The 242,562-nt window shown below is 42.1% G+C and overlaps 3 protein-coding genes and 1 long non-coding RNA gene across 11 annotated transcripts; 1 reads left to right on the forward strand and 3 right to left on the reverse strand.

Moving 5' to 3' along the window:
- Positions 1–9,366: 9,366 nt before the first annotated feature.
- On the reverse strand, positions 9,367–37,018 carry VEZF1 (vascular endothelial zinc finger 1). Of its 4 annotated transcripts, none has more exons than XM_070735272.1 (9): positions 36,729–37,018; positions 25,225–25,922; positions 24,552–24,615; positions 21,344–21,527; positions 19,037–19,078; positions 17,558–17,692; positions 13,408–13,446; positions 12,317–12,361; positions 9,367–11,725 (listed from the first exon to the last, which is right to left on the reverse strand). In XM_070735272.1, the coding sequence occupies exons 1-9, from the start codon at positions 36,759–36,761 to the stop codon at positions 11,298–11,300; spliced, it is 1,668 nt and encodes a 555-aa protein (XP_070591373.1). In that variant the 5' UTR covers positions 36,762–37,018; the 3' UTR covers positions 9,367–11,297. The 4 variants fall into 4 exon arrangements, with proteins under 4 accessions (XP_070591373.1, XP_070591372.1, XP_070591374.1 ...); XM_070735271.1 differs by having other exon boundaries at positions 25,204–25,922; positions 36,729–37,011; XM_070735273.1 differs by lacking the exon at positions 12,317–12,361 and having other exon boundaries at positions 25,204–25,922.
- A 2,743-nt stretch (positions 37,019–39,761) lies between these two features.
- LOC139162334 (uncharacterized) lies at positions 39,762–44,776 on the reverse strand. The gene is made up of 3 exons (XR_011558303.1): positions 44,711–44,776; positions 43,133–43,199; positions 39,762–40,273 (listed from the first exon to the last, which is right to left on the reverse strand). It is a non-coding gene; the product is annotated as an uncharacterized lncRNA (long non-coding RNA).
- Positions 44,777–118,482: 73,706 nt separating this feature from the next.
- SRSF1 (serine and arginine rich splicing factor 1) lies at positions 118,483–127,522 on the reverse strand. 4 transcript variants are annotated; one of them, XR_011557591.1, is made up of 6 exons: positions 126,936–127,522; positions 124,269–124,453; positions 120,769–120,941; positions 120,328–120,514; positions 119,791–119,910; positions 118,483–119,003 (listed from the first exon to the last, which is right to left on the reverse strand). XR_011557591.1 is itself a non-coding variant. In XM_070735276.1 (5 exons), exons 1-5 carry the CDS (start codon positions 127,127–127,129, stop codon positions 119,888–119,890), a joined length of 762 nt encoding a protein of 253 aa, XP_070591377.1. In that variant the 5' UTR covers positions 127,130–127,373; the 3' UTR covers positions 118,483–119,887. The 4 variants fall into 4 exon arrangements, 2 of the variants coding, with proteins under 2 accessions (XP_070591377.1, XP_070591378.1); XR_011557592.1 differs by lacking the exon at positions 120,328–120,514 and having other exon boundaries at positions 126,936–127,422; XM_070735276.1 differs by having other exon boundaries at positions 118,483–119,910; positions 126,936–127,373.
- Positions 127,523–127,962: 440 nt separating this feature from the next.
- Positions 127,963–224,179, forward strand: DYNLL2 (dynein light chain LC8-type 2). Of its 2 annotated transcripts, XM_070735329.1 has the most exons (5): positions 127,963–128,189; positions 136,908–136,963; positions 179,932–180,242; positions 218,342–218,480; positions 222,815–224,179. In XM_070735329.1, the coding sequence occupies exons 4-5, from the start codon at positions 218,349–218,351 to the stop codon at positions 222,950–222,952; spliced, it is 270 nt and encodes an 89-aa protein (XP_070591430.1). In that variant the 5' UTR covers positions 127,963–128,189; positions 136,908–136,963; positions 179,932–180,242; positions 218,342–218,348; the 3' UTR covers positions 222,953–224,179. The 2 variants fall into 2 exon arrangements, with proteins under 2 accessions (XP_070591430.1, XP_070591429.1); XM_070735328.1 differs by lacking the exons at positions 127,963–128,189; positions 136,908–136,963; positions 179,932–180,242 and adding an exon at positions 198,637–199,164.
- Positions 224,180–242,562: the final 18,383 nt, after the last annotated feature.

A 242,562-nucleotide genomic window follows, 5' to 3' on the forward strand; every position in this document is an offset into this window, starting at 1 on the left:
TATTGGCCAAGTGTGATTGCACACACAAGAAATTTGGTGTGTATGATCTCAGTATACATAGAATAAAAAGATACATTTGTCAAGAATCATGAGGTGCAACAATGATTGTCATAGGGGTCAAATAAGCAATGAGGAAACAATGTTAATAAAAATCTTAGGATACAAGCAACAAGTTACAGTCATACAGTCGTAAGTGGGAGGAAATGGGTGATAGGAATGATGGGGAAAAACTAGTAGTAATAGTAGTGCAGACTTAGTAAATAGTTTGACAGTGTTGAGGGAATTATTTGTTTAGCAGAATGATGGCGTTCAGGGGGAAATGTTCTTGTGTCTTGTTGTCTTGGCGTGCAGTGCTCTGTAGTGACATTTTGAGGGTAGGAGTTGAAACAGTTTATGTCCAGGATGCGAGGGGTCAGTAAATATTTTCACAGCCCTCTTTTTGACTTTTTGACTCAGTTACTAAAATCGTATTTCCTGCAGTTGGAGTACAAATTAGAAACAAAACCGGAAATGTATTTATTAGGAATAATCAGAGGCCAACACAACAAAGAAAATTATTATTTAATAACGCATATACTGTACTTACATCCGCAAGATTGGCATTTGCACAAATCTGGAAGCAAGAAAAGACTCCAAATGAAGAGATGGTGATTAAGAAAATGTTAGACTGTGCCAAATTAAGCAAATTAACATATGAAATGCAAAATCAACAAAATAAGAACTACTATAGAGTGTGGGGAAAATTGTACAATTGGATAGGAGGAAAAAAAAGTGGGGGAAACTAGCATTAAAGGAATATAATGTATTGAAAACAGAATTGTAAAATATCAACCATTATGTATATAGGAAAATGTAAATGTTTAATGTTGTTTGTATGTTGGTTTGTTAGTAAAAAAAAAAAAGGGACTCTTTGTAGCATCCCAGTGGTGGGTTCCTCCCATTTCGGACCGGTTTGCCCAAACCAATAGCGACCCGCTGGTAATGTCACAATGATGTCCCAGAACCAGTTCAGTCGGTACTGGTCCATGGGCACTACCATCTTTTTCTATTTTTTGGAATTTTTATATTTTTTTTTTCTTCTGCACATGTGCAGAAGTTGAGATTCCGGCGTGTGTGTCGCTATCTTGTTTTTAGCTTTTTTTTTTTTTTTTTTAAACACCTGCTTTTTTGGGACTGCGTGCACAAGGCCAAACGGCGCAGGAGGAAACAAAACAGGAGCGAGGTAAGTTAGAACCCACCTCGGATCCTGGCCCATACTTGTAGAAAGAACCAGATCCTAAATATAAGCAAGTTGGGGCCATATGTATTTTTCGGAGTACAGTATAAGAGATACCTTTTAACCTCCAAAAAGAGGGTGAAAACTTGGGTGCGCCTTATTGTTTATTTATTATTTGGATTTCTGACATTAAAACTAGTCTAAAACCCCAGTTTATTAAAACACTTGTCCACAATCATTCCATCGCAATCCTACATTCAGCCAGGGCAGTGTTTAATGGCCCCAAGCCTGCCGGCAGAGATGAGTTTTTAAGACCTTACAAAAGGCCGGCAAGGTGGGGGCAATACGAATCTCTGGAGGAAGTCGATTCCAAAGGTCCGGGGTTACCACAAAGAAGGCTCTATCCTTACGTCCTGCCAGCCAGCATTGCTTAGCTGACAGGACCTGGAGAAGGCCAACTTTGTGGGACTTGGCCGGCTGCTGGGATACATGAGGCACGAGATGGTCTCGTAAGTAACCTGGTCCAAAGTGATGTAGGGCTTATACACCAAATGTAACCCCACCCACCTAACCCATAGCATCCCCACAATCACAATCAAGAAGTGCAGTGGTTAGAATGCAGTACTGCAGGCTACTTCTACTGCCTGCTGGCTGCCTGCATTTTTGCAGTTCAAATATCATCAGGCTCCATCAGCCTTCCATCCTTCCAAGGTAGGTAAAATGAAGACCCACATTATTTGCTTTTGCATTGATTCCTACGGGAAAAATTACTTCTACTTGAGAACGTTTCTACTTAAGAACCTGGTCATGGAACGAATTAAGTTCTTAAGTAGAGGTACCACTGTACTTTCCTCACAACCACCTTGGGAGGTGGATTGGGTTGAGAGTGACTAGCCCAAAGTCAACCTACAATTCACTTAACAAACGTGCCCAAAAGGTCATAAAATGGAACATGACTCTCTCTCTCTCTCTCTCTCTCTCTCTCTCTCTCTCTCTCTCTCTTGTCTGTCTGTCTGTCTGTCTATCTACAATATCTATCTATCTATCTATCTATCTATCTATCTATCTATCTATCTATCTATTAGATTTCTAGATAGATCAGTATCTATCTATTAGATTTCTATACTGCCCTTCTCCTGAGACTCAGGGCGGCTCACAATATATAAATACAAAACATCTGAGAAATCTAATATTAAGACATATTGAAAACTACAATGCTAAAAACGTATAATTTAAATTCTAAAAATTGTCTCAGTGGAAATTCTACTCCCACTCGTCATTGTGAGGACTACCTATATTTATGAATGAAAACTATCTTGAGAGTTGGCCACGGGTGTCCCTAGAATTGCTCTCAGTATCATTATGAAATCTACATCACTTCCCCCCCGCCCCTCTCTCCTCAAAATAGCTTACAGAATTTAAAAATACAAATAGAAGATCAGGTAAAAAATTCATTTAGCCTCAAAATGAATAAAGTGAATCAGTGGGGTTAATGTGAATTGAATTGCAATTCGTTTCAAAAAGCAGTTCTCACTAAAGATGATAGACAGATGGAGTTTGCCTTTTTCTGACAAACTGAAGAAAAAGTCAATTACCTTAAAGTTTTTTACTGCCTGCTTTACCATATTCCATATAGGAGAGACTGCGGTAGTACAATAATCAAAAAGGCCTTTAGCGGGAAGAGAATTTCACAGGCACTATTTTAAAAAATTATTAAATTTACCATGCTGCCCATCTTGCTATCTAATAATTGTTATAGTAATAGTGTATTTGCATACCAGGCCATTTTTTTAAAAAAAAAAATTGTCATTGTTGAGTTTGGAAAATTTTTAAGTGTTCCTTGTTTTGAAAACAATATAAATGTATGCTCCATGATACCTCTGCTATCAGGAAGATCAACTTTGGGGAAGGTCTGCAGCCAAAGGATCGATATCCCACTTTTTCTTCTTGTGGGTGAGCAAGTGTGACTCCACAACTGAGGAAGACTCATAGGAGGTGTGTGGATATTGATAGCAAAGCTCAAGAGACACCCAAGTTTTTTAACCACACAATGGCTTGCATAAAACACCAAGCCATAATTGCTTCACAAATCAGCCGATATTACATAATAGGTCAGTCCATAACGGCTTGTGCAAACACATCCTACGAGCATTAAATTGCCACTCAGGGCAAGAGTGTTTTCATCATATGCTTCATTAATGGTGCCTAGCTGTGTCCATACACAGACCGCAAATCAGCCACCCATTGTAGCATAGCCTAGCCTGTTTTATTTGGTTTTTATTTATTGCCTTACAGGCCGAGGCCAAAGCAGTAGTGTAGCTTTCAGTGTGAACTGAGTTTGTGAGGTTAATTTATGCTTCATTGCCTTGCAAGAACCCAGGAAATTGGGTTGAATAAAACCACAATCGGCATCCGCAGGATTTAAAAAATGGAATCTTACGGAAACAAACATAAGAAGAGCCCTGCTGAATCAGGCCAAAGCCCATCAAGTCCAGCATTCTATGTCACACAGTGGCCCAGCAATTGTCCATGGGGATCTTGAGCAGACAGAGAAGGCAAAACCTTCCCTTTCCCTTGACCCCGAACAAATGGTACCCAAGGGAATCCTGCCTGCCTCAACCAACATAGAGGCGGCACATGGACATCCATTTCAATAACCACCAATACACTTGGCATCCATGAATCTGTCTAATCCTGCCTTGAAGCTATCCAGGCTGACAGCTGTCACAACCTCTTCCGGAAGCGAATTCCATAAACCAACGACCCTCTGGATGAAGAAATACAGTGGTACCTCTACTTCAGAACTTAATTCGTTCCGTGTCCAGGTTCTTAAGTAGAAACGTTCTTAAGAAGGAGCGATTTTTCCCATAGGAATCAATGTAAAAGCAAATAATGAGTGCAAACCCATTAGGAAAGAAATAAAAGCTCTAAATAAAAGCTTGGAATTTGGGTGGGATGAGAAGGAGGAAGAGGAGGAGGAGGAGTCACTGCCAAAGGAAGAAGGTGAGGTGAGGTGAATCAAAAAAATCCAAAACTTTATGGCTTTAAAAAAAAAGAGGGATTGAGGCGATGAGGAGCACGCGCCTCCAATACACCTGTTACGAGGCTGCCTCCCATACACTGCCTCCCATACACTGGCTGCTGCTGCTACCTGCTTCCTCTTCCTTCCCATGCTGAAGGGCTCCCCTCTCCTCTTGCTCGCTCACTTTGTAGCCGGCGCCTTTCCTTCGCTGTGGTGACTCCTCGGCTGCCCAGAGCGAAGGAAGTGTTTCTTTTCTCTGGGCGCTGGCAGAGGTTTATTTCCTCTCCAAGCACCCAGAGAAAGGAAAATGCTTCGTTTGCTCTGGACTGCCAAAGCCTCCTGAAGCGCCATCAAAAGGCTCCTCTGGCAACCCAGAAAAGCCAGAGATGGCCGGGATTAAAGGGGAAATGGCCGCTCTCAAATTTCCTGGGAAATTTTTCTGGGCTTGGGTTCTTAAGTAGAAAATGGTTCTTAAGAAGAGGCAAAAAAATCTTGAACATCCGGTTCTTATTTAGAAAAGTTCTTAAGTAGAAGCAAAGGATACCTGCGAGACCGCCTTCTGCCGCACGAATCCCAGCGACCGGTTAGGCCCCACAGAGTTGGCTTTCTCCGGGTCCCGTCGACTAAACAATGTCATCTGGCGGGACCCAGGGGAAGAGCCTTCTCGGTGGTGGCTCTGGCCCTCTGGAACCAACTCCCCCCCAGAGATCAGGATTGCCCCCACCCTCCTTGCCTTTCATAAACTTCTAAAAACCCACCTCTGCCGTCAGGCATGGGGGAATTGAAACATCTCCCCCTTGCCCATGTAGTTTTTGTGTATGATTCGATTGTGTGTTGTTTTTTATATATTGGGGCTTCTTTTTTGGACTTTTAATCTAGACCTGTAACCTAGATTTTTAAATATTAGATTTGTTACTATGTATTGTTCTTCACCATTGTTGTGAACCGCCCCGGGTCTGCGGAGAGGGGCGGCATATAAATCCAATAAATCCAATCTAATCTTAAGTAGAGGTACCACTGTATTTCCCTTTATTTGTCCTCACTTTCTTACCTATGAGCTTTAGGGAGTGTCCCCTCGTCCTAGTATTGTGTGATAAAGAATTTTTCTCTATCCACCTTTTCTATCCCATGCATGATTTTTTACACTTCAATCAAGTCACCCCTTAAATGTCGTCTTTCAAGGGTGAAGAGACCAAGGCGTTGCAACCTAGTTTCATAAGTGAGGTGCTCCATTTCCTTGATCATTCTTGTTGCCCTCGTTTGCACCTTTCCCAGTTCCATTATATCCTTCTTGAGGTGCGGTGACCAGAACTGTACACAGTACTCCAAATGTGGTCACATCGTAATAAATGTCATCACACTGTACCCAAGTTTAATTTATCCCAATATTCTTAGGCCAGTTTTGCATTTTGTAGACCTACAGGAAGCCTTGCTTAGTGACCATATGATAGATCTCAACAGAGCTATTTATTACCCAATTCCAGGTGGGGCCGTCCCTTGCAGTCAGTCACATGACAACATTTTGGGAGCTTGCATTTCTGACCCTTTGCCAGGGACCTGTGGTCATACCCACAATTTTTGCTGGTTTTTTGGGGGGGGATTTTTGGCATTTATTTCTGGTTTCCAGCAAAAACTCCCATTGAATAAAAACATCAGCTTAATAACTAACAATGCAAGAGTGGGCTTTCTCCGGGTCCCGTCAACAAAACAATGTCGCTTGGCAGGGCCCAGGGGAAAAGCCTTCTCTGTGGCGGCCCCGACCCTCTGGAATCAACTCCCCCCAGAGATTAGAATTGCCCCCACCCTCCTTTCGTAAGCTCCTTAAAACCCACCTCTGTCGTCAGGCATGGGGGAATTGAGACATTCTTTCCCCCTAAGCCTTTATAATTTATGCATGGTATGTTTGTTATATGGATGTTTAGTTTTATAATGAGGGTGTTTTAGTTGTTTTTAGTATTGGATTTGCATGATGCTTTTTATTACTGTTGTTAGCCGCCCCGAGTCTATGGAGAGGGGCGGCATACAAATCCAATAAATAATAATAATAATAATAAATAATAGGGCCTGGCACTCCCGTGATTGATCTGCTCATCTTTATCAAGCAAATTCACATTTGGCATCTCACATCTGCCATTTGATTCGTCAAGATCATCATGACTGGCAAGCAAGATTCCCATTTTGGAGTCTGCAGCAAGGACTTCAAACTCAAGGCCAGTGGTCTGGATGTCCAGACCGTGGGGCAGCTTGGAAATCGTAAATGCCTGTGGTGCCTCCGGCAGGCAAAATGCATTTTCAGCCAGGCTGGCCTTCTGTGCCACTTTGCCTTCCAAAACGGGACACGAGGGTGCATGTGCCCCCCTGTGCCGTTTTGGATGGCAGGGTGCTGGAGGCATCCATCCCATCTCCCCCCCCCCCCCCCCCACACAGCTGGCCTGCAGAGAACTACAATGCTGATTTGGCCCTTGAATAAATCCAGTTTGACACCCCTGCTCTGCAGCATCCTTACTGTAACTGGAAAAGCTACAGCTACCTCTTCTAAATGACACACCATCATCGTTTGAGCCATAGGTTATCACCTATAAAGCCCTTCATGGCACCGGACCAGGGTATCTGCCGCACGAATCCCAGCGACCGGTTAGGTCCCACAGAATTGGTCTCCTCCGGGTCCCGTCAACTAAACAATATCGTTTGGCGAGACCCAGGGGAAGAGCCTTCTCTGTGGCGGCTCCGACCCTCTGGAATCAGCTCCCTCCAGAGATTAGAACTGCCCCCACCCTCCTTGCCTTTCGTAAACTCCTTAAAACCCACCTCTGTCATCAGGCGTGGGGGTACTGAAACATCTCCCCCTACCTATGTAGTTTTTTGTGTATGATATGATTGTATGTGTGTTTTCATATATTGGGTTTTCTTGGTTTTTTTTAGAATTTTTAAATGTATTATTGTTATTTTAGATTCTAACTATTAGATTTGTCATTATATATTGTTTTTATCATTGCTGTAAGCCGCCCTGGGTCTACGGAGAGGGGCGGCATACAAATCTAATTAATAATAATAATAATAACAACACATGTAATAATAGTAATAATAATAATAATTCTGAAATTGGTATTTAGTTCTCTCTATTTTTTTAACATGCATACCACATTATAAAGTCTGTTGCGTAGAAGCCTGACTTCTTAATTTACTCCCAGCTATAACTGGAAACCGTATACAGTAACTTGCTTAACCTGAGCAATGGATGCTATTCAGTGAACGTGTAAACTTGATTGGTGTCAAATCGGTCCGTGAGGGAGATGCATAGCTTATTGTACAAGCCCTTCATAGGTGTGAGCCCCCCAAACGGATTAATTCAGGTTTTTCACTTTGAACAGATGACAGAGTAAGAGTTGGAAAGGACTTTGGGGGTCTTCTAGTCCAACTTCCCGCTCAAGCAGAACCTCTACTATTTCAAATGGCTGTCCAAGCTGTTCTTTAAAGCCTCCAGTGTTGGAGCACCCACAACGTCTGAAGACAAGCCATTCCATTGTTTCATTGTTCTCATTATTAGAAACATAGAAGATTGACGGCAGAAAAAGACCTCATGGTCCATCTAGCATGCCTTTACACTATTTCCTGTATTTTGTTTTAGGATGGATATGTTTATCCAAGGCATGTTTAAATTCAGTTTATCCCAGGCATGTTTAAATTCAGTTACTGTGGATTTACCAACCACGTCTGCTGGAAGTTTGTTCCAAGCATCTACTACTCTTTCAATAAAATATTTTCTCATGTTGCTTCTGATCTTTCCAACTAACCTCACATTGTGCCCCCTTGTTCTTGTGTTCATTTCCCTATTAAAAACACTTCCCTCCTGAACCTTATTTAACCCGACATATTTAAATGTTTCGATCATGTCCCCCCTTTTCCTTCTGTCCTCCAGACTATACAGATTGAGTTCATTAAGTCTTTCCTGATACGTTTTATGCTTAAGACCTTCCACCATTCTTGTAGCCCGTCTTTGGACCCATTTAATTTTATCAATATCTTTTTGTAGGCGAGGTCTCCAGAACTGAACACAGTATTTCTAGAAATTTCTTTGTTCCAGGTCGCTCTTCTCCTTGTGTAGTTTTTATCCATTGTTTACAGTTAAGATTTACAATTAATCTACAATTAGATCAACCTGCATTGTAAATAAAGCCAGGCTAAGGCCTATGCAGATGCCTGCTGTCCTCAGCACACTTATCACTCAAGACTGATAAGCAATGGGAACTGTAGTCTCAACACATTTGAGTATGCTATTCAAGGTTGACCAAGATACACTCCAGATAGCAATTTGCTCCATGTAATAGCAGTTAAAAGGCACAATCTTCCAGGAGATTCTTACACAAGACCCTGACATTTGCATATGGAACCATCTTATTTACCTATAACTTCAAATGAAACTGTTTCATTCAGTCAATCCTCATGCCTTGCATTATTCTGAATTATTTTTGCTAATTAGCTAATCTATTTTGCATCTGTATCCTCATAATATCCAATTTGTTGCTTTTTAAACCTTCCCTTTTTAAGTTTTCATTCACTGTATTATTTAAAAAGTGAAATAAAGCTCAGGCATTTCACGATTTGCTTAGTGCTAATGATTTTTAACATTTCAAACTGGCTTTGAAGCAGACATTGTCCAAATCTACTGGGCTATTTATCGATCTTCATTGGAAATAAGCTGTAGTCAAAAATAGATACAATCAATGTCCAGTGATAAATGTTGAAAAAAGCACCCCAAAATATAAAATGATTTTATAAAACGAGGCTTGGTCATCACTGTTTTTTTAAACCTTGACCTGAAATGAATATTTAAATGTATTCTCACCAGCAGTACTGTATCTTCAAGTACTTAAGATGTAGGTTTCTCAAACAGATCCATTATAGCAGAGTCAATGTACATACTTACAAGTTGTAGTTCCAAGTCCTTTGCATGTTTTCTCTATGGATTGGGACAGAAAGTGTACATATTTAACACAATAATTATTCCCTCCACCCACAAAACAAGATGTACTTCAGGAGTAGATTTCAAATGTAGGAAGTTTTAAGAGTCAATGAAGAAGCAGGGTAGCCATTTTAAGACTCTAGGGTAATGCACTCAACTACAAAGTCTCTACATTTCTGTTTATTGAGACAAACTAATTAAAAGGCACAAACATGGGGCATATGTTTACATGACATTATAACAAACATATACATTAAAAGTGTAGGAATGTGTTCTTTTTTGCTACACAGGAAGTTCCTAAGCTTTTATATATACAAAAGTTGTACAATTTGATGTCCTAAGGTACAAAAGTTCATTTATAAAATTATTTTACACTAAATTCTATTATTTTTCCCCATTTTTACTATGTAGTCCAAGCCCCTAGAACCATTTTCACATAATCTGGACATCAGTCTAACCCGACATTTGCCTCAGAAATACGAAATATGTTGCTTTTACACTGACACGATGGGTATAAACACAAAAACAGTAGACTTCCACCCTCTCAGGCTTGCCAGCATCCCATTAAAAAAAAATTAAAATATTGATTGCTATTGGATTGGCATCCTTGCTCTGAGCAAAGCCTCTCAGTTTTTCCCTTCCAATTATTTCTTATACTGTCTTGGCTATAGGGTACGTCTTTAAAAAACAAAGATTAAAAAAGTGACTGTGACATGATAGCCTAAAAAAATTGCTTCCCTAGATTTTCCATCCTACTTTATGTACAGATAAAATAAACGATGTATTCTTGGGTACTTTAATGGGACTTTTTGGCAGGGAAGGAGAGGATTTCCCTTCACTGGACGGGTCAGTTAATGGAAAACCTCCACAAATCAATAACTATTTGTTAACACAATTAACTAAAAGTACAAATGATGGTTGTCGCTTCTTCTGCAAATATTTACAAAGTTGAAGAAATCTGCACAACACTTGATTAAAAGGGGGAACAAAAAAGGTAAAAAAAAGAAAAGAAACACAAAATAATAAGATGCACTCTCTTGGCTTGTCCTGAAGGGGCATCCTAACTAGTTAGTGGTTAGAATAAAAACTGTATACCATTTTATAATATAAGACCAAAAAAAAAACTTTCAGCGAACAACACCTGCTCTCGTCACATCAGCAGGTTCTGCTTGAGAGTGAGAGTAGACACGTGTTCTACTACACTTCCAGAGTCTTCAAGCTTAAAGCCATTTTTCCATGTTTCAAAGCTCACTGTATGTTCTCTGTAATAAAAGAGTCCCAGCTGGATTTCGACTAGAGGCCGCATTCACGTAGATTTCAATTCCTATTCTACCAGCCACAGCTGTTCTTTGCCAAACATGAAACAGTTCTTTTTTTTTTTTTTAATATGCTGACTATTTAGGTTATATTCCCTTAGGGTAATATGTCACTTACTATTTACATTTCCAAAATACCAGGTCATAATCCCTATTGTTATTTAGAAGTTAGAATGATAAAAGTTACCATATGCTTTGCATATCAGAGTTGGTGTCACTTTTCCCATAGGGAATTTGGCCTGAAATCATCATATTCCCAAAAGGTAAAATGCATAATTACTTAAATGCATTTTTTTAAAAATAGGACCATGAAATGTATTTATTTTTTAAAAAACCCACGCTACAATACTTTCTCAATCAGAGACTCGCAGAGCTGGCCAGTTAGTGATTCATGTCCACACTGTAGTTATGGAAATCTCCATATATGGAGCCTTCTAGTGTTTAGATAGGGTTTTTTTTTCTCATTTACCATTTCCTCAGTTACCATTAATGATAACTTTAAAAAAAAAAAGGTTTAGGAACTGGGCTCAGTTCTCATCTGATCTTCTTCAAACATCATTGCCAGTTTAAAGGAAAGAAAAAGACCCAGAAATAAGTCAACTGAACAAGGATTTGATTATGGTGTTTTTCCCTTTAAACTGGAGCATGATTTTTTTGCATCAAATGAGTTAGCCTGGTTTCGTTACTATGAACTTTAAAAAGGTTAATTGTTCTTAAGGATTTGTTTTCTATTCTTCTTCTTAATACTGCATTAAGTTTTTACTCTAGATTTTTTTTTTTTTACCAGGGGGGAGAAGTTGGCAATGCCTGGGGAAGGAAAGGCATGCTTTCCACAGGTCTCATGGCTATATTTAAAGGGCCAGCTAACGTCATTGGTGTTGGGAGATTCATTGGTGAGGTGATAGTAACTGGATGTGCGATGTTCACTGGAGCAGTGACTGGAGTTGGTAAATTGACAGGTGCGGTGAGTGTTAACGGAGAAGTCATGGACAAAGGGCTGGTTATGGTAACAGGGTGGCCTAAGCTCATTGGGCTGGAGATATTAACTGCGCTCGAAACATTGGCTGCGCTTCTCATATTCATTGCAGCAGCCACAGTGACTGGGTTGGTGATCGTCCCGGAGGCCACCGAGGAGGTTATGTTGAAGGGAGTAGAGAGAGTCACAGGCGTCGGGGCAGCAGTGGACGTTTGACACAAGTTGGCAGCTTCTAGAAAACAAGAGAAGAGATGACACCAAAGTTGTGGCTTGACAAATGGACAGAAGCAGAGAAGAGTCTGAAACACCAAAAGGATAGTCCTTAGAATAAATTTTGATGCAAGCTTTTGCAATGCCAGTCAGCCTTCTCTTATCTACAAACCCCTTTCCCACCGGACATTTTAGACCTTTCCAACTCTAGCCCATTTTGCTGACAGCTTAGGCTACAATAGCAAAAACATACAAATCATAATGCAAGATGCCTATCAGCAATTAAGGGCTTGCAGACATGTTAATAAGCCTGTGTCTCATGTATTCTGGTAAACTGGCAAACTTTACATTAAAAAAAAAAAGCAATGAATATATTATGTGTTTTAATAGTTTCTGCTCATTATACAATAACAAATATTCTCAAGCCTCTGAAATGCCATTATTAAACACTAATTCTACAACCTATAATATCTTCAGTCATGCAATTCATCTGTGTTCAAGACATCTGGCAATTTTTAGTAATAAAAAGAGGGGGATTTGTTCATTAAAGCAGCACAGTATTAGCAGAAAGTCCTCTGAAGAGGAATATTATAAGTAGAGAGAGTGTACATACCGAATGGTACGTACTCTATAGCCTTCTCAAAGTTGTACTGACATTCTGTGAAGGTTTTAAAAAGTCATTATTAGGGACCGATACACAAAGCTAGTTTTCACTATTACCTGCTCATTTCATTTTAAAATAAATTTAACCACAAATCGTGGAATCATTCAGTGTAGTATTTTAGTTATTGTAAAATCCCAGTTAATAATATGAGTCAGAGGTAGGCTGCTACTAGAACGCCTAACTGCGCACAGCTCCACGGCTCTGGAAAGCAAGTGAGGGATCGAGTGTCCTGCACCTGTGCAGGTAGCAAAATCTTGCACAGAGATGCCCATGCATGCGGGGAAGCAAAAAACCTTGCCGAAACGCGCTCGCACACTCGTCCCCTTGCAAGATCTTGCATCCTGCTCAGGAGCGGCAAGCAAAATTGTGCTCAATCCCGCACTCGCGTTCCAGACCTTGGAGCTGCGTGCAATTAGGCGTTCTGACAGTAGCCCACCTCTGAGATGAGTGCATCAAACCCCACCAGTCAGGTAGCTTTCGCCTCACTTAAGAATGGATTCCCTCTGGAAACAGGAAGAATTTGGCTCATACTGTAATACCAAGAGCACTCTGCCACTATTAGAACTAGGAATAACTGGAAAGCTATAAAGTTAGTGTTAGCTACTTTTATATATCAGCACCACCTGCTGGCTATCAATAAAATACTCGTGTTCCCATGGAGTGGGGGGGGGGAGAACTTCTGGTATTAGGAAAACCAACTACACTTGGGAATCTAAGCTTAAACCAATAAACACACAATAAAAGCCATTCATGTCAATTTGGGGAACATCAGATCGTATTTACCAGATGGCAACAACATGGTTTTCGTGAGAAGCCTAGCTAGTGACTCCAGTGTGCATAAGAGAGCAGGATGTGTTTATGAAGGCCAAGAGAATGCAGGTGGTGCACTGCAAGGGAAGGACCCTGGATGCTTTTCATTGTGCTGGGCAATTATTGTGTTCAGTATAGAAACTGCAACCTTTTACCCCAAAATACTTCCAAGGGGGAGAGCTGAAAATCCAGCCTTATAATACAAGCTATATAAATGTATCTGACCCTACCTTGCTTGACCGAAGTTGGCCTCAGAGTCTGTTGACTTTCTGTAATCAAAATTGGGAGGTGGAGGAAAGGTGTTGCAATTAAGCCATTCAATGATACATAATTCTAGTTTTCCCTTTCCCATAACATCATATAGACTGTATTTGTGCATGATAAAGAGGTCTAGCTCTAAAATTCTGGCATGGTGTCAGGTGTTTATGTCTAGCATAATTTAAAGGCTATATTCACGCAGCCAATTCAATCAAGTTACCAAATTGTAATCCTTTTTTCTAAATTTGCTTCATAGTGAATGAGCAGCTAGCCAAACAGCCTGGGTTCTCAGCACATCCATACACACACACAAAACTTTTCAAAATAAACATTAACTGAGCTTAGCAACCAAGTTCTGAGTTGGTTATGCATGGTATGGGCCCGACTGTATGAGAAGATCAATGCAGCATAGTTCTTTCAAGTCTGACCTGCAGGGCTTCTCTCCAATCGTAGTTCCAAATTGAAATTATTTTTTGATCTCACAATGCCAGAGTAGGCACTTAATTTTTCACTACCAAAGTTCTCAGTTGGTTATGCATGTATGAGCCAGAGTGTATGAGAACACCAACATAGCATTTAAATGTCCTGATCATTATGCTCCTTAGAATATTGAGCATATCTAATGGTACTCTATATATCCATGATGGCGAACATATGCCACGCATGCCACAAGTATGCAGTATCGGTGGGCATGTGAGCTCAGGTCTGGCGCCCCATGTGCACACTGGCAAGCTGATTTTTGGACCTTCTGGGCCCACTAGGAGTTGGGAAACAGTTTTCAGCCTCCAGAGGTGGTGGGGGAGGACCCATTTTTTGCACTCTTCAAGCTCCAGAGCCTTTCTAGGAGCCTGGGGAGGGTGAAACACACACCACCACCACCCCGCTGTAGGTCCTCTGAAGGTCCTCTAAAACATTCCATTTGCCAACTTCTGGTTGAACTAGAAGTTCTGTTTTTTTGTTCTCCCCAGGCTTCAGAGCCTTTCTAGGAGCCTGAGGAGGGTGAAAACAGCCTTCTCCCTGGGGGCCCTCTGGAGGCCAGAATTGGCCCATTTTCAAAGTTGAAATGGGCCATTTCTGGCCTCTGGAGGACCTTGGGGGGAGGCTCTGAAGTCTGGGAAGAGCGAAAAATGGGTATGCCATCATGTTCCGGGAGAGCAGGGGAGTATGTGCATGGAATTATGGGCACACACATACACACCGACACCCCCACCACTCCCCCCCTTCGGACACGTGAACCAGGACCTGAAAATTCATTTAGGTGAGGCGGGGAAAGGTGTGCTGAAGGAATTTTATCTGAAAGCAAGAGGGAAAGCAACAGCAATAACATATACAAGCTTCAAGATCCCTTATGTGCCAGGAAGCCAGAGCAAGGAGAACAGTCACGATTTACTGCTTGGGTTTTGAGCAATTTGTGTTGCAACTGGTCTCTGCCTTAGCCATTCAGCTCTACTTTTAGAGATAACGCAATTGTTGCATTTTAGGGTAACAGCTCTGTGGTGCAGCCACCGGTTTGCTGGATTGTGACCTTGTTCAAGTCTCCCACAACTATGTTAGGTCAATGGGTGACTTTGTACCAGCTCTTATCTCTCGTTCTAATATACCCCACAGGTTGGTGGTTGGAGGAGAGTGCTACATATGCTGCCCTGATCTTCCGGCAAAAGAGGTGCAATATCAGTTCAACAGGTAAGACTGCTGAGCCTTCCAGGCAAGAGAATCAGAACCTGCCAACATTGATAATGCCCCTTCTGCTTTCCGACCCTCCTTCTGCTCTCTTCATGCACCTTCCATTAGGATTCCCTCAGTGATTCCCTCTGTCTCTCATTTTCAGAAATTACACAAATGCTTATTCTGCAATCACGTAAAAGAACACTTCTTATACGTGGCAGAGTTTTTATCTATCTTGAGCAAGGGTCATTGCCAACCATCTGCAGGATCCCAAGCTCTCTTCCACCACCACCACATTTTTCTCCTTAAAAAATATTTTTTGTAGCTCAGTGCTGAACTGTGGGGTCCTTTGTAAATTTTTAGGTTTAGTTAACACTGATGATGTTAATTAGTTGGTAATTAAACATCTGCAAGAAAGCAACCAAGCTCAAAAAGCACCAAGGGCCCCACATGTTTCCCCCTTTTTAAGTTGAAGATATGTTCTGCTCTCAGGGAGCTTGGTTTTCTGTAGGTCAGCTCTACTTCATGCTCCAATATCAGCTCCCTGAAAACCGCTGTTCTGTGCATGCAGAGAAAAACAGGGGACCAGACTGCTAAAACTCATCATATGCATCAGCAATAGAATAAAAACACACATTTAGAGGAATTAAGATTTATAGCTAATTTGAAAAATGAATGGACGCTCTTATAATTCAGCATGGTGCATCGTATGTGCTTAAGCAAACTGAATCTGAACTGCAAAAATCCAGGCCATAGAACTCAACAGAGGGCTGTGGTCCAGTTACATTCTCAGTTTAAACATGCAACAAAAATAAGCCTTAAGGTAGGAGCAGGATTGTATGTCTGTGGATGCTCTAAAGATTGCCACATGGAAGAGATTCATTCACTGATGGATTCAGCACATCAAGCATTCAAAAGTAAAACTAAGCAAGGAATATACTCAAATCTATTCATGAAAGTTTATTATCGGCTTCTTCAAAACTCTGAATTTCAATCAAGGGAAGGGGTAAGTTGTGCAGGGAAGAAAAGAAAAGCCAGGCAGTTCCCTTCTGTATTCACATTTCCTCGCCATGTTTAACACAAACGTATTAAGCTCAGTAACATCCTTCTCTACCACTTCTAAAGCAGTGTGGTTTAACACTGGCAAAACAACAAGTCCACTGACTTGTAAAAAAGTAAAAATTAAAACCAAGGCACCAAATTCACCGGGTGGAGAAAGTGTTGGCATTACCAATGTAGAATGCTACAGATCTCTAATCTGCATTGTAGACATTGGGTATGTACCTTTATTTATTTATTTATTTATTTATTTATTTATTAATTAATTATTTAGATTTGTATGCCGCCCCTCTCCGTGGACTCGGGGCAGCTCACAGCAAAATATAACAAATCGTAACAAATCCAAATAAATTTAAAATATTTTAAAAAGTTTTAAAAGAACCCCATTTACTAACAAGCACACACACAAACATACCATGCATTAATTGTACTTATACTTGTTTTGAGATTCTTTGCAGTGAAACTGATATTGATTTGATACAATATAATAAATGCTATTTTAAACATTGAATTAGATGCCTTTGTAAAAATGGCTGCAGCAACTAAAACTATTTTATGTAAGCCTTAACTCTCCCCTTCCCTTGGTACAAAGAGAACAAAGACACAAACATGCATACACACACAATTCCATATGAAATTCTAGTTCTTTCCCATTCTAATAGCTATTGAATACCCTGTCTTACTAGTTTCCAGAATGAAAAGTGAATGGGTCGTAAAAAGGCAACAAAATGCCACCAACTATGGCAAAAAACAAACCCTAGCAAATTTTATTTGTAAAAACAAACAATAGTTAAAGCAACTTTGTAAAACTGAAAGACAGATAGTTGCAACTACAATAAGAGTGGCATCAAGTTTCAAGAATCATGGGGGTTGGATGTCTTCTAGCCAAATTAAAGTGTTTTAGAAAAACTGAAATTATCCACCTTATGAAGAATTATAAACTAGTTTAAGCGTTCAGACTTCCTCCAAGCTGTAGATAATTTTCTTTATGGATGTCTGGAAACCAGTGTGGTAAAGTGGCCCTATCTGTATCAGACTGAAGTGCCAATGAGCAACTTGAACTGACAGCTAGGAGTTTGAGTTTCTGTTTTTCAGAAATCATGCCCTGAACTTGAAAATAGGGCAAGAGATTAAAATTTTGACATAAACAATAGGCAACCTGGTAAGCCACATCATCTCCTGGCCTGGCTTTCATAAAGTAACTGCTTGACATAATCAGGAATTAAAAATCTTTGACAATCAGGCTGATCACCACAATCACCAGAGATGATCAAGTAGCTCTTACCCCCTACATATTTACAGAGCATGAATTTACTCCATGTTTCCTACAGGCTATACTAGTTGTTTATATATATATGCAAGATGAACTCCTAACAGACGGCTGTTATCAATTTTTACCTTTCTTCCTTGCTTTAACTGCTTCTTCCCATAGTCTCAAAGTCTCAACTTGTTTCCCAGGCCAGTTTGTGACATGTTGTTGCTGTGGTTGCTGCTGCTGCTGCTTCTGGTTGTTGCTCTCTTCATTCATACAAGCTGTTCCAGCCACATTATTTTTTAAGAAAGATACAAAAATACATATGGGTACAAATTATAATTTTCTCAGAAAGAAACTTGAAATTAAAAACATTTTACAGACTCTGAACACGTACTAATCCCCCCGTCCCCATAATGAACAACAAAACAAGTGATTTTGTTAGCTCAGCACAAGAACGGTAAGCTTTTGAATGCTTGTTTGGAATCAGAAGGGAACTGTTAAGATATAATCCCTATTGAAGTTTCAACCAAATCTACAAAACTTAAGAGTCTGTCATGACTGAAAGACACGATAATTAAATGGAGTTACAGAAATGTAATATAAGCTAGAATTTATCTTATTCATGTCAAACTATAAGGAGCAGGTATTTTAAATATTCTAGTATTAATAAGAAAGAGGAGGGAGGGAGTTTAAGTAACTTTGTGTCTTATCTAAATTGTACAATTTTAATGCAGAGTGATTTTACCCCCTGCTGAGATACCTCTTAATTTCAGCCACACAAGACCAAATACATTTTAAGCACATTCAAGATGAAAAACTGAATCCCTATCAGTTGACAAACACAGCTTGACCCTTTCTACCCATGAAGGGTTTTAAGATGACTTCCATTAGAAGGGAGACATAGGTAGTCCTTGACTTACAACCACAATTGGGACCTGAATGTCCATTGTTAAGCAAAGTAGTTGCTAACTGACAATTACATCCAATTTTATTGTCTTTTTTTTTTTTGCCATAGCTGTTTAATGAATCCCTGCAGTTGTTCAGTGAGTCAGGTGGTTATTAATCAAATCAAGCTTTCCTCACTGACTTTTCTTGTCAAAAGCCATTTGGGAAGATCACATGATCCTGAAAGGCTGCAACTGCAGTAAATACATGCCAACCGCTGGAATTTAAATCATGCCACTGTAGAGACAATGCAATCATTATAAATATGAGGACTGATTGTAAGTAAAGTTTTTTTCAGTGGCATTGTAATTTTGAATTACTAACTGAACAGTTTTAAGTCAAGGACTACCTGCTTTCCTTCATATACATGTATACTGGAACATTTCTATAATATGGATTTGCCAAAATGAAGCACACAGCCCTAAGAAAAACTGAGTGTGTACACAGAGGTAAGGAGGATGTAGTGAGTCCTTCCATAGTGATCACAGCTGTTGCTACAACAAACAAATGGGAGGCAATAGGAAGTTTCTATCCTAAAGGCTAATACAATTTTTAATATCATTCAACAGAAAATGGAACGCAAACAATCTTTAAACTAAATACAAGTTATCAATCTTGCAACAAGCATTTTTAATCAGCATACTAAAACTTATCAAATTTAAACCATGGCTACTCACACGCAGGAAGATGTAGATTTTCTTGCTTGAAAAAACCAAATTCTGCAATGTAAACAAAACAGCTTTGTATTATTTATTGTCTGAATAATAGGTACAAGTTATATTTTAGATCTGGAGAGCCTGAATGAAATTCCTGTCAAGCCATGAAGCTCATGAAATTTATTCAGCCTAACTTACCTTCCCTGGATTATTGCAGAAACAAAAGATATTCGGAACAAACCAAGATCTGAAAAACTTAGAGGAATGGCAGTATTGTGAAGGACTAGTCCAAAACCCTACACATGAACTTTTGATTACATAAATCCCCATTTAAACAGCTGCATTTCGATGTACATAGATTCCCATTAAAACAGCTGCATTTTTCTTAAGCATAAATTGATATTATTTCATCTATGTTTGGGCAACCATGGAAATAGGGTCAAGATATGAGCCAAAAAGTATCCATTTACACAGATGCTTTCATCAAACGTGATCAGCATAAGCACAAGAAAAGAAAGCTGGCAGACAAGTCTTGTAGGCAACAGGTGGCAGATGTCTTTTGACATGTTCTATAACTGGAAAAAAGCTAGCACACAAGAAAAAATATTCTATTGTAGGTGGATTCCTGTACCATAATTGTAGTTGCAAAACAACTTAAAAAAACCCATGTTCCTTTAGGTACACAGACTATTGTACTGCCTCATCTCTTTATTGTCTCATTCTATTGCATTCAGCAGCCAGAAGTCATTGTAATCCACAAAAAACTAACCTTCATAGAATGCCTGCCTAAACACTAAGCAAAATCCTTATATAAACTAGTTAACTGCTTACAAGCATAGGCTAGAATTCTGCAAATTTTGAATATAACCCTGTTTCCCAACCTTGGGAACTTGAAGATATCTGGACTTCAACTCCCAGAGTTCCCCAGCCAGCATTCGCTGGCTGGGGAATTCTGGGAGTTGAAGTCCAGATATCTTCAAGTTGCCAAGGTTGGGAAACACTGCCCTAATCTACTCTTAGAGGAACCCACAGTAAATGCATCCATAGATCTTGTTTTATTTGCAATCATAGGTTGGTTTACTCTTTTGTTTGCTTATACAGGTAGTCCTCGACTCACAACCACAGTTGGGATGGGAACTTTGAGGTGGTCATTAAGCAAATCATTACTTTAATTATTTTATTTTACATTATTTATTTATTATTTTCTTAATGTTTTTAATGGATTGATTGATTGAATTTCTATGCTGCCCAACTCCCAAAGGACCCTGGGTGGCTTACAACAGGATGATGATGTGGTCATGACTGCACCCAAATTTACAACCCTAGGGAAGTCATTCGGCACATCATGTAGTCCTTAAGCAAATCCGGCCTTTCTGGTTTTGTTTTGTTTATCAGAAGCCAGATGGGAAGGTTGCAAACTGTGATCTCATGACCCTAAGACTCTGCCACCATCGTAAATGTGAGCCAGTTGCCAAGCACTCAAATGGTATTCACGTGACTGTGCAACAGTCCTAACTCTGAGGGGCAGGTTGTAAGCAGTGATGGGCTCCTACGGTCAGGAATGCAGTTCCGGTAGCAAAATTTGGAGCTCCACCCCAGAGCACCCAGTTTGCACTGAAAAATGTTGAAACAAAATGCATAAATCACGCCCACAGTGCGGTAGTAAAAGTTTTGGTAACCCATCACTGGTTGTAAGTCACTTTTTTCTGAGGCTGTTGTAACTTCAAATCATTGTTAAATAAATGGTTGTAAGTCAAGGACTATCTGTTGTATGATCACATTTAGATTTCTAGTTTAGGGATTGAAGGAAATGGAAGGCTTCAGGAAGGAACCAAAGTGAATTATTAGTCTTACAAAGTCTCCAGTAATCTCCAAATCTGCCCCAATGGAACTTTTTACAAATGTCTAACATGACTGGGCATTTCTGCTGAAACAGCTGATGATTTTACCTTTAGTAATATAACTGCATCAGGATGAATACATGTTTTTTCCAAGTACTTGTTCAGTTGCCAGTCATAGCACGCCAAAAACACAGAAGCAGCAAAGACAGCTGAAACCAATCCTTGCACAGATTCCAAACTCTTTGGACAGACACCGCAATCAAAGTTTTAAACCTGGCAGTTTTCAGACTGTTTCTTCTGAGAGGGAAAAAAAGTTTCCAAAAACCTCTCCCATCAATATACATTCCCATCTTTGCCGATCTAGTATGTAAGATACTGGTCCCATCTTATATGACCTAAATCATCAACAGGAGCAGGGTTTCCCAACAATTGCATGCGCTACATCTGAAGGCAAAACAGAGTCATTTTTTAAAAGGTAGCCACTTACTTTTATTGATGCCTTGTTTACAGGTATTACAATTGATACTTTGGCTCTGCCCATGAGTCTTTAAGTGGCTGGTAATATACGCTGCGCTCAGAAGTTTACCACAGATATTACATGACACTTTTCCTTCGTGGCGCACCATGTGAGTTCGCAGCCTGTCTTTGGTAGCAAAGGCAGCTGTGCAGGTCTACACAGAAAGAAACATAAGGTCTAAAGCAGAATTCTCATTTACTAACTTTAATAGTAAACTCTAAGATAAATACCTTGGATTCCCCACCAGAAATCTCTGCAGAGGAATGTAATGCCATTCAGTTCAAAACTTTAATGTACCCCAATAAGTACATTACTATGACATAAGCAATACTATTTAAACTACTCTGACTACCTTCAATGCACAGATAGCCAGATAAAATTAAATTGACCATAGTAAAATACAGCAGTATATTTGTAAATGTTGGGATTAAATAAAATATGTGTAAGAGCTGAATATTACTCAGGTATAAAGAGAATCTCCCATAACAATCTCCTGATAATGCCCCTGGACATGATTTTCCATTGTTCAGTTACATTTTAAAAAGCCAAAAACAGATTGAAAGTCATGAATCACCCTTTATTTTAAATTAAATCATTTAATGGCCAAAATGAGTCATCAGGAACCAGCTTAAAAACACATTGATAAAGCTAAACAGAAGAGGAATAGAGGGTTTTTTTAAAATTAACTTTGTAGATTATTAGTCCACATTAAAAAAAATGCTAGCCTAAACAAGTGCAGAGACTGATATTAGAGGCAAAATGACAAGCAGGACAAAGGAAAAATAATAAACCAACAGAGATAGGCAATCTTTTGATAACCACAGAACTCTTTACTTTTTAAAAGAGAAGGCGCGGTGGATCAGGTGGCAAAGATTGGCAAAGCCATGCTATATCATAAAAAGGCCCTGGATTAGATTAGAGTATAAAATATTTAAAATAGAATAACAGAGTTGGAAGGGACCATGGAGGTCTTCTAGTTCCTGCTTAGGCAGGAAAGCCTATACCACTCAGACCAATGGTTATCCAATCTTTTCTTAAAAACTTCCAATGTTGGAGCATTCACAGCTTCTGGAGCCAAGTTGTTCCACTGATTAATTGTTCTAACTATCAGAAAATTTATCTTTAGTTCTAAGTTGCTTCTCTCCTTGATTATTTTCCACCCATTGCTACTTGTCCTACCCTCAGGTGCTCTATTCTGTTCCCCCAGGTTTAGGAATTTGCTTTTTAATGTCAATTTTAGGTAATTCTAGGTTTCACACTAAATATTCCTTTTGTGCATTTCCATCTTCAAAATTGCTGGAAAGTCCACTAGCCCTCAGGCATTTGAAGGGGAAACTTCCAAGGGCCACTGGTTGCCTACCCTTCTGTATATCTGAAAACAATTCTATCCTCCAGTCAAGTTAGGAATCCTTCTTTAGGTCCTATTAAGACTCCCTAAATAAAACAGATTGTCACTAGTAAATCTAGAATTGTTTAGCTTGATGCAAAAACTACCGAAAATATCTGGTAGCAGCCACAGTAGGGTATCTGAAATGAAACTTCATCAAAAGACTTTATATTTTTCTGAAACTTCTGCTTACTGTCATTATTTTCAATTTTATTATATGTGGATTTACATATTATTTTTGAGGGGGATGTTTTTAACTGGAGGCAATGTTTCTGATTGTTAGTTGTTCAGAGGCATTGGGAATGGGCAGCTGATTCTAAAGGTAAAGGATATAAAAACCCTGTTCCGGTTTTAACTGGTACATGCATGGTTTGAAACAGGTAGGAACATAGAACGCCTTCCCCTTCATATCCTTATATCCCACCAGATTTCCTCACCAAAACTATGAAGAGAAACTGTGTTCACCTTCTTCTATGTAAAGCTCTCGAGGTCCTTCTCCTGGTACTTCGCTGAATGAAGTCTAGCAATGGCTATAAGGAAGGCAGTATTTCTGAATGGGGTACAGGCTTACTGTGTACCCAGAGAATTCTATTTCTACATGAAGATTTTTTTAAAACCTTAGTTATTTTAGATGCCATTACTCACAAGTACTCCATATACTGTAAGGCAACAACAGCAGATTTTAGATATTCTTTTATTGTTGCATTTTACTTTATTTGTACGTTAATCATTGTTGTGCTTCAGCTTTCCCTAATCAGCTGTCTTTCAAAATGCGCTGATAAAGACTATTCTCATTATTATAACCAAAAATGCACACTCAACAGGATAAAAATAGTCCTGATATAATCACCCTAGATTTTGTATTTCCAAGAATAGGGAGTAATCAATTACCTGCTTACTTCTTTTTCTTGAAACATAGAAACAAGGGATCTTAGAGGTCTTCTAGTTCAATCTCTTGCTCAAGTTAGGAGACCTTATACCATCCAAGACAAATGGATGTCCAATCTTTTTAAAAAAACTTCCAGGATGCAGCACAAGTAATTGTGGGAGAATGCAGCCAAACTCTATCTCCAGTCTGACACAACCCATTTTGCAAATGTTGGAAGCTCTTTCACTCCATTTTAGAATGGACCTGCCACATTCATAAATATTTTCTAACATCATTCTTTGAGGAGGGGTTGTCGATTTTAATAATTTACTAATGAAGAGTTTTTTGAGAACTGTAAAATTTGCAAACATTTTGCAAAGCTTCAGTTGGCCCAGAAAGCATCAGTCCAAGTTACTTTTTTTCCCCATGACTAATTTTTGGCTGTGGTTACTCACGCGTGACTTCCGCTGGTCTCATAACTTTTTTCATCCTATTCCCAATAAGCCTTCTTACTCTTTCTGATTCTTATTTAATCAGGTTCATGGGGATAATGCCCAGGCTGAGGCCTTTAACGCCCAATGTATTTTTTTAAAGGATATTTTTCTGAACAAGCTCACTTACTATAATTTCCTTATCAGCGAAGCATTTGACCACTGTCTTTCTTTCCTGACTTTTATTGGCTTTCCAGAGTTGCCTACAATTCTAGTATTTCCTGCTAGTGTCTGTCCATATTAATCAGGCCCAATCCTCTTTATCTTTTAGAGATTAGCTATGTGCTGTCCAAGGGTCATAATAGGGGGCTAAATTTAATACTTGGCTGTGAACCTTTCGTTTTTTTCTAATGATGTCTAATTTCAGAATTTACTAGAGCCGATTGGGTCTCTTAATAAGCTAAGCAATACAGATCAATAAAAACATCTTACTTGGCATTTGAAGGGTCTCTCTGTAGAGTGAACATGTTTGACATGACAACTTAAGTGATCAGGTCTGTGGAAAAAGAAGAAAAGTAGACACAAAAGAGCAAATTGTTACACAAACACAGAATTAATCAATTACTCAAACCAACATCTTGCACCAGAGGAATTTCCCAGATACACAAGCCTATCTCAAGTTTTCTGAGAAAATCTTCATATCACAAAACTTCAGCTACACATATGAGTTTCCTGTAATTATTGTAAACCTCCCCTGAAAAGTCTAAATTGATAAAAATTATCTTAAGCATTATTAACCATTTAAAATGGGAGATTGTCCAAGCAAAATGGAGGCTGTGTGACTCCACAATACTGCTAAATCAATGCCTTACACAGTAATGTCTACAAAAGGTGCTAAAAAAATCCCTGTATCTTTACTACAAGCCAAGCTACATAATTATGAATTTTAAACAAACAGTTATTTCCCACCATTAACAAAGGCTGCCTGCATATTTAAATACAAAGATATTTCTACTGGTATCCTCTTCCCATCTCCATTCCCCCACCCCTTTTTCTTAACTTTCCTATCTCAATTCCTCCCACTCACCCACCCTCCCACCCACCCAACGCGATCACGGAATGAAAATCTAATACTTGAGCTCGCCTGGGATTTTCTACATGGTACCTCGAAAAGCCTTTTCCACAAACACCACAGGTGTAAGGTTTGGTGATGCCACCCTCATGAGACCTCACGTGATAGGTCATGCGGTCCTTCCTTTTGAAGCGCTGATTGCAAATTGGGCACTCAAAAGGCTTCTCATCCGAGTGAGACAGCTTGTGTCTATTTAGGTGATAGACATCCCGGAATGCCTTGCCACACATCTCACAGGCGTGGTTCTTTTTCACGGGCTTGCTGGGCTTCTTCACAGTCTGTGTCCCCGGCATGGCTGTGGCACCAGCACTACTACTTGGGTTGGTAGCGGAGGAAGACGTTGTGACTGTGGATAAGATGCCTGCAATGGTGGAAACCAGCGATGTCCGGCTGTTGTCCCCTGCAATGGTGGAGATTAGGGGCACCATTGTGGCAGGGGCTTTCTTTGGCCGTGACACCAGCTTTATCCCAGTGTGGCAGGATTCGTGGCGCCGCAAATGGTAGCTGTCCCTGAAGGCCTTGCTGCAGTATGTACACACAAAGGAGGTTTTCGGCTTCTCCTTTTTAATCCCAACAATGGCATCTTTTAGTGTTTCAGGTGGGGGCTGAGGTTTCTGTGTTATCGGCAAAGGTAAAATGGGCTTCTGGTCAGGAGGTTCAACAGCAGAGCTCAGGAGAGGCAGCAAACTATTTTGTGCTGCTTGCTGCTGGTGATGTGATGCTTCATGTGCCTGAAATCAAACATTCATACTTTCAGAAGTGGGGGATGCAATGTGCAGTTGATCAACAGAAAAAAACAGACAGCAATCTACAAACACAGATTCAACATAGAATTCTGACTTTAAAAGAAACTGAAGGCACTTAACTGCTAAAATTCTTACATCCAAATGTTTACCATACAAATTACACTAGGAGAGGGGCGGCATACAAATCTAAATAATAAATAATAAATAAATAAATTTTAAAAAGAAGTGTCTAACTGGAAACCAAAAATGATGTAAACTTTTGCAGATGCTGTATTGTATGCCGCCCCGAGTCTTCGGAGAGGGGCGGCATATAAATCTAATAAATTATTATTATTATTATTAGTAGTAGTAGTAGTAGTAGTAGTAGTAGTAGTACTGCATTCCATCCATCCATCCACCCATCCATCATAATCGTACATTTTTCGGTAGCCTTCAGGCTACAAGAACCAAACTTAAAATATTTATGGGGAGGTTAAATGCAATCAACATGATAGCAATAACAAGATCAGAAATAAAATAACAAGAAATAAAGTATGAAACAAAAAGCAAGATGAAATCTGAAACAACTCAGATTTTAAGTTTCCAGAAAGCCAACAAAGAAGTGGTTTGCCTGTCCTGCCCTTGTTCCAAAGCTCCAGTACTGCCATAAAAAAGCAGTGTCACTCATCTCAACCCCACAAATCTCTTGGAAAGTTGGGAGTTACAAAATGTTTTTCCTATCTCTCTTTGGAGCTGAGATAATCAGATGCTAAGCCATAAAGGCTTTATAGAACAACATCAGCACCTTCAATTGTATCTAGAAAACTATTCCATAGCTAATGCAGGAATCAGAAAATCACTGCTAATAGACGTGAGCAGCAGTAAGCACTGCAGCATGAGCTAGCTGCAGCTTCCAAGCATTCTTTAAAGGCAGCCCGATGAAAAGTGCATTGTAATAGTCAAGGTGGGTAGTGATAAAGGTATGAGTTATTGGGGCCAAGTCCTCTTACCCAGGGGCAATTACAATTGGTGCACCAGCTGAACCTAGATATAGGTTTCTCTGACAACAACTCCACTTGATGAATCAGGAACCACAAGTCCAGGAGGACTCCTGAATTGCAAGTGAGAATCCATAACCCTAATCTTACCCAAATTCAGCTTCAACCATTCCTCTCCCAACTGACTCTTACAGCTTCCAGGCATAATCACAACAGCGTCTGCCTTGTAAGCATCTGTCACAGTGCTGAGCATCACAAGGAGACTGATATCATACCTTGAATTGCTGGATGATTTCACCTAAAAGCTTCTTCTTAAAAAGCTAGTAGTACAGAACGGACTCCTGCAGCATCCCAAAAATTAGGGTCTGATCTCTCATTCCCTTCTTTCACATATTGAAGCTACCCACTAAGGAGAGAATAGAACCTATGCAAGACAATGATTCTTTCCCTACCTCATGTATGCAGTCCTATAAGACACTATGGTTGGCTGCATCAAAAGCCACAGAAACAATTAGTAGGGTCATGAAGGACACATTTTCTTCCTCCAGATCCCAACATATCAAAAATACAGGTAGTCCTCAACTTACAACAATTCATTTAGTAACTGTTCAAAGTTACAATAGTTAAAAATGACATGACTGTTTTTCAGAGTTATGGCCTTTGCAGCATCCTTGGCAACTAATGCATACTTATGACTATTGTGGCCCCTTTGGCGACCTTCTGACAAGCAAAGTCAATGGGAAAGCCAGATTCGCTTATCAACTGCAGTGATTCATTTAACAACTGTGGCCAACTCATAAAATGGGGCAAAGCTTACTTAACATTAATATCTCACTTAACAACATATATTTTGGGCTCAATTATGGTCCTAAGTTGTAAAATACCTGTAAATAAAAAGTGCTCAGCAAAATCATCAAGCAACTCTAAATGACACATTTTATCAGAGCCAGATTTGCTGAAAACTATGTAGACATCTTCAAGCATAGCAGATGTATTTTCAGATTTATTTCACAGTTATTTATTTTTATTTATTTTATTTTTAGGATTTATATGCCGCCCCTCTCTGAAAACTCGGGGCGGCTAACAGCAATCATAAACAGTGTACAATAACAATACTGTTTAACAAAGGAAAGTTGTTCTTATACACAACACCTTCAATACAGCTAGAAGTTTGTGCACACCTTTATATAAAATTATCTCCCTTGGGAATTACAGAAGAATCCACCTTTTTTCTATTTTTAGGAAAAAATGTGAATATAACTTTTCAGAAGCCCATCTTCCACTGATTTAATGAAGACAAATGGCTTCATAGCCAACAGAACTATCTATCTTCTGTAGTGAATATAGATTACAGGGAAATATAAAATGAACTTTTAAAAAATATATGACATGATGAATGCCAAGATATTCTGGTGTTCCACAACTCCTACACTCAAAATACTTAGAACTCATTGTTGACCATCAATGATGTAGTAGGCCAAAAATATAAAAGTCCAAGGGGAAAGATTTCATGATCTTTCTTCTTCTCACAAAATATTAAAAAAAGAAAAAAATATGACTCATTTGCCAATGTTTTCATTTTAAATGAAAATTTATAAAATTTAAACTGTTTGGAGATGTTTACACTAAGATTAACACATGAAATGGTACCAAAAAAATTCAGAAATCCATAATAAAGTAAAAACTGTTTGCAATGATAGTACTTCAGATTCAGAAAATGAGACCAATTAGACAAAATCTATTCTGAATTTTGACTTCTGAATTTTTTTTCTCTTCTGAAAATCAGTGCTTTTTTTACTTGTTCAGGATACAAAGTTTAGAGTGCACGGCATTCTTTGTTTTACCACAGCTAGGTTTTTTTTGTTGTCTTCAATGTTAACTTTTTTGACTGTCAGCTTCTCCTTAGCAAGCAAAAAAAATGTTGTTAGAGTTCAGCAGCTGTAGTTTATTTATAATTAAATTACTTTAAAGCAAGTTCAGTCAATAACATTTATAATTATTATATTTCAACATGAAACATATGTTTATCAATCTATTAAGTTATGGATAGAAGTACTGCATTTTCCCCCAATTCTTTTTCTGCTTCATCAAAATTGAACAAGATTTTACATAGTTAAATAGGGAGTTTTTGATCTGAGAGCAGCGCGTTTTTCAGAAGATTGAAGCTGGCAGATGAAGTGATAATAAACTGGAAAAAACTGTTGCTATATAAAGGCAGAGGTAGGTTTTTAATTTTTTTCTGTAGATTTTGGAAAGAGACTATCTTTAAAAAAAACATTATAATTAACCTATTTTGAGAATTATACTATAGTATGTATTACCTGATGGGAGCCAGAGTTTATTTTTAAAAATAAAATAAAATGGGCTTTAAAAATTCTGATGGTCATGGAAAGCAGTGAAGGGACCTAAAAACTGAACATTCCCGTCTTTTGTTATTGTTATCTTATTCTCATTTTATGTTTAATCTGAGTATGCACACCCCAATTCTATTTTTCTATTTAGTTTGAGACAATAAGTTGTGGTACAAATATGTACTTTGTGGGGAAAGGCACAGACATTCTTAATAAGCTTATTTCATATCTATTATACATACTGAACTACTGGCTGGGAAAATTAAAAATTTCCAAAGTAACTCAGCAAAAATGAAAACTATTACATCTCACATCTGCTTTCCTAAGTGAGAGCATTTATAAATTTATTTATTTATTTATTAGATTTGTATGCCGCCCCTCTCCGTAGACTCTTGGCAACTTAAGAAATAGCTATTTTCACTTATAAACAAAACCATGGAGGAATATTTTTTAAAAATATAAAATAAAACGCAATACTCAGCCAAAGAACCCTAGATGATACTACAGTTACATAATTCTACCCACAGTGATTTCCCCAATAAGCCACTGATTTTCTAAACACAGGTGCTCATCATAAAGGGATGTGGTAAGGTGCTCATTACAGCAACCCATCTTTTGATTCCCTGAGGGGAGCAATTTTTGAGTTAATGACTGGGTGTATTTCATGATCTTCAACATATTACATGATCTCTATCTTAATGACAGACTATTTGGTTAACTACAAGTTACGAATGTAATTATAAATATCCAGTTTACTTCATTAGATTGTGAATACATAAGAAAGAATAGCACAATGGTAGGCTTTAGCTTCTGTAGCAAATCCATGAAACAGCCTGGTTATAACCACAGTTAAAGAAACAAAGAACTAGTTGATTCAGTTACTTGCAAATAGACTACCTCTGCTGAAAAGAAATCTAAGGAATATGAATTTGAAACTCACACCTTCAGAAATAATATAGTATAATAGAATGATTATGGCAGTCTAAGGAATTGAAAGAGAAAAATAAGAAATATTCTTTTTGGTCAGCTACTGCTTGGGGGAAAAAATTAGAAGAAAATTAAGAGGTTAGAATTGCAAAATATTAATTTCTAGAACTATTCTAATTAGAGGTTATAATTCCAAAATATTGATTTCTAAAACTATTCTGAGTTTGAAATCTGGAGATCTTATCACTATACTTGGGTACAGACACAAATACATTACAGAATGAGGTATGGTTCAACTAACCTATTTTACAGAGGGTCCTACCACCCAAGAGATACAGCAGATATACCAGTAACGTACACTACTCAAAAAAATAAAGGGAACACTGAAATAACACATCCTAGATCTGAATGAATGAAATATTCTCACTGAATACTTTGTTCTGTACAAAGTTGAATGTGCTGGCAACAAAATGAAATTGATTGTCAATCAGTGTTGCTTCCTAAGTGGACAGCTTCATTTCACAGAAGTTTGATTTACTTGGGAGTTATATTGTGTTGTTTAAGTGTCCCCCCCCTTTTTTTGAGCACTATATTTTGAATGTTTCTTCTATGTTAAAAATATGGAGTTCAAGCAGAGAGAATAGGAAGAGGGACAATTTTCACTGTAATTGCTAACAACATATGTAAGTGAATCTTGTTTCCCCATTGACTTTGCTTGTCAGAAGGTCCCAAAAGGGATCACATGATCCTGGGACACCACAAACATCATAAGTGAGTCAATTGCCAAACATCTGAATTCTGATCAAATGATCATGGGGATGAAGGCAATGGTAGTAAGTGTGAAAAATGACCGTAAGTCACTTTTTTCAGTGCTATTGTAATTTTTAGCAGTCGCCAAATGACTGTTGTAAGTCAAGGACTATCTGTACAGCATTAGCCTTAGTTAGGATACAGTACTGTATGCTTCATGCAAAAAATCAGGCTGAAGACTTGTTAAAGATCTCCCAGAGTCTTGCACTACTGTATATGCATCATCACAAGTTAGTTTTGAAACACTCCATTTCAAAAGCAGTTTATCATGGAACACAGAAGGCTTTTGTTTGACAAAAACTGATTGAATGCCCCACCCCCAAGCTACTTAAAGAGTTCTTTGGATCCCAGCCCCAGTCTACAAAGTGCAACCCTCTCATGAGTTGCATTTCAACAGGATTTTTTTCCACTTGAATAGTCTGATCTAAGTCAAATAGCTCATACTTTTTCGGCACGAAAAGACCAGCTGGTGATCCATAACACGATTTGCCAAGCTTCCACAATCTATTACCCACACTATAAGACAGGAAATGGCAATTGAGTGATTTTGCTCTTCAGCTTTTCTGACTAGTCTTCTGTCTTTGTCTACTACATTTCTGCATGAAAACAGAGATGTAGAAATGAGAAAGCTAGGACCTAGGACAGCTGAAAACATGTTTGTTAATGCAAATATATTTTTCTTTACTGTATTCCAATCTGAAAAATGTGGATAAAAATATGACCAATTTTTTAAAATTTGGCTATTGTTGCTATATATTAGTTAATTGTAATTCCGCCAACACCAGTACTGTTAAAATTAATCACTTACTAGAGATGGGAGAGATGCCTGCAAGCTGTTTTATCCTTTAAGTGCAAGTAGCTTTCAGAATAGGCTCTATACTGAATTCCCATAACCTATTATCGCTACAGATCATTGTTGCCTTAGAAAAATAACAAGGTCTTCAAGCATAGCCTGCATTTCAAAAAACAAGTGTATTTGATAGCATGAATGGTGAATGGTGACCAGAGAATGACCCCAACACAAGGTTCTACTTTCCATGTGGCAGGGCACAATCCATTCAACTTTCTTTCAGCAATGCCCAATGCTGATCAGTACTAGACATTAAAAACCCAGTATTGTTTCTTTGTGCAACTGAAAAATAACTTGATACAGTTCTAGCCCAAGTTCTCCAGCAGCTGATTTCTGACCTAAGAGCAGAAGATACAGAATCTGAAGACAGAAGAGTACAATTCTGTAAAAGACCAGTTCCTCTGGGCAAGGTTCAAGCAGCCATTTGTAGACTCTTGTATGTGTTGCATGTTTGCCTCAAATCTTCACTAATGTCTTAACTCATATTGATACCTTCCATTATAAGGGTTATATGCATATTGACCCAAACCCAAACTGACCCTCTTACTAACTAGTCAAAGATGCCACCCCTTTACTCCAATGCATTCAGCATGTTAAAAGAACTGCATAAATTATTTTGCACATGAAACTGAAAATATCACAATAAAAGTAAAGTTGCTGCCATTCATGTACTACAACCCTATTGCCTGAAGTTGCCAGCTTATTTTGTCTAATGCTAGGCAGGCATTATTTGGACAGCTCTTGCTTCCTAAAACAGAAAATTGTTAACATGTAACCAATTCTAAAAATCTTGTTTTTCTTTATGTTATGCCATATAAGGCGATTTTAAGAATTAATTTGTAAATAAAAGCACTTACAATAGTCTGAAGTATTTTTAAATAAATATTCCTTTGTGTCCTGCCCTCTCCTCTAAAGCCAAACCAAAGATTTAAATTAAAAAGCGTGATTTGATTATATATATTCCATACTTCTTGGTTTTCTATTTTTATGAATGGGATTTTTATAATAAAACAAAATCATGTTTCATGACCTAGAGTGGAAAACTTTGGCACTACAAACTTTTGTAGCTAGAGGCAAAGTTTTTTGCATTGTATCTTGATGTCAGAGTAGCTAATTAGCATCAGTGAATCATACCTGGAATGAGCTATTAGATGCATAATGTCTTATTAACATGCAGCCTGAACTTTCTAGGCAACTTAAATACTGTTTTAAAACACATGTTAATTCTGATATAAGCCAGAAATATATTTCTTTAACTACCAAAAACTATACTAAGTATAAGGAGGCAGAACAATCAGTAGAATTTGCAATTTTAAACCCAATGATCTAAAGATGACTTTAAGAACTGATTCTAACATTTTAAACTATTTACTGTAGTGGAGGATGAAAAAATGCAACATTCTACCTATTGCAGATTTTCAAAAGAAGGTTTGTCAATGTTTTCCAGAAAAGCACCATTGTAGCTCACCACAATCCATATTGTCAATTAGGTAGTTATTTTAAAAAATCCTCGCTATTCAGAGAGGATAGCCATTACTTCCTAATTTATGCAATATTCTCTATTGAGATTAACAAAATTCAGAATTTACCAAATAATTTTTAACTGAACAATACATATACTACATAATTATGAATAATAGAGCATTTCATGCCTACTGTATGTAGTTAAGACTTTGTATGAGTTACCAGATCAAACGAATTTTGTTTTCAAGCTTATGTTCTAAGCCTGTTTCCAGAGACTGGGCACCTAAGCAAATGACTCATCTTGTACTTGGAAGACTTTTGCTTTTAGAAAAGAAAAACTGCAGTGCATTCACCTCAGATTTATTCTTCCAATTCATGTTTTCAAACTGGAGTCATGCTTTGCATTTTAAAAAGAATAGAAAACTAAGTGGGCAAATGACGCAAACTCATAATTTGTAGGGTATTATTTTACCTTCAGGAAAGAGAAGAGGTATTGTAATTAGTATACAGTTTCAAGCTAAAAAAAGAAAATGTATTATAACCTAGGTTCTCATCTGGCTTGTAGATTTAAAGACAAAGTAATCTGGTATGCAGCATTGCTTAGAGAAGATTGATGCTTCCAAATGACTCAACTTCCAAGCTACGTACCATCATTTTTATTTTCTAGAATCCTTAATAGTTCTTAGCAGTCCTTTTTGTAAAGAAATCACAGCTTAACTTGAAGACATGCTTTATCACTTAGTAAATCCAAATTTGATGAGAACAATCTCTGGAATTTTCTCTTGAGCAAGTATTTTTTTTAAGCTAAAGCAAAAAAAAAGCTGAATACATTTTCTTTCAAACGACCCTATCCATCATCTCCACCATCATAAAATCACTTCTGTCCCAATATTAATTTTAATTGGTTTCAGTAAACAGCATCATTCCACAGAATTGTCAAAACATAATCTGTATCTAAGGGATAATTTAAGCTATACAGTATTTCCTAAAATGACTGCCTCTGAATATTGTCTGTTCTTAAGTTGAAGATGTTATCAAGTTATCAAGCAAAAATCACATAAAATAATTTAAAATAGACATCCATGTAGCATTTTCCAGAGGTGCAGCAAAAAGAAACAGGAAAACTAATGCTTTAATTGTGGCAGATTAGCAGAGGAAAAAATAGGTTAAAGGCTAAAGAGGATAATATAGGAGAGCAGAACAAAAGACAACTGAGTAGATAAAGTGGCTGTTTTTAAAAAGAAAGCAGAAGATACAATGAAGCATCTTGATACATGTTTATAAAAAGGGGAAAGGAAGACAAAGTACTGTAGTAAAGCTAGAACTGCAAAGTAGAAAGTGGTTAAGAGATGATCACTTTAAGAGATGAGAACATGAAAAGAAAAAGAAAACAGCAAAATTGAAAGGAAGATGGAATGAAAGAACACTGTGGGGAGCAAAAGAAAGTAATGGTGACAATAACATCTTAGGAGGAGCTGGAGAAATAAAAGAGGAGGGAAAGTACAAAAGCAAAGAACATGGCAGAAAAAAATTGGAGGACCAAGTTGTAAGCAGTGGAAGAGTCTAAATTTGTCATGCGTAGAGATAAGTAGCGCACTTCAAAAATGGAAGACAACAGGAGGCAGCAATGGAGACAAAAGTAGAATACTGCATGCAAAATAAAAGAACCCATCATTCTCATGAACAATGATGATGAAAAGAAAATAGCATAAATAACCAAGAACATGTTTTTAAAAGTGGCAATCAAGGCTAACATTATGTGCAGAAGGCAGAAAATGCAGCAGTCAGAAATTGTGACTAAGTCTAATACAGTACAGATCATCCCCTACAAGCTCATGTGGCACCTTAAAAGCTAATGGGAGTGCCAATGAAAGCAATATGATGGGAAACAACTGCAATTAAAAAATAAGGAAGCATGCAAAGTAAATAGTAAAAGTAAGTAAAAGAAATAAGAGGGGAATGATGCTTTAATATGAAGTAACAGAAGCATCTGGTGACAAGAAAACAATTCAAAGCAAACATTACCGCAGACTGAAATAAAATGTATAGAGAATCTCATAGAGTATATCCGCAAGGGAGGGTGTCAGGAATCCCAGAGAAACAAGGAAAGACAATGATAAAGCTGCCCAAGTACTGGAGGAGAGAGAAAAAAAGCTGCTTGAAAACACAAGATGGAGAGACTCCAACCAGCGAAGTGTGCACAGAATCCCATTTTGCAGTAGACGGGATAAGAAAATGTTGAGTCTTTCATTGAAATGTCGAGAAGGAAGGAAACAATGTAGGAGGAGAATAATACTGCAATCTATTCCTTCACCACCCCCACCACCCCCCATGAACAGGGACAGAGAAGAAAACAAGGAATGCAGCAAATTTTTTGAGTCTAGGAAAAAGAGTAGGCAGAAAACCTCCCGCAGTGGGAATTTGATGAAATCGTTCTGAAGAAACTGGAGGGAAGAAAAATATTTTTTTTTAAATTGCGAGGGGGGGGGGAGAAACGATAGGAGATGGGAGAGCAAGGTTGTAAATTAGCCCCATAAATAAATTAGTTGCAACCTTTCCACCAAAATTAAAGCAGAGGGGAGGAGAGAGAGAGAGAGAGAATCCTGCCCCCTCATTTTTTTAAAAGCAACCCCAACCAGGACTGGACTGGTCCAAAGCGAGAGAAGTCTCCAACCCAAACCCCCCCCCCCAAATAATCCCAAGAACCACAATAAGAGCATTATTATCCTTTTTAGTAAACAACAGAAAAAAGGGAAAAAAGAAAGAAAAAACCAGGGAAATAGTTTGGCGGGGAACGGCCAACGTTATTGGGGAACAAAAGCTTAAAAAGTAACAACCCCCCCAACCCCGTCCAGGACCACACGGCATATACCTCTCCCCGCCTTTTTTCCCTTCTCCCCCCCCCCATAATGAAGGAGGGAAATAAACAGGGGGGGGAGGTCGATCTTAGTTTTGCGCGCGTGCGAAGATTGTAAGCGGGGGGGGGGCATTTCCTCCCACTGGCGCTAAGGGAGGAAAGCAGCTATTTATGGGGGGGGAGATTACAGAGGGAGGGGGGAAAGAGGGAGAAAACGCGCTCCCGTCGGCCTCCCACGGCGCTGGCGAGCGCAACCAGATTCTCCTCCTCTTCCTCCTCCCGCTATTTCTCTCCCCCCCCCCCCCGTCTGCGCTGCGGGAGAGAAGGGGGGGGCAGAGAAAAAGCGAGGGCGCCCGCTGCTGACAGAGGCAGCCGGCCGGATTCCTCCTCCGGCGAAAGAGGCCTAAGCCGGGGGGGGGCACGCTGGCCGCCTGGGGGGGGCGGTTTGGAGGTTGGTCGGTGTTGATGTTGGTTCTAAATAAAATAAAACCGGGGGGATTAAAAAAATTTAAAAGAAAATATTTTTTAACGGTCGGGCGTTGTTCTCCCCCTCACCTGAAAAAGGAACGCGGTCCAATTGGCCTCCATGGTTTTGCGGCCGGGAGAAAGGAAGGGGAGGGGGGGAAGAAGAGGAGGAGGAGGAGCCGTTCGCAGAAGGAAGGGGGGGGGGGGTGAGGTAAAAAATAAATGTCTTCTCGTCGCTCTCTATATAAATGGTTTCTCCTCAGGCCCGGCGGCCTGGTCCTGGTTGGCGGCGGCTCCTCGCCGCGCTCGCTCTTCCTTGCCTGCTTAGCTGGCTGGGCCTGGGCCGCGCTCTCCCCCGCCCGCCCCCCTCCCCGCCTCCCTCCCCCGGGCCCCCAGCTACATGGAGCCGACAACAAAGCACAAGCGGCGGCGGCTGCCTCTGCTGCGGCGGCGGCGGCGAAGGAGGCGGAGGCGGCTCAACATGGCAGCGCCTCAGCGGCCGCGCTTCCGCTAACCCCCGGACTGTACCATCGTCGCTAACGGGTGTGTGTGTGAGAAAGAAGAGAGCCAGAGAAGCCGAGCTTGGGAGGGAGAGGGGGGGGTAAAACAGGGGGGGGCGCGCGCTTGCTTCTCCACTTGCTTTCCTGGCGGCGCGAGGCCGGAGGTGGCGCGCCCGCGCAACGACGGTCGTCGTGGGCGCGAGGCGGCCTCCCCCCGCCGAGGCTGAGAATGGGACGACCCGCTCTCCTCAAGCGGCTGAGGGGGATTATAAAAAAAAAAGGCGGGGGGGGGATCGCGCTGGAGCCTCTCTTTTTTTTTTGAGCGCTGGGAAAGATGGAGGAGAGGGTGAAGGCCGGGGCTGGTCCCTCAAACTCACACACCCTCTCCGCCCCTGGCTGTCGCTTTCAAACGGAGCGTGCCCTCTTGGGGGGGAGGAAAGGGCAATAAAGGCCTCTCCAGGCAGCCTGAGGAACGGGAATTCCCTAACTGCCCCGTATTGTAATCGTTTTTTTAAAAAGAGAAAAAATATTTTGGGCACTCGGATATGTTTCAAAGTAGGAGAAACCCATCCTCAAATCGGAGCTTTCCTCATGGTGGGGAGGGGGGAGCAATCGCCTCAGAAAATTTTATGCTTAAGAATAAGAATGTTATGCTTATATATAAATTACCATCCTATAATTGTTTGACAAATATAAGTAAATAAAATAAAAACTAAAATCACCTCAAAAGGGCACATTTTCCTTCAGACGTTTTAATATACAATACAAGGGCAACTGGAACAACACTTTGGCCTGTGGCATAAATCCCCTATTTCACCATACAAAAAAGTATTGTAAATGTGTTTGATATTATACTCATTCGAAAGTCTCCATTATTGGCACATCACTAACCGGTCATGACCAGACACTCGGATATGTTTCAAAGTAGGAGAAACCCATCCTCAAATCGGAACTTTCCTCATGGCAGGGAGGATTTATGCTTAAGAATAAGAATGTTATGCTTATACAAATTACCATCCTATAATTGGAAAATATAAATAAATAAAATAAAATCACCTCAAGAGGTTTTCAAAAGGGCACATTTCCCCTCAGACTTTGGCATTTTCCTCAGTGGTTTCCAGTTAGTGATCTGCTAGTAATGGAGACTCTCCAATGGGTATAATATCAAATACACACACATACACCAAAAAAAAAAAAAAAAAGCTGGCAGAGGTTATAAATCAGCCCAGAGAACATGGCCTTGGGAGCATTTACTCAGGAGTAAGTCACCCTGGAAGACCAGAAGGGCCAAATCCCAAGGGGAGCAAACCCAAAAGTGCCAGAGAAAAGAAATAACATGCTTAGCTCCATCCAGGGTTTCCTGCAGGCCACAGCAAAACCTTACCCATTTCACAGAGAAGCAAGTGGCATTTAGTAGTTAAAAGATTATTTATCTCATCCTTTACACTGTAGCTGTGAAGAGAATAGAAATAACCATTAAAAAGCCTGGCATGTAAACGCTAGTCGAATCCTAATTGAACCTGGAAGTAATTCCAATTAACATTAAACAGGCTTACAGCAGACTCTAAGCTCTATTTTTAGGACAGGACTATATTAGAAAGTTATTCAAGATCGATGCCATTCAGTTATAACAATTTTCCATCTGGCACTGTTGCACATTTCAAAATAAAATATTAAGTTGCTAAAATTATACTGCCCAGTATCTGTTTTCCAACTGAATCAAAGAATGGATGCTTTTATATTGATATCCCTCTCTTGTTCAATTTTGATTGAATCTTATTTCCGCATTCATTGCAATTTATAAAATTCAACCCTTTACCAACTAAAAATTACAACATAATGCAACTTTAATAATGTTAAGACATTATTTAGGATGGATTCAGAGCTCGCTTAATATGCCAATTGTAATTTTAACATGTTGCATGAACCTAGACAACAGGGTCAGTTAATCATAATTTATGACTTGAGGTTTAAATTCAGCCATTCTATAGCTCCTTGAGCACCATGACTAAAACTTATCTTAATCTGTGAACCTAGCTTTAATATCCAATAATTATTTTTCTTTTCATTTTAATTCTGGAACTCACAGTTTGTCAATTAATAATACTGATGGCTTTTTTCTCCAAGTTGTTTCTGACCACATAATTAAGCTCAACTTTGCCAGCACTGATACAGTAGTCTAGAAATACAGGTAAGTTCAGTGACAACACTGAATTTCTTTGGCATTAAAAACCCACAAATTTTACATTGTGTTTGCTCAACTGTATAATAGGGCTAACTCCTTTGATTTAATTACCTAGCTCAAAGACACAGATTACCTCTTCCTTATGCAATCCTAAAATCACAGGTAATGCGGCTAAAGGGGTTAAAATTCTATTGCATTTGTGACTTCCCATCCAAGTGGTTTGTGGATTGAACAGTTAGAGTCCAAGCATTAAATGAACTGTGCACTTAGAAAAAACACTTCACCCTCCTCTTGGAAGTGGTCCATGCACACCTGCTTCCTTGCCAGTAACCTGAATTTCATTTATTTCTAGCCCCTTCAATCTCACAGACTCTTGGCAGGTTACATATAATTCTTGTCCTCCTAGAAGGCTTCATGTAAGACTTCAAATAAGTCTATAGACAGCAAAGGCAAAGAAATAGAATTTAACAACTAATACCAGGATTACTAAGAAAATACAGCATTTAATGCAACAGGTTTGGAGAGGTTTAAGTGCTTCAAAACACTTTATATTGATATAATCTCTGTAGCCGCTGTGAGCATTATCTACCTCATATTACAGAGTGAAATGGGGGAGGGGGGCATCCAAAGATGGGAATGTAGTTTTCTTTAAACAACTTGGGAAACATTCAAACAAGATCTCAGCTGCCAGATCAGCATTTTGGTATCTTCAATATAGTAGTGGGGGGGAAATACAAATCCATTTATTTGAGTTATCAATACCAACTTGCTTCTTCATCCTAAATATATTTTTCTTTGAATTGGATTTTAGCCCATTAAGATTGGTAGTAAATGATCCTCTCTCTTACATTCCCCTGGCACAGTAGAGTTGATTATTATACCAGTAAAATTTAGGTGATTTTATTAAATAGTTGTTATATCTATCCATCTTAGCATCTGAGTAGCTGCCCCTGTAGAAATAAAATCAAATCACATATTCAATATCCACAGGAGTAAAAAAAAAAAGAATCAGTTTTCTCTGATAGATACTTTCCTTGAAATCTCTAGGCCTCTCCCCACCTCCACTACTACCGTACATCATTTAAACAATTTGGAACAGTGGCATGCTGCAAAACAAAGCACTCCAACATTAGAATTGAATTGAATTATTTAATGGCCAAGTGTGATTGGACACACAAGGAATTTGTCTTGGTGCGTTTGCTCTCAGTGTACATAAAAGAAAATATATATTTGTCAAGAATCATGAGGTACAACACTTAATGATTGTCATAGGGGTCAAATAAACAATGAGGAAACAATATTAATAAAATTCTTAAGGATATAAGTAACAAGTTACAGCCATACAGTCATAAGTGGGAGAAAATGGGTAATAGGAATAATAAGAAAAACACTTAGTAAATACCCTGTTTCCCCGATAGTAAGACACCTCCGATTGTAAGACGTATCGGGGGTTTCAGGGGGGTTGGCTAATATAAGCCGTACCCCGAAAGTAAGACATATGTCTTACTTTCGGGGAAACACGGTACTGCCGCCTCCTGCCCACTTCCGCGCCGCCCCCCCCTCCATACGTCACCGCCGCCTCCGTCTGATCCAAATGTTGCTGTTCCTGCTGCTCCCGCTGCTCCCGCCGGCGTCTCAAGCGGATGCCGTGTTGCCCGTCCCGGCTAAGCCGGCCGGCCGTTGTCCGTCATCGGGGAACAAGCAGCGAAGCAGCCCGGCGAAGGCTTCTCCTGCCGAAAGGCGCCCGCCAGAGACTGGTAAGCTTCGGAGACGCCAGGTGGGCGGACACGTGTCAAGGCCGACGTGCGCACCGGACGCGGTTGCCACGTCATGGCGGGGCCCGGACGGGGCGGGCAGGCGGGGATGCGGATGTGTCTCCGTGTGTTTGTGTGTGGGGGGGAGGGTGCTTCGGGCTCTTTGTCCCCCCCGGTGGGTAAAAATGAAGACCCAGATTTTTCAAGAAGATTTTTTAAAATACTACTTTTTACCGGACACGGGTGTTGCGGGTTCGGGTAGGTGGGTTGGCCGGGTGGGTCTTATTTTTTCCAATATAAGACATACCCCGAAAGTAAGACATAGTGGGGCTTTTGGGGATAAAAAGAAAGTAAGACACTGTCTTACTTTCGGGGAAAGGTAGTTTGACAGCGTTGAGGGAATTATTTGTTTAGCAGAGTGATGGTGTTTGGGGAAAAAACTGTTCTTGTGTCTAGTAGTCTTGGTGTGCAGTGCTCTATAGAGACATTTTGAGGGTAGACGTTGAAACAGTTTATTTCCAGGATGCAAGGATCAGTAAATATTTTCACAGCCCTCTTTTTGACTCATGCAGTATATAGGTCCTCAATGGAAGGCAGGTTAGCAGCAATTGATTTTCCTGCAGTTCTGATTCTCCTCTGAAGTCTGTGTCTGTCTTGGGTTGCAGAACCAAACCAGACAGTTATAGAGGTGCAGATGACAGACTCAATGATTCCTCTGTAGAACTTTATCAGCAGCTCCTTGGACAGTTTGAGCTTCCTGAGTTGGCGCAGAAAGAACATTCTTCGTTGTGCTTTTTTGATGACATTGTTGATTATGATGATCTTGGGCCCCAGAAGTTTTCTTAGAAAACAGGGTAGGCTGCACATCAGCAATTTTCTTGCAAGTACACCCACCTGACCAGAAAAGCAGCAAATATAATCATAAAACATTAAAAAAATAGGATTGGAAGGGATCTTGGAAGTCTAGTCAGGGAATAGGCAGCTTCCTGTATGCATGTTACAGAGCAAAGAATTAGAGAAGATACTTATAAATTGGTTTTTTGAAAGATGGCCCCGATAGCCATCATTCTGTAAAATGCCATACAGATAGTCCTCGACTTACAGCAACAATTCAAACTAGAATTTCCTTTGTTGAGCAAGACAGTTAAGTGAGTCACATTCAATTTTATGACTATTTTAGCCATGGTTATTAAGGAAATTACTGCAGTTAAGTAAATCACATCATCATTATGTAGATCTAGTGAATCCCCACCGACTTTGCTTATGAGAAGTTGGCCAGAAAAGTAGCAAATGATGATCACATGAGCTCAGAATTCTGCCATTGTCATAAATACATGCCAGTTTCCAAGTGCCCAAATTTGATCACAAGACACAGTGCTGCAACCAGGGCCGCCAATAGGCCAGCATTACTGCTACTGGTGTCAGGGACCCGGCCAAATTGAAAAATGGGGGGGGGGGGGGGCGGTTTAATACATAATTGGTATGTCGCAAAATAAAGTAGTTTTAAAATGGCGGGGGGGGAAGACACTTAGGCTGTATGGGGCCCCAAAATTCCTGATGGCGGCCCTGGCTGCAACGTTTGCAAATATGTGGATCATTTCAGTGCTATTGTAACTGGATGGCCGCTAAACATGATTGTAAATCAAGGACTACCAGTACTTCATCATGTTCTATTTTGTCACAGTATCTCCCACATGTTTTCAAAGTCTCCAATGTGATGAGCAATCTTGAAAGGTCTCTAATTTTAATTAGTTATGTTAAACAAATGGGAGCTGCCATAAAATATTGTCATGCATCATTTTATCTGTGCTGGTTTATTCCTATTTACAGGATCTACTGAACCAAAAGCTGACCTACATTTTAGCCCAAAGTAGTATTATGTAAGCCCAGAATGCATGTGGTTAGTTTCTAGTTCAGTGTGTTATGGGAATCCAGCAAATTGAGTTGAGTAACCACAGGTAAATGTATTGTTAAACAACTTGTGATAGAAATTTACAGTGTCTAGAGAAGTAGAGAAAGCAACTAATAGTAAAATCAAGTCATCTTTGTACTCACCAATTCATTACATTTAGTCAATTAATTTACCACGAAGCAGGGTGCACAAGGAGACCATTCTATTACACTAAAAAGTAAAAAGAGATATTTTAAAATACTTTATTTTGAATAACTAAATGCTCCAAACTCTTCTATCCAAAGCTAACTACAAACAAAATTATTGAATTTGGATTACTAAATATGAAGGGACCAACTATTTTTATTCTTACAATTATGTACTACCTCTTGAGCAAAATATGAACAGAACAGAACAACAGAACAGCAGAGTTGGAAGGAAACTTGGAGGTCTTCTAGTCTAACCCCCTGCTTAGGTAAGAAACCCTACATCACTTTAGACAAATGGTTATCCAACATCTTCTTTAAAAATTCCAGTGTTGGAGCATTCACAACTTCTGGAGGCAAACTGTTCTATTGGTCAATTGTTTTAACTGTCAGGAATTTTCTCTTTAGTTTTAATAATAATAATAATTAATAATAATTTATTAGATTTGTATGCCGCCCCACTCCGAGGACTCGGAGCGGCTCACAACAAGTAAAACATCATATACAAATCCAATGTTAAAACAGTTTTAAAAACCCCTATTAAAAACAATCATACAACCCCAATACACCATACATAAACAGCTAAGGATATATCAATTCCTCCATTATTATTATTATTATTATTATTATTATTATTAATTAGATTTGTATGCTGCCCCTCTCTGAAGACTCGGGGCGGCTCACAACACAAGATAGATGAGTTTTCAAAACTCAAAACTAAGTTGCTTCTCTCGATTAGTTTCCACCCATTGCTTCTTGTCCTAGGTGATCTTGATTCTATCCCTCTGTTAATTCAGCCTAGAACTGTGTTGGCTTTTTTGGCAGCTGCTGCACATTGCTGGCTCATATTTAAATGGTTGTCCACTAGGACTCCAAGATCCATCTCACAGTTACTACTGTTGAACAAGGTACCACATATGCTGTACCTGTGCATTTCATTTAATTTTGCAAACGGCAAACTTGCTGCTGAGAAAGCCATTCTTACACAGCACAATAGCCCCTTCCTACTTAGAAACAGTTCTCTTTAAACCATTCTTGTGCAATTCACCAAGCTCTGTCACATACAGAAACCTGCCTTGCCAAACTTTAACTCTTGCTTGTAGTCAACTCCTACCAGCACTGGCCACCAATCCTGGCTTCCATCAATCCTGGTCCTCTTATTTCTTCTCCAACACAGGAATTCAGGAACACTGTGTCTTCAGTCTGGACTAGCCTAATCTGGGTTTAAACTTGGCTAGTCTGATATGGGCTTAAACGTGGTTACTCTGGGCTTAATCTTGGCTACTCTGGGCCCATAACCTGTCAGAGCTGCACTTTTGGGAGATAGCCAGCCCAACCAGCTAACCAACCCAACCAGCCAGCCACAGATCAATAAATATGAAGTTGAAGTCTTCAATGAAATACAGCAACAGCAGGAAATCTTGCAAAAATATATTTACTTCTTATTTACACTACTAATTGTATTCTATCTATGCATACATCACACTAGTATCTCACTATTATCTCACTACAACTATCTCAATTACTGTAACTCACAGGAACCAACAGATCAATACAGCAACAGGAACTTCAGACCAGAGCACATATCACAGAGCAGAGAACGGATCAGAGAGAGCAATACTAAAGCTCTTACATATTTAAATAGTTATCACCCAATCAGGTTGCTGCATGCTTAATTTACTCAGAATGACTCAGCATTCTCTTTGTGGGCCTTTCCTCTGCATTGAGATATTACCTCAGGATATGCTTAATCCTGACATCCTTCTGTATTTTGAGCCTATCTTCTGGAGAGTTGGCTATTTCTGCCAGTTTGGCGTCATCTGCAAATTTGACAAGTTCCCCATCTATCCCCTCGTCCAAGTCATTGATGAAGATGTTAAAGAGTGCTGTGCCTAAAACAGAGCCTTGGGGTACTCCACTGCATACTTCCCTCCATATATATGCAGTTCCGTTGAGCACTACACATTGCGTGCGGTTGGTTAACCAGTTTTGAATCCATCTGGTGGTATCACTATCTAACCCACATTTTTCAACTTTATCTAGTAGTATGTTATGGTCTACTTTATCAAATGCCTTACTGAAGTCCAAGTAAATTAAATTGATAGCATTCTTCTTTTAATTTTGTCACTTTGTCAAAGAATGCAATAAGATTAGTCTGGCATGATCTGTTTTTGACAAACCCATGATGGCTTTTGGTTATTACTTTGTTTGCTTCTAGGTATATGTTGATTCATTGCTTGATTAACTTTTTCAATTATCTGCCAGTTCCTTCAGAACCTTGGGGTATTACTAGTCCATTATTTATTAGTTTCTTGGCCACACATACCCTACACTTACCCTAACATTCAGTGGACCAAAAGACTTGAGAACTGAACAGTTTCATTACTTGTCCAAGCAAAACAATCACCAAAATACCGTATATACTAGAGTATAAGTTGAGTTTTTCAGCACCAAAAATGTACTGAAAAATCCTACCTCGACTTCTACTCGAGTCACTGATGGCGCTCGGGCGCTGCAATGGCCCAAGCGCCGGCAGCAGGGGTAGGCTGGACCCACCAGGGCTTGGAACCGTTCTGCCGATGGAAATGAAGCTGTGTGCAGCTTCAGCTGACCAGCGGCAGTCATTTCCAGGATTACTGGTCTTGGCTCTCATTTTTCCCCCTGCTGCTGCTGCGTCTGCACTCCTTACTTTTTCCCTGTTTCCTCCTTTCTGGCCTCGGTGAGCTTCCCTCTCTCCTGCCCGGCTCCGCTGCAGCCTCACACGGCCACCTCCCAAGGCCAGGAAGGAGGAGAGAGGAAAAAAGCAGTGGGAGCAGCGGGGGATGGAGGTAAGTACAGTAGTACCTCTAGATACGAGCTGCTCCACATGCGAGTATTTCAAGATACGAGCCAGGAGGGGAGAAATATTTCTGTTCCAGTCCCGAGCTCAAATTTGGGATACGAGCCGAGCGTCCACTAGGTGGTGCAAGAATCCTTGCTTTTGGTTATCTCGGAGGGGAAAAACAAAGTCTAAAGCTATTTGTTCCAGATATGAGTTGCTCGACATACAAGCTCCCTTCTGGAACGAATTATGCTCGTATCTAGGGGTACTACTGTACTTGCATTTTTTTTTGCCTATACCTGCCTTGGGGGGACATATACCTGTTTACCCTCTTTTAAAACTTACAGAGCTAGTTTGCTGGTTTTCTTTGAAATAAATATTCTAAAACATTTAATCTACTGATGCCTCAATTGATGTAATTTTATTGGTTTCCATTTTTATAAGTTACCAGTAGCCACTGCATTTTCCACCATTGACTTATACTGGAGGCAATAAATTTTCCAAGTTTTTGTGGCAAAAGTAGTTGCCTCGTTGGGTGACTTATACTCGTAAATTAACAACTTGGAACAGTAAATTCAATCCCTAGACATGTACAGTTAATTTGCTTTATGTGGCACCATCAAGACTAAGTTTATGATAGCTAAGATAAGCTATCATTCTCTTCAACTATAGTTTCCACTGTGGCTGGATTCCCATAGTTAGGTTAGATTTATAATTATACAAATTAAGGTTTAGCCTACTTATTAAAACCTATGCTGCTTCTCACATTGTTCCAAGTAAAAAGGTTATAAACTGCTCAAGATTATTCTTCTATAGCCTATAAAGAATGTCAGCATTAAACATAACGTTTACATGCACGTTAAAAAAAAATAAAGCTGATGAAATTAAAACAATGTTTTAAAACATTTTGTTCTTATCCGCAGCTGACAATGGAGTTTGCAAAAAAACCTGTAGCAAAAATATAGCAGTTTTAACATGAGAATCCTGCAAAATCACACATAAAATAATGCATGTAAGCATTTTATTTCCCAAAATATTGAACCAGATTATTTCAAGAAGCAAACAGAACCCATGGCGCTCTGTTTCTCTAAGGAATACAACCCTTGAAGCTGGAAGTTCTGTTTAGCCAAACTCTATTATACAGCCAACTATCCCAGTTGTAATTCCCTTGCACAGATAATACAGCAAATTATCTTTAGCAGAATTCTTACAGCAGTTGATAACCTTTTTCTTCCCATTGCAGAGAAGAAAATTTACCATGGAGGGGGGAAAAAACACTGTAACATGAAGAAACAGAGACCAGCTACTTAAAAATATCTCCCAGGCTCCAACAAGTTTATCCATGGGGTTCTGTAGGATTTATCTTCAGGAGTTACTAACTCCCTCAGTTGTCTTGATTTTTTTTCTTTCACAGAGTTCCCTCTGATGTGACCCTTTTCAAATGCAGCTGTAAACCACTAAAGTGACAGTAGTACCTTGGTACTCAACGGCTTTGAAATTAATGGAATTTTGTACACAATGCATTTCGATGCGAAACATTTGTCCCACTACTCATCGCTTGTTTGGGACTCAATGCACAAGCGTTGTCAATGCACAAGAACTTGTCAATGTCAGCTACCTGTAGTCAACTGATATATTATGACCATGGTTGCGCAGTGGTTAGAGTGCAGGTGTACTTCTGCTGACAGCTGGCTGCCTGCAATTTGGAAATTCAGATCTCACCAGGCTCAAGATTGACTCAGACTTCCATCCTTCTGAGGTGGTAAAATAAGGAGCCAGATTGTTGTAAGCAATAGACTGACTCTGTAAACCGCTTTAGAGAGAGCTGTAAAGCAGAGGTGTGTTCCTGCCGGTTCGTACCAGTTCTATAGGAATCACTGAACTAGCACCAATGGCCAGCTGACCATGCCCCTGAACTGGCTGTCTTGGCCATCATCTTGTTTTTCTGCACATATGAAGCTGAGTTTTCATGCCCTAGAGCAGTGTTTCCCAACCCTTTTTGAGCCACAGCACATTTTTTACATTTACAAAATCCTGGGGCACACCATCAACCCAAATGACACAAAATGACACCCCAAGACACTCTCCTCTCTTTTTCCATCCCTGTCTCCTCCCCACCCTTGTGTGTGTGTGTGTGTGTGTGTGTGTATACACTCTTGAACCATTTCCAAAAACAGGTTAGGGCTGGGTTTTTTCTCTCATTCTTTGGCTTTTTATCATATGCTTTAAATCAAGAGTCACTTCTCTCTCTCTTTTGTTTCTCTCTCTTCTCATTCTGTCTCAATCATGTTCTCATTTCTCTTTTTCCCTCCCCTTTTTGTTCATTTCTCTCTCTCTCTCCCTTCTTCTCCTTTTCTCTCTCTCTCTTGCTTTCTTTCTTTCGCTTTTCTTTCTCTCTTGCTTTCTCACACACACACTCTCTTTCTCTCACTCTCACTCTCTCTCTCAGCAAAACCTGAGCTTCCTTCTTCGCGGCACACCTGACCATGTCTTGCGGCACACTAGTGTGCCACGGCACACTGGTTGAAAAACACTGCCCTAGAGGCATGGGAGGAAGCAAACTGGCAGCAAGGTAAGTCAGAACTCACCCCTGCTGTAAAGTACTGTAAAACGGTATATATGTCCAAGTGCTATTGCTAATCTCTTATGGGAAAAATGGTTTGGTACTCATCACACCTCCTGGAACCAATGAGTACCGAGTTACCACTGCATATAAAATTACGGTGGCCACTCCAAGGGTGGCATCAAAAAAGTCAACATCTTGGCTACAATGATACAATCAAAATCCCGCTGCCTTTAATGTGAAACCCTATCCCCACCAATTTAATAACTGTATGTTTTTATTGTTAAATGCGTGGGAGTTCATGTTTCTGACAAATAGGTGCATGGGTGCTTGGCTTCCCCTTCCTTCCCTCCCCTTTTTGGTAAAGGCTTTTTAAATTAACCAACATAATCCAAAATTATTTTTTCCTACCATTAGAAGTATTTGAAGGTTATATAAATGTATTATTCTGAAGTGTATATAAATAGAGAAATGAAGTAGATATATTTTTCTTTTTCCTCTGAAATGATCTAATCAACAAAAGTGTTTCTTTTCTTACCAAGGAGACTTCTATTCTGAGCGGAGCGATTGCTGTAGCTCCTTTTTTTGTTATGTGTTTTGTTTTGTACTTTTATGTATGTGTGTTGTGTCTTGTTTTTAAAAAATAATAAACATTTATTTAAAAAAAAAAACTATTTGAACTACTACTATACATAGAAACATAGAAACATAGAAGACTGACGGCAGAAAAAGACCCCATGGTCCATCTAGTCTGCCCTTTTACTATTTCCTGTATTTTATCTTACAATGGATATATGTTTATCCCAGGCATGTTTAAATTCGGTTACTGTGGATTTACCAACCACGTCTGCTGGAAGTTTGTTCCAAGGATCTACTACTCTTTCAGTAAAATAATACTTTCTCATGTTGCCTTTGATCTTTCCCCCAACTCATGCCATCTTAAGAACAACTTTTAAAATAACTTGCTAGTCGTGCAGAATGTAGCTGCGAGAGCTATCATGGGCTTCCCTAAATACGCCCATGTCACACCAACACTCCGCAGTCTGCATTGGTTGCCAATCAGTTTCCGGTCACAATTCAAAGTGTTGGTTATGACCTATAAAGCCCTTCATGGCACCGGACCAGAATATCTCCGGGACCGCCTTCTGCCGCACGAATCCCAGCGACCAGTTAGGTCCCACAGAGTTGGCCTTCTCCGGGTCCCGTCAACTAAACAATGTCGTTTGGCGGGACCCAGGGGAAGAGCCTTCTCTGTGGCGGCCCCGACCCTTTGGAACCAACTCCCCCCAGATATCAGAGTTGCCCCCACCCTCCTTGCCTTTCGTAAGCTCCTTAAAACCCACCTCTGTCGTCAGGCATGGGGGAATTGAGACTTTCCCTCCCCCTAGGCTTATAAAATTTATGCATGGTATGTTAGTATGTATGATTGGTTTTTAAATTGGGGTTTTAAATTTACTTAAACTTAAATATTGGATTTGTTTACATTGTATTATTATTGCTGTGAGCCGCCCCGAGTCTGCGGAGAGGCGCGGCATACAATCTGATTAATAAATAAATAAATAATAAATAAATAAATAAATAGTCAAGAATGTTCTATAGGGTTCTCTTCAGGAATGCCTTCAGGGTATATTCAGAAAAGTCAAGATGGCCACAAGGCTGTGATTGAAGCTGCACATATTTTTATATTCATCACATACAGCATTGCACATACAAAAACAAATAGAGCTTAAATCTTGCCAAATCCCATATTTTAATATTGTCGTATTTACAATTTCCACTACTTCTGGGTTACATGAGCAATATCAAAGTTCTCCTCAGCACAGAACATTTAAAACTGTAGTATTGCCAATAGTATTTGCACTATCAATCCAATGCTTTCAGCTTTTGATCCAATTTTGTAACCCAGCTGACTGGTAGTGAACACAAGTTGGTGAGCAGGGCTGGGCCATAGATGCAGCCTAATTTACCTCTTATTATCAGTTAATACTTGGATGGGAGACTAAAAAGGAATTCCAAATTCTAGAAGATGCTGTTGGAAGAAATATCCTTTTGGGTTCTGTTCCAAGTGGGGAGAAAGACGCAGGAAACATGGAGGCTAATTGAAAAGACGGTTTAGTGATGAACAGGATCAGATGGTTTGAAGTGTTGGGCTTTGAATTTCAGCTTGTATTGTCAGACTCCCGTAGGGCCATGCAGGGGTAACTTTGTAGACTGTCCTGAGTTCCAAGCTTGGTTGAGCCTTGCTGGGTGATGTAATCTTCCTAGGAGCCATGTGGTGAGTTCTGTTGCTAGATGGATAGAGGGCTAATCCTACCTTTGTTGGATCTTGGGTGAAAGCATTTGCTCACGAATAGACCCAGCTATCTCTTTATTTTTAAAGTGTGGACGTCTGCTTTGGGCTATGGAGGAAGGTGAGGTATATTAAGAGTGTTCTGGAGACCTCACCTACAAAAATATATTGATACAATTGTAAGGGTCCAAAGACGGTCTACAAAAATGGTGGAAGGTCTTAAGCATAAAACTTATCAGGAAAGACCTAATGAACTCAATCTGTATAGTCTGGAGCACAGAAGGGAAAGGGGGGACATGATCGAAACATTTAAATATGTTAAAGGGTTAAATAAGGTTCAGGAGGGAAGTGTTTTTAATAGGAAAGTGAACACAAGCACAAGGGGGCACAATTGGGGGAAAGATTAGAAGTAATGTGAGAAAATATTATTTTACTGAAAGAGGTAGTAGATCCTTGGAACAAACTTCCAGCAGACGTGGTTGGAAAATCCACAATAATTTAATTTAAACACGCCTAGGATAAACATCTATCCATCCTAAGATAAAATACAGGAAATAATATAAGGGCAGACTAGATGGACCATGAGGTCTTTTTCTGCTGTCAATTTTCTATGTTTCTATGAGTCTGCTTCCTGCCTAAAAAAAAGCATGTTTCTCCATTTCTCATCCAGGGAAATATAATATTCTGCCTTTTTAATATTTCCTAGAATATTTCATTTTTCTAGAAGATGGGTGGGTGCTAACTTTTTATGATGCAATGGCAACTCTTGTTGTAAAAAGATAGGGGGTGGGGGAATTGCATGGATCAGTCATCAGGAGTCATGTTTGATGTGCCAATATCTTTATTGATTTAAAAAATATAGGAGAAGAGAAATCTTAGAAATGCAGAAAGTATTCTAACTTTCAAAACCACCCTATTGGTAAATCCACAGTAACTGAATTTAAACACGCCTGGGATGAACATATATCCATTGTAAGATAAAATACAGGAAATAGTATAAGGGCAGACTAGATGGACCATGAGGTCTTTTTCTGCCGTCAGTCTTCTATGTTTCTATGTTTCTATCTTTTAGGAACTCTTAAGTCTGGAAGTCCTTTCCAAAGGAGAGAGATGGGGGGGGGGAAGAGAAGACAGCCACAAATGTACAGAATTGGCTAAGTTGACTGCCCTATATGTCCCCCCCCCCAATAACTGTACTTTTAACAACTCTCATTTAAAGAATTTCCCTCCAGACAAATCTGTGTATCCCAATGGGATTTTTCATACTGCCACAATGTAGTGAAGGTAAGGGGGAAAATGTATTTTTTAAAGTAATCAATGCATCATTTGTTAAGCTGCAAAGCCAAAGTTTTGCAAGCTGTCATTTTTCTATCTTGCAGTCCTGCTTGTTGTTTTGAAAATATCTTTTTCTACCCCACTCCACCTCACCTGCCATAGCAGCAGATATATTTTCCTTTACCTCTGGAAAAGAAGGAAAAGAGGATGGAAGATGCTGATACAGCTGCTTGGATAAAGAGATGCCCTGTTAAGCTGCAATCTGTAACCCACTAGGGATGTACTACTTTTTTCTATTGGAAAAATAAGGAGGGGGGGAGGGAATTGACTGCAGTGATGATAAGCTGAAATTGAAGGTTGCACACTGCAGCTTGCAGAATGCCAAACAGGAGGGATGAGGCTTATCGATTCCCTGAGCTGTCTTTTTCTGCTTCAAAGTCACACACCCCACCCCCGGCTTCCACAATTTCACAGCCAGATACACCTTCTTTCTGGTGTACTCATATGTGCGCACAGCAGCGGGGTTGGCATTTTGCATCTTATTCCAGACTTTCCACACATGCTATAGCTAATAAATAAAAACAATCCTCCCCAAAACAAAGGCGAGAAAGCAAAGCAGTTGTAACTAAAAAAAAACAACCCCAACATGACACAACCTGGTTGAAATTCAAAAATTGAGATGCAATTGAAGCTACAAACACAGTGGGAAAGAAAAGGCCATTTATGAGACAAGCCGGCTTGTTCTAAAGGGAATGCTTTAATTATACTATTTATTTATTTGTTTGTTTGTTTGTTTGCTTGCTTGCTTGCTTACGTATTTACTTACTTACTTACTTACTTACTTACTTACTTACTTACTTACTTACTTACTTACTTATTTATTAGATTTATATGCCGCCCCTCTCCGCAGACTCGGTGCTCTCACAGAACCACAGAACACAGAAGTAAAGCCTAGAACTACGGTGCCTAAAACACGATTTGAGTATTGCCCACAAGATCATATGTTGCAACGTCCTACCGGTCAATGACTACTTCAGCTTCAACCGCAACAACACAAGAGCACGCAACAGATTCAAACTTAATATGAACCGCTCCAAACTTGACTGTAAAAAATATGATTTCAACAATCGAGTTATCGAAGCATGGAACTAATTGCCGGACTCAATTGTGTCAACCCCTAACCCCCAACATTTCTCCCTTAGACTCTCCACGATTGACCTCTCCAGGTTCCTAAGAGGCCAGTAAGGGGCGTACACAAGTGCACTGGTGTGCCTTTCGTCCCCTGTCCAATTGTCTTTCCTTTCTCTCACTTATCATATATATTTTCTTTCTTTCATATATCCTCTCCTCTAAGTTCACTTTACCCTTATTGTTGAATCCTATGTAAATAGTTGGTTCCATGAAAAAACGCTGTCTGTGCAAAAACCAGAAGTCGCGCCTGATTGGCTCAGACGCTGACTGCTCTCTTTTGGCGGGAGCCGCAAATGTATAAAAGAGCGGCTGCTGCTCCAGGTAAACCCAGACGTGTTCCCGCTGATAGTCACTTGTCTTGTAGAGCTGAATAAAGGAACCGTCTTAATTAAGCCTTGTCTCTAGACTCTTCACTGGCGACGACGGATGGAAGAACCACGCGTGCAAAATGAACAACCTTCAAATCGGCCGGGCTCCTGAGTTCTTCGATCCGGAGAAATCCTCCTGGGACGCCTACATGGCCAAGTTCGAGATCTTCCTCGAAGCTGCCGGAATAAGGGACGCTGACGCCGAACGGAAGCAGGCAATTTTCCTGAATTACTGCGGCCCAGAGATATTCGACCTCGTCCAGACTCTCACCGATCCGCTTCCAGCCAAATCCGTCGCTTGGGACGTCCTGCAAACCAAGCTCGCGAGCCATTTCAAGCCTACGAAACCAGCCGTCGTCTTCCGGCACCAGTTCTCAAGAATGGCCCAGCTCGAATCCGAATCCATTAACCAGTTCGCTACGCGTCTTCGAACGGTGCTTTCAAAATGTAAGTTTGATAGCCCGGAAGCTCGCCTCACTGACGCCCTAATCTTCGGCATGAGAAATGCCATGGTCCGAAACAAGCTCCTCACCGAAGACAAGCCGTCTCTCCAGGCAGTAATCAAGCTGGCACAAACCGCAGAGGTCGCCGATGCTGCTGCCAAAGAGCTGAAAGAGCACGACAAGCGGGAAGTCGTCGCCAAGATCGACTCCACGGTTTCCCGCGCAGAGGCCCCAGACGACCTCAGCCCACCTGCCCTCAATGAGGACAGCTGTTTTCTGCTGCAACAGGACCAGCCGAGACAACCCAGATACCCTTGCCCCGTCGCCCCCTGCTTCGGCTGCCGAGGAAACCATCCGCGCCAACGCTGCCCCTTCCGGGATGCCATTTGCCGCCGCTGCAACCGACGCGGCCACATCGCTGAAGCCTGCAGAGCACCTTTACCTGAGGAATCTTTTTCCACACCTCGTCCTCCTCGATTCCAGACCCAAACACCTCAACCGCGCGAAAACCGGTTTCCTCGGTTTTCCGGCCGCAAGAACTACTCAACCGCTAACTGCGACTACTCAAGAGGTAACAATCAATTTTCTGTAAATAGCACGGCAACAAAAAATGGGAGCAAGATTGTAATCTCACTGCTCCTAAACAACAAGCCATGCAATATGGAACTTGACACGGGGTCTAAATACACCATTATGCCATGGGAAAAGCTTATAATGTACATGCCTAGCCTCTCAAAGTCTGACCTTTTACAAACTTCATTGGTAATTAGAGATTTTCAAGGGGGGATAATACCTGTTCTGGGCCAGGTGAATGTACCTATTATGTTTAAAACTGTTAAATGTACCCTTCCTATGGTTGTTGTTGCAGGGGCTAGACACTCTCTCCTGGGGTTGGCTTGGATGGAACCATTGGGAATTGAAATTTCTGGTATTTGTACTGTTAACTCTGATAGCATTCCAAATTTCTTACAGGAATTCCCAGAGGTGTTTAGCCCCACCTTGGGATCGTATAAAGGGCCTCCTATCTCCTTTTCTATAGACCCCAAGGTTCCTCCTGTCTGGCTCAAACCACGCAGGGTACTCCTCCCGCTCCTTCCCAAGCTTGACCTACAGCTAGATAAGCTCATAAGCCAGGGCATTTTAGTTCCTGTAGAGCAGGGGCCTTGGGAAACACCCATAGTCACGCCTCTTAAACCTGATGGCTCTTTGAGGGTTTGCGCTGACTATAAGTCAACGCTCAACAAAGCCCTCCAACATCACCCTTACCCCATTCCAGTGGTACAACAGCTCCTTCACTCCCTGGGGGAAGGGAAAGTGTTCGCAAAAATTGATTTAGCCCAAGCTTACCAGCAACTCCCTGTCAATGAACCGACAGCACTCGCACAAACCATTGTCACCCCCAGGGGTGCGTTTAAATGTACCAGATTACAATTTGGGGTAAGCATAGCCCCTGGGATTTTTCAAAGCATAATGGAACGTTTGTTGTCAGGAATTAAAGGGACCATTCCCTATTTTGATGACATTTTAATTTCAGGAGAAAACCAATCTCAACTCAACAAAAGAATAAGAGAAGTATTACATAGGCTACAAGATAAGGGGCTAAGGATCAAACCTGACAAATGTGTGTGGGGAACCAGCAGCGTAGAATTCTTAGGATATAGAATCGATGGGGAAGGCATCCACCCCACTACTGAAAAATTAAAAGCCATCAGGGAAGCCCCAGAGCCACAGAATAAAACAGAATTGCAGGCATTTTTAGGCCTTCTAAACTTTTACTCTGTTTTTTTAAAACAGAAGGCAACAGCAGCAGAGCCTCTACACCGGCTGCTTCAGAAAGGAACCCTTTGGACATGGGGGAGAACTGAGCACGAAGCCTTTTTACAAATAAAGCAGTTGTTAACTTCCACAAGTGTAGTAGTCCAGTATAGCACTCTGCTACCCGTCAGGCTTACGTGCGATGCGTCCCCATATGGCGTGGGAGGGGTCTTGGCGACACGTTTTGCCGAATAATACAGAGGCCCCAATTGCTTTCTTTTCCAGAACAATGACCAATACTGAGAGGAATTACAGCCAACTAGATAAGGAGGCTCTAGCGTTAGTGGCTGGGGTGAAGAAGTTTCATAACTATCTTTTTGGCAGGAGTTTTGAATTGGTTACCGACCACAAGCCTTTACTAGGCCTCCTAGTCCCTAACAAACCAACTCCCCCATTTATGTCTCCAAGACTAATTAGGTGGGCCTTGTTTCTCTCAGGGTACCAGTACGAGCTCATTCACAAAGGGGGTAAATCCATCAACCACGCAGATGGTCTTAGTAGGTGCCCAATGGCAGAGTTAGTAGAGGACCCTGCCCCATCTGCTGATGTTTTAATGATAGAACTCGAAGATAACCCACTAACAACAGCAAGGGAGGTGGCTGTGCACATGCAGCAAGACCCAATTTTGAAAAAGGTGGTAAACTGTGTACTCAAGGGGTGGCAAAATGACTCTGTAGAAACAAACTTAAGTGATTTTAAAACCAAAAGATTGGAATTGTCATATGTTAAAGGTTGCCTGTTGTGGGGTGATAGAGTAATCATTCCTGAAAGTCTAAAGACCAAAGTACTCACCATGCTACATGTGGGCCACCCTGGTATTGTCAGGATGAAGGGTCTAGCTAGGGGGCACTTATGGTGGCCAGGTCTGGATACTGATATTGAAAAGTGGGTAGCCAAGTGTGATCCATGCCAAGAGTCTCGGCCAAATCCCCCCAAAACAACTCCAGCTGAGTGGGAGCAACCTGCAGGGCCTTGGTCCAGGGTCCATATTGATTTTGCAGGGCCAGTGGGGTCACAATATTTCTTAATAGTGGTAGATGCATTTTCCAAGTGGGTTGAAATCATTGCAATGAATAATATAACCACTAGTGCTACAATTAAGGTTCTGCGCCATTTGTTTGCCACCCATGGCTGTCCTGACATCTTAGTGTCAGACAATGGGCCCCAATTGACAGCCAGGCAATTTGAATTGTTTTTAGATAACTTGGGGATCAGACATGCTCTCATCTCGCCTTACTCGCCCTGGGCTAACGGGTTGGCAGAACGGTACGTTCGGGTTGCAAAAGAAGCATTGCGCAGGTCAGGCCCTGGAGATGTACAACAGCATCTGGACCAATTTTTGTTAACACAACATATTACACCAAATTCCCACACACACATAAGTCCTGCTGAAATACTAATGGGAAGGAAACTTAGATCCCCACTAGATAGATTACACCCAAGGTATTGTACTCATAATTCTATGTATGTAAATCCTGAAAGACAATTGTACTTGGGTCAAAGTATTTTTGCAAAGAATTTTGATGGGGGTTTGAATTGGATGAAGGGAACAATTGTACAGCAAACTGCTCCAAAAACATATATTGTAAAATTGGAAGATGGTCGAATGTGGAAGCGGCACATTGACCATTTACGAAGGCGCATTGAAACTTCCCCTGTGCAAACCGCTAATACAGACTCTTCGCCTCTAATAGACTTTAACGCGCAACCCGCTTTAATGGACATTCAAATGGACTTACCGAGCCAGGAAAGGTCCTCCAGCAACGCCGAGCCATCTTCGTCATCAGAGGTCGGCGGGCCGGAGCCCAAACTCGACTCAGCGGGCCGGAGCCCAAACTCGGCCCCAGCCGCACTGGGGAGGTACAGGCGAACCGACCTCCACCGTTGGAAGCGAGGACTCAAATGATCTGCGCAGGTCGGAGAGAACCCTGCGTAGACTGAGTAGATTGGAGGATTTCGTCATATGGCTTACTTGATTGATGTATTCTTGACTAAGGAGGGAGGGGTGTTGAATCCTATGTAAATAGTTGGTTCCATGAAAAAACGCTGTCTGTGCAAAAACCGGAAGTCGCGCCTGATTGGCTCAGACGCTGACTGCTCTCTTTTGGCGGGAGCCGCAAATGTATAAAAGAGCGGCTGCTGCTCCAGGTAAACCCAGACGTGTTCTCGCTGATAGTCACTTGTCTTGTAGAGCTGAATAAAGGAACCGTCTTAATTAAGCCTTGTCTCTGGACTCTTCACTTATATATATTACTACATGTCTATTTTTCTTCCTATATATTTGTGTATTGGACAAATGAATAAATAAAAAATAAATAAAACAGAAGTGTGCAATATGAAAGAACTGCGCTTTGATCAACTGGGTGTTTTTTAACAGGGCATCTCTGGGACTTTCTTATATAGCCATTAACTTAGGCTTTCCTCGGGTTTCTTAAATCCTTTTTCATCTTGTCAAAAATCTGAGTTTGTTTTTCCTTGGGGAGAAAAAGCTGATAAGTGTGAAAGTAGAATTGGCATGAAGAAAGTAAAGTTTTGGCAGCGGAAATAGAGACACAATATAGAGGCAGGCATCTAATTCTTATTTAAAATGAATGAAATTACAAAGCACTGTAGATAATAATTCAATTAACAGAAATTGTTACTTCATAAAGGCAGGCAAATCTATCCTGCTTGAAAAAAATATGATATTACATTAAGGGAAGCTATTTAAAATAAGATTTCAGAAAGTACAGAACATTTACATTTGTGGTTAAAAGGGTAAACAGTCTTTGTGAATCAGAAAAACAGGTTTACCAAGAATTAGTAGTCTTACTTATCAATTTACAATTGCTCTTTTTTTTTAACCATCATCTCTGCTCAGCAAAATGTCAGTTTTTCCAGGCTGCTTGTAAAAGCATGGGAGTGGAAATCAATCACCCTATTAAAAGTTTTCCATTAGGTTAGCTTCAGAAGAAAGCTCTAACAATGTACTCTGAGGTATTCTAGATATTTTAAAGTTGTTAAATTAATCAGACTTGATTACCCAAGAGAACTTTAGGTTTAGGCTAGTTTGGAAAAAGAAAGGGGAATGGCACTCCAAAGAGCAAATAGCATGTGCAAAGGACAGGGCTTGAGTCACATAACTGTCGCTGCCATATTTGTTTGTTTGCTTGCTTGCTTGCTAGCTAGCTTATTTTATTTTATTTTATTTTTATTTATTTTATTTTATTTTTATTTATTTATTTATTATTTATTTATTTATTTATTATTTATTTATTTATTTATTTATTTATTGGATTTGTATCCCGCCACTCTTCGCAGACTCGGGGCGGCTAACAACAGTGGTAAAACAACAGGCGACAATCCAATACTAAAACAGCTAAAAACCCTTATTTTAAAACCAATCATACATACAAACATACCATACATAAATTGTAGAAGCCTAGGGGGAAAGAATATCTCAGTTCCCCCATGCCTGACGACAGAGGTGGGTTTTAAGAAGCTTACGAAAGACAAGAAGGGTGGGGGCAATTCTAATCTCTGGGGAGAGTTGGTTCCAGAGGGCCGGGGGCGCCACAGAGAAGGCTCTTCCCCTGGGTCCTGCCAAACGACATTGTTTAGTTGACGGGACCCGGAGAAGGCCAACTCTGTGGGACCTAACTGGTCGCTGGGATTCGTGCAGCAGAAGGCGGTCCCGGAGATAATCTGGCCTGGTGCCATGAAGGGCTTTATAGGTCATAACCAACACTTTGAATTGTGACCGGAAACTGATCGGCAACCAGTGCAGACTGCGGAGTGTTGGTGTGACATGGGCATATTTAGGGAAGCCCATGATTGCTCTCACAGCTGCATTCTGCACGATCTGAAGTTTCCGAACACTTTTCAAAGGTAGCTCCATGTAAAGAGCATTACAGTAGTCGAGCCTCGAGGTGATGAGGGCATGAGGGACTGTGAGCAGTGACTCCCGATCCAGATAGGGCCACAACTGGTGCACCAGGTGAACCTGGGCAAACGCCCCCCTCGCCACAGCTGAAAGATGTTTCTCTAATGTGAGCAGTGGATTGAGGAGGACGCCCAAGTTGCCATATTGCCTTTCCCCTTGTGAATGTCCTGATTGTTCATTTTTCACATTGTCCTGCAAAGAAGGCCCACCTTCCTTCCTTCTTTCCTTCCTTCCTTCCTTCCTTCCTTCCTTCCTTCCTTCCTTCCTTCCTTCCTTCCCTCCCTCCTCAACTTCAATGCACAAAAATCAAAACTTTAATAATAAAGTAAATCAGAACAATGTCAAAACCAAAGAAATGATTACAAATGCCAAAAATAAATATCCAATATGTCCGATATAGGGACCTTTAGCAGTCAGATGGCACCAAAATCATGTTAAAACAGTTTAAATCTCCTAGAAGTACAAAATGGTAGATGTTATAGAAATTTTTGGGGAAAGACAACATTCTCTAAGTATTTCATTAATAAACTTTACTTAGTTAAATGTATTTCTTAACTTTGCTACAAACTCCTTTAATCCTCCCAGCCAATAACAATAATCCTTTTTGTGGTTTTTTCATAGTTGGTTTAACTATAGCTTATTAAGTAAATTATCTGGAAGTGCTCAACATGTTAAACCATAGATTACAACTAATAAATTACAGTAGCTAGATAGGTACTGCACGCTAAGTCAGATGACTCTGTCTACATTGTTTCCCAAATCTTTAAGCAGAAGTTCCACAGATGAAATTTTCCAGAGTTTTCAGGCAGAGTAATTAGTTATTTCAGGACTTCAAAGCAAAGGGAACTGGGTTTCTTTGTGGCTCATGTCACGAAGTCTATAAAAACTATCATCTGCTAAGATCAGGAGTGGGCTTCAACAATTTTAGCAAAGGGTCCTCTTCCCGGTAACAGTGTGGGTGTAGCCATAGTGGGCGTGGCCTAATCGGGCTCCTGTACTACGGTGGTGGGAGGCTGTTTTTGCCTTCCCCAGGCAGCTCAGGAGACTTTTGTCGTGCCTCTGTATTCTGTCGAGCTCTCTAGTAGAATCCTCCCGAAAATGCACAGATACAATTTCAGTCACACACATATTTGACAATTCAAAACAATGTTCTTTATACCGAAAATGCAAAGAAACGGAGCACTCTTGTTGTATAGCAAAGAGCACTCCTCTCCAAACAAACTGGTAATTTGTACAAGTCCCTTATCAGTTCTGTGATACTTAGCTTGCAGCTGTGAGGCAATTCACAGTCCTTCTTTCACAAAGTGAAACACATTTTACTCTGGTTTAGATTCAAACCAGGGAAAAGTTAGCACACAAAGGTCAGTCAGAAAAGCAGGCACGTAACACAACCATCAGATAATCCTCCACAATGGCCAAACCCACAGGCTGCTATTTATAGCAGCCTCACTAATCACCACAGCCCCACCCAACCACAGGTGGCCTCATTTTCTTTGATAATAATCTCTCAGTTGTTGCTGCTTATGCATCGCTCTCCGCATGCGTGGCTGTATCATTAACTCTTGTTCCGAATCCAAGGAGGAGCTAGATAATTGATCTCCTTCTGAGCTGTCTGCCACACTCCCTGTCACTCATGTCTTCTTGGTCAGAGGAGCCTTCATCATCAGATTCCACCGGGAGCAAAACCGGCCTGCAGCATGTGGATATCTCCCCCACATCCACAGTCCTTGGGGCAGGAGCTGGGCCAGAGCTAACCACAACACTCTGCAAGGGCAAAAACAGCCTCCCCAGGCTCCAGAGGCCCTCTGGAGGCTGGAAATGGCCTGTTTCCAGCCTTCCCAACCCTCTGAGTGCGCCCTGCATTTGTGGCCATGTGAGGATTCCTGGGAGGGGTGGATGTGGCCAGCCAGGAGTGGGATTTGGAGGTTCTCCAAACTGCACAAAATCTTAACTAGAGGTTCTCCCGAGCCCCCAGCAGCCCACCCCTGATTAAGATTCCTCCCTTATGGTTTGGTATCTTTCAGCTTTGCTGCTCTATCTGAAATCAAGAAATGGGGCTACTGAAACAGGGCTGAGGAATCACTAAGTCCTAGGGTCTAAGACATTGCCTGAAGGACTTTAACCAGCTTATGTTTCTCACGCCAACCAAATTCACAGGTTTGTTTATTTTCTTTCTTTCTTTCTTTCTTTCTTTCTTTCTTTCTTTCTTTCTTATCTATCTATCTATCTATCTATCTATCTATCTATCATTTATTGGATTTGTATGCCGCTCCTCTCCATGGACTCGGGGTGGCTCACAACAAACATAGAATACATAGTAAAATAATTTGATACAATTAATTACAATTAAAAGACTTTAAAAGATCCTAAAAACTTTAAAAATTCAACTTATCAGGTTGCTCTTCAAATAAAAGATATCACACTTAAAAATATGTACACCATCCCGAACCTCTAGAGCAGGGCTGTCAAACTCATATCATCACGGCAGAGTTACATATGTATCAGGATTTCTTCCTCCTTCACTAAACCAGGTTGGGCGCAACACATCCGGTCCATGGGCTGGGAGTTTGACAGCCCTACTTTAGAGCAATTTGTAGTTCCTATACAGGGGTGAAATCCAGCAGGTTCTGCAGAACTGGTAGCGGAGATTTGGAGTAGTTCGGAGAACTGGCAAATACCATCTCTGGCTGGCCGCAGAGTGGAATGGGAATGGAGATTTTAAATATCCTTTCCCCCAGGAGTGGGGTGGAAATGGAGATTTTGCAGTATCCTCCCCCTGCCATGTCCACCAAGCCATGCCAACCAAGCCACACCCACAGAACCGGTAGTTTTTAAAAAAATGGATTTCACCACTGGTCCCATCCTGCCTTGTAATCTCTGCCTCCCCCAAATTCCACCAACATTTGGTAAAAAGATGTCTAATTTTATTGGCATCCTATTTAGATTTGATTATAATTGTTGTTGATCATTTTATTATTATTATTATTATTATTACAGTAGTCCCCCGATTATCGCGAGGGTTCCGTTCCAGGACCCCTCGCGACAATCAATTCTTCGTGAAGTAGCGGTGCGGAAGTAAAAACACCATCTGCGCATGCGCAGATGGTGTTTTTACTTCCGCCGCAGCAGCGAGGAGCCGAAGATTGGGGTTTCCCCGCCGCCCACGCAGATCTTCGGCTCCTCGCTGCTGCCGCGCCCGCCGCTTGTCCGCCGCCTGCCTGCCCGCGCGCCCGCCGCCCTTCGCCCGCCCACGCCGTTCGCTTCGCGCCGCTTCCCAGCTGAGTCCTGAAGCCAAACGGCAAAGGCGAACTTCCGCGTTTGGCTTCAGGACTCAGCTGGGAAGCGGCGCTGGGGTCTTACCGGCCGCCCACGCAAAGCGGAAACCCCGGCTCCTCGCTGATGCCCGCCGCTCGCCCTCCCGCCAGCAAGAGGGGGAAGACCCAGGGAAGCCGCCCAGCAGCTGATCTGCCCGGCGGGGAACGCAAACTCCACCATCTACGCATGCGTGGCCATAGAAAAAAAGGGCGTGCATGCGCAGATGGTGTTTTTACTTCCGGGTGGAAAAATTGCGACATAGCGTTTAGCGAAGATCGGGATCGCGAAACTCGGGGGATCACTGTATTATTATTATTATTATTATTATTATTATTATTATTATTATTATTATTAATTGGATTTGTATGCCGCCCCTCTCCGTAGACTCGGGGCGGCTAACAACAATGGTAAAAACAACATGCGACAATCCAATACTAAAACAGCTAAAAACCCATATTATAAAAACCAATCATACATACAAACATACCATGCTTAAATTGTAGCAGCCTAGGGGGAAAGAATATCTCAGTTCCCTCATGCCTGACGGCAAAAGTGGGTTTTAAGGAGCTTACGAAAGGCAAGGAGGGTGGGGACTATTCTAATCTCTGGGGGGAGTTGGTTCCAGAGGGCCGGGGCCGCCACAGAGAAGGCTCTTCCCCTGGGTCCCGCCAAACAACATTGTTTAGTTGACAGGACCCGGAGAAGGCCCACTCTGTGGGACTTAACTGGTCGCTGGGATTCATGCGGCAGAAGGCGGTCCCGAAGATAATTTTAATAGTGAAAATGTCACCTTCTTGTCCCTCTAAAGCAGTGTTTTTCTACCAGTGTGCCGTGAGACATGGTCAGGTGTGCTGTGGGGAAATTAAACATGGGTCCCCAACTACGGCCCGCGTGCCGGATATGGCCCGCAAAGGTCATTTATCCGGCCTGCCACCAGCCGCCTCCATCCACACATAAACATTCCCCTCAGAATCCCTCCAGCTATCAGCAACAGGAAGAGTGGTGGCACAGGAAACGTCCGCTGACCAATCACCTTCTAGGATTCATGAACCAATAGCAGGCTGCCTCTCATCCACACCCAGGAAGATCCCCGTTCGGGCTGCTAGGCACTTGTCATTGTGTGGCCGTGGCGAGTAGTTGAAGCTGCTACTCCTCCCCATGGTCCCGATTTCTAATCCTGGTCAGCACTGGGGGTAAATGTTGCCACCACTAGATGAAGTCTCAGCCTCATCTGGTTATGTCTATGTATAATATGTACTGTGTTAGAGTGTCATTTTGTGTCATTTTGGTTGGTGGTGTGCCCCAGGATTTTGTAAATGTAAAAAATGTGTCGCAGCTCAAAAAAGGTTGAAAATCACTGCTCTAAAGCAGTGATTTTCAACCTTTTTTGAGCCATGGCACATTTTTTACATTTACAAAACCCTGGGGCACATTGGGGGGGGGGGCTAAAAAAAGTTTGGACAAAAAAAATTTCTCTCTCTTCCTCCCTTTCGCTCTATTTCTTTCTCTCTCCCTCTTTCTCTCCCTTCTTTTTTCTCTCTCTGTCCATCCCTCTTTCTTTCTCTCTTCCTTCCTTCCTCTCTTTTTTGCTCTTTCTCCCTCCCTCCCTCCCTCTATGTCTTTCTCTCTTTCTTTCTTTCTTTCTTTCTCTCTCTTTCTCTCTCTCTCTCTCTTGCTCTCTCTTGCTCTCTCTTGCTTTCTTTCTCTTTCTTGTTCTCTTTCTCTCTCTTTCTTTCTCTCTCTCGTTTTCTTTTTTTCTCTCTTGCTTTCTTTCTCTCTCTCTCTCTTTTGCTTTCTTTCTCTCTCTCTCTTGTTTTCTTTCTCTCTTGCTTTCTCTCTCTCTCTCTCTCTTTCTTTCTTTCTCTCTCTCTTGTTTTCTTTCTCTCTCTGAGCTTCGCGGCACACCTGACTATGTCTCACGGCACACTAGTGTGCCGCAGCACACTGGTTGAAAAACACTGCTCTAAAGGATTAGAAATACAGTAATACCTCGTCTTACGAACCTAATTGGTTCCGGAAAGAGGTTCATAAGGTGAAACGTTCGTAACATGAAACAATGTTTCCCATAGGAAATAGCGTTGATGTCACGAAGACGTCCTTCCTGGAGGCCACGTTTTGGCCGACCAGGAAGGACGTCTTCGTGACGTCAAGGCTCTGCCCATGGAATTCCCTATTGGGATTCCCCACCTCCGTTTCAGCCTCCAGATTGGCCAAAAACGCTGCTGTCGATTGCAAAAATGGCGCTCTGCAGGGCGCCGCCGCCCAACTGTAACCTTCTGAAACAGCCGGGCGCTTCTCTGCGGCCTCTGGAACCCGAACCCAAACCCGAACTTTTGCTGAATGTCCAGGTTCGGCGTTCAGGAGAACGCCGAGAAGCTCCCTGGCTGTTTCAGAAGGTGACAGCCAGGCAGCAGCACTTCTCGGCGGCCTCCCGAACCCGAAAAGTTCGGGTTCGGGTTTGAGTTCGGGAGAACGCCGAGAAGCCCCGCAGCTCTTTTAAAAGGTGTCAGCCGGGCGGCGGCGCCCAGCAGAGCGCCATTTTGCTATCTGCGGTGGATTCGTAAGTCAAAAAAAGTTCGTATGAAGAGGCAAAAAATTTCCAAACCCCCGGTTCGTATCTCGAAATGTTCGTATCACAGGGGGTTCGTATCACGAGGTACCACTGTATTAATTTTCACCTCTTTGACAACATCATCCTGATACCTCTTCCCTCCCCATGAATGTTAAGTTAGGCTGAGTTTATGCAGTACATTTCACTAGGAAACATTTCTTGTAAATATGCTTTGTGTTCAATTAACCTAAGCTGCAAAAATTTTAACCAAGCTTAGTCTGTTGTGTAAATAGAACCATTAGGCTTTTAACTGACCGGATGAGCTCCTTAAGTGAATTGATCTTAACAGGTACAAATATTTCCTTAAAAGCCTTGGCCTCAGGCCAAAAAAGGTTTGCTTGTTGCCTTCTTAGAGGAAAAATAGGTTACCAGTCAGATCAATGCATTGCTATTATTATCTTGACCACCTTGCTTGGAGTCTTTTGGGGTAGGGAAGGTGGGGGAAGTAGTTTTGGAAAATGTATCCTTTCACGCACCTGTAATTTTCCTGCAAACCTTGAGGACTCAATATCCTGCATGAAAACTGGATTTACTTATCTGATGTTGTTTTCCTGCCCAGTGTGGGTATTTACCGAGTCCCCTTTTTAATACCATTAATATAGAAAGTAACCTCCTATCCATTTAGTCCATCCAGCTGACATGCACAGCTCTTCAGAGTGTTAGAGGATTTTTTTTTCTAATCCTGTATGGCTCTGTTTCTCAACCTTGGCATTTTTAAGATGCATGGACTTCAACGTTACTGGGTGTTGTGGTTCAGCCTGAGTCAGATGAAAGACCAGCTGCATCTCTGCTGGCTCCATGCCTGGGGGAGGATGAGAGCGGAGAGGAAAGTGACGAGGAAGAAAGGCCTGGGAGCCCTGGGGAGAGGCTCTCTCAAGCCAGTAGCTTGGATTCTCTGGAGTCTCTGGAGTCATTGGATGACAAAGCACAAACTATCATTAGTATGGGACAGAGACGCATAGATCAAAGGAGGAATCAATTGAAGAAATATTATCAGCGCTGAATGAGGAACACCAGGGGGTTGGGTGTGGTCCTCATTAGCAGGGAAGGGTTTATAAGGCAGGCAAACTCTTTCGGCAGCGTAGAGTGTTATCAGAGTGGAGTTGCTGTTATCTGCATTGTCTCTCAGCGTTTCTGTTCCTGGCTCGTGGCCCAGCAGTCTTGAAGACCCGTGGGAGGTGTATGTCTATCTCAACAGCCTCGTCTTGGCATCAAGGATCCTGTGTTTCTGTATGAACAATTGCCTTCGTGTATCTATTCGGAGTTCCAGTGTTTTCCTGATTTGTAAAGACATTTTCTGTTGGCTTCTTTTCTCTTTACCATTATAAAACTGTGTTTGGATTCTACCGGTGTATCTGGCTTATCTTTTTGGGTTGGTCATAGCTTCCGGAGTGACCCAGACAGAACACTGGCTGGGGAATTCTGGGAATTGAAGTCTATGCATCTTTAAAATGCCAAGATTGAGAACTACTGCATGGAAAGACTGAAGACTGCATTGGGGATCTTGGATTGGAGTTTTGCACCTCTGCAAGCACCACTGTTTGACTCCAAGTGTTGATGTCAAGTGAAAATCAATATTTTAGCTCTCAGGCGGGAATAGAATTAAATACTACTTAAATAATATTTTTGCCAAGTCAGACTACTCATCCAAGTTAATACAATTAGATGTTGCTGGAATTGGCTCTCAATATTCTTCTCTCCACGCATACACACTCAATCTGGAATTCTGCCTGTAAATATTGGGGATTGAATTTGAGGTTATTGCACACATGCCCCTTGAGAAATAATAGCAGTGTTTCAATATTCAAAATCCATTCAATATTTGAGGGGCTGCCACAAAGAAGAGTGCAGGGTAGGGGGAGGTCAACCTCTTTTCCAAAGGACCTGAAACCACAACAAGAAGCAATGGAGGGAAACTAATCAAGTAGAGAAGCAACCGGAAATGAAAGAGAAACTTCTCATATACCAATGGAAGATTGTGTGATTTTAAAAAATCTTAGTGTGTGCAGAAGCTTACTAAAGAAATGAAGAATAAAGAAGAATCAGAATACTATAAGACATGGGATAACAGGTTAAATGACAGATCTGTAGGTTATGAAAGATGAAATTTAAGAAGGTATAGAAGTAAGAAAGGTGCTAAGGAACTGTAAAAATGAAATATTTTTGTATTAAGATGTACTATTGTAAAATTGATATACGTATAAGTAAGGAAAATATTATTTTTCAACATAAAGAGAACATTGTGTAAGGATGGATTTATATGTTTATATGTTTATATTATATGTTTATTTAAATGTAAATTGAAAAGAGGGACAAATGAATGTGAAATGGATGTAAATGAATATGGGATAACTGTCAAATAAGGAGATTGTAAAAATCTTTTTAAACAAAAAATGTTAATTTTTTTTAAAAAGCAGAAACTTCCTAAGAGTGAGAACAATTAACCAGTGGAATGGCTTGCCTTCAAAAGTTCTGGATGCTTCATCACTGGAGATTTTTAAGAGTAGACAGACACTTATCTGGAATGGTACAAGGTCTCCTGTTTGAGGAGGGGGTTGAACTAGAAGACTTCCAAAATCTCTTCCAATTCTGTTATTCCATGTTAAATTCAGCTAGATAGAATCACAGGTTTGTATGATCTAGAACCGTCATGGCGAACCAATGTCACATGTGCAGTGGTAAAATCAATTTTTTTACTACCGGTTGTTATTATTATTATTTATTACATTTGTATGCCGCCCCTTTCCACAGACTCAGGGCGGCTCACAACAGTGATAAAAACAGTATACAATGACAAATCTAATATTAAAAGTCTATAATAATAAATGTAACTTTAAAAGTCTAAAACCCCCCATTGTTTAAGGTTAGGTTAGGTTAGGTTAGGTTTATTGGATTTATATGCCGCCCCTCTCCGCAAACTCGGGGCAGCTCACAACAATAATAAAAAACAGTACAGTACACAATACCAAATCCAATGCCCACCCATCCAGTTCCAATTTAAATTAATAATCTCATAACAAACAGTATATATAAAAAACAGGCACACAGTCAATCAATCAACAAAACAACATGGGCAAGGGGGAGGTGTTTTAGTTCCCCCATGCCTGACGGCAAAGGTGGGTCTTAAGGAGTTTACGAAAGGCAGGGAGGGTGGGGGCAATCCTAATCTCTGGGGGGAGCTGGTTCCAGAGGGTTGGGGCCGCCACAGAGAATGCTCTTCGCCTGGGTCCCGCCAGACGACATTGTTTAGTCGACGGGACCTGGAGAAGGCCAACTCTGTGGGACCTAACCAGCCGCTGGGATTTGTGCGGCAGAAGGCGGTCTCGCAGATATTCTGGTCCGGTGCCATGAAGGGCTTTATAGGTCATAACCAACACTTTGAATTGTGACCGGAAACTGATCAGCAACCAATGCAGAATGCGGAGTGTTGGTGTAACATGGGCATACCTAGGGAAGCCCATGATTGCTCTCGCAGCTGCATTCTACATGATCTGGAGTTTCCGAACACTCTTCAAAGGTAGCCGGTTCTGTGGGCGTGGCTTGGTGGGCATGGCAGGGGGAGGATACTGCAAAATCTCCACTCCCACCTCACTCTGAGGCTAGCCAGAGGTGGTATTTACCAGTTCTCCAAACTACTCAAAATTTCCGCCACAAAAATTATTACTATCACATTGTGGGCGTGGCTTACTTTGTGGATGTGGCTTGGTGGTCTCACATGAGGTGGGAATGGCTTGTCAACCATGTGACCAGATGGGAGTGGCTTGACTATCATGTAACCGGGGGTGGCTTAAAGGTCATGTGACTGGTTTAAAAGTGGCCAACTAGACGTCACTCACATCAAGGGTTTATTTTTATTTTTATTTATTCATTTGTCCAATACACAAATACATAGGAAGAAAAATAGACACGTAGTAATATATATAAGGGTAAAGTGAACTTAGAGGAGAGGATATATGAAAGGAAGAGAATATATATGATAAATGAGAGAAAGGAAAGACAATTGGACAGGGGGCGAAAGACACACCAGTGCACTTATGTACGCCCCTTACTGGCCTCTTAGGAACGTGGAGAGGTCAATCGTGGAGAGTCTAAGGGAGAAATGTTGGGGGTTAGGGGTTGACACAATTGAGTCTAGTAATGAGTTCCACGCTTCGATAACTCGATTGTTGAAATCATATTTTTTACAGTCAAGTTTGGAGCGGTTCGTATTAAGTTTGAATCTGTTGCGTGCTCTTGTGTTGTTGCGGTTGAAGCTGAAGTAGTCATTGACCGCTAGGATGTTGCAGCATATGATCTTGTGGGCAATACTCAAATTGTGTTTTAGGCGCCGTAGTTCTAGGCTTTCTAGAACTAGGGTTTGGGTTAGGGAGCCTGGCCTCTCCTCGCCTCAAAGAGATACAAGATACTGAACATCCAAAATATACTATTTAATCTTATAGGTATATTTGCCATATGTGTACATACATATTATACACAGGCACTCAAAAATATACATTATCTACTACTGGTATATTATGCAATCTCCTCCCCGTGTGGGTAGCAGCCCATGACTGTATGGTAGTATCCGGGAAACTTGCACATCTGAAACCGTAAGTAAATGTTTGGGGGGGGGGTGCATGCCCCCTGGGGAACACCTCTTCCTGGTCATGGCTCAGATGAGCTCAGGCGAAGTGCTCCATTTTTTGGCACTCGGTGCCCCGCCCACGCGGCATAGTTCCCTCTAAGCTGAGCAGTGAGCAATCGCTCACTTAAAAATCATCATCAACTCAGAGTTTTCCAAACCTGCCCAGAAGCCGAGAGGGAAAGAGTGAGAGGGAAGGAGAGAGAGAGGAAGAGAGAGAAACAGATAGAAAAAAGAGAGGAAGGAAAAGAGAAAGAAAAAGAATGGGAGTAAGGAAGAGAGAAAGAAAATCAAAATCTAGTTTGAAACTAGCTCAACTATTTAAGTGGCATTTTGATATTGATAGAGTTGCCCTATTATGAGCTCACTGTTATAGACACACAGTACAGTATTTTATTTTGAAATTCTCTGATGCAAAACAGGGTGGGTTTTTAATTTATTTGTTTGTTTGTTTGTTTATTTATTTATTTATTTATTATTTCTGTGCCGTCCAGTCCCGAAGGAACTGCCGCTCAGACACTATACTTTTCCGCCCACCCCCCAAAAAATTAGAGGGAACACTGCCACGCGGTCTCATTTTTCGACACAGTGCCAAAAGAAATCGCCATGCACTTCCCCCTACTCTATGCTGCTTTCTTTCACTCCAAATTTAACCAACGCCGTTCAGCTTTGACAATAAATTTCAGGCTTTTTGCCTTTTGGTTCATGTTGTGGTTTCCTCCACGAAGTCCTCGGGGACAGAAAGAGACAGGAAGTACTGGCGAGTGAACCAGAGGTGTGAGATTGCGTTGAAAAGGCGGAAATAAGGTGAGATTTTAATCTGATTTATGATTCCGCCGCCAAGACTTCCCTGGCGTGCATTTCAATCCCCTACCAGGATGACTCAGCAGATTATGCTTGTTTTATAAGCCACATTTTGAACATTTGCAATTGAGGAGGTGGTACTTTTGCGCTCTGACAAGTTGAGGCTTAGGCATGTTTTCTTTGCCACTTCTTTTGCAGGCATGTGCCTACGTACGATTGCCACCTGCTCGCTCAATTAATTCCTTTTATTTACCTTTAAAAAAAAACAGCTTCATTTAGATTAATCAGGAACACAGACTATGGCTTTCTTTCCTTTCCTAAAAATCACTGTTTTTCTTTCTTTGGTCTTGGGGCGATGCCCCAAGCGAAAAATGTGACTTGATTTTCATCTACCACCTGCTTCAGATGGTTGGATGTGGTTTTGTTTTAAGCCCATCTTTCAAAACTGGTATTTCTTGTGAGATTGTTATTTATTTATTTACTTACTTACTTACTTACTTACTTACTTACTTACTTACTTACTTACTTACTTACTTACTTACTTATTTGTCTGCCTGCCTGCCTGCCTGCCTGCCTGCCTGCCTGCCTGCCTGCCTGCCTGCCTGCCTGCCTGCCTGCCTGCCTGCCTGCCTGCCTGCCTATCTATCTATCTATCTATCTATCTATCTATCTATCTATCTATCTATCTATCTATCTATCTATTTATTTATTTATTGGATTTGTATGCCGCCCCTCTCCGTAGACTCGGGGCGGCTAACAACAATAATAAAAATAGCATGTAAAATCCAATACTACAACAACTAAAAAACCCTTATTTTAAAACCAATCATACCTACAAACAAACATACCATGCATAAATTGTAAAGGCCTAGGGGAAAAGAGTATCTCAATTCCCCCATGCCTGACGGCAGAGGTGGGTTTTAAGGAGCTTACAAAAGGCGAGGAGGGTGGGGGCAATTCTAATTTCTGGGGGGAGTTGGTTCCAGAGGGCCGGGGCCACCACAGAGAAGGCTCTTGCCCTGGGCCCTGCCAAACGACATTGTTTCGTTGATGGGACCCGGAGAAGGCCCACTCTGTGTGACCTAATTGGTCACTGGGATTCGTGCAGCAGATATATGAGAAGTGACACTGAAATCAGTGATAGTGATCTGTTTTAGGCCAATTAAATAATGTACTTTTGATTAACTAGGCTTGACTGAGTTATATGAGTAGCTTACTAAGAAAGGTAGTGAAAACAGTAGCTGTATTAAATTATATTAAACACATGTAAGATATTCTCCAAAATCTGTATAGTCTGGAGGACAGAAGGGAAAGGGGGGACATGATCGAAACATTTAAATATGTTAAAGGGTTAAATAAGGTTCAGGAGGGAGGTGTTTTTAATAGGAAAGTGAACACAAGAACAAGGGGACACAATCTGAAGTTAGTTGGGGGAAAGATCAAAAGCAACGTGAGAAAATATTATTTCACTGAAAGAGTAGTAGATCCTTGGAACAAACTTCCAGCAGACGTGGTTAGTAAATCCACAGTAACTGAATTTAAACATGCCTGGGATAAACATATATCCATTGTAAGATAAAATACAGGAAATAGTATAAGGGCAGACTAGATGGACCATGAGGTCTTTTTCTGCCGTCAGTCTTCTATGTTTCTATGTTTCTAATACAGCTTCTTTATTTTGCAGCTTTTCACATGGCAAGCCTACATCTAGATTCAAATGTAATTGGTAAACTCCAGGATTAACAAAGGACAAGTACTGTTTACATAACATGTTACACCCAAGGAAATAAACCATATTGCCGTCATATTATTACAGCTTAACGCAAGGCTTTCAAAACTTGCAGCCTGCAGGCCACATGTGCTCTCCAAATAATTTCCTGCAAACCATAACAGTAGTTAGGAAAATGAATGCACATCTCTCAGCCAGAGGGAGGAGTACAAAGAAGTTAATTAATGAATTAATTTGACCACCAGCAACTCTGGACAGTTTAGAAATCGTGCAGATTTCTAAGAATGCAGATGCGAGAGCAATCATGGGCTTTCCCAAAAATGCCCATGTAACGCCAACACTCCGCAGTCTGCATTGGTTGCCGATCAGTTTCCGGTCACAATTCAAAGTGTTGGTCATCACCTATAAAGCCCTTCATGGCATCGGACCAGAATATCTCCGAGACCGCCTTCTGCCGCACGAATCCCAGCGACCGGTTAGGTCCCACAGAGTGGGTCTTCTCCGGGTCCCGTCAACAAAACAATGTTGTTTGGTGGGGCCCAGGGGAAAAGCCTTCTCTGTGGCGGCCCCGGCCCTCTGGAACCAACTCCTCCCGGAGATTAGAATTGCCCCCACCCTCCTTGCCTTTCGTAAGCTCCTTAAAACCCACCTCTGCCGTCAGGCATGGGGGAACTGAGATATTCTTTCCCCCTAGGCCTTTACAATTCATGTATGGCATGTTTATATGTATGGATGTTTGGTTTTACAATAAGGGGTTTTAGTTGTTTTAGTATTGGATTTATATGCTGTTTTTTGTTACTGTTGTTAGCCGCCCCGAGTCTGCGGAGAGGGGCGGCATACAAATCCAATAAATAAAATTGTTAAAACATTTAAACAAAATAAGGATGACCAAGCTAGCAACTCCAAATGGGAACAAATGGGGACTGTGGATCTGTAGTTCAGCGGTTCAAATCTCATCACTGACTCAAGGTTGACTCAGCCTTCCATCCTTCTGAGGTGGGTAAAATGAGGACCCGGATCATGGGGGCAATATGCTGGCTCTGTTAAAAAGTGCTATTGCTAACATGTTGTAAGCCGCCTTGAGTCTAAGGAGAAGGGCAGCATAACAATTAAATAAATAAATAAATAAAAATAAACAAAGGGAACAAATAAAGGGGGCTTCAATTATGCTGGTCAAAGGGTTAGGGTCAAGAGCTAAGTCCGTGATGGCGAACCTTTGGCATGCGTGCCAGAGGTGGCATGCAGAGGCATATCGGAGGACACATGAGACTTTGCCCTGTGTCAGCTCCACCACATATGTGCGTCCTGGCCAGCTGATTTTTGGCCTTAGGAAAGGCCGTTTCGCCCTCCAGATGCTTCAGGGGAGCTTCAGAACACAAAATACAAACTTGGAGGACATGACCTTATATTTGACCCTCATTCTGTCAAGGACCCTGGAGTACTCATATCTAATGACTTAAGTGCCAGAGCCCACTGTAATAACATTGCCAAAAAAACACTAAGAGTTATTAATCTAATCCTGCGTAGCTTCTTCTCTGGTAATATTAATCTTCTAGCCAGAGCATACAAAACATTTGCTAGACCGATTCTTGAATACAGCTAACCTGTCTGGAACCCACACTGCATATCAGATATCAGTACAATCGAGAGAGTCCAAAACAGCAATATTATAAAATACTTAAAAGCCTAAAAAAAAAACCCCATACATATTTATTTATTTATTTATTTATTTATTTGTTTGTTTGTTTGTTTGTTTGTTTGTTTGTCTGTCTGTCTGTCTGTTTATTTATTTATTTATTAGATTTGTATGCCGCCCCTCTCTGAAGACTTGGGGCGGCTAACAACAATGAAAAGACAATGAAAACAAATCTAATATTAAAAGTAATCTAAAAAACCCCAATTTAAAGAACCAATCATACATACAAGCATACCATGTATAAATTCTATAAGCCTAGGGGGAAGTGAAATTTCAATTCCTCCATGCCTGACGACAGAGGTGGGTTTTAAGGAGCTTGCAAAAGGCAAGGAGGATGGGGGCAACTCTGATATCTGGGGGGAGCTGGTTCCAGAGGGTCGGGGCCGCCACAGAGAAGGCTCTTCCCCTGGGTCCCACCAAACGACATTGCTTAGTTGATGGGACCCGGAGAAGGCCAACTTTGTGGGGCCTAACTGGTCGCTGGGATTCGTGCGGCAGAAGGCGGTCCCGGAGATATTCTGGTCCGATGCCATGAAGGGTACATACAATGATTGCTGTGGGTGCAGTTTTGACAAAAACTAGAAGTAAATGCCCCCCCCTTTTTTTTGGCAAAACTATCGTAAAATGTAACTATGAAACTACAAGATGCTGTAAATGGTCACAAATGCAGGCTAAGCAACCAGTCATAAGCTGAGAACTACCTATACAGGAGCTGCCATCAACAGAAGCACAGAAATGGATAAACGTTGCATGGAAAGAGAGAGCATCTTTGAACCTGAACCACAGATTCTACAGAGCTATCAAAGGATAGGACAGACGAAGGCTGAAAGTGGGTTTTTTAAAACAAAGCAGAAGGTTCACGCAAGGCCAAAGACAAGTTTGTAGCAAAAGACTACACAAAAATATGCCAAATATCATACCAATTTTTGCAGTTATTGTTAAACATGGAAGCATCAAATGTAGACACATTTAGAACACTGCCTGTAAAACACTTAAAAATTAAGACAGCTTTTTTTATATGGTGATTTGAAAGAGGAGAACTGACGTGCAAAATTGCAAAAATCCATATATGGCCTAAAATAAGCAGCCAAAGTGGGGTCAGATAAATCAAAGATTGCAAAACATGGACAATGCTTAACCATGCTTATAAACATGAATTAAAAATAGAAGATATCTATTGTGTTGATAATTCATGAGCAGAAGACAAAGGAATGATCCTCAGACACTATAATTACAACCACCATAAATAAAGTACAGAAAAGAGCAACTAAAATGATAAAGGGACTGGAAACCAAGACATACGAAGAGAGGTTGCTGGAACTTGGGCATGGATAGTCTTGCAAAAAAGGAGGGCCAGAGGGGACATGATAGCAGTATACAGGTACTTGAGGGGCTGCCACAGAGTGGAGGGGATCACACTATTTTCCAGGGCACCAGAGGGCCAGACCAGGAGCAACGGATAGAAACACAGAAGTCTGACAGCAGAAAAAGACCTCATGGTCCATCTAGTCTGCCCTTATACTATTTTCTGTATTTTATCTTACGATGGATATATGTTTATCCCAGGCATGTTTAAATTCAGTTACTGTGGATTTATCTACCACGTCTGCTGGAAGTTTGTTCCAAGCATCTACTACTCTTTCAGTGAAATAATATTTTCTCACGTTGCTTTTGATCTTTCCCCCAACTAACTTCAGATTGTGTCCCCTTGTTCTTGTGTTCACTTTCCTATTAAAAGCACTTCCCTCCTGGACCTTATTTAACCCTTTAACCCTTTAAACCCTTTAAATGTTTCGATCATGTCCCCCCTTTTAGAAACTGACCAAGGAAAGATTCAACCTGGAAATAAGGAAGAACTTTCTGACGGTGAGAGCGATCAACCGGTGGAACAGCCTGCCAGCCGAGGTTGTGAACGCTCCATTACTCCACACATTCAAAAGAAAATTGGACTGCCATCTGTTTGGGGTGGTGTAGGGTTTCCTGCTTGAGCAAGGGGTTGGACATGATGACTTACAAGGTCCCTTTCAACTCTAGTAATTAATAAATAAATACACCTGAATTTTGATCATTTTAGCATGGGAACGCTGCAATGGTCATAAATATAAGGATGGGATGTAAGAAATTTTTTTCAATGTCATTGTAACTTTGAACAGTTGTTAAATGAATGCTTGTAAGTTGAAGACTACCTGTAGTCCATTTTCACTAGTTATATATCTGTTCACACATCATCATCATCATTATTATTATTATTATTATTATTATTATTATTATTATTATTATGTCAGTACAACACAGCAAACGAGATCACTATGCTGGATTTCGTATTTCATCACCAGTCGGGCACTTCCCAAGCACCTAGGACTGTGTGATGTAGCGGCGAATTATGTTTGCCGATCCCAGTAAAGCGGCCTTTTGCAATTGACAGATGGAGATTGTGTCAATTCTGATGGTTTTCAAATGTCCGCTGAAATCCTTTGGTACTGCGCCCAGCGTGCCAAGTACCACTGGGACCACTTTCACTGGCTTATGCCAGAGTCGTTGCAGCTCAATTTTTAGATCTTCGTATTTCACTAATTTCTCTAGCTGCTTTTCCTCAATTCTGCTGTCTCCAGGGATTGCAATTATTATTATTATTATTATTATTATTATTATTATTATTAGTAGTAGTAGTAGTAGTAGTAGTATCATTATTATTATTCGCCCTGAGTCTGTGGAAAGGGGCGGCATACAAATCTAAATAATAATAATAATAATAATAATAATAATAATAATAATAATAACAACAACAACAATACAACACAGCAAACAAGATCACTATACCAGATTATAATATAATAATTATATATTTTATTGTTGTTGTTATTATTATTATTATTATTATTATTATTATTATCTAGCATGGTGATCTTGTTTGCTGTTGTATTGTTGTTATTGTTATTGTTATTGTTTTATTCACAAAAAACAGTAATATACAGCAAACATGATTTATATGCTGGATTTCGTATCACAATATCACAAGCCGAACACTTCCCAATCATCCAATCAGTGAAGCAGTGGAAGTGATGTGCCGGTGCATGGAGACTGTTGAGGTCTGGATGGGTGTCAACAGACTCAAACTCAACCCTGATAAGATGGAGTGGCTGTGGGTTCTGCCTCCCAAGGACAATTCCATCTGTCCATCCATTACTCTGGGGGGGGAATTACTAACCCCCTCAGAGAGGGTCCGCAACTTGGGCATCCTCCTCGATCCACAGCTCACATTAGAGAACCATCTTTCAGCTGTGGCGAGGGGGGCGTTTGCCCAGGTTCGCCTGGTGCACCAGTTGCGGCCCTATCTGGATCGGGAGTCACTGCTCACAGTCCCTCATGTCCTCATCACCTCGAGGCTCGACTACTGTAACGCTTTCTACATGGGGCTACCTTTGAAAAGTGTTCAGCAACTTCAGATCGTGCAGAATGCAGCTGTGAGAGCAATCATGGGCTTCCCTAAATATGCCCATGTCACACCAACACTCCGCAGTCTGCATTGGTTGCCGATCAGTTTCCGGTCACAATTCAAAGTGTTGGTTATGACCTATAAAGCCCTTCATGGCACCAGACCAGATTATCTCAGGGACCGCCTTTGGCCCCACAAATCCCAGCGACCAGTTAGGTCCCACAGAGTGGGCCTTCTCCAAGTCCCATCAACTAAACAATGGTGTTTGGCGGGACCCAGGGGAAGAGCCTTCTCTGTGGCAGCCACGGCCCTCTGGAACCAACTCCCCCCAGAGATTAGAATAGCCCCCACCCTCCTTGCCTTTCGTAAGCTCCTTAAAACCCACCTCTGCCGTCAGGCATGGGAGAACTGACATATTCTTTCCCCCTAAGCTGCTACAATTTATGTATGGTATGTTTGTATGTATGATTGGTTTTATAATAAGGGTTTTTAGTTGTTTTAGTATTGGATTGTTACATGCTGTTTTTTATCACTGTTGTTAGCCGCCCCGAGTCCACGGAGAGGGGCAGCATACAAATCCAATAAATTAATAAATAAATAAAATCTAGGGCTGTGTGATGTATTTTCATATGATGCATGCAGATCCAAGTAGACTGGCCTTTTGCAATAATAATAATAGTAATAATAATAATAATGAGCAAGCAAAACTACTGTGGGACTTCCGACTTCAGACTGACCGAATTCTGAAGCATAACACACCAGACATTGTGATTGTGGAGAAAAAGAAAGTATGGTGGGGTTCCCTAGACTTATTGTCTTGGGGGACCTCAACCTGCCGTCGCTCGGCAAATCCTCTGGACTGGCACAGGAGTTCATGGCCACCATGGCAGCTATGGACCTGACTCAAGTAGTTCAGGGTCCGACTCATGAGGGGGGGCATGCACCCGACATGGTATTCCTCTCTGAGCAACTGAGTAATGGTCTGAGATTAAGGGGCTTAGAAGTGTTGCCTTTGTCATGGTCAGACCATTTTCTACTGCGGCTTGACTTCCTAGCTCCAATCCTCCCCCGCAGGGAGGCGGAACCGATTAAGTTGTTCCGCCCCAGACGCCTGATGGATCCAGAAGGTTTTCAGAAGGCGCTTGGGCTTCTTCCAGATACACTTGTCCGCAGTTCAGCAGAGTCTCTGGCTGAGGCCTGGAACAAGGCTGCAGCGGAGGCCCTTACCGAATTGTGCCGCTGCGACCTCTCCGTGGCGCTAGACCCCGTAGAGCTCCATGGTTCAACGAGGAGCTCCGGGAGTTGAAATGCCAGAAGAGACGTCTAGAGAAGCGATGGAGGAAGAGTAAGTCCGAATTCGATCGAACACTTGTAAGAGCTCATATTAAGACTTACAAAGTGGTGCTCAAGGCGGCAAGATGCGCGTATCATGCCCCCTTGATTGCATCAGCGGAATCCCGCCCAGTCGCTCTGTTTAGGGTGACCCGCTCCCTTCTTAATCAGGGGGGAGTTGGGGAGCCCTTACAGAGTAGCGCCGAGGATTTTAACACGTTTTTCGCTGATAAAATCACTCGGATCCGAGCAGACCTCGACTCCAATTGTAAAACAGAGTTGACTGACAATGAGTCAGTCGAGGTGACTGGGGCTAAACGTCTTTGTCCATCCGTCTGGGAGGAGTTTGACTTGGTGACACCTGATGAAGTGGACAAGGCCATTGAAGCTGTGAGTTCCGCCACCTGTTTACTGGATCCGTATCCCTCTTGGTTGGTTTCGGCACACCTTGTCACACCTCCTTGGGGAGGGGGTCCTTTCCGGCCCTTTATAAGGAGGTACTTGTGCGCCCCCTCCTCAAGAAGCCTTCCCTGGACCCAGCCGTGCTTAATAACTACCTTCCAGTCTCCAACCTTCCCTTTATGGGGAAGGTTGTTGAGAAGGTGGTGGCACTTCAACTCCAGCGGTCCTTGGAAGAAGCCAATTATCTAGGTCCTCAGCAGTCTGGATTCAGGCCCGGCTACAGCACAGAAACTGCTTTGGTCGCGTTGATGGATGATCTCTGGTGGGCCCGGGACAGGGGCTTGTCCTCTGTCCTGGTGCTTCTTGACCTCTCAGCGGCTTTCGATACCATCGACCATGGTATCCTTCTGCGCCGGCTGGAGGGGTTGGGAGTGAGAGGCACTGTTCTTCAGTGGTTCTCCTCCTACCTCTCCGGTCGGTCGCAGTCGGTGTTAGTGGGGGGCCAGAGGTCAACCTCTAGGTTTCTCCCTTGTGGGGTGCCTCAGTGGTCGGTCCTCTCCCCCCTGCTATTTAACATCTACATGAAACCGCTGGGTGAGATCATCCAAGGGCATGGCGTGAGGTATCATCAATATGCCGATGATACCCAGTTATACATCTCCACCCCATGTCCAGTCAGCGAAGCAGTGGAAGTGATGTGCCAGTGCCTGGAGGCTGTTGGGGCCTGGATGGGTGTCAACAGAATCAAACTCAACCCAGACAAGATGGAGTGCCTGTGGGTACTGCCTCCCAAGGACAATTCCATCTGTCCATCCATTACCCTGGGGGGAGAATCATTGACCCCCTCAGAGAGGGTTCGCAACTTGGCCGTCCTCCTCGATCCACTGCTCACATTAGAGAAACATCTTTCAGCTGTGGCGAGGGGGCTGTTCGCCCAGGTTCGCCTGGTGCATCAGTTGTGACCCTGTTTGGACCAGGAGTCACTGCTCACAGTCACTCATGCCCTCATCACCTCGAGGCTCCACTACTGTAATGCTCTCTACATGGGGCTACCTTTGAAAAGTGTTCGGAAACTTCAGAATGTGCAGAATGCAGCTGCGAGAGCAATCATGGGCTTCTCTAAATATGCCCATGTCACACCAACACTCCGCAGTCTGCACTGGTTGCCGATCAGTTTCCGGTCACAATTCAAAGTGTTGGTTATGACCTATAAAGCCCTTCATGGCACCGGACCAGATTACCTCAGGGACCGCCTTCTGCCGCACGAATCCCAGCTGCCAGTTAGGTCCCACAGAGTGGGTCTTCTCCGAGTCCCGTCAACTAAACAATGCCACTTGGCAGGACCCAGAGGAAGAGCCTTCTCTGTGGCGGCCCCGACCCTCTGGAACCAACTCCCCCCAGAGATTAGAATTGCCCCCACCCTCCTTGCCTTTCGTAAGCTACTTAAAACCCACCTCTGCCGCCAGGCATGGGGGAATTAAGACTTCTTCTCCCCCTAGGCCGTTACAACTGTATGCATGGTATGTTTGTAGGTATGTTTGGTTTTTATATATTAAGGGGTTTTAATTTACTTTTAGTATTGGATTTTATTGTATATTGTTCATGATTGTTGTTAGCCGCCCCGAGTTTTCGGAGAGGAGCGGCATATAAATCCAATAAAACTTGAAACTTGAAACATGGATCATCGACATCGCAATCCCAGGAGACAGCAGAATTGAGGAGAAGCAGCTAGAGAAATTAGTGAAATACGAAGATCTAAAAATCGAGCTGCAACGACTCTGGCATAAGCCAGTGAAAGTGGTCCCAGTGGTACTTGGCACACTGGGCGCAGTACCAAAGGATCTCAGTGGACATTTGAAAACCATTGGAATTGATAAAATCTCCATCTGTCAATTGCAAAAGGCCGCTTTACTGGGATCGGCAAACATAATTCACCGATATATCACACAGTCCTAGGTACTTGGGAAGCGCCCGACTGGTGATAAAATTCAAAATCCAGCATAGTGATCTTGTTTTCTATACTGTATTGTTTATTATTATTATTATTATTATTATTATTATTATTATTATTATTATTATTATTATTCGCCCCGAGTCTGCGGAGAGGGGTGGCATATAAATCTAATAAATAATAATAATAATAATAATAATAATAATATTAACAATACAACACAGCAAACAAGATCACTATACTAGATTATAATATAATAATTATATATTTTATTATTATTGTTATTATTATTATCTAGTATAGTGATTAATATATAATAATTATATATTATTATTATTATTATTATTATTATTATTATTATTATTATTATCTAGTATGGTGATCTTGTTTGCTGTTGCATTGTTATTGTCATTGTTATTGTTTTATTCACAAAAAACAGTAATATACAGCAAACGTGATTTATATGCTGGATTTCGTCTCACAATATCACAAGTCGAACACATCCCAAGCATGCAGATCCAAGTACACTGGCCTTTTGCAATAATAATAATAGTAGTAGTAGTAGTAGTAGTAGTAGTAATAATAATAATAATAATAATAATAATAATAATAATAATAATAGTAATATTGTCTGCGGAGAGGGGTGGCATACAAATCTAATAAATTATTATTACGGTATTTTTATTTGTATTTATTTTTATTATTTTTATTATTTTTATTATTATATTATGTTGTTGTTGTTGTTGTTATTATTATTATTATTATTATTATTATTATTATTATTATTATTATTATTATTGCATTTCCCAAGGCTTTCCTTTCTCTTGCAACGCCTGTGCATATCTGTTTCTGCAGGCCAGCCAAAAAGAAAAGAAGAAGAGAAGGTGACAAACGGCTCCGCTTTGGAGCTTTCTGCATAAAGGAGCCTCTTGCCGTAAAAGATTGAAAGCCAAGAAGGATCCCTTGCGAGAAAGAGGCCCCTGGAAGAGGACAAAGGCGCGGATTGAGAGGAACATCAAAGCCGCTGAAAAGATTAGTGCGGATGGCTAGAATTCCATTGGAAACAAGAAACCTTCCTTTGCAGCCACTGTTGGTGGCATGCAGGGAGCAAACAGCAGATGCTGTACCATGACGAGGCTTTCCAGTCCAAACTGCCACATACCAGACAAACAGGCTGCACTGGTCCACAAAAATTATCCACGGCTTTGTTGGCAGGCCAGGCAAACTGCAGGGTCATTTTTAAAAAAAAACAATCTAAGAATTGTATGCAGACTCTCTGCCCACCAACGTCTACATCTGTCTCCCAACCACTGCAGACAGAATCCAGTTTATTTATTGTGCCATGTCTTTTTTCTGTTGTTGAGGTAGTTTCATGGTCCGAGAACCAAATAAAATAAAATAGGAATAGTATTCTTTATTGGCCAAGTGTGATTGGACACACAAGGAACTTGTCTTTGGTGCATATGCGCTCAGTGTACATAAAAGAAAAGATACATTTGTTAAGAATCATGAGGCACAGCACTTAATGATTGTCACAGGGCTCAAATAAGCAACGAGGAAATAATATTAATAAAAATATTAAGGATACAAGCAACAAGTTACAGTCATACAGTCATAAGTGGGAGGAAATGGGTGATAGGAATAATGAGAAAAAACCTAGTAGTTGTTCTGTCGGGCTCTCTGGCAGAATCCTCCCGAAAATTCACAGGTACAAATTTCAGACACACACACGTTTGAAAATTCAAAACAATGTTCTTTATACCAAAAATGCAAATAAACTAAGCACTCTTTGTGTATAGCAAAGAGCACTCATCTCCAAACAAACTGGTAATTTGTACAAGTCCCTTATCAGTTCTGTGATACTTAGCTTGCAGCTGAGAGGCAATTCACAGTCCTTCTTCTTTCACAAAGTGACACACACTCTGCTCTGGTTTAGTTTCAAAGCGGGGAAAAATCAGCACACAAAGGTCGAAGTCAGCAAAGCAGTAACGAAATATAAGGATCAGATAATCCTCCACAATGACCAAACCCACAGGCTGCTCTTTATAGCAGCCTCACTAATTACCACAGCCCCACCCAACCACAGGTGGCCTCATTTTCTTTGATAATAATCTCTCAGTTGTTGTTGCCTATGCATCACTCCGCATGCGTGGCTGTATCATTAACTCTTGTTCTGAATCCAAGGAGAAGCTAGATAATTGATCTCCTACAGAGCTGTCTGCCACATTCTCCTCCTCCCTGTCACTCATGTCTTCTTGGTCAGAGGAGCCTTCATCAGCAGATTCCACCGGGGGCAAAACAGGCCTGCGGCATGTGGATGTCTCACCCACCTCCACAGTCCTTGGGGCAGGAGCTGGGCCAGAGCTAACCACAACAGTAGTAATAGTAGTGCAGACTTAGTAAATAGTTTGACAGTGTTGAGGGAATTATTTGTTTAGCAGTTGATGGTGTTCGGGTAAAAACTATTCTTGTGTCTAGTTGTCTTGGTGTGCAGTGCTCTGTAGTGACGTTTTGAGAGGAGGAGTTGAAACAGTTTGTGTCTAGGATGCGAGGGGTCAGTAACTATACTGCACAAAAAACATAAAGGGAACACATCCTAGATCTGAATGAATGAAATATTCTCATTGAATACTTTGTTCTGTACAAAATTGAATGTGCACAACAGCATATGAAATTGATTGTCAATCTGTGTCGCTTCCTAAGTGGACAGTTTGATTTCACAGAGGTTTGATTTACTTGGAGTTCTATTGTGTTGTTTAAGTGTTCACTTTATTTTTTTGAGCAGTGTATTTTCACAGCCCTCTTTTTGACTCGTGCAGTATACGTAGGTGCTCAATACCAGTAGCTCTCAACTTACCCTCATCTGTTTGGTGACCGTTGGAAGTTTACAGTGGCAATGAAAAAAGTGACTTGCAACCAGTTCTCACACAACTGTTACAGTACCTTCAGGGTCATGACGGTACGTACAGGGACAATTGAGCCCAGAATTAGAAACAGGTCATATGACTAGGTGGGAGTGGCTTACCGACCAAGATAAGTTTTCAAATAGGTGCTTGGACTCTTTTTCAGTTGATTAAGTCACATGATTTGAATAGCCACAAAAAGGACAAATAGAAACATAGAAACATAGAAGTCTGACGGCAGAAAAAGACCCCATGGTCCATCTAGTCTGCCCTTATACTATTTCCTGTATTTTATCTTAGGATGGATCTATGTTTATCCCAGGCATGTTTCAATTCAGTTACTGTGGATTTGCCAACCACGTCTGCTGGAAGTTTGTTCCAAGCATCTACTACTCTTTCAGTAAAATAATATTTTCTCACGTTGCTTCTGATCTTTCCTCCAACTAACCTCAGATTGTGGCCCCTTGTTCTTGTGTTCACTTTCCTATTAAAAACACTTCACATTTATGTTGCTAAGTGAGAAATTTGTTAAGTGGGTTTTGCCCCATTTTACGACTTTTCTTGCCACATTTGTTAAATGAATCCCTGCAGTTGTTGATTTAATAACACATTGGTTAAATGAATCTGGCTTCCCCACTCACTCTGCTTGTCAGAAGGTTGCAAAAGGGTTATCATACGACCCTGGGACACTGCCACCGTCATAAATATGAACCAGGTGTCAAGCACTAAATGTAAATCAGGTGGCCATGGGGATGGTGTAAGAGTCATAAGTGTGAAAAATGGTCATAAGTCAACTTTTTTCAGTGCCGTTGTAACTTCAAACGGTTACTAAATAAGGTCGAGGACCTAAAGTCGAAGACTTTACCTGCATTTATGATCATAGAAACATAGATTGACGGCAGAAAAAGACCTCATGGTCCACTAGTCTTCCCTTGTACTATTTTCTGTATTTTATCTTAGAATGGATCTATGTTTATCCCAGGCATGTTTACATTCAGTTACTGTGGATTTACCAACCATGTCTGCTGGAAGTTTGTTCTAAGCATCTACTATTCCTTCAGTAAAATAATATTTTCTCTCTTTGCTTCCAATCTTTCCCCCAACTAACCTCAGATTGTGTCCCCTTGATCTTGCGTTGGCTTTCCTATTAAAAACACTTCTCCCCCTGAACCTTATTTAACCCTTTTATTAAAAAAATATTTTTATTGATTTTTAACAAGTTTAATATACACACAATATAAAACAGTGCATAGTGATATGTTTTCATAGATTTTCACGGGTATATGTATGTAGATTGTTCTGAGTTCGGGTTTTGCCCTGTGTAATATTTTGAATGTCTATACGACGTTTCGGTGAAAACACATTCACCATCATCAGGCTGAAGCTGTAAGGTTCGTGCTGCTGTAAATATATATATATGTGTGTGTGTGTGTGTGTGTGTGTGTGTGTATGTGTATATATATATATATATATATATATATATATATATATATATATATATCTGAATTTGAAAATTAAGGGAGATTAGGATAGATCTATTTCGGCCTTATTTTGGCCTCATCAGCTACCCATACCCAATGGGACTTGAACCTGCAACCTTTGCCTTGTAAGGCAGAGAATTATCCTCTAGGCTACAGTATCCAATCCCTTCAGCTCTGCACCAGGGAAGGGTTACATATTTTTGTGTCGAATCATATATATCATAGCCCCTTTGTTGTGGTTTTCCTGGATGAATTCTCAGTCAGTCACATCACGACAGAATCTGCAGATCTTGTTAAACTACTAGCAAAATGCTCCCCTCTCTGACCAAATGCTTTTAGAACTGCCAGGTTTCCTAATGTATGAGGAAGAGAACTATGCTATCGTTATAATTATCAGGGACATAAAGTCCCAGGGACAGAAAGAACCACTGCTACTAGTAAGATTTATGGATCCAGATTGAAAATGATGATAATATTTATTTTTATGTTATTGATTTGTTTGGATCTCTGGGCCGTCCTTCTCCAGGGGACTCGGGGCGGATTGCGAAATAAAATTAGTACAGAACACTGCATAACAGTCATTAATACAATTGAAGGAGTCCAGAAATACTTCACAAGAAGAGTCCTCCACTCCTCCTCACGCAACAAATTACCTTACTCCTCCAGACTTCAATTACTACGTTTAGAAAATTTACAGCTACGCTGCCTCCGAACTGATTTAACTGTTGTTCATAAAATCATACATCACAATGTACTCCCTGTTATCGACTACTTCACCTTTAACAACAACACATGAGCGTGCAATAGATACAAACTAAATGTAAATCGCTCCAAACTAGACTGCAGAAAATACGATTTCAACAATAGAGTGGTCAACGCCTGAAAATTCAGTACCGGACTCTGTTGTTTCCTCCCGCAATCCCAAAATCTTCAACCTTACAATATCTACAATAGACCTCTCCCCTTTTCTAAGAGGTCTGTAAGGGGCATGCATAAGTGGACCTTCGTACCTACCGTCCCTGTCCTAATGTCTTTTTATCTTTTCTATCTCTACTTTATACTTATTTTATGTTACAAGTACTGCAATACTCTATTTGTATGACAAATATAAATAATAAAATAAAAAATAATAAAATAAAATAAAATAAAATAAAATAAAATAAAATAAAATAAAATAAAATAAAATAAAATAAAATAAAATAAAATAAAATAAAATAAAATAAAATAAAATAAAATAAAATATAAAATGAATAAAATAAAATAATAATAAAATAAAATAAAAAATAAAATGAATAAAATAAAATAATAATAAAATAAAATAATAAAATAATAAAATAAAATAAATAAAATAAATAAAATAAATAAAATAAATAAAATAAATAAAATAAAATAAAATAAAATAAAATAAAATAAAATAAAATAAAATAAAATAAAATAAAATAAAATAAAAATACAAATTTCTAAAACTCCAACCATAAAACCTAAATCATTAAAACCCCAAACATTTAAAACCATTCAACCAGATTCATCCCAATCACAGTCATACTATCAGCTGGAGCAGAATCTCAGTGCCTCAACTGCCCCAGGCCTGTCGGCAAAGGTGTGTTTTTAGAACTTTTGAAAGGCCAGAAGGATGGGGGCAGTGCAAATCTCTGGGGGAGTTGATTCCAAAGGACCGGAGCCGCCACAGAGAAGGCCCTTCTCCTAGGCTCCGCCAGGCGACATTGCTTGGCTGACAGGACCTAGAGAAAGCCGACTGTGTGGAATTTGACTGGCTGCTGGGATACACGAGGCAGGAGACAGTCCCATAAGTAATCTGGTCCTAAGTTATGTAGGGCTTTAAATAACCAACATAATATAATAATAATAATAGTAATAATAATAATAAGAAGAAGAAGAAGAAGAAAAAGAAGAACAACAATAACAACAACAACAACAAGGTGAAAGGGACCTTGGAGGTCTTCTAGTCCAACCCCCTGCTTAGATAGGAAACCCTACACTACTTCAGACAAATGGTTATCAAACATCTTCCGTAAAACTTCTAGTGTTGGGGAATTCACAACTTCTGGAGGCCAGCTGTTCCACTGATCAACCATTCTGACTGTCAGGAAAAACAAAAAAAACAGAGCCTGGGTGGCACAGCAGGTAGAGTGCTGTACTACAGGCCACTGAAGCTGACTGTAGATCTGAAGGTCAGCGGTTCAAATCTCATCACCGGCTCAAGGTTGACTCAGCCTTCCATCCTTCCGAAGTGGGTAAAATGAGGACCCGGATTGTGGGGGCAATAGGCTGGCTCTGTTAAAAAGTGCTATTGCTAACATGTTGTAAGCCGCCCTGAGTCTAAGGAGAAGGGCGACATAAAAATCAAATAAATAAATAAATAAATAAATAAATAAATAAATAAATAATTTTTTCCTTAGCTCTAAGTTACTTCTCTCCTTGTTTAGTTTCCACCCATTGCTTCTTGTTCTACCCTCAGGTGATTGGAGAGTAGGTTGACTCCCTCTTCTTTGTGGAAACACCTGAGATTTTGGAATATTGTTATCATGTCTCCCCTGGTCCTTTTTTTTAATTAGACTAGACCAGTGATGGTGAACCTTTTTTTTATTTAGGTGCCAAAAGAGTGTGGGCATGCGCTATTGAGCATGCGCGAGTGCCCACACCCATAATTCAATGCCTGGGGAGGGCAAAAACAGCTCCCCCCACCCACAGAGGCCCTCTGGAGGCTGGAAATGGCCTATTTCCCAACTTCTAGTGGGCCCAGTAGGCTCATGTTTTGCCCTCCCCAGGCTCCAAAGGCTTCTCTGGAGCCAGGGGAGGGTAAAAATGACCTCCCCCATTCCCAAGGAGGCTCTCTAGAAGCCAAAAACGCCCTCCCAGAGCCTCTGTGTGAGCCAAAAATCACCTGGCCGGCACACACATGCATGTTGTAGCTGAGCTTAGGGCAACAGCTCGAATGCTAAGTATCTAAGTATTGCCCACAAGATCATATGCTGCAACGTCCTGCCTGTTGGCGACTACTATTATAATAATTAATAATAATTTATTGGATTTGTAAGCCGCCCCGAGTCTATGGAGAGGGGCGGCATACAAATCCAATAAATTATTATTAATTATTATTATTACTTCAGCTTCAACCACCACAACACAAGAGCACACAACAGATTTAAACTTAATATTAACCGCTCCAAACTTGACTGTAAAAAATATAACTTCAGTAACCGAGTTGTCGAAGCGTGGAACTCATTACCGGACTCCATAGTGTCATCTCCAAACCCCCAACACTTTACCCTTAGATTATCCACGGTTGACCTATCCAGATTCCTAAGAGGTCAGTAAGGGGCGAGTACAAGTGCACTAGAGTGCCTTCCGTCCCCTGTCCTATTGCTCTCCTATATCTCCTATACCTTTCTTCTATTCCTATATCTCTTCTTCTATTATTTCATTGATATGTTCTATTACTATACCTTCTTTTCTATTATTTCTTAGATATATTTTACTATGAGTATCTCCTCTATAACCTTCATCATGTATTTTACTATGTGTATATAGATACCGTGTTTCCCCGAAAGTAAGACAGTGTCTTACTTTCTTTTTACCCCCAAAAGCCCCACTACGTCTTACTTTCGGGGTATGTCTTACATTGGAAAAAAATTGAAAGGGTTGCGTTCCCGAAGGCATCTCCCCAGAGTCCAGAAGGGCAGCCGCGGGACAGGAGCCTCGTGAGCCCTTTTCCAAGTTCAACCTCAGGGCTCCAAGCGGCGTGCACGCCTGGAGCCACAGACGCGTGTCGGGGAAGCGTGTGTCTGGAGGGGAGGAGCCGCTCTGCACAGTTGGGCAGCCCCACCTGCCTGCCGGAAAGGAGGCGGGCGAAGGAGGGCACAGCTCCGGCCGCTCGCCTCGGAGCTGGTCGGCCTCGCCGGCCACTTGCAGCCGAGCCTCGGCAGGACTCGGTTGCTGGGACGAGCGCCTTCACTGCAAACCGCCGCCCGCTCAGCTCGCTTCGGACCAGCGCCGTCCTTCGCTTTGCCAAGCCGGGGAAGAGGCGGTGGCGCCGTGGCGAGGCGAAGGCGAGGGGCGCGCGGGGAGCTTGGAAGCGACGTCATCGGGCTCCCCCCCCCGGCAATACCCCCGTGTTTCCCTGAAAGTAAGACATATGTCTTACTTTCGGGGTACGGCTTATATTAGCCGACCCCCCTGAAACCCCCGATACGTCTTACAAGTGGGGGTGTCTTACTATCGGGGAAACAGGGTATATACCCACTAAAACCCTCATTGTGTATTGGACAAAATAAATAAATAAAAATAAATAAAGAAATATGGCTCTGCACGCCACCTGTGCCACCCATGCCATAGGTTCACCATCACTGTACTAGACATACCCATTTCCTGTAACCATTCTTCATATGTTTTAGCCTCCAGTCCCCTAATCATCTTCTCTGCACTTTTTCTAGAGTCTCAACATTCTTTATGCATCGTGGCGACCAAAACTGGATGCAGTATTCCAAGTGTGGCCTTACCAAAGCCTTATATAGTGGTATTAACACTTCACGTGATCTTGATTCTATCCCTCTGCTGATGCAGCCTAGAACTTTTTTAGGTGGATAAAGCTGAATAAAACTCCTCATTGGCAACAGGAGGGGCATCAGGCCAGTAAACACTCAGCTCCATTCAATTACCCAGCCTCCACTCTGCAAGGGATTATGGAGTCATTAAAAGAAGAAGATGATGATTGACGGTGATGATAATGCTATCCATTGAGCCAAGTCTAGCTCTCGGGGATTCTGTGAGTCAGATTCTTTGAGTTTTTCTCTGTTCTGGTTGGTGTCAACTTTGACACCATTGTGCTCCTCAACTCTTCCCAACATACGAGTCTACGGAGAGGGGCGGCATACAAATCCAATAAATGAATGAATGAATGAATGAATGAATGAATGAATGAATGAACAAATTGCTTTCTTCAGTTGGATCCACGTTATATGTAAACAAATGTCTAAATTCATTTACACTAATCCAAAATGAGATATCCTCACCCACCTAGTGCAGATATAGAAACATAGAAGATTGACGGCAGAAAAAGACCTCATGGTCCATCTAGTCTGCCCTTATACTGTTTCCTGTATTTTATCTTACAATAGATATATGTTTATCCCAGGCATGTTTAAATTCAGTTCCTGTGGATTTATCAACCACTTCTGCTGGAAGTTTGTTCCAAGCATCTACTACTCTTTCAGTAAAATAATATTTTCTCATGTTGCTTCTGATCTTTCCCCCAACTAACCTCAGATTGTGCCCCCTTGAATTTGTGTTCACTTTCCTATTAAAAACACCTCCCTCCTGAACCTTACTGAACCCTTTAACATATTTAAATGTTTTGAATATAACTCTCTAACCATTACATTATACTGCCCCTCAGATAAGATGCCAGCCAAAACCACTACTAAGAAAGCTCTCGAGAGTGCTTAAAGTTTCCCGCAAATTTTCCTGCTTCTTAATTAACAACAGCCACTCCATTTTAGCAATATAATTGTTCCCCCGTTTAATTTTATAGTGATGGTGGTTTTAATTAATTTAGTTCATTTATTTAAAGCTCTTTAGACCCGCTCTTCAGGCAAAGCAAGCTTCCAGAACAACTTAACAGATCGGAAACAAACCAGGCATCGCCTGTCCACAAGTAGACAAGCCAATGGTGTTTTCTTCCCCTCCGTAAGCAACCTGGTGTTTTAGCCTCATGGCAGTTTGATTCATTGTTTCGTCAAGATCATGGTTTTTGTGCTGTTCAAGATTGTATGTAGACTACTGTAACGCTCTCTACATGGGGCAACCTTTGAAAAGTGTTCGGAAACTCCAGATCGTGCAGAATGCAGCTGCGAGAGCAATCATGGGCTTTCCCAAATATGCCTATGTTACTCCAACACTCCGCAGTCTGCATTGGTTGCCGATCAGTTTCCGGTCACAATTCAAAGTGTTGGTTATGACCTATAAAGCCCTTCATGGCACTGGACCAGATTACCTCAGGGACCGCCTTCTGCTGCACGAATCCCAGCGACCAGTTAGGTCCCACAGAGTGGGTCTTCTCCGGGTCCCGTCAACCAAACAATGTCGCTTGGCGGGACCCAGAGGAAGAGCCTTCTCTGTGGCAGCCCCGACCCTGTGGAACCAGCTCCCCCCAGAGATTAGAATTGCCCCCACCCTCCTTGCCTTTCGTAAGCTGCTTAAAACCCACCTCTGCCACCAGGCATGGGGGAACTAAGATACACTTTCCCCCTAGGCCTTTACAATTTTATGCATGGTATGTTTGTATGTATGACTAGTTTTTATATACAATGGGTTTTTAACTGTTATTTAGTATTGGATTTTGTTGTACTGTTTTACTGCTGTTGTTAGCCGCCCCGAGTCTGCGGAGAGGGGCGGCATATAAATCCAATAAATAATAATAATAATAATAATAATAATAATAATAATAATAATAATAATAATAATATTGGGTGAGCAATTGGATTGCATTTAACCTGTGCCTTGTGTGTACCAGAAAATCCCTTTGACATTTAAAAAGGGAGCTGTTTCTGTTTTTCTGTTTATAAAAACTTTTGGGTTTTCCTTTTATCGTGTGGTGTGTGTCTTCCTGGACTAATTATCCTGTAATTACGGGCGGTTGAAACACACCGGCAGAACATTCTGCAATTCACCTGAGGGCAGAACAAGAAGCAATGGGTGGAGAATGATCAAGGAGAGAAGCAACTTTATTTTTTATTCTTTATTGGCCAAGTGTGATTGGGCACACAAGGAATTTGTCTCTAGTGAAGGTGCTCTCTGTGTACGTAAAAGAAAAGATACATTCGTCAAAAAACCTTAAGGTACAACACTTAATGATTGTCATAAGATACAAATAAGCAATCAGGGAGCAATCAATAATAATAAAAATCTTAAGGATACAAGCAACAATTTACAGTCATTTAGTCATAAGTGGGAGGAGATGGGTGATAGGAATGATGAGAAGACTAATAATAAAAGTAATGCAGCCTTAGTGAATAGTTTGAGAGTGGTGAGGGAATTGTTTGTTTAGCAGAGTGATGGCATTCGGGAAAAAACTGTTTTTGTGTCTAGTTGTCCTGGTGTGCAACACTCTATAGCGTGGTTTTGAGGGTTGGAGTTGAAATAATTTATGTCCAGGATGCAAGGGGTCAGTAAATGTATTCACTACCCTTTTGGACTTGTGCATTATACAGGTCCTCAATGGAAGGCAGGTTGGCAGTAATTTTTTTCTGCAGCTCTAATTATCCTCTGAAGTTTGTGTCGGTCTTGTTGTGTTGCAGAACCAAACCAGACAGTTATGGAGGTGTAGATGACATAGAAACATAGAAGACTGACGGCAGAAAAAGACCTCATGGTCCATCTAGTCTGCCCTTTTACTATTTCCTGTATTTTATCTTAGGATGGATATATAGAAACATAGAAACATAGAAACATAGAAGTCTGACGGCAGAAAAAGACCTCCTGGTCCATCTAGTCTGCCCTTATACTATTTTCTGTATTTTATCTTAGGATGGATATATGTTTATCCCAGGCATGTTTAAATTCAGTTACTATGGATTTACCAACCACGTCTGCTGGAAGTTTGTTCCAAGAATCTACTACTCTTTCAGTCAAATAATATTTTCTCATGTTGCTTTTGATCTTTCCCCCAACTAACTTCAGATTGTGTCCCCTTGTTCTTGTGTACAATTTCCTATTAAAAACACTTCCCTCCTGGACCTTATTTAACCCTTTAACATATTTAAATGTTTCGATCATGTCCCCCCTTTTCCTTCTGTCCTCCAGACTATACAGATTGAGTTCATGAAGTCTTTCCTGATACGTTTTATGCTTAAGACCTTCCACCATTCTTGTAGCCCGTCTTTGGACCCGTTCAATTTTGTCAATATCTTTTTGTAGGTGAGGTCTCCAGAACTGAACACAGTATTCCAAATGTGGTCTCACCAGCACTCTATATAGCGGGATCAACTCAATAATTCCTCTGTAGAATTGCATCAGCAGCTCTACGCTTGTCAGTGTGCTCTTTCCATCTGATATTCTCCCTGAACATGATGTTGGGAGTCTGGAATGGTTTACACTCAAAGGAAACTTGCTGCCGCTATATTCAACCTGGTTCTTGGGAAGATTCTACACATAGAACATAATCTGCACTTTCCATTCTTTATCACTAGGTGGCCATAGCAGGCCACTGATTCAGTTCATAAAGCTGAATGCAGGGAATGGATAGACAGACTGTCCCAAAGAGGGAGGGTGCATATTCAAAATAATTGGCATATGACATTAAAAGTCACCTTAATTTAGATTTATCAGATATGAACAGGCAAAGGAGAAATGTGCACAGCAGGAAAGAAAATGTAACTGTTCAACTTGGCATCTGCAATAAAAATTGCAGTGAAAAACTACAATAATAAATGTACTTCACCCTACGTGCATACGAAATTACTTTTTCCAGCATCAGAAAGTCTGGTTTTTCAACTGCAATATTTTTTTTTATAACCCATAATTTCCAGGAACACGTTGTTAGTAATAATATAGAATCGACACAGATGTTCGTCTTTCACCATAAAAGCCTGCTGCAGGAGGAGTCAAGCATTCTACCCAATACAGTAGATGTGAAGGGGTTGATTTGAAGCCGATTGCTAGAACCAGAAAATAATATAAATCTAGGCTGCTGAGCCTGCCAATGGACAAAGGAAAGGGAGAAGCAGACATTTTACAAGGTCACAATGCACCAAAGTTTGAATGATTGGTGCAAAAACAACCGAAACATTTAAAAAACACTCTCAAAAAATAGAGCAATGTCTGATTTTTAAGGTTAAGCTTGCTGGATAGAAGATGAGGACAAAAAAAAGGAAATGCATGGCCTCTTTTGCTGCAATTGGAGTAAGCTTTCCTTCACTGGACATGTGCTTGCAATTAACTACTATCTTCCGATTCCTGCAATGAAACTTTTCAAATGGATAAGAATCCTTCATTTACTTACATACTATAGAAACATAGAAGACTGACGGCAGAAAAAGACCTCATGATCCATCTAGTCTGCCCTTATACTATTTTTTGTATTTTATCTTAGGATGGATCTATGTTTATCCCAGGCATGTTTAAATTCAGTTACTGTAGATTTACCAACCACGTCTGCTGGAAGTTTGTTCCAAGGATCTACTACTCTTTCAGTAAAATAATATTTTCTCACGTTGCTTTTGATCTTTCCCCCAACTAACTTCAGATTGTGTCCCCTTGTTCTTGTGTTCACTTTCCTATTAAAAACATTTCCCTCCTGAACCTTATTTAACCCTTTGACATATTTAAATGTTTCGATCATGTCCCCCCTTTTCCTTCTGTCCTCCAGACTATACAGGTTGAGTTCATGAAGTCTTTCCTGATACGTTTTATGCTTAAGACCTTCCGCCATTTTTGTAGCCGGTGAGTAAGTGATTATTTTGTGAGTGGCCCTTTTAATCATGAAGGCACCTTTATGACAATGCTCAAAATGTGCTTTCAAAATTCTAAGTGAGATGTTTCTGTCATTTCACTGTTCTATAGCTGCTCACTTCTAGGATGTGGGTGAAGTTGATGACCTGCTTGTTTGGAGTCCATTGATAAGGGGATTGTTTTGAGGCTCTTGAAAAATCCTTGGTCAAGTCACATGATTGTCAAACTACTCCCATCTGGTCACATGGCACAAAATAAGCAACACCCACAAAATAAGCCACACCCTATATCTCCTATACCTTTCTTCTATTCCTATATCTCTTCTTCTATTCTTTCATTGATATGTTCTATTACTATATCTTCTTTTCTATTCTTTCTTAGATATATTTTACTATGAGTATCTTCTCTATAACCTTCATCATGTATTTTACTATGTGGATATAGATATACAGTGATCCCTCGAGTTTCGCGATCTCGATCTTTGCAAAACGCTATATCGCGATTTTTCCACCCGATGACGTCACTCCCTTCCTTTCTCATCTTTCTTTCTCTCTCTCTTTCTCTATCTTGCTTCTTCCTCTCTCACACTCTCTTCCTCCCTCTCTCATCTCTTTCTTTCCTTCTCTCTCTTTCTCTATCTCTCCCCCTCTTGCTCTCGAGCGGCGGGCGGCACCCAGGGAAGGTTCCTTCGGCCGCCCACCAGCTGATCTGCTCAGCAGCGCAGTAGCAGCGAGGAGCCGAAGATGGGGTTTCCCCTTTGCGTGGGCAACGGGGAAACCCCATCTTCGGCTCCTCGCTGCTACTGCGCTGCCGAGCAGATCAGCTGCGGCGGGCGGACAAGCGGAAAAGCGGCGGACAAGCGGAAAAGCGGCGGACAAGCGGCGGACAAGCAGCGGCCAGACAAAAGGAAAAGCGGCGGACAAGCGGCGGAAAAGCGGCGGACGGACAAGCGGACAAGCGGCGGACAAGCGGGCAGGCAGGCGACTCCTCAGCTACTGGGTCTTCCCAGGTGCGGAAGTAAAAACACCATCTGCGCATGCACGGCCATGGAAAAAGTGGCGCACATGCGCAGATGGTGTTTTTACTTCCGCACCACTACATCCCGAAAAATCGATTATCACGACGGGTCTTGGAACGGAACCCTCGCGATAATAGAGGGATCACTGTATATCCACTAAAACCCTCATTGTGTATTGGACTAAATAAATAAATAAATAAATAAAAATAAAAAAATAGTAAAAATTTTGGTAGCCCTTCACTGTTTTTGAGTCAATGTTGTTTGGCGGGCCCCAGGGAAAGAGCCTTCTCTGTGGCGGCCGCGGCCCTCTGGAATCAACTCCCCCCGGAGATTAGAACAGCCCCCACCCTCCTTGTCTTTCACAAATTACTCAAGACCCACCTATACCACCAGGCATGGGGGAACTGAGACACCTCCCCAAGGCTTTTATATTTTATGTTTGGTATATGTGCTGTATGGTTTTAATTGTTGGGGTTTTATAAATATTAGATTTGTTTACTGTTACATTGTTTTTATTATTGTTGTGAGCCGCCCCGAGTCTTCAGAGAGGGGCGGCATACAAATCTAATAAATTGAATTGAATTGAGACATTGGAGATCAGGAGCCCCAAGGATATTAGATGCCTGGGTCAGAAGGTCAAGAAGCAGACACAAATATCTTTATGGGAAATACTGTAGTTCAGAAAGTGAGTCTATGAAAGAAAGTCTAGACAGTTATATCTCTAGGAAACAGCTGACCCCGCCCAGTCTGTATATAAGGAAACATCCGGTTCTTATCTAGAAAAGTTCATAAGTAGAGGCGTTCTTCAGTAGAGGCAGGGGTGGGCAGCAGGCACGATGGGGTGGAACACAGTTCCACCGGTGGAAATGAACCTGTGTGTACAGCTGTTGCTGACCGGTGGCAGTCACTTCCATCTCAGCTCGGGTCTCCTTTTTTCCCCTGCTGCTGCTGCTGTGTCTGCGCTCCTTGCTTTTTTCCTCTTTCCTCCTTCCTGGCCTTGGACGAGCTTCCCTCCAGCATCATGCGGCCACCTCCTGAGGTCAGGAAGGAGGAAAGAGGAAAAAAGCGGAAAACACGAAGCAAATTGTCACCCCAGCAAGCGACACTGGTGAGGTTGTAAATTGAGGACTTAACAGTTCACTTGAACGATGATAGAAACATAGAAGACTGACGGCAGAAAAAGACTTCATGATGCATCGAGTCTGCCCTTATACTATTCCCTGTATTTTATATTAGGATGGATATATGTTTATCCCAGGCATGTTTAAATTCAGTTACTGTGGATTTACCAACCACGTCTGCTGGAAGTTTGTTCCAAGGATCTACTACTCTTTCAGTCAAATAATATTTTCTCATGTTGCTTTTGATCTTTCCCCCAACTAACTTCAGATTGTGTCCCCTTGTTCTTGTGTTCACTTTCCTATTAAAAACACTTCCCTCCTGAACCTTATTTAACCCTTTGACATATTTAAATGTTTCGATCATGTCCTTCCTTTTACTTCTGTCCTCCAGACTATACAGATTGAGTTCATTAAGTCTTTCCTGATAGGTTTTATGCTTTAGACCTTCCACCATTCTTGTAGCCCGTCTTTGGACCCGTTCAATTTTGTCAATCTTTTTGTAGGTGAGGTCTCCAGAACTGAACACAGTATTCCAAATGTGGTCTCACCAGCGCTCTATATAGCGGGATCACAATCTCCATCTTCCTGCTTGTTATACCTCTAGCTATGCAGCCAAGCATCCTACTTGCTTTTCCTACCGCCCGACCACACTGCTCACCCATTTTGAGATTGTCAGAAATCACTACCCCTAAATCCTTCTCTTCTGAAGTTTTTGCTAACACAGAACTGCCAATGCAATACTCCGATTGAGGATTCCTTTTCCCCAAGTGCATTATTTTACATTTGGAAACATTAAACTGCAGTTTCCATTGATGATCATTCAAGCCACTCCCACCTGGTCACATGGCCAGCAAGCCACTCCTACCCAGGCACATGAGCATCAAGCCACACCCACAAAATAAACCACACCCACAGTGTGGCAATAAAAATTTTGGCTGCCCATTACTGGGTAGAGGTACCACTCTATTGGGAATTGGCTTCTTGCTGGCACAGTCACTCCAGTTAAACCAAATTTTGTAGCACAAGTGATGATGATTCATTCATAATTGTCATTTCTATGAATGGCCTGAAAATGGCTGCAATTACAGAGGGAAAGAAACACACACAAAGCAAGAATGGAGAAAGGTCATGTGCTCTTATGATAACAAATGGCAGTTTTATTTATGCATTTCAGCCATGAGGCTTACAATCAAAATTTCTAAAGGTACAGTATACTTAGCAGCACAGTAGGGCTTATTCCCGGCTTGAGAACTGAGTGGGAATGTATTATATTTTTTTTGGAATCCGTTCTCTTTTGAATTTGTGGAGGTTTAAAATAATCTCTTTGCACGCCGATTTTGAAAGACTCGCAAAAATGTGCCTCCTCTGATGTTAAAAACTTCTGCTGGTGAACAAACAGCAGTAGAATCTTCTTCTACAGTAAATCGATTTTGAAATGCCAGGTTTCTGTAGTATCCAAAACAACCCTGGAAGTTAAAAAAAAAATAGCACAAACCAAGCACAATAATCCTAAATGAACCCATTTTTATTGTTTACTACTTGTGGGGCCTCCTTTTTATTCTGCCATCGTGTTTCTACAGCCCGTAATTACAGGGTAATTAGTCCAGGAAGACACACACCAAACGATAAAAGGAAAACCCAAAAGTTTTTATAAACAGAAAAACAGAAACAGCTCCCTTTTTAAATTTCAAAGGGATTTTATGGTACACACAAGGCACAGGTTAAATGCAGTCCAATTCTTCTCCTAATAACTGGGAAATTGGCCCCCAGAGATTAGAATTGCCCCCACCCTCCTTGCCTTTCATAAGCTACTTAAAACCCACCTCTGCCGCCAGGCATGGGGGAACTGAGATACACTTTCCCCCTAGGCCTTTAAAATTTTATGCATGGTATGTCTGTATGTATGATTGTTTTTTATATAATGGGTTTTTAACTGTTTTTAGTATTGGATTATTGTTATACAGTTTTATTACTGTTGTTAGCCGCCCGGACTCTGCGGAGAGGGGCGGCATACAAATCCAATAAATAAATAAATAAATAAATAAATAAATAAATAAATAAATAAATAAATAAATAAATAAATAGAGTCCAATTCTAAAGTCCAGAGAGTACCCACACAATTTTGAACAGCACAAAAACCACAATCTTGACGAAGCAATGAATCAGATAAACTGCCATGAGGCTAAAACACCAGGCTGCACTTTTATTTGTAGCACTAATTACAGCAGCCCCACCCAACCACAGGTGGTCTCATTTTCTCTTGTAATAATCCTTCAGTTGTTGTCTCCAATGCATCACTCTACGCATGCGTGGATGTGTCATTAATACTTGTTCAGAATCCAAGGATGATACAGATGATTGATCTCCTCCTGGGCTGTCTGCCAAACTCCCCTCTTCCCTGTCACTCACGCTTCCTTGGTCAGAGGAGACTTCATCAGCAGATTTCATCGGGAGCAAAACAGGCCTGCGGCATGTGGATGATTCCCCCACACCCACCTGCACATTCCTTGGGGCAGGAGCTGGGGCAGAGCTAACCACAACACTAGATATACCGCTCTCAATTTTGTGGGCAAGGCACCCATCTTATTAGCTCAGTTTTCCAGTTCTCTTCCATGTACAAAAAGACAAGTCATTTTGTGCACGTTTTGACCCGAGACCTCAAACTCCTCGGCTCAAAACATGTACAAAAAGACATCAATAATTCAAGTTGCACATTGAAGGGAAATGTTTAAAGTGAAGGGATGTCAAAGCATCGAGAAAAGGAAGCAGGTGACTTCTCTTAGTCTAAATCAAAGTTGTAGGCAGGATAAAAGATTTAAGAAAAATATCAAGCTTAAACTTTAATGCAGTAGAGAGGAGCAAGTAAAAAGCTTCCTTCAAATGTTATTTTTTTCAGAAGCCCTTGACACATGCCTACTGCGCTTATTCTACTCTAAAACGGGTCTCCAATCAACTAAAAGAACTACCAAAATTCAGAAACTGTAAAACATCAATCCAGCTAGGTTGTAAAAACCTGGGTGTTTTCTATATCTTAACTACTCAATGCTGCATCTCTACTCCACAGTTAAAATTACATTCCTGTCTGTACTTTCCCATTTCTCCATCTCTGCTTTTCAGGTGTTCTAAAATCTGAATGTTAAAAATACAACCAGTGAGAAGACTTTTCAAAGGCATTGCTCCAACTGGAGCGCTAGACCTTAAAAAGCAAAACAAGAAAACCCCTTCCTATCTTAAGTAGTTTGTCCCAGTTTATATCCCAAAAAGGAAAAGTAAAGAGAGTGAAATTAGGTTCCTAAAAAGGCAGCAGGATTCCTTGTAAGAAGATTGGGTCATCTCCATGACCTTATATTGAAATATTTTAAGAACACCATATATTTAAAAGCCATTATGTATTTAGGCTTTGATAGAATAGAATAGGATAGAATAGGAATTCTTTATTGGCAAAGTGTGATTGGACACACAAAGAATTTGTCTTTGGTGCATATTTATTTTATTTTATTTATTTATTTTATTTATTCTTTGTCCAATATACAATACATATGGAAGAAAATAGACATTAAGTAATATATATAAAGATAGAAAGTAAAAAAGAAGAGAATATATATGATATAAGAGATATGGAGAGAATATATATGATATATATATATAATACAGTGGTACCTCATATACTCTCAGTCTACATAAAATAAAATATACATTCATCAAGAATCATCAGGTACAACAATTAATGATTGTCATCGGGTTCAAATAAGCAATCAGGAAACAATAGATATTAATATAAATCGTAAGGATACAAAAAAGAAGTTAGTCATAGTCATAAGTGGGTGGAAATGGGTGATAGGAATGATGCAAAAAAAATTAGTAGCAATAGTAGTGCAGACTGAGTAAATAGTTTGGCAGTTGGGGGAATTATTTGTTTAGCAGAGTGATGGAGTTAGGGGGAAATTGTTCTTATATCTATTCTTGTCGATTTAGGCCTTTAATTCAGTGTTTCCCAACCTTGGCAACTTGAAGATATTTGGACTTCAACTCCCAGAATTCCCCAGCCAGCAATGCTTTAATTGATTGTGTCTATGTATTTAGGCCTTGATATGCATAGAACATTAAAATCAGTCCATTTACTGAAACGGAAACAACCCCTTTGAACAAGGGTTGGGTTTGGTGTCTGGAACCCCAGCTCCATCCATCCCTCCATCCATTTATTTAGATTTGTATGCCGCCCTTCTCCGAGGACTCTTGCAAAACCTTTGGGACTCGGTCATGCATGGAGCCTTCACTGTTATGGTGTACTGTATTACATTTTCCAATTTTCTTGAGAACAGATAACGATAGAAGGCAACAGATAAAATTCTCACAAGCAGACAGGCTATTTCTGGTTAAATCTGGAATTTCAAAACTCTGTCACAGGACACCTACAAAAATTATCGAAAGGCATGTTTATTTACAAAAAAGAACCCTCTGATTCAAGTTTTTAAACCACGGGTCTCCAAACTTGGCAACGTTTATTTATTTATTTATTTATTTGATTTGATTTGATTTGTATGCCGCCCCTCTCCGTAGACTCGGGGCGGCTAACAATAATAAAAACAGCATATAACAAATCTAATATTTAAAATAACTATAAAAAAAACTTATTAAAAACCAAACAAGCAAACACACAATCATACCATGTATAAATTGTATATATACAATTTATACCATGTATAAATTGTATAGGCCTAGGGGGAAAGGATATCTCAGTTCCCCCATGCGTGACGACAGAGGTGGGTTTTAAGGAGCTTACGAAAGGCGAGGAGGGTGGGGGCAATTCTGATCTCTGGGGGGAGCTGGTTCCAGAGGGCCGGGGCCACCACAGAGAAGGCTTTTCAATCGACATTGTTTTGTCGATGGGACCCGGAGAAGGCCAACTCTGTGGGACCTAACTTGTCGCTGGGATTCGTGCGGCAGAAGGTGGTCCTGGAGATATTCTGGTCCGATGCCATGAAGGACGTTATAGGTCATAACCAACACTTTGAATTGTGACCGGAAACTGATCGGCAACCAATGCAGACTGCGGAGTGTTGGTATAACATGGACTTCAACTTGTGGACTTCAATTCTTAGAGGTCTACAGCCAGCTATGCTGGCTGGAGACTTCTAAGAGTTAAAATCCACAAGTCTTAAAGTTGCCAAGATTGGAGACCCCTGCTTAAAACCATTCACCAAAAGCAAACTGGGGGACTTGTATCTTCCTTTCTCCCCCCCAAGTACTAGCATTTTCTCTTCCCACGTAGCTCATTGTGATCCCTTTTTGCAGTTGGATTCACTTCCAAGCATTGTGTTACAGCCACTCAAAAACTCCTATGAACTATTTATGAATGACGCTCTTTAGCATTCGATCAAATAATACGTATGCTAGAATGTAACGCTTCACTGCATTCCCAAGTTGTTTTGGTCTTTCTCTTTAAGAAAAAAAAATTAGAAGGTGTCCCACGTCTGGTTTTTCAGCGGCTCGGAAGCTAAGTAGGCTCAGGCCTCCTTCACACTGGGGATGGGCGCTTAAGAAATGAGCGTGAAGTCCGCAGGCTAGATTTTAAAAGTCAAAAGGCAGACAAGACCACAAGCCCTTTAGAAGTCGAACTCAAAGCAGACTTTACCTTAAATGGGCGGTGAAGGCTGATGGATACCAGCAGTGTTCGTCCACTGGCACATACCTCTCTTGTTCCACTGGAATTTAATGCTCTCCAGATGTTGATCGGGAACTGCACATCAGGTTAATGGCTTGAACACGTGCTAGATGCTGTAAGTAGAGCTGTGTGCAGCCCGTTACGGTACCAGTGTATTTAGAGCTTATGTTGATGGGCACCTGGCCCGTAGATCATCCTAGACTAGTGATGGTGAACCTTTATTTCCTTGGGTGTCAAAAGAGCGTGGCGTGCACTATCGCGCATGCACGAATGCCCACACCCATAATTCAATGCCTGAGGAGGGCGAGAACAGCTTCCCCCACTCTTAGGAGTTTCCCAACTTCTGGTGGGTCCAGTAGACTCATGTCTCACCCTCCCCAGGCTCCAAAGGCTTCCCTGGAGCCGAGGGAGGGTGAAAATGCCCTCCCCCGTCCCCCTGGACGCTCTCTGGAAGACAAAAATGCCCTTCCGGAGCCTCTGCGTGAGCCAAAAATCATCTGGCTGGCACACACAAGCTAGGGCAACAGCTCGCGTGCCAGCAGATATGGCTCCACATGCCACCTGTGGCACCAGTGCTGCACGAATCCCAGCGACCAGTTAGGGACCTTCTCTGGGTCCCGTCAACTAAACAATGTCGTTTGGCGGGGCCCAGGGGAAGAGCCTTCTCTGTGGTGGCCCCGGCCCTCTGGAACCAACTCCCCCCCAGAGATTAGAATTGCCCCCACCTTTCGTAAGCTCCTTAAAACCCACCCCTGCCATCAGGCATGGGGGAACTGAGATACTCTTTCCCCCTAGGCCTTTACAATTTATGCATGGTATGTTTGCTTGTATGTATGATTAGTTTTACAATAAGGGTTTTTAAGTTGTTTTAGTATTGGATTTACATGCTGTTTTTTATTGTTGTTGTTAGCCGCTCCGAGTCTACGGAGAGGGGCGGCATACAAATCCAATAAATAAATGAATGAATGAATGAATGAATGAATGAATGAATAGGTTCATCATTACTGTCCTAGCCTGACCCACAAAAGAAGCTACCAATCCCAATCACATCAGGTCTTTCTCTACAGACATTGAGGGAGACTGCATTTCAAGATACAGTGGTACCTCTACTTACGAACTTAATTCGTTCCAGGACCAGGTTCTTAAGTAGAAACGTTCTTAAGTAGAAGCAATTTTCCCCATAGGAATCAATGTAAAAGCAAATAATGTGCGCAAAACCATTAGGAAAGAAATAAAAGCTCGGAATTTGGGTGGAAGAAGGAAGAAGAGGAGGAGGACAGTCGCTGGCGAAGAGAGGTGAGGTGAGTGGAATTTAAAAAATCCAAAAATTTAAGGCTTAAAAAAAAAAAGAGGGACTCTGAGGCAGCACCCAGAGAAAGGAAAACATTCCATTCGCTCTGGGCTGCCCAGAGCAAAGGGAGCATTTCTTTTCCCTGGGTGCTGGCCAATGTACCCTCTAATTTTTTTCCAGTGTGGGCGGAAAAGTATAGTGTCTGAGCGACAGTCCCTTTGGGACTGGGCGGCATAGAATAAATAAATAAATAAATAAATAAATAAAGGAAAAAATCCCTTCTTTTTTATTAAAAGAAATTAATAATTAAAAAAACCCAAAATCCATTACTATTAAAACTAAATCAACCAGCAAAACCAAAAACATAACTATTAATAAAAACAGGTGAGGGCTGGGGGGTTTTTCTGTTATTATTTAAGTGCTTTTACCATATGCTTTAAATCAAGAGTCACTTCTCTCTCTGTTTTTCTCTTTCCTGTCATTCTCTGCCTCAATCATTTTCTCATTTCTCCCCTTTTTTCTATCATTTCGCTCTATCTCTTCCTTCCACTCTTCTCTCTCTCTCTTCCTTCCTCTCATCTCTCTCTCTCTTTCCCTCTCTCCCCCCTTTCTCTTTTTCTCACTTTCCCTCTCATTTTCTTTCTCTCACTCACTCTTTCTCTCTTGTTTTCTTTCTCACACTCTTTCTCTCTCTTGTTCTCTCTCTCTTGCTATCTCTTTCTCTCCCCCCTTTCTCTCTCTCTCTCTCTCTCTCTTTCTCACTTTCTATCTTGCTGTCTCTTGCTCTCACTGTCTCTCGTTCTCTCTCCATTCTTCTCAGCGGAGGCCGGTGAAGGTGATATTCAATGTCGGGGGGGCGCGGGCGTTTGCGCGCACTCCAAATCCCCCTGCTAGCCCCCCAGAACATTCAAAATAAGAAAAGCCTTCGCCGGCGAAGGCTTTTCTTATTTTGAATATTCCGAGCGGGCTAGCAGGGAGATAGGGAGCGCGCGCAACCGCTTGCGCGCCCCCGACATTGAATATCACCTTCGCCGGCCTCCGCTGAGAGAATGCCTGCTCCGCCTCTCCTGCAATCCCCTTGCCGAGAGCCTGGGACGAAAGTGCTCTCGGCAAAGGTGAGACGGGCAGGGTGTGTGTTCCGGGTGCGGGAGGAGCCGCGCCGAAAGGCAGGAGGCGGCGGAGGAGCAGAGGGGGCGGGCGGGGGGCAGCGCCGAAAGGCCGAGGGGCCGGAGGAACTGTGGGGAGGCAGGGGCGGCCGCGGCTCCCTTCCCTTCTGCTGTCGGCGCCTCCCCCCCCCCCCCACGGCTGGCATGGGGATGGGGAGCGCGCGGCCGTGAAAAAGGCTGCGCGGGGGTGTATTTTGGGGCGCGTGTGCGTGCGCAGCTTTCGGGGAACAGTGGTGCTGGCAGAGGTTTATTCCCTGTCCAAGCGCCCAGAGAAAGGAAAATGCTTCATTCGCTCTGGACTGCCAAAGCCTCCTTAAGTGCCCCCGAAAGGCTCCTCTGGCAACCCAGAAAAGACCGAGATGGCTGGGATTAAAGGGGGAATAGCAGGAAACTGGCCGGGCCTTCGTGCCACTCTCAAATTTCTGGGAAATTTTTCCGGGCTCAGGTTCTTATTCAGGATGACATAAATGTTTCGTTTATTTACGTTGTACTTTTTCCTTATTTTTTTTCCGTCCTCCTTTTCATTGTAAAAAAAAATTGGTCACTTTAACAAAGGCCAAGAGTTATTTCATTCCAGAAGGATTTGGCTTTTGAAAGAGCAAATTAGCTGGAAGAAATCTTGGGCATTAAAATAGAAAAAATCCCAGAAGGCTTTTTGCTGGGTATATTCCATCCAAAACTAGAAAAGTATCAGGTATATTTGGTTATCCATATAACCATAGCAGCTAGGTTAATATATGCCCAACACTGGAAGAAATAAATGACACCTGAGGAGGAAGAGATTATAGAAAAGATTACATCTTGCGCAGAAATGGATAAATTAACATTTGAAATTAAGAATAAAGAAAAATCTGATTTTTTTTACAAATGTTGGGATATGTTCTATCGGTGGCTAAAGAAAAGGGAAAACAAAGTAATTAATGTACATTTGATTAATATTTAACTGATAACGCTATTGCCTGGTAACAGAGTTTATTGCTTATATAAAGATATAGGATGACTCATATGACTTAAGAATAGTTTTTTTCCCCTTTCTCAAAACTGGTGTATATGACTAATTAAATAGAGCTACAATTGAATATTAATAGTTAGAGCTGTTTTTTAGGATATGCTGCATTTTTGTCTTGTTTGTTTGAAGTGTCTTGGTGTTGTTTTGTGTATTGTATCTTTTTATGTATTTAGATAAAAGTTAATTTTTAATTTTTTTTAAAAAAAAGGCCAAAAAAAGTCCTTCCACTATCGCAATGGCTTCCCTGTGGGGAGAGATGGGTTCTTGAAAACATGAGGGTTGCTGCAGAACCAATCCTTGAATACAGTTCATCTGTCTGGAACCCATACCACATCTCGGACATCAACACCCTTGAAAATGTCCAAAGATACTTCACCAGAAGAGCCCTTCACTCCTGCACTCGAAACAGAATGCCCTACGAAAGCAGACTATCAATCCTAGGTCTAGAAAGCTTAGAGCTACGGCGCCTAAAACACGATCTAAGTATTGCCCACAAAATCCTATGCTGCAACGTCCTGCCTGTCAATGACTACTTCAGCTTCAACCGCAACAACACCAGAGCACACAACAGATTTAAACTTAATATTAACTGCTCCAAGCTTGACTGTAAAAAATATGTCTTTAGCAATCGAGTTGTCGAAGCGTGGAACTCATTACCGGACTCAGTAGTGTCAACCCCTAACCCCCAACATTTCTCCCTTAGACTTTCCACGATTGACCTCTCCAGGTTCCTAAGAGGTCAGTAAGGGGTGTACATAAGTGCTCTAGCCTGCCTTTCATCCCGTCCAATTGTCTCTCCTTATCTCATATATCATATATCTTTTCTTCCTTTCATATATCTTCTCCTCTACTTTTATATCTTTTCTTTATATATTTATTTATTTATTTATTTATTATTTAGATTTGTATGCCGCCCCTCTCCGCAGACTCGGGGCGGCTCACAGCAGGATACAACAATTCATGACAAATCTAAATATAATTTAAAATATTTTTAAAAACCCATATTTCTAAACAAACATACACACAAACATACCATGCATAAATTGTACATGCCCGGGGGAGGTGATTCAGTTCCCCCATGCCTGATGACAAAGGTGGGTTTTAAGGAGTTTACGAAAGGCAGGGAGAGTAGGGCAGTTCTAATCTCTGGGGGGAGTTGATTCCAGAGAGTCGGGGCCGCCACAGAGAAGGCTCTTCCCCTGGGGCCCGCCAACCGACATTGTTTAGTTGACGGGACCCGGAGAAGGCCCACTCTGTGGGACCTAATCGGTCGCTGAGATTCGTGCTATAATACTTCATGTCTATCCTCTTCAATATGTATTGTGTATTGGACAAAATAAATAAATAAACAAACAAACGTTTCCTGCCAATAAATCCCGGACTCCTCCTGCACGGGTGAACCGTTCTGCAAGGGAACGTTAACGGTGGAAGGTTTGTCTTTTGGACAGTCTCCCTGGCTCCAGGTGCAAACCCTCCACTAGCAGAGGTCCACGTCTCCATGTGCCAGTCATCAGTTAACAGGAATGATATGCAACCTAAGGGCAGCCAGAGGGAGCTCAGCTTTCATTTCCTGGTTATTTTCATAGTTTTCTGAACGGTAATATGGGGGAGGGAGAGGAAAAAAAACAGGTGGTTAAAAAGATTAACAATAGACATCCAGAAGTCCATGTAAGCCTAGCATGCCTTTCTATTTTCACATGCTAGGGATTAGGGATCACAACCCATTACTGAATTCTGATTCCACCCCAAGACTATTAAAAACATCTTTATAGCAAGATTATCATAATTATCATAATCAGATCGTGCAGAATGCAGCTGCGAAAGCAATCATGGGCTTCCCCAGGTATGCCCATGTCACACCAACACTCCGCAGTCTGCATTGGTTGCCGATCAATTTCCGGTCACAATTCAAAGTGTTGGTTATGACCTATAAAACCCTTCATGGCATCGGACCAGAATATCTCCGGGACCGCCTTCTGCCGCACGAATCCCAGCGACCGATTAGGTCCCACAGAGTTGGCCTTCTCCGGGTCCCGTCGACTAAACAATGTTGTTTGGCGGGTGCCAGGGGAAGAGCCTTCTCTGTGGCAGCCCCAACCCTCTGGAACCAGCTCCCCCCTGAGATTAGAACTCGATAAATGCCTTCAATTAACCAGACTACATATTATTATTATTATTTACATTAGGCAAATGATGTAGTCAGTAACAGCAGCAATTCAAGGGAACACGTAGAAATGTTTACTAGTAACCAATACTGTATATGGGCTGGAAAATTTCCCATTTTTAAGCAGGTTGGAGAATTTTCCACTTGTGTTCTTGTTTTTCTGCCAATTTCTTTAATCAGGACTTTCTTGCTTTCTCTGTTCCAGTGGCTGGATAAGAAGGGAAAAGCAGCTAAAAAATGAGACAGCCATCTTATGTTATTCCGCATACCGTATTTTTCAAAGTATAAAGACGCATTTTCCCACCCCCAAAGATAGAAATGTTGGTGCGTCTTATGCACCAAATACAACCATTTTTGGCCTCCCGAAACCCTGTCCCAGGGCTGTAGGCCCCTTTTCCCCGCACAAAAATGGGGTGTGAAATTTGGGAGACCTGCAGAGTTGTCCTGGGGGCTGGGGAGGGCAAAAACGTGACGCGAGAGGGTGCTGGGATGCAAAAAATAGGTCCATTTTTTTTGCCCAAATGAGGTCATTTTTGTCCTCCCCAGTCCCGTGGAGCATTCTGCAGGCCTCTCAAACTCTCTGCACACCGTGTTTGCAAAAAATGGGCCTATTTTTCACCTCCTAAGCACATTTTTGCCCTCCCCAACTCCCTGGAGCATTCTGCAGGCCTCCCGCAGCCTCTGCGTGCAGTTTTTGCGAAAACCGGGCCCCTTTTGCACCTCCCAAACTCCCCTCACGTCGTGTTTTTGCCCTCCTCGGCCCCCAGGAGCACTCTGCAGGCCTCCCAAACCCTCTGGGTTCCCCGTTTTTGCATAAACAGGGTGCACAGAATGCTTGGGAGGCCAAAAGAGTGCTCCTGGGGACCCAGGGGAAGAGCCTTCTCTGTGGCGGCCCCGACCCTCTGGAACCAACTCCTCCCAGATATCAGAGTTGCCCACACCCTCCTTGCCTTTCGTAAGCTCCTTAAAACCCACCTCTGTAATCAGGCATGGGGGAACTGAGATATTCCCTTCCCCCTTGGCTTATAAAATTTATGCATGGTAATAGAAACATAGAAGTCTGACGGCAGAAAAAGACCTCCTGGTCCATCTAGTCTGCCCTTATACTATTTTCTGTATTTTATCTTAGGATGGATATATGTTTATCCCAGGCATGTTTAAATTCAGTTACTGTGGATTTATCTACCACGTCTGCTGGAAGTTTGTTCCAAGGATCTACTACTCTTTCAGTAAAATAATATTTTCTCATGTTGCTTTTGATCTTTCCCCCAAGTATGGTATGTCTGTATGTATGATTGGTCTCTTAAATTAGGGTTTTTAAAATTAACTTAAATATTAGATTTGTTTATACAGTGGTCCCTCGACTTGCGCGTTCTCGATTAGCGCGAAACGCTGCAACGCGGTTTTTCAAAAAATATTATTTAAAAAATAAAATATTAAAATATTATTTTAAAAAAAATTTTTTTTTTTTAAATTTTTTTTTTATTCTGTTCCCTGAATGGAGACCGCCGGCCGCTCAATCGGGCCGGCAGGGAACAGAATGGAGCCTTCCGCGGCGGGGCTGGTAAGGGGGGGAGCCGAGCCCAGCCCCGTGGCATTCGCTTTCCTCCCGCCGGCAGCCGACTGATCGTGGGCTCCTTCGCAACCTCGGAGAGCTTCCTGGTTTTCGTGAGCTTTCATGCCCCGGAAGCTCTCCGAGGTTGCGAAGGAGCCCACAATCAGTCTCGGCTGCGGGTGGGAGGAAGGCGAATCCCCCGTGGGCTCCGTTACATTTTCCGCTGCCAGCCAGGCCATGCTGGCGGCAGCGGAACAATCGCTGGGTGGAAGGCGTGCTCGGCTCTGCCGCTCCAGCCGCTTTCGGCCGAGCCTCCCCGGCCAAGCAGCCAGGGAAGTCGAGCCAGGCGTGGCGGCGGCAGCGCTGCTTCTCCGGTCGCCCGGTCCTCTCCTGCCTCCTGCGCCGATGTTCCCCGCTGCGACGGAAGGCAGTCGCTTGGCTAGGGAGGCTCGGCCGAAAGCGGCTGGAGCGGCAGAGCCGAGCACGCCTTCCACCCAGGGAGTCCTGCCCTTTCATCCCCGCCGACCACAGGGGCGAGGGGTGGGGATGAAGGGGCAGGACTTCCCGGGCGGAAGGCGTGCTCGGCTCTGCCGCTCCAGCCGCTTTCGGCCGAGCCTCCCTAGCCAAGCGACTGCCTTCCGTCGCAGCGGGGAACATCGGCGCAGGAGGCAGGAGAGGACCGGGCGACCGGAGAAGCAGCGCTGCCGCCGCCACGCCTGGCTCGACTTCCCTGGCTGCTCGGCCGAAAGGGGCTGGAAAGGCAGAGCCGAGCATGCCTTCCGCCCGGGAAGTCCTGCCCCTTCATCCCCACCCCTCGCCCCTGTGGCCGGCTCATCCAGGGGGGCGTGTGTGGACTGGCAAGCGGCAAGCGGGAAGACCAAGGGAAGGTTCCTTCAGCCGCCCAACACCTGATCCGCTCCGCAGCGCGGCAGCAGCGAGGAGCCGAAGATGGGGTTTCCCCTTTGCCTTTACCCCATCTTCGGCTCCTCGCTGCTTCCGCGCTGCGGAGCAGATCAGCTGTTGGGCGGCTGAAGGAATCTTCCCTTGGTCTTCCCCACCGCCCACACGCAAACTCCACCATCTGCGCATGTGCGGCCATGAAAAAAATGGCGCACATGCGCAGATGGTGGTTTTACTTCCGCATCCAATATAACGCGGAAATCGGTTAGCGCGGGAGGTCTTGGAACGTAACCCCCGCGCTAACCGAGAGATCACTGTATTGTCTTATTATTGTTGTTAGCCGCCCCGAGTCTATGGAGAGGGGCGGCATACAAATCTAATAAATAAAATAAATAAAATAAAAATGAATAAAATCTTTCCCCCCATTTTACCTCTTTGAAATCTTGGTGCATCATATACTCTGGTGCATCTTGTAAGCCGAAAAATACGGTAGCTACCATGTGATAAGGGCTGAAATGCTCCTGTGGAGGAAACAGCCTGAATGGGCTCCCTTGACAGTGGTCCCTCAGTAGCCACCCTGTGGGAAGGGACCAGATTTGCTAGTCCATCTGGAAGCATGTGGAACCATGCCCAATCTAAACCCCTCCCCCTCACAAACCGCACATCAGCAGTTCAAATCTCATCACCAGCTCAAGGTTGACTCAGCCTTCCATCCTTCCAAGGGGGGTAAAATGAGGACCCGGATTGTAGGGGCAATATGCTGGCTCTGTTTTTTAAAAGTGCTATTGCTAAGATGTTGTAAGCCACCCTGAGTCTAAGGAGAAGGGCAGCATTAAAAAAAAAAGAATAAATAAATGACATTATTTATTTAATTTATTAGACTTCTATGCTATCCTTCTCGAAGCGACTAAATTTTTTCTCAGAATGATAACACCGCTATTCCCTGTTGAGACACTGAATAAAATGCCAGAAATGTCCTGGAACTATAAGGACTATTTACAAATAATTTAAAAAAAGGACAAAGCCCCATCCTCAGCATCAGATATCCTATTGTTTTAAACAAAATCCCCCCCCCCCCCCCAAAAAAATGCTATACTTCATAACTCAAGCTTGGGCAGAATCTGGATAGTGACAAATATGCCAATTTAAATCAGACACAAATAATTTTCCGATTACTCAAACATTTGGAAAGCAACAAATAGGCAACTTTTTAATTGATACCTACATTTTAAAAAATGTACATCTGAGCACATCCACACCATCCACTATGATGTTACCTGGGGACAGTTATCAAAAAGGAAACAGTTAAGGATTTTTTTCCCCAAAGGCAAAACTTTAGATTTTACCTGATTCACAGACACGTTTACTATCTGTTGAAGACTGGCTATTTTGCTGGTTATCTCAGACGCAGTTGCCATAGATATTTTCTGCCATCAATCTTCTATATGCACATGAGCTTTTTCTTGATACATTTTAGGAATGCCTGTAGCAATTTTGAATGTCTTTTTAAAAACAAATTAGGCAGATTCCATGTAAGTCAGTTTGTAGATTTTGCCCACTGCCCCAGATCAAATTAGAAAAAAACTTTTACCAAATATCTTCCTCCTTCATTTTAGCACCATCGAATATTATAAAATTGAAGCGCAGAACTGGGAAAACTGTTTTTCCTAAAATCAGCTCTTTCTAATTTGTCATTTGCTGCCAGAAACATTCTCCCCTGCATGGGATTTTAGGCCATTTAACACACTTCATTAAAGGTCCATATTTAATACATTTGTATGCTGCCCATCTCACTGACAAGTTATTTTGCAATGATGCAGGTTTTACTTGGTAATTATCCTCCATTAAATTAAAAACTACAGCGCAAGAATTCTCCATGCTGCCTGCAAGACTTCATGACCTTTTGATCTATGCAATTTATCACTGGTGGCAAACCTTATTTGGTTTGGGAAGCATGGTCGTGCCTCCCATAATTCCACAACACCCCCAAGCTTCAGGGCCTTTCTAGGAGGCAGGAAATGGCCAACTTGCTTGTTTGTCAAGTTGGGAAACGGGCCATTTCTGGTTGGGGCAGTTTTTGCCCTCCCCAGGCTCCTAGAAAAGCTTGGAAGCCTGGGGAAAACTAAAAATTGGGACTTGTGGTCCAAACAGAAGTTGCCAAACGTAATGTTTCCGGCCTCTGGGGGACCTTGGGAGGTGGGGAGAGGCAGTTTTCACCCTCCCCAGGCTCCTGCAAAGCCTGTGGAGCTTGGGGAGAGCAAATAACGGGCCTTTCTCACCCTCTCTGGAGGCTTGGAGTCCTAGTGGACAACCATTTAAATATGAGCTAGCAGTGTGCAGCAGCTGCCAAAAAGCCAACACAGTTCTAGGCTGCATTAACATAGGGATAGAATCCAGATCACGTGAAGTTTTAATACCACTTTATAAGATCTTGGTAAGACCACACTTGGAATACTGCATTCAGTTTTGGTCGCCACGATGCAAAATAATATGTTGAGACTTAAGAGTGCAGAGAAGAGCAACCAAGATGATTAGGGGACTGGAGGTTAAAACATATGAATAATTTATTATCTATCTATCTATCTATCTATCTATCTATCTATCTATCTATCTATCTATCTATCTATCTATCTATCTATCTATTAGATTTGTATGCTGCCCCTCTCCGTAGACTCGGGGCGGCTAACAACAGTAAAAAGACAATATGAACAAATCTATTATTAAAAGTAATGTAAAAAACCCCAATTTAAGAAACCAATCATACATACAGACATACCATGCATACATTTTATAAGCCTAGTGGGAAGGGAATATCTCAAAGAATGGTTGCAGGAACTGGGTATGTCTAGTTTAATGAAAAGAAGGACCAGGGGAGACATGAGAGCAGCGTTCCAATATCTCATGGGTTGCCACAAAGAAGAGGGAGTCAACCTATTCTCCAAAGCATCTGAGGGTAGAACAAGAAGCAATGGGTGGAAACTAAACAAGGAGAGAAGCAACTTAGAACTAAGGAGAATAACAGAATTGGAAGGGACCTTGGAGGTCTAGTCCAACCACCTGCTTGGGCAGGAGATCACTAATTCAGATAAATGGTTATCCAACATCTTGAAAACTTTCAGTGTCGAAGCATTCACAACTTCAGGAGGCAAGCTGTTCCACTGATTGTCAGGAAATTTCTATTCCAATTCACTTATCAAATATGTATGTGTATGTATGTGTATGTATGTATGTATGTATGTATGTATGTATGTATGTATGTATGTATGTATATATATATATATATAAAAACAACAAAATTCAATATATATTTTGTCCTGTGGGGCCACATTACTAGACGCTCAGGTAGTACACGCCTGGTCTAAAAATTACCTGGCTTCAGAAATCCTATTTTTCCATTGCACAGGTGCATATACAAAAAAAGAAGAAAAAACCTCCAGCAAACTTAGTAATGTGACCACAGGGCAATTATACCAAGCTATCATTACCAGCCTGTCTAGGTGCTTGCCCAGAGCTTATATAGGCTGAAAACCTTTAGCCTGAAGCTACAGAACCAGGTGTTTACAAAAACAAATCAACGTAATTACAGGTGTCATTTTCCAACTTTCCCCTGCTACATCTAAGGGCTTATCTCCGTTATTGTGCTTCCTTAACCTTCAGTAAACAAGGGATGTTTTCACTAGGATGTTACTATTCAGCTCTGCAGCCTTTTTTACACAGCAGTTATTCAAAGGCTTATTTTTCAAAATTTTCTAAGGAAACTTGACTGTAACACAAGCGATTTATGAGGAATTTGAAGCTGCCAACGTTTCATGTAATGTTTCAGGGGGAGACTGTCCTCATTTAACAACTGCTGCATTGATAAAATCATACCAAAAAAGCAACTGCCTCATTTAGTGACTGTTCAGTTATAAGACAGTGAATTAAAAAAGTAAAAACCAATCCTATTTATGACCACCACGTATTGTGTGGTCCTCTGAACCAAAGGTTGTAAGTAGTTGCAGTTTCACCTAGTGCTTTCGCTTAATGATCAATTGCCTGCCCAAACTGGAGTTGCTAAATGAGGACTATCTATGTAAACAGCCTAAAAGTGATGGCGAACCTTTTTTTCCTTGGGTGCCAAGAGTGTGTGCACACTATTGCACATGCACGAGTGCCCAAACGCATAATTTAGTGGATGGGCTGCGCTTGTTTGAACTACGTTAGCATGCCATGGCCCGATGCCAGTCCATGGACCACCAGGGATTGCGAGATCCCTGTTTTGAGATGAAACTGGACAGTCACTTGCCTGGAATGGTAGAGGGCAGTGATGGTAAATCTTTTTTCCTCGGGAGCCTAAAGAAAATAGCGTGTGGGCTATTGCACATGCACGAGTGGCCACACCCATAATTCAATGCCTGGGGAGGGCGAAAACAGCTTCCCCCTCCCCCTGGAAGCCAGAAATGGCCTGTTTCCCAACTTTTGGTGGGCCCAGTAGGCTCCTGTCTCACCCTCCCCAGTCTCCAAAGACTTCCCTGGAGCCAGGGGGAGAGTAGAAGCACCCCCCATCTCCCTGGAGGCTCCTTGGAAGCCAAAAATGCCCTCCCAGAGCCTCTATGTGAGCCAAAAATCACCTGGCTGGCACACAGATGCACGTTGGAACTGAGCTAGGGCTACAGCTCATGTGCTAGCAGATATAGCTCCGCATGCCATCTGCCCCACAGATTCGCCATCACTGGCCTAAAATATGAAATGTGTTCTTTCTTGTCAACTCTTAATAGGTTTGGCCATAAAATTAGACCGTAACAGTAACCAGTAGAATTCAAGACCAAGTAGGGGTCCCTACCCAATTTTCAAGCTCAATATGTATCATTAAGCAAGAAACCTAATAGGGAAAATAATATTATCAAGGGCCGCTGAAGTATTTAGTGTCGTTCTAAATGTGGATGTGCCTAAGGCAGTGATGGCTATCATACATGCACGAGTGCATACATGTTTTGCCCTCCCCAGGCTCCAAAGGCTTCTCTAGAGCCTGGGGTGGGCAAAAATGTCCCCCACCCGGAAACTCTCTGGAAGCCAAAAATGTCCTCCCAGAGCCTCCAGGAAAACCAAAAATCAGCTGGCCAGTATGCACATTGGAGCTAAGCTAGAGTAGATTTGGCTCTGCGTGCCACCTGTGCCAGAGGTTCACCATCACTGGACTCAGTCAATATTTTTAACACTTCAAATCTTACTGCTGCCATTCTATTTTGAGACTTTTTAGTTTTTTAGAACGCCTAATATTTACGTCAGTTTAACAGTAACCAGCATCTTATGTAACTAGAACATGGATCTGAAATGTAAGGCACAGGTAGTTCTTGACTTACAACTAGTCAGGCCCAATTTTCACTGCGTCATGGTTAAGCAAATCACTGCACTTGTTAAATGAATCCTCCCTAGCTTTGTTGGAAGCTGGTTGGAAAAGTTGCATATTGTGATGACCTGGACACAGCAAATATATGCTGGTTGCCAAGTTCCTTTTCATCATAAGACCATGAAGACAATGTAATAAGATTTAAGTCAATAGCCACATTTTTCAGTGCCATTCTAACTTTGGTCACTACAAATGGTTCTAATTCCAGACCAGGACTATATGTATAGTTAGAACCAACTGCTTATTCCCACCCCCCAAATCCTAGACCAGTAATGGTGAGCCTGTCACGGGTGCCACAGGTGGCATATGGAGCTATATCTGCTGGCACACAAGCCATTGCCATAGCTTAGCTCCAACATGCATGTGCAGGGCAGCTGATTTTTGGCTCGCAGGGGCTCTGGGTGGGACGTTTTTGGCTTCCAGAGCCTCCAGAGAGATGGAGAGCGTTTTGATCCTTCCCCAGCTCCAGGAAAGCCATTGTAACCTGGAGGGTGAAACGTAAGCCTACTGGGCCCACCAGAAGTTGGGAAACAGGCCATTTCCAGTCCAGGGGGAGGAGCTGTTTTCACCTTCCCCAGGCATTGAATTATAGGTGTGGGCATGAGAGAAAAAAGGTTTGCCATCACTGTACTAGACTGACCAACTTTTTAGTTGGCAGGCCTCAACACCTTATATAGGACGTATCAAAACAGCATATAACCCCAAAATGATTTACCCCAGGGCAAAACCAGAAGCATATCAGAGATCCATGTCTTGTTTCTGCAGGGGCATAATGACCGTTTTACACCATGGCGTTTTCTGGGGTTGGAAGCCAAATGCAGCCAGGTTGCTAAGATCTTTGATAAGAGACAATTTACTGCACTCCCTCAACTGCTTTGTTGGCGTCAGCTACCTTGTGGCTACGTTATTCCTTTATGGGGAAAATTTGCTTGGTAACCTTCAAGGAACCAATTAACAATGAGTACCAATAAATTGCATTAGAAAAGCAGCAATAGAAAACCATTTCCATGCCACAGTTGGAGGGGATTTAAAATAAAAATATTGAGTTCACTAATGTGACACTAAGATGGAAGCCAGGGCTTGCTGATGGGCCTTGACCAAGCACTTTCAATAACCTTTTAGGAAATTCCACTGATTTTTTTTTTATCAAGTGCCAACTATTAATGGACTTTGCAAAAATGTTGGATTGTTACAGAAGTTAACTACTGTAAGCCTCAGTGATCATTTATGTGAAGCAAAAGCAGCTGTTTTATTGACGTCCTACTTGATACAGAATTCTGTAGCTCTTACCTTGTTGTCCACATTCTGCAGTCACCAAGTTGCAGGACCCTTGGCTATGCATCCAGCTAGAGCAGCCAAGCACTTCCTTCCATGTGCCTGACCATGTAAGCTCCAGGATGTCCATTATCTTCATTCTCAACACCTTTTCATCAGGGCTTATTTGTGCCCAGTCTACTACCAATGCTTATGAAGGGGCCACCGAACACAAGATGAAGCCCAGTTAAGTACCAGGCCAATAATCAGAGCAACTGAATTCCTCATAGCAGAAGAGCAACATATACGGGCACTACTCAATACAACAAAACCACCATGCACTTTTTAATAAAATTTTATTTGTCAAAAAGAAAAAGGCAATAGCCAATTGAAAGCCTACTTAAATCTTAAAAGATTCCAATTTTTTTTGCGTTGTTAAATTTAGGTAAATGACTTATTGGTTTAACATTTATAAACAACCCCCCCTTTTTTTTCCCCTTTAACATTTACCATCTACTTGTGCTGAATCCTTCCAAGGAGAATGCTCCAGCGTACCTCTCCAGGTCCTTGCTTTGCTCCTTTTACCAAAAAAAATAAGGAAAACTCCATCGTGCATCTTATGGATGGGCTCCAATCGTCAAAAATAGGAACAAAAATCTTTGGAATAGCCAATTGAGTTGAATAAAACTCCATACGAGTGCGGTTTGGTTGGGGCAGGAATCCACTCCTATGTTCCTGGTAATCTGATCCCGCTCCATGAATCCTTGAAATTGATCCTCCCTATCCTATCCACATTATGATTTGAATCCAATGATCCAGCTCCAAGGATTGGGATCCAGTGAGCCCTCTCCAATCCAAACCTTTATAACCAGCAAAACCAAAAAAAAGGAGGCAAAAAGTTAGATACCGTAATGAAAAATAGGATTCTGGGGAATGATCAGTTATGTTTGCCGCTGAATATTAAAAACAGGCATTGATAACTATCAGTTCCCCAAGACAAACTTTTGTATTGTGAAGCTCAAATTTTAGCAATGTTAATCATTTGGAAGAAACATTCTAATATTTACAAAGGATGACTGATAATTTCAACATTTCAATTACTATGTGCATTACAGGTTTTGTGGTTGTAAAAAATGTTATGAAGTTGCCAAATCCTGCTGCTAGAACTATCCAGCCCTAAACTAAAAGTTCATTATACTCAGTCTAAAAATGACAAGATTAACTGACGTTTATCGGTCAGTTTTTGAATTTATCTTGCAGGGGAAGAGGGAAGACTGAAAGGAATCACCAGTGTGCTACCCCCCCACTGCTTCCATTCCATTACATTTAAGATGAAACAGCAAAATGCTCTATCAGTCACACAGAGGACATGCCGATTTTAGCAGTATTGAGATTATACTTCCATATCTGAAAAAACTGAATGTTAGAAGGATAAAAATGGGCAACGCCTGTAATCATGACACAGTAGACCCCCACCAACCCGCATGGATCCAGTTAAGCCACAATTGTCATGATGGTAGTCAGAAAACTTCAGCTGACTAGGAAATGAGTGGAACTATAGAGAACAGGTGTGCCTATTTCACTATTATCTCTGTATAAGGTCAATACTGCCAATTTAATCTGTGACAATAGCACTTGGAGTCATACCATTGCCTCCATTTTTGATCTGATCCTCCTCAATCCTCCTTTTGACAATCCTAAAATGATTGACATGTGCTCCACAATCCTTTAATCCAAAGCATTCTTAATCCATCTCTTCAGATATGTCTACAGAAAGACACATGAAAAGGCAAGATAAAAATGTAAGCTCCCCCAAGAGACAATTTAAACCCCAACATCCCAAGCTTGTATAAACCATAGCTGAACAAAGACATTTTTAATACAGCAATATCACAGTTGGAGGAGAGAGTGGGCAGCAAACTGGCTAGAAAGAACCCTGACCAGGACATGTTAAAATACAATTTATGAAAGATGCAAGGGAATGTTGATGTTAAAGAACAAATACTCACTAGGGGCATTATACAAAACTGCAATTCAACACTTTATAGCCAATTTTCAGTAAAACAGTTTCAATTCTGTTCTCCCCACCCCCTAAAAGAATGGACTATTTATGGGCAAAAGAAAACTGCATACAACATGGAGAAATTCTACAAAAAGGAGCACTATTAAAGATCGTTTATGTACGAGAACGTGATCTGCTGTGACGGGGAGAGTAGCGTGGAGATCCTCTGCTTCGTCTCGGGGAGTAACTGCGACTTCTGCTGTTGCTTCGGCTACGGCTTCTGCTACGACTACGGCTGCGGGAACGAGATCTTCCGTAACTTGGACTTCTCGGGCCATCAACTTTAACACGGATGTAGGCAGTTTCTCCCTATCAAATAGACACAACTTTCGATTGAAAGGTCTAAGTTTTTAAGCAGTCTTTTGCAGGCATGCTGATAGACTGAAGGCTGGTTTTTTAACAAGAAAAGTTGCATTACTTAAGCATGACACCCATTCTAGCCCTTTCTACATTTTTAAATACTGTAAGCAGCAAAGTTGCACTTCCTTACCTTCAGTTTTACTGCATCCAAATGCAACCCAGTGAATCCAATTCTTGCTAAAATATTAAGTGGAAAAACCTACCTCGTGAGATCTAAACTTAGTGTTATCCAGTTTTCGCACTGCGTAGGTCATGTCTTCTTTCCGAACAAACTCCACGACACCAGTTCCATCTCGGAAAACATCAGCATAACATACATCACCTGCTTCACGCATGTGATCCTTTAAATCCTGCCAGCTTCCACTGGGAGGAAGTCCTGAACAAGAGACAGTTGTTAAGTTATTGCTAGGGAAATACAGGCATTCCTCAACTTAGTCCTTCCTGTGCACTGGAAACAATTCATTTCACAGGTTAAATCAAGGTTTAAAACCTATATACTTTCAAATTAAATAGCCTGTAAAGAACATCTAACCACTGCAAAAATGCTCTACCCTGTGGTCATGTGATCACGATCTGGTTTCTCGGCAACCTGTTTGCACTCAATCATTTATCATCTTTGCAGATGCCAAGGTAACTCCCTCTGGTGTCTGCCTGAAAAAGCTGAAAACTGCTGGAGGATTTCATCAATCCAAGTAGACATGGAGTGGAAACCTTTTAGAGCAGGCAGCCTCCAGAGATGAGGATTTCTAGGATTTCCTGAGTAGAGGAACACCCACGTACTGCCTGTTGTGCTGGCTCTCCCATTCTCTGAAGCACCTCATGCTCATCTGTAGCTCCATCCTTGTAGTGTTCTAGGATTATGTTACTTAAGAACTGCTTTCAAGTCAACAGAAACTATAACAAGTCAGAATGCAAAGGAGCATTTGCTTACTAAGAGCCTTGGTGGTGCAATGGTTAGAGTGCAGTACTGCAGGCTACTTCTGCTGATCACAAGCTGCCAGCAGTTTGGCAGACTGAATCTCAATAGGCTCAAGGTTGACTAAGCCTTCCAAGGTCGGTAAAATGAGAAACCAGATTCTTGGAGGCAATATGCTTACCCTCTGTAAACTGCTTAGAGGGCTGTAAAGTGGTATACAAATCTAAATGCTATTGCGGGATTATGTTACTTAAAACTGTGTATTGTGTTTCTCAACTAAGTTTAACGCATGTGGGTGCTTATCCTGAAAGCGCAAAGGGATTTAGCATAAAATATTTTAACCATCTCCTCTAAAATAAACTTCTGTTTCAAAATCCAATGGTTAAACTATTCTTTTTATTTTCCAATGAAGTGTAATCAAAGACTGAAAGGCACAAAGTAAAAGAAAAGGGCTTTCTCATGGGCTGCCCTGGAGTTGTAGAATTTTTTTGGGGCAGAATGTTAGCTTAGCCCTCTTTTTCATTCTTTATAGCAATCCACTTTGTCTAGACACACAGTTAATTAAAAATTACTTGTTATTCAATTATCAACATATTCTTCCATAAATTTTGATTCTATTATTGCTTTTCATTGTTAGTAGTTTTGAAGCACATAAATGCAACAGGAACATAAACTTTTGAAATCTCATTGTGATTGGTATTTGCAGTACAAATAATCACAATGGCAAAGCATATTTATAGTTCTTTAACCCTTGTATGCTGTTCGAAAAAAGTTCCTAGTGATATGTTCGGGTCACATACGACCCGGACAGAAAACACTTCATTTGAAGTGCTTATGTTTGGTCAATTTGAAAACTTTTTTCACTTGGAAAGTAGTCTGAACATTTCTGCACACAATGATATGAAAATTGAAATGAAAAAATTAATCCTTATTGGTTTATTTTGCACATAAATGTGCCGCCCCCCCCCGTTTTTGTGATTTTTTTTCAATTTATGGATAGTTTTGCTTGCAAAATGCATTCTATTTTACTAAAGTTGGTGTGGGATTGGTAGCTTGAACATTACTGCACACAATGATATGAAAATTGAACTGAAAAAATTAATCCTTATTGGTTTATTTTGCACATAAATGTGCCTCCCCCCGTTTTTGTGAAATAGTCTTTACTTTATGGATAGTTTTGCTAGCAGAATGCATTCTATTTTGCTAAAGTTGGTGTGGGATTTGTAGCTTGAACATTTCTGAACATAATGATATGAAAATTGAACTGGAAAAATTGATGCATATTGGTTTATTTTGCATATAAATTTATTTCAATTTATATAAAAATTATGCTGTTAATTTCAAACTTACATACTTTTTTTTAGTAAAATGGATTTCTTTCATAAAATTAGTTATCTGGCTACAATGTGGTTGATTTTCAAAAGGATATTCCAAATATTTATAGACAAATATGTATAAACAGTGACAATAATGGCACACAGCAAGGCCGGGGGGGGTGGCCCTTTTGTGGCAAAAATAAACCAATAAGAACCATTTTTTTCAGTTCATTTATATTTTTCTCATGTTCAGAAATGTTCAATTTAGTATATCAAACCTTTTGGGGGAAAATTCCTTAGGGATTTGTAGCCTTAAAAAATATAAATTGACACGAAATTCAGAAAGGATGGGGGGAGGGGCTTTTTGATCAAAATAAAAATATAAGTCTCAATTTTTCCAGTTCAATTTTCATATCATTATGTTCATAAATGTTCAAACTAGTTTTCCAGTTGAAAAAGTTTTCAAAAAGATTAAATTCAAGTACCTAAAAAAAATATTTTTGGTCCTGTCATATACGAACAGAAACAGATTTTAAGTTATGATTTTTTTTTGCCCAGAAAACAATTAGCCACCACCCCAAAAATATTTTTTGATGACCAGCATTGTTAAATTGAGTAAATGAATGCCTAAGATTTTAAAGAATATTTCGGATTTGGAGCATAAAAAAATAAAAAGTGAAAATGATTGCAAGCAGCCGAGGGGGGGGGGGGGGAGGCCTTATTTCTGATGTTAAAAAACCAGTAAGAATCATTTTTTTCAGTTCCTTTATATTTTTCTTATATTCAGAAATGTTCAAGCTACCAATCCCACACCAACTCCAGTAAAATAGAATGGATTTTGCAAGCAAAACTATCCATAAATTGAAAAAAAATCACAAAAACGGGGGGGGCGGCACATTTATGTGCAAAATAAACCAATAAGGATTAATTTTTTCATTTCAATTTTCATATCATTGTGTGCAGAAATGTTCAGACTACTTTCCAAGTGAAAAAAGTTTTCAAATTGACCAAACATAAGCACTTCAAATGAAGTGTTTTCGGTCCGGGTCGTATGTGACCCGAACATAACATTAGGAACTTTTTTTGCTCAGCAAAAACTAAGCCCCCCACCCCCCAAAAAAAATTCTCATAGAGAGAACCCCTGAAATGATGAAAAGTCATGAAATTTCAAGTTTCAGATATGCAGGGAAAAATTTTTACAGGGACTCAAACTTGGCTTCGGGTCACATACGACCCGAACAGAACAGCAGGGTTAAGCAGACTTATCTTGATTCAACCAGAAGATCTAGTATTTTGGGGGGAAATGAGGAACAATATACAGACTTCCAAGATGCAAAATTGTGAGCTATCTAACTGAAAGATAGCTTAGATAAATATATGCCATCAACAATTTTATTCAATTTTTAACCAGTCAAATCATTTTCAAAATGAACCTGGAGAAATTTGTTTTAGCCCAAGGGAAAAAGCTTACCTGATACTATCACTCTGTACTCAGAACGCCTTGATGGGGGTCCATATCTGCCCCTTGGGGCCCCACCACCACCACCGCCTCCTCCTCCTCTGCCAGTGCCCCGACCACTTCGAGGGAACTCCACCCTTAGACGGTACCCATCATAATCATATCCATCCCGTCCATACACTGCATCTTCTGCATCCCTGCAAGAGAAAAAAAGAAAACCACACAGAGCTTAGATCCAGGATTCCTGAAAGACAGCTGCACCATAGGTCATCCAGGAACACACTGCAAGCAGGAAGTTGGCCTTTATCTTCAATCTACAAAAACAAGAGAAGACTTTGTCCCAACAGCATTACAAGTACACATCTCTGTAAATAAGCAACAAAGGTTCTTCCACTCTTGGCATTCCAGCACAACTGTACAAAATAATTGATTACCTTTTTAGCATATGTATAAAAAGCAATGCTGTTTTTTAAAACTGGGAAGCAATGTGTAACATACAAAATAACCTTATAGTTAGATACATATTTTAGATTTCAAGAGGAGAAAAAACCTCAATGCATATATTTTGGGGAGCAAAGGTGAACTACAATACCTATCCAGTAAGTGTGAATATAGATTACTACTATATTTTCCATTTTCTCTTACTAGTTTTCATTTTTCCCTTCTGAATGTTCCTTAATTGAAAAGATTTTTGTTTAGTTTTATTTGTAAAAAAAATAGCCCAAGTTCTTATTTAAATGCCAATTTGGAATCTGGTTTTAATAGCAATGAATGCACAAATTTATGGGTAAACTTGCTGCTAAATAAAGGATTGAAGTGCATAAAGATGTAGTTAGTACTTAAGTCATACAAACTGAGCCTTCTCAGAATAAGTAGCAAGGTTGTATCACTTAAAAACAGGTAGGCCCAACACTCAATTAAAATGTGTGTTTATTTTATATCTATTCCAAATCTAGCAACATAATTTTCACTCTTAACTACAAAATAAAGTATTTTAAAGTGGCCTAACTACAAGCAACATTACAAGAACTAGAAATTAAGTTATGCCACTGTTTTAAAATAAGTTTTTGGACATTTCCAAAACTTGGTGGATTACACAGAAATCAAAATTCTTGAAATTGATCCTTCTTTCTCAGTTTGTAAGCAGGCTTCTGCAAAGTATATCCTGCTAAATGTCTAGGGGAGATCTGTCAGTCATCCAGGTTGTTGTCCCAAAGGTGTTTCTTTCAAATGGCAACTGGACTTTTGTTTTTCCTTGAAGACACATGTTGAATCTCATTCAAGAAGCTTTTTGAGAAGAAGCTTCTTGGATGAGAAACAAAACATCTTGACATCTTCAAGGAAAAACAAACTTCAATTGCCTTTTGGAAAAAAGAACACATTTGGAATTTACTTCTTAGCTTACAAATGCAGCAGAAGGAAAACAACAACCCACAAAAGAACCTCCCATACAAAAACTCCCCAGTGGATTTTAACCCTCTACCCTCACAAAAGATCTTCCATAAATATTTTTTCCCATTAAGAACCTTTTCATGTTCTAACCCCAAGTTTGACCTTCCTCAGGACAACTGCCACGCACGATTGGGGTGCAAAAACACCTAGAAAACAGCAACAGATGCCATGTGCATGGGATTGAAGCAGAATTGAAGTTCAATCCAAACCCCTGCTCCAAGGCAGAAAACCCTATGCCACTTCAAATAAATGTTTGTCCAATCTCTTCTTAAAAAGTTGTGTTTTTAAAACTCACAACTTCTGGAGGCAAGTTGTCCCACTGATTAATTGTTCTGTCAGTAAATTTCTCCTTAGTTCTAAATTGCTTCTCTCCTTGATTAGTTTCCATCCATTTGCTTTGGAGACCAGGTTGTCCCCCCACTCTTTGTGGAAACTCCTCGAATATTAAAAGACTGCTATTCATGTCACCCTCTGTGGTCCTTCTTTTCACTTCACCACCCCAGGAATTTGGGCCAGCTCTTCCCAACCTGTCTATTACGAATGCACAGGATTCATTACACGTATATAAATATAATCAGATATTAATAGGAAAATTGTTATTATTATTATTATCACCACCACCGTATATATTATGATTTATTGAAATATCATATAATAAATTACTTGCCCCCCCCCTCTGACTTTTGCTGCAATTTATTGTTTGTGTCTTTTTTGTTTACTGTTTTTTTGGTCTGCTCATTTTGTGTTTTCTTTTTGGTTTTAATTATATAATTAACATTAATATCCTTTTTTAAAAAAGGATTCTTTACAGGGCGGGAACTGTTGAAAAGCCTCCCGATATCCGCCTTTTATTCCAAAAATGTTAATCGGTTTTATTCCACAATATACCATCACGGCTCCCACCCCACACACCCCAAAACGAAGCGGCTTTATTTACCGCGATGGATTTCCCTCGTCCCGCCCCTCCCCCATCACCTCGCTCGTCCGACACGTGTTCAGGCGAGGATGATGGGAGCTGGAGTACCAGGCGCGGGATCGGTAAAACGAGGACCCCAGATTGTCGGGGGCAATATATTTACTCTCTGCAAACCTCTAAGAGGGGTCTATAAGTCCAAATGCTATTGCTATTGAGGTCCGTCCGCCCCGCCTGGCCTAAGAAAAACTGCCCACCCCTTTATTCCTTCCCCCCCCCAGGGCGGCGATCTCCGTCCCGTCCCCACCACTGACCTGGGGTCCTCAAACTCGACGAAGGCGAAGGGCGGCCCTCCCCGGCGGTTCTTGAGATCGATGTCCCGAATGGCCCCGTACTTGTAGAAGACGTCCTCGATGTCCTTGGTGCGGATGTCCGGCGGCAAGTTGCCCACGTAAATGCGGCAGTCGTTGTTCCCGGCCGGGCCGCGGATCACGCCGCCACCAGACATAGCGAGGTCAGCAATGGTTGCGGTTGGGGGTTGGTCGGTGTGGGAGAAAAAAGGTGGAGGGAGCAAAGGGCGGGAAGGCAGCCCGGCGCGAGGAAATAGAGGAATTTAAATTTAAAAACCGGCAACGATCCGAACCAACCGAAGGAGCGAAAGGGAAGAGGGGAAAAAAAGCGGGCGAGGCCAACGGGCAACGACAGGAGCAGCGCCGCCACCTCCCTCTTCGGCTCTCTCGGCTGCCACAAAATGGCCGTCCACTCATGCGCGCCACTTGCCCTGCGCAAGGATCCTTCCGCGCCGTTGACGTCACACTCCGGAGGGGAGGGAAGCGCTGAGGGGAGTGCGGCCTTCCCGCCCTTCGTCAGGCGCATGCGCGTCTCCCCGATTTTGTCCCCCCCCCCCGTCCAAAAGATTTCTTTTCCAAAGTTATTCTCGAGCATTATGGGGCGCGGTTCGATATTTCTCGACGTTAGACGCGGCATTTCAAAGTGATCCTCTCGGTCTTTTATTTCAAAAAAAACCCCCAAAACAAAACCAAACGCCTCATTTGAAACAGGCCTCGTGGCTGAGGACTTCCGTTAGCCTCCAGGAGGGGCCGCGAACCGTTAAAAAGTGAGCGTGAAAAAGATCCGGCTTTTTATAAGGAGTAGCACAAAGGAGGAGGGCGAGTCATCCCACAATGCATCGCACGGAAGGGCCACCTTGGCGCCAAAAGAAAAGAATGTTCCCATAATGCATTGCGAAGAAGTAGGGCTGCCAATCGCTTTGAAGAATCGAAAATTAAAATGGGGACCCGCTGACAGAAAATAAAATCCACTTCGGGAGGTCCCTTTTCCGTGTAAAAGAAAGAGGAAACAAACGGCATCTTTTAAAAATGAGGCTCCGCGGACGCATCACCTGCTTTTAAAAAAAAAATTCCCTCAGTGTTTGCAGTTCATTAACGTGCAGGCGGAGAAAACACGTGTTTATATTCACGTGTGTGTTGCAAAACGGAAAGCTTGCAATTCCCGCCAGGCATGGGGGAACTGAGACGCCTCCCCCAGGCTCCTATATTTTATGATTGGTATGTATGTGTTGTATGGTTTTTTAGCTATTGCGGTTTTATATATATATATATATATAAATATATATATGTTTTTTTCCTATGTCGGATTACCCTGGTATATTTTTAAGGAACGTCACAGCTCCTTTTTTTTGCCTATAGGCCCAGCCTAGGGCCACTGCAAGGCAGTAATATATTTATAGCCGACAAACTATATTTTGTATGTGTTAAATGTTTATAGCTGGAATTTTAAAATTTAAAATTTAAAAAAATCTATCCTGGTCTCCCTTAATTTTAAAATTCCAGCTATAAACATTTAACACATAAATATATATATATGTATATATGTGTGTGTATATATATATATATATATATATATATATATATATATATATATATATATATATATATATATATATATATATTTTTCTTATGTCGGATCTTAGGCCGAAATGGGACCATCCTAGTCTCCCTTAATTTTAAAATTCCAGCTGAAAACATTTTAACATATATATATATGTCACATGTTAAGCTGAATATATATATATATATATATATATATTATATATATATATATATATATATATATATATATATATGTGTGTGTTAAATGTTTATAGCTGGAATTTTAAAATTAAGGGAGACCAGGATAGATCTATTTCGGCCTTATTAGGCCTCATCAGCTGGCCACACCCATTCTTTTACTGGGATTCGATCTGGGAAGCTTCTGCATTGTAAAGCAGAGAGCTAGCAATTAGACCCATCCGATCTGAATCCATCCAGCTTTGTACCAGGGAGGGGTATATGTTTTTTCTTATGTCGGATGACCCTGGTATATTTTTAAGGAACGTCACAGCTCCTCTTTTTTTGCCTATAGGCCCAGCCTAGGGCCACTGCAAGGCAGTAATATATTTATAACAAAATAAACACTTCATTATAATCAATATGTCAATCCTTTAATTATTATGATTTTAGAATTTTATATTTGGAAATCAAACTTAAACAAAACACTTCATAATCTTCATGCCATTCCTTCTATAACCATGATTACACCAACCAATCAGATCACGGAAGCATAGTCACCCAATCTATTTGCTACATTCAAAGCAAATCTCCACCCCCACACTACATGCTAAGAAGAAATGTCAGTTGCTAATATTCATTTGCAAAAACACAAAGATTGGAACTCCAGCCTGATGATGGTGAATGTGATTTCACCGAAACGTCGCATAGACATGCAAAACATTACACAGGGCAAAACCCGAACTCAGAACAATCTACATACATATACCCGTGAAAATTTACGAAAACAAATATCTTGCCTCTACGGGGAGGACACTTTCCTACTGACTAGGACCTATGAAAAACTTGAAGTCAGAAAAGCCTCCATCTTATGTGATCTCACATTCCTACGCAACTGCAGGGACAAAAAAATAATTCCCAAATACTTCCAACTAAAATTCCACCCAAAAACCCCAACCATAGAGAGGATCCTAAAAAGAACTGAATTAGCCCTAATCAGAAATGAACTCCACAAAAAAAGATTCATACTTGATGAAATCAACAAAAGTCTACTCTCTCTTCACCTTAAAATCAGTAACCAAATACACCCTTTACTCTGGGATAAATTCAAACAAATATCAATCTGGAGGGCAGAAACAGAAACCCAATACAAAACAGACACACATAATAAGAAACTCCAAATACTAGAGGTACAGCAAAAACCCAGCCCTCCACAACAACTTATGACCAAAACAGTACATAACATATCAGACAAGATACTCACCACTACAGAAACCAATATTCTTTCAAAAGGATTTAATTTTGCAATAACTCCAAGACGAATACCAACTGAAAATATCATATGTGGAATTGAAACAACTTTACATAAAATCAACCCAGATACTGCTAACAAAATCAGACTCCAAGTCACTAATATTCTGTGCTCCAGTAAACCTCCAAAAAGCAACATACAGCAGGAAGAAAGAGAGGCACTTATCAATCTAAAGAAAAACCAGGATATAATAATTCTCCCAGCTGATAAAGGAAACTCCACTATAGTAATGAACACAGCAGAATACAAGGAAAAAATGACAAATCTACTAAAAAACCCGGCCTACAAACTCCTAAGCACAGATCCTACCACCTACCTAGAAAAAACCACCAAATCTAAAATCAAGGCCTCTCCCATCAGCGAAGAAATCCAGCAAAAAATCATCCCCAGAGAAAAATCTTCCATATGTCCAAAACTCTATGGCCTTCCAAAAATACACAAAGAAGGAATACCTCTCAGGCCAATAGTCAGTTCTATAGGCTCCCCTCTACAAAACCTTGCCAAATTTTTAGCCAAATACCTTCAACCATATACAGAAACTATTACCTCATATGTTCAAAATTCATCCCACTTTATACAAATAATTAAAAAACAAAACCTACAACCCGATGACCTACTTGTAAGTTTCGATGTCGTGTCCCTGTTCACACAAATACCCATTACAGAAGCCTTGACAGCTATCCAAGACAAACACAAACCCCCCAAATATATCCTAGACCTTACCAACCACTGCCTGACCAATACATACTTCATCTATAATGAACAAAGATATAAACAAATAGAGGGAGCCCCCATGGGATCACCTCTATCACCTGTCATAGCCAACCTCTATATGGAATATTTCGAAAATAATGCTTTAGAGCAAGCCAAATACAAACCCAAACTTTGGCTGAGATATGTTGATGATACCTTTGTAATTTGGCCACATGGTAAAGAAAAACTAGACAATTTCCTCACTCATCTCAACAGCCTACACCCCAAAATACAGTTTACTATGGAAACAGAAATCAATGATCAACTTCCCTTTCTAGATGTACTGGTCTATAAAAAACCCAATGGCAGCCTAGGACATACTATCTACCAAAAGAAAACCCATACCAACCGTTATCTAAATGCACACTCACACCACCACCCCGCACAAATCACCTCAGTGGCCAAAACTCTCATCACCAGAACCAAACGCTTAGCTGACCATGAGCACTTAAAAACTGAATTGAACAAACTCAAAGATGTACTAATTTCTAATGGATTCAAAGAGAAAACAATAACAAACCTAATCAATAAAGAGACACCCCCCAAAAAACAAGATCAAGAACAGGACAATGGCACCACCATCCTTCCTTACATCAAAGGCACCACGGATAAAATTAGTAAAATTCTACAAAAACATAACATCAAAACCTCATTTTGCACTAACCAAAAAATATCTAATATCCTAAGGAGCCCCAAAGATAAAATCCAATTAGAATACCAAGGTATCTATGAAATCCCTTGCAAAACATGTGCAGCCACATACATTGGACAAACTAACCGAAGAGTGAGCCAGCGCATGGCAGAACATATGAATGCAGTCAAGAAACAGGAGAAGACCTCCTCCCTTGTCCAGCACATTAAAAAAACAGGGCACGAAATTGACTTTGAAAAAACTAAATTACTCCACAAAACAGAGAATTTATATAAAAGAATCTCTCTAGAAGCTATTGAAATTGAAAAGAGGTCCTTTTGTTTAAATAAAAGGGATGATACCTCGCGCCTGCCAGAGATTTGGAAACCAGCCTTAAACAAAATAAACACTTCATTATAATCAATATGTCAATCCTTTAATTATTATGATTTTAGAATTTTATATTTGGAAATCAAACTTAAACAAAACACTTCATAATCTTCATGCCATTCCTTCTATAACCATGATTACACCAACCAATCAGATCACGGAAGCATAGTCACCCAATCTATTTGCTACATTCAAAGCAAATCTCCACCCCCACACTACATGCTAAGAAGAAATGTCAGTTGCTAATATTCATTTGCAAAAACACAAAGATTGGAACTCCAGCCTGATGATGGTGAATGTGATTTCACCGAAACGTCGCATAGACATGCAAAACATTACACAGGGCAAAACCCGAACTCAGAACAATCTACATATATATATATATATATATATATATATATATATATATATATATATATATATATATATATTTTAATATTAGATTTGTTTTACCATTATGTTCTTTTACTATTGTGAGCCGCCCCAAGTCTTCGGAGAGGGACGGCATACAAATCTAATAAATAATAATAATAATATAGGAATGCCCCAATTGCTATTGTTCTTAAGGTGGCATTTGTTGCAAGCGCTTCAGTGGGGGTTGTCTGAATTTGCCGCTTTATTAATTTATTCACTTGCATATTTTAATTTGCTTTCCTTATCTTGGCAGCTACCTGGATTTGGGTAGTGCTGAAATCAATAAAACTAAAGCCAAGTCACTGCCAGGGTGTCCAGCAATCCTGGAAATCAGGGAAATATCAGGGAATTAGTGAAAAAAAACGGAGGGGGGGGACTATTAAAATATTTAAAAGTCGGGAAAATCATGTAAAAAAACCCCAACAGATCGCACTGCCTGGCAGAGTCAAGCAAAAATGAGCATAACTGGCAGCAACTGTCACTGACTAAATCTGTGATGGAGAGCCTAGGGCACATGTGCCAGAAGTACAGAAGTACTCGAAACAGAATACTGTACTCTATGAGACTAGACTTTCAATCCTGGGCCTAGAAAGCCTAGAACTACGACGCCTTAAACAAGATCTAAGTATTGCCCACAAGATCATATGCTGCAACGTAGCTTCAATCACAACACAAGAGCACACAACAGATTTAAACTTAATATTAACTGCTCCAAACTTGACTGTAAAAAATATTACTTCAGTAACCAAGTTGTCGAAGCGTGGAACTCATTACCGGACTCCATAGTGTCATCCCCAAAACCCCCAACACTTTACCCTTAGATTATCTACGGTTGATCTATCCAGATTCCTAAGAGGTCAGTAAGGGGCGAGTACAAGTGCACTAGAGTGCCTTCCGTCCCCTGTCCTATTGCTCTCCTATATCTCCTATACCTTTTTTCTATTCCTATATCTCTTCTTCTGTTCTTTCGTTGATATGTTCTATTCTTTCTTAGATATATTTTACTATGTGTATACCCACTAAAACCCTCATTGTGTATTGGACAAAATAAATAAATAAATAAAAGTGGCATGCAAAGCCAACTCTCCGGGCATGCCAGGCATTCCCACCGAGTAATGATCAGTGAGCTAGAAATTTAACTCCTTTCAAGAGACAAGACTATTACACCCCTCAAGAATAGTACCTGAAATACTGTATACAGTGATCCCTCTATTATCGCAAGGGTTCCGTTCCAAGACCCCTCGCGATAATCGATTTTTCGCGATGTAGGGTTGCGGAAGTAAAAACACCATCTGCGCATGCGCGCCCTTTTTTTCTATGGCCGCGCATGCGTAGATGGTGGAGTTTGCGTTCCCCGCCGCCCACGCAAAGAGGAAACCCCGATTCGGCTCCTCGCTGCTGCTGCGCTACCGAGCAGATCAGCTGCGGGGCAGCCGAAGGAACCTTCCCTGGGTCTTCCCCCTCTTGCTGGTGGGCGGGGCGAGCGGCGGGCATCAGCGAGGAGCCGGGGTTTCCCCTTTGCGTGGGCGGCCGGGAAGACCCAGGTTGGGGGTTCGGGGGGGTGCTGGGAAGCCCCCCAGGCCGGCTGCGACCTTTTAAAACAGCCGCGCCGCTTCCCAGCTGAGTCCTGAAGCCAAACGCGGAAGTGGTGTTTTTTTTAATTAATTTTTTTTAAAATCGCGATATAGCGTTTCGCGAAGATCGAGATCGCGAAACTCGAGGGATCACTGTATCACAAAGAAGAAGGTCAAAACCTCTCTTCCCTTTGTTCAGAATGCAGAGCATGGAATTAAGTTACAGGAAAGAGAACTGTTGATTTAATATTGGAAGTGATGGATAATATGGAATGCATGTATTCCAATGGAGGCTAGAGAGAGCCATCTGGAGGAATATTTTTAATTTGGACTCCTGCAAATCAAATGCATTCAGAAACTTCCCAAGGATGAGCAGGCACCAATTCTTCTTTCTGCTCTTCTCCCCAGAGTAATATTGAATAGGATTATGCAGATATCCAAATTCAAAGGCAAAATGTGAGATTCAAAGCAGATGTGAGCAGGCATTTAATCCTCATTGCGGACTTCTTAAACTTTTTAAAGCTTGTTGTGGGGAAAAGAGAAAGAGAAAGATACATTGGATATGTTTACAACATGAGTCCTCAAACTACCGCTGCATGCGGCCTGCTGAAGCCATTAACCCAGCCCACAAAGGACCACGATGCTGCTCCACTTACATCGCCCCGTCCACCCTTCGGCTGAGCCCAGGATTTACCAACAATTTTGGCCTGCAGAGATGTTCTGGAGGCGGGGGTAGTGAAAAACAGGGCACAGAGACACCCCACACCAAAAATGGGTGAAAATGGCCTGTTTTCACCTCCCCTGCCTCCAGATGATAGAGAGAGGGAGAGAGGCAGAAAGAGAGAGAAAGAGATTTCTCAAGCTCCTTGGGGCTGAGAAGAATTGCTGCAAAACTTGAGTTTCCTGAAAGTGGACCACAAGACTCCTAAATAACAAAAAATTATTTAGTAAAAAGAAAAGTCAACCAAAAGAGCAACATGCAAACAGAGGCAAATAAAATACCCCCAGGAGCAAAACAAATTAAAATTTAATTTGTATGCAGTTTTTAATGGACTGTTAAATTGGCCACACCTACTTATTCTTATTACCTACCCTGTTTTCCCCAAAATAAGACATCCCCTGAAAATAAGCCCAATCAGGCTAATGAGTAGATGGCAGTAAGGCCAAGTGCTTATTTCGGGGTTCAAAAAAATATAAGACTGGTTCTTATTTTGGTGGAAACATGGTAGCCATGCCCTCCCAGCCAGTCCAGCCCCCCAATAGTCTGAGGGTACGTGAATTGCCACCCCCCCATTTAAAAAGTTTGAGGACCCTGGTTTACTGTCATGAATTATCTGGAAAAAAATAGTAAAGGCAGGATATCTAGCTATATCTATCTATCTATCATCCATCCATCTATTGTATCTACCTACCTATTATCTATACTACTTACCTACCTACCCAGTTATCTGTCTGTCTATCTATTTATCAGTCTGTCTGTCCGTCCGTCCATCCATCTATCCTCTATCCAGTAAAGGGCAGCCATTCGCACCCTACAGGAATGGTCTGGTGGTGGTGGGCGTGCGCATGCCCCCTTTAGCTTCCTGCACATACAAGGATTCGTACCCAAAGCACAGCGCTGGATGCCTGGACCAGAAGCACCCCAGCCCTGGCCCACAGCACCTGCAGCGGCTGCCCCTCTCCGGACCTCGGCTCCGCTTTCCCATGGCGCTCCTGTTACCTGTACCCGGCCGAGGGTGGCCCGGGCTCCAGCATCGCCTTGCCAGTCTCCTCCCTGGACTCCTGCGGCTCCTTGGTGGGTGGGCTGCTACATCGGTGGCGCTTAAGGAGGCTTTGGCAGTCGAGCAAACAAAGCGTTTTCCTTTCTCTGGGTGCTTGGAGAGGGAATAAACCACACACCCAGCGTGAGATTGCCTCCTGGAGCATCTGGGCGCAGAAAGGCAAAAGGCTTCAGCCAAACTGAGGAGTCACCACAGTGAAGGAAATGCAGTGGCTACAAAGCGAGCGAAAGAAGAGGGGGGCCCTTCAGCATGGGAAGGAAGAGGAAGCAGATTGCAGCAGCAGCCACCTTTCAGTCAAAGGAATGGGAGGTTCCCTCCTCTCGCCTGCCTGGGTTTTTCTCTCTGGCGCAATGTATGGGAGGCAGCCTCACGCTGGGTGTATGGGAGGCACGCGCTCCTCACTGCCTCAGAGTCCCTCTTTTTTTAAGCCTTAAAGTTTTGGAATTTTTTTGATACCCCTTACCTCACCTTCTTCCCTCAGCAGCGACTGTCCTCTTCTTCCTCCTCATCCTCCCACCCAAATTCCAAGCTTTTATTTATTCCCTAATGGGTTTGCACACATTATTTGTTTTTATATTGATTCCTATGGGAAAAATTGCTTCTACTTACAAACTTTTCTACTCAAGAGCCTGATCATGGAACGAATTAAGTTCTTAGTAGGGGTACCACTGTATTTCAGTCCTCCAGACAAGACAATATTGTCCATCAGGAAAACAGGCGAAGCAGTTTGTAGGATCAGGACAGGCCGTGTGAAACACAACCCTTATCCTCCACCAGAGGGCAGACCAACCAAGAAGAAACATCTATGAGACGCTTACCTGGGCCTTTGCCTGTCTCCATCTCAACTTAAGGTGGATCCTCATCTTTCTTTTGAAAACAGCAATAAAATAAAAAGAAAGACTCAAAAGCCCCTTGGGTTGTCCTACCATGGTAGAACTGTCTCAGAAAAGGCCCAATCTCTTGTGCTCTGGACAGATTTCTCCTACTGTGTTTGTACGAAAATAAGACCGGATCTTATATTAATTTTTGCTCCAAAAATACACATTAAGGCTTATCTCCTGACCTACAAGCAGGGGTGGGGTCTGATCAGTTAGGACCAGTTCGCCCAGTGATGTGATGTCACAATAATGTCACTGACACAGTTTGGTTGATGCCAGTCTGTGGGCTCCGCCATCTTTAAAAAAAATTATTTTCTTCTGAACTTGCTCAGAAGCTCAGTTTCTGGTACTGTACATGCAGTCGTCACCTTGTTTTTGGCTTTTTAAAAAAATCCAATTTTTTAAAAAAATTCTTCTGAGCATGTGCAGAAGCCAAGTTTCCGGCACTGTGTATGTGGTCATCGTTTTTGGCTTTTTTCCTCAGATTTTTCAGCACTGCATGCATGTGCAACACATGGGAGGAAGTGAATTAGCAGCGAGGTAAGTTAGAACCCACCCCCGCCTACAAGGTCCCTTCCGTCAATCTGTTATTTTCCGGTTAGGCCTTATTTTTTGGGAAATATGGTACTAAAGAATAGAAAAGAATTTTATTGGCCAAGTGTGATTGGACACACAAAGAATTTGTCTTGGTGCATATGCTCTCAGTGTACATAAAAGAAAAGGATACATTTGTCAAGAATCATGTGGTACAACACTTAATGATTGTCATAGGGGTCAAATAAGCAATGAAGAAACAATATTAATAAAAATCTTAAGATACAAGCAACAAGTTACAGTCTAAAGAGAAGGGCGTCATAAAAATCAAATAAATAAATAAATAAATACAGTCCTAAGTGGGAGGAAAAGGATAATAGGAATGATGAGAAAAACTAGTAGAATAGTTGGCCTTCTCCAGGTCCTGTCGACGAAACAATGTCGTCTGGCAGGCCCCAAGGGAAGAGCCTTCTCTGTGGCGGCCTGACTCTCTGGAATCAATTCCCCCCGCAGATCAGGACTGCCCCCACCCTCCTTGCCTTGCGCAAACTCTTTAAAACCCACTTCTGCCATCAGGCATGGAGAAATTGATTCCCCTGCGCCATTCCATTTTATGTATGGTTTGTTTGAGATGTATGATTGTTTTTTATATTACAGTACAGTGGAACCCCGACATAAGAGCTGCTCTACTTAAGAGCAACTCGAGATAAGAGCTGGGAGGGGAGAGATATTTTTGTTCTACTTACAAGCCCAAATTCGAGATACAAGCGCCAAGGAGCTGTCTCCTGAAGCCAAACGCTAACTTCCGCGTTCGGCTTCAGGAGACAGCTGCGAAGCGGCGCGCGTGTTTTAAAAGGTTGCAGCCGGCCTGGGGGGCTCGGGGGGGTGCTTGCAGCTTTCTTTCTTGCTCTTTTTCTTTCTCTCTTTTACCTTCCCTTCCTCTATTTCTTCTTTTCTTTCTCCTTCCCACCTTCTTCCCTCCCTCCCTCCCTCCCTCCCCTCATTCCTCTCTTACTCTCCCCTTTCATAAGTTTCCTTGCTTCCTTCCTCTGTTCCTGTCCCTTCCCCCTTTCTTTCTTTCTTTCTTTCTTTCTTTCTTGCTCTTTTTCTTTCTCTCTTTTACCTTCCCTTCCTCTATTTCTTCTTTTCTTTCTCCTTCCCACCTTCTTCCCTCCCTCCCTCCCTTCACTCATTCCTCTCTTACTCTCCCCTTTCATAAGTTTCCTTGCTTCCTTCCTCTGTTCCTGTCCCTTCCCTCTTTCCTTCCTTCCTTCCCACCCTCCGTCCATTCATTCACCCATTCCTCTCTTGATCGCTTAAAGCCGGTCCCTGGTGCAAAAAGGGTTGGGGACCTCTGTCCTACAGGATTGGGTGGCAGAGAAGTTGAACATATGTAAATTTAAAAGTTTAAGAAAGTTTACAAGTTAAGTGAAAGAAACTTCATTATTCATTTATATGTACATGTACATTTCTTCATTAAAAACATGTCTTTCTGCATAATTTAGACTAACTTTGTGAGTTTTTTGAGGGCTGGAACCAATTAAAATTATTTACATTAATTCCTATGGGGAAAAGTCGTTCGAGATAAGAGCTGCTCGACTTAAGAGCCCAGGTCCGGAACGAATTAAACTCGTATCTCGAGGTACCACTGTAATGGGTTTTAAACTGATTTTTTAATCATTAGATTTGTACTGTATTTTGTTGTTGCAAGCTGTTCCGAGTCTCCGGAGAGGGGCAGTATACAAATCTAATTATTAATAATAATAATAATAACAACAAACAACAGTAGTAGTAGTAGTAGTAGTAGTAGTAGTAGTAGTAGTAGAATAGAAGTGCAGAATTAGTAAATGCATCCGTCTGGCTAACAATCTTAACTGACGCTCATTTTGAGGGGGGGGGTGGAATAGAGGAAGTAGGGCTTATATTACAAGCATCCTGACAAATCATGCTAGGGCTTATTGGTTGGGTCTTATTTTCGGGAAAACATGATAGTGGAGAGAAACCTTAAAATAGTATTTTCCAACCTGGAAATTTTTAAGATGCTGGGAATTCTAGGAGTTGAATTCCGCAGAATTGCTATGGCAATCTGGCTAAGGAATTCTGGGAGTTAAAGTCCACTTATCTTAGATTTGCTATGGCATGCTGCTTGGGGAATTTGGGGATGAGGAATTCTGGGATTTGAAGTCCGCACATCTTAAAGTTGCAGAGGTTGGGAAACTCTGCCTTAAAGAGTATGAAAGGAAAGTTACTTCTTGTGAGATAGGCAGCTATATAAATTTGATTGATTGACAGACAGGCAAATATATAAATAAAACAAGAAAGGTCCTTTGATAGATGATTAAAATCTTTGGGATTTGAAGTTCAAAGGATGGTTTTATAAAATCACTGGCAAGGATGCAAAAAGAATATTGAGACTTTAGAAAAAGTGCAGAGAAGAGCAGCAAAGATGATGAGGGGACTGGAGGCTAAAATATATGAAGAACGGTTGCAAGAACTGGGCATGGCTAGTTTAATGAAAAGACATGATAGCAGTGTTCCAATATCTCATGGGTTGCCACAAAGAAGAGGGAGTCAAGCTAGTCTACATAGCACCTGAGGGTAGAACAAGAAGCAATGGGTGGAAACTAAGCAAGGAGAGAAGCAAACTGGAATTAAGGATAAATTTCCTGACAGAACGGTTGATCTGTGGAGCAGCTTGCCTCCAGAAGTTATTAATGCCCCAGAACTGGAAGTTTTTAAGCAGATGTTGGAGAACCATATGTCTGAGGTAGTGTAGGGTTTCCTGCCTAAGCAGGGGGCTGGACTAGAAGACCTCCAAGGTCCCTTCCAACTCTGTTGCTGCAGCTGCTGCTGTTGTTGTTGTTATTATTATTGTAAGGTGCCTTTGGGTAATAAAATCCTTTGTGGCAAAAAACACCCTTACATTGGTACAATGCAAATTCTGCTTGCTTCTATTCATGCACCATGATGTTGCATGCAGCTGCGCAAGAGGCCCTCGTGTTGCAATGAACAACCCAGGACTGCTGGAGTCATTTTGTAATGATCCTTTGATGCTGCAGATACTTCTGCTCCTGCTGCAGCATACGTTGGTCTCTCCCCGCTTTCTCCCAGGCAACTGGGCACCCTTCCAAAAGTTCTCGATAGAGCAATCCACCAACCTTGCTCTCCAAGAATCCCTCCGGGTCCCAGAGACATCTTTTATTTTAAGGGGAGATTACAGAGGCTCCCGCAACTTGGCCAAATTCCACCTTCCCTTTTTATCACATAAGATAATAGTTTCAGAAATAAAATCACAGGAGATAGAGACTCCGCTGGGTACCAGCAGATGTATTTATGAATATGGTAATCCCTGCCGTGCAGACCTCATGCAGTATTGCTCATCCGTTCCTTAAGGCGACTATTAGTAGCTCTCCATTGGAGCCTCCAGGGATGGGCCAGGCCCCAGAATGGCGGGAATGCCGTTTTGGTAGCAGAAATGGAACACGTAGCGTAGGTCCATTGCTACCGGGCAGGCATGTTTCACGCATGGACAACCGGCGTGATGCTGGTAGCAATTATCAGGTTTTTTGCTTTCGCGCATGCGCAGAAGCAAGGAAATCAGCAATTTTTACCCAAATCTCACTGCCGGAAGGACATCCGCATGAGATTTCGGCTGCGGCACATGCGCAGCAGCCGAATCTCACTGTGGCGCCTAGAACAGCAGCTGGGGCCAGCATCAATAATAGTGTGCCTAAGCTCCAGCCATGTGGCCTGTTTTCTGCACTCGTGCGCCACAGGCATCTCTTGGCGCAGTGATGGTGCCCCAAGCGAGTCGTGGCCTTTGGGAGCAGATGCCTGCGGCGCGGAAGAGAACAGAACAGGCCACGTGGCTGGAGCTGGCGGCCGCCCGGCCTCCTCCCTGCATTGCATGCCATCCGCGCAAGCACTGGAGTGAAAGGTAAGGCAAACAGCAGGGGGAAGCACTTGGGCTGCTCACGGTGGAGCCGCCACTCGCGGCAGGGTAAGCAGGGTGTGGGCAAATGGGCAGGCAGCAGGGGTAACTTACCTGATTTTTGCTGTTTTCGGCTTTTTTGCTTCTGTGCATTCACCGAAGCAAAAAAAAAGCCAGATATCGCACATCCTCACGTGAGATTCAGCTTCTGCACATGCGCAAATGCGGAATCATGCACTATGTGTGTACACGCATGTGTGCATGTACAAGCATGCATGCGCGCACACTCCTGGCCTCATTCTGGTGGTGCCAGGCATGATGGCCCGTCACTGAGTGGAGCCCAAAATTTCCGTTGCTAAACGAGACAATGGTTGAATGAGTTTCTCCCTGTTTTACAACTTTTCTTGGCACAGCGATTAAATGAATCACTGCAGTTGTTAAGTTAGTAATTACGGTTATTAATTGAATCTGGCTTTTCCTGTTGGTTTTGATTGTCAGAAGATTGCAGAAGCTGATCATGTGACCCTCGGCTACCGTAGGTATCATAAATACACTGCTCAAAAAAATAAAGGGAAAAAATAAATCATTCTAGATCTGAATGAATGAAATGTTTTCATTGAATACTTTTTCTGTACAAAGTTGAATGGGCTGACAACAAAGTGAAATTGATTGTCAATCAGTGTTGCTTCCTAACTGGGCAGTTTGATTTCACAGAAGTTTGATTCACTTGGAGTTATATTCTGTTGTTTAAGTATTTGCTTTATTTTTTTGAGCAGTATACATGTATCGTAAAGATATTCCAGTTGCCAAGCATTCTGAATTTTGATCATATGATCATGGGGTCTTAAGTGTGAACATTCACTTTTTTCAGTGCCATTTAACTTCAAACAGTCACTAAACAAACTGTTGTAAGTCAGGAAATCTGTAATATTTTATCTGAGAACTATTGGATGAGACTAAAGACTTTGCTAGCTGAGGAATTCTGGGAGTTAAAGTCCACAAGCCTTAATGTTGCCAAGGTTGGAGACCCCTACTCTAGAATTATCCAGAGCAGGCGTTATTTTATCTTCTCTCTGAAATCACCACTTTCATCACCAGACTGAGATTACAGTGTTCCCTCACCACTTTGAGGGTTCACCTTTCGCGGACTCGGCACATCGCGGAATTTTTTTGTGGGAGACACAGAAGCTGAGCAGGCATGTCAGAATGAAGTAGGTGGGCATGGCTCCAAGGAGGAGGGGGGGAAAGGAGTTGCGCAGAGCCGGCGGTGGGGTTCCACTGTGGGTGAGGTGGCTGGGTGGGGGGTGGAGGCCTTGGCGGCTGAGATTCTAGGGCTGCCCAGCGATTGGGAGACTTTGGCAGAGCAGAGGGGGAAGCGCAAGGCTCATTGCGCGGTTAGTGGCGTGTCGCACAGAAGCTGGGCGGGCAGATCAGAATGAAGCAGGGCAGCATGGCTCTGAGGAGGAGGAGGAGCAAGGGAGGGGTGGGTGGGAGGGAAGAGGAGGTGCGTAGAGCCAGTGGTGGGGTTCCACTGCGGGTGAGTGGCCGGGGGGTGGGGAGGCCTTGGCAGCTGGGATTCCACCCATAGGACAGGAGGCTGTGGCGGAGCAGAAGGCTCATAGTGCAGTTAGCAGTGGAGAGGCACCTTTCATTTTGCCCAACTGTCTTTAGGGGAAACGTGAACGGTAGGAGCCGAAGCCTGGCCCACCTGGGACTTTTGGAGGAAGTGGGCAAGTAGCAAGTAGCGAAGTAATCCTACTTCGCAGATTTCCGTTTATCGTGGGTGGTCCTGGAACGGAACACCTGCGATAAACGAGGGATCACTGTATTTCACAGCCTCCCAATGTTTCTCGCATCATGTACAGATGGTCCTTGCTTTACACCCATTTGTTTAGTGACAGTTTGAAGGCACAACGGCACCGAAAAAGCAACTTATATCACCAGTTTTCACATTTGCGAGTCTTGCAGCATCCCTGTGGTCACATGATCAAAATTCAGGGTGCCTGGCAATAGGCGTGTCCTTAGGACAGGTGCACTGTCGACGAGAAAAGCCAGATTTGCCTAATGACTACAATTCACTTAAACAACGGTGGCAAAAAAGGTTGTAAAATGGATCACAATTCACGTAACAATCGCCTTGCTTAGTAACGGAGAATTATGGGCTCCACTGCAGATGTAAATCAAGGACTATTTGTCAGAAATAGGTTTATTTCTGGAAATAATATTACAATGCAAGTAAATGGTTTGTAACCATAGGAAAGGCTAATGTAAGCCATAATCAGCATGTTATCATAGTTTTTCTAACTGTGCTGCAACCTGATTGGTTGTAACCTATATAATAGGAGTAACACCCTTGCATGGGTGTGGTTTGTAATAGAGTCGTTTTGTTATAGTGAGCGGTTTGCTATAGAATGGATTGTGCTGGGTGGTTTGTAGTTTGTGGTTAGTTCTTAGTGGTTGCAGTGGCGGATGTAATAAGAGTTATATACTAGTATTGAGGATAGTTTATTATAGTGGTTAAATGTAAAAGTGATAGTTTATTTAGAGAAGCATTTTGATAAGAAAAGTAAAATATATTTTTACAAGAAAGCCTGCTGCTGTGTTTTTCATTAAAGACTTCAATTGGGTAGAATAGAATAGAACGGAACAGAATAGAATAGAATAGAATTCTTTATTGGCCAAGTGTGATTGGACACGCAAGTAATTTGTCTTGGTGCATATGCTCTCAGTGTACATAAAAGAAAATATAGATTTGTCAAGAATCATGAGGCACAACACTCAAATAAGGTCAAATAAGCAATGAAGAAACAATATTAATAAAGATCTTAGGATACAAGCAACAAGTTACAGTCATACAGTCCTAAGTGGGAGGAAATGAGTGATAGCAAGTATAGTGGTTAACTGTGGCTACTTGGTGGGTTAACTTCCACATGCGCAAAACTCTCCCAACACTATTGGTATTTGGGGCACATTGCATTTCACCCAGCCGTCTTCGAGTTGTCCTGCCAACCCTCTTCTATCTCTCCTTTTTTCAGTTCATAAAAAACTTGCTTAGCGTGCTTTGAACGTAACCTTGCCTTCTTTCCTGTCTCCTCTTTGAGTTGCTGCACTCCAGGGGAGGCTGTTTGAAATGACGGCTCACCATGTGCCCTCTGGGCCTCAAGGCAGCGATAGGTTGCTACCAGTTCGGGTGGTGGCGGGAGGCTCTGCCCACCCGCCCGGATGCCATCACGGACTATCTGTGCATGTGCAGAAATTTTGGCGCATGTGCAGAAGCAGCACACATGCACACCTCCAAGCAGTAGCAAAGGTAAGTGAAACCAGTGAAGGCCTTCCATCTTCAGTGCTACCGGTGCGTCCTCCGAGGTCATTGCGGGTGTGGGTGTGTCCGGTGGGCATGTGCGTGCCCGTCGATACGAGATTTGGCTTCAGCACATGCGCAGCAAGTGAAATCTTGCGCGAGTGAGATTTCAACAATTTTTGCTGACATTTTTGCTCATGTGTGGAAGCAAAAAACAAAAATTGCCAAAATCTGCTTGTGCGAGCATCTCCCCAAAAGATTTTACTTGCTGTGTATGCGCAGAAACGAAATCTTTTTTTTTTTGCTAGCAAATGTATTCCCACCAAAGAGGCGATGGCATGATGCCTGGAGCAGCCCATGGTGTCCTGCACTCTTTATTCTAAAGCTTTTGGCAGCACTTTAAAAAGTTTTTAAAAAGAAGGAAGGAAGACAGGAAGGGAGGAAGGAAGGAAAACAGGAAGGAAGGAAGGGAAGGACAATGGGAGGAAGGGAGGGAAGGGTTAAGTAAAGCACAAAAGGAAAGAAAGGGAAGGGGGAAACAAGGGAGGAAAGAAGGAAAGATGGAATGAAGGTAGGTAAGTCAGGGGTAAAAGTTAACGTCATTTCAGAATTTACTTGAAACCAAAAAAGTGCTTTTCTGTATTTCCAATACATAGCTTAATTTAAAGCCTTCTCCCCACCCACCAATCGTTTCTCCCATGGCAATGGCAATCATTTCTGTCTCCTTGTTGCTTTCTGTTAAATCCAGCCCGGCCCCTTTCCCTGACTACCACAGCATTATTTTCTATTAAAACTGTGCAAAAACATAAACAGTCAGCACATGACAATACCAGCAGCATCTGGCATTCAATTCGAGCACCAACTGAATAGCGCCTCTGTGTTTCTGTGGGAAGAAGCAGAAGAATTCCCAGCCAACGTTTCATAAATAGACTGGTTTTGCTTAGATGAACTGCCTAGGCCAGTGATGGCGACACTTAATTTACTGGGTCTGGATCTGATCGTGTCTGCGCCAAGTCGTAGATGATGATGATGATGATGATGATGATTATTATTATTATTATTATTATTATTATTAATTAGATTTGCATGCCGCCCCTCTCCACAGACTCGGGGCGGCTCACAACAGCAGTAAAAACAGTATACAATAAACAAATCTAATATTTAAAAAATATTTAATATCTAGATGTAGGAACCGCAGTTGTTGAGGAATACGGCCCTTTTCCTGTTGTATTTGGCACCTCATAATCCGGATGCTTAGAGGAATATGTCGAATTTGGCCATGTATGTTTGCCAGCTGCCCTTCTCCAGATCGAAGAATTCTGGGGCTTTTGTGACCGATGAGGCTTCCATGCTGGTTTTGTGTGCATTGGTTCTAGTCACTTGTCGCCAGTGTTACAGTTGAAGTAATGCTAAGACATGTTGTAGCCTAATTCTTGTCTTTTATTGAGAACTGGCTGGAATGCAGCATCTTGTAGAACAGTTAGCAACTGATAACGGTAAAGATAGAAAGCACGCGGTCGGGCTGCCTCTTTTCCGTTGTAGAGGCGTGGCTTAGACAGCCATTTAAATTTCCCACCTGTGGTTTTAACCAACCCGCAGTCAGTATGAAGATTGCCATATTTACATAGGTCTATTTACATTTTACAATAATACTCTATTTGCCTACATAACATAGCCCACCTGATTTTTGGCCTTGGGAAGGCCGTTTCTCCCTCCGCAGGCTTCAGGGAAGCTTCCTGAAGCCGTGGAGTGTGAAAAACAGCCCAACGGGCAAATCCGAAATTCAGAAAAAATTGTTCCATTTTTCTGAACTTCTGTTTTGCCTGTTTTTTTCACTCTCCCAGGCTTCTGTGAGGGCTTTGCACATATGCAGGGGGAACGCGGATATGTGTGCATTCATGGAGGAGAGAATGGGTGTGGGCACATGTGCGTGTGCTAGCACACACACACAAACTTTTGGCGCGTGAATCAAAAACAGGTTTGCCATCACTGGCCTAGGCTACCTTAACCAAATAAATATATAGACAAACGATTTATTTATTTATTCATTCATTCATTTATTCATTCATTCGCCGCTTACTCCAACACGGACTCTGAGCGGCTAACAGTAGGAATAACTACAACAACAATAAAAACAGTTTAAATCTAATAATAAAAACCAGCAATACCATCATCATGTTTCCAGTAGAAGATCGAGCCCAGCATATATCATGCATATTTAGAAGGGAATATTTGTAGCTCAGGGTTGAATTTGCTCAGCTCCAGCTGACCGGCAAGCAGGTGGGCGCATCCCGGAGAGATTTTGCTTCTGTGAATGCGCAGGAAGCCATATCTCGTGAGAGGACGCATGTGTGAGAGATTTCAGTGATTTTGATGCTCCTGAGCATGCATACACGGAAGCAAAAAATCCCTGAAATTTCACACACATGCGTCCTCTCACAACATTTTGCTTCCTGCACGTGCGCAGAAGCAAATCTCGGCTCACTTTGGTCACCGGAGCTGTGCACACATTGTGGTTTTTGCTACCGGTGCGCAGGGAAAGGATATTGTAAAATCTCCATTGCCTCCCCATTCCAGGGGAAGGTTACCACAAAATCCCCATTTCCTCCCAGTCATCTGGGACTCGGAAGGCAGAGCATAGATGTGGGTGAGGCCAGACAGTGGTGGCATTTACCGGTTTTCCAAATTACAGTGGTACCTCGAGATACGAGTTTAATTCGTTCCGGACCTGGGCTCTTAAGTCGAGCAGCTCTTATCTCGAACGACTTTTCCCCATAGGAATTAATGTAAATAATTTTAATTGGTTCCAGCCCTCAAAAAACTCACAAAGTTAGTCTAAATTATGCAGAAAGACATGTTTTTAATGAAGAAATGTACATGTACATATAAATGAATAATGAAGTTTCTTTCACTTAACTTGTAAACTTTCTTAAACTTTTAAATTTACATATGTTCAACTTCTCTGCCACCCAATCCTGTAGGACAGAGGTCCCCAACCCTTTTTGCACCAGGGACCGGCTTTAAGCGATCAAGAGAGGAATGGGTGAATGAATGGACGGAGGGTGGGAAGGAAGGAAGGAAAGAGGGAAGGGACAGGAACAGAGGAAGGAAGCAAGGAAACTTATGAAAGGGGAGAGTAAGAGAGGAATGAGTGAAGGGAGGGAGGGAGGGAAGAAGGTGGGAAGGAGAAAGAAAAGAAGAAATAGAGGAAGGGAAGGTAAAAGAGAGAAAGAAAAAGAGCAAGAAAGAAAGAAAGAAAGAAAGAAAGAAAGAAAGAAAGGGGGAAGGGACAGGAACAGAGGAAGGAAACAAGGAAACTTATGAAAGGGGAGAGTAAGAGAGGAATGAGTGAAGGGAGGGAGGGAGGGAAGAAGGTGGGAAGGAGAAAGAAAAGAAGAAATAGAGGAAGGGAAGGTAAAAGAGAGAAAGAAAAAGAGCAAGAAAGAAAGAAAGAAAGAAAGAAAGAAAGAAAGAAAGAAAGGGGGAAGGGACAGGAACAGAGGAAGGAAACAAGGAAACTTATGAAAGGGGAGAGTAAGAGAGGAATGAGTGAAGGGAGGGAGGGAGGGAAGAAGGTGGGAAGGAGAAAGAAAAGAAGAAATAGAGGAAGGGAAGGTAAAAGAGAGAAAGAAAAAGAGCAAGAAAGAAAGCTGCAAGCACCCCCCCGAGCCCCCCAGGCCGGCTGCAACCTTTTAAAACACGTGCGCCGCTTCGCAGCTGTCTCCTGAAGCCGAACGCGGAAGTTAGCGTTTGGCTTCAGGAGACAGCTCCTTGGCGCTTGTATCTCGAATTTGGGCTTGTAAGTAGAACAAAAATATCTCTCCCCTCCCAGCTCTTATCTCGAGTTGCTCTTAAGTAGAGCAGCTCTTATGTCGGGGTTCCACTGTACTCAAAATTTCCGCTACCGATTCTCCAGAACTGGGCAGAACCTGTTGGAACCCACCTCGCGGCCTGCCCATCTTCTCTTGGCCATTTTAGGTGGAACAATGTCAGTTTCTCTCTTCTGGCCCCTGAATGCCTGCTCCCTGTAGCCCTTTTGACTTGGCCTGGGAAAGAAAGATAAAGGTGGGGAAGAAATAGCAGGCGGGGGTAAGTACCACTGGATTTTAAAATGAACAAATAGCTGCTCTGTATGTCTCCTTGGAAACAGACAATATTTCTTCGTGAGGGATGAGGGGGGAAAATATACCTCTTTTGTTCCAATAAAAACAAATGATAACTCTAGAAGGAAAGCACTGACACTTCCTCCTCTCCTCTTCCTCTCCTCTTCCTCCTTTTCTCCTCCTTCTTCTCTTCCTCCTCCTCCTCCTCTTCCCCTCCTCTTCTCCTTCTCTTCAAGTTTAAGTTTCAAGTTCAAGTTTAATTGGATTTGTATGCAGCCCCTCTCCGAGGACTGGGGCGGCTCACAGCATATACAAGAAACAGTAATAAACAATCCAATTAATAATACATTTTAAAAAAACAATCCTTAAAATTCTGATTTAAAAAAACTTCCACGAACAATTCATTCAACAATCATACTAAGAAACATTCATTGGTCAGGGGGAAGATCTAAAAACCCCAGGCCTTCCTCCTCCTCCTCCTGCCCCCAACTGTTCCCTAAATCCTGTGTCTCTCTATACACATTTGCTTCCAGATGGAGGGCGTCAGTCTAGCTGATTCAGCACTTTGCCACAAGCCAGATGGGAATTGAAGAATTTTGGCACAAGCTGAAAGGAATAGCATTTTGCAAGGCTTCTCTCTTACTCACTCCCTTTCTATGAGGTATTTCTTTTTTATCCCACCCCACTAATTGCCTGGAGATGGATACCTAAGTGAAACCGTGCCCGTGTGAACATGTATGGCATGAGCATGTTGTCACTGCAAACAGTCTGCACAAAATAATCTGCTGCTTAAGCTATCTAAGGTTCTTTCTGCTGCCTTCCAAACTGCAGATTCTGAATTTCAATTCATCTGAAGATCGCTAAATTGGAAAAGATTTTGTGGACTGAGCATCTCTCACAAGTTGCAGCCAAGCAGCTAGTAACCACACCATAAAGTGTGGGTTTTGGTTTTCTCTTGGCATGCTGTATGCAAAGTAAACCATGGCTTTGGTATAATGCACACATGCACCATAAGTATGGTCACTGAGCAATAGGCCATTGGAGTTTGCTCGAGAAATCATGACTTAATGCCACGTGGGAATATTCTCAACTGGCCAGTTTTTCTCCAGGATTCAAAAAAACTCCATAAACTAAACCCTATTTCAGAGCAATACAGTGTTCCCTCGATTTTCGCGGGTTCAAACTTCGCAAAAAGCCTATACCACGGTTTTTCAAAAATATTAATTAAAAAATACTTTGCGGTTTTTTCCACTATGCCACGGTTTCTCCTGCCCGATGACGTCATATGTCATCGTCAAACTTTCGTCCGCCTTTAATTAAAAAAAAATTAAATAAACTTTAATAAATAAACATGGTGAGTAATAATCTAAATGGTTGCTAAGGGAATGGGAAATTGTAATTTAGGGGTTTAAAGTGTTAAGGGAAGGCTTGTGACACTGTTCATAGCCAAAAATAGTGTATTTACTTCCGCATCTCTACTTCATGGAAATTCGACTTTCGCGGGCGGTCTCGGAACGCATCCCCCACGAAAATCGAGGGAACACTGTATATAAACTAAATTATAATCATTTGGAACTGTTTACTGAACACCTTTTGAAATGCCAATAGGGTGGAAGTCAGCTGAAAACTCAACAGAAACCACAGTCCAGTAGGCAAGCATTACTACTTTTCAGGATCCACAGTCCAGACCAGTGATGGGCTCTTATTATTTATTTATTTATTTATTACTTAGATTTGTATGCCGCCCCTCTCCGAAGACTCGGGGCGGCTCACAACACGTGGAAACAAATCATAAATAATCTGACAATTTAAAATATTAAAGATTTTAAAAAGACCCCATATACTAACAGACATACACACAAGCATACCATATATAAATTAAACATGCCCAGGGGAAGATGTTTCAGTTCCCCCATGCCTGACGACAAAGGTGGGTTTTAAGGAGTTTACGGAAGGCAGGAAGAGTAGGGGCAGTTCTAATCTCCGGGGGGAGTTGGTTCCAGAGGGCCGGTGCCGCCACAGAGAAGGCTCTTCCCCTGGGGCCCGCCAACCGACATTGTTTAGTTGACGGGACCCGGAGAAGGCCCACTCTGTGGGACCTAATCGGTCGCTGGGATTCGTGCGGCAGGAGGCGGTCTCGGAGATATTCTGGTCCAATGCCATGAAGGGCTTTAAAGGTCATAACCAACACTTTGAATTGTGACCGGAAACTGATCGGCAGCCAATGCAGACTGCGGAGTGATGGTGAAACATGGGCATACCTAGGTAAGCCCATGACTGCTCTTGCAGCTGCATTCTGCACGATCTGAAGTTTCCGAACACTTTTCAAAGGTAGCCCCATGTAGAGAGCATTACAGTAGTCGAACCTTGAGGTGATGAGGGCATGAGTGACTGAGCAATGAGTCCCGGTCCAGATAGGGCCGCAACTGGTGCACCAGGCGAACCTGGGCAAACGCCCCCCTCGCCACAGCTGAGAGATGTTTTTCTAATGTGAGCTGTGGATCGAGGAGGACGCCCAAGTTGCGGACCCTCTCTGAGGGGGTCAATAATTCCCCCCCCCCAGGGTGATGGACGGACAGATGGGATTGTCCTTGGGAGGCAAAACCCACAGCCACTCCGTCTTATCCGGGTTGAGCTTGAGTCTGTTGACACCCATCCAGGCCCCAACAGCCTCCAGGCACCGGCACATCACTTCCACCGCTTCGTTGACTGGGCATGGGGTGGAGATGTAAAGCTGGGTATCATCCGCATATTGATGATACCTCACCCCATGTCCTTGGATGATCTCGCCCAGCGGTTTCATGTAGATGTTGAATAGCAGGGGAGAGAGGACCGACCCCTGAGGCACCCCACAAGGGAGAAACCTAGGAGTCGACCTCTGACCCCCCACTAACACCGACTGCGACCGGCCAGAGAGGTAGGAGGAGAACCACTGAAGGGCAGTGCCTCCCACCCCCAACCCCTCCAGCCGGTGCAGAAGGATACCATGGTCGGTGGTATCGAAAGCCGCTGAGAGGTCAAGGAGCACCAGGACAGAGGATAAACCCCTGTCCCGGGCCCGCCAGAGATCATCCATCAACGCGACCAAAGCGGTTTCCGTGCTGTAACCGGGCCTGAAACCCGACTGCTGGGGACCTAGATAATCGGCTTCTTCCAAGGACCGCTGGAGCTGGAGTGCCACCACCTTCTCGACAACCTTCCCCATAAAGGGAAGGTTGGAGACTGGACGATAGTTGTTAAGCACAGCTGGGTCCAGGGAGGGCTTCTTGAGGAGGGGGCGCACGAGCACTTCTTTATAGAGTGATGGAAAAACTCCCCTCCCCAAGGAAGCGTTGGTAATCTCCTGGGCCCAGCTCCGCGTCACCTCCCTGCTGGCCGAAACCAACCAGGAGGGACACGGATCCAGTAAACAGGTGGCGGAACTCACAGCTCCAATGGCCTTGTCCACTTCATCAGGTGTCACCAGATCAAACTCTTCCCAGACAGGTGGACAAGTACGTGCCCCAGTCACCTCGACTGACTCGTTGTCAGTCGACTCTGTTTCACAATTGGAGTCGAGGTCAGCCCGGATCCGAGCGACTTTATCAGCGAAAAACGTGTTAAAATCCTCGGCACTACTCTGCAAGGGCTCCCCAACTCCCCCCTGGTTAAGAAGGGAGCGGGTCACCCTAAACAGAGCGGCTGGGCGGGATTCCGCTGATGCAATCAAGGCGGCATGGTACGCGCATCTTGCCGCCTTGAGCGCCACTTTGTAAGTCTTAATAAAAGCTCTTACAAGTGTTCGGTCGGATTCAGACCTACTCTTCCTCCATCGCTTCTCTAGACGTCTCTTCTGGCGTTTCAACTCCCGGAGCTCCTCGTTGAACCATGGAGCTCTACGGGGTCTAGCGCCTCGGAGAGGTCGCAAAGGCGCAATCCGGTCAAGAGCCTCCGCTGCGGCCTTGTTCCAGGCTTCCGCAAGAGACTCTGCCGAACTGTGGACAAGTGCCTCTGGTATAACCCCAAGCGCCGTCTGAAAGCCCTCTGGGTCCATCAGGCGTCTGGGGCAGAACATCTTAATTGGTTCCGCCTCCCTGCGGGGAAGGATTGGAGCCAGGAAGTCAAGCCGTAGTAGGAAATGGTCTGACCATGACAAAGGCAACGCATCTAAGCCCCTTAGTCTCAGACCATTACTCAGTTGCTCGGAAAGGAATACCATGTCAGGTGCGTGCCCTCCCTCGTGAGTCGGACCCTGTACTACTTGAGTCAGGTCCATGGCTGTCATGGTGGCCATGAACTCCTGTGCCAACCCAGAGGTTTCGCCGAGTGACGGCAGGTTGAAGTCCCCCAGGACAATAAGTCCGGGGAACTCCACCGCCAACCCGGCTACCTCCTCGAGTAGCACAGGCAGGGCTTTTGACACGCAGCTGGGAGGCAGGTACGTGAGAAATAAGCCCACCTGAACTCCTAAGTCCAACTTCAGCAAGAGAGACTCGCAACCCGCAATTTCCGGAGCAATGAGTCCACGCAGGCAAAGGCTCTCCCTGGCTATAATAGCCACTCCTCCCCCCCTTCCCTGGGGTCGAGGTTGATGCCATATCTGAAACCCGGCTGGGCAGATTTCAGAGAGAGGAACACCTCCCTCCGGGCCCAGCCAGGTTTCAGTAATACATGCCAGGTCGGCCTCCTCATCCAGGATCAAATCCCGGATGAGGAGAGCTTTATTTACCACCGACCTGGCATTAAGCAGCAGCAACCTGAGCCCAGGGCCAGAGTTACACTCATCACCAGTACCCAAGATTGGGCTCACAGAGCCAGAACAAGGGACCGTTATTAAGCAACGATCCCTCGTTCCCCTGGAACGGCTAACTCTGTGGCCCCCGCCATATCTGCCTCTCCCCAGCAACACTGGAATATTCTGACCCTCTGCCACCCCAGAGATCAGTGCCCCTTCCTCTCCTGTCTCCCGAGCGTCAGGTGGGCCAAATCTCCCATTCATACTATTATCAATCAACTCATCCATACCATAACCCCACCCACCCCCACCAACCCAATTATACCAATCATTCCATTCATACCCACAAGTATACTTATCCCAGTCATCCATTACTTAACACCCCAATTATATTAAAAAACAATTAGATTAATAACAGTATAAAATAGCAATTGATAAAAATTTAAAACACAATAACATTAAAATTATACTTATATAAATATAGGATACGGTCAGGTATGCAGAACCAGTAGAAAGGTTTTGGTCAGGTATGCAGAACCGGTAGGGGGGGAAAAAGATTTTTTTTTCTTTTTATCCCTTCTGGGCTCTGGGTATGTTTTTCCTATCGCAGTAAATGAGGTTGAATGTGTATAATTTTAGAAGAGCTGTGCGTTCATGTATGTGTACATACACGTACAGTCTATATAGTAGATAATATAGATTTTTGTGTGCCTGTAATATGTATGTACACCTAGGGCATGTATACATAGAATTAAATGGTATATTTTGGATGTTCAGTAAATAGATAGGGAAACTGTATCTCTTTGAGGCGAGGAGAGGCCAGGCACCCTAACCAAAACCCTTGATGTGAGTGACGTCAAGTTGGCCACCTTTAAGGCAGTCACATGATCTTTAAGCCACCCCCTGGTCACACGATCGTCAAGCCACACCCACCTGGTCATATGGCCAGCAAGCCACACCCACAAAATAAGCCACACATTGTGATAGTAAAATGTTTTGCAGCCCTTCACTGACCTAGACAGATGGCATTGTTTCATTGATGGAACCCGGAGCGTGCCGCTAACCCTACCAGATGGAACCAGTGCCACTTTCATTTCCAACAGTCACTAAACAAACGGCTATAAGTAGTAATACCAACCACCTTTCTGACATTTTGTGGCCAGAGCCTGCACTCGGATATTTCTGAAAGGTTTTATCAATCCTTAGCTAATTCGTGAACTTAGATTTCAGCTTTCATGTACTTCCCACCTCAAAGCAGCGGGAAAACACAGTGCTGCTTCTTGGCAGATGTGACCAGACAAACGTCTTCTAAAGAAGGGATTACAAATGTCACAATGTCATATAATTGGAGCTCCGTTCCCAACTTCACATTTTTGACCCCTCCAAGGATATTCCTGCAGCAAACCAGGAGATATACAGGGTGCGTTCCAAAAGTAATGCAATTATTTTTTTTAAAAGTAATTTATTGAACAGATTTGCACAAACACTTAAAATTCTTCAAAGTACTGTCCTTGGGCCTCTACACATTTTTTCCAGTGACTCTGCCATGACCAGTATGCGCGTTGGAAGGTGTCTTCGGGGATCTCTCGCAAGATCTTCATCACAGCTGATTGGATCTCTTCTATGGACGAAAAACGTGCCTTGCCACAATGCGCTATGAGTGTGAGTTCCTGGCCAAACACCAGGTGCCAACGCTGCCACCCCCCCCCCAATAGTCCTGATGTCACCCCAGCTGACTTCTTTTTGTTCCCAGCCCTGAAAGGAACCCATTTTTTGTCCCTAGAAGAGATCCAATCCGCCGTGACGAAGACCTTGTGAGACGTTCCCGAAGACACCTTCCAGGGTGCGTACTGGTCATGGCAGAGTCACTGGAAAAAATGTGTAGAGGCCCAAGGACACTACTTTGAAGAAATTTAAGTGTTTGTGCAAACCTGTTCAATAAATTACTTTTTTTAAAAATTGCATTACTTTTGGAACGCACCCTGTATACTATTATTATTATTATTATTATTATTATTATTATTATTATTATTATTATTATTATTTATTGGATTTATATGCCGCCCCTCTCCGAAGACTCAAGTTACCCCAAGAGAATGAAGAAGAAAAAAATCCAGAGTTCAATTTAGGCAATAATAATAAAGTCAGTATTATACAGTCCTATACAGGAAGAACTGGTTTTGCTCTTTGGTTCTTCTCATCTCAGAACAGCCACGCCTGTAACAACAGTCAGAAACGCTGTTCTTGATAGCTCCAGATGCGTCTCAGAGGGGAAGGAATCCTGTCAAATCCAAAACCGAAATAAAAGATGGGCAAAACTTAGAAAGAATGAAGATAACAGGCTCAGCTAGGGATTTACAGGCAGAGAACAAAATAAGGATTAAGAGGGATTGAAATGATTTTCAGCTTCTCAGAGTTTTTCATTTCTAAAGGAAGAAACATTGAACTGCTTACCAGAGCATACAAAACATTTGTCAGACCAGTACTTGAATGCAGCTCACCTATATGGAACCCACATCGCCTAACTGACATTGACACAATTGAGAGAGTCCAGAAATAGTACTTCACAAGAAGAGTCCTTCACTCCTCCTCTCGAGACAAACATACCTTACTCCTCCAGACTTCAAACACTACGGCTAGACAATTTACAACTACGTCGCCTCCAAACTGATTTAACTGTTATTCATAAGATCATACACCATAACGTCCTTCCTGTTAGTGACTACTTCACCTTCAACACCAACACAAGAGCACGTAATTGATACAAACTAAATGTAAATTGCTCCAAACCTGACTGCAGAAAATATGACTTCAGCAAGTCATATTGCTGAATATGACTTGTGATCAATGCTTGGAACTCGCTACCTGACTCTGTTGTTTCTTCACCTAACCCCAACATCTTCAACTTTAAATTATCTACTGTTGACCTCTCCCCTTTTCTAAGAGGTCTGCAAGTGGCGTGCATAAGCGCACTATTGTGCCTACCGTCCCTCTCCTTCTGTCCTATTATCCTTTTTTATACTTCTTTATACTTTCTTATGTTAATACAAACTATAATTCTATACTTGTTTGACAAACATAATAAATAAATATAAATAAATAAACACAGAGGTGACTGATAATTACAAGCAGTCCAGTTATAAGTGAGTTTTGCCTCATTTTATGACCTTTCTTGCCACAGTTGTTAAGTGAATTGTTGCACTGGTTAAGTTAGTAATGCTTGTCAGAAGGTTGCAAAAGGTGAATATAAATGACCCCAGGACACTGCAGTGGTCATAAATATGAACCACTTGCCAAGCATTTAAATTTTGATCATGCGACTAATTGGGATGCTGCAATGGTCATAAATGAAACATGGTCATAAGGCTATGTTGTAACTTCAAACAGCCATTAAATAAATGGTTGTAATTCAAGGACTACCTTGCATGGCAGCCGGCCGGTAATTAGCCCCAAATGAAAACTCACACACACAGGTTTCAAACAGAACAAGATTCTTTTTTATGAGACATTTGTTAAACTTCACAAATGCAAACCAAAGCAATGTCTTTTCCCCTGCCAAAATCCGGGTGTGAGGCCAACTTGATAAGATAAAGTCACGCACACTCGTTTCTCAGCCAAAAGTCTACTCACAATATTATTAACCCTATAAATATCCAGTACAGTATTCAGGTTTGTCAGGCCAAAACACTCTTTACAAACTCTTCTCCTTTGGGGGCATGAACGTTGGCTTCTTGCAAAGAGCACCCTCCAAACTCTTCCCCTTATATACTCTCAAGGAGTGCAGACTATGCACAGCTGTGCTCATTTCCTCTTTCTGAGCTTCCTTAATTGCTCCTGCCTCCCCTGCATCCTTCTTACCCATACATACATTCAGGATTGGGTCACTTATCTCCTCTTCCTCAGATTCTGAGAAAGTCCCAGTTGGGGGTTCTATAATCTCTGCAGACTCCTCACACCCAGACTCTCCCTCTTCCTCTGGCTCACTCTCTGACTTCTCCGCCAGCCACACAGCCACACAGGCTGACCGTGCCCAGAGGGCCCCAGTTCATCAGGCTCAAAGTCCGTTGCCAGAGGGCCTGGCTGTGAGCCAACCACAACCCCTTGTATACAGTTTATAAATATAGTCCTCAACTTACAACCACAAATTTCCATTGTTAACCAAAGCTGTTGTTAAGTAAGTCATTCTCAATTGTTATGTAAAATCACTAAAGTTGTTAACTGAATCACACAGCTGTTAAGAAATTTAGCTTTCCTCATTGATTTTGCTTGTCTGAAGCAAGCTGGGAAGGTCACACCTTGTGATCACATGATCCCAGGATCCTTCCACCATTGGGGATAGATGCCAGTTGCCAAGTGCCTGAATTTTGATCATGCATCTCTGGCAATGCTGTGATTATTGTTAGGTATGAGGAGAACCGGTTTTCCCATAAAAACAGTTTTACCACAACTGATAAGGGTGTGAAATTAAAAAAGAAGAAGTTTGGAGATTTCGTTCCCAGATCTAAGAGAGGGAACCTTTTTGTGAAGATCTGTTAGCCTACAGAAAAAGGTAACCAAACACAGAGAATTTCAGCATAAATATTTATTTTATTTATTTTTTATTTTATTTATTACAACAACAATATAAATAGACAAATAGATACAAAACGAAAGAAGTCAAACATTATCTAAGACTAAAACATTATCTAAAAGTAAAACCCAATGAAAAAGGTTATAAAAAGGACAGTCACAATCATATACTGTACATACACACCATTCATACAGTTGGCCATCAGAGATGGAAATTTATGGGCCCCAGGCCTGCCGGCAAAGCCAGGTCTTTGTGGCCTTAGGAAAGGCCAGCAGGGTGGGATGTCAGGCACTTGGTTCCATAGAGCTGGGGCAGCCACCGAGAAGGCCCTCCCTGTGGTTCTGCCAACCTGCATTGCTTCGTCAACAGGCCCCTTAGGAGGCTAACTCTGAGCTCTTATTGGTCTCTGGGAGGTAGGCAGCAAGAGGGTCCCGTAAATAGTCTGGCCCTGAGCCATATAGGTAATAACCAACACCTTGAATTGGGACCGGAAACTAATTGGCAGCCAGTGCAGCTTGCGGAGCACAGGTGTTATATGGGTGTACCAAAGTACATCCATGACAGCTCTCGCAGCTGCATTCTGGACACTTTTTAAGGGTAGCCCCATGTAGAGTGCATTGCAACAATCAAGACAGGGAGTGATGAGGGCCTGAGTGACTGTGCAGAGAGCCTCCTGGTCCAAATAGGGCCGCAACTGGTGAACCAGGCAATCCTGGCCAAAGGTCCCTCTGGCCATAACGAAAAGATGATGGTCAAAACTCAGCTGTGGATCCAGGAGGACACCCAAATTGCGGACCCTATCTGAGGGGGACAATGTTTCCCCCCTCCACCCCCCCAGAACAATGAACGGACAGATCGAAGAGTCCTTAGGAGGAAATGTCCACAGCCACTCGGTCTTGTCTGAGTTGAGCCTCAGCCTGTTGGCCCCCGTCGACATCCTTGCAGCTTCCAGGCACTGGTACATCACATCCACAGTCATTAATCCGCAGGGTAGTTCAGCCACTTTTCAGCAAACTGTTCTGTGTTGTGTGGTTATTCAACAGTTGATTGTGTCATGCAAATCCAGGAAATTCGGTCAATTCAATAAACAATGGATAAAATCCTCAGGTCAACATGTTATGTAAACACGATGACACGGAGAAGAGGACATGTTCTCCCACTTGTCCTGGAATGTCTTATCACCCAAACAATTTTTGATTTTCCTAATAAATCTCCTGTTAAGCATATTTAATGAGTGTTTCCATCTCCCCGATGCCCGTAGTGAGGATATTTCAGTATGTTTCCTCTCTGCTGCTGAAGATGAGCAATCTGGATGCTTTCGGGATCAATGTTTTATTTATAGCTTTTGTACAAAGGCAGGAGTCCAGAAGACACTTGCAAAAAAAAAACAACTGTAAAAAAATTAAATTACACAAAGCATGTGACCCAGATACATATGGATAAGGTCTGAATCTCTCTCTCTCCCCCTCTATCTATCTATCTACCTATCTCTATCTCTATTTGTATCTCTGTATTTTATAATAATAACAACAGTTGGAAGGGATCTTGGAGGTCTTCTAGTCCAACCCCCTGCTTAAGAAGGAAACCCTACACTACTTCAGACAGATGGTTATCCAACATCTACTTTAAAAACTTCCAGTGTTGGGGCATTCACAACTTCTGGAGGCAAGCTGTTCCACTGATTATCTGTTCTGACTGTCAGGAAATTTATCCTTAGTTCTAAGTTACTTCTCTCCTTGATTAGTTTCCACCTACTGCTCCTTGTTCTACCCTCAGGTGCTTTGGAGAATAGGTTGACTCCTTTGGGGCAACCCCTGAGATATTGGAAGGCTGCTATCATGTCCCCCCTGGTCCTTCTTTTCATTAAACTAGCCATGCCCAGTTCCTGCAGCCGTTCTTCATATGTTTTAGCCTCCAGTCCCCTAATCATTTAATAAAAATAAATAAAAATCATTTAATGTATTTATTGGGGATGCCCTCCAAAATATTTGCAGTGAAGCTGTGCAGGATCTGGGAAGGGTGATTTTGAAAGAAGAGATTTCATTATTATCACATTTTTAATCCATCTTATTACTTTTTTATAAGCAACCCAAGGCAGTAAACATACCTAATTGCAGTTCATCCTTCTATTTTCCTCACGACGACTCTGTGAAAGGAGTTGGGCTGAGAAAGTGTCTTTGGTGCCCAAAGTCACCAGCTGGCTGTCAGGGTTCCAAGAAACAGATCCAAGACCAGGGATGGCGAACCTATGGCACGGGTGCCACAGGTGGCATGCAGAACCATACCTGTTGGCATGTGAATCATTGCCCTAGCTTAGTTCAATGTGCATGTGTAGCAAAAATCAGGCAGTTGATTTTTGGCTTGCACAGAGGCTCTGGGAGGGCGTTTTTGGCTTCCGGAGGTATAGAGGAGGATGGAGTAGGGTAAAAATGCCCTCCCCCATCCCCGGGGAGTGCGAAAAATGAACCTACTGGACTCATTAGAAGTTGGGAAACAGGCCATTTCCAGCCTCCAGAACTGACATAGGCAAGGGGCGGCCCGGGGCCCACATCCGGCCTGCCCGCTATCTGTGACCGGTCCACGAAAGTCGGGGTCCGCTCCAGTGTGAGGATGAAAGGGCTCACCGCGTCTGCCGGGACTCCTCCGGTTCCTGCTTTCCTGATGAATCATGAGGAAAGCAGGAACCGGAGGAGTCCCGGCAGATGCGGTGAGCTCTTTCTTTTAAAAAAAAATTTTTTATTAATTTTTTAAAATGTAGGACAAGACAAGACATACAACATTTAACATTCTTTCATCCTTGCACTGGAGCGGACCCCGACCTACCAAGAGCCGCCAAGCACAGAAACATAGAAACACAGAAGTCTGACGGCAGAAAAAGACCTCATGGTCCATCTAGTATGCCCTTATACTATTTTCTGTATTTTATCTTAGGATGGATATATGTTTATCCCGGGCATGTTTAAATTCAGTTACTGTGGATTTATCTACCACGTCTTCTGGAAGTTTGTTCCAAGGATCTACTACTCTTTCAGTAAAATAATATTTTCTCATGTTGCTTTTGATCTTTCCCCCAACTAACTTCAGATTGTGTCCCCATGCAAACACTCCAGCGCAGTGACTTTGGTGCACTGTGTTGCCGTAAAACAAACAATTAGGGTTCTGTAGAGTGGGTCTGGGTGTTTATGTCAAGCCAGGGTCTGGGGTCTTTACACTATTGAGTAGAACTGAGTTAATTATATTAGTCCGGCCCTCTAAAACCATCCCAATTTCTCATGCGGCCTCATGGCAAAATTAATTGCCCACCCCTGCTCCAGAAGGCCTCTCGGGGGCTGGGGAAGCTTCTTTTCACCCTCCCCAGGCATTGAATTATGGGTGTTGGCACTTAGGCATGTGCAAAAGCATGCGGCCACACTCTTGGCACCCGAGGGAACAAAGATTCGCCATCACTGTTATAGTATATGGACAATAATGTTAAAATAAGGATGCTGAGCCACTTGAAAATATTTAATCTGTATATGTGTACGTGTTTGTTTACATGTTTTTTTGTTGTGTTTTTAATATATATTATTGTGGTTGGCTCTGGCCCAGCTCCTGCCCCAGGGAATGGGGATGCAGGGGGAAATTCAACATGTCAGAGGGCTGTGTTATTGCCGACAGAATCAGTTCAGAGTTTAGTTTCCTCGGATGAAGAAGGTGGGAGTGACTCGGCAGAGGAGGGCTTGGCACACAGCCCAGGCAGTCAATCTCCCTTATCTTCCCTTGATTCAGATGATGACATTTTGGACCCACGCAAGCGCAGAATTATGTGTAGAAGAGACCAAGTAAGAACATATTACAGGAAATAATTGAGGTCAACTGTGTTTGGGTGGGGCTTCAGTAATTAGGGCTGATGCTATAAATAGCAGCATGTGGGTTTGGCCGTTGTGGAAGAGTATCTGATCGGAGTTCGTCAGGAATCCTGTGTTTTCTGGACTTTGTTGCTTTTTCACGCCTTGGAAAACAAAGCAGAGCGACGTGTGTGTTTGTGTGTCTTACTTCATTGGAAGAAGAAGGTGTGAAGTTTCTTCACAGCTGCTAGCTAAATACTTAATGACTGCTTAAGGGAAATTGTACAGACTACCCAGTTGTTTTAGGAAGAGTGCTCTTTGCAATACAAAAAGAGTGCTTAGTTTATTTTGAATTTTGTGATAAAGAGCATTGTTTTGAATTTTCAAACGTGTGTGTGTCTGAAATTTGTACCCTTGAATTTTCGGGAGGCTCCTATCAGAGAGCCCGACAGAACATATATATTCAATAAAAATTACTTTTTTAAAAAAGAAAGAAAAACTTGTTTTTAGAGACATGCAGTTAAGATATGTTCCCAGTAAGCCTTAATTATTAATTTGTTTGGCTGTTATAACAATTGTTATTTTTGTATTACAGTACTGCCAGAACAGCACAGGATGAATAGCACAGTAATAATTCTGTCAGAGATTTTTAAAAAGATAGATATTTTTTCCTATGTTAATTAATGAAAGAATTCAGGATTTGCAATTCCCTGTCTGAGCTGCTTGTATCCTGGGTTAATGTCTCCAATCAAATCTAGGTGGTCTTTTAACATGCTTCTGAAAAACCCTCGCCATTTCTCAGCTCAGTATGTATAAAGATGCCTTAATCAATACACATTTTGAGGGAAAGTATGTTTAGAAACTGGAGTTAAAATTGGTTGAGAAACATGTGCTTCTCTTTTTTGAAAATATTTTTATTTCAGAGAGCTTTAGCACATTTTAAAATGAATAACACAGTCTCTCTAATGTGGGATGCACTTCAAAATAGCACAGTTGTGAAATTAAAGGATCGACATGAAGAAAACAAAGCAGAATCAACAGCAGTAGAAAAAGGCATACCGTAATAGGGAGTTGGTTGCATCTGAGGACTTGATTACAGGCATTGAAGAAACAGGCACATCCCAATCAGTAAATTAAAGGACCTGGCTTCTCTGAACCTGGTTCCTTTCCAAATTAGAACCAGAGTTTCTTTAAATTGGCTATGATTGGATGATAGATCTAACAGACTCCACTATTATCCCAGAACACAATCAAAGGTGCTCTGGTCTTATATGGGTATGTCCAATAAGAAAGCATATTCGTAGCTGAGGATTGAAGTGTGGGGTCCTTAGTGCTCTGAGCTTGGTTGCATTCTTGCAGAAATTTCATGACTCAACTAGGTAACATCATCCATGCTAGAAGGGATGGTGGTGGTGGTGGTGATAACAAACAGGAAGAGGGAGATTGTGGTCCCGCTGCATAGAGCGCTGGCAAGACCACATTTGGAATACTGTGTCCAGTTCTGGAGACCTCACCTACAAAAAGATATTGATAAAATTGAATGGGTCCAAAGACAGGCAACAAAAATGGTGGAAGGTCTTAAGCATAAAACTTATCCGCTCCGAGTCTTCGGAGAGGGGCGGCATACAAATCTAATAAATTATTATTATCAGGAAGTGTTTTTAATAGGAAAGTGAACACAAGAATAAGGGGGGCACAATCTGAGTTTGGGGGGAAAGATCAGAAGCAACGTGAAAAAATATTATTTTACTGAAAGAGTAGTAGATGCTTGGAACAAACTTCCAGCAGATGTGGTTGGTCAATCCACAGTAACTGAATTTAAACATGCCTGGGATAAATATATATCCACCCTAAGATAAAATACAGGAAATAGTATAAGGGCAGACTAGTCTTTTTCTGCCGTCAATCTTCTAAGTTTCTATGGTGGTGGAGGTGGAGGAGGTGAATTATGGGGTCCTTAGTGTTTTCTGAGCTTGCTTTCTTGAAGACATTTCATGCCCCAACTAGGCAACATTATCAGTGTTAGACAAGAGTGAGGTTAGCTGTCTGTTTATATAGAAGTGGCTTCGCATGTCGTATTTGATGGGAGTGTTCTCGTTTGTTCATTGATTGGGCTGCTATTGACTGTTAGCTTGTTTGTGTCTCTGTAGTTTCACATCACAGTGGTAGTTCCTTGTCTGCTTTGGTGTAGACGTTTCATTACCAAACTAGATAACATAATCAGTGCTAGTGAGGGAGTAAAAATTTTTCTCACGTTACCTACAAGTGGTTTGGCCTGTCAGTGTGGTGGGGACTGGGGAGTGAACTTGATGATTCCCTGATTGGGCTGTGGTTGACTTTAGCTTGTTTCATTCATGACAAATCTGATTGTAATTATGCAGGAGGCCTATCTCATACTTGGCCAAAACCACCTGTAAACTGAAATGACAGGAGAGGGAACACCTGTGCGATCCCTTCACTCCCTTAATTTATTCAGGGGAATTAAATGAAAAGTGAAAAATAAATCCCCGATGACTGAATGATGCCAAGCACATTCTACACCTCTCTGGAGCCTTAACACATCCAAACTTGCTAAAAGGAAATACGCCCATCATAACGCAGAGGTTTTTTAACCAGCTTTTGCTCAGATGCCTCTGGCTCTTTACTCTCACTTCAGTTGTTCAACACCAGCGATGGGTGTGAATGCTTTCCCTGGAAGGCAAAACTATCACGGTGCAACTTGAACCTGGTGAACTGCAGGAGTTCTGGGAGAAGAAGCGTGAATAAGAACACAGTTGTGTTAAAATTAAAACAAGAAAGTATGTATGTATTGGATGGATTTCTATAGCCACCCATCTTGGCAAACCACTCCAGGTGGCTTCAAAGGACCTTGGGTGGCTACCATTTAGAGCAGGGGTGGGCAATTAATTTTGCCAGGGGGCCACATGAGAAATTGGGATGGTTTTAGAGGGCCGGATTAATATAATTAACTCAGTTCTACCCAATACTGTATATTATTGGGTAGAGCTGAGTTAATTATATTATAATTATAAATTATAATTATATATCATATTATATTATATATATATTATATATATAATTATATATTATAATTTTAATTTAATTGCCCACCCCTTCCTTCTTTCCTTCCTTGTTCCCTCCATTTCTCCTTCCTTCCTTCCTTCTCCAAATGGAGAGAAGCTTCTGTCTCTCTGATTTTCTCTGCCTTTTATTTCTGCTTTTGGGCAGTTCTTTACTTCTCTTTCCAAATATTCCTTTCAAGTGCCTCTTTTCAACTGACCTACATTGTCAGTTGAGAAAACATTGTGGAGACTTTGCCTGAAAGTATCTTTGGATTCCTTTTCTTCCTCCTCCCCACTTTTCCCCCTGAGAGGTGGGGTGGTGGGGTTTGATTTAAATTTAAATTGGAAAGGCCAATGAAACCAATTAACAATTTAAAAAATGAGCATTTATCGGACTTTTGCAAAAGGACATGGAAAGAGAATTTCTCCTTCCTTCCTCCATTTCTCCTTCTTCCTCCCTCCATTTCTCCTTCTTTCTTCCCTCCATTTCTCCTTCCTTCCTTCTTTCCTCCCTCCATTTCTTTCCTTCCTTCCTTCCTTCCTTGGTTTCTCCTTCCTTCCTTCCAACCTCTGCGGGCCGGTCACAGACAGCGGGCAGGCCGCATCGGGCCCCCAGGCCGCACTTTGCCCAGGTCTGATTTAGAGCAGTGATGTCGAACCTTTTTTCCCTCGGGTGCCAAAAGAGTGTGCATGCGTCCTATCACGCATGTGCAACTGGTCATACCCATAATTAAATGCCTGTGGAGGGTGAAAACAGCTCCCCTCCACCACCCAGAGGCTCTCTGGAGGCTGGAAACGGCCTGTTTCCCAACTTCTGGTGGGCCCAGTAGGCTTCTTGTTGGCCCAACAGCCAGGGGAGTGTGAAAATACCCTCTCCCATCCCCCCGGAGGCTCTCTGGAAGCCAAAAATACCCTCCAAGAGCCTCTGTGTGAGCCAAAGATCAGCTGGCCGGCACACACCTGCATGTTGGAGCTAGATTAGGGCAGTGGCTCGTGTGTCAAAAGATATGGCTCCACGTGCCACCTGTGGCACCTGTGCCATAGGTTCACCATTGCTGATTTAGAGGCTTCATGACCAGAAAATCCCATTGGGATTGGGTGGCATACAATCAAATCAAACCAAATTAAATTCTGTGGCTAAGCAAAGCAGTTGTTAAATGAGTTACCCACATTTGTTACACACAAAAATGTCACAACCGTTTTTGCTATGTTTGTTAACTGAATCATACCGTTAACATGACCGCATTTTACAAAGGTTTTGCAGAAAAAGGACATTTACTTCTAGTTTTTAGCAAAGCAGGCTCACAGCAAACCATTGGTTTGGTTTTTTTTTAAATGACTGTGCCATTCGCTTAACAACCACTGCAAAATGGTCACAAAACTGGGTCCGTCATGTGAATGACCTGTTTTATAACTTTCAGGAATGATGACCACAATGGGCAGGCTTTATTACGGACGTTAAGTTAATCACTACCTATAAGTGTGAAGACTGGGTTATAAAGTGGCTTTTTTGAATGATGTTGTAATGGTTTTTAAACAGGCAGTTGTTAAGTGAGGACTTCTCTGTGGAAGAAAGCAACCACAGGTGTTCAAAAGGATGAGATACACAGGTAAAACACAGGTAACTAGCAACAGGACTTGAGTGCAAAGCACTTCAAGTTTATTATATGCTACCTATACTAGCTGCCAGTGGGAAGAAATCCTTTCCTTCCTGCAGGATTTATTCCTTCTGGTGGTTCCCAGCTGGGATGGACGCCCCGCCACTGTTGCCGAGCAGGACCCCTCCCTGTGGCTGGCTGCATCGGCAAAGGCGCCCCATTTAGTCCTGCCTGGGAGCTGCCAGAAGGAAGAAATCTGGGACTAACTGGGGCGCCTTTGCCGATGAAGCCAACCACAAGGCTGGGTCCTGCGCAGCGGCGGCAGCAGGTTTCTTCCCACTAGCAGCTCCGACCACCGCACAGGACCCAGGCCCATGGCTGGCTTCATCTGCAAAGGCACGCCGGTTAGTCCCAGATTTCTTCCATTTGGCAGCTCCCGTGCAGGACTAAACGGGGCGCCTTTGCGGACACAGCCAGCCACGGGGCTGGGTCCTGCGCGGTGGCGGCGATCCATCCCACCCGGAAGCCACCAGAAGGAAAAAATCCTGCAGGAAGGAGAACAGCTTGTTGGGGAGATGATGTGGCTCCCGCTTCACCTACTTGCCAGGAAGGACAGCAGCTCATCGGGGAGACTCTGGCAAGCAGGCGAAGCAGGAGCGGCGACGTCTCCCCGATGAGCTTCTTCCTGGGTGGAGCAGGTGAAATTCAGCTGCTGCACATGCGCAAAAGCTGAATCTCGCCGGCTGTGACGAAGCTGCGTGCGCAGGTTCATTTCTGCTGGTGGAACAGCGTTCCACGCTGTCCCCCTTGCAGCCTAACCCTGCCTACCATACTGGTAGCAACCCAATTATTATTATTATTATTATTATTTATTAGATTTGTATGGCGCCCCTCTCCAATACTGCTGCAAGAGATTGTGGGGTTATTAAATGGAATGGACTAGAATAGAATAGAATACTTTATTGGCCAATTGTGATTGGACACACAAGGAATTTGTCTTTGGTGCATAAAAGAAAAAGATACATTTGTCAAGAATCATGTAGTACAACACTTAATGATTGTCATAGGGGTCAAATAAGCAATGAAGAAACAATCAATATTTATAAAAATCTAAGACACAAGCAACAAGTTACAGTCATACAGTCCTAAGTGGGAGGAAAAGGATGATAAGGAATGATGAGAAAAACTAGTAGAAATAGAAAAAAGTCTGACAGTGTTGAGGGAATTATTTGTTTAGCAGAGTGATGGCGTTTGGGAAAAAACTGTTCTTGTGTCTAGTTGTCTTGGTGTGCAGTGCTCTGTAGCGACTTTTTGAGGGTAGGAGTTGAAAGAGTTTGTGTCCAAATGAAGATGATTATTGTCTCATTCACTAAATGAACTCCCTGTATTCAGGGCACATTTTCATATCGCATTAAGGACGTGGCATCCTTAATTAAGGCATCTCCTCCTTCCGTTTTAATTTTTCGGTATAAGATTTTTTATTTTTCTCCAACATGAAATAAAACAATATATAGTTATAAACACAACAATGCTTAAAATCAATCATAAACAAACTTTTATTTTCTCATCAGTACTCGCTTAATGGAGGGTCTTATCTCTCCAAGTATAAAATTTTGGGGAAATTTTTTGATTGGATAGAAAATTAAGAGATACATTATGTATGCATTAGTAATTGGATAATTTTGGAAAAATTGAAACAAGAGAATTTGATTCAAGCTTTGCAAGCCAGATGGCAAAGATGAGAAATGGTGGTAGCACTATATAATGATATAACACAAACTTTACTTATTGTTTGGATTTAAACATATAGAACTTTATTTTACGATGTAGGTGACATATTATGAATAGTTTCTTTTACTAAAGATATAGATAGAGAGAATTTTTAATTAGGTGTATGATATAAGATTAAATTTAGATAAAAGAGATTTTATTATTCTTTACATTGTTGTAACCTTTAGTAGTAAGACGGTGAGGGGAAAATTTTAATTTAGAACCTTTAAAAACTTTTTAATGACATTCCAAGGTTGGGGGAGACGGCAGGCTTAAAACACAGCCGTTTTTAGCCAAAGGCCTCCCAAGTTTCAGCTTTGCAGGCCTCCATTGTTCCTTCAGAGTGGTGATGACACGGCTTCTAAGACTCCCAACCGCACTGTTCCCTCATCAAGGACTCCATACTGCTTTGAAAGAGACTTTTTTTGTTTTTTTGGAGCAGAGCAGAATCCTGATGACAAACCATCCCAGCAGCCTCATATCTCCTATACCTTTCTTCCATTCCTATATCTCTTCTTCTATTCTTTCATTGATATGTTCTATTACTATATCTTCTTTTCTATTCTTTCTTAGATATATTTTACTATGAGTATCTCCTTTTTTACCTTCATCATGTATTTTACTATGTGTATATATATGTATGTATGTATGTATGTATGTATGTATGTATGTATGTAGATTATTTTGAGTTCGGGTTTTGCCCCGTGTAATACTTTGAGTGTCTATGCGACGTTTCGGTGAAATCACATTCACCATCATCAGGCTGAAGTTATAAGCTTCGTGCTGCTGTAAATATATATATTTACAGCAGCACGAAGCTTATAACTTCAGCCTGATGATGGTGAGTGTGATTTCACCAAAACGTCGCATAGACACTCAAAATATTACACGGGGCAAAACCCGAACTCAAAACAATCTACATACATATACCCGTGAAAATCTACGAAAACAAATATATATATACCCACTAAAACCCTCATTGTGTATTGGACAAAATAAATAAATAAAATAAATAAATTCCCTGACTGACAGCAGCACTTTTGACCCAGGACGTCACTGCTTCTATTTTAGACTTTAGTTGGTTATTTGAGAAATCGGAAATTCAGGACATCGCAGGTAGTCCTCGACTTATGACCACAATTGAGCCCAAAATGTCTATGGCTAAGGAAAATATTGACATGAATTTTGCCCCATTACATGACCTATCTTGCCACAAGCGAAGCAGTTATTAAATTAGTAACATGGTTGTGAATCTGGTTTCCCCATTGACTTTGCTGGTCAGAAGGTCACAAAAGGGGGAATCATGTAACTCCGGGACACTGCAACCGTCATAAATATGAACCAGTTGCCAAGCATCTGAATTTTGATCAGGTGATCATGGGGATGCTGTAACGGTCATGAATGTAAAAAAATGGTCATGAGTCACTTTTTACAACTGCTGTTGTAACAGTCACTAAACCAGTGAAGGGCTGCAAAACCTTTTACCACCACATTGTAGGCATGGCTTATTTGTGGGTGTGGCTTGCTGGCCATGTGACCAGGTGGGAGTGGCTTGATCATGTGACTGGGTGGTGGTGGCTTAAAGGTCATGTGACTGGTTTAAAGGTGGCCAACTTCACGTCACTCATGTCAAGGGTTTAGGTTTGGGTGCCTGGCCTCTCCTCACCTCAAAGAGATACAATTTCCTATCTATTTACTATTACTGAACATCCAAAATATACTATTTAATTCTATGTATATATGCCCTATGTGTACATACATATTACACAGGCACACAAAAATATACATTATCTACTATATAAACTCTATGTGTATGTACACACATATACATGCGGAGAGGGGCGGCATACAAATAATGATGATGATGATGATGATGATGATGCAAAGCTTTTCTAAAATTATACACATTCAACCTCATTTACTGAAATAGGAAAAATATACCCAGAGCCCAGAAGGGGGAAAAAAGAAAAAAATTCAAAAATTTTCTACTGGTTCTGCATAGCTGACCGTACCCATAGGAGCCTATCACTGCACTAAACTAACTGTTGTAATTCAAGGACCACCTGTATTTGCAAAGGAGAAGATAGAACCTCCCAAATCTGAACACATAAAACCATGTGCTAAAAAAGAAAAAAGGGGGGGGGAAAGGCAGGAAAAACAATGGGTGGGGAGGGGGAGAGACATTGGATTGATAGTCCTTGGCTTACAATTGGGACCAGAAATTTTGTTTGACATATCAAGGAGATGGGTGTCAGGATTAGTACCTGAGATTAATATTCCAGTTATCGTGAAAAGGTTTGTACTCAGTGTAAACTTAAAGGAATGCTCAGTCATGGTAGATCAGCACAATGTGCTACAACCTGATTGGTCAAGATATGTATATACTGTAGTGCACCTTTGCATGGGTGTGGCTTGTGGTTTGTGGTCAGTGGTGATTTGTTGTGTTAGTAGTGGTAGAGTCGTCTAGTACAGTGATTTTCAACCTTTTTTTCAGCCGCGGCACATTTTTTACATTTACAAAATCCTGGGGCACACCACCCACCAAACTGACATTCTAAGACACTCTCCTCTCTTTTTCCATCCCTGTCTCCTCCCCCCTTGCGTGTGTGTGTGTGTGTGTACACACTCTTGAACCATTTCCCAAAACAGGTGAGGGCTAGGGTTTTTTTCTCTCTTATTCTTTGGGTGCTTTTTATCATATGCTTTAAATCAAGAGTCATTTCTCTCTCTCTTTTGTTTCTCTCTTTCCTCTCATTCTCTGCCTCAATTATTTTCTCAATTCCCTTTTCTTCTCCCCTTTTTGCTCTCATTTCTCTCTCTCTCTCCCTTCCTCTCCTCTCTCTTTCTCTTTCTCTCTCGCTTTCTTTCTCTTTCTCACTCTCTTTCTTTCTTGCTTTCTTTCTCTCTTGTTTTCTTTCTCTCTCTTTCTTTCTCTCTCTCTCCCCCTCTCTCCTTTTCAGCAAAATTTTGCAAGACTGGAACCTGAGCTTCCTTCTTTGCGGCACACCTGACCATGTCTTGCGGCACACTGGTTGAAAAACACTGGTGTAGTAAAATAGTTTGGTTTTCTGTAATGTAGAATAGAGAGCATAGTTTTGATACTAAGAACAAGAAGTAAAAGTCTTCTAAATATTTTCTCCTGTAGTGTCTTCATTCCGAAACCTCTCCAGTGTCTGATATCCTTTCTACTTCTGGGCGGGCGGCTCCTAAACGCAACTCTGACAATGGGAGGCATAAACATTTAAAAAAATAAATAAGAGAGTTGTTAAGCATGTCACATCCAATTTTGCAACCTGTTTTGCCAAGGAATCACTGCAACTATTAGGTGAATCACAGTCATTAAGCAAATCCAGCTTTCTCAGTTGAGTTTGCTTGTCGCAACTCTGCTGGGAAGCTTGCAAATAGCAAAAGCAAGCAACATCACTTAGACTTCTATGCCGCTTCATAGTGCTTTAAGGCCCTCTGTAGCTTGACTCCCTCTTCTTTGTGGCAGCCTCTCAAACATTTGAATGCTGCTAACATGCCACCCCAGGTCCTTCTTTTCACTAGAGTAGACGTACATAATTCCTGCAACCGAGCCTATTTCTACAATATTTATTTATTCTTATTTATTTATTTTTGTCAAGTACGTATGGGTGGTGTACAAAGAAATAACACTCTTTATATATACAATGTTGGTACAAATAAGAGAGAAACTTAGGACAGGGACGTTAGGCACGCTGGCGCACTTATGCACGCTCTTTACTGACCTCTTAGGAATCGGGTGAGGTCAACAGTGAATGGTCTAATGGTAAAGTTTTGGGGGTTTGGTGATGAAACAACAGAGTCCGGTAGTGAGTTCCATGCATTAAAAACTTGGTTGCTGAACTCATATTTTCTACAGTCAAGTTTGGAGCAGTTTACGTTGCATGTGTATTGTTGTGGTTGAAGCTGAAGTAGCCGTGGACAGGAAGGACATTGTAGCAGATAATTTTATGAGCTATGCTTAGGTTGTATTTAAGGCGACAAAGCTCCAAGGCTAGGATTTCAAATGTGGTTGCGTATGGGATACTGTTGCGAGTGGAGGACTCTTCTCATAAAGTATCTCTGGATGTTTTCCAATGTATTTATGTCCGAAATGTAGTGTGGGTTCCAGACAGATGAGTTGTATTCAGTAAAGGGCAGCCATTCGCGGCCCTACTGGAATGCTCGGCAGGGGGGAAGGGGGCACATGCCCACCCTTCAATTTCCTGAGCATGTGCAGAGTCATGGGCCGAAGCTGTCCTGGCCGGGAGTCCCAGATTTCTTCCTTCTGGTGGCTCGGGAGCGGGACTAACCAGGGCGCCTCTGTCAATGCAGCCAGCCAGCAGCTACAGGGCTGGGTCCTGCGCGGCGGCGGCGGTCCAGCCCACCTGGGAGCCGCCAGCGGGAAGAAATCCTGTAGGAAGGAAAGGATTTTTTCCCGCTGGCAACTCCTGGACAGGATGGATCACCGCCGCCGGTGTGCAGGACCTAGCCCCGTGGCTGCCGGCTGGCTGCATTGGCAGAGGCACCCCGGTTAGTCCCTCTCCCAGGAGCCACCAGAAGGAAAAAAAATCCTGCAGGAAGGAGAGCAGCTTGTCAGGGAGACGACGTTGTTCCTGCTTCGCCCGCTTACCAGGAAGGACAGCAGCTCATCAGGGAGACTCTGGCAAGCAGGCAAAGCAGGAGTGACATTGTTTCCCGACAAGCTTCTCTCCTTCCTGGATGGCGTGGTGAGATTCGGCTGCGTCACATGTTTATTTATTCATTCATTCATTTATTTATTTATTGTTAGAGTTGAAAGGGACCATGAAGGCCATCGAGTTCAACCCCCTGCTCAAGCAGGAACCCTATAGTACACCAGTCAAGTGGCAGTTCAATCTTCTCTTAAAAATGTCCAGAGTGTCAGAGTTCACAACGTCCGCTGGTAGGTTGTTCCATTGGTTGATCGCTCTGACCGTCAGGAAGTTCCTCCTTATCTCCATGTTGAATCTCTCCTTGGTCAGCTTCCAGCCGTTGTTCCTCGTCCGGCCCTCTGGTGCCCTGAAGAATAAAGTGATCCCCTCCTCTCTGTGACATCCCCTCGTATACTTGTAGACTGCTATCATGTCTGCTCTGGCCCTCCTTTTCTCTAGGCTATCCATGCCCAGTTCCCTCAGTCTCTCTTCGTAAGTCTTGGTTTCCAATCCCTTAATCATCTTGGTTGCTCTTCAGAGTTTCACTGTCTCTTTTGAACTGTGGTGACCAGAACTGTATACAGTACTCCAGGTGTGGTCGGACCAGGGCGTAGTAGAGTGGTATTAAGACTTCCATGGTCTTGGAGTGTATTCCCCTGTTGATGCAGCTTAGGATTGTGTTGGCTTTTTTAGCTGCTGCTGCACATTGTTGGCTCATGTTTAGTTGATTGTCCACCAAGACTCCGAGGTCTCTTTCGCAGTCGCTACTGCTAAGAGGGGCTTCTCCCAGGTTGTATGTATGTCCAGGGTTTTTTCTGCCTAGGTGAAGGACTTTGCTCTTGTCGATGTTAAACATCATTTTGTTGGTGTGGGCCCACTGTGTTAGTCTGTCTAGGTCTTTCATGTGCAGAAGCTGAGTCTCGCATGCACATGTCCGCCGGTGGAACAGCGTTCCACGCCATCCCCCGTGCTGCCTAACCCTGCCTGTATTCAAGGATTGATCTGGCGAAGGTTTTGTATGCTTGGTTAGTAGAGTGATATTACCGGAAAAGAAGCTACGTAGGATTAGGTTAACAATTCTTGAAGCCTTTTTTTTTTTTTGCGATGTTGTTGCTGACCAGATATAGCTGATCTGGCCATCTCCAGCCCACTGACTGCCTTCCATGCATCGTCAGCACATGGGATGAAATGACCGATCGGCCATGCGTCAGCTATTTCTCTCAATCCCCTTGGAAGCTTTTCCTAGAACCTCTTAAGGCAGAGGAGAGCTGAGCCATGCAAGGCTGCCGAAGGGAAATTGAAGGTCTTGCTCCATTCCCAGTCCTTGTTAATCATGGCATTTGTGCTCACGCTGTGTAAAAGGGATAGAGGGGATTCCTCACCCCCCCCCCCCCACTTCTGGCCAATTTCACTTTTCAAGAATTAGAGAGCTGTTTCTGCCCTGAAAGCATTCTTTAAAGATGGGAGAAAGTGGGGCCCAGAGAGCCAGCTCTGATTCTCCCATAGCTGCAATAGCCATAGCACTTAGGCTTATATAGAGCTTCACAGTGCTTTACAGCCATCTCTAAGCAATTTACAGAGTCAGCATATTGCCCCCAACAATCTGGGTCCTCGGAAAGATGGAAAACTGAGTCCACCTTGAGGCTGGTGAGATTTGAACTGGTGAACTATAGCCAGCAGTCAGCAGAAGCAGCTTGTAGTAGTGTACGCTAACCACTGCGCCACCAAGGCTCATAGCCAGTGAAGGGCTACAATTTTCTTTTATTACCCCATTGTGGGCGTGGTTTATTTTATGGGTGTGGCTTGCTGGCCATGTGACCAAGCGGGAGTGGCTTGACTATCATGTGACCAGGGGTGGCTTAAAGGTCATGTGACTGGCTTAAAGGTGGCCAAATTGATGTCACTCACATCAAGGGTTTGGGTTAGGGTTAGGGTGCCTGGCCTCTCCTCGCTTCAAAGCAGGGGTGGGCAGCAGGCAGGACAGGATGGAACGCAGTTCCACCCGTGGAAATGAAGATGCGTGCGCAGCTCCAGCTGATCGGCGGCTGTCACTTCCTGGATTAATGGTTTTGGCTCGGCTCTCCTTTTTTTCTCTGCTGCTGCTGCTGCATCTGGGCTCCTTGCTTTTTTCCTCTTTCCTCCTTCCTGGCCTCGGACGAGCTTCCCTCTCTCCTGCCCGGCTCCCCTCCAGCCTCACGCGGCCACCTCCCACATGCGATTCAAGCAGAAGGCGTGGGTGGAAGCGGCGCTGGCAGCATTTATGCTTCTGGCAGCACCCATTCGCCTAGCTACCCAGCTTGAGGTGGGAGGTGTGACCCAGAAAGGAGAGTGCGGGAAACGCGAAGCAAATTGTCACCCCAGTGAGCGACACTGATAAAGTTGTAAGTCGAGGACTTAACAGTTCACTTGAACGATGATGATCATTAAGCCACACCCATAAAATAAGCGTGGGCCCCAGGGGAAGAGCCTTCTCTGTGGCGGCCCCGGCCCTCTGGAACCAACTCCCCCCGGAGATTAGAACTGCCCCCACCCTCCCTGTCTTTCGTAAACTACTCAAGACTCACTTATACCGCCAGGCATGGGGGAGTTGAGATAGCTCTTCCCCCTAGGCCATTACAAGTTATGCATGGTATGTTTGTGTGTATGTTTGGTTTTATAATAAGGGTTTTTAGTTGTTTTATTATTGGGTTGTTACATGCTGTTTTTATCATTGTTGTTAGCCACCCCGAGGGGCGGCATACAAATCCAATAAATAAATAAAATAAGCCACATCCACAGTGTGGCAGTAAAAATTTTGGCTGCCCATTACTGCTTCAAAGAGATACAATTTCCCTATCTATTTGCTATCACTGAACATCCAAAATATACTATTTCCTTCTATGTATATAATACATATTACACACAGGTACACAAAAATATACATTATCTACTATATAAACTATATGTGTATGTACACACACACACACGCATGCACAGCTCTTCTAAAATTATACACATTCAACCACATTTACTGTGATAGAAAAACATACTCAGAGCCCAGAAGGGAAAAAATTCAAAAATTTTCTACCAGTTCTGCGTACCTGATCGTACCCGTAGGAGTCCATCACTGCTAATAGCGACCAAAGGGGACAGCTTGCCTCAAACAGGCTCAAGTGACCAACTGAGTAAGACAAACCTTTGGACTTTTGTCTTATCTTAATATTAATAGATGGGCTACACCGGTAGGGCTTATACCAAAAGCAGTAGGAAAATACCACAGTAAAACATCCACAGTTGGGCTAGTGGCTCTCCGGCTAAAAACTGGGAGACTGTGAGTTTGAGAACAGAATAGAATTCTTTATTGGCCAAGTGTGATTGAACACACAAGGAATTTGTCTTGGTGCATATGTTCTCAGTGTACATAAAAGAAAAAGATACATTTGTCAAGAATCATGAGGTACAACACTTAAAGATTGTCATAGGGGTCAAATAAGCAATGAAGAAACAATATTAATAAAAATCTTAAAGATACAAGCAACAAGTTACAGTCATACAGTCCTATAGGTGATAGGAATGATGAGAAAAAACTAGTAGAAATAGAAGTGCAGACTTAATAAAAAGTTTGACAGTGTTGAGGGAATTATTTGTTTAGTGGAGTGATGGCGTTCGGGGAAAAACTGTTTTTGTGTCTAGTTGTCTTGGTGTGCAGTGCTCTGTAGCGATGTGCTACATAATTAGGCATTAAGCCATCTAGTAGCTTTAAGCCAATCATCAGGAGGCGGTAAGTTTTAATATCGTCTCTAAGACATAAAATCCAGATAGATGACTATGGGCCAATCATTCAAAAAAAGTGAGTTCTAGTTCTGCTTTAGGTGTAAAACCTGGTTGGGTGGTCTTCAGGCAGTCACCAGATCATGAGTTCTAATTCTACCTTAGTCATGAAAACCAGTTAGGTGGGGACTTTGTGACAATCACCAAGAGATGAGTTCTAGTTTTGCATCTGCCATGATGCAAAAAGGATGTTGAGACTCTAGAAAGAATCGAGAGAAGAGCAACAAAGATGATTAGGGGACTGGAGGCTGAAACATCTGAAGAACGCTTGCAGGAACTGGGCATGGCTAGTTTAATGAAAAGAAGGACCAGGGGAGACATGATAGCAGTGTTCCAATATCTCAGGAGTTGCCCCAAAGAAGGAGTCAAACTATTCTGAGGGTAGAACAATGGGTGGAAACTAAACAAGGAGAGAAGTAACTTAGAACTTAGGAAAAAAATATTGATACTTAGAACAATTAACCGGTGGAACAGCTTGCCTCCAGAAGTTCTCCATGCTCCAAAACTGGAAGCTTTTAAGAAGGTGTTGGATAACCATTTGTCTGAAGTAGTGTAGGGTTTCCTGCCTAAGCAGAGGGTTCGGCTAGAAGACCTCCAAGGTCCCTTACATCTCTGTGGTTGTTGTTGTTAGTTCTATCTTAGCTATAAAAGTTGGCTGGGTGACCTTGGCCAGTCACCAGGAGATTGTGAGTTCTAATCCCACCTTAAACCTGAAAGCCAATTGGATGACTTTTAGCCAGTCCCTTTCTTTTCAGTCCAACCCACCTCACAGTATTGATAAGGGGGGTTTTTGGGGGGGGGGATGAATGATGGCAGGAGGAATATTAACTATGTTCACAGCCTTGAATTATATATATGGGTTATAAATAAATAGAAGGAACAAATAAAACGATAGCTGTTTACAAAGACACATCAAATTGATGAGATCGCTCCTATTTTTCCTCCTACTCCCTTCTATCCCAATTTGATTTTCCTTATGTTTTTCAGGCAGATAGGCACCATTCCAATCAGGCCTGGACTTCAGATACCTTCATTACATCTGCTACCCCCCCCCCCCCAAAAAATAAAGAGCAGGGGGTGTCCCTGTGAAATCTTCATTCTTGGAAATGCAGACCATGTTTGATGGTGCTTTTTTTTACCTTCTGCTATGCCAGCTTTCCTCTTGGTAAAATTAAAATAATCCCATAAAAAGGTCAGATGGGCAGAGAGCCTGACAGGAGGTATCTGTAGGAGCCATTTCATCTATTTCTATTTTAGATAGTGGGTGAGCTTGGCTCCAAATGAGGTATGCACTGCAGGCAGAGGAAATATCACTTTGGAAAGCTGCTGTTTGCATAATCAAGTCAAAGAAACACCAATCTTTCTGCAAGTAAGCATAAAAACACTAGTAAATCCGGGAGGAAATGTTCTCTCGATCTGCCCAGCTGATCTTCTATTTACTTTTTTCTCCTCTTGCAGGTAGTTGCTCAGTTCTAGCTTAGGTCTCTCCTTGATATGTTTCAACAGTAGAGAACTGTTGGGGCGTGCATAAGTGCACCAGTGTGCCTTCCGTCCCCTGTCCAATTGTCTCTCCTTATCTCATTTATCTTTTCTTCCTTTCAAATATGTTCACCTATACTTTTATATCTTTTCTTCTATTCTTTTCTTTAATTATGAACTCAATGAACTTAATGAACTCAATCTGTATAGTCTGGGGGACAGAAGGAAAAGGGACATGATTGAAACATTTAAATATGTTAAAGGGTTAAATAAGGTCCAGGAGGGAAGTGTTTTTAATAGGAAAGTGAACACAAGAACAAGGGGACACAATCTGAAGTTAGTTGGGGGAAAGATCAAAAGCAACATGAGAAAATATTATTTTACTGAAAGAGTAGTAGATCCTTGGAACAAACTTCCAGCAGACGTGGTAGATAAATCCACAGTAACTGAATTTAAACATGCCTGGGATAAACATATATCCATCCTAAGATAAAATACAGAAAATAGTATAAGGGCAGACTAGATGGACCATGAGGTCTTTTTCTGCCAACAGACTTCTGTGTTTCTATTATATTATTACATATCTATTCTCTTCAATGTGTATTATGTATTGGACTAAATAAATAAATAAAAAATAAAAAACTTCAAATTTCTAGGTTCGACCATATTGCAAGATCTAAAATGGACGCCTCATATCAAAAATGTCATCAAAAAAGCACAACAAAGAATGTTCTTTATGCGCCAACTCAGAGAGCTCAAACTGCCCAAAGAGCTGCTGATACATTTCCTGCTGATACAGGAATCATTGAGTCTGTCATCTGCACCTCTATCACTGTCTGGTTCGGTTCTCCAACCCAACAAGACCGACACAGACTTAAGAGGAGAATCAGAACTGCAGAAAAAACAATTGCTGCCAATCTGCCTTCCATTGAGGACCTGTACACTGCACGAGTCAAAAAGAGGGCGGGGAAAATATTTACTGACCCCTCGCATCCCGGACGCAAACTGTCTCAACTCCTACCCTCAAAACGACACTATAGAGCACTGCGCACCAAGACAATTAGACACAATAACAGGTTTTTCCCGAATGCCATCACTCTACTAAACAAATAATTCCCTCAACACTATCAAACTATTTACTAAGGCTGCACTATATTCATCTTCTCATCATTCCCATCACCCATCTCCTCCCACAAATGACTATATGACTGTAACTTTGCTGCTTGTATACTTACAATTTATATTTGACTGGTTCTTAATATGTTTGGATTACTTATATGTACCCGGACTATCGTTAAGTGTTGTACCTTATGATTCTTGACGAACATATCTTTTCTTTTGTTGTGATTCAGGGACCGGCTGGAGCTCTGCCGGATCCATGCCCAGAGGAGGAGGACAGTGAACAGGAGGGGGAGGGCCAGGCAGACGGGGGAGAGGAACGTCAGGATGAGGAGGAGGGAGAGCAGCCTGAGACCCCCCGGGGGGGGCCTCTCCCCAGCTAGTAGCCTGGATTCATTGGATGAAGACGCACAGGCTATAATAGACATGAGGCAGCGACGTGCAGCTCAAAGATGGGGCCAATTAGAAAGGTATTTCCATCCCTGAATTGGCAACAGTTGGGTTTGGGTGTGGTTCTCCTCAGCAGGGTTGAAAAGGCAGGCCCGCCCTTACAGCCTTGTGGAGAGTTATCAGCTGGGAGTCCTGTGACCTTGCTTCGATTCTTGGCGTCTCTGATCTTGGCTTGTGGCCTAGAAGTCTGGAAGACTTGGGGGAGGCGTGGGTTTTATTATCTCCAGCGTTGTTTTTGCCAGCAAGAATCCTGTTTTATTGCCTGGCCTTCGTGAAACCTGTGAAGCTTCATAGTGTTCCTGTCTGTAAGAACAGTTTTTGTTACCTGTGTTTGCTTTCAATTATATAAACTGCCTTTGCTTTTTACCAGTGTATCTGGCTACTCTTTTTGGTTGGTGTTGGCGTCTGGGGGGACCCAGACAGAACATCTTTAATGTACACTGAGAACGCATGCACCAAATACAAATTTCTTATGTGGCCAATCATGTTTGGCCAACAAAGAGTTCTGTTCAGTTCAGTTCTGTTCCATTCCATTCCATCTGTTAATTCTTCTCCTGCCTTCAGGTGCTTTGGATAAAAGCTGGGACCCCCCTCATCTCTTCTTTGTAGCAGCCACTCAAATATTGGAAGACTCATGTCACCTCGGATCTTCTCTTCCTTCGACTATACATACCCAACATCGGCAGTAAATGAAATGGAGGAATGACCCATTTCCAGCTGAATCGTAGGCTTTCCAGAGAACCAATTAACTGATGGGCAGGCTGGATCCAGGGATTGCCGTAGCCCTGATTTACTGCTGAAAACTCAAGAATGCCATCCAAATGAGGATTTCCCTCTTGGGCCATTTGGACCCAAAAAGGCACCATCTCAGTGAGGTAAGACATTGCAGAAAAGCTTTTCTTTCTTCCTTCGTTTCTTCCTTCCTTCCTTTCTTTCTTTTTTTCTTTCTTTTTCTTTCTTTCCTTCCTTCCTTTCCAAAAGTTTTTTATTTTTCTCCACCTTCACAAATACAACATATATATACCTTCCAGTATTACATACATCATACATTTTTGCCGTTTGTTCATAGACCACTATTAAATTTTTTAAAAATTGTAAGTGACAGCAGCCTTTCTTTTTCTTGCTTTCTTTCTTTCTTTTTTTCTTTCTTTCTTTCTCTCTCTCTCATCTTTTTTTCTTTCTTTCATAAAAGGATGAGTGTGCATGCAGTCGCCATCTTGTTTTCTGATATATTTTTGGGGGGTTATTTTTTGCCACGGCACAGGAGGAAGCAAACCAACAGCGAGGTAAGTTAGAACCCACCCTAGTATAACTCCCCACCATCAATTCCCTGTGGTTCTGCTTCATCACTAAACCATCTTTTCAATCAGCCTCCAATTTTTTGCCTTTCTCCCAGCTTGGAACTGGGCCTGAATATTTCTTCTCCACAGAGTAACTCTTTTAATAGAGAAGTGAGGGAAGAAAAATCCAGTTTGGTTCCAAGCCAGAAGATGGGTAGATGATGGAAAGAAAATGGAGGCTGATTGGAAAGAAGGACTCTGATTATTAATGAGCAGAACAGGCGAGGGTTCCAATTACTGGCCGCTACTGGTACGCTCTCCAGGATCGTTGCGCCCACGCGTATGTCTATCATGCGTGCGCACATCCGTTGGTGCAAGATTTGGCTTCTGTGCAAGCATGCGAGGACGCTCTCGTGTGCGGGAGCTATTGCTGATTTTCAGTAATTTCCTTGCTTCTGCACGTGCACATAATAATAATAATAATAATTATTATTATTATTATTATTATTATTTATTAGACTTGTATGCCGCCCCTCTCCAAAGAGAAAAGCCCGCCAAATATCGGCAAAATCTCACATGCAAGCACATCCTTGCACGAGATTTTGCTTGCTGCACATGTGCAGAAGCCAAATCTCATGCGGGTGTGCGCATGCACGCATTAGGGGCATGGAGATGCATGCACATCTCAATTTCCGCTCCTGGCTAGAACTCATTATTGGCATTAGGCAGGACGGGGGGGAACACAGTTCCACCAGCAGAAATGAAGATGCGTGCACAGCTCCAGCTGATCAGCAACTGTCACTTCCTGGATTATTTATTTATTTTATTTATTTATTATTTAGATTTGTATGCCGCCCCTCTCCGAAGACTCGGTCAGCTCTCCTTTTTTCCCCTGCTGCTGCGTCTGCGCTCTTCGCTTTTTTCTGGGTCTGTTCTGGGTCCTATTCTTTTTAATATGTTTGTGAGTGACATAGGGGAAGGTTTGCCTATTTGCCGATGACTCTAAAGTGTGCAATAGGGTTGATATTCCTGGAGGCGTCTGTAATATAGTAAAAGATTTAGCTTTACTAGATAAATGGTCAAAGCAATGGAAACTGCAGTTTAATGTTTCCAAATGTAAAATAATGCACTTGGGGGAAAGGAATCCTCAATCTGAGTATTGTATTGGCAGTTCTGTGTTAGCAAAAACTTCAGAAGAGAAGAATTTAGGGGTAGTGATTTCTGACAGTCTCAAAATGGGTGAACAGTGCAGTCAGGCGGTAGGGAAAGCAAGTAGGATGCTTGGCTGCATAGCTAGAGGTATAAGAAGCAGGAAGAGGGAGATTATGATCCTGCTATGTAGAGTGCTGGTGAGACCACATTTGGAATACTGTGTTCAGTTCTGGAGACCTCACCTACAAAAAGATATTGACAAAATTGAACGGGTCCAAAGACGGGCTACAAGAATGGTGGAAGGTCTTAAGCATAAAACATATCAGGAAAGACTTAATGAACTCAATCTGTATAGTCTGGAGGACAGAAGGAAAAGGGACATGATCGAAACATTTAAATACATTAAAGGGTTAAATAAGGTCCAGGAGGGAAGTGTTTTTAATAGGAAAGTGAACACAAGAACAAGGGGACACAATCTGAAGTTAGTTGGGGGAAAGATCAAAAGCAACATGAGAAAATATTATTTTACTGAAAGAGTAGTAGATCCTTGGAACAAACTTCCAGCAGACGTGGTTGGTAAATCCACAGTAACTGAATTTAAACATGCCTGGGATAAACATATATCCATCCTAAGATAAAATACAGGAAATAGTATAAGGGCAGACTAGATGGATCATGAGGTCTTTTTCTGCTTCAATCTTCTATGTTTCTATCAGTGTTCCCTCTAATTTTTTTTTGGGGTGGGCAGAAAAGTATAGTGTCTGAGCGGCAGTCCCTTTGGGACTGGGCGGCACAGAAATAATAAATAAATAAATAAATAATTTTTTAAAACCCACCCTGTTTTGCCTCAGAGAATTTCAAAATAAAATACTGCACTGTGTGTCTATAACAGGGAGCTCATAATAGGGCAACTCTATCAATATCAAAATGCCACTTAAATAGTTGAGCTAGTTTCAAACTAGATTTTGATTTTCTTTCTCTCTTCCTTACTCCCATTCTTTTTCTTTCTCTTTTCCTTCCTCTTTTTCTATCTGTTTCTCTCTCTTCCTCTCTCTCTCCTTCCCTCTCACTCTTTCCCTCCTGGCTTCTGGGCAGGTTTGGAAAACTCTGAGTTGATGATGATTTTTAAGTGAGCGATTGCTCACTGCTCAGCTTAGAGGGAACTATGGTTTCTATGCTTTCCTCTTCCCTCCTCCCTGGCCTCGGAGGAGCTTCCCTCTCTCCTGTCCGGCTCCCCTCCAGCCTCCCGCAGCCACTTCCCGCCTGAGGTGCAAGCCCTGGCAGCATTTATGCTTCTGGCAGTACCCATTCGCCTAGCTACCCAGCTTGAGGCGGGATGGGCAACCCAGGAAGGGGAGCGCAGGAAACACGAAGCAAATTGTCACCCCAGCGAGCAACTCTGCTAAGTTTCTAAGTCAAGGACTTAACAGTTCACTTGAATGATGATGATCATTCAAGTCACTCCCACCTGGTCACATGGCCAGCAAGTCATTCCTACCCAGTCACATGACCATTAAGCCACACCTACAAAATAGGTCACACCCACAGTGTGGCAGTAAAACTTTTGGCTGCCCAGTACTGATGGTGGGTTAATCTTATTGTCTACTAAAAGTCCCGTCCTTCTTAATCACATCAACTGGAGCTGAAATTGCTTGGTCCGTGAGTCACTTTTTTCAATGCTTTAATAACTTTGAATAGTCACTGAATGAAACTGTTGTAAATTGAGGAATATGTCTTCATAAGAGATTGGCAAATCCAGGCTCTTGATTTTCCATCACAGGCAGAGAAACAGAAAACACGAATTGCTGTAATAATTAACATTTGAATCAGCCAAAGAGAAATTGCTGTGACAGCAGAGTTTATGACACATGCTGACAAGCCAGCCACTGATCAACAGTCTTCAATGTTGGCTGACAGAAGCCTAAAATTTTTCCTTGTTTTACAGCCTGCCAATGATTGTAAAAGGAAAAATATTACAAGACTCTCAGGTTTTTCCTCCCAATTTATCAGGCTTCTGATGAACTGGGACTTCAATTCTCAGAATTCCCAAAAGACCCAGTGATCCATCAAGTCTGACCTTTGAGGGGTTTTTCCCTTTTAAATTTGGATTATGATGGACATGTGATTATCATCCCAGGCATTTTAAACTTAGCTTCTGATAATCGACTTACTATCTCTGCTTGGAAGTTGGTTCCAAGGTCCTGTTACTCTTTCTGTGAAGTCATTTTTTTCTAACATGATTTTTGAACTTCCCATCTGTCGCTTTGAGGTTATGCTCCCGTGTTCTTGATTTTTGCTTAATATCGAAAATACTGCTTTCTAGAACCTTATAGGCAGTCCCCCCACAATCACCAGCCATGGAAATTTTGGGCCCAGTTCTGGTCATAAGTTGAAGATTACCTGTAGATATACAGTGTTCCCTCGATTTCCGCGGGGGATACGTTCCGAGACCGCCCGCGAAAGTCAAATTTCCGTGAAGTAGAGATGCGGAAGTAAATACACCATTTTTGGCTATGGACAGTATCACAAGCCATCCCTTAACACTTTAAACCCCTAAATTACCATTTCCCATTCCCTTAACAACCATTTACTCATCATTATTACTGGTGCTCACCATTGAATAAGACACTTAGTGATCCTGATATTTATAAATATAATTATTTATTAACAATAATTATTTTTTTTGTTATTTTTTTGCCAAAATTATTAGTTTGGCGATGACATATGACGTCATTGGGTGGGAAAAACCGTGGTATAGGAAAAAACCCGCAAACTATTTTTTTAATTAATATTTTTTGAAAAACCGTGGTATAGGCTTTTTGCGAAGTTCGAACCCGCGAAAATCGAGGGAACACTGTAAACAGGGGTGAGTTCCTTACCGTTTCGTGTTTGTGTGTATCTACTTTAAATCTTTCTATGAATTATACATAAACCATTGGCAAATGTACCCTTCTGTTACCAGATCTTCTCTTCATTTTATTGTACATTGCCCTTGACCCAGCGTGATTTTGCTTCTGTGCATGCACAGAGGGACAATTTTGCTTCTGCGCATGCTCATAGACAAAAATCGTGGAAAATTATTTTTAAAAGATGGCAGTGTGCATGGACCAGACAAAAACTGGAGCTGTCGCGCCAGAATTCTGCAATTGGCAGGCCGCTACTGGAGTGGTGCACCAGACCACACCGTTAGGAACCCACCACTGGATATAAAACTAGGTTGTGTCCCAAAACACCTTTGTGGTTGTTAGCACAAGAAACATTTTATAGAATAGAAATAATAAGTTAACACAAATGGCTAACTTATCGTGATAGATGAGAATTTTGCCAAGGAAAATATAAAATAATTTTGTCAAGGGCAATGTACAATAAAATGAAGAGAAGATCTGGTAACAGAAGGGTACATTTGCCAATGGTTTATGTATAATTCATAGAAAGATTTAAAGTAGACCAAATAATTGTTGGCTTCCAGCAGTGTAAGAGAAAACAGAGCTTTGTATTAAGATAGCCGTTGACTTACACCACAAATAAGACCAAGATTTCTGTTGCTAAACGAGACAGTTAAATGAATTTTGCCCCATTTTACGTCCTTTTGTGCTCCGGTGGTTAAGTGAATCACTGCAGTTGTTAACTTAATAACACGGTTATATTATATTATATATTATATTATATATATATTATATATCAGTGTTTCCCAACCTTGGCAACTTGAATACACTTGGACTTCAACTCCCACAATTCCCCAGCCAGCAAATGCTGGCTGGGGAATTCTGGGAGTTGAAGTCCAGATATCTTCAAGTTGCCATGGTTGGGAAACACTGTTATATACAGTATTATGTATTTTTATATATATATATATATGTAGATTGTTCTGAGTTCGGGTTTTGCCCTGTGTAATGTTTTGCATGTCTATGCGACGTTTCGGTGAAATCACATTCACCATCTTCAGGCTGGAGTTCCAATCTTTGTGTTGTTGTAAATGGAATATTAGCAAACTGACATTTCTTTCTAGTATGTAGTGTGGGGGTGGAGATTTGCTTTGAATGTAGCAAATAGATTGGGTGACTATGCTTCAGTGATCTGATTGGTTGGTGTAATCATTGTTGTTAGAAGGAATGACATGAAGATTTTATGAAGTTTTTTGTTTAAGGCTGATTTCCAAATATAAAATTCTAAAATCATAATAATTAGAAGGATTGACATGTTGATTATTATGAAGTGTTTATTTTGTTTAAGGCTGGTTTCCAAATCTCTGGCAGGCGGGAGGTATCATCTCTTTTATTTAAACAAAGGGGTCTCCTTTCAATTTCGATAGCTTCTAGAGAGATTCTTTTATATAAATTCTCTGTATTGTGGAGTAATTTAGTTTTTTTAAAGTCAATTTCGTGCCCTGTTTTTTTAATGTGCTGGACAAGGGAGGAGGTCTTTTCTTGTTTTTTGACTGCATTCACATGTTCTGCTATGCGTTGGCTCACTCTTCGGTTAGTTTGTCCAATGTATGTGGCTGCACATGTTTTGCAAGGGATTTCATAGATTCCTTGGTATTCCAATTGGATTTTATCTTTGGGGCTCCTTAGGATATTAGATATTTTTTGGTTAGTGCAAAATGAGGTTTTGATGTTATGTTTGTGCAGGATTTTACTAATTTTATCCGTGGTGCCTTTGATGTAAGGAAGGATGGTGGTGCCATTGTCCTGTTCTTGATCTTGTTTTTTGGGGGGTGTCTCTTTATTGATTAGGTTTGTTATTGTTTTCTCTTTGAATCCATTAGAAATTAGTACATCTTTGAGTTTGTTCAATTCAGTTTTTAAGTGCTCATGGTCAGCTAAGCGTTTGGTTTTATATATATATATATATATATATATATATATATATATATATATATATATATATAAATATATATATAAATAAAAATACATAATATATAACAGTGTTTCCCAACCTTGGCAACTTGAAGATATCTGGACTTCAACTCCCAGAATTCCCCAGCCAGCATTTGCTGGCTGGGGAATTGTGGGAGTTGAAGTCCAAGTGTATATATATATTCCCTCCAGAGATTCGCATTGCCCCCACCCCCGTCACCTTTCGCAAGAGTCTTAAGATCCACCTAGGTCGCCAGGCATGGGACAGATAGACTATGCCCCCCCCCACTCCATGACCATTAAATGTTATGTGTGAATGTGACTGAGTTAATTGACTGCTTTTTAATGTAGTGGGATCTTAGATGATAGTTTTAACTACGGTAATCCCTCGCTACTTCACACTTCACCTTTTGCAAATTCGCTACTTCATGGGTTTTCAAAGGGGGCTTAAATCCTTTAAATCCATTAAAAATTCATATCATTCTCCTACAGTATTACTGTACTCTATTAAAGAAACTGGTAGGATATCTCATGTAGTTCCAGCTGAGAAACATTATAGAATGACTGTTTAATGCAAAGGGTGGGTTTTAAAAGTCCAAACACTCGTTAAATATATTAAAAATATCTTTCCTCTACTTCACGGAAATTCGGTTTTCACGGGTGGTCTTGGAACGCATCCCCCGCGAAAAACGAGGGATCACTGTAATTAGATTTGTATAGATATTGTTTTTGTATTTATTTTGTGAGCCGCCCCGAGTCTTCGGAGGAGGGCAGCATACAAGTCTAATAAATAATAAAACAACAACAACAAAACAACAGCAACAACAATATTATACTATACTATACTATACTATACTATACTATACTATACTATACTATACTATACTATACTATACTATACTATACTATACAGTGGTACCTCAAGATACGAACCCCTCGTCTTACGAACAACTCGTGATACGAACCCGGGGTTCAGAAAAATTTTGCCTCTTCTTACAAACTTTTTTCGAGTTACGAACCGGTGTTCGGAGACTGCTGGGAAGCCGCGCAGCTGTTTTAAAAGGTAACAGCCGGGCGGCGGGGCTTCCCAGAAGCCTCCCGAACGCCGGTTCATAACTTGAACAAAGTTCGTAAGAAGAGGCAAAATTTTGCTGAACCCCGGGTTCGGTTCGGGAGGTTGCTGGGAAGCCCCCCAGGCCGGCTGCGACCTTTTAAAACAGCCGCGCCGCTTCGCAGCTGTCTCCCGAAGCCGAACGCGGAAGTTCGGCTTTAGCATTCGGCTTCAGGAGACAGCCGGGAAGCGGCGCGGGTGTTTTAAAAGGTCGCAGCCAGCCTGGGGGGCTTGCCAGCACCCCCCCAAACCTTCGGGGGGGTGCTGGGAAGCCCCCCAGGCCGGCTGTCACCTTTTAAAACAGTCGCGTGGCTTTCCAGCAGTCGCCGAAAGCCGTTTTTTTGCGGGGGTTTTTTTGGTTGCACGGATTAATTGACTTTACATTGTTTCCTATGGGAAACAATGTTTCGTCTTACGAACCTTTCGTCTTACGAACCTCCTCCTTGCACCAATTAAGTTCGTATCATGAGGTATTACTGTATTATATTATATTATATTATATTATATTATATTATAATAATATTATATTTATTGGATTTATATGCCACCCATCTCCGGAGACTTGGGGTGGATAATTATATATGAAGGTTATCCAGAAAGTAAGGTTACAAGGCATGTAGCTTTCATGGGGAATGTTTTCAGAGGAAGTTGGTATTATTATTGTATAGTGGGAAGCCAGCGGAAGAGAACGAGCGATGCCAGTGGTCAATAGATCATCGACTGGCGTTGCGGGGAAGGTTAGAGATAAACATCCTCATTCCGTTTTACTCCAAGTGCAAACTGCACATTGTAATATACTACCTGAATGCTAAGGGCATGAACTCTGCTGCGATGGGTGCCCAAGATTTTTCTCGCCGGTTGCTGAGTTTTATACACTGCTCAAAAAAATAAAGGGAACACTCAAATAACACATCCTAGATCTGAATGAATGAAATATTCCCATTCAATACTTTGTTCTGTACAAAGTTGAATGGGCACAACAGCATGTGAAATTGATTGTCAATCAGTGTTGTTTCCTAAGTGGACAGTTTGATTTCACAGAAGTTTGATTTACTTGAGTTATATTGTGTTGTTTAAGTGTTCCCTTTATTTTTTTTGAGCAGTGTATTTTTTGGCTGAAGGAGAATGGGTATGGCGCCACTGCATTGATTGACGTTTGCCCTCTGGAGTATGGTGATAAGCCCAAGTTTCATCTCTTGTCACTCTACAGTTGAGAAAAGCCTCGCCTTCAATCTCGAAAGAGTCGAGAAATTCTTGGGCGGCACTGACTCCGTCGATTTTGTGCGCTTCAGTAGGCATCTTGGGCACCCATCACAGTTCTTGCCCTTAGCATTCAGGTAGCGCATTACAGCGTGCACTTTGCAATTGGAGGGAAACGGAATGAGGACGCTCATCTCTCACCTTCACCACAATGCCAGTCGATAATCTACTGACTATTGGCATTGCTCGTTCACTTCTCTGGCTTCTAGCTACACAATAGTAATATTAATTTCCCCAACTAGTAATTCAGAGTATTATGAGATTTGGAACAAGTGGTACGACTGGATTGGTAATGAAGGCAAAGATAGGAATAAAATGTGAAAGGATATAACAGACTCAAGCTCAACCCGGATAAGACGGAGTGGCTGTGGGTTCTGCCTCCCAAGGACAATCCCATCTGTCCGTCCATCACCCTGGGGGGGGAATCATTGCCCCCCTCAGAGAGGGTCCGCAACTTGGGCATCCTCCTCGATCCACAGCTCACATTATAAAACCATCTCTCAGCTGTGGCGAGGGGGGCGTTTGCCCAGGTTCGCCTGGTGCACCAGTTGCGGCTCTATCTGGACCGGGACTCATTGCTCACAGTCACTCATGCCCTCATCACCTCGAGGTTCGACTACTGTAATGCTCTCTACATGGGGCTACCTCTGAAAAGTGTTCGGAAACTTCAGATCGTGCAGAATGCAGCTGCGAGAGCAGTCATGGGCTTACCTAGGTATGCCCATGTTTCACCATCACTCCGCAGTCTGCATTGGCTGCCGATCAGTTTCCGGTCACAATTCAAAGTGTTGGTTATGACCTTTAAAGCCCTTCATGGCATTGGACCAGAATATCTCCGAGACCGCCTCCTGCCGCACGAATCCCAGCGACCGATTAGGTCCCACAGAGTGGGCCTTCTCCGGGTCCTGTCAACTAAACAATGTCGGTTGGCGGGCCCCAGGGGAAGAGCCTTCTCTGTGGCAGCACCGGCTCTCTGGAACCAACTCCCCCCGGAGATTAGAACTGCCCCTACTCTTCCTGCCTTCCGTAAACTCCTTAAAACCCACCTTTGCCATCAGGCATGGGGGAACTGAAACATCTCCCCCTGGGCATGTTTAATTTATATATGGTATGCTTGTGTGTACGTCTGTTAGTATATGGGGTCTTTTTTAAATCTTTAAATATTTTAAATTTGTCAGATTATTTATGATTTGTTTCCACATGTTGTGAGCCGCCCCGAGTCTTCGGAGAGGGGCGGCATACAAATCTAAGTAATAAATAAATAAATAAATATACTAAATGGAATATATATATATATATATATCTCCGGGACCGCCTTCTGCTGCACGAATCCCAGCGACCATTCAGGTCCCACAGAGTTGGCCTTCTCCGGGTCCCGTCGACTAAACAATGTCGTCTGGCGGGACCCAGGGGAAGAGCCTTCTGTGTGGCAGCCCCGACCCTCTGGAACCAGCTCCCCCCGGAGATTAGGATTGCCCCCACCCTCCTTGCCTTTCGTAAACTTCTTAAAACCCACCTCTGCCATCAGGCATGGGGGAACGGAGACATCTTCGCCAGGCCTATATAGTTTATGTATGGTATGTTGTGTGCATGTTTTTTAAATTATGGGTTTTTAATTTTGTAATATTAGATTTGTATTGTACATTGTTTTCTATTGCTGCTGTGAGCCGCCCCGAGTCTGCGGAGAGGGGCAGCATAGAAATTTAATAAATAAATAAATAAAAGCATGCAACGTAACATATGTACATTATTATTATTTATTAGACTTGTATGACGCCCCTTTCTGCAGACTTGGAAGTGATATAAGAAATGTAACAAACCTAAGAAATCAGGCATAGATCTATACTAAAGTATTGAAATGTTGTTTTTAAAATTTGGAAAAACTAATAAAAATTATTTTTTTAAAAAAAATAATATCAACTTCCCCCACGAACATTTCCCACAAGAGCTATGTGCCTTGTGACCTTACTTTCTGGATAATCTTCGTATATGAGTCATTTGCTAACCATCCCATTGTAAATCCTGTGACCATAAGTAAACTGCAACGGTTGTAAGCATGAAAAAGGGTCATAAGTCACTTTTTTGGCATTGCCATTGTATAATAATATAATTTATTAGATTTGTATGCCGCCACTGAAGACTTGGAGCGGCTCACAACAATAATAGAAAATACAAATCCAATGTTAAAAGCAAAAACAGTTTTAAAACCCTTAATTAAAAACAATCATACAACCCAAACAAACCATACATAAAACGGAGCAGCTGAGGGGAATTAATTTCCCCATGCCTGGCGACAAAGGTGGGTTTTTAGGAGTTTGCGAAAGGCAAGGAGGGTGGGGGCAGTCGTAATCTCTGGGGGGAGTTGATTCCAGAGGGTCGGGGCCGCCACAGAGAAGGCTCTTCCCCTGGGTCCCGCCAAACAGCATTGTTTTATTGACGGGACCCGGAGGAGGCCAACTCTGTGGGACTTAATCGGCAGAAGGCGGTCCCGATGTCATTCTGGTCCAATGCCATGAAGGGCTTTATAGGTCATAACCAACACTTTGAATTGTGATCAGAAATTGATCGGCAGCCAATATAGACTACGGAGTGTTGATGCGACATGGGCATATCTGGGAAAGACCAGATTGTAACTTTGAACCATCACTAAATGAACTGTTGTAAGTCGAGTACTGCTTGCAGAAATGGTGAACACGTTATCGCTAAAAGGCATTTTCATTTTCTTTTAAAATAATTTTTATTAAATTTCTACATATAAAAACAGTCAAAACAAACAAAACATACAAAGAAAATAAGAAAGAAATGAGGAAAAATAGACAGAAAATCAGCTTAGAGCATATAAAACATTCCGTTTCAGTAGTAAAGACATAGTTTGTCAACCATATTGTTGACTATCAATATTGAGCGACCTGATGTTAGGTATTTATGTCTAGTATATGGAATTGTGTATTTATTTTCTTTAGTTCTGTATACAATATTTGTATTGTATTGTATTGCATTTTTCTGAGGAAGGTACAAGTTCGGTTTTTGGGGTTTTATGTTTCATCGATTTATGGTGCAGTGTTTCTATATTTTCATTGTGTTTGGGTAAGAAAGGAAGAAGTGTCTAGTACCTAGCATTTTCATTTTCAATGCCTTTCCTGTTTATAGAAATTTGCCTTTTTCTCTGCTGCTACATGCCTAGTCACCCTCCTTATTGGGCTTCTCCACAATGTCACCCAATTTGAGGCCTTTCAGACAGCTCAAATCCTATCAGTGTGTCTTTGAAGGCAGTATTTCTTGTAGCAACACGCACCGCTATATCTCTACTTAGAGGGAATTGCATTTTATTTATTTATGTTATTTTTGCGGCTGCACATAACTCACGAATGCGACTCTGGTTGGCTTTCAATTGGCTAGAAACATAAAAAGAATTAGAAAAATCAAACGACAGCAAACATCCAGAAGAGAAAACTAGAATAAACGAGGCCAACTATCGCATTCTAGGTCTTTCGTTTTGGGAGGGGCTCATCCCATGTTCTGGCTGAAGGCCTGGGCGAAGAACCGGGTTTTTAATATCTTAAGGATGGACAATAGGATTGGGACCCATAGAATTGAACACCAAAATTAACCACTGCATTTGCTTTTTTTAGCACTTGCATCATACTGTTGGCTCTAGTTTAAGATTTAGTTTACATCCATGATGGCGAATTTATGGCACATGTGCCACAAGTGGCATATGGACCTGTTACGCCAGGCTATTGGCAATTAGCCCCCAGTGAGTTCAGAATAAGTTTCAAACACACAACCAGTAGGAATAAATCAAGTTTATAAACAGTCTTGAAACACCAGCCCCAAGAGGAGTCAAATTACTCTCACCCAAAAGTCCTTTGATGCTGAAGTGCGCCAAAACAAAGGAGTAGATAAGGCAGCTGTAAATCCACACAGCACAAACGCCAAAAGTCCTCAAAGCTCTTTGACAATGAAATATACAGTCCTTGAACACAACAAGCTCTCTACGCTGTTGCAATCTTCTTTCAGAATTCTCTTTCCAAAATGGATAAACGCCCACAGCCCATGTTCTCAACGTCCTTATTTATCATGAACTCATTAGCATAATTACCCCTTGAACAGCTGTGCTCTCTTATCTTCTGAAATGCCTGTGCAACTGTTCCCTTTGTGCCACAAGCCTGCGCACACGGGGATCCACAAGTGGGTCTTCTTCTGAGTCTGAAGATTCCCTAATTGGAGCACTGACTGGTGGGCTGGCTGCACCCATCTCCCTGTCTGTCTCCTCTCCCCGACTATCTGCCTCTAACTACGAGCCAGCTTCACTGTCCGATTCATCTGGCAACAAAACAGGTCTCTGATAAACCGCAGATTCCCATAAATCAACATCAAAGTCCCCAGCTGCAGGAGCTGGTCCAGAGCCAACCACAACAGGACCCATATCTCCTAGGTTGGCTCCTAGGTCCCTCCCTTGTGGGGTTCCTCAAGGGTTGATCATCTCCCCCCTCCTGTTTAATATGTACATGAAATCGCTGGGTGACATCATCCGAGGGCACGAGGTGAGTTGTCATCAGTATGCTGATGATACTCAGCTATACATCTCCACCCCGTGTCCACTCAGTGAAGCAGTGGAAGTGATGTGCCGGTGTCTGGAGGCTGTTAGGGTCTGGATGGGGGCTAACAGGTTCAAACTCAATTCCGACAAGACGGAGTGGCTGTGGGTGCTGCCTCCCAAGGATACTTCCATCTGTCCATCTATCACCCTGGGTCAGGTCCCACAGAGTTGGCCTTCTCCAGATCCCGTCAACTAGACCAGTGTTTTTCAACCAGTGTGCCGCGGCACACTAGTGTACCGTGAGGCATGGTCAGGTGTGCCGCGAAGCTCAGCAAGAGAGAGAGAGAAAGAAAGCAAGAGAGAGAGAGAGAAAGAGAAAGAAAGCAAGAGAGAGAGAGAAAGAAAGAGAAAGAAAGCAAGAGAGAAAGAGAAAGAAAGCAAGAGAGAGAGAAAAAGAAAGAAAGAAAGAAAGAGAAAGAGAGAGAAAGAAAGCAAGAGAGAGAAAGAGAGAAAGAAAGAGAAAGAAAGCAAGAGAGAGAGAGAGGCAGGGAAGTAGGGAGAGATAGAAACAGAGCAAAAAAGAGAGGAAGGAAGGGAGAGAAAGGGATGGAGAGGAAGGAAGGGAAGAGAGAGAAAGGGAGAGAAATAGAGCGAAAGGGAGGAAGAGAGAGAGAGACAGACAGAGAGAATTTTTTTTGTCCAAACTTTTTTTAAACCCCCCCCCCCCGCGCTCGAGGTGCCCCATTATTTTGTATATGTAAAAAATGTGCCGCAGCTCAAAAAAGGTTGAAAATCACTGAACTAGACAATGTCAGTTGGTGGGGCCTTGGAGAAGAGCCTTCTCTGCGTGGGGCTTGGCCCTCTGGAATCAGTCCCCCCCCCCCGGAGATTCATACTGCCTCCCCCCTCCTCGCCTTCCGCAAGTCTTAAGACTCATTGGCTTGGGGCCATTAAATATAGAAGTTATTTATGTGGTCCACATTTAATCAATGCTATAAAAGTTTAATCACATCTAAAGTCTTGGCTTTTTTTTTCCCCCCCAGGCCCATAGACACCTTTTTAGCATACTTCCCAAGACAATAAGAACCTTGAGCAAAAAATAAATAACTTTTTTCTTTCCTCTGAATGTTTGATGCAACTTTAAGCAGGTCCGGCCCAGCTCCCTTCTTTTTTTCTTCATGGGATTCTGGAAACTGGTAAAAAGTTAAAACCTTTCACATTAGCAAGATACCCAAGAAATACATTTTGTTGCCACTCCACGATTCACATACAAATTTGATGAATAAACTATCATATGGTAATGTGGATTTTTAGTGAACTTTTTTTAAAAAAATAAAAAGGTACCAGAGTTAATTTCTGCTAATGTTTTGATTGTTTCATTTTCAGATGGTTGAGGCTTTTCTCAGGTTTAGTTTATTTATTTATTATTTATTAGTTGGATTTCTAAGCCACCCATTTCCTTACTGACTCAGGACAATTAAATAAATAAATAAATAAATAAATAAATAAATAAATAAATAAAATCCCCTAAACATAAAAGCATTTAGTTCTTGTTTTCTCTGATCTGTTGCTTGTAAACTCTCTTCGAAATTCAGGTAGATGGTAAACTATTTCTTTCTTTCTTTCTTTCTTTCCTTTCTTCCTTCCTTCATTCCTTCCTTCCTTTTCTATGCCACCCTTTTCCTCACTCAGGGCAGCTCACAACAAAATGAAATACAGTGGTACCTCTACTTAAGAACTTAATTCATTCCGTGACCAGGTTCTTAAGTAGAAAAGTTTGTACGTAGAAGCAATTTTTCCCATAGGAATCAATGTACCGATAAAAACAAATAATGCGTGCAAAACCATTAGGAAAGAAATAAAAGCTTGGAATTTGGGGAGGAGGAGGAGGAATAAGAGAAGGACAGTCGCTGCCGAAGGAAGAAAGTGAGGTGAGGGGAATCAAAAAAATGCAAAACTTTAAGGCTTAAAAAAAAAAGGAAGAGGGACTCTGAGGCGGCGAGGAGGAGCACGCACCTCCCATACACATGGCATGAGGCTGCCTCCCATACACTGCACCAGAGAGAAACCCAGGCGGGCAAGAGAGGGGAACTTCCTGCTCTTTTGATCAAGAGGCGGCTGCTGCTGATGCTACCTGCTTCCTCTTCCTTCCCATGCTGAAGGGCTCCCCTCTCCTCTCGCTCACCGGCTTTGTAGCCAGCACCTTTTCTTCACTGTGATGACTCCTTGGTTTGGCTGAAGCCAAGTTGATCTGGCCAGGGCGAAGCACCTCCTTTTCCGGACCCAGATGCTCTGGGAGGCAACCTCGTGCTGGGCGTGTGGGAGGCAGCGTGAGGGAGTCACCACAGCGAAGTGGTTTATTTCCTCTCCAAGAGCCCAGAGAAAGGAAGATGCTTTGTTCGCTCTAGACTGCCAAAGCCTCCTTAAGCGCCACCAAATGGCTCCTCTGGCAGCCCAGAAAAAGCCCGAGATGCCAAGATTACAGGGAGAATGGCAGGAAACTGCTGGGCCTTCATGCCGCTCTCAAATTTCCTGGGAAATTTTTCCAGGCTCGGGTTCTTAATTAGAAAATGGTTCTTAAGAAGAGGCAAAAAAATCTTGAACACCCGGTTCTTATCTAGAAAAGTTCTTAAGTAGAGGCGTTCTTAAGTCGAGGTACCACTGTATACTGCTCAAAAAAATAAAGGGAACACTCAAATAACACATCCTAGATATGAATGAATGAAATATTCTCATTGAATACTTTGTCCTGTACAAAGCTGAATGTGCACAACGGCATGTGAAATTGATTGTCAATCAGTGTTGCTTCCTAAGTGGACAGTTTGATATCACAGAAGTTTGATTTACTTGGAGTTATATTCTGTTGTTTAAGTGTTACCCCCTTTTTTTTTGAGCAGTGTACAAAAACAAGTAGAAATCTAAAATTAAATATATTTTTAAAACCAATCTTCCACATTCATTCTAGCATACATATAAATGCATTCATCGGAGGGGGGAGATCTTAAACTTCGTGGCCCCACGTCTGCCTCATCAAAGATGAGTTTTTAAAGGCCTTTATTTCACTTTTAAAATGGCCGAGTAATAATTTCCCAATACATGGCAAAGGGCGCATTTCTTCCATGCCGAAAAAGAAAGCTGCCCAAACACCCTTTTCCATCCAGTCTCCCACGCGCCTCACTTTATCCTTCATCAAAATCACGGGTGGTTGTTGTGATTTCCTACGAATCTTAGGCAACCTGTAGTTCGAATTCCAGCGCTTTTAATTCCCGAGTTTTGCTGGGTTTTTGCTCCTAAATAAAACAGCCGTAGAGGTTACATCGTACATCACATCATCATCATCATTAGAAAAAGCCACTCGTACAGGATCCTTAGTTTCTATTATTTTATATTCCATTTTATTTTATTTTGCAATCTCGTCTCCCACTGGGACTTAGCAGCGACCGCTGGATCGAAACCCCAACCACGCAACAGGTCCTTCCCTTTTTTTCCCTTAACCCTCTGGTGATGCAAATGGGGATGGGAAAGAAAAGCTCTCAACCTGTTGCAAAATCCTGCCTGGGGGATGCAGGCAAGCCGTTTTTAAAGGAAGGGTAACGGATTAACAAGAGCTGGGAATGGACCTCGGCAGGTCATCTAGTCCAACCCTCTGTCCAAGCAGGAGACCCTGCATCTGCCTGTTACCTAGGATCAAACTCACGATTGCACCTGATTCTTAACTAATGTACTGTCTCTTTTCTTTTATGTACACTGAAAGCATAAGCACCAAGGATAAATTCCTTGTGTGTCCAATTACACTTGGCCAATAAAGAATTCTAGTCTCTTTGTCTGTCTATCTAGTCTGTCTGTCTGTCTATCATATATCAATAATCTTTCTCATCTATCATATATCAATCAACTCTCATCTGTCTGTCTATCTATCTTTGTATCTATGTGTCTATCATCTCTATATATATACCTGTCTCAGTGTCTGTCTGTCTGTCTGTCTGTCTGTCTGTCTATCTATCTATCTATCTATCTATCTATCTATCTATCTATCTATCTATCTATCTATCTATCTACTCCACCCCCCAGAGATTAGAACGGCCCCCACCCTCCTTGTCTTTCGCAAATTACTTAAGACCCACCTTTGTCGCCAGGCATGGGGGAGTTAAGTTATCCTTTCCCCCTAGGCTATTACAAGTTATGCATGGTATGTTTGGTTTTTTATAATAAGGGTTTTTTAGTTGTTTTTATTAATTGGATTGTTCATGTTGTTTTACCACTGTTGTTAGCCGCCCCGAGTCTGCGGAGAGGGGCGACATACAAATCCAATTAATAATAATAATAAAAATAATAATATGTCAATAATCTCTTTCTCATCTATCATATAGCAATCAACTCTATCTCCTCTGTCTATCTATCTATCATCTCTCTATATATATATATACCTGTCTCTGTCATCTATCTGTCTGTCTATCATCCATCTCTCTCTATGTATGTATGTATGTATGTATGTATGTATGTATGTATGTATGTATATATATACCTGTCTCTGAGTCTGTCTGTCTATGTCTATCATCTATATATATATATATATACCTGTCTCTGTCTGTCTGTCTCTGTCTGTCTGTCTGTCTATCTATCTATCTATCTATCTATCTATCTATCTATCTATCTATCTATCTATCTATCTATCTATCTATCTATCTATCTATCTATCTATCTATCTATCTATCTATCTATCTATCTATCTATCTATCTATGTGTCTATCATCTCTCTCTATACAGTATATATACCTGTCTCTGAGTATCTGTCTGTCTGTCAGTCTGTCTGTCTCCCTTTCTCCTCTATCTATCCACTCCCGCGCCCCCCCAAAAATATTAAAAAGCGATCCTTTGAGTTTGCAAAAATTCTGCAATATTTAAAGAGGCACCCATCATTTCCTTGGCTGGCAAAAAAAGAAGGGGGGAAAAAGGCGCACCCGGCTTTCGCCCAGCACAAGGCAAACCCACCCGGCTCGCACGCTCCAAAACCCAACCCCGCCCCTCCCCCCCTCCCCTCCCCATTGGTTCTGCAATCTCCCCGTGGCATTATGGGACGAAACAAGATGTAGGCCGAGAAGAGCGAGCGGAGAATGCGAGGCCGGCGTAGGACGAGGCTTTGCGGCAACCAATGGCGGCGCGGCGCGGCTGAGCCACTGCAAGGGGTGGGACGGCTATTTCAGCGCTTGAAGCGGGTGTGAGGTGGGGGGGACGGACGGGGCGGCTCGCCAGAGGAGGCTCACTGGGGGAAAAGGAGAGGAGCAGAGGGCGTCGACGCTGCAAGTTTGCCCTCCCATCCCTCCCTTCTTCCACTCGCCGCCAGCCAGCGCGGTTTGCAAGCGAGAGACGCCACGCTCTGGGGCTCGGCTGGCCGGCCGCTGCGTTGCTCCCCTTTGCCACCCCGGGCCGAAGAGAAGCCGGTGGGGCCGCTTGGAGAGAGAGAGGCGCTAGGGCGCCTTGGCACAAGATCCTCGCCGCCGTTTGCAGAGAGGAGAGAGAGAGAGGGACGCCCGGACAGGGGCTGCTGCCGTCGTTGACGCGGGTTTCCCACAGGCGAGCCGCCGTTTAAGGGTAAGCGGGGGCCGGCGCCGCAACTCGGGGACTCCCCGGCCGCCTTGCGTGGCGTTCTCTCGTTATCTCTCAGCTACGCATCCATCTATCTCTGTCTGTCTATATCTCTCTCGTCTCTATCTATTTCTGCCTATCTCTTTATCATCTCTATCTTTCTTTATCTCTGTCTGTCTATCTATGTACAGTATATCTTTTTAGCTCCCTATCCATATATTTATCATCTATCTTATCTTTATCTCTCTATCATCTATGTTTATCTCTTTATCTCTATCCATATATCTATCATCTATGTCTATCTACTGTATATCTTTGTCTGTCTATCTATCTTTATCTCTCTCGTTCATCTATGTATATCTCTTTATCTCTCTATCTCTCTATATCATTTGCATCGCGAGTAAAGCGTTTGTAAGGTGGGAGGAATCGGATGCTCCGAGCCGGAGATGCGGCGGGGTTTATTTATTTTTCCCTTAACTGCGCTCCCTTGCTTTGCGCGCGTTTTGTTTTGGTCCACGCCCCTCGCGTGCCCCCCTCCCCCGCTTTCCCTCCCCCAAAGCCCCCGTAACTTGGGGTTGTTGAGAAATGGACCCCCCCACCCACGGGCAAGCCAACGCCCGCCCTTTCCCAGGGGGGTGCTGCTGCTCCCACCCACTTGGCCTTACCTGGGGTTTATATGGTTGTCGTTGCGCTTTGGTGGGGGGTTCTCTGCAGGATTGGGGTAGTAGTAGGCGCTCTACTTGGGGCTTTTTTGGGGGGGGAGCCTGCGAGTCCTGCTATATGGACATTCAACACCCCTCTGCAACTCTCCCGGCTTTGATGCTTGGATTCCCCACCTGTCATTTGAAGACGCCTGTTAAGTCTTAATCTACCTGTCAGATGAAGACCCACCTTGGCCCCGAAGTCTGTGACTTTCTTAGTGGTTTGTTATAGGGGGAAATTCCCCTACTTTACTGACAATAATCATCATCATCATCAATCACATCAGTGGTACCCAACCATTCACAACCCCCCCTGCAGAGGAAAAACGGGTGTGTGTGAATGGATGGGGTACCACTGATATGATTATGATGATGATGATTATCATTATTATTAATAGTATTATTATTAATAATATTTGATTTCTGTGCTGCCCAACTCCCTAGGGACTGGGCAGATTGCTAACCAAAATATAACAGCCAGATAATATTAAAAAAGACCTATACAACTGTTTAAAAGCAATTAAAATAAAACTCTGAAACCCATGCAAAAAAATTGGAACCCTGTCCATTCCGATCTGCATTCTCCTGGGCTTCCTCCAACCTTCTTGTGTCCTGTTGGAAAAAATCTTAGCCTTTTTTTTTGGGGGGGGGGTTTAAACAATTCAGCTTTGGGACTTTTTGGGGGGGTGGGGGCTGAAAATGTAGCAGGGGCTTCTTGCAAGGAGGAAGGTTGATTCTGCCTTGCTTTTTATAATCTCAAAGGGCAGATTGAAAAAAGAGAGAGAGAGAGAATTCATAGAGGTGGTCTCAAGAAATTGCCTTGTCATGTGGGAAAAGGTATAGTAACATGACCTGAAATGATGGTGTGTATGTGTGGCTGTATGAGGGTTGGCAGTTTCTGCTTGCAGGCTTTTTTAACCTTGTTTTCTCCTTTGCAATCCAATGCCTTTATCCCCGTGGACACTTGAGTGAGGAAGCCAAGCAGCTGGATTTTTCTAGAGTCCGGTGGCTTTGAAATGGGAGGGGGGATTGCCTCCCCCCCCTTTTTGGGCTGAGGTTTTATCATCAGCTAGAATTGTCTTCTCCCAGCCTGCAGGTGGAGTTTCTCTTGGACTGGGTTTTTTTTTTAAAGGAGGGGGGCATTGGAAATACATCAAATACATCTCCTCCCCCTCCAAAAAAAAAAAGCTGCAAGTGGGGGGAACTTCCTTTTTGCAGCCCCCATAAGTGTCTGGGTTTTCTTAAAGGGTGGGGAAAGTCCCCCTCCCTTTTAAAAATGAGTGACTGCAACCTGCACCAGAATACATGGATGGACCTCTCTGCAAGTAACTTTTACTTCCACCTGCAGGCTAGGAGAAGACACTTTTCCTTATAGGAATACATCACCTTTTAAATAGCGCTTGTGGTTATAATTAGGACTATAATGGAGAAAGGTTTCTTCCCTAGGGTTTGGAGGGGATCCTGGTGACCTTCTTGTCCAATAACAGCCAATTTTATCTTCACCCTCTTTTGGTAGTGGGAGTCCGAAGCAATCCTGGTTGTCCTCTTTCCTCTGTTTCTCTTTTGCAAGGATGGCAGTGACTGCACATATTATTGTGCTGTGTCAGCCTTCTCCCGTCTTGGGGCGCTTTGGGTTTTGCACGCTTCCGCTGCCTTCTGCTTTAGGGGTCGGCTACTGGGTGTGGATCCTGGGAATCAAAATCCACATTTTAAGCGCATCCAAAGCCGCCCAGATTCCCTTAGGAGTCGGGCAGCATGCAAGTTGAATTAAAATAAATTAAATAAATCACATGGAAGTTTTACCTGTTAAAACCCTCATTGTGATGTTTGCATCCTGTCTGATTTTGGTGGTATAATCATGGAAGCAGATGGAAATCCCCCTCCCCAATTAAATTTCTCTCCTGGTCCAGTTTTAGATCACTGATGAGCTTAAATCAGTGGTTGCCTATTTATTTATTCATTCATTCATTTATTTATTTAATATGCCGCCCCTCTCCGAAGACTCGGGCGGCTTACAATGTGAAGCCCATGCCCCAGAAGAGGGCAATTTGATTTTTGATGGGGGGCAATTGGAGCCTTTTTTTAAACCAGGTTAATGGCCCTTTAGGATTCATCTGTTTGATTCGACTTTTTAAAAAATAATTTTTATTAAATTTTATACATGAATTTTTGATTTGACTTCTGTGCCACCCAATCCCGAAGGACTCAGAGCGGCTTACAATAATATAAAAAGGTGCAAATACAATAAAAAAAGAAGTCTAAGGAGAAGGGCGGCATAAAAAACGAATAAATAAATAAATAAAGTCAAACATAGAAGTCTAAAACTATAAAACCCCAGTTTAAAAACCCAAAACTCAACTATCCAATCAACTCACATGCATACCATTTGACACAATTCGGCCATGAGTTAGGAGTTCACTTTTTGAATAGTGAGAATCTTATGTCTGGGGGAGGACATCAGGATTTGGAGATGCTTAGGTGTGGAGCATGGCAAGAAAAAAATTGGGAACCCCTGGCTTAGATAGATAACTTGATCGTGCTTTAAAGTCATAGTAGCGAATATTGATGGATAGATTTATGTGGGTATCGCAGAATAGGGAAGTGCTTGTCCAACCTGATTTCGAGCTGAAATATCCCAATATAATGCTTATTTTCCCCCAAAGAGTAACAGTTGAAGGCTGGAGGTAGAATGTATGTTGGAATGCACCTGGTGGTGGATAATTACTCCCCATTTATAACTGGTAAACTCCTGTCTGGCACTGGGGAGAACACCTGCTACCTTCAGATGTGCTTGTTGAACTAGCCAGTGAGAACCTGAGGATGACAGGTACTCCTTAAGGTACAGTCACAATTTCTGCTGCTATTACGTGAGCTGATAGTTAAGTGAGTCATGATGGATTTTTTGACTTGTCACCCCTTTTTTTTTAAAGGAACCTTCAGTTAAGTCAATCATGCAGTTGATAAGGGAAGTGGCTCACTGATTTGTCTTGTTGGAAGCTGGCAAGGAAGTAAGGAAGGTCCCAAATAGGGATCATATCATCCAGGGATGCGGCAACCACAGTAAATATATGCCAGTTGCAGAGCACATGTGGGGGGGAGGGGGTTGCTGAGAAGGGGAAGAGCCTTCTCTGTGGCGGCCCCGACCCTCTGGAACAAACTCCTCCTGGAGATATGTACTGCACCCTCCCTCCTGGTCTTTCGTTAAGCTCTGAAGATCTACCTCTGCCGGCGGTCGTGAGAGACGAGATTGTCTCCAGCCAATGTTGTGGATGATTGGATTGAATGAATGGGAATGACTGCATATGGGGACTTTTTACGATTTTATGAATAATTCTTTTTTAAATGATAATTAGATTTCTTCATACATATTGTGTTCATTATGTTGTGCGCCGCCCTGAGTCGCTTGGAGGCACAGAAGTTGAATGAATGAATGAATGGTCATAAGTGTGAGGACTGGCTGTAAGTTAATTTCAGTGCTGTTGCAACTTCAGCTGCCAAACAAGCAGGTTGTAAGTCAAGGGATGTCTATTATTGAAATACTGTAGTATTGGGGGATCCCCAAACTTGGCGACTTTAAAACTTGTGGACTTCGACTCCCAGAATTCTGGTAGTTGGAAGTCCAAAAGTCCAAAAGTTGCCAAGTTTCAAGACCTCTACTGTAATATATTGGGAATTTCCCGTAATATGGTTAAAGGTGCTCATTTATTTATTTTATTTATTTATTTTATTTTATTTATTTATTTATTTTATTTATTTGATTTTTTTATGCCGCCCTTCTTCTTAGACTCAGGGCAGCTTACAATATGTTAGCAATAGCACTTTTTAACAGAGCCAGCCTATTGCCCCCACAATCCAGGTCCTCATTTTACCCACCTCAGAAGGATGGAATATTTATTTAGTTAGTTAGTTAGTTAGTTAGTTAGTTAGTCCAATACACAATGAGGGTTTTAGTGGGTATATATCTATATACACATAGTAAAATACATGATGAAGGTTATAAAGGAGATACTCATAGTAAAATATATTTAAGAAATAATAGAAAAGAAGATATAGTCATAGAACATATCAATGAAAGAATAGAAGAAGAGATATAGGAAACAGAAGAAAGGAATAGGAGATATAGGAGATCAATAGGACAGGGGATGGAAGGCACTCTAGTGCACTTGTACTATTATTATGTATTATGGAGTGCTTTTTTCCCCTTTCTTTAGTAAGCCTTTCCTGTGAGAAAGCCTCCGTTGTGCCTACTGGTGAAAATAGAAGCTGAAAAATGAGGCCAAACAATGTCTACTGAAAAAAATAGCTATTAAAAAAACCCCATAAAAATGCCATTCAGTGGAAGGCTTGCAGTGAATGTACCGTCTCTTGATGCTTGCATAGCAGCTCATTTTATGATGTGCAGATGCAAAAATTCAACCTTGAAATCAAATAATCAACATTTTTGGAGAATTAGAACCTTGGATGGCTATTGATGTGATGGGCCCTCCTCTTGAATAGCTCTATTTTGTGTCTTCAGACCCTTTTGGGAGGAGTCCTTGTTGGAAATGTGAAATTTGCTTAGAATGAGCTTCCACAAAGGGTCTCTCATTCTCAGAATGCTGGCTTCCATTGCAACAGACAGAAAGGGTATGTAGCCTTGGGTGGGTGGTGCTAAAAACATGGAAACAGGCCATTCCTGGATAGTCCCAGAGTGCCAAGTGACTTTGTAACAGGGGATTAAAAGGTTGCTGAGACTTGCTTTCAAGAGATGCTCTGCATTACACAGAATGGAGAAATGCTACTGTGTGCTCCCAGTCCTTGACAATTCGTTTTGCATATTTGTAGTTTTCACTAAGACAGGGGTAGGCAAAGTTGGCTCTTCTATGACATGTGGACTTCAAGTCCCAGAATTCTTGAACTGGCATGACTGGCACAGGAATTCTGGGAGTTGAAGTCTACAGGTCATAGAAGAGCCAACTTTGCCTACCTCTGCACTAGGAGAATTGCAGGCCCGATCCTGGTTTCTCTTAGCCAATTAGGTCAGGGCTCCACTTAGATCAGTTAGATCCACTTGCCCTCGCCACCGTGTTGTTTCATGTTCACTTGCTCCTATTATTATTATTATTATTATTATTATTATTATTATTATTATTATTATCATTATTATTATTATTATGTCAGTACAACACAGCAAACGAGATCACTATGCTGGATTTCGTATTTCATCATCAGTCGGGCGCTTCCCAAGCACCTAGGACTGCGTGATGTAGCGGCGAATTATGTTTGCCGATCCCAGTAAAGCGGCCTTTTGCAATTGACAGATGGAGATTTTGTCAATTCCAATAGTTTTCAAATGTTCGCTGAGATCCTTTGGTACTGCGCCCAGCGTGCCAAGTACCACTGGGACCACTTTCACTGGCTTATGCCAGAGTCGTTGCAGCTCGGTTTTTAGATCTTCGTATTTCACTAATTTCTCTAGCTGCTTCTCCTCAATTCTGCTGTCTCCTGGGATTGCAATATTATTATTATTATTATTATTATTATTATTATTATTATTATTATTAATTATATTTGTATGCCGCCCCTCTCCGAGGACTCGGAGCAGCTCAGAACAAAAATACCATGTCACAAATCCAATATATTAAAACCCATTAAAACCCATTATTTAAAAAACCATACACTCACACAGAACATACATACTGCGCATGCTCAGTAGCAATAGTATTATAGCATTTAGACTTATATACCACTTCATAGTGCTTTTACAGCCTTCTAAGCGGTTTACAGAATCAGCATATTCATTTATTTTATTCGACTTCTATGCCACACAATCCCGGACTCCGGGCAGCTTTATAACAATATGAAAAAGATACTAATACAATAAAAAGAAGTCAAATGTAACTATCTAAAACTATAAACCCCAGTTAAAAAAACGCACAACTCAAACAATCCAATCAACACACATGCATACCATTCAATACAATTTGGCCATGTCAAATTCATGGCCCTCAGGCCTGCCGGCAAAATCAGGTCTTCGCAGCCTTTGAGAAGGCCAGTAGAGTGGGAGCAATATGGACATTGGGGGGGGGGGGGGGAGTTGGTTCCATAGAGGCGGGGCGGCCACAGAGAAGGCCCTAACCCATGGCCCTGCCAACCTGCATTGCTTAGTCGATGGGACGTGGAGGAGGGCAACCCTTTGAGATCCTATTGGTCTCTTGGAGGTATACGACAGGAGACAGTCCTGTAAATAGTCTGTCCCTAAGCCATGTCCCCGAGTCTGCGGAGAGGGGCGGCATACAAATCTAATAAATAATAATAATAATAATAACAACAACAACAACAATCTGGGTCCTCATTTTACCCACCTCGGAAAGATGGAAGGCTGAGTCAACCTTAAGCCAGTGGTGAGATGTGAACTGCTGAATTATGGCTAGCAGTTAGCTGAAGTAGCCTGCAGTGCTGCACTCTAACCACTGCGCCACCCCACCTCATCAGTAGCGGGATTCAGCCCCAAACACAGCTGAGGAGCTGATCAGCTGTGCTTTGGGGAAGAAATAAAGGTCAGTTTTGAGAGTGGGGAGGAAGGCTCTTTTTCAAGCAGTGGAAAAGGAGAAGCCATCTAAACATGGAAAAAATTGTCAAAAATTCTCAAAAAAGGATGTTGGGGTCCACGGACTGGCACCAATCGAATCGGATCCATGACGCCATCGTCACGTCACCAGCGGGTCACCAACGGTTCAGGTGACCTGATCCAAATCGGGAGGAAACCACCCCTTGAGTTAGATTCTGTTCTTAACAGAAAAGATATTTTTGGGGCTGAGTAACTCAACACTGTCATAATCGGGCAATCTGGTGGGATATTTTATTTTTTTTTGCAGCCAGGAACTCTAGTCCTTTCCCTTATTTACTACTAGGGAGTGGCAGATATTTTTAGCTGCTTTGCAAATTAGCAATGGTGCTTTTTATAAAAATAAGACGGTTCCATTAAACCTATCGAACTATTGATCATTAAGGAGAGATAAAACATGCTTTAGTAATGAACCGCTGGCCAAATTCAGCAGCTGATCTTCAGGGACTGCAAAAAAAGGACATTGCATCTTTTTGTATCTGTCTATTGCTGACACAAACTTGTATCATCCCTAATGTTGGCTGTGTTAAGATAATCATGCTATGGCAGAACCGAATCACATACCTGGAGCTGTGTTTCCCAACCTTAGCAACTTGAAGATATCTGGACTTCAACTCCCAGAATTCCCCAGCCAGCATTTGCTGGCTGGGGAATTCTGGGAGTTGAAGTCCAAATATCTTCAAGTTGCCATGGTTGGGAAACATTGACCTAGAGGACAGATAATAGGCAATTTTCTCTTCATATTATTGGAGAATTAAAGGTGATCTCACAGAAAGCTTGAATGGGGATAAGGGCAGAATGCTGGCTTAGTCTCATTTCCATCTTTCAAAGACCACTGAAATGAGGCAAACTGGCTGAACTTTGATGTGGACTTACCCACATCACTCCCCTCTTTGAGGGGTTTTTTTGGGGGGGGACTAAAATCACACTGCTGAAAGTAGACATATTATTTTGTCTTGCCTTTTATTTAAGCAACTGTCTCCTGCCACATATCTCCCAGAGACCAATTAGATCTCACAGAGTCAGCCTTCTCCGGGTCCCGTCGACTAAGCAATGCAGGCTGGCAGGCCCGCGAGGGAAGGCCTTCTTTGTGGCTGCCCCGGCCATAGGGAACCAACTCCACCCCCTACCCCCCTGTCCATACTGCTCTCACCCTACTGGCCTTCCAAAAGGCTGTGAAGACCTGGCTTTGCTGGCAGGCCTGGAAGCCGTGAATGTAACTTCTTGTCATGGGCAAATTGTGACTGATTCTGTATATATGTGTGAGTGATTGGATAGTCTTTCAGGGTTTTGTAATGGGGATTTATTGTTTTTATTAACTAATACTTGACTTTTTGTTATATTGTACTGAATTATTTGTTGTTGTAAGCCACCCTGAGTCCCACTGGGATTGGGTGTCATAGAAGTCAAATGAATTAAATTATTTTTATAAATGACTCAAGAAAGCAAACATATCTAATACAGTGGTACCTCATCTTACGAATGCCTCTTCTAACAAACTTTTCGAGATACGAACCTGGTGTTTAAGATTTTTTTGCCTCTTCTTCCGAACTATTTTCACCTTACGAACCCAAGCCGCTTTTTTGAAGAAAGAAAAGGGAGGGGCGGCTTGGAGGGGGAAAGACTTTGCATTAACAAAAGTAGGAGAACAGCGTGCTTGCAGAGGCACTGAAAGGGTGTCTTTTGAAGAAAGAAAAGGGAGGGGCGGCTTGGAGGGGGAAAGAGTTTGCAGAGAACAGCGTTCGCCTCCCTTCTAAAGTTTGGGATTTTCCTGAAGGATTTGCAGGCATTATTTGCTTTTACATTGATTCCTATGGGAAACATTGTTTTGTCTTACGAACTTTTCACCTTACGAACCTTGTCCTGGAACCAATTAAGTTCGTAAGACAAGGTATCACTGTACTCCTGTTTTTCCCACCACAACGAGGTGCTGGGTAGGGCCGAGAATAGCATTTCTAGAGAAGATACTACAGCACATGTATCTCTCTCTAGGCCATTTTATAGTAATAATATACAACAGCTGTCTCTATACACTAAACTTTCTTTCTTTTTTCTTGCAACCTGAGATCATATTATCTAAGTGCCACAGTTAAAATATACAGCCATTTTGATCTTGGGGGTTAAGTGTCAAGTCACCAGATTAGAAACCAGCTTTGAGTTTGAGTTTCATCTTAGGCATGAAAGCTGACTGGGCAACTTTGAGCCACTCACCAGGAGAATGAGAGTTCTAGTTCCACCTTAGGCATGAAACCAAGCTAGGTAATTTTGGGCCAATCACCAGGAGATGGTGAGTTCTAGTCCCACTTTAGGCATGAAAGCTGGCTGGGTGATTTGGGGATTGTCATTCTCCAGCTGTGATGGGACAATAGTTCCCATACATCTGGAAGAGACAAGTACTCCACATGAAAAGCTATCTGAATTTTTGGTATTTTTAATAAAGTATTTTTCTTTGGTTAGAAAACTCGGGTGTTCTAGGGTAAGAAAACTAGGGTAAGACCCTTCTGTGGTTTTTGCTTTACTTGCAGATTGAATGTGTGGTTTAGCGCATGTTTAAATGGTCTAAGTGAGCATGGCTTTCACTAAGAATTCTGGGAACTGTAGTTTGGTGGAATTGCTTGCCACCACTCAATACAAATTCATAATTACTACTTCTGTAAGCATAGCATAGAGCAGGGACGGGCAATTAATTTTTCCAAACAGCCATTTGAGAAACTTAGACTGTCGCAGAGGGCCAACCCCGATGCTGCCCTGCCTGATGCTTTATAGCTTTCTCACTGCCAAAATCTGCCAACACTCTGCTGCCGCCAATGCTGCAGGCTGGATGTGGCCCACAGGCCATAAAATACTTAGATCTGGCCTAGAGGACAGAGGGTGTGCCCTAACTGGCAGAGAATATTGATGATATGTGGACCAGTAATCTATTTTGCTTAACTTCTGCTTCCTTCTTTAATGGGAATTCATCTGTCATTGTCTCAGGAATACGGTAAGTAGGCAGCATCCCTCATGAAGCTACTATCTTGTTCACGGTCTTGAGATTTGGCAACTTTTAACTTTCCTGGCTGAGGAATTCTGGGAATTGAAGTCCCCAAGTCTTAAACGTTGCCAAGTTTGAAGACCTGCTCTGTATAGTTAGATCTGCAACTTTTAAGACTTGTGGGTTTCGACTCCCATGCTGGCTGAGGAATTCAGCTGCGAGAGCAATCATGGGCTTTCCCAAATATGCCCATGTCACACCAACACTCCGCAGTCTGCATTGGTTGCCGATCAATTTCCGGGCACAATTCAAAGTGTTGGTTATGACCTATAAAGCCCTTCATGGCATCGGACCAGAATGTCTCCAGGACTGCCTTCTGCCGCACGAATCCCAGTGACCGATTAGGTCCCACAGAGTTGGCCTTCTCCGGGTCCCGTCAACTAAACAATGTCGGTTGGCGGGCCCCAGGGGAAGAGCCTTCTCTGTGGCGGCCCCGACTCTCTGGAACCAGCTCCCCCCAGAGATTAGAACTGCCCCTACCCTCCTTGCCTTTCGTAAACTTCTTAAAACCCACCTTTGTTGTCAGGCATGGGGGAATTGAAACATCTCCCCCAGGCCTATATAATTTATATATGGTATGTTTGTGGGTATGTCTGCTTAAAAATGGGGTTTTTAAACTTTTAAATTTTAAATTGTATATTATTAGATTTGTTATGAATTGTTTTATTGTGTTGTGAGCCGCCCCGAGTCCACGGAAAGGGGCGGCATACAAATCTAATAAATAAATAAATTCTGGGAATTGAAGTCCCCAAGTCTTAAAAGTTGCCAAGTTTGAAGACCTGCTCTGTAAAGTTAGATCTGCAACTTTTAAAACTTGGGGACTTTAATTCCCAGAATTCTGGGAATGCTGGCTGAGGAACTCTGGGAATTGAAGTCCACAAGTCCTAATCTTGCCAAGGTTGAAGACCACAAATCTAGTTTCTGTAGATCTGCTTTTAAAAGCTATAATGTCACTGTGCTGGACAGAGGAGAAAATACCAATTCCATTAATCCATGTCTGCTGCTTAGGCAGCTGAGTAAAAAGACACTTTTTAAAATAAGTAGGTACATAACTATAGCTGTCCCTAACACCTCCTCGGGAACACAATTTGTGCACTACCAAGTCATTTCAGTAGGCAATAGCTTTGCAACGTAGTGACAGAAGCCTTTGGAACGCTAGCTTTTTAGTAAATGCTGGTGAAGTTTCACACACCACAACATGACATCACCATCCTTGTAAGCAGCTGAACATCATGTCCTGTTAGTTTATGCAGTGCGTTTGCACGTTGCTTTATCCATTGAAAGGTAAGAGGAAGAAAGACTTCTGCCCCAAGCTGCTTTTACTGGTATTTTGTGCTGCAGAGGGAATTAGAAATAAGAGTAAACGGAAAAATATTTGTGTCTCATTGGTAAATCTTTTAAGCTCAGATTTAATGAATATAAAATTCATGGCCTGGGGGTTTGAAGCAAAGGGCTGACATTATGTAGAAGGTTGTTGACTTAAGTCATATATATCCGGCCTTTAATTCAGGGCTCAGGACTTCATACATAGTGCTCCCCATTCCTGTTTCCCCATATTCCCTAGGGCAGTGTTTCCCAACCTTGGCAACTTGAAGATATTTGGACTTCAACTCCCAGAATTCCCCAGCCAGCAAATGCTGGCTGGGGAATTCTGGGAGTTGAAGTCCAAATATCTTCAAGTTGCCATGGTTGGGAAACACTGCACAAGGGAATGATCACAGCCATTGTGCTGTTTCAACAATATCTTAGTAAAAAGCCACCAGGCTAGAGAATGGGACATTGTGAGTTTTGTGCGGCTTTAAGCCTGTCACACATACACTCAGTCCAACCGGAGGAAAATGTGTTCATCACTTTGAGTTATTTATAAAAGTAATAGCAATAGCACTTACACTTACATACCGTTTCACAGTGCTTTGCAGCCCTCTCTAAGCAGCTATAAAAGCAATAAAGACAGGAAATAAATGAATAAGCAAATAAATAAATGGAATTTCATGAGTGGAAATCTGTTAAAAAGGATGTGGACAAAGACACATTTCCCACGGTGTTAGGAGCTAAAGCTTCTATTCTGGCGCCTTGGAACATATTTTTACAATCCGACCAATCAGGCATTTACAGTGGGAGTGTCCTTCTGACCTTCCTACCAATCAGCTTAAAGCTCTGTTGGGAGAATTGGCGCTAGACTTATGGTTGGGGGTCCCCACAACATGAGGAATTGTATTAAGGCGTTGCGGCGTTAGAAAGGTTGAGAACCACTGATTTAGATGAAAGAGGGTTGATCGAAAAACAATCAGTTTACAAACTAGAAAGGCAAAAAAAATGATTCTTAAAAGTGCACCTCTATAAAGAGGCTTCAGCTTTGTAGAAAATTGGGCTCAGTTGTGCAGAACAAAGTTTTGCGCTTCAGTTCATAAACTGCGTTTATCACCAGACGATAAATAATTCTTTAGAGATTACATGGTTTGGATTTGGATAGCATTCTAAAACCATGATAAATCATGGTTTTAGGGATAGGGGGTCAGCAGTCTTTTCAGACTCAGGTATATTTCTTGCCCTCCCTGGGGGATGTTTTGGTCCAATAATATAATAATAATAATAATAATAATAATAATAATAATAATAATAATAATAATAATATAATAATTTATTGGATTTGTATGCCGCCCCTCTCCATAGTCTCGGGGCGGCTAACAACAATGATAAAAACAACATGTGACAATCCAATAATATAACAACTAAAACCCTTATTTATAAAACCAAACATACATACAAACATACCATGCATAACTTGTAATGGCCTAGGGGGAAGGAATATCTCAACTCCCCCATGCCTGGCGGTATAAATGAGTCTTGAATAGTTTACGAAAGACAGGGAGGGTGGGGGCAATTCTAATCTCCGGGGGGGAGTTGCTTCCAGAGGGCCGGGGCCGTCACAGAGAAGGCTCTTCCCCTGCGGCCTGCCAAACGACATTGTTTAGTCGATGGGACCCGGAGAAGGCCAACTCTGTGGGACCTTATCGGTCGCTGGGATTCGTGCGGTAGCAGGCGGTTCCGGAGGTAATCTGGTCCAATGCCATGTAGGGCTTTAAAGGTCATGACCAACACTTTGAATTGTGATCGGAAACTGATCGGCAGCCAATGCAAGCCACAGAGTGTTGAAGAAACATGGGCGAATCTTGGAAGCCCCGCGATGGCTCTCGCGGCTGCGTTCAATATATTTGCTACTTCATGGTAAATGTTATTTTACAGAGCATACACAATTCTAGGGTAAATTGAGATTTGCTATTCTTACCTGTCTCTAGATTTTTACGGTTTAAGATTGATGTACTGGTATATTTGTGTTTACGTGTGATGCTTGACTTAACAACCCTTGAAATTACAACACTGAAAACAGTTACAGCTGATTCTCCCACTTATGACTGTTGTACAATCCCTGTGGCCATGTGATCAAAATTTGGGTCACTGTTTATGATGGTTCCAGCATTTGAGGTCATGCGGTCACCATGCACAGCCTTCCCAGATGATTTCGGACAAGTGAAGTCAGTGGAGGTAGCCGGATTGACTTAAATCATTTGCATGATTCACTAACTAGGGGTAGGCAAAGTTGGCTCTTCTGCGACATATGGACTTTAACTCCCAGAATTCCTGAGCTAGCATGATTGGCTCAGGAATTCTGGGAGTTGAAGTCCACAAATCATAGAAGAGCCAACTTTGCTTATCCCTGCACTAAACCAACCAGTAAAGAGAATATTTTTGAAATGAGAGGTCCCTGAAGCTCTCTGATCTTTGTTGCTTTCTTGCAGGCGCTTCATTACCCAAACTGATGATGTTATCTAGTTGGGTAATGAAATGTCTACAAGAAAACAACCGAGCTTAGAGAATACCCAGGAGCCCCCCAGGTAACAACTACATTGATTCTTTTAACAATTGACTTATTTAGCAATGAAAATTCTAACCCTAATTAGTGGAGGACTAGCTATTTGGACCAGGACTCACTGCTCACAGTCACTCATGCCCTCATCACCTCGAGGCTCAACTACTGTAACGCTCTCTACATGGGGCTACCTTTGAAAAGTGTTCAGAAACTTCAGATCGTGCAGAATACAGCTGCGAGAGCTATCATGGGCCTTCCTAAACATGCCCATGTCACACCAACACTCCGCAGTCTGCATTGGTTGCCGATCGGTTTCCGGTCACAATTCAAAGTGTTGGTTATGACCTATAAAGCCCTTCATGGCATCGGACCAGAATATCTCCGGGACTGTCTTCTGCCGCACAAATCCCAGTGACCAGTTAGGTCCCACAGAGTTGGCCTTCTCCAGGTCCCGTCGACTGAACAATGTTGTTTGGCAGGACCCAGGGGAAGAGCCTTCTCTGTGGCGGCCCCGACCCTCTGGAACCAACTCCCCCCAGATATCAGAGTTGCCCCCACCCTCCTCGCCTTTCGTAAGCTCCTTAAAACCCACCTCTGTCGTCAGGCATGAGGGAACTGAGATATTCCCTTCCCCCTAGGCTTATAAAGTTTATGCATGGTACGTCTGTATGTATGATTGGTTTCTGAAATTGGGGTTTTTTACATTACTTTTAATATTAGATTTGTTCATATTGTCTTTATACTGTTGTTAGCCGCCCCGAGTCTACGGAGAGAGGCGGCATACAAATCGAATAAATAAATAAATATTAATATGTGACTGGATTTGAGAGTTTTTATTTTTTTTATTTTTTGGCTTAACTCGTGCCTGTAGGTCAGCTTTAACACAGAATAATAGAGTGGGAAGGGTCCAGGGAGGACTTCTAGTCCAACCCTCTAATCAAGCAAGAGACTCTATATAGTTTGAACAATTGATAGCCTTAGTCTTTGTATATCACAGCCCGACTCGCTTCAGATATTAATAACTGTGGCTGAAAGATAGAATTGATTAAAGGGAGGCATAGTCTTATGCATGTGTGTCTCACACATTTTTAAATATTAAAAACTTTTTTTATTTATATGTATTTCCTGGCCTTTCTTCTAACATGGGAGCCACCATAGTTCCTTGCAAGGGAAGTTAAAGCCAGCGTGTCATGTAATGGACACAACTTGCATCAGATGTGCCTTGTGTTAACGTTTGCATAGAGATGTTATAGTGCATGTATTATTTGATTTCTTATTTTAGATACTTACGTTAAAAAGCATTGCATGGATTTCAGGCAGATAAGCATCCGCTTGGTTTCCTTGACAAATCTTTTTGTACTCCTTCCTGCAAATCATCCGATAGGTCCCCAAAGGCTAGCCATGGGAGATTTCTCTCTGCAGTGAAATTTTAGTCTGTTTTAAACCATTGTTCCTTGAAAAAAAGGCATAGTGCTGAGTTGGCACATTGAATTAAGCCTCCTCTAGATTTACAACCACAGTGAATCAGTTTATATACATGCTAAGCCATACCACAATTAATGCTAATACTGATTCATACTAATTTATTAGTATTGGGGGGGGGGCTTTTCATTGCATTAATCAGTAATGTGGCGGGACCCAGAGGAAGAGCCTTCTCTGTGGCGGCTCCGACCCTCTGGAATCAGCTCCCTCCAGAGATTAGAACCGCCCCCACCCTCCTTGCCTTTGGTAAACTCCTTAAAACCCACCTTTGTCATCAAGCGTGGGGGAACTGAAACATCTCCCCCTGCCTATGTAGTTTTTTGGGTATGATATGACTGTATGTATGTTTTTATATATTGGGGTTTCTTGGGTTTTTTGACTTTTTAAATGTATTATTGTTATTTTAGATTCTAACTATTAGATTTGTATTGCTTTTATCATTGCTGTAAGCCGCCCCGAGTCTACGGAGAGGGGCGGCATACAAATCTAATAAATAATAATAATAATAAAATAATAATAATAATAATAATTCAGTGAAAAGCGCCCCCCTCACTTGAATTATCAATAAATTAGCATGAATCAATATTAGTATTAATACATCATGGTGTACCAGGGTGCCCGGGGTGGCGCAGTGGTTAGAGTGCAGCCCTGCAGGCTACTTCAGCTAACTGCTTGTTGTAGTTCAGCAGTTCAAATCTCACCACCGGCTCAAGGATAACTCAGCCTTCCATCCTTCCAAGGTGGGTAAAATGAGGACCCAGATTTTCGGGGGCAAAATGCTGATTCTGTAAACTGCTTAGAGGGGGCTGTAAAAGCACTATGAAGCCGTATGTAAGTCTAAATGCTATTGTTATACTGTAATTAGGTTTTAACATGGTAGATATGAACAATATCACCATTCAGGTGAGTGCCCAGAGTTCCTAGATAGACATAACAAGTGAGAATTTTAACAGGACCCAGTACAGTTACGGTAATCTAAAGCAGGGGTCTTCAACCTTGACAACTTTAAGACTTGTGGGATGAGAAACCCTGGGAGTTGAAAAATTGCCAAGGTTGGAGACCCCTGATCTAAAGTACAGGTAGCCTTCCATTTACAACTGGAATAGGGACTAAGAATTTATTTATTAAACATGGGCATGAAGTGAATAATCATGAGACCAAACCCAATTCTACAAACCTTTTGCTGTATGTGTATGGAGATTCTCAGTCATTGGGGGTCATGGTGATTTTTCCAAGAGGCCACTGGACTTTCTTGTTTTTTCTTTGAAGATGTTTCACTTCTCATCCCAAGAAGCCTCTTCATCTCTGACTGGGTGGTGGGGCATAAAACGATTTATATTCCTGGCATTACAGCTGGTCAATTGGTTGAATAAAACCCATCAGGACGAGATTCAGCAGGCCATCTGCATTTAAAAGACAAAGGCCACTCTTTTAGTTTAATTTAATTCATTAAATTTATAAACCACCCAATTCCTTTTGGACTCTGGGCGGCCTACAAGCAATATAAAACAATATACAATCCCTCAAACATTCATTCAACAAGCAGATTCATTACTTCTGGTTGGAGTTGGGTGGTGTAGCTCAACGACCCCAGGCCTGCCAGCAAAGCCAAGTTTTCGGAAGGCCAGGCATTACGATTCTCTGGGGGCAGTTGGTTCTAGAGAGCTGGAGCCTCCACAGAAAAGGCTCTCCCACCTGGTTCTGCCAGTTGGCGTTGTTTGGCCAATGGGACCCGGAGAAGGCCAACCCTCTGGGCCCTGATCAGGTGCTGGGAGATACAGTACAGAAGACGGTCCTGTAGATAGTCAGGCCCTAAGCCATGTAGGGTTTTAGAGGTAATAAGTATTGGTAATGATCTATAAAGCCCTACATGGCATCAGACCAGAATACCTGCGGGACCGCCTTCTGCCGCACGAATCCCAGCGGCCAATCAGGTACCATAGAGTTGGCCTTCTCCGGGTCCTGTCAACTAAACAATGCCGTTTGGCGGGACCCAGGGGAAGAGCCTTCCCTGTGGCGGGCCCGGCCCTCTGGAATCAACTCCCCACGGAGATTCAAATTGCCCCTACTTTTCCCACCTTCCGCAAGATGTTGAAGACCTATCTAGGTCTCCAGGCATGGGGGGAATAACTATCTCTCCTCACCACCACCTTTTTTCCTGCCTGTAATACATGAGAATAGTATGATTGTGCAGTAACAATTGTTTTTAATATTTATGGGTTTTAAATTTCATTTTTTATCTAATATTGGATTTGTACTCTGTGTATTGTACTGTTGTTGTTGTGAGCTGCCCCAAGTCTTCGGAGAGGGGTGGCATATAAATCTAATAAATCTAAATCTAATAACCAACACCTTGAATTGCGACCCATTTACAATAGGAAAGTCCATATTTTGGACAGAAGACCGCTGGTTTGAAAGAGCGGTCAAAGAGGGAGGGACATGACATCTACAGTATTTTTTGGATATAAGACACACCGGTTTCCCCCCTAAAAGAGGGTGGAAATGTCGGTGCATGTTAAATACCGAATACAGCCATTTTTCACGTCCCAAAGCCCTACCCTGCTCCCATTTTTGCAAAAAATGGGCCCGTTTTCCGCAAAAACGGGGTGGGCAGAGGGTTTGGGAGTCTTGCAGAGTGCTCCTAAGGGCCAGGGAGAAAAAACCTTTTTTTTCTTACCTCTTTGAAATCTGGATGCGTCTTATATGCCTGTGCATCTTAGAGTCTGAAAAATACAGTGTCTCCAGTCCTCAACACAGTCCTTTCAGCTGCTCCAAGAAGGCTCCTCACCCATTTGTACCACTCAGGTGACCTTGATGACACAGATAAAAACCTCCAGGTGACCTTAATGACTCGCTAAAAGAATGCAAATGACCAGCTTATCTGCAAGGAGTGTGAATCCTTCCATTCTCCACTTTTTTTTTGCTGTACTCATTAAGTGAATTACTATAGTCACTACTATGTGACTATGACTTGTGATCTTCCTTGCTCATTTTCCCATTGACATTGTCTGAAGCAGGCTGGGAAGATCACATATTGCAATCAGGTGAGAGAAAGATGCTGTTTCCCCATATTCCCTAGGGCAGTGTTTCCCAACCTTGGCAAATTGAAGATATTTGGACTTCAACTCCCAGAATTCCCCATTACACCATTACACCAATTTTGATACAGTGCAAAGACCATTTGCCAGTCACATTATTCAGCCCTACAGTGACTTCACCCAGTTGCTAAGCAAATGGTGTGCATTCTTTGTGGATTAGTGATTCCTTAAATTTGTGCACCTGTGTACAACACAATAGCATCAAAGAATAATGGAGATTCTTTCGCAGTTGTGGAATTTCCTGCTTCCTCTGTAGAATTACCTGTAATTATCCATCCTCATCTTCAACAGATAATAAAGCAGGGCTGGAGGTTTCGGGTGCTTTCTTGGAATTACACCTGGGATAAGTTGAATTCTGACTTGGTCTTCATCTCCTGTATCTTCCCACAGGTCCATCATGTCTGACCGAAAGGCCGTGATCAAAAATGCTGACATGTCCGAGGACATGCAGCAGGATGCTGTCGATTGTGCTACGCAGGCCATGGAAAAGTACAATATAGAGAAGGACATTGCGGCGTACATCAAGAAGGTATGTTTCTGTTTGCGAAGCGCAAGAAGGGGGTGGGATTGTGTAGTCCTTGACTTATGACCCATTTAGCAATAATGTTTAGACCAGTGATTTTCAACCTTTTTTGAGCCGCGGCACATTTTTTACATTTACGAAACCCTGGGGCACATTGAGCGGGAGGGGGGGGGTGGCTAAAAAAAGTTTGAAGAAAAAAATTCTCTCTCTTCCTCCCCTTTGCTCTATTTCTTTCTCCCTCCCTCTTTCTCTCCCTTCCTTCCTCTTTCTCTTCCTTCCTCTCTTTTTTGCTCTCTTTCTCCCTCCCTATGTCCCTCTATGTCTTTCTCTCTCTCCTTCCCTCCCTCTCTTTCTCTCTCTCTCTCTCTTGCTTTCTTTCTCTCTCTTTTTCTCCCTCTCTTTTTCTTTCTCTTGTTCTTTCTCTCTCTCTTGCTTTCTTTCTCTTTAGTTCTTTTTCTCGCTCTCTCGCTCTTTCTCTCTTGCTTTCTTTCTCTCTCTCTCTTGCTTTCTTTCTCTCTCTCTCTTGCTTTCTTTCTCTCTGAGCTTCGCGGCACCCCTGACCATGTCTCGCGGCACACTAGTGTGCCAGGGCACACTGGTTGAAAAACACTGGTTTAGACGTACCATATTTTTCGGAGTATAAAACGCACAGGAATATAAGACGCACCTTAGTTTTGCAAGAGGAAAATAGGGAAAAGAATCTGTTTACCCGGTATTCTTCTGGCTAGCATCCTTAGTCTGGTCAGCTTCAGCACATTACAGTATTTTATATTTATTCTGAAACACTAACAATGAAAGAGCTTGCGAGCCAGTAAAAGCTGGGAACATTGTTAGCACCTGGTTTGGGCTGGAAAGAAACTTACTCAGAGCAAGTTAAATTACAGTGTTCCCTCGATTTTCGTGGGGGATACGTTCCGAGACCGCCCGCGAAAGTCGAATTTCCGCGAAGTAGAGATGCGGAAGTAAACACACTATTTTTAGCTATGAACAGTATCCCAAGCCTTCCCTTAACACTTTAAACCCCTAAATTGCAATTTCCCATTCCCTTAGCAACCACTTAGATTATTACTCACCATGTTTATTTATTAAAGTTTATTAAAAAAAATATTTATTAAAGGCAGACAAAAGTATGGCGATGACACATGACATCATCCGGCGGGAAAAACCGTGGTATAGGGAAAAAACCCGCAAAGTGTTTTTTAATTAATATTTTTGAAAAACCGTGGTATAGACTTTTCGCGAAGTTTGAACCCGCGAAAATCGAGGGAACACTGTATACCACTTCATAGTGCTTTTACATCCCTCTCTAAGTGGTTTACAGAATCAGCCTCTTGCCCCCAACAATCTGAATCCTCATTTTAGCCACCTTGGAAGGATGGAAGGCTGAGTCAACCTTGAGCCGGTGCTGAGATTTGAACTGCTGAACTAGAGTTAGCTGAAGTTGCCTGCAGTGCTACACTCTAACCACTGCACCACCCCAGCTCTTTTAGTAGATTAAAAATTTAATAATATTTAAATAGAGCTTGCCTGTTAATGGTTGTAAATTGTGACAGTTGCAAAGTTGAGTCATCACGCGATTGACCCAATTTTACAGTGTGCTTTTTGGCAGTTTAAACAAACCACTTTGGTTATTAAACAAAAATCATTGTTTGCAATGGGGCAGTTTTGCTGAAAATAGGAAGTATGTCATATGTCAATGAAAACTTGTATATGTAACAATTTATATGTATCTGTAACACTTGCATATGTAACAATTTCCCCATGCATTGGAAAATTGTGCCTAAATAAAGGATGTTTATGACTCCTGATTCAAAAAGTAACTTGTCAAATGTTTGCTACAAAAGGAGTTTAGGTCTTTGTATGAAATTGAGGCTTCTCTTTGAATGTTTAAATCAGAGGTCTTCAAACTTGGCAACTTTAAGACTTGTGGACTTCAACTCCCAGAATTCTCCAGCCAGCAATGGGGACCCCTGATTTGGGAATCCCTGATTTAAATCCTTAAAGGTGCCAGTCCCTCTGTCTTTAGACAGCAGAAACAGTATGCTGGAAAAATTCTCCCAGTAGAATCCTTATAAATAATAATTGCCACCGTATTATTGCATAGATCTGTTTATACCTCAGACTAATTTTCACCTTTTTGAAAAGTAAATCTCTGCCTTTAAATTTAAATTCATCAAGGCAATGTCCTGCTAAATTGGCATCACTATCCCGCTCCATACCCTTCCCTCTTCACAATTTATTTTCAGTTACAAAGGATGTTACATACATGGATGAGTTTGCATGTGAATAGAAACGCCCGCTCCATACTCTTAACACATTTATAAATACATGCACAAACATTAGGGGTGGGGGAGTCATATTATTTCATGGAGAAGCAGAAGTAGAAAGTGCTATTTAAAATTGTGGGCCGTAGTAAAATAATCATTTTTCACCACCTTCAACACAGTTATGAATAAACATTAACCTTTTGCTCCAAAATTCAACCAGTACGCAGTATTTCTGATATTGGGATGTGATGATTAAAGAGTTTAGCTCTTTAATCATCATATCCCAATATTAAAAATTTCATTTCAGTTTCAAGCAAAAATTCCCAAAGTAACCTACATGTAGAAACAAAGGTAGACAACTTCTTCAATTAAAATAGTTCCACCATCTAGGAACTGTTCCATTAACTTCACCAGCCGTTCTTCCATTGTGGAAATCTGTAGATTGGAAAACATTGATGCGTTAAATGGAAAATGGATGTAAATTTCCTGAGAAAATGTGGTAAATGCCAATTTGGAAATGGAGAAATACTGTATCTAGAACTCAAAAGAGCAGTTAACTTGCAACAGAGCCTGCAACCTTCTGCAGTCATTAACTGAATTAATTGTTTCATTTGGGCTAGATTTGCTGAAAACGTTTTTAGCACAAAAAATAGATAGATTGTAAAATGTTGATATAACCACGTAACACTGCAAAGGGTTGTATATGTGGGTCAGTTGCCGAGTGTGTAGTGTTAAGTAAATCATTGCAGTTGTTAAGTTAGTAGTAGTAGTAGTAATAATAATAATAATTATTATTATTATTATTATTAATTAGATTTGTATGCCACCCCTCTCCGAAGACTCGGGGCGGCTCACAACAATAATAAAAACAATATTAGAGGTAGAACAAATCTAATATTGAAAAACATATAAAACCCTATCATTATTTAAAAAAACAAACAACGCATTCATACCAAACATAAAACAAAATATAAAAGAGCCTGGGGGAAAGGTGTCTCAACTCCCCCATGCCTGGCAGTATAAGTGAGTCTTGAGTAGTTTACAAAAGACAGGGAGGATGGGGGCAGTTCTAATCTCTGGGGAGGAGTTGATTCCAGAGGGCTGGGGCCACCACAGAGAAGGCTCTTCCCCTGGGGCCCGCCAAACGGCAGTCAACGGGACCCGGAGAAGGCCAACTCTGTGGGACCTTATCGGTCGCTGGGATTCGTGCGGTAGCAGGCGGTTCCGGAGGTTTTTAAGTGAAACTGGTTTCCCCATTGTCAGAACAACAAACATCATACAACCATTCTGCATGCGCAGAAGCCAAATCTTGCACTGACAGGCACATTCCCGCGACGGCCTTGGAGGGCGCACCGGTAGTGCTGAAGATGGTAGTCTTTCACTGTCAGTTCCCCTCACACAGCTGCCATTTTGACTCCCATTCCTCAGGGCTGGTCCAGGAATTCAAGATGGCGGCCTCCACTGTGTAAACGGCAGGCCTCGTTTTCTTTCCCAACTCCAGACACTTCCTTTACAAACTTGGGTGTACAGTGTTCCCTCGATTTTCGCCGGTTCGAACTCCCCGAATAGCCTAAAGCACGGTTTTTCAAAAAACATTAATTAAAAAATATTTAGCGTGTTTTTTTCTATACCACGGTTTTTCCCGCCCAAGCACATGATACGTCATCGCCAAACCTTCGTCTGCCATTGCTGATTGGCCGAAATCTCAGCCAATTAGCGTTGTTATCGCAAAAAAAAATTGTTACTAAATAATTATGTTTATAAATATCAGGATCACTAAGTGTCTTATTCAATGGTGAGTACCAGTAATAATGATGAGTAAACGGTTGTTAAGGGAATGGGAAATGTTAATTTAGGGGTTTAAAGTGTTAAGGGATGGCTTGTGATACTGTCCATAGCCAAAAATGGTGTATTTACTTCCACATCTCTACTTTGCGGAAATTCGACTTTTGCCGGGCGGTCTCGGAACGCATCCCACGCGAAAATCGAGGGAACACTGTATGTCTGAAAATGCCGTCTGAACCAAATGACTGGTTTTTCACCTTTCCTTCTCCTTTTTGCTTATTTCCCCAGGAATTTGACAAGAAATACAACCCCACCTGGCACTGCATCGTGGGCAGGAACTTCGGTAGCTACGTAACGCATGAGACGAAGCACTTCATTTACTTCTACTTGGGCCAAGTGGCGATTCTGCTCTTCAAATCCGGCTAGGGGTTCAGGCCAGCGCCTGTGGGGGTCACGGCTGGTGAGGAAGATGGACTGTAGCACTAAAGACAGGCTCCAGCTCTTTAACCATGGCTGCGCCACTGCATGGACTCGATACTATATTTAATGTGTATATGTTGCCGTAAAAAAATACCTACGATTCTTATTTCTTTCTGGTTTTTGGGGGGGGGATTGCCTAGGAGAAGAAAGGCAGCGTATTATCCCCTCTTCTTCCTCCTCTTCTTTTATCTTTTCCCCCTTCCCCTTTTATGTTCCTGCTTCTTACTTTTTTTTCTGTTCTTTTGCACTAGGAGAACTGTAAAATGCTTCAACAATGGCCTTTAAGTGAGAAGAAGAAAAAAAAATGAAATAAAATAAGAAACTTCAATTCCGCAAAACAAATCTTTGGGTTTAACTTTCTTGCAGAAGGCTGGAGGTCTAACCCTAGCAGAGGAAGGGAAAGAGAAAAACTGTGTTAGGTGTAGAATCTGTCTAAAAGTTCACTAAATTATTTTTCAATTCCTGTCCAAGCGTCCTCTTCCCCAAATGGCACTATTGTCCCATGAAGTCGCCTTAGCTCTCAACAAAAGTGATTAGAGGCAGCCCTGGGTGTGTCTGTGTATCTGTGTGTGGTCTTGGCCCAATTTTCTTTGCCCCCCCCCCCGCGCTGCCTCCCGACACAAATTGAGCAAACAAAGCTGATGATAACGGATTTGCAAAATGCGTGGTACCCTCTTGAGGAGACGCCCCCCACCCAGAATCGGCTGGTCTGGTCTGTAATCGGCGTTTCCTACGCGTTTTTCAAATGAATGATGAATGATTCGTGTGTCCAAGATTCCGTCGTGATGCCCAGTGGATGTGATCAGGATTTTCTATGCCCCTGTTCTTTGAGTCCGTACAGTATTGCCTTATTGTAGCTCACGTCCTCTCGTTGTGCAGGGAAGATCCTGTCCGAAATCAGTGGCTTAAATGTTGCCGTGCTTTAAATGTCTCCAGTAAAGATGGCTTTAGACCTTCATCTCTTAGAGGCTTGAACGCCAGTTTCTCTTCCGTTGGCTTTCTATTCCGGTCCCCTCTTTTACCCAACAAAAGGAGGTTCAACAGGAGCAGCTCTGTACCTAACCAGCTCACGAGCGTGTTAGAAAAGGTCTCTGGGCTTTCTTAGCTTCCTTAGTCTATGGTTGTACAGGAATACTTTTGAGTTCTGTCGCAACAATAAAAAAATGAATAAAACAGGGATTGCTTTTTTTTTTCTTTTTGCAAAGGTTACGTACGAAATGCAGTGATAGCTTTGACATCTCTGGTTGCTTTTTGCAGTTCAAAGAGCCTAGAAATTGTACTTTGAGGGCGGTGGTGGGGAAAGCACTTCTCGAAAAAACGAAGGAGCAAGGAGACTTTTATTGAAGGAGCACTTTTTAAAAAACTCCTGAATTCATGGAGAGATTCTCAAATCATCCAAGCCACGGTTGCCCCAAAGCAGGGGTAGGCAAAGTTGGCTCTTCAGTGACATGTGGACTTCAACTCCCAGAATTCCTGAGCTAGCATGACCGACTCAGGAATTCTGGGAGTTGGAGTCCACAAGTCATTGAAGAGCCAACTTTGCCTATCCATGCCCCAAAGGTGCTTTTCCAAAAGGCAACTGGACTTCCTTGTTTCGTTTTCCCTTTGAAAACCTTTTATTATTCATCCAAGAACTGAAGAAGCTGCTTGGATGAGAAGCAAAACGTCTTCAAGGAAGAAACAGAGTCCAATTAATTGCCTTTTGGAGGAAAAAGCACTATGAGGAGGCTTCAGGCTCAAAATGTGAGAATAAACTTTGGGTATCGTTCTATTCGATACCCAAAGTTTATTGGTTAGAGCAGGGTTAGGCAAAGTTGGCTCTTCTATGCCTTGTGGACTCCAACTCCCAGAATTCCTGAGTCAATCATGCTAGCTCAGGAATTCTGGGAGTTGAAGTCCACGTGGCATAGAAAAGCCAACTTTGTCTACCCCTGGGTTAGAGAAATAGGGCAGTCACCCCTCACACTGAGGAACGCAGCGGAGTAGCGAAAATGGAGCTCCACTGCAGAGTACCCAATTTGTATTGAAAGATGTTGAAAGAAATTGCAGGGTGTTCTGCATAAGCTATGCCCACAGTGTGGTAGTAAAATTTTTTGTAGCCCTTCCCTTGGGGAGGGGCTATGCCTGAAATAACAAGACATCCAAACCGTGAGAAAAACCCGTACGGTGTGCACGAATCCAAAGGAAGCCAAAAAAACCCACAGGCACTCTGTAGAAAAACTTTCGTGAAACAAAATGTTAAAAGTTGGAATAGCTGTTGTGTTCAATGTTTACTGATATTTTTTTCCCATGCAAGGAGGCAGTGGTGTAAAGTGCCTGGGGTTGCAAAGGGGGGGGGCGCCGTACTACGGAAAACATGGCCCTTCGTTGGAAATAAAAAAACGAGATGACTTGTTTCTTTCATTCTGTGCATGAGTCTAACTGAATAAGCTCACTTCGTGGAGGGCGAGAAATTGAATCCTTTCCATCCTAACCACAGTTGCTCAGACTAATCCGTTTTGTTTTTCAAAAACATTAAAATCGAATTGACACATTTAAGAATGGTGTTGAGTTTTGATTTCGGGATGTGTGTTGGGGGGAGGTTGTGTTGGGCGTAGCTCCTTGGCCCATTACCTGTTGAGCAGACCGAAGTTAACCCACCAAGTAGCCACAGTTAACCACTATACCTAATCGAAGTCTTCAATGAAACATGTCAGCAGGCTTTCTTGTAAAAATATATTGACGGTGGTACCTCTACCTACAAACGCCTCTACTTACGAACTTTTCTAGATAAGAACTGGGTGTTCCAAGATTTTTTTGTCTCTTCTCAAGAGCCATTTAACACTTACAAACACGACCCTCTGAAACTAACCAGAAAAGGCAGGGAGGAGCCTCCGTGGGGCCTCTCTAGGAATCTCCTGGGAGGAAATGGGCCCGGAAAAGGCGGGGAGAAGCCTCCATGGGGCCTCTCTAGGAATCTCCTGGGAGGAAACGGCCTCTACCTTCAGTGATTTCCCCAATCGCATGCATTACTTGGTTTTACATTGATTCCTATGGCAAAAACAGAAACAGAACTCTGACGGCAGAAAAAGACCTCATGGTCCATCTAGTCTGCCCTTATACTATTTTCTGTATTTTATCTTAGGATGGATATATGTTTATCCCAGGCATGTTTAAATTCAGTTACTGTGGATTTATCTACCACGTCTGCTGAAAGTTTGTTCCAAGGATCTACTACTATTTCAGTAAAATAATATTTTCTCATGTTGCTTTTGATCTTTCCCCCAACTAACATCAGATTGTGTCCCCTTGCTCTTGTGTTCACTTTCCTATTAAAAACACTTCCCTCCTGGATCTTATTTAACCCTTTAACATGCTTAAATGTTTCGATCATGTTCCCCCTTTTCCTTCTGTCCTCCAGAGTCCAGACTATACAGATTGAGTTCATGAAGTCTTTCCTGATACGTTTTATGCTTCTTACAAACAAAAATTGCTTCTTACAAACTTTTCTACTTAAGAATCTGGTTACAGAACGTGATTAATTTCATAAGTAGAGGTACCACTGTACTTCCCTTTTATCAAATTGCTTCTCTAAATAAACTACCATACAATACTTTCATATAACTCTTATAATATCCACCACTGCAACCACTAAGCATTAACCACTAAATTACAAACCACTCTAACAAAACCACTCTCTGTAACAAACCACACCCATGCAAGGGGTGGTTCCTCCTTAAATAGGATACAGCCAATCAGGTTGCAGTACAATTAGCAAACCCACGATTACATGCTGATTATGGCTTACGTCAGCCTCTCCCATGGTTACAAACCATTTACTTGCGTTGTGATATTAACTTCAGAAATGAATTTATTTCTGACAGTTTGGTGTTGGATATGTACACAAGTTGGGGTACTGTGGGGGAGGCACTAAGTTATAGGTAATCCTCGACTTGCAACGGTTCATTTAGTGACTTCACAGTCATGGCGCTGGAAAAAAGTGTCATCTTTTTTTCACACTTGTGACTATTGTAGCATTCAGGGTCACATGAGCAAAATTGAGATACTGCAACTGACTCACGATGTGCCATATCCTGGGGTCATGAGATCACCTCTTGTTGTAATCATAGGTTCTTAGGCACTGAACTTTGGGATAGAATATTGCTGAAGAGTGATGTCTTAGCCTAATGGGTGCTGTATAAACCTTATTCTTCCTCTATGGAAAGGCAGCAAAGTCCAGGCTGAGTAAGCAAGCTGCAGAATCCATGACCACGTGGAAAATAATTAACTTGATATACAGCATGAAGATAACGTATAGCTAACCTCCATATAAGGAAATATATGCCTTACTCTCATTCCTTTGCTAATCACCAGTAAACACACAATCCAGGAAAAGGCAATGAATGGAGCTTCCATTAATTATCTATAGGGAAGTCACGACCTCTAGTTAATGGAGAAGCCAGATTCATCTAACAACCATGTTACTTAACTGCAGTGATTCACTGAAATATGGCAATGAGTTAAAATGAGGCAAAATTAATGTAATAACTCGGTGACAAATTTTGGGCTCAAATTGCCATAAAATGAGGATTATCTCTGTTGTGGTTGGCTCTGGCCCAGCTCCTGCCCCAGGGAATGTGGAGGTGGATGCAGGGGAAACATCAACATGTCATAGGCCTGTTTTATTGCCGACAGAGTCAGGGAGTGCAGTTTCCTCGGACGAAGAAGAAGGTGGGGGAGACTTGGAAGAGGGGGGCTTGGCACACAGCCCAGGAAGCCAATCTCCATGATCTTCCATCGATTCAGATGACAAAGTTAGGCCCACGCAGGCGCAGACTTGTGCATCGAAGAGACCAATTGAGGAAATATTACAGGAGATAAGAGAGGCCACCTGTGTTTGGGGGGGGGCTCCAGTAATTAGAGCTGCTGATATAAATAGCAGCGTGCTGGCTTGGCCGTTGTGGAAGATTATCTGATTGCACTTCTTCAGGATCGTGCCTCGCTGTTTCTGAACTTTGTGGATTTTTCTCGCCTTTGACACCAAAGCAGAGCAAAGTGTGTGTGTGTGTTTCACTTCGTGGGAAGAAGGAGGGCTGTGACGTTTCTTCACAGCTACTAGCTAAGTACTTAAGGACTGATTAAGGGGATTGTACAGGGAAAAGCCTCTGTGGGGCCTCTCTAGGAATCTCCTGGGAAGAAACAAGGCTGGAAAAGGCAGGGAAAAGCCTCTGTGGGGCCTCTCTAGGAATCTCCTGGGAGGAAACAAGGCCGGAAAAGGCAGGGAAAAGCCTTCGTGGGGCCTCTTTAGGAATCTCCTGGGAGGAAACAGGGCCTCCACCTTCACTGGTTTCCCCAATCGCATGCATTATTTGGTTTTACATTGATTCCTATGGCAAAAACATAGAAACATAGAAGATTGACGGCAGAAAAAGCCCTCAGGGTCCATCTAGTCTGCCCTTATACTATTTCCTGTATTTTATCATAGGATGGATTTATGTTTATCCCAGCCATGTTTAAATTCAGTTACTGTGGATTTACCAACCACGTCTGCTGGAAGTTTGTTCCAAGGATCTACTACTCTTTCAGTGAAATAATATTTTCTCACGTTGCTTTTGATTTTACCCCCAACTAACTTCAGATTGTGTCCCCTTGTTCTTGTGTTCAGTTTCCTATTAAAACACTTCCCTCCTGAACCTTATTGAACCCTTGAACATATTTAAATGTTTCGATCATGTCCCCCGTTTCCCTTCTGTCCTCCAGACTATACAGATTGAGTTCCTGAAATCTTTCCTGATAAATTTTATGCTTAAGACCTTCCACCATTTTTATAGCCCGTCTTTACACCCGTTCAATTTGTTTGATATCTTTTTGCAGGTGAGGTCTCCATGCCCTCATCACCTCGAGGTTCGACTACTGTAATGCTCTCTACATGGGGCTACCTTTGAAAAGTGTTTGGAAACTTCAGATTGTGCAGAATGCAGCTGCGAGAGCAATCATGGGCTTCCCCAGGTATGCCCATGTTACACCAACACTCCGCAGTCGGCATTGGTTGCCGATCAATTTCCGGTCACAATTCAAAGTGTTGGTTATGACTTATAAAGCCCTTTATGGCATTGGACCAGAATATCTCCGGGACTGCCTTCTGCCGCACGAATCCCAGCAACCGATTAGGTCCCACAGAGCTGGCCTTCTCCAGTCGACTAAACAATGTCGTTTGGCGGGTCCCAGGGGAAGAGCCTTCTCTGTGGCAGCCCCGACTCTCTGGAACCAGCTCCCCCCGGATATTTGAACTGCCCCTACCCTCCTTGCCTTTCGTAAACTCCTTAAAACCCACCTCTGCCGTCAGGCATGGGGGAATTGAGACATCTCCCCCGGGCCTATACAATTTATGTATGGTGTGTTTGTGTGTATGTCTGTTTTAATAACGGATTTTTAAAATGTTTTGAAATTATTAGATTTGCCATGAATTGTTTTATTATTGTTGTGAGCTTCCCTGAGTCTACAGAGAGGGGCGGCATGCAAATCTAATACATACATACATACATACATACATACATACATACATACATACATACATAAATTTTGAGACGGTCAGAAATCACTACCCTAAATCCTTCTCTTCTGACGTTTTTGCTAACACAGAATTCTAGCACAGAATGACAAGTTTTTGCTAACACAGAATGACAAGCATCGGACACGTTTCTCCATCCAAATGTTGTTTCTACGCCGTCATTGATGCCTAAACACGGTTGCAAAGGGAGCGACAACGGTGGGAAGTGTTTTGCGGGCCCCCGAACCATTTTCTGAGCTGCTTTAAGGCTTTTGCAGAAGAAACCTCCCTGCCAGGCTGAAGAAATGAGCTTCCAAAGCTATTGTCTTGCAGGCCGTGATTTATGCACAATCTGTACGTAGCCAAGGGAAGCAGGGAGCAGGGGTTTTTGCATGAGAAACACACACAGCCATTCCCCTCCGTCAAATTTAAGTCCCCCCCTTCCTTCCCCTTCTCCTTCCTTCTCCTTGTTGCCTAGTTGAATTCCAGCCTGAATTCCTACTTCAAAATAACTGTAATTATCTCTAATTGCCATGATTATTTCAGATTTTTTAGTATGCAAAGGGAGCAGAAATTGGTGTGGGCTCTTTATCCACATGGGTGCCAGAAATATGCAGCTAAAATGCTCAGATTGAGACTTGAGTGTGTGTGTGTTTGTGAGTGGGAGACGCTTATAAAATTTGCCAATGCAGCCAAGTGATGTTGAACAGTTAGGGGGGGAAAAGTATTTCCCTTGATAATATAGGAAAATAGGTGGTACTGGCAGTCCTCAACTTACGATCACAATTTGAGCCCGGCTTTTCTGTTGCTAAGTGAGAAATCTGTTAAATGACATAGGGGAAGGTTTGGTAGGGAAGGTTTGCCTATTTGCCGATGACTCTAAAGTGTACAATAGGGTTGATATTCCTGGAAGGTGTCTGTAATGTGGCAAATGATTTAGCTTTACTAGATAACTGGTCAAAGCAATGGAAACTGCAGTTTAATATTTCCAAATGTAAAATAATGCACTTGGGGAAAAGGCATCTTCAATCTGAGTGTTGTATTGGCAGTTCTGTGTTAGCAAAAACTTCAGAAGAGAAGGATTTAGGGACCTGGCCTATATACCAGGTCCAATATATATATACCAGGTCTGATATATATATACCAGGTCGGATATATATATATATATGTCACATTTTGGCTGAATTTAAAAATTAAATATATAAAATATAAAAATAAAGTATTATATATATGTATATATGTGACGGTCTTGGTATATTCGGGTTTCTTCCCGTGTAGGATTTAGAAATTTCTGGCGACGTTTCGACGAGGTCCCACTCGTCATCTTCAGGCTGGTGTTTCTGTCCTTGTTCTAGGGCGAATACATATGTCACATGTTTTTTTGCTGAATTTGAAAATTAAGGGAGACTAGGATAGATCTATTTCGGCCTTATTTTGGCCTCATCAACTAGCCATACCCACTGGGACTTAAACCTGCAACCTTTGCCTTGTAAGGCAGAGAATTATCCTCTAGGCTACAGTATCCAATCCCTTCAGCTCTGCACCAGGGAAGGGTTACATATTTTTGTGTCGAATCACCCTGGTGTATTGAAGGAACATCACAGTTCCTTATTTGCCTCTCGGCCCAACCCAGGGCCATTTCCAAGGCAGTTAATTTTATTGATAGCCGACAATTCTATCTATATGTGTCACATGTTTTTTTGCTGAATTTGAAAATTAAGGGAGACTAGGATAGATCTATTTCGGCCTTATTTTGGCCTCATCAGCTAGCCATACCCACTGGGACTTGAACCTGCAACCAAATATATATTTGGCTAAGTGTATCATTGCAGTTGTTGAATGACTCATGCAGTCATTAAGCGAATCCAGCGTCCCCCATTTTTTACTTGCTAGAAACTGGCTGGGAAGGTTGCATACAGTGGTACCTCTACTTACGAACTTAATTAGTTTGTAAGAAGAAGGCATTTTCCCCATAGGAATCAATGTAAGAGCAAATAATGCATGTGATTGGGGAAACCACAGGGAGGGTGGAGGCCCTGTTTCCTCCCAGGAGATTCCTAGAGAGGCTCCACGGAGGCTTCTCCCTGCCTTTTCCAGCCCTGTTTCCTCCCAGGAAGAGAATCCCCACGGAGACTTCTCCCTGCCTTTTCTGGCCCTGTTTGCTCCCAGGAGACTCCTACAGAGGCCCCACAGAGGCTTCTCCCTGCCTTTTCCGGTTACAATTTCAGAGGCTCGGGTTTGGAAGTGGAAAACGGTTCTTGAGAAGAGGCAAAAAAAATATTGAACACCCGGTTCTTATCTAGAAAAGTTCATAAGTAGAGACGTTTGTAGGTAGAGGTACCACTGTACCTGTCTCATACTATGGAGATTTTCAGTCATCCAAGTCATGGTTGTCCCAAAGGTGCTTTTTTTTAAAAGGCAACTGGACTTTCTTGGTTTTCCCTTGAAAACCTTTCTCTTCTCAGCCAAGAAGCTTCTTCAGTTCTGACTGCTTGATGGAAGACAGAAAGATTTATATTTCTTGCAGTCATCTGGTCATTAGCGGAGAGGGGCAGCATACAAATCTAATAAATAATAATAATAATAATAATAATAATAATAATAATAATAATAAGCACTCTTTCTGAGAGCAGTTGAGGCAGTTTGAGGTTTACATTGTACCCTCAGCAGGGGTGGGCTCCTCTTACCTTTGCCATTGGTTCTCATCGCAACATTTTGTATTTATGACATCCCTTAATGGTGCACATTTCTCTTCTGGGCTGAGTTTGGCTGAAGTGTCAGGAACTTGATCCATTGCTCCCAAACTGCTGATACATTTAATGTTTGGGCTGATTTAGATGGAAGTTACTGCATTACAGTTAGAGCAAATATTTCCTTTCTCTTTTTTGAGGGGGTTGGTGTGCAATTTGCAGAGCAGTTCAGAAACAGCAACAGTACAGGTAGTCCTAAGTTACAATTGAGCCCAAAATTTCTGTTGCTAAGTGAAGCATAAATCCCAGCGGCCGATTAGGTCCCACAGAGTCGGCCTTCTCCAGGTCCCGTCGACCAGACAATGTCGTCTGGCGGGGCCTAGGGGAAGAGCCTTCTCTGTGGTGGCCCCGGCCCTCTGAAATCAGCTCCCTCCAGAGATGCGAACTGCCTCCACCCTCCTCGCCTTCTGCAAGAGCCGCCAGGCATGGGGCAACTAGTACATGCCCCCCCTTCTGACCATTAAAAGTTATATGTACTTATGATTGTGTAATATCGATTGTTTTTTAAGATAATGGGTTTTAGTCATAGTTTTAATTATTAGATTTATACCTACAGTATGTTGTTTTTATTGTTGTTGTGAGCCGCCCTGAGTCTCCAGAGAGGGGTGGCATACAAGTCTAATAAAATATTTTATTATTATTATTATTATTATTATTATTATTATTATTATTATTATTATTTGTTAAGTGTCTTCTAAATCTACACATAACTGCATTTGGAAAAACACACCCAGAGTCCACTTTCTGCCACACATTTAACCATAACTTCTGTGCATTAGAACATTGCAGAGTGGGCCTTTTCCAGGTCCTGTCAATAAAACAATGTCGTTTGGCGGGGCCCAGGGAAAGTGCCTTCTCTGTGGCGGCCCCGACCCTCTGGAACCAAGTCCCTTGGGAAATTAGAATTGCCCCCACCCTCCTCGCCTTTTGTAAGCTCCTTAAAACCCACCTCTGCTGTCAGGCATGGGGGAACTGAGATATTCTTTCCCCCTAGGCCTTTACAATTTATACATGGTATATTTGTTTGTGTGTATGTTTGGTTTTACAATAAGGGTTTCTTAGTTGTTTTAGTATTGGATTTACATGCTGTTTTTTATTACTGTTATTAGCCGCCCCGAGTCTATGGAGAGGGGCGGCATACAAATCCAATAGATAGATAGATAGATAGATAGATAGATAGATAGATAGATAGATAGATAGATAGATAGACAGACAGACAGACAGACAGACAGACAGACAGACAGACAGACAGACAGACAGACAGACAGACAGACAGACAAATTACACATGCTTTCACGCGGTGAAGAAATAAGAGGCAACATTGCAAACTTCTATCTGAATTTCAGCGTTGACTCCATTTTACATCTGATTAGCTTTAAAGTTAGTCTTTTCCACATTAAATCCTTTATCATGATCACCCCCTAAATAGGTCCTTACCTTCCCCATCCCCCCCATCCCCCCCCACAGATTAGACACAGACATTAGACCAGTGTTTCCCAACCTTGGCAACTTGAAGATATCTGGACTTCAACTCCCAGAATCCCCCAGCCAGCATTTGCTGGCTGGGGAATTCTGGGAGTTGAAGTCCAGATATCTTCAAGTTGCCATGGTTGGGAAACACTGCATTAGACAATAAGCCTTAATGTTAGAGCAGGCAAAATGCCACACGCATTTAAAAACAATTTACAACTATTTATTTGCCTAAAAGCTGCAATTTTGTCTCCACAATATACTATTAGGGATCATTCTTTTTTTTGTATAAAGTAAACACAGACGTCTTCCTAGATGTTATGTTACAGCTGGGTAGACTTTTAATGCAGCAGCGCAATGAAGCATTTTCTATTTGTCTTTCCTAACTCTTTATTGAGATGAGCTCAAGAAGAATTTATATATGCCTGGATTCCCCCCCCACCCTGTGCTTTCAAACAGGACCACAGTCACGCTATAGCAATAGCATTTAGACCAGACGTGGGCAAGGGGCGGCCCGCAGGCCACATCCAGCCTGCCTGTTGTCTGTGACCGGCCCGCCTGGTATCTGTGACCGGTCCGTGGAGGTCAAGGTCCGCTCCAGTGTGAGGATGAAAGCTCACCACATCTGCCAGGACTCCTCTGGTTCCTGCTTTCCTGATGAATCATGATTTAAACAAACAAACAAACAAACAAACAAACAAACAAACAAATCTAAATAAATAAATAAGCAAGCAAACAAACAAATAAATAAGCAAGCAAGCAAGCCACACAGCTCCCAGAAACCAGTAAGGGTCCACAGGATCAACCTTCTCCGTATCCCGTCAGCTAGACAGTGTCAGTTGGCGGGACCGCAGGGGAGGGCCTTCTCTGTGGCGGCTCCGGCTCTCTGGAACCAGCTGCCCCCTGAGGTCCGTGTTGCTCCCACGCTACTAACCTTCTGGAAGGCCGTTAAGACCTGGCTTTGCTGGTAGGCTTGGAGCCGTGGATAATTTGATACCATCTTGATCCGGCCACCCAAGGATGAATGTGTTTTAATGAGTTTTACATTGTTTTACACTGCTTTTATGTGTTATACACCACCCAGAGTCCGGAAGGAGTTGAACAGCCTATAAGTATAAATAACAAACAAACAAACAAATAAATAAATAAATATGATTCCAGCAAACTTCCAGCAGACGTGGCTGGTAAATCCACAGTAACTGAATTTAAACATGCCTGGGATAAACATATATCCATCCTACAGAAAATGGTATAGGGGCAGACTAGATGGACTATGAGGTCTTTTTCTGCCATCATTCTTCTATGTTTCTATGCTTCCCCATTGACTTTGCTTATCGGAAGGTCATAAAATTGGACCACGTGATCTCAGGATACTGCAGCCGTTACAAAGATGAATCAATTGCTTAGGCATCTGCATTTTCATCCCGAGACCATTGGGATGTTGCAACAGTTGTAAGTGTGAAAAGTGGTCATAAATCACTTTTTTTCTGTTGTTACCATTATAATTCTGAACGGTCACGAGGTGAGCTGTTGTAAGTTGAGGACTATCTGTAATTTTAAAACTAACCATAAACCTGCAACTAATCATTAAAGGAAATCAGATATATGATCGCCGTTATTTTTGATTGAAATTGTTTTGTCTCATAGGACAGGTAGTCCTTGGCTTACGACCACAATTGAGCCCAAAATTTCTGTTGCTAAGTGAGACAATTGATTTTTAGCCCCATTTTATGACCATTCTTGCCACAGTTGTTAAGAGCCAAACCAGTCGCATTTCACCATTGAATTATATTGTATTGTATTCTATTGTATTGTAATGTATTGTATCATATCATATCGCATTGCATTGCATCGCATCCTATCCTATCCTATCCCCTATCCCAGTGATGGGCAACCTTTTGAGCTTGGTGTGTCAAAATTCGCCAAAAAACTGAGCATAACTCGGATGGTGTGTCACCTTGAGAAAAAAACATAATTTTGTGATATTTATAGTTTAAATAACAAATATGCATAATTATTTAACTTACCTACTTAGTGACTTCTTCGTTAATCTGTCAGTTGGTTTCTTTTGTTGGTCTTGCTGTTATTTAACTTGTGTGGGGTGCCATGAACTAAGATAAGTGAGGGGGAGGGGGAATTCTTCCAGTGATGGCGAACCTGTGGCAGTCCAGCTGGACTGCCACAGGTTCGCCATCACTGATTTAGTGACATTATAACTTGTTGCATATAAATAAATGTTTGCCCCAACTTTGATAAAGAAGCACAAACTAATTGGGAAAAATAGTAATGTATTATATTGATATGCTGCCCAATTTCCAAAGAAAACGCTAAGTACTGTAACTAAAGGCAATAATGAGTTTTTAGGATTGTAAAGTTCTTATGCCAAACACTCCACTTCATTCTCTGCCTCAATCATTTTCTCATTTCTCTTTTTTTCCTCCCCTTTATGCTATCATTTCTCTCTCTCTCTCTCTTCCTATCTTCTCTCTCTCACTCTTTCTCTCTCTCTCCCTTCCTTTCTTTCCTTCTCTCTTCCTTCCACTTTTCTCTCTCTCTCTCTCTCTCTCCCTTTCTTTCTCTTCCTTCCACTTTTTTCTCTTTCTCTCTCTCTCTCTCCCCCTTCCTTTCTTTCTCTTCCTTCCACTTTTTTCTCTTTCTCTCTCTCTTTTCCTTCCTTCCCCTCCCTCTCTTTCTCCCTGTCTCCCTTTATAACACCGTTCTGGAAGGCGAGCAGGGAGCAGAGGGGCGAGGGGTGCAGACCCTGAAATAGGCCTGCAACCCCCCCCCCTCGCTCCCAGCGGCCCCTGCGAGCCAACCACCGTTCGTGGTGGGCTCCGACACTTGGCGCCGCCCCCCCCCCAGCTGAAACGGATGTCCGACCGGGGCGATTCTTCCCCCGGCCGGACAGGCATGCTTGTGCTGCCAAAGGCAGCGTGTGGGTGAACCTGCGCTCTGCGCAGGCGCGCCCAGCTGGGAGGCGGTGGCGTGTCACCAAAAATGGCTACGCGTGTCAGTGCTGACACGCGTGTCATAGGTTCGCCATCACTGCCCTATCCTATCCTATTCTATATTATACACTGCTCAAAAAAATAAAGGGAACGCTCAAAGAACATCCTACATCTGAATGAGTGAAATATTCTCATTGAATGCTTTGTTCTGCATAAAGTTGAATGTGCTGACAGCATGTGAAATTGATGGTCAATCTGTGTTGCTTCCTAAGTGGACAGTTTGATTTTACAGAAGTTTGATTTACTTGGAGTTATATTGTGTTGTTTAAGTGTTCCCTTTCGTTTTTTGAGCAGTATATTATTCTACTCTATATTATTCCATTCCGTTCTGTTCTTCTCTATTCTGTTCTATTCTACTCTATTTCTTGAAAACACACCAAATTACTTGGCGTCCCATTTATCTTGGTATACACTATCGAGGGACCTACTTTCAGCAGGGAAGGGTCTGTTGTCTGTCCCACAGATATACATAGCAATATCAAAACTGCGGGCCTTTCAAGATCTGGCGCTATGCCTGTGGAACGAACTTCCCTTAGAGCGTCGGGTAGAAGAGAATTTTATCCGTAAGGCATGAAAAACATTCCTTTTTGATTCGCCAGACTGAAACATCTCTGTCTGAGGAGAGGTTGGGAATGTTCTAATAAGTTCCTGGTTTTTATTGGGTGTGCTTTTGCTGAGTGTATGTATTGCCTCATAGGTGTTGTCAGTATTTATTTATTTATTTATTTATTTATTTATTTATTTATTTATTTATTTATTTATTTATTTTAATTTCCCCCCCCAATATTTTTATTAATTTTCTTAAAATAACATACAGACTTACAAACATTCAACATAGAATGTGGGGATGTATCCTCCCCGCTTTTCTCAAAAGTATAAATGCAGATACAGAAAAAGGAATGCATGATGAAATGCATAATTCAATACTACTAATACAAAAATATCTAGTAAGGAAAAAGTAATATTGTAAAAAGGAAAAATAGTTATAACTAATATAAAGTCAAACAATCTTGTCAATTCTATGTATATAAACTAAAGCTAATATTAGTCTCAATAAAAAGAAAAGAAAGATTTAAACCAAAGTGTCTATACTTATTATTAATCTATTTTTTTTCCTTATCTATCCATTCATAAACATTGTTCCATGTTTCATAAAATTTCGTTTCTTCTTGATCATTCAAGCGTCTTGTCATCATATCCATCTCCGCGCAGTCTAATATTTTTGTGATAGCTCCCTCTTCTTTGGGGATATTTTCCCCTTTCCAATTTTGCGCGTAAATAATCCTTGCCGCTGTAAAAATATGTATAATTAGATACAAGATTTCTTTTTTATAATTTTGGTTAGTAATTCCTAGTAAACAGAACTCTGGGGTAATTTCTATTTTTTGCTTTGTAATCTCTTTTGTCATTTTCTCTATCATTTTCCAGTACATTTTAGCTTTATTACATGTCCACCATTGGTGGTAGTAGGATCCTATTTCTTTCTTACATTTCCAACACAAAGGTGATGTCTTGGGGAACATTTTTGCTATTCTACTTGGTGGGAGATGCCATCTATAGAACATTTTAATTTGATTCTCTTTCAAAGAAACTGATTTTGTCATCTTCCAATTACACATCCAAACTTTCTCCCATGTGTCTAAATCTATTTCTTTGCCTATATTTCTGCACCACAGTATCATACTATCTTTTAATGTTAAATCAATGTTCTTGTGAGCAATCAAATATTTGTATATTTTCCCAATCACCCTGTTTTGATTTTTAGTAATTAAATCACTTAACAAATTTTTATTTTTATTGAATATATAAAGTATACTGTCTTTCTCGTATCTAGATCTAATCTGTGCATAATGCCACCAATCGATTTGTATCCCTTCGTCTTGTAATTTAATTCTAGTTTTTAATTTCATTTGATCATCTAACAAATCTTTATATCTTATTTTTCTTGTATCCTTGATAGAATTTGGATGTATTATTGCATCTAATGGGGCAACCCAATCCGGAATTGTTAAGAAGTGGTTTTTCTTTATATCTTTCCATACATCAAATTAATTAATTAATTAATTAATTAATTAATTAATTAATTTGATTTGATTTGTATGCCGCCCCTCTCCGCAGACTCGGGGCGGCTCACAGCAGGATACAACACTTCATGACAAATCTAAATATAATTTTAAAATATTTTAAAAAACCCATTTACTAAACAAACATACACACAAACATACCATGCATAAATTGTACATGCCCAGGGGAGGCGATTCAGTTCCCCCATGCCTGACGACAAAGGTGGGTTTTAAGGAGTTTACGAAAGGCAGGGAGAGTAGGGGCAGTTCTAATCTCTGGGGGGAGTTGGTTCCAGAGAGTCGGGGCCGCCACAGAGAAGGCTCTTCCCCTGGGGCCCGCCAACCGACATTGCTTAGTCGATGGGACCCGGAGAAGGCCAACTCTGTGGGACCTAATCGGTCGCTGGGATTCGTGCGGCAGAAGGCGGTCTCGGAGATATTCTGGTCCAGTGCCATGAAGGGCTTTAAAGGTCATAACAAATATGACCTTTATCAATTGTATATGTCCTTTTGTTATGCCCTTTGCTAAAAGGGTATTGTAAATAAACATTATTACTATTCTATTCTATTCTCCGGTGTTCTGTTCTATTTGCTATTTGCTGTTCTGTTCTATTCCAACCTTCTTGCTAGGGCTGAGAGAGGAGGACTGGCCCAAAGTCACCCAGCTTGGCTTTGTGCCTAAGTCAGGACTAGAACTCATGTTGCCCAGTTCCTAGCCTGAAGCATTAATCACTACACCTAACTGGCTGTCTTGTAAACAAACCACAATAACAAGACCTACACATCTCAGAAGCTAATTACATCCTTCCTTATTGCTGTTTCACCCTCCATTGAAAAGCTATTTCCCTAACTTTCAGCTGAAACCTGTTTTGTTAACTGAATTCCACTCACTGTCCTCTGGAGGAAAAGAGAACAGATGAGCTCTTTCCCCCGTTTGTTCACCTGTCAAATACTTGATAACAGCTTTTCAGCTAAGAATGGATTGAGGGCCTTCTTGGAGGTGGGTTCACTTTTACCTTTCCTGGATATTTTCATCTTTACCTGTTGTTGTGGTTAGTTCTGGCCCTGCTCCTGCCCCAAGGACTGTGGATGTGGGGGAGACATCCACATGCTGCAGGCCTGTTTTGCCCCCCCCCCCCCCGGTGGAATCTGCTGATGAAGGCTCCTCTGACCAAGGAGACATGAGTGACAGGGAGGAGGAGAGTGTGGCAGACATCTCAGAAGGAGATCAATTATCTAGCTCCTCCTTGGATTCGGAACAAGAGTTAATGATACAGCCACGCATGGGGAGAGCGATGCATAGGCAACAACAACTGAGAGATTATTATCATAGAAAATGAGGCCACCTGTGGTTGGGTGGGGCTGTGGTAAGTAGTGAGGCTGCTATAAATAGCAGCCTGTGGGTTTGGCCATTGTGGAGGATTATCTGATCCTTGTGTTTAGTGATTGCTTTGCTGACTTTGACTTTTTGTGTGCTGATTTTTCCCCGCTTTGAAACTAAACCAGAGCAAAGTGTGTGTCACTTTGTGAAAGAAGAAGGACTGTGAATTGCCTCACAGCTGCAAACTAAGTATCACAGAACTGATAAGGGACTTGTACCAATTACCAGTTTGTTTGGAGACGAGTGCTCTGTGCTATACCAAAAGAGGGCTTGGTTTAAGTGAATTTTCATTATAAAGAACATTGTTTTGAATTTTCAAACGTGTGTGTGTCTGAAATTTGTACCTGTGCATTTTTGGGAGGAGTCTACTAGAGAGCCCAACAGAACACATGTGAACAAAATGTGCTCGTGGCCGAGATGCAGAGATGTCAGGATGGGAAGTGTTTACTATGTCAGCAGATGTAGAATGAAGCGGAAGATGATTGAGCAAAGTAGCATGATAACCAATTCTGTAGTCCTTAAAGCAGTGTTTCCCAACCTTGGCAACTTGAAGATATTTGGACTTCAACTCCCAGAATTCCCCAGCCAGCATTCGCTGGCTGGGGAATTCTGGGAGTTGAAGTCCAAATATCTTCAAGTCGCCAAGGTTGGGAAACACTGCCTTAAAGTACTGCAAGGTTTCCTTGTTTGCATTGTTTGAAAGCTAATGACATTTGTTCCAATGGAGCCTGAAGATGTCACCCGAAGCCCATGATGGCAAACATATGGCACGTATGTCACAGGTTGCATGCAGAGGGCACGTGATATACCTTAAAATATGTTCTTTTTCAGCACATTTGGGAAATCCAATGAAAATAAGGAGCCTGTAAAAAGGATTGCAAATAAAACCTTGAGAGCACTCTCACACAGTTTTATTTGCATTTAAAGTTTTAAGTAATTTTCTTAAAATAAAGTTTTATTTTTAGTTGTTCTGCTTTTATTGTACATTGCTCAAGTCATGATTGTATCACAATTTTGGTAAATAAATAAACTATGAATTCTATATCCAAAGCTCTCATATTAAGCCTGCCAAACATCCAAATTACTATAAGAGGGCAAGAAAAGGAGAAAAAATTATTGGTTTTATAATAAGGGTTTTTAACTGTTTTAATATTGGATTGTTATATGCTGTTTTTATTACTGTTGTTAGCCACCCCGAGTCTAACAACAGGCATACAAATCCAATAAATTTAAAAAATAAAAAAATAAAAAGGACACACACCCTTTCTGCCATCTAGTAGTGGTCAGGGTTTTTACAACCCAGATATGGAAGCCTCCATACATAAATATATTGTTTAAAATGATTAAGCCTAGCTTCTCAGTTGTGCAATAAACTTACATGTTTCAATGGTGGTTATCTTCTTTCTTCTAAAGTAAAAGGAATAGTTTTGGAACTTTCAGGATTTTATCCAATACTGGAAATCCTTGACTTACAACCGTTCATTAAGTGACTGTTCAAAGTGACAACATCACTGAAAAGTGATTTATGACCATTTTTTCAGTTTGTTTGTTTGTTTATTTCTTTATTTATTTATTTGATTTGATTTAATTTGTATGCTGCCCTTCTCCGAGGACTCGGGGCGGCTCACACCATATAATATAACAATACAGTACAACGGCAAATCTAATTAAATTTAAAATTGCAATCTAAAAATCCAATATTTAAAAATAATCATACCAGTTCAATCATACAACAAATATCTCATTTTGTTGGCCAGGGGGCTGAGACCTAATTGTGCCACGCCTGGCAACAAAGGTGGGCCATAAGACTCTTACAGAAGGCAAGGAGGGTGGGAGCAGTGCAAATCACCAGGGAAAGCTGATTCCAGAGGGCTGGGGCCCTCACAGAGAAGGCTCTTCCCCTATGCCCTGCCAAGAGGGGCTTGATGGGACCTGGAGAAGGCCGACTCTGAGGGACCTAATCGGTCACTCGGACTCATACAGCAGAAGGCGGTCCCGCAAGTAATCTGGCCCGATGCTATATAGGGCTTTATAGGTCATTACCAACACTTTTAATTGTGTCCAGAAACCAATCGACAACCAATGCAGTCCGCAGAGTGCTGGAGAAATATGGGCATGCCTAGGGAGGCCCATGGCCGCTCTCACAGGTGCATTTTGCACGATTTGATGTTTGTACGACCTTTGCAGCTTTCCCCCATTGTCACACGATCACATGGCAGCTGACTCGTATTTATGATGATTGCAGTGACCCAGGGTTATGTCATCTCCTTTTTGCAAATTTCTGGCAAGCAATGGAGAAGCCAGGTTCACTGCACAACCGTGTGACTAACTTAACAACTGCAGTGACTCACTGAA

Source organism: Erythrolamprus reginae, chromosome 1 (genome assembly GCF_031021105.1).
Source record: "Erythrolamprus reginae isolate rEryReg1 chromosome 1, rEryReg1.hap1, whole genome shotgun sequence".
Lineage (NCBI taxonomy): Eukaryota > Metazoa > Chordata > Lepidosauria > Squamata > Dipsadidae > Erythrolamprus > Erythrolamprus reginae.

Excerpts from the sequence above, each read along its gene's own strand:
- VEZF1 (XM_070735271.1), bottom strand. The coding sequence starts at position 36,761 with ATGGAGGCCAATTGGACCGCGTTCCTTTTTCAG. Across the intron at positions 19,079-21,343 it reads TAAACAAGGCATCAATAAAA|AATTTGGTTTTTTCAAGCAA; the intron begins GTAAGTGGCTAC and ends TTTACATTGCAG. Across the intron at positions 17,693-19,036 it reads AAATCTACATCTTCCTGCGT|CTTGTATGAATGAAGAGAGC; the intron begins GTGAGTAGCCAT and ends TGGCTGGAACAG.
- SRSF1 (XM_070735276.1), bottom strand. The coding sequence starts at position 127,129 with ATGTCTGGTGGCGGCGTGATCCGCGGCCCGGCCGGGAACAACGACTGC. Across the intron at positions 120,942-124,268 it reads GTACAGAGTGATAGTATCAG|GACTTCCTCCCAGTGGAAGC; the intron begins GTAAGCTTTTTC and ends TCTCTTGTTCAG. Across the intron at positions 119,911-120,327 it reads TCACAGCAGATCACGTTCTC|ACATATCTGAAGAGATGGAT; the intron begins GTACATAAACGA and ends GTCTTTCTGTAG.
- DYNLL2 (XM_070735329.1), top strand. The coding sequence starts at position 218,349 with ATGTCTGACCGAAAGGCCGTGATCAAAAATGCTGACATGTCCGAGGAC. Across the intron at positions 218,481-222,814 it reads TTGCGGCGTACATCAAGAAG|GAATTTGACAAGAAATACAA; the intron begins GTATGTTTCTGT and ends TTATTTCCCCAG.